The sequence below is a fragment of the Embiotoca jacksoni genome, unplaced genomic scaffold (genome assembly GCF_022577435.1).
Source record: "Embiotoca jacksoni isolate LCO1_2020_lvr unplaced genomic scaffold, fEmbJac1.0.p SCAF_6, whole genome shotgun sequence".
NCBI classification, from domain to species: Eukaryota; Metazoa; Chordata; class Actinopteri; family Embiotocidae; genus Embiotoca; species Embiotoca jacksoni.
The window spans coordinates 19,674,297-19,962,654 of NW_027185414.1; the positions used below are offsets into that span (position 1 = coordinate 19,674,297).

General features: G+C 39.7%; 3 protein-coding genes across 7 annotated transcripts; 1 reads left to right on the forward strand and 2 right to left on the reverse strand.

The window, feature by feature from the left end:
• Positions 1 to 14,368: 14,368 nt before the first annotated feature.
• Positions 14,369 to 169,033, reverse strand: LOC138213419 (protein diaphanous homolog 3-like). Its single transcript, XM_069174499.1, has 27 exons — positions 168,856 to 169,033; positions 161,301 to 161,483; positions 160,406 to 160,510; positions 153,474 to 153,604; positions 145,221 to 145,295; positions 144,736 to 144,805; positions 141,452 to 141,588; positions 141,082 to 141,187; positions 138,433 to 138,543; positions 137,805 to 137,923; positions 137,442 to 137,558; positions 134,849 to 134,967; positions 134,692 to 134,756; positions 133,620 to 133,724; positions 131,188 to 131,499; positions 128,853 to 128,967; positions 107,430 to 107,525; positions 105,705 to 105,799; positions 103,126 to 103,227; positions 100,310 to 100,549; positions 97,299 to 97,428; positions 89,307 to 89,431; positions 85,489 to 85,653; positions 77,390 to 77,525; positions 66,027 to 66,122; positions 65,129 to 65,191; positions 14,369 to 16,009 (listed from the first exon to the last, which is right to left on the reverse strand). The coding sequence occupies exons 1-27, from the start codon at positions 168,976 to 168,978 to the stop codon at positions 15,639 to 15,641; spliced, it is 3,612 nt and encodes a 1,203-aa protein (XP_069030600.1). The 5' UTR covers positions 168,979 to 169,033; the 3' UTR covers positions 14,369 to 15,638.
• Positions 169,034 to 173,976: 4,943 nt separating this feature from the next.
• Positions 173,977 to 209,880, forward strand: tdrd3 (tudor domain containing 3). Of its 5 annotated transcripts, none has more exons than XM_069173763.1 (14): positions 173,977 to 174,172; positions 174,839 to 174,923; positions 176,233 to 176,298; positions 177,035 to 177,195; positions 178,345 to 178,486; positions 178,663 to 178,734; positions 182,491 to 182,640; positions 183,084 to 183,236; positions 183,825 to 184,002; positions 184,707 to 184,832; positions 185,251 to 186,203; positions 186,456 to 186,581; positions 186,768 to 186,907; positions 209,750 to 209,880. In XM_069173763.1, exons 1-13 carry the CDS (start codon positions 174,135 to 174,137, stop codon positions 186,882 to 186,884), a joined length of 2,367 nt encoding a protein of 788 aa, XP_069029864.1. In that variant the 5' UTR covers positions 173,977 to 174,134; the 3' UTR covers positions 186,885 to 186,907; positions 209,750 to 209,880. The 5 variants fall into 5 exon arrangements, with proteins under 5 accessions (XP_069029864.1, XP_069029863.1, XP_069029862.1 ...); XM_069173762.1 differs by lacking the exon at positions 209,750 to 209,880 and adding an exon at positions 188,138 to 188,390; XM_069173761.1 differs by lacking the exon at positions 209,750 to 209,880 and having other exon boundaries at positions 186,768 to 188,390.
• Positions 209,614 to 212,801, reverse strand: pcdh20 (protocadherin 20). The gene is made up of 2 exons (XM_069173760.1): positions 212,672 to 212,801; positions 209,614 to 212,253 (listed from the first exon to the last, which is right to left on the reverse strand). Exons 1-2 carry the CDS (start codon positions 212,717 to 212,719, stop codon positions 209,641 to 209,643), a joined length of 2,661 nt encoding a protein of 886 aa, XP_069029861.1. The 5' UTR covers positions 212,720 to 212,801; the 3' UTR covers positions 209,614 to 209,640.
• Between the last annotated feature and the right edge of the window lie 75,557 nt (positions 212,802 to 288,358).

The following is a 288,358-nucleotide window of genomic DNA, read 5'->3' on the forward strand; positions in this document are numbered from 1 at the left end:
AAATCTTGACTACATACACTACCTCTAAGCCTTACCATTTGCCTTAGTCCAATTTGAACTGAAACATTGGTCTGTTTCAACAGTGCACTATATTTTACACTCGAAATACAGGGGCTGATGTTGTAGATCTACCAACGTCTGCATATACTTTATACTGTATCCGTTAGGTGGGTATTACAAGGTAGTAAATGGGCCATAAAACTAAATGATGGCAGGAATCTCAGAGAGAATTGTGAAGATTCCTGTGGGGCAAAAAAAAAAAAAAGGGACCGAAGCCTTCAAGAAGACATGTGACCCAGTTGGCTTAACCTGCCTTTGTTCAAGTTCGGTCTCCGAGCCAGCTGTGGCACATCTGCCGCTGTCAACTGGAATCATGAGATACAGGGCAGACGAAAAAGAGGAGACAGTCTGCATATACGTGTGAGCGCTTCTCCAGCCTTTTCTGCGAAGGCGAAGATGCCGGCTTTAAGTGCTGCACGTCTGTGCACAGCCGAGCCACCTGGGAACACACTGACCATATGCACAGTAATGTTGGCAGACGAGCAGTGTTAATGGCAGGAGAAAGGCCATTCAACTCTGTACACTTGGTCTGGCTTGGCTCCAGTCGCTTGTCTAGCACCGGGAGACAGTAAGTACAGTACACAAACATGTAGTGTACTCTAATGAGAATACATGGTGGTATAAGTCTCATTTCCTCCACTGGAATGGGTTCCTTCACATGGGATTTGCTTAAAGTTGAACTCTGGTACATTTTCTTTTTCACTTGCAGTGTCAATTAAAACTGCACAGAGACACTTCCCGATTGAGTGATTTTAATATTAGACAGACAATAGTATTTACACATATGCAAGCTTGATGGGTTTAAAAAAAAAATCCTATCCTCCAAGCACCCAAAATTCTCAAACTCTTTCCTTCATTAGTGTGAAGACAGTATATTTAAATCCCTATATGATGGAAGAAATAGCGCCTTTAGGGACTTAACACAGAAATGCACCGTAAGCTAAGAGCATTATGTTATTTCAGTCCTCTGGAAATTGCTTTTGTGCATTGAAAATATTCATCAATTCAACGTCAGGAATTGTTTTTGCTGCCCCCGAGTCTCTTCCGATCTCTACCTGGGTGTTTTACAGTTATACTATGTTCCTTATCGGTCATGACTTTTCAAGATAGTAGAAGAGCTACTGTAAAGGAGCCTGGTTTCTTCTCTCCACCGAGACAAAGCTCCCAGCTTTAATTGGAGCTCTATTTATGAAGAATAAAGGAACTGACTGGGAGTATGCTTTTATTCATTTTAGGCAACGTAGGTGGATTTTATTCCACAAAGAGCTTAATTTTCCCTCCTGGTTGTCGCTTCTAAATAATATTTAAATCGGGAGTTGATGAAAACGTTTCGAGGCCGCTCCTGCTGTGCGGGAACGACGCGCAGCATCATGACGTGCACGGAGCAGGAGGAAGCCACAACCCTAACGAGTAAGTGTTACACATATCGCTTCAGCATCACGAGTTTTTTTCAGCATCACGAGTTTTTTTTATCTTTATGAGCGCCGGTCCGGCGATCTCACCGCGTGCGTGACCAGAGATCACACGTCAAATTTTGGGTAAAACTCTGGATATTGGCAACGGAAACCCTTAAAAGGCTTCAGGAAGCGTACGACAACAGAGCAATGAGCCTGAAAAGGTGTTTTGAGTGACATGTGTGTTTTTAAACGTACGGAACGTCGCAGTCCAAAACAAAAAAAGGCACATCATGCCAAGCGCTTAACCAAGTGGATTTTCTTTGACATTTTGTGGGGTTGTGCTCTGTGAATTCGTCCACCAGGGTCAGACTCTCAATACCAAGCTCTCCTGTTATGTCCTGAGGCGCCTGAGGGAAAACATTCAGTGAAAATGACCTGAACTGTGGCACGACGGCCCTCGAGGTCTCCAACATGACCTCGTGCCCGCTCACCAGGACAATCTTCCGACAGTTTTTCATGCTGAATTGGATGTTCCCACATTTGTTCTGGGGTCAAAATGAATGGTTGCGGCAGCTGTTTTAATGTGATTAACTTTACATTACTTTAGCTTTTCATTTCGCAACTAGCAGTAGGGCTACCATTTGCTTGCTGCTAATGGCCTGCATTAGATAATGGTTGGGTATGATTTGACTTTCACAGCTCTGGTTTGTCTTAGAAAAGAGTAAAAGTAGGCGGGCGAGAGAGGTGACTGTATTGTAGAGCACCCTGAGTAATGTAGTTAATTCAGGTCTTAATGAGTCGCCCAAATAACAGAATATGGAGAAGACAGAAAAGAGTCCTGGCAGCTTGTGAGAAGTGCCGAGAAAAAGTTACAGTACACCAAAGCGTAAATACAGAATTTCTGGCAGAGCGTAACGGTGAGTACCTGACAACTGCAAGGCATTACTTTTACCTGTCCAATAGCTACACTGCCCTTAAATGAACAGACCATATATGCCTGGAGAGCTGCCATACCACCGCCACTTACTGCCTCTTTTCACATTTAATGTTATTGAATCTGTTTTGCACGGCACAGTCGGGATCTTATCGACCCCCACATTTAAATATTAATATGTAAAAAAAAATGAAATAAAATACAACTTGTAAGTTACATAATTTGGTGCTCATTATGATTTTAAATCCTCTACATCATTATCTGCTACTGTCAGTGCACATGTGTGGATAGGTGTAAAAAAAAAAAAAAAAAAGTAATTGCGCGACAAAGTATTAGGAATACAGTGCAGTTTGAAACCTGGAGAGAAACTAAAAAAAAAAAGCGTGGGTTGGAGGAACTTTGTGAAGCAGTGCCTCTCAGTGTAGACACGCTATCGCGTCGCAGCTGTGCCACCAACTGGTTCTGGCTTACAGCAGTGAGTTGGGTGAGGTCAGCCATCAGTGGCATTTACTTACTTAACCTCCGACTCAGCTTCCTACAAAACAGCAACAACCAGTAACAGACAGTATAAAATGTGATTATATTCATTTGAGTGTCAGAGAATATTACTACTGCATGTGCACTATAATAAATGTGCATAAAATGAGCACACCGAGGCATCCTTAATGACATACTACACCAGGAAACATTTTATCAAAGAAATCTTCCTTATGATTGTTTCAGACAACTGGGCGTCTTTTGAAAATTTGAATAAATAACATTTGACTTTTTAAATTGCTACGAAGTGAAAATTGATCACATTGATGAGGCCCGAGATGAAATGAAATGCAGCTTCTGTATCTCAGTGCTTTAGATAAGGTCTCAGCTATCACTTTGCCAGAAAATGCCTGTGGTCGTTTGATTCTTGAGATGAACTGCACGTTACCGTGATTTCAAATGAGTGGGAGACTGACTGTTCCCAGAGCAAAGCAATAGCTGACTCAGGCTCTCCAACCCCTGCGCCCCAAATCACACAGAGGCGCTATCTGCCAGAGGATACAATCAAGGAAACGCATCAAAGTTGAGTCTCTGGAGCTGATTGACTCACATGCATGTCTACAATACGGGCCCTTGTACGAGCACAAACACGTTCATTGAATCACTCACTAATTGCACATGAATACTCTAGCATGACTCATAATGAGAGAGCAATTAGGCTTCTATCACTGGCTTTGTATCAAACAGCTCCGACTTTTATGAGGTGATGCTGCTGTCGGCATCTGCAGGCTAATCGCGTGCTGGTTTGTCTGACCCGTATGTCGGACATCAGGGAGGATCAGCGGGCTCGGTGCCCACCTGAATGTGAGTACCTTCGCCCACTCCTTCTTGTCATCTATTTCAACTTCTCATTTGCACCTCGATCTCCCCGCTCCTATTAGTGGTGAAGCCTTGTGTGACGTCGGTAGGGATATGTTCCCATGCTGGGCCTGAGTCCAGAACCAATGTGCATTTCAGTCCCGAAGAGGGACGTGTGTGTGTGTGTGTGTGTGTGTGTGTGTGTGTGTGTGTGTGTGTGTGTGTGTGTGTGTGTGTGTGTGTGTGTGTGCGCGCGCGTGCATTTTTGTTACCTCAGTGGGACCTTTTCCAGAATAAACACCGACCTTGTCGGGACCAGTTGGTCCTCATGGGGCCCAAAGTCTGGTCCTAATGAGGAAAAACGTCATTTGAGGTCCTGGTTAAGGTCAGGGATAAGGTGTGAAATGAGGTTAGGTTAAGGTTTGGGTTAGGCATGAATCGGTTGAGGTCAAAGATCCCCCCCTTCACTGAAAATCAGGTCTTTAACACTGTCAACATGTTCATGTGGTGTTTTTATGTGCTACAAGACATAGTATGAGTCTTCTGTTCTGTTTTAATGACATTAATGTTTCAATTTGGTCGTCTTGCTTTAACTTTCATCGTGCACATATGTTCCGGTCTTTGTCTTCTTTGGGATTGTAAAGTCTACTGGGACCGTGTTGCTTGGCGATTTTGAAGTTTAAAAAAAAATGTATTGATTCAAAAAACCAGTCAATGCCATGGCTAAGCATTTCCACTTTCTAACTAAAGTGTATCACTGACGGTCCCCAGAAGGGAAAAAAAAAAAAAACCCGGATAGTTTAGGTGGTTCAAAATGAATGGAGGTCGATGCTATGTCCACAGAAGGATAGCTGTTCATACATGTATTTCTGTTACTTTATGATATTCCCACATTGTGTGTAATCGCCGGTGATACTGTAATTAAATGTACGTATCCGTGTAAATACCGCTATCATAGCCTACCTTGCTCTGTCTTTATCCAAACTGGGAGTCCAGTTTGTTCCAAATCTTGTTGACATCAGACTACAGGCAAGCTTGATGTGGGCCATCCATATTAATGAAACCATTAAGTCATTTATTCACCAGCTGATTTACATTGCAGAGCAGAGAGGTCCTAAATCAAAGAGATTTCAAAACATTTTACGAGATTTGCAAATTAGATGAGACAAGCTGTTTATTTCTTAAGCATGTTGCAGCTTTTGGCCCCGGACTTCATTTTAATCTTAATTCCTTCATTAGGCAAATATGGCAGAGGTTGCTCCGACACTAACGCAATTTGTTGAACATATCTATAAAACAATTGAACATTGCATGTTTGCATGGGAGCGCATGCATTAAATATAGCCTAAAAAAAAGAAATCAACATATTCATAAGCACACAGGGCCAACAAACAATATGTAGCCCCCCCCCCCCCTCCCTCCCTCCCCCCTCCATATTAATCTTCTTCTTGGCTGGGACTCACTAAAACGTTATCTACTTGTCTGGTTGTCTCGGGCCTCGAGGGAGGAACGCGCATGTGGCGGAGCACAGGAGGACGGAGTCAGGATTTGTATGCGACAGGAGGCACCTTTTAGGAGGAGTGTGTCTGGCCCGTCTGACGCTCAGTGATTCTCAGCGGGTTAGAGAGCAGAAGCTTTCTCAGTTGGAGGAAAAGACTTATGAGCTTTATTGATCACAGGCTCATATGGGGGAAGAGGTGAGGGGAGGTCCTCCCTCTGAAGAACACGGAGCTTTTGTTGACGTCAAGCCAGCAACAGGTGAGGTAACTGAAGAATTCATCAGTATCCGACGGGAATCGATTGGAAAAAAAAAAAAAGGGTTGGCTCGGTTTAATAATTAAAAAAAAAAAAAAAAATCTCGCGTTCAGTCTCTGAACCTGGCGGATGCACAACAAGGCACGACCGCGGCTCCCGCACGATGCACCGAAAGGCGGATTATGACACCGGCACCACGGCACGTCGGGGGCCGGCTCGGCGATCGTGTCACTTCCACATCGCCGGAAAAATAAATCAACGCACGCTCCGCTGCGCACGACACGTGAAGATCACGCGATCTGCCTCCGGTTCACCGAGGCGCGAAAGGATGATTGCTCGTCCGCGTCGTCGGGGTCAATCCGGAGACGACAATGACATCCAGCATTAGAAGTCCGGGCGTCAGTTCAGCCCGGAGAAGCGCAGTATTTTCATTTCTTAGCCGACGGTCCGTGTGAGGGTGCTCCGGGTTGAACCGCGCGGCTCGCGGCTCGGCCTGGCTGCGCCCTCATCAACTCTTGCGATTCAATAAATCAAACCCCCCCGACGCCGTTTACCCGTCGGACGCTGAACTTCCCGTTTTAAAACTAAATCAATTCTTCCCCCGAACGCGTCTCATCACGCAGCGGGTGCACGCGTGAGCGCCGAGGTTAACGCCGGAGGGGGGGGGGCTCTAATTTGAAGAAGCTCGGTTGTCTTGTTTTATCCGGGAGCCTGCCGCCGCCGCCGCCGCGGGTCGGAGGAAGCAAACTGCTGCCGAGCGGTTGTCGGGAGTACCTGGCCGCGGCGGAAGAAGCGAAACCTGCGGATGATTTGATGGACCGAGATGTCGAAATGCAGTTTCAAGGTCGTGGCCAAAAAAACACACAAAAAAAACACGATTCTGTACAAAAAATTGACACGTCGAGTAACAGGGTCACAGATGAATTAACAGCTTTAAAAAGAAATGATTTCACAGAGCAGCGCCAACAACGACGCGAGGAATAGGCTCGGCTCTGAGGGCTTCAGAGAGGGGGGGGGGCGCGCGCTGCGTGTTTGTGCGTACATGCGCACGCTGCATATCAGATTAAACGCTGAAATGTGGTACGGCGGAGACGCATCGCGACGACATTTAAACACCGCGCTTGATTATGGCCAAAACACAGCATTAAAAAGCGTGATGGGGAATGTCGGACCGGAGCAAAAATGATTCAGCTGCTTGTTTGTTCAGGTCAGACGTTACTGTACAATTCAGCCAAATAAGCGCTGTGCCTTTTCCCGACAGTTCTTGTGAGGCGACCTGTTTGAAGACGGCCCGAAACGCCGACGGAAATTGGCCTGACGCCTTCCGACTTCGTCGCGGGCGACCGAGAGCAGTCCGATTCCTAAGTGATGCTGAGGTTGTCCCGACCTGACTGCGTCACGTCGGTAGATACCTGTGCGCTCCTGACGAATGTGTTTGTGACAGGAAAGTTGGTCCCCCCCCCCCGAAGCCGTCGCTGTTCCTTGGCACGCTGATGAGAGACGGCGCTGTTTGAGGCTGAAGGTTCGGCGGCGTTGTGGCACACCGGGAGCAACGCCGAGATGACAAAGTAGCTCGAGGCAAAATGGTCCACCCTCCCTCCGGCCTACATGACCCTTTCCAAAAAAGATATAGATAGATATAGACACACACACACACACACACACACACACACACACACACACACACACAGACGGGCCTGGATCAGTGCAACAGTGCCGTTGGCTGGATTTAAAGGCTCCGCGGGGCCTCTGTTGTTCATGGCTGCGCAGTCGGGAGAGGCAGATAAATTTGGAAGCAGCACATGTTATCCTGAAGCTCCGTTTTTTTTTGTTTTTTGTTGTTGTTGTTGGAGATGGTGGTCATGCTCATGGGTGGCTACTCTCCGGAGGTTGTAATTGTTCATCTAGTGCAGATGGATGGTTCAGGTCTCACATTATGTTGCTTTGTCTGCCCAGGGTTGCTTTGTTTCCATTGTTCGGCTAGTTAGCATACGCGCTCCCCGTCAGTGATCGCACGGGGCCGCATGATCATTGATTCGTTTCGGTTTGGGCTGATTTGAATTCATATCCTAAGGGTTGAGGATGCTGTAGTATTCCACTGTGAGTGTCTTTCGTTTCACGGGTTTCCTTTTTTATATATATATATATATATATATATATATATATATATATATATATATATATATATCTGCCAGCGGCATCATCTACAATTACATGTTCAAGCTGTCCACCTCTCATTGAGCAACACAACTGTATAGGCATCTGGACCAGAACCAGGACCAACGTATGGACATGTGGTTCAGAACCAACAATTTTTTTTTTTTTAAACATGAAGTTTTAGTCATTAGTAATTAGCCCAATTGTAATTTGACCAATCTTACAATCGCTAAAGAAATTTTTTTTTTTTTTGAAAGAAAATCCGAGAGGCAGGTTGTGTGGCCTCTCATCAAGCACAATTATTTTCGTTTGTCTTCACCCGTTCCCTCGCTGTTTAATCGGCATTCTTTGTGGACATTTATTAAGCAAGTGCTCGCACGTGAAGTAATTGTTGTGATGCACTTAAAGGGATAAAACTTTGCTGATGAGGACCTCGTGACATTTCTCATGTTTTGATAAGTGTTAACAGAATGCTAATTTATTGAATTCTAAGACAGCACAGTAATTATGTGTTTGTGTGTGTGTATCACAGATACAAATAAAAATAAATAAACCTTTTTTACATCCTTACCAACAATTTTTGCTTGTGTGTGTCTCCGTTTTAAACAAGGAGAGCAGTTAGCTGAGGTGCAGCACCTTTTCTCTCATTAGTCTTACTAAACAGGATAATGATTCCCCTGAGAATCTGTCTCCGTCGCTCTGCATGCACTGTCACTCCCTACACCACCATCACCACGGTGATCAAAGCCAGATGTGCTCACTGCTGTTGCCGCCAACAAAGCACAACTGTACTGAGTGTTTTTACAGTTGTCACTCTGCTCAGTGCCACAGCCCTCAGGGATTGTTCAGTTGCAGGAGAATGAAAGAAACCTTTAAGACTCACCACAGTTCTTCTCTTGGACAAACACCCTGCAACTGAAATAAGAAATTAAAAATGAGACATGCAGATGAGAACCAGTTATACTTGTGTGTGTGTGTGTGTGTGTGTGTGTGTGTCTCCTAACCACAGACTGTATATAAAAGTGTTCGTAGCTCCCGGGTGTGAACAATGAGGCCAGTGTTCAAGTGCCCTAAGCTGCAATGCCACCGAATGCCAGTAGATGTTGACTCCGAAAGGCTGTGGCTCCATAGACTCCCATTCAACTTCTCTTATTAATTACAAAGTCAATACATTTGTTCCACAAGTCAATTTTATGTTGTTCGCTACAGTCACTCCTTCTTATTAGTTTTCTGGCGGTCCTTCGCAGTTCACAAACCAGCGGGTGACTTCACATGAAGCTTCAACAGCAGAATTGTTGCTTTCGGTTAAACATAACTTTTCTGAATGTTATTTTTCTCACCTTTTACCACGTTAGTTCAACATCTAACGATGTTATACTATTCCTTGTTTTAGATTAGCACGATGCTGTTTCTCAATTCCTCCAAGCCAAACGTATTAAACGCTGAAGAAACAGACCAATAGAGATCAGCTGCTGCTGACAAAAACATCAGTGCATCAAACCATACTAATTTGTTGTGACTGCAGATGAATGAGCATGAAGAACGTTCAGTCCGCAGGACACCATTCAGCTGTTTGAAGAAGGAATAAATCAGCGCGTTGGGACAGATAGCGAAGTATTCAATATCTGCTGTGTTATTTTGCATGATTGCAAAATATGTGCTGTTTGTTTGAAAAGCAGCGAGGGATGAATTTACCGTCTTTCATGGCTTTAACAACAAAAGCATCAGCAAACATTTCCGCAAGACAGAACAACAAAGACAAAGAACTGAAAGAGGGCAAAAATTTACACCGGTGTAATGCAACTGTGATCAAAGAAATACAGACGAGAAACACAAAAACACACCTGGAGTGACAGATGGAGGTAGCCCCGCTAAAGAAAACAGAGGGCTACACAGCACTACGAGAAATGCTGGTAAACAGGAACGAGGGAGGAATAATAAGGAAGGAGGGAAGATTTCAAGTGTTCCGCCACAAACGCTGGTTATTCACATTTTGTCAAAGACGGGTCTGGTTTGATCAATAAACAGGAAAAGAACAGCGAGAGCCCGACTTGTCTGCGGGCGACGGTATTAGGGCGTTGGTTCACCACCATAACTGTCTCCTGCTGGAACTGAGCCCAACAACAAGGTGACTCTGTGTGAGCTGTACAATGATTAGTCATGTTGAGCCACATAGTTGTGCTCTGTGGTGCGGCTTTGCAGTTTAAGAGAAGAGGGGGGAAAAAAACAACAACCCACCAGGTCTTTGTGAGAGACAAGAAAGAGAAAGACACAAACGCAGTCTCTCGGCGCTTTCCATTTGTTAGAAGCGGAGGGGGAAAGTTTTGGGAACAGCTCAAGGTTTTTTGTTTTTTTTTGCGTTGACAAACCGAGCAATTTCGACGGTCTTTCTTTCAGAAGCCCGCAGTAGCGAGAACAAGGAGACTGTCGGTCAGAAACGCGAGGGTTTTGTGCTGCGACCGTTTAACAAGGCAAACCACAAATCTTCTAAAACAGCCAACTGTAGTTTTAAGTCGTCCACCTCACGGATGTCAAGAGGGAACAGACGCACTTCAAGTGTAATCAATAAGGCCGTCTACGTGGCCGCTAGCATTTCACTCACGTCACCGCAACCCAAAGGATCTCCAGGTCTGTTTGTTTCAATCTAATACACCTAACCTGCAGTGAACTGCAGCGAACGTGTGCGCGACGTAAGTGATCCCGCCTCTGCCGGTGAGGAGGCTGAAGCCGCTGACTTGTTGCTTTCACTGCGGTGCTGATGTCGTTAAGGCGTACAGGCATCATACTTCCCCCGAGTGACAAAACAACCGACGGCAAGCGTAATCCGGGCACTGACGACGCCTCGCCAAAAATGTACGTGGCAAGGCAAATCAGAAGCATTTCAACATATTTCACAGGAGACAGCGATGCCTGGCGACATCCTTCATAACACTTCAACAACTGTGACTCGCGTCATCAACAGTAGATTACAAAATGATTCCTCCCAACAACCTGAAAATAGAAAACAATTTCTGCACCGTGGAATTCCACCGTCGATGTGTACAGGCAGTAATAATAAATACAGCGGAGTCCTCACTCTTTGACTCTCGGGGAAAGGAAATGGTGACAAATCTGTTGATCTGCTTTGCACCCCCCCCCTCCTCTACAAATCCTCCGACACATTTTTAACTTCATCTCCAATCAAAGAAGCCCAGATTGCAATCTGCTGCACAATATGTTTTGCTCCACTTTATTAGGCCCATAGATAAACCTCATGGATGGAACACAGGCCTGTGAGTAATGAAGGCTCCCTCAGCATAACAAGATCCTACCCTCCTTATGCTCCCCTTCTCCTCTTGATTCGCAGAGTCTTGAGTTTAGCTGGTCATTTTCCTGATTTCCTTTCCAAGGAGGAGGCCTGCACAGATGCTGGAACAAAACGTAATTATTTTTTAGATCTTGAAAGTGAATGTAATTAGAAACACAGTCCCTACCCGATACACACATGCACACACACTTGTGGTGGTGTGCAAACGTTTGGACATCCCTGGGCCACCTCCATCGTATTTTGTCGATTTTTCAAAAATAATACTACCTCTGCAGAAAACAGGCGTGTCAAAAAGTCAGTGTAAAATTAAGTTTTTAATGCACTTGTACATTATATTTCATTGTTTAAAAAAAAGAAAAAGAAAAATATATACATTAATAACAGTAACCTCCCCCCTTTGGAAGGTTTTGGTTCTGTGTTCTTTTAACTTAACAGTACTCCCCCCACCCCCCTTTGGCAAATGTCACAGCTTTCTGTATCTTTCTATTTTCAATTTCCGAATTTTCCCCCCACTCGTCTTTGCAGATCAGATCAGAGATATTTTAAGCTGTCTTGCATGCACAGCATGTTTAAGATCTTCTCACCGATTTCCAATGATATTCGTGTGAGGGTTGTTCCAAAAGCTTCAGCTTGCGTGTCTTGAAGTCGTTCATGATGGATTTGAGATGCCTGCCGTGGATCGTTGTTGTTGCAGTCATCTTCTTTTCAGTTTCAACATGACTGACTTCATAACATTTGCATCCAGTTTGTTGATATTTAGTAGAATCCATTCTTTCCTCGGTCTGTGCTATCTGGCTGCCACAAAAACCTCCCTGCAGAATATTTCCAGCTCCATAATTAACGGTTGACAATGCTGCTCTTGTTCCCCCCCCTCCCAAACATATCTTTGGTGATTGTGGCCAAAGAACTCAATTGAAACTTCATCTGTCCGCAGTGCTCGTTTCCAAAATGACCCTCGATGAGCCGATGTTACTTTGCAGACTTCGGATGCTGATCGTGTCATGATGTCACTGGCCAGGATTCCTTCTGCTGACTGTCATTTGTAGATGGTGGTTGTGCATCATTACAGAGTGGAACAGTGCACCAACTCTCCGTGTCAGCTCAACCTTTCTGCAGCTCCTTTTGCAGTCATATGGAAACTCTGCTTTTCTTCTCTGCTCAGCAAACATGCCATTTTATCTCAAAGTTTTCTTGGTCTTTCACATCTTCTCTTGACTTCCACAGTTTTCCTTTACTGCCATTTTTTAATGGCATTTTGAACGGTGGAAACTTCAAGATGGAAGCATTTTGATATATTTATAGTCTTCCCCTGCTGTGTGGGCTTCAATCGCTATGTGGAGGACATGGAGAGTTACCACATGGTACAAGGAGTCAGATCATTTCTTGTGCACTGGAACTGGCCGACCTGCCGTACAAGTCCAAATGAGTAAATTAATTTTTGAATGTTTTGACATTTGTATGTGTCCATTAACATTCGAAGAAAGGCAACCGTTTGCATTTACTGTATTTGATCCCTCATCTAGAAAGGTTTTTGCAAAAATGTACGACAGGATGAATTCATGGAACATTTGGTGACATCTATAATTTTGGTGTGTGTGTGTGTGTGTGTATGTAAGGAACCCAAATGATTTGAAAATTACATGCATGTTTACAGTAGATTAATTATCTTGTACTGACATCATGGCACATCCTCAAAAATCTCCATATTAAGGAGAACACCCACACACATAGATCAAAACAACATTTTGGATGCTGAAAAAAGAACTCCTGCAAAACAAAAATAAAGGTTATTCTCAGTGGAATTGGAAAGAAAAAGAGGGGGAAAAAAACAAATTAAGTCTCTTTTCAAGCGAACGTTTTACACAAACCTGACGAGCTGAAGAATAAGGTGACTGCAGCTGCATCCTTGCAGAATACTATAAAAGACCTTGCTTTGATTTTGAATTGCTCAGTGAGAAGCGCGCCGCAGATGGCTAAAGCAAAATCAAGGCCACTGGAGGAGCTCGGTTAGCGAGTGCTTTGCTCTTCCAAAATGCTGATTGCATCATTGGGGAGATGTTTGTCTCCGACTCTGCTCCAGATGGGGACAGTTGTGCTGCCCCCAGAGCTGAAGATACTCACCAGCTGCCAGGCTTCAGCAACCAGTCAGAAGGTGAACCTGTCATCAGGTCTCCTTTCACGTCTCAGATCGTATGTTACGGTTGGATGTTATCGGCCGTGTAGCTCTGATGTTTGTTTTGAAGGAGGCATTTGTTCGGCGCTGTGGCTTTTTAATGTCTCGTTTCATTAATACAAATTTGTGATTAAAGTTCACACGAGCTGTGCATTTTATTCAGGAAAATTCAACTACGCAAATGCACAGCAACTATGGTAAATCGGGATCTTTGTTATTTGTACACACGTAGCCTGTTTATGAGCAAATCCACTCATGAATAATATGAAAACTGAGCTCATTATGTTGCTGAATGAGGAACGTTAAAATAAAAAAATATTCGAGGACACTGTAGCCAACAGCCTCTATGTTGTTCAGCCAAGAAACTACATCTTAAAGGAGCCTAGTCTTTACATTGTAGAAATATTTCAATAAAAAAAAAAAAAGCTAGAACAGAGGAAGGTTGATAGGGACCACTGATACTGTAGGTGCAAACCTAAAAACAGCCATGTAGTTTCAGTAGTCTCTCAGCTGCACATCGTCCTATCTCTGGTATTACTATGGTCCAAAACAGTGGCTGTTTCTGTAGTACAGTGGGTGGTTTTAATGGTACGTTCAAACTTTGTTCATTCATTTGTCAAGGGTACTGGCGACCTGTCCAGGGTGTATCCCGCCTTCGCCCAATGTGAACTGGGATAGGCTCCAGCCCCCCCCCCCCCCCCCCCGTGACCCTGATCAGGATAAAGCGGGTATAGATAGTGGATGGATGGATTTGTCAAATGTTGGACATGAGCAGGTGGAACAAGCTGCAGTCAAGCTCCTGCAGTCAAGTACAAACGGAAAGAAACATTACAGTGGGTTAAAAAAAAGAAGAAGAAGAAAAAGCCTTGAAAAAGATCTTAATTATCACACGGATGAATTTGGTCCCAGATGATCACAGCCTTTTGGAGCAGTGTTGATGGTCTCATGCTGTTCTCACCATCGGCGTGTTGTTTTTAGCCCTTTCACAACAAACAAGTACTGCTTACTTGTATTCACCCTTCAGTTGGGCTGTATGCATTATGAGTATGTTAAAAGATGGAAGGTTTTAAGACGATTTTGTCCCCCTAGATTGTTTTAAGGAGGCTATAGCAAGGGTGTGGTCCATGCTCAATGACATTGTAAATGTTTAAGTAGGATGAAGGTAATCAAAACTGAAAGAAAAACCACTGTTAGCAACAACTAAACACTAACAGCCACACAAAAAACAAAATATTTTTTTTGCTTTATTTTATTGGAAATAGGTCTATAAAAGTGAAGAGTAAAAATACAGATACAAGACAAATGCTTAAGATATGAGCGTGTTCAGTGGGAATGTAGAAGAAAAACAGCATCAGCTCTGGTGAACTTGTTTCTTTTGTGGCCCATTTTGGACAATAAGACTGTATCTTCTTTGGGCAAACTTGTTCTCTCTGATATATAACCGCTGTTACAACCAGTGAAAGTATAATCATGGCATAAATATCATATGTATTGATCCTTTGTATTTATATTTATAGTTTTATAGACAACTAGGCCAATGCTTTGAACGTAAAAGACACCCCGTCACCCCACATGGAGCGAAAAAAAAACCCTCAAAAAACTCAAAAAAAGGAAAAAGACACAGAAAAGTAATACCAGAACTAATAGATGCAAATTTAAAGTTAAAGTCTCTACTTATACTCGACTAATAACATGCACATGACAACAATACTCGATTGAAAACTAAAATACAGGTAGGACGAGATACTATGCTAAAGATGTGAAAATGTCAATGTGAAAGAAAATATCGTATTATTGCATACTTACAAAAAAAGTGCTTAGCAATTTTTACTTTCAGAGAAACAGATATGTGATTGTCCTATTGTTTGGAATGAATAAAGAACAGCCAGCAGGTTTTGGCAGTGCACGTTGCAGGGTCAGATAAAGACTGCGATGAATCTATTTGGGTGTAATTTCTCTTTAGAACTAGACCCAATGACACTAATAAGCTCGAGTATTTCCACTGAATCAAAACTTTTGTAATACAGTCTATATTTCCTAACACAACCTCTGTGGACACTCTGAGTGCCAAAGTGTGACCAGTTTCCATCTGCCAGAATTTTCTTTTGTAAATCAGTTTTTATTACTGGTCATAACCTCTGAGGACTTTCTGTGTGTCAAAGTGTGACCGGCTTTCTGTGCCTCCATCTGCCAGAATTGTTGAGAAAATTATTTCTATTTCTGTACCATCAAGAGTTAAAATCACGGTTCCCTAGTTCATTATAGTATTGTTGTGAAGTTGTATTTGATTTGAAAGCTTTTAAAAAGTATTACATTTATATTTGCTGATAATACTTATTTTTAATCGAATATATTTGAACTACCTAAATATTTTTCCTTGACAACTTTTTCTCAACAACTAAATTTTCTTCCTGTTAACAAGATTGTTGACAGAAAGTCATTTAGGTTACATTCAGAACATCTTTAGATGTTTGGGTATAAATATTGTGGGTGTATTATTTAAAAGATAAGAAAGGAACCTCACAAGGCTCTGAGTTTGGCCAGCAGAGCCTCTACGTCTGACTCTCCGATGGTGCCCCGGCTGCTGACGGCAGGACCAGAGGAGGGTGGCTGGAAGGCCGGAGTCTCTGCTTCTACTCTCACCTCTTTCTCTCTCAGTTTGACCGGCTCTCTCTCCACCACCCTCTCTCTGTCCTGACCATAGCTGTGACTCGGGATGTTCCTGTACCTGCGGCCGGGCTCTGAACACGCAGAAGCCTTGGCCCTGGCCGCAGATGGATGGCTCTCACACTCGTTATGGGCCTCCTTGGCAGGGGGAGCTTTCACCGCCGCTGAACTCGCATTTATATTCTGCCGAGAGCGAGACCTCTGTAAAGGTGCCTTGTTGTTTTCTGCGAGTGAAAAACAGAGACAAAGCAGTGAGAACAACTGTGAGAATGAGGGAGGAGAGGCGGAAAGAAGGTGACGCGTGACCGACTCGTTAAATGAATGGAAGCAAGGAGGTTAAACAGATTACAGATTAAATTACAAGCAAGACAGGGGGAAGGAGAAAAAGCAAGCGAGTGAACAGAAAATATGTCAGTCATAAAGCAGCAAACGCAAAATGATGGAATAACGAGCCATCAGAAAGCCATGCGAAAGCACTTAAGTGAGCACATGCAGAAGAAATGTACAGTATGCAGACATGAGATCACTGTACACACCGTTGGTCTGGAGGAATACACACAAACACCGTGGCAGCGTACACCATGTATACACACACTGATGAGGACACATTTTCTGCAGCAGACTGTGGCATGGAGCCAGCTCAATATGATGAAATGGATATGGATCAACCGCAACAGAAACTCAATAACATTGTATGTCACCCTTTTCCATTCTCCTAGTCTCTCCCTTTTTTCTTACGTGACACCCTCCCACTGAGCTCCACCCCCCCCATGAGCCCGCCCCCCCCTGATTCCACCATCATCATCCATTCTCCTCTCTCTGCTCTTCATCTCAGCTCCCTGCTCATACAGTAGTCCTCTTCATCTTTCTTATTCCTTAAAACACATTCCCAGACAGACAGTGGAGCAGAGCGACGCCCAGATGCCAAGATCAGACCTCCATTCTGAATTATAATCCCTCCGAGTTGATCTTAGACTTCATCATCAGTATGTGTGTGCTGGAAGGAGAGAGGGTAAATCCATATTCATGTGACCTTGAGCGTGAGGCTGAGAGGAGTGGCGCGCGAGGAAAGACACCACCGCATTTAAAGTTTCCTGAGTCTGAAATGTCTGGCAAACAGGAGTCAAACACAGCGGAGCAGAACAGAGCGACCCGCTCTGTCAGCCAATCGGTAATGAGTTTGGAGCGTGGCCAGTCAGTCATGACAGTGTGTTTTATGGGCCGAGCTGACGAATGACAAGGAACGTCCCTGAACACAACCTCTGACAAATAAATAAGGATGAAGGGAGGAAAGAGAGCAGACAAGAAGGAACCAACGGCAAAAATTAGGCAAAGAAAGCCAACGATCACACACACTGGCAACCTCACAAAAACTCGTAAGGCAAACAAGAGGCAGTGGGGGGATTTTAAAAGGATGAAATGAGTAGTGTGTTGCCTTGCTGCTGTGACTGAACATTTACCACAGCTGAAAATCCGAGTCTCCTCTCATTATCTAACCCCTACGTGCTCTTCCTGTTGTAACAGATGACAATTATTCCCTACTGTCAATCCTCTCGTTGCACAATTTCCCTATCACGTCCTGTTCCGCTGTCCTCCCTCTCAAAACCTGTCATCTACCCCCACCCCTCCTGCTTCTTTCTGCTCAGCGATGCCCCACAGACACACATTTCGTTTACAAATAACACATGAACAGATTCAGAGTGGATGTTGTGAAAATGATCAGTTGTGTTATCAAGTATTTGCATTTTGACATCTCATTTACACTTCTTTCGATATCTTAAACAGACACCATTTCTGTCATCTCCCAGAGAAAGGCGAGGTAATCTGACATAAATTGTGACAAAATTCAAAATCTTACAATTTCATTTGAGCCCTTATTTACATAAATTATCTTTATATCATTTTGAGCTCTGCATGAGCCCTCAATGATTATTTATGAAGAACACTTTCTAGACAGAAGTACAAAGTGGCGTATCAATACATATATATATATACACTTCAAAAATAAATGAAGAAACCTGCACTTGAATAAGACCTCCTATCCACAAGTGCATCCCCCCCCCCAACAGGACCCAGACCTTTAGTCGTGAACATGATCAAAGTGCTGGCAAGTTCAGTTTCTTCTCACTCCGCCTGCCTTGACACCTTGCTGCCCCTTCCTTTGAAGCCTCGCAAGCTTCTCAATATATGCTTTCATCTAAGCTGTACAACACGTCTGAGAAACGTAAAACATGTCTCATTTCAGAGGTTGTACTGCTTTAACCAACAACTGACAAAGGTTTTATAGGAGAATGAGTCAAGAATAATTTTATTCGAAGTAGCTGCTCTGGATGGTCAGAGGTGAGAATTTACCCTTCCAACAATTTAGATTTCGATGTATGATGTGCATTTTGATTTAAAAGTCATAGCAATTAATACACTTCAATTTAGCTTAAACTGGATTTTTAATTGTTTCTCACTTTTTATTTCAATTTCCAATTATAACTGCCACACTAGCAATAGCTCAGAGTGCTCTATCGATCGAGCGTTGCAGCCTTTGACCGGAAGAGAAAAAGAACAAGTCAATGCAGGCAGAGCATCTTCTTACTCCACACATGCTTCTCTTTGCGAAAGCCTACCACTTACATTACCCACAATGCAACTCAACCAGCAACTGTTCAATCAAATTCAGGTGTCTTATGATTGTACCAGCAAGTGTAGTAGTGACCAATGTCCAGCAGACATGAGGAGCAGGCTACAGATACAGGGTATATTTTGCCTCAATTTTCCGACCATTGTCATTCATCTAAATCAAGTTCTTTAAACACTAAATGGTTGCAAGTGCATGTCCTTGTAAATAAAGTAGCTTATTACTTCAGTTATTGCCTTTGACCAAGAGCAGTTAGGGGGAAGTAGCATTAGTTGCTTTGTTGTTTTCTTCAAAGAGAAAGTTGGTGAGGCCAGTTTTAACTTGGGATGGAACTATTTGACGATTATTCAGAGACCCTTTTAGACAGCTTCAGCAGTCTATGCATGTTTCTCTTGTTTGTACGATAGAATATTACCTCAGCGCCACACACATTTTTGTAGGCGACTGATAGTAAGGCGTTCTTTTTTGCTTGATGATGGTTGGCAAAAAGTCTTTAAGGGCATTACTGCAAGGGTGGGAGAGTCGGAAATACAAAAAGTTAGACAATAGTGAATAAACTAGGGAGTATTTGAAAATTGGATAATCCTGACTGATTTCCATTGCTGATAGAACCAGATAAATTTAGCAAATTTTTACCTCCACCAAAGAGGTTGTTCTCGGTGCGGCTTGCTTGTCTGTTTGTCAGCAGGATTACAAAACTGTAATGACACTTGGTGGAAGGGTGTAGCATGGAGGCAAGGAAGAACCCATTCAATTTTGGAGCGAATCCAAATCCCAGTATGGATCTATACATTATTTTTCACCTTCATTAACACTGCACAGACTGGTCTACAACATATCATACAGCTTAAAGTCCAGCAGATAGCAACGAAGTTGTGAGAAAAACATAGGCCATTCTAGAAATACAATGACTTCATATCACAATCCACATTTACGGGTCCCAGTAATCCTCTGGGATTCGCATGTACTTGCTCAAACTTAATACAGAAAGCAGAAATTATGATGCACTTGGGGACAATGGTGTCATAGGGACAATTGGAACGAGTACAATTGTAATCTGTCCAGACATATATCGTAGTAGCTGTGGCAGATACATAAAAAAGTCTGCCTCAGCAAAGGTCTGTGCTCTCCTCGTGCATTTATATAATTTGATTTAAAGTTTGGAGCTATGAATTGTTTCTTTATAGAAACATCTCTCACTCGTGTAGATTTTAATAAATATAAAAGTCATTTTCACGCTCGGTGTGAAAGCAGTTCATTGGGAAACTTTTTCAGTCCAATATTAGAAAAGAGTGTGAGAGGTATTCCTTTATTCCATCTGCAAATAGCAGCCAAAAGGAGTTCACATTTCCTCATGTAAGATCACTTGCTCCATTTATATTTGCTGCTTCGTGTGATTCAGATGAGCCTTTACTCATTTCTCTCCCTCCACCCGTCTTCTCCTCTCTTGATGTTTGGAAAAGTTAGTAGGCAGGCAGACTGAGCCGTGGAGCCTCAGCAGAAAGTGAAGTCTGGGCTGCAGCAGTTATTGACTGTCTTTTTGTTTCCCTCACTGTTAAAGCTACACTGCCATTATAGCAGTAACAATGAACACATCTACATGAAGAGCTGTTAAAACCTTGAAGCAAAACCGTCAACACATGAGAAAGCCGGGAGACTGGTATTTTCCAGTGTTTAAGCCATGCACACAGTGCGATCGTGCTGAACTACCAGTCTATCACAATCCTCAGTCCGACGCTGTCCTTTGCTTTGCTTGAAGGCAGACTGGAGAAGAAAAACAGCCGAAAAACAATGATAAAAGAACTGGCAGACTGAGCTTGTCTCGCTCACAGCTTTGCTGTAAAATGTCTTTAAACTGTGATTCTCAAAGCCCACAGCCTTTTTTCCAGCTACTGACACTGTTTATTTTGCAGCATAAGACAAGTAAAATCTCAAACAAAACAGACTAATCGCTGCTCTGAATGGTTTGACAATATCATTGGGAATTTCAAGATGAAACCATGGTGGTTTATAACATGTCTGGTAGGATAGTATTGTGCAGAAAATTTTCAATCTGCAAAAACGTGCAGAGAGGAATTCACATTTTCCTCTCGTCAGATCATTTGGACCATTTGCATTTGCCATTTCAAATACAGATGCAGATGAGCCTCTCCTCTCATCTCTGGCTCCCTCCCCCTTCTCTCCAGTCATATGAAGTTTGCTGTATTTGATCACTTTAAGAAGAAAGTAGTCATGCAGAGTTGCAAAAATACAGACAGTGAAGTGACTTTTTCTCTTTACGGAGTGACTGACACAACAAGTTGAAGTTAGCAAGATCAAACACACACTTCCACACCCGGCAGAAATCAAAATACAGCTAGATGGCTTGACAGGGCGCTGCATGTTCTCTCTAATGTCGACAATCTGCCCTGGTTTTTCTTTGCATCTACAAGTGGAATATTTGGGGCCAGTTTATTGCATCAGGCTCAGGTCATTAATAAAAAAATATAACACATTTCAGTATAACATTAAAAATAGAAATAAACTAATGAATACAAAAATTATTGATGAAAATATGGATTAGGCTTTCTGATTATTTGTTAAGCCCATAAAATGTCAGAAAAAACAAGCATGAAATACACTTTTTTTGAGAACTTGAAATCAGAGAACGCTTAATTATCCTATTATATTATATACTTTTATTAAATAAAATTGTTCTGAATAATTATTTATAACCTAAACTTTGAATACAATTTTTTAGTATGAAGAATAGGGATGTAAGGTATGTGAAGGATTTTTGGTTCTGTATCAGACTTCTATGATCTAAACAGTTACTGTCTAACCAGACACTGAACGATTCCAATAAAGTTTATAAAAACTAGAACGCTGTGTCCTCAGTGTTGAGCAAAAGAGACAAAGGCAGCATTACTTTCTGCGATTCTAAAGACAAACAAATCAAATAATTTTTGCTTGACAAATGATTTGAATGATCAATCAATTTCCAAAGTGGTTGCAAAGTTATTTTAGGTGTACTGTAATCATTTCACCTTTACAAGGCAGCCTTTTCCTAACACAGCAACAAAAGTAGTATACAAGAGGAGAGGAAATCATCGGTTTGAATTTTTGTATGTCAGCCAGCAATTAGCCTTCTCGAGGTGTAAAAGAACATTCACAATGATTCACAGAACAAATGAAACATGAAAAGACTACATGACAAACACTTTTTTTTTTAAACCTTAGAACAGAACAACAGATTAAAAGGAGAAAAAAACAAAGGTGAAAAAGAAAAACCTGGATCTCCAAACAAACCTCAGAACTCCCTCTCCACTAATGGATGGTTGTTCAGTGACATTGAGGTCAGACCATGGATGCAAAAGGACCCTGATTATTTTGTCTATGATTATGTGCCAATGTCTTTCATGAGGTAAAAGCTAGCCCGCAGCTTGTTAGCTTGCCTGTGTATTAGGCTGGCGGTAATTAAAGATCATTACCTGGCAGTACACCAGTCACTGAAGGTTTGTCCCTCACTTGTTTGTTGTAGACAGGAAAAAACAGCAGACAGGAATAAAAAGCAATGGAAAGAGTGCGGAAGGAGAACAAGACTGGGAGACGTGATGATGACGGAGAAGATGATAACGTGAATGGTATAAACAGCCTTGTGAAAGTGGGACGACTTGAAGGCAATGACTGTAATTTGGACCCGACTAAAATAGAGTGAAAAAAATGAGGGAGTTATAAAGAGAGAGAAAAAGAGAAAATACAGGAGATATGGGGCTGGATTGTTCATAGAGCACTATAACAATCCCCATGGGTAATGTGAAAACCAGCACTGTTATAGGTAACTGAGGCCTGCCCAGCTCTAATGCATATCAAAGTGTTTTCCTTTGTTGAGCTGTGGTTTCACCCCCCCACCCTCTTTTCTGTCTCTCCTCTCACACATTTAACGACCCTAATATCTTTGTTGAAATACAAAGAATAGATCAGCGTTAGTGGAACAGAAACATCATTTGGAAGTCTTTTTAGTGCCAGTGGGTATATTACCTGCCTCCAAATGACATTCATTTTTAGATTTGGGTAAGTCAGCAGCTGGTTGAGGATTTGCAGGCAAAAAGTGCTGAAACACTCAACAAAAAAATCGATTAAAACGCCTAACGTCAACAAAAAAAAGATTCTCTCTCGTTCCAGTTTGTAAGGATTTGTTGCTTTTTCCGGTTTTATTGGATACAAATTTAATACCCCTCCGAGAATCGCCACCTTAATGTGGTGGAGGGGTTTGAGTGGCTCAGTGATCCTGGGAGCTATGTTGTCCAGATAATCACCCCTGGTAGGGTCTCCCAAGGCAAACTGGTCTCAGGCAAGACTAAGAGTGATTCAAAAGACCCCTGATGAATAGCAGCCCACGAACTTCAGCTTTGAAGTCTTTGGTGCCGGGCCTCCACCCATGGGGCCCGGTCAGGCTCAGCCCGAAGAAACAACATGGAGCAGCCACTCTGTGGACCCACCACCTGCAGGGACCAGCATCGGGTTGGGTACATTGCAGGCCGGGGGCCCGGGTGGGCCGATCACCGGCAGCATAGACTAGCTCTAGGGACGTGCAACATCACCTCTCTAGCGCGGAAAGAGCCTGAGCTGGTGTGGGAGGTGGAGCCGTACCAGCTAGATATAGTTGGCTCTGGAACCAAATTCCTGGAGAGGGGCTGGACTTTATCCTTTCCTGGAGTTGCCCAGGGTGAGAGGTGCCCGGCAGGAGTGGGGATACTCACGAGCACCCGGCTGAGCGCCGCCGTGTTGGCGTTCTCCCCGGAGAACGAGAGGGTCGCCTCCATGCACCTGCAGGTTTCTCGGCGGAAGGCTCTGACTGTTATTTGTGCTTATGCACCGAAGAGCACTTCGGAGTATCCGGCCTTCTCCATAGTTCTCCTGAGACTTCAACGCTCATGTGGGCAACGATGGAGAAACCTGGTGGGGGGTGATTGAGAGGAACGGCCTGCCCGATCTGACACGGATGATGTTTCGTTGTTGGACGTCTGTGCTAGTCACAGTTTGGCCATAACGAACACCATGTTCGAGCATAAGGTGGCTCATAAGTGTACCTGGTACCAGAACATCTTAGGCCGGAGATCAATGATTAACTTTGTAGTCGTATCAGCTGATCTGCGGCCGCATGTCTTGGACAGTCGGATGAAGAGAGGAGCAGAGCTGTCAGCTGATCACCACCTGGTGGTGAGTTGGATCAGATGGTCGGGGAGTCGGCTGGAAAGACCTGGCAAACCTGAATGTGGAGTGAGGGTAAACTGGGAACGTCTGGCCGAGGAACCTGTCCGGAGGTCTTCAACTAAAGCTTATGCAAAGGTGTTGGAAAGGAGGCTCTGACCGTTTGTCGAGCCTCGGATTCAAGAGGAGCAGTGCAGATTCTGTCCTGGTCGGAACAGTGGACCAGCTCTTTACCCTCGCAAGACTACTGGAGGGGTCCTGGGAGTTTGCCCATTCAATCCACATGTGCTTTGTGGACTTGGAGAAGACTTGGAGAAGATGTGTTCGTATTCTCGACAATAAGTCAGACACGTTCCCGGTGGGTGTTGGCCTCCGATCCTGTTTGTGACCTTCATGGACAGGATATCAAGGCACAGCCGGCGGGAGGAGAATGTCTGGTTCGGGGGTCTTGGGATCGTCTCTCTGCTGTTTGCAGATGATGTGGTTCTGTTGGCTGGGGATCGGGAGATCGACAGGCCAATCGGGGCGGCTGCAACAGTAAAACAGGCGCTACACCGGACCGTGTAGGTAAAGAGGGAGCTGAGCCGAAGGGGGAAACTTTCCATTTACCGGTCGATCTATGTTCCGTCCCTCACCGATGGTCACGAGCTCTGGGTGGTGACCGAAAGAACGAAATCACTGTTCAGCCTCAGAGATCGGGTAAGGAGCTCGGACATCAGGAAGGAACTCGGAGTCAGCTGAGATGGTTCTGGGATCTGATCAGGATCTACCTGGGCGCCTGCGTCTGGAGGTGTTTTCTGAGCACGTGCAACTGGCAGGAGACATTACAGGTTTGGTGTGTAGGATTTAGTTTAATTATGTTTTCATTGGTGTATAAACTTTAACGGAGTGCACCATGTTTCTACAGTAGCCCAGAATAGCAACTAAATACCAGATCTACGGAGGGCCTTTGGTGTTTTTTGCTGCCATCCTAATCTTTCTTACACACTTGGAAGGGGAAGTTGAGGTTAAGGGTGTTTAGTTTTTTTGTAATTGTAAACAACACTGCTGCTACACACTGCTCCTTTTAATAAAGAAAACAATCAAAAGATTAAGTGATAATGAAAATAATTATCAGTTACAGCCCTAAGGGCATGTATTACATCTTGCCAGGGCCGCCAGAAGCACATATTTTGATTTAGTGACAGTGATGATCAGCCCAAATAAGAGAGCTCTGTTGGTGCTTCACAATCCTCACTTTGGTGCAGTTAATTTGTGAAGATAATTTTAGGGAAGTATTCAGCTCATGCGCTTTTTAATTAGAGTGACTTTAACTTGTTTATAATGTTTAGGAGATTAAAGTTACTAGATATTTCAAATGTAAATGTAAACTATGACTTAACTATAACACCGATAACAGTGATCAGTACAGAAGTAATCTATGATCACAGCAAGTGGAGCCTGAATAACTTGTTCAAAGAAGAGAATGGGGGCAGCTGCTTGACATTTATAGGTCACTGTCTATGACTACATGCTTGTAAGTATCCTCTATTTGGACATGGCAATGGCCTTTGCACAAGCATAGATGTGTACATAAGGGACGCACTCATATAGACGTATCAGCGCATTTCACCTGCAGTGCATAAACAAATAGGACTTATTGAAGTAGTTCAAGTATACATGACAAAGTGAGCGGAGGGTTGGTGGCAGTGTTGGGGTGGTTTGCTGCTTAAAACTAAAAAGGGTGATGCGGAGGGTATGAAAGGGCTGAGCTCGCTGTCCCTCAAGTCCTCTGCCCCTTAGTGTGAACCCCGGCTACTGTGAGCTGCAGCCAAGCATGACATTGCATTAGCACGCCTTGGTGCATCTAACAATGCCCCAAAAGTGAGCCTGGTTCCCTGCCACTAGTACCGCGACCCTACACACTGCCAGCTCACATTGCACACGATGCTCTATAGAGAATACAATTACAATTACTAACACAAAGCCTCTGTTTTCATGGGCCTCGTGATCGATTCCTTCACAATCAAATGCTACTCCTATGACGTATTCCTAGACCTAATATGTCAATAACATTCTCATCGTGACAAATTTATTCATGGTAGCCTTTTCAAAATGTGACAGCAACCAGCAGTGACGTCACCCATTGGTTTGTGAACGGCCGTTGTGAAGCCTCCAGTTCGGATTTTGGCCGTCTTGCTAGTTCAGAGTGGTTTGGAGCCAGAAGTGACCATTTTTGGATGAGCTGTGAGGGAGAGAGGGAGGGAGTGGTGGATCTGACTCGATCTCATTGGAAATCCGGGACTACGTCCCCCCACCGATAGTGGAAACCTGACTATAGGCCTGTCAATCACACAAACACGCCCCCAAATACAGGGCTTTCTGAGGCGAATTTTCGGATTAATGACGGGAATACTTTCAGATGGACCGACCGAAAACTAATAAGAAGCAGCAACTTTAGCTAACAACACCAAAATGACTAACGGAAACAAATTGATCAACTTTGGATTATATGAGACAAGTTAAATGGGAGTCTATGGAGCCGGAGGCTTTTTGCTGCCAACCTCGAGTGGCCCTCGGTGGCTTAAGGCCTATCAGAGCCGGAAGCTACGACCACTTTTATATACAGTCTATGGACTAAACCCAAATTGTGAATAATTAAAGGCAAATCCAATATGGCATGGTGTATATCACACTATTATGATGTTTTGTAGTGGCCAATATGTATAACATAAAAAACAAATATAATCACACTACAGAACTGTGATTTGAGGGTAAAGTGAACAAAAGTTAATTTAAAGATTTGGGATGGGTTTAGAAAAGCCATCTTCCATAAATAATAGTGTGTAACTTCTTAAGCAAATTATATTTCTCTGAAAGTTGTTAAAAAAAACAAAAAACTGCAATACTATAGGATATCATCAGAAATAATACAAGTATGCAATATGTATAAATGGTGTGATAAAAAGAGGTACAGTTCTTATATAAGCAAAGCTGTCCACCTGTATTACAAAGGCAAAATCCACCTGGCAGATGGTTGTAGCAACCCCGGCTCTTACTCCTGCTTTACACTAATTATATCTACATGCAGGGTAATGGAGTGAGAATGTTTCCTCATACAGGGACAGAATCACCAGACGTAAGGCAGACATCAGACACAAACACAGAAAAACAGACAGAGAGACACACATCCCTGCATAGAAGCAAACACAAATAAATAAATATATACACACACACACACACACACACACACACACACACACACACACACACACACACAGTCCTTCCCCAATAAGCGCTGGGTATTTCACTGATACAGGTGTATTGCCAGTGTGCTCTCGCTGCATCTTGCATGAATTAAACATGTCTTGGTTTCAGGCTCTGCTACCTGTTGTTGTTTGTGTGGTTACTGCTGGTAAATATCCCCAGCAGTCGTAGTCTAATGCATATGTATTTCCCCTCAGTGACTTCACACTAACTAAGGGTTTCTATCAGCCGCTTTCTCCAGCAGTGTACACCTGTCACAGTGGGAGAGGAAAATATTGATCCTTCGCAGGCCTCCAGACACGAAGTTGAAACACACTTCCAGATGCATCCGCAGACACACGGAGAGATAGAAGCACACATTTCTCTGTTGGCTTTCAATCAGTCGGCCACATGGTTTAATGAACTTGTTGACTGAGAAGTCGTTTATATGACAAAGGAGGAGCACAACCAATGGACTTCTCTTTGTCACACAAAGACTGCAGTGAGTTATGGGGAACATTTTTGAAGACCTGTAAAAGGCCTCGGTATCAAAAAGGATTTTTTTTTAGCCAATTATTTGTGATTGTGAAGTGATTGTGCTTGTGGGCATGTACATTTAAAAAAAAGGAATGTAGCACCAAACTTTAAGGTCCCATATTAAAGGAAGTGGAATTCATGTTTCACATTGCTGGACTACTCGAGATATAACCAACCATTATGTTTTGAGGGTTATTTTGTTTGGTGAATAAAAGGGGTTTATATTTGCCCACATAAAGTGTCAAAAAACTACAGGTTTTGTGATCAGTGTCAAAACATTTTCTATTAAGCCTAAGATATACAGTAGTTCAGGGACATTTCAATTGCTACAGAGCCCTATCCATAGGACTTCATCTGGGAGACATTATTCATTCACACAAATAAAGGCAACACAAGACAGATTCACACTCTGTTTTAACATTAAAAGCCGTTTAAAAATCGCAACCTCCAATTGAAGACGTCCGTTCTTTGTCCTTTTTGTATTCTCTCTAAGGTGCCTCTGCTTTGCCATTGTTTCCACTGCCAGCTGAAGAATTGTGTTTAACACTCAGGCCGACTCTGACAGCTCTCAATATGCAGGGCCAGTCCTGCCAAACAGACTTATGAATTCCAAACAGCCTGGAGTCATGCTCCATATTTCATTGAAGTTGAATATTTAAAAAGATCAACCCACTCAAAACCCTATAAAACCTATCGTTCTGGGGCCTTGTGTCCTAAAAATAAAATCGCATCTGCCATATCGCATTACAGACAGCCACATCAGCCTCCATCTCTTAACCATTTCCCTCTCTGTTCCCGTCTCTCTCTCTCTATGACAAAACCCATCTGGTAACCAGCCTGTCTCCATCAACACAGGTTTTGCTTTTTCAAACAACTGTACTGTTCTTTCTGCCTCCTTTATCTCATTCGCTTCCCTTTTCCTTCCTCGCTGTCTGGAAATCAAATTTTTTTTATTCTTTGTTGGTTCTGCAGCTTTCACCCCCTGAGCCGTCCTTCAACCTCATCTCTGCTTAAAGAATCACATAGACCACCGGAGGAGAAGAGACAGTTCTTAGTTTCCTTCCTACTGCAAAATAGAGCTGCCTTTTTTGTTATTTCAAAAAGTGAATAAAAACAGGAGATTTGTCAAAATTCAGCTAAATTTGTTAAGACTGACGGCTATGCAGCCTGGATCGGACCGCACAGTCAGATCAAAGCGGTCCAGGCGCTAATTCTAAAAGAATCAACATTGACTGAGCAAAATGTTAGAGACAAAAGAAGCAAACGTGTGTATGAAGATGACTATCACCCTCAATAAGCACATTGCGGCCATGTTTGTCTGGCTGTAATAATTATAACATATTTAAGCATTGACTTATCTTAATATCATTTATGTCGTAAGCAGAACTCCAAAATATTGTTAAAAACCATTCGCCTCACTTATGAAGTGAAACTTCTGTCAGCAAAGAAAAACATGTTTACATGAGAGTGAGCAGCGCAAATGTCATCAGTGATTGATTAAACACGGTTAAACACAACCAAATTCAACGAGCAGCTTGAGTTGTATTGACTGCCGTCAAGTTTATCATGTTGTTCAGTCATTAGCCTTGTTAAGACTTTCTTCACCCCAAACAGTGATTTCTCTTTTGGTGTAATTTCAGAAGTGGCTACACAGTTGAGACATGTCAGTCAACACTTCAAACACTTTGTTGGATATCTGAAGGAAAAACATCAAATAAATGTATCAAAGCAGCTGAAATCAAAACTGTATATCTCATACTGGAAAATGTTTAAATAATTCATAAAATATTTCTTCTTCTACCCAGTACTGTGCTAAATGTAGATTTAATGACACTTATTATTAATATTTCGATTAAGATTAAAAGTACTGTCTGCAAATTTGGCCAGATACTGACTGTTGAACACAAAGAGGGTAAACTAAAAGAAATATCCTCTGGAATGTGACTTAATATTCCACTATATATATATGTCATTATAAAGATTGTTGAGTCTAACACCTAAAAATATTCTCAAAGAAAAATTAAATCAGATTAATCCCAAAAAAAGAAACAAAGACAAATAATGATAAGGACTCTGTGCAGACCTACTGACACAGAGCACAAAATGGCTTTTTATCTTCTGACAAAAATGTACAATATGCTAATTCCGTGCTTCCACTTGATTTTGGATATAATCTTTGATGAATAAACATGACACACACATGCCCGCGGGCAGGTGCATGTGCATGCTGCCACCCACCCACCCACCAGTTGGCAGGGAAAAAAATTGATATAATCAGCCCATAACAGAATTGAAATTAGAAACAGGCAAAGATGTTACAAAACAGGAAGGATGATGTTGACATTAAATACCATCGATATAAAACTGGTAGATCTTTACATTGAATGCAGCGATGTATTCAACAGTCTGGACCAAATTAAAGACAAATAAGACAAAGAGTAACAGAGAACAGAAAGAAGGTGCATGCAGAGATTGGCTTTTATGTCCGTGTACTATTTATGCAAACCAAACACTTCCTGCAGCTGCTTCAAAGTAAAAGCCTCCAAAGAGTTGTTTGTGTCATTTGCTGAGAAGCACGAGTGAACTAGTTGAGAGCGGAGACAAATTTGGATTTTTCTGGCTTCACTAATTAGAAAAGACGGCAGCAAGCAGTGAGTTCTCCTCCAGGCTTCAAAACAACCCATCGGAAATGTTTGGGTCACATCACGGGTGCTAGATGTTTTTTCTGCAGTCTGCAGTACGGTTGAACGGTTTTAAGTGCTTACTGCGCCTTGGACACACGCATAAAGTTGGGCACTGCCTTAGCACCATCATGTTGAGAGAAAATTCTGAAGTGTTATGTGGGTGCAAGCATTGGTCTGTCTATTCCCTCTCAGCAGCTTGATTCTGTGAGTCATCAGTGAAAGAAAGCAAAATTCACATGGGCACTACCACAGTGCTTTGGGGTAATATTGCCATGCTCTCCTGCAACCATTGGAGCTCACTGACATATCAATGCAATTAGAGTCATGGCTGTGTCCCAGTGAAGGTCAGCTAGCACCACTCAGACTAACTGAGAGAAACACAGAGACGGAAAGAGAGTGAGAGAGGCAGTCTGAGAGGAAACAAATTAAGTGACAGGGCAGCATAGCTGAGTTTAGCTCAGACTCTGTCCAGGGGCCTCTTCCTCTAACTCTTACACTGGCCTGGCAATTAAAAACACATGCATCAATGGGCTACGCGACTCTCTGAAGAACATATAATCATAGGTTTAGACAAGCCACACAAATGTAAATGGGCAAAGCCATTCAGCACAGTGCGTGCAGTGAGAAGCATTTCTATTCCATATTCCTTGTGCACTTAGAACTGATGGCCAGCCAGCTTTGTTGCAGTCAATGAACCTCCAATCAATGCAAAAGACAAATGATGCAGTGAAATAGGAGGCTGTACATACTGGATAACACGTTAACCTAATCACCTCGAAAGGTATAGATCTGCCTAAACAAGGCTGTAGTTCATCACACAACCCGGGTCCCCTGCTAGACAGACACCAGTAAGCCAAGGACAGCGGTGTTGATGAGATTGGGTCATATTGATTTTAATCAATAGAGGGCTGGGCAGAGGTGTCTGCCCTCTTCAGATGAGGAAACACATTTAAATTGTGAAGCTCAATTCTGTAGCTAGTTGTTAGCAAAGACCCAGGGGATAACTTTCAGGCTGAGTGGGACCTGCAGCAATGACCGGCATCTATGTGGGTGCATAAGTGCGTGTGCGAGGTAAGTGTGTATGTGTCGGTGATACATTTTTTTTTGTGTGTGTGTGTGTGTTAACTTTCAAGTGTGTACACACATCCCATCACTGGTATAGAAAATCTGTGTAATATCTGTGCATGTATTGATGGTTTAGCACAAAAGCGTCCTTAGCAGGTCTGACTGGAGGGAAAGTGCAGCGCTTTACGGTAAGTGTGTCATCCATCTCATTCCTTCTGAAAGCTCCCGTGGGGCCCATAGAAATCCATGCTCCCCTCAGACATGTTCTATGTCTCGACAGTCCACAGGGGCTGCGGCAGTGTGGACAATAGAACGGGTTAATATTGTAAATGGCTGGCAGAGCAACGCTGCCAAAGAGGTTGCAACACGGTTAAAGCTTTGACTGCGAAAGAGCCTTGAAATAAAAATGTGCACACGTCCATACACGACTGCACCAATAATCAGAGAATCACAAAAGGTCCTGCTCACAAAGTACTTGCCCGTTACGCAAATAAATAGTTTTGCTAGTTTAGTGCTCACGTTAGCCTTGACCTACAGAAACATGTGAACTACACGTGGAACAGGAGGTGTTTGCTGCGTTGGGTAAATCTTCTTTGTTCGTGGCCGTGCTTAAAATCCACATTTGGAGCCTTTTTGTAGATAAAAAAAAAAACCTTCACAAAAATCAAGGCAAACGTGTGTCTTCACACACACACACACACACACACACACACACACACACACACACACACACACACACACACACACACAGAAGGTGTCACGATTCACCAAGTGGGATCGATGTGCTGGGTTTAATGTCTAAGATACTGCTGCATCGATTCAAACTGGTTGAATCAGGGCAAAGCTGGGAGGGAATCACAGCCAAAATCGATGCAGACATTTTTGTATCAGAAAATCCTGATTTGATGAGCAAATCTTTTTTTTTTTTTTAAAGCAGCTAATGATGTATGTAATTTTGTGTGCTTTCCTTTCTCGTATTGGCCGGTTTTATCAGCTCGGTGAAACTTCAGTTCATTACCAATCTATACTCAAAAGAGAGGAGGGGAAAAAAAAAAGAGAGAAGAAGATACCTTACGCTCTACGTGACATTCATTTTGTCAGGTAATTGGGAAAAAACACAATCCCAAGAAAGACTTATACTTATAATGAGGCTGTAAAACCTAAATTGGTGACAATTTGAATAACATCTGAGGTACTACTCACTCAGTGAATGTAGCACGGACGCAACTCTTCCTAAGAGATGACATGACGCTCTCTCGGACACAAAACTGCTACTCTCTTTTATTGGCAACATAAAAGATGCCAAAATGTTGCCCCGTCCTCGAGTTGTTAAGTAGCTCTTTATGACGATGAAGTTATCTGGGTGAAGGATTAATGTAAGATGATCGTTTTGTTTTTTTAATTGACGTTAACGAGATGGATACCAAAAATAATAGTATAGTTGACATCAAGGTCTTAAATTTGGCATTTGATTGCACATCACTCTTCCATATTACTGGATTCGATGAAACAATTTTTTTTTTGATGACTTTTTAAAAAAAATAACGGATTACAGACTAAACTGCTTAACTCTATATCAAATTGAGCGTACTGGTATTATTACAGGTACGCCGCGAACTAGGACTGGACAACATATTGGTATTATATTGACATTGAGTTATGAAACATTTTTTTGGATATTGTGGCATGGCATGTGTGTCCAGACTGTTCTACCATTTACCTTTACCCACTTAGTCATAATATCCACATAAAGGCTGCTGCACACGTTTTTGCTTTTTTGAGGTGTGTGTGTGTGTGTGTGTATTGGGGGGGGGGGGCGGGGGGTTGTGCGATTAATTTGACCGTTAACATATTTTTTTTCAAAATGTTTTTTTTTTTCATGAATACTTTCACACAGAACACAAATGTTGCGCCGAAAACAAAGTACATTTAGTTTTTTTCTTTTTTCGGAAGGAGGTCGATTTTTCTGAGCTTCCACACCGCAAATAAATTCATCAACAAACCGCAATTTGCATTTCTGGTATTGTGACATCCAGAGTTTCCGTTGTGGAGATTATTCACTCCGATGTTCAGAAGCACACATGAAGAGGAACTCGCAAACCACCTCTGAAGCTTTCAAAGAGCCGACAGATCACACAGCTTCGTCCGTGTTGGTGAGTCACCTGTATCATCAGGTCTGAACCCAAACTGAACTCCTCTCTCACCTCGGCAGCCTGCCTTTCTGTTCAGCAGCTGTATTATGACCGACTGATGTGCATTACAATACGTTAAAGCATCTCTGTGTCAGTTTAAAGAAAAATGAGCGCACGTTTACGAAAGAGAGGAGTGTTCCTTCACCAATGCTATATCTCAATACCTTAAAGCAGGAATAATTATGACAACAGCATTTTTTTGAGTAAAAATATCTATAATATACATTACCTGATTTTGTCCATATCACCCAACCCTACCTTGAACTGTATTATGCTATATATACTACTGTCATGGTTTTATTGATGTGCATTGCATCAGTGTCAGAACATGAGATACACACCTGTATTATAAACCTGCACAGTTGTGCCATCTATTCAGCACAGCCAGATGCACAAAATAACAGCTAGATGTGTTTGTTTTCTTTAATCAGCCAAAATAAAAGAACAATGGCTCAGTGTGAGACATCAGAGCATACAGGAGCGCCTGCAGCACAATCCTAGTTGTAATTATCACAACACCAATCAGCAAACACACACAAGACAAACACGGCAACAAAGAAGAAATCGAGGGGGAAACAAACAATAAATAACTTCTGAAAAAAGACAAAGCACCATGACAGCATGTAACATCCTCTGTTTGAGAACAATCAGGGAAGCTTTAGTGCTGTTGTCTGCCGCTAGCATTGATCAGACAGGAGATATAAAACAAGGGGCAAGTGCTGGGTTATATAGGCATGTGTGTGTGCGTGTCGCCTGAATGTTTTAGAAGGTTAGTTAAACAACAGCTACCTCTAGATATAACTGCCTCATTATCGTTTAGAAATAGTCGAGCCAGGAAGTACACTTAAATATTCACCATAAATTACATATCACATCTAAACACCACAAATGAACTCAGAAAAAAACATGGACCTCTATACACCCAATGAACAACAACAACAACAAAAATACATCAAAATGCATGGTCAGTGGGGAGAAATGTGTTTTGCATAAATCAAGGCACGACCGAATAATGACTTGTGCAACTATTATGAGGGTACAGGACAGAGGCGTGAAGGAAGGTATTCATTACAGAAGCACCAGCCCAGCCTGAAAGTTTTGCCCGAGTTAAAACATGTCAAATTATTAAATGGAACAACATACCCCTGCAGAAACAATTATGCAAAACGCAGAGGAATTCAAAATGCTTAACTTCTGCGCTCAGATGAAAAGACAGCATGTGTTCCATATGTTCAACAACAAGCAACAGGTTCACAGAGAAAGAAATATTCAGTGGGAACATTTGTGACTGGTTCTAAATGTGTTTTTAAATCAAATGGGTTGTAATAAACACTTCCTAGAACCTAAATACAGGTTATAAAAACTGAAATTTGAATACTTCTGTATCAGGTTCAACCATATTGTGTAGTTTTAACCAGGGTGTGACAAAAATGATCATGCAGTGCTAATCAACTCCTTTAATTGAGGTGTAGACAACACGTTCATTCGTTAAGACCTGGTGCAAAGCGGCCCCAAGTGCAACGCAAGTGTCTTTGCTAGTTACACACTACAACGGAAGTCATTTCCCCCTCCAGCGCCCACAGTGGTTAAATAGCAAATATAATTGCACCAATCTGAGAACCAATCGGCATGTTGGTCTTACACCAAAGTTTGGTCTGACACATTGTTATCTTGAGGTGGCTTGAAAGTGATTGCGCAATAAAACAACAAATACTTGTTCTTCAACCAATAGTATTTTACCGTAACTCTAAGTTAGTTAAATATGCCCCACGTCGTTTGGTGCACATTGCACTTGCACTCTGCTTGTTAAACACAGACTGATGTGCAGCAGTGCAAAACACGCAAAATAATAAATGCAAAAAGATTCAAATTAAAAAAAAAATTGTGTGTATCAATCTGTTAATCTGTTCACAAGAAGATCCGTTTTCTCTGTTCTGTCCTACGACTGCAAGTCTGCCGCTGTTATAGCGATCCACCAAGGTGTTAGTGCACCTGGCTTTTAAAGGGAATGGGAGATGACACTCGGATTGGTTTGTTTCATGTTACGCCCCAAACACACCTGTGATTAATGAAGAGACTGAGCACAACCCCTTTGAACCATGTGCCTTGATTTGCACTCGGATTATCTTAAGCTCGCAAAATTGAATTTGGCCACGCTCTAAATGCACATGTACACGGTGCTTTAGACCGTTAAAATATAGCTTAATGAGTTTGGATCAAAGTCTCTACCTTGTATTTTCCTCCCTAGACCAGCCAGTGAAGCTGCACCACTGATTGCAATCCTGTGAATAAACAGACTTCATTTTGATGAGTGTATTTGTCTGTATGTCAACTGAAATGTACCAACCAATTCTGTGACACAAGCAGACACCTCTCATCACAGAGATTCAGATAACTGATCTTCTGTTGGCAAGGTTCTTGCTACCAATGATGTCTCCCACACATTCAGATGCAGTAAACACAAGTCAACATGTACAAGACTTAAAGTAATGAAGTAGCAGCTTGTAGAGAGAGCGTACACAAGGTAACCGGAAGAATCACAACAGGCTAAACTTGTCCTGGACCGTGGCGTGTAATACATCCATGACTACGATTACAGTAGTCACTTCCGTAATGCGAGGCCGTAGCTCTGGGCATGCACAAATCAGATTTTGTTTGCACTGATTTCATATCTGCCAAACCACTTGGCAAGGAGGGCAAGCTTACATTGTTATTGGAATTGCTTGAGTCTGGACATAATCAGACATCTCTAAACCCAGAAGGGAGATAACAGGAGAAGAACCAGCTTACTTATCCGGTAAGATCCTGGGGTATTATCTTGTTGTACAAAATACACACGTTCAGAACTGGTCTGCAACATGAATCATAAATTTTCAGATACAGATGGATGATGAAGAAACACATTTGAAAACGATTTTACTTGGGTTAATTATTATGTTAATAATAATCTAAATTTTTAATCAAAAAGTTTTTGAAGGAGAAATATGTGGGGTTTAGTGACATCTGGTGGCGAGGTTACAGATTGTAACTAAATGAATTTGCCTCGCCCTCCACTTCCAAGCGTGTATCTACGGTGGCCGCAAAATACTCCGAAGGCCTTCTCTTGAGGCTGCGTTTGGTTTGTTCAGTCTGGGCTAATGTAGAAACATGGCGGTGCCACATCGCGGCCTCTGTGGAAGACGAGATTGTAATGGCTCACCCCAAGGTGACAAAAACAAGATTCATAGTTTCCAGTGATTATACACCAATGAAAACATAATTATGAATACTATATTCCATTTATGATAATAGACCCCCCAAAAACCTACATTTCTGGGTTCTGTTCCAGAAGAAAGAAAACCTCTGATGTTAATTATGAAAGTTACAGACTCTTTCTCAGTAGCATGCTGTGTGACACGATTCATGTGTTTTGATAATTATGGTAGTTTGGTTGAAAAAAATAATAATTTTGTTTTGATTCCAACTGTTGTTGATTTAACAATTATGCTTTTATTAGCCTCCAACAAACAGGTTTTCCCAAAAGCTGCATAGGTTTGGAGGATAAACATCATGTCACACCTGAATAAACAGTCCATGAGTCTGGGGAGCTGCTGTTAGTTCAGACCTGTCTGTAATGACAACAGGACAGAAAACGGTAGGAGTTAGAAAAATGACTTTAACAGAGTGAGAAGGAATGTTACATATATGAATGAAAGAGTACATTCGTTTTTCTGCGATCACAAAGAAATTGTTTAACTAAAATACAAAGATTTACATTTTATTATGCGTACTATGAAGTCTTTAATGATTTTAGTTTTATTTTAGATGATCCACTTGTTTCTTTTACATTGTATTGCCTGACAATTAATTAGCATTATATTTGTTTTGCCTGAACCATGTTGCATGTCTTAAAAAAAAAGTGAGAAAGGCTACATTAAACTAATGAATTAATAATAACATTTTAATGCAGTTAGTTATTAACACTAATTTGGTGTGGACCAGTTTGCTTTGAGGTGTAGTGTGTTTTATTTACAGGAAAACAGCGAGTTGTGTTCAGCTAACGATCTGAGGAAGCTGCCAAAGATCTAAAAGTTCATTGTGAAAAAAAAGACATGGCTGCCCATTACTGCACAAATAATTGCTCATAGTGCAGTAACTTCTGTGATGTCCTGGGTACCAGTATGTATATGCATTTTATTTTGGATATTGTCTCACAAGCAATGTGCATTGAGTGAACTTTTGCTATGAAGAAACATTCGCCACTGAGAAAAAAATTGTACTGAATATAATTTCTAAAATACTAAATAACTTTAAGGCTCGTCAATGTGGATGCAAGCTTACTCCTAACCCTAACTCCCTAACTTCACTGTGTCTGAAAGACAACAAAACGACAGGAGAATATTTCTGAATACAGACCACGTCTTCACTGTGTATGATGTTGGAAGCTTTACAAATTGCATTTCTCTCGTTCTTTTCTCTCGTAATTTTAGGATTAGCTACAAAAATCTATTTATGAATTGAACAGGGTTGTAATCATCAAAGTCTGAACAGAATACACGGCTGAGGTACACACACGCACGCACGCACACACACACACACACACACAGCCTTAGAAACAGGTAAAGCTGGAACAGAACCAGCGCAATCCACAAAAAACACCTTCTGGAACGGGCTGTTGTGTGGTGCTGCTTGGTGGCTACTAATGGTTCATCGGCATAGGTGGGTGTAGGAGAAGAAAGAGAGATGATCTTTGTAGAGCCCATGTTTTCCACACCGCATGCACACAGTCACTGCTGTCAATACGACACACAAGATACAGAGAAAGAAGTCAAGAAAAAAAAAGAAAAAAACAAAAATGGACCATTGGGAAAGAGTTTTTTTTTTTTTCTCTTCTTCACGTGGCATGACAGGTGCAGCACAGCTAAAGCCATGCGATAGCATATGTACATATGAATGTATAGATGTTGTATCTCTTGCATGCAGCTATGCACATACTTCCTAGAATATACATACAATTGTCCGCTCACCATAGCAACAGGAACAAGACGACTCGTGCGTATTCCACAGCTCTAGCTTATGAATCCTTTATATGAGACTACCTGGATCTCATTATAACCTGATTAGATGACCTGTTTGAAACAGCTGTACACATGCAGTATTGCAGTAGTGAAATGGCCCCGAGACACAGACAAGCATACACAGACACACATCATGCTAATGTCTCCTCCTCTGTGGCTCTTTTTTTCAAAATGCTGGTGGCATTTTATACTGGAGGACTGTGACGAATCTTGACAGTATCTCCCTTGTTACTCCTCCTTCTCCTTCCTTCTCATCACCCTACATCTGTCATGCAGAAGGTGTTTCAGCGGCAAATGGGCAAAATGCCTTTGGTGCAGGGGCTTTGGCATCTGTATAGAGTGGAAGCAAGGAGGATGAGGTCTTCATCATTTAGCTGCTGGGCTGCAGAAGTGTAGATGGGGAGTTAAGGAACTGATTGTAGGGATATCCAATTATTATTATTATTATTATTTTTTTTATATTAAAGTCAGTGTTCAATTTTAAAATTACAGCTTTTGAGGCCATCAAAGATGAAGGATGTGTGTCATATACAAAAGGAATACATGCCATTGTTGGGTGTAGAAAGAGAGAACAGGAAGACACAATGAGGATAGAATGAGCGAACAAAAATGGAAAGCAGTTTGTATGAATGATGGAAACTGATGAGAAGGAGAGGAAAGGAGAAGGGGAAAGCGCAGAGTCTGAAAAGGCACAAGGAAGGGGAAAAGGAGAATGGGATTTATTTTCACCTGTCAACAGCACTTAAGGCCATAAACGCATACAAAGCTTCTGCTTCGGGGCAACTGGGACAATATTGGTCATGCTGTGTGTGTTTGTGTGTGATGGAGGATTCTTCACGTTTATGTAGTTTGTCATCAAGGTGTTGACCATGTCAGAACTTGGGCTGAGTCTAATCCTCCTTGAGGAATCACAAAATTATGGATTCCACTTCACTGCTTGTCACTGTAACGTTGGTGCAGACGTAAGTGTTTCGGGTGGCAGCGTGGGCACCTTTTCACACACAGCAGAAGTCAGATGATACCCTCCAAAACGACACTAAACCCTGCATTTTTAATTCCACATCAAAGCCCTGATCAACAACTGACAATCATCCATCCTTATGTCATCATTTCTCCGGAAAACCCAGCAAATTATAGCGCCATGAAGACATTATCAGAAACATTTCTTATCGCAATGTTGCGAATAAGAGTAAACTATAGAAGATGATGCAAACTCAGAAGAGAACTAACGATGAAAGCTGACCGAAAGGTAAAAAGGAACCGTTGATCAAAGGAAACGGAGGAAAATAGCACAACAAAGTGACTTAATTCATCACCTTTATAAAAACCTTTCTGTGAAGGCTTGGTGTCCAAACTGAGCTCAGGCAAATGAAATGCAAATACTCAAATACTCTCTGAATAGTGTCTGTGTGTATAGTGCCCCTCACAGAAAAGGATGACTTCATGTGATGCCTGAACGTCCGAAATCTCCCATTATCGTTTTGTACTTCACCAGACTCGACACAAAAATGGCCACTAAGATTTTAAAACTGCAACGTTGTCTTTCCCTCACAATGTGGCCAATTAAGGGTAGCAAGGAAACATGAACTTGACTGTCAAGAGAGCCATAACTGTGTTTCTGTGTGTGTGTGTGTGTGTGTGTGTGTGTGTGTGTGTGTGTGTGTGTGTGTGTGTGTGTGTGTGTGTGTGCGTGTGTGTTTCTGTGTGTGGGTGAGAGAGAGAATTTGACAATTACAAGCACGCTTGAGAAAATAAAACTGAAACTGCAGGTGTTTTATATCATTTGGCATCACAGTTGCAAGTAAAACATGTATTTGTGCTCTATGTAATAAACAATATGTAAATCCTGAGTCAGTTTGCAATTGCTCTCCAGGACTGGAATGAACGCTGCTGTTAAGCAGTAATAAATTGAGACAAAGAAAAGAGTTCTTCCTTCCCAGATGACTACTTTAACAGTCATAGAAGAAAAAAAAAAAAATCCAAAGTTGTAATGATGCGCGAGAAAGATTTTTTTTTTTTATATATATATATATATATAAAATATTCATTCGTTTTTTATTTGATTCCTGGTTTATTTTTGCCTACAAAATTCACAAGGTGACATATCTACATTGCATGTTTTGTCTGATGAACAATCTAAAACTTAAAATGTGGAAATTGGAAAAATCGAATTGGTTTTATTTAACTTTTCAACTTTACAGCACAGAACTCCCACAAAAAAGAGCATTTGTTCCCCCTTTATTGATGTGGATTATAAAATATAAGCATGTTTTCAATGTACTGTATGATCATTGATAATCTCCGTGTTCCAGTGAACCCGTTTGTGGGCAGCTGCCTGTATATTCAGCTGATTAACTGAGCGACCGAAACAGAAGGAGAAAGACACCACGAAAGGGAGAGGGAGAGAAATAGAGTGAGAGAGCAATGCCTCAGATGCTTATAGCCTGCCAGTTTGGCTCTGGCAGACAGTGACCTTGTTTGCATGATTAGTAGAACCACTGAGGCGTGATTGGCCCTGTTACATTATTCTTCCTCTCTCCTCTTCCTTCCTGTCATCTCTTATTTATCAATCTTACTCTCCTTCACTCCCCTTTCTCCCTTTTGGCCTTTGTTTGAAAGCAGTTTGACCAAGGGTTGGATTTTTCTAACTACATATGAAAAGATGTTTCTCCTTTTTTAGAAAATGCGTTTCCATTACTCTATAATCCATTTCAGCAAGAAGTCTCGATAGTGGTTTAGCCATTTCAAGCATTACAAAGGAAGTGTTCTGACAGGTTAAACCTGCATTTGTATAACGTGTCTTTTTCTGGGTGGTGAAAGAAACACTGTCTAAACCATGGAGACAGAGAATGGTGAAAGTGAGGTGGTGCATATAATAAAAGGAAACTGGACACAAAGCTGACCATTTTATAAACTTTTGCTGGACTTATGAAGAACACAATAAATGGTAAATCATTATTTCTGTGCTCCAGGAAAAAAAAAAAAAAAAAATGGAAATGATTCATTTTTGCAGGCCAGTTTGTTGAAAAACAAGCAAGATAAAATGAAATAAAGGTTAAACAAGTGGAGGAAACATACGTCCAGCAGATGACGTGTGTTTTATAATAATTATGGAAAATTGCTTTTTTTGGTGAAATTATGACTCAGAATTATTATTTATCATTAATTCACAATATTTATTCTTAATGTTACAACTTTATTCTTAGAATACAACAACTTCCTCAAAATTACTTTCTACTTATTACTATTTCTCATTTTCTTTGAATTACAATGTTACTCTTATGATAAACAACTTTGGTCTCAATCTTGGCTTTCCTGTTAAGATTCCTTTGTGTTGTTTTGTTTTTCAACAGTAATCTTTATATCCAATTATATCTTTGCTTTGTGAGGAAACAATTTAATATAGCAAGTTTCCTTTCAAACCTGTTAGAAAGGACCATTTAGCACTTATTCGCTGTCATTGTATATCGTTTTTTTTTTCTTTTTTTTTTCTTCCGTTAGGTGCATGGACATCCTGAGATTGAAATGGAACAGCTGTGACCTTGAAGTAATGATTTGAGATGGTTTGACACAGACGGAGTCAAATGAAGACATTTGAATGACAGGGACAAAATGGTGCTTGACGGACAACCGGTTAGAGGGTGGTTTCAACTGTCATCTCTGTCAACATGGGAATAGGAGCTGGATGGAGGGAAAACTGTATGTGTATGAAAGAAAAAAGATACAGTAGGTGAACATGAGGGAGAGAAAGAGAGATTTCTGATGGATACATGAAAAAAAATAATAATCATGAAACGCATCACGACTGCAGCGAACAACAATAGTGCTTCTGAACCGTTTCTGTACATCATGAGACTTTGGTGGAGGCAGAACAAGTTGTGAAATGTATCCTGCTGAGATAAGAAGAAGTGGACGCAATTTAGATGGACAGTGCACTTCTGTGGAAACATCACAGATAAGGAAAAGTGTTTGTTTTAAAGTGCGAGTGTGCTGTGGACCCTGTATGAGGAGGCCTGTGTGTTGTACTGTCTTGTTAGTAATGGCTTAACTCCCCCCCCCCGCCCCCTCCCCATTGACTCATTAAGCCAGATTGTACTGTATGTACACAAAATCAGGAAAACAAACACATTGACACATTTATAGCCAAACTATTCAAATACATGACGAAACAAAACAGCGGCCACTTGTAGTTCATCACTTTGGTGTCATGAACCTACGGTACAATGTAGAGAGAAAAAAAAAGACAACTTCCTTACACTTCCAAGTAAAACATGGACAGGGCTAATGAACACAAATGAATGTGTCACACAGCTTTGGTGATACTAGAGTCCACAGTGTGATGCATTAATATTTGGAGGCTTTAGGGCTGGGAATACATTGTTAACACTGTTTGATGACTGGCCAAAATGTGTCTTTAGCACAGAGTATCAAAAACTGTCAAGCGTTGAAAGGTGGCAATTAATTCTTGGCCATATTTTTGTTTACTTAATCTTTACTAGGTCGTGTAGATGAATTAGGTTGCGTCAAAATACAAAATGCATCTGAATCTAATAAGCACTAACACATTTTGGACACTTTCCATGTGCTTTTAACCTCATGTCTTCTTGCTCTCTAGGTTTGCTGTCTCCATCCTAGTCATTTTACTGTCAGTGACTTCTACAGGGTTCTTAAAACCTCTGCTCATATGTGTCCATAAATTAACCGACATTACAAATTTCAATTCATACTAGCCAACCACTTCGTATCAACATGTAGTACTTATTTTTGGTGGCATTTTAGATGTTTATCCATCACGCAATACCATCAAGGAGGAGTCTGATCAGTCTCAAAATTAATTCTTCAAAATGAGACCCCAAACATACAACCAGCCATAAAAAAAAAAAAAAAAACATCATGGTCAGCAACAAGAATCACAGGATTCTCACATTTTTCTTTTTTTTTCCTTACAAAGAATACTTTGAAGCATGAGCGGTGTTTCTCTGGGTGCAAATGCCTTGTTGATGGCAGAGGTCAGAGAAGAAAGGTCCGACTGGTTTGAGCTGAAAGGCAACAGCAACTGACATAACCGCTCTTCACAATCAAGGTATGCAAAGAAGCATCACTGGGTGCCACTTTTGTCAGCTAAGAGCAGAACTCTGAGGTTACAGAGGACATGGGTTCACCAAAATTTGACAAGGCTAGACAGGAAAACCCTTGCCTGGTATGATGAGACTCGATTTCTGATGAAACATTCAGATGGCAGAATCAGAATTTGGCATAAACAACATGAATCCATCCTTCCTTGCATCAACAATTCAGGCTGCCTGTGGTGTAATGGTATGGGGGATGTTATCTTGGCACATTTTGGGCCCCTGAGCATCGTCTAAACGCCACAGCCAAACTAAGTTGTTGCAGATCATGTCCATCCCGTTAATGAGCACAATGTTCCCATTTCCTATGGCTACTTTCAGCAGAGGAACACACCATGTCACAAAGCATATATCATATCAGACTGGTTTCTTGAACATGACAATGAGTTCCCTGTACTCAAATGGCCTCCAGTCACCATATGTCAATCCAGTAGAGCAAGTTAGGGACGTGGTGGAACGGGAGATTTGCATCATGGAGATGTTGCCTACAAATCTGCAGCAAGTGTGTGATACTATAAAGTCAATACGGAGCAAAATCTGTGAGGAATTCTTCCAGCACCTTGTTGAATCTGTGCCATCAAGAATGACGGCAGGTCTGAAGACAAACCCGGTATTACCAAGGTGTACCTAATGAAATGGTTAGTGAGTACAGCTAAAAAAACACACACACACACACACACACACACACACACACACACACACACACACACACACACACACACACACACACACACACACACACACACACACACACACAGCTCTGTGTCCAGACGGCCAGCCGTGTGCCAAATGTTTAATGAACATCGGCTGGCAGACTATCATGAGCAAACTCTGGCCCACACTACTGTTTGATGATTAGCTACAACCCACGGGGATACACACACACCCACACCCACGCACAAACACAATCCTTGAATCAATGGCTGCACAGAAACAAGACCAAGCATTCAGTTAATGCAGAGCTAATAATGAGCTTAGTCCCAAAGCTCACAAAGAAATAAAATACATTTGTCCATTCCTGTTTTGCTAATTTCTCTTATTTAACTAATATTGTTCCTCTTCTTTCTTTACCTCTCCACATCGGTTTATTTCTTCTTTCTCATTATTGCTGTTTTTTGTATCTCAGTTTTTCCCCTGACCATCACATTTCTTTTCATAATATTTCTTTTCTTTCTACCTCTGAAAGACTACTTCTGCCTTCCCACTCCATTGTCATTACTTTTCTTGTGACAGGCAGCTACAAGTCAACTGTGACAGCCAAACAAAGAGGCTTTATTTTTCAGCAAAGAAAAAGTAATCTCTTTTGCAGTAAGAAATAATAGTAGAAAACAGGGACTCTGACATACAAATAGGGCTGAGTTGCACAAGGGTTCATTTTTAAAGTCCTTTAAATGCTTTGATTTGTAATTTATATTGACACTAAGTCAACTTCACAGGCAATGTACAACCTAATATACAATTAGGTTAACTGTAGTTCGTAAAGCTAGCAGCTTTGCTCGGCTGTACTTGCTAATGTGAGAATGCTAACACATTCATAATGACAACACTAACAAGTCAATGTTCACTGTCTTTTGTTTTGTTGTATTTTTCACTGATAGTATATTTGTGTATTAGCACTAGTCATAAACAATAGCTGATAATGATGAGAATGTCCTGGGTTTTGCTGGTATTTGGGCAAAAACCAAAGTATTGGACAAATTCAAATTTTAACTTGATAATAGGGATGAGAAAACATGAGGTGACCAGCAAATTAGTAAAACTCAAGTTGAAGTGTATATACATATCTTACCCAAGTTGAAGTGGATATCAATATCTTACCCAAGTTTAGAGATACAAACAGGTAAGAGGTTAAAAAAAAAAAAAAAAAAAAAAAGGTTAAAACCTTATCGGTCAAATCTGTTGATTATTTTGTCAATTAGCTTTTTGGTCTTCAAAATGTCAGAAAATGTGGATGAGTGTTTCCCAAAGGCCAAGACAGAGCCCAAAACATCTGGTTTTGTCCCTGGCATATTCAGATTATTATCTTGGAAATGGAAAATATTCACATTAAAGTAGCTAGAATCAGAGAATTTTTTAAATTAAGAAATAACTTGGCAATACATTTTCTGTTGATCAACTACTTAATTATTCAACTAACAGTTGCAGCTCAAACAAAGAGAGGTTGTACCATACTGTAACCCCTCAAAAATCCTCACAAACAAACACATGCATCCACAGATATATATATATAGAGAAAGTTTTAATACTTGCTCTATTGATGCAGCTAAAAGACCTCATAAGTCCTTAAAATAAGTAAACACACCAGGGAACTCATCCATTACAACATGCAGTAGAAGAAATGTGCTTGCTGTTGCATCAGATTGCAAAGGGGAAAAGAAATAAAAGCAGGATGCGTGTGAAAAATTCAAATGAATTGATAACCTGTGCAGTATGACAGAAATTCCCATAACTACACTTTTAATTCATTCTTTTCCATCATGCATCAGTGTTCTCTTGTCATTTTTGAACAGTGTGCTGTGTGAATGATTTCACCCTGGTTTCAAACTAAACTAAAATAAAATAAAATAGAAAGGTACCAAACAGCTACGTGGTTGTGTTACATATACAGATAGGTAAATGATGAAATACGCTGAAAATATCTTGACTATACAGGATTGCTGGGTTTTTTCTTGATTTATACTTGTGCTTGACTGTGACTTATTTATTTAAAACTATGCAAAGCCTCCCAGATATTTTAGCACAGGAATGTTGGAGAGAAACGTAGTTAACAAATGGAGAAACAAAGACTTCAGGAGGTTGCCAGCTGGGCAGAACAGATATTGCAACAGATAGATTTGGTGTGAATAAGGAGCGATTAGGTGGAGGGAGACTCTGCCTGTGTTAAGTAAACCGTAGCAGCGGGATACCCTCAGTTCTTCTGTATAAGCTCTTTGTGTTTCTGACTAGAACTGTAATATATTCACCAGAGTTTTCATTTGCTACAAAAAAAGGACGCATCGACAATGAAGCCTTAACTTTATTTGGGCTTTTTAATGTTCCCAATACTAATGATTTCAGTCCTTCTTCACATTTTCCTTAGCTTCAGCAGTATTCCTTCAACCTTACTCTTGCTTTAACTGCATCACCTCACACTGTACTGTATATATGCCAACACACAAATACAAAAGTGCTGAAATCTATTATCTGAGTTTGTGTGTTTATAAAGACCTCCATAATTGTGACAAATATCTGGGCTCAGCAATAGGGATCAATCACTCCTGAGAGTGAAACACCAATGGCCACTGAACACCACAGAAAAAGTTAAATTGTCTTCACTTTAACCTCTGTACTTAAATGTGAGCCTCTTACATAGCACATTTACTTAGATATTTGTTAGTCTGTTGGATATATTGCAACAGTTTCACATCTTCCCCCTATTAAAACAATGTTAGAAGACCCGGCACGTAACTGTTAGAGAACAAATTTAACGATTGCGTCAATTGTTGCAACCTTAAAATTCACCTCTTCATTTTTCCAATAAAACTGTTAAATTTGAATGAATTATAAAAACATATTACCTTATAAAGCAATGACAATATCTCGCTAAAAAGATAATGGAATAGAAAAATGCTGAATATTTTCAAATAAGCTGGGACTGGTCTCCCAGAGCCTGCATACCTTGATTGCATTGCAGTCTTTTTAGTGGCACAGAATGTACTTAATAGTGAATCTCAGATAACCTCACCATAATAATCACATTACGCTCTCCAGCTAAAAAATTTAGAATGACTGAACTAATCAGCGGTGTGATCAAATTAATATAGTGCTTTCTATACTCAAGTCTAAAAAGCACTGCATTTTTAGCCTGCAGAGTTCCTCTCAATAAACCACTTGTCTTATGTCTTATCCTTTGATGGATTTGAAGCAGGAACTTGATCAGAATGCAATCCTGATATTTTAGCCACAATTTGTCTTCGTGGCATATACAAGAGATGTTCCCGTTTCATGTGTGATAGATGCTGCGATATATGAGATTTTTTTTTGCTGGGACTCACTCGCTGTCTTTGTGTTTAATGAGTCCCCGCGAGAGGCTGTTGCCTACACATTGTCACTCAATTCATATATATGTGCAAAGATGTGTGCATGCAGACATACAGTACATTAAAAAAAAAAATCCAATTTAGAAAAGAGAAATGATTCAAAACAGCCTCAGATGCATGTAAATAAGTACATTTTACATCACTGTAAAATGTACTTATTTACCAAGAGTAAGCTTTTTAAATCTAAAATGAACATCGATCACTAAATTATATAAATTACTGATATGCGTGTCATTGAAACATCAAATACAAATCAAATATAAGCAGAGCCAACATGAGGTAGCAGGTGAAGTGTATCTGCTGAGGTAAAAGGCAGCAACAATAGAACAAGAGACTGCAGCACAATTAGAAGATGCTGTTCAAAGACACTTACGCTCATTCATTGGGGTTGTTCAAAAAGCTACTAACCCACAGCACTGTCTTAACAAAGCACGGCAGAATGGACAATCAACCTTGGCAGAACCAGTAATTGTCCATGACAGGCAAAAAGATTAACGGAAAAAGGAAGAAAGCCATTATCCAATTAATCTGCTTTTAGAGAACATACTTTATTGCAGGCTGAGAGAGGAGGACGCTGAGCCTACGTACATAGCAGTTGGCTGTGAGTATGTTATGTGGTTATACTCTGATATTTCTAAACTCTGTAATTTAGAGTATGGAAAATCAGTGCAACCCAACATTATTTTATTAGGTCGATGCATTTGTGAATTTTAGATCGAAATCAAGGATGAGGAGTTCTATTTTAATGATCTGAATTCAACATCTAAAGCGCAGCTCTTTTGCTAGTTCCAATGCAGAATAATCTGAATACAAAATAAAGTCCATCGTTCAAAGGAGTTATACTTAAGACTTTAAATTAATAATAGGTATGTTTTGGACTTGACATGAAATAAACAAATAAGAGATTCAGCCTCCATTCCCTTTAAAACTCAGGAACACTTTCACCTCGGTGGTTTGCTATGAAAATGGCAGATTGGCCAACTAGTAGGAAAGAACACTTCCCTGCAGCAGAAATGAGTCTGCTCATGAGCAGAGTGATGTACACAATAATAATCTCTCACATTCTAATCTTTTACATGTTTGTGTGCTGCTGTATGTGTTTGACAAGCAGAGTCTACGCGTGTTGTGCATTGAGCCCTATTTTCCTATTCAAGGAGTATCCAAAGTAAATTGAGAGCTTTTCCAGAACCATTCGTGGTACATGCATGAGTTTTGTCTCTTTTGAAAGGGAACACTGGGTTGAACAACGTAGGACATCCACCAAACCCGTCTGTTGGATTGTGCCACAAAAAAAGCAACTCGATGCGAGGGCAAACAAAAAAAAAAAGCCCCTTTGCTGTATCAATATTGCAACTATGCTTGGCTCTGCTTATAGACTGGTACGAAAATAAGGCCCTTGGAGGTGCACTTCAAAGCACTGTATTACCAATACATGGCACTGTATCGCCATGTATTGGTAACAAAAATAAAAAACATTAGCAACAGTGGACCTGTACATGAAAATAAGGTAATGTGTACCGTCTACAGACACAGAAAGTTATAGCCTCAACAATTTTAAAACTGAAGCCAGTTTGGGGAGGGTCTTGGACACCAAAAGTAAATAGTGACAAAAATAGCAAAGCAAGTTAGGTTAGCTTTGTCTTTGCTGTTGAATTAATGAACAATGAATCTGTGATTTTCAAATAGTTGTTTACCTTGAAATCGTACTGTTGAGACAAGTGACTATTTCTCCACACAATTAACACCACACGGAACTTGACTGATGGGCCAAAGCCACAAAAGTTTAGAAAGTGACAAAAGCTGAATAGCTTACAAAACCTTACATGTGTACTGGAGATCAGAGTGTATATAAACAGAAAAGTGAGGCAATCTGGAGGCAGCGTGAATGCAGACAAAGTTCATAAAAACATGGAATTTCACATGAATGGGTACTATTTTGAATGCAAATGGACGCATAGATTCAGTGCGAGTGAACTTTCGTACAGAGATGGCAACACAAAGGACAGGGACTGTAAGGAAACAACATGAAGAACCAGAGGTTTCAAATGTAAATCGTAACTAAGAGCTTCACACATAAAGGATTCCTTTGGATATAGGAGTACTTTGTATGTAACAGAAATGCTACAATAGTTGCATTTGGATAGATTATTTTATTTCACTAATGTTATATTTGAAGTAAAAAATAATACATTCCAATGCAGGTTTAATCTCTTCAGGTTCAGTAAGCCCTGGATTTGTCGTGATATTGTGTGTCATTGAGCAGCTAGCATCACTTTTTCACTTTTCTTTAATATGAGCAGCGGCTTACCACTAGTGTGAAATATGGGAAAAACAGACTGTGCAATCAATCATGAGACTTTTTTCACATTTACCTGGAGATAGTTCTCTGCACGCCATAGAATGAAAAGTTTATATTGCTATGTCCAAACACAGCTGACAGCCTTTCATGGTTCACAGTCTTTCGTTGTCGTTTTCCTTGTGCAAGCTCTACTTTGGTGTGCGGCGACAAACTGACACCAACCTCACCCTACTGTCTTCCAGCTGACAAAACAGTCTAACAAATTAGCTCTTGCCTTGCAAAGACCTTTCAAATACATCTGTAATTAAGCAGAAGACCTCATCATAAACTAACAGCGGGGTCTGAATTATGAAGGATGGAAAAAAGTAAATCTGTACATATAATGTCAAGGGTTTGAAAATAATAGATAATTAAGGGTGGCTCAAGAGTGGCTCTTCCCTGCAAATCCTCAAATAATCAACACACTTCAGTTACTTTGCATTATTTGCTGTAAGATCATGAGAGCAGAAAGGCAAGGCAGTGTGTAAAAGTTTCACACAGGTCTCCTGTAAAGTCTGTTTATCAGTGAATTGGACATTTTTAGCTACTCAGGCAAGCTGAGATCTTGTTGTGTTTATTACAATTATTCATGCATTTCCCCTTAATAGATGCAGTTTGGGAGGGTGAGGCAGGATGTTTGGTTTGCTTTGGTGACAGGAGAGGCTGGGTAAGCACCAACAAAGCAAGGTTCTTGCCCAACAAGCTGTATGTGAAACGGAAGGCTGCCATCAACACGAAGGATTTGTGTCATTTCCTGTGTGCCTCAATCTCTTTGCTACCGTATGGCACTATCTCCGTGACAACCATGTTGGTCCTGGGTTTGGAGAGCTGGTGGACAAGTGAGCTTTGTCCCGAGTGGCGGTGGAAGAGAAGAGAGAGGCGGTGATTGATAAGCAAAGCTGACTACCTCGGGCTCTACTCAGCTCTGACAGGGACAAAACAGCAGTCTGCTGCGCCTGCCACTGACATTTGTTATAAATCATGGGCAATTTCATCATTCAAGAGTGAAAGAGAGAGGGACGACTGACAAAAAAATAAATAAAATAGACACCTGTCTCTGAACATTGTTTATTCCATTTGTTTTTAGTTTGGGCTCAGCATCCCTGTCTATTCCCCCTTTCTTTTCACTTTCCTGTCCTGTGTGCCTACCCAGAATCACCTATGAGCTAGTAACCATAAGGTCTGTACGGCTTTACTCAAAGGAATTGTGCAGTAACTCACCTTGAAGGGTCAGCTCACACAAATTACAAAAAGACATATTTTTCCTTTTACCCCCAGTGGCATCTAGTCATGCAAAAAGTTTCAGTTCTATCTGCTTGGATTTACAATATCCGCCTCTGAGATTTCTGCCGCCGAACCACTGCAGTGAATGACAGGGGAGTTTTGTGTTATTTGGACAAACTGACCCTTTCACCTTGGAGAGGTAAAACAAAGGGAAAATAAGTTATTTTCTATTAAATGAAAACTGGTTACTGGAAAAGCATGGACAGAACTCAGGTGTGAGCATCTGTATGTACTGCTGTGTGTACATAAAGAAAGCTGAGGTTCTTAGACAACCCATCACCAGAGTTATCTGACACTAGCAGAATCAGTGAATCATAAAATTGTATAGTCTGGATGACACCTAATGCTGAGAATACACCATAACTTTCCAGGTTTCACGATTTTATGTATATCTCTAAGGCAGAGGACACACTATGTAATAATATCAGGGATTTATCAGTCCAGGACAAATTGGTGAGATCGCTTACCCGCTGCACACACTTTGGCCTTTTAAGTGTAAGTAAGGTCTGATCGAGTTCTTGATCAAAATGTTGAGTTTAAAAGCACTAGATATGGAGCTGTGATGCAATGTGAGATTCATGACAGGTTCTAAGAGCTGTGGCCCGTAAGAGATAAGGTTAAATACAGATGAAAAATATGAGAATCTAGAAACAACAATACTAGATGAATGAATAGTCATAACAACTAAGTGTAACAATGAACAAACAAAGTAAGCGATCCCTGGAATTTGCCATTCTTGCGACCTCCTACTTCCAGTACTCTCCTCTGCATTAACTGTCCATAATACTTTGAGACATTTATTCTTGAAATGCTCTCTTTACATAACTGATAAATTGAGAGCTAAAAATCGTCCACTTTTTACATTTGTTGATGCATATAGCTCAATTTCTTACAATGAGAATCCGCCTCGATAACCTTTTAAGCATGAGACTGGAATCGTATCCGCAATGGTACGGTATGGTGTGATTAGCATATATTGGTGGGAGAATAAGATTTGAGGATTAGACAATTGCACACTCGAGGCTCAAAATCATATCTGCAGCTGGAGGGTTAAAAGAAATGAAGAAATACATCTGCATACACAATCTGCAGGCAGATACACCTCTACGTTATTTAATCTCCATACCGCTCTCTCCCTCTCCGGCTCCATATCTGAGGCGTCGATCAACTAGCTCTGAAATTTTGAAAAAGCTGTAACAGAGGTGAGTTGGTCTGTAGTCATTGTTTGTTGATATTTATTTATCTCTGTTTGGATCTTCAAAGTGAATCATTTAAGCCTACTAAAGTGGATGTCAACTCCTTTACCCCCTTTCATCAAAGTATGAATCCATCACACTCTTAGGCACTGGGACAAAACAAGAGATAATGACTTACATCTAATAAAAAAAAAATAAAAAAAGATGACATAAGTAAGATCCAAACCAGTCATCTACGGAGCCAGCGTGAACTGTCAATGTGTGAAGTAGAATTTGCACATGAAAAGCACGGTGGTTTAACGTTAAGTGTTTCATTTTTGATTCCACTACACTGCCAGAAGAAGATCAGAGACATTTCTCTTTTCCTGATCTATTTTGGTGCTCATCATTTTCCCCTTTCTAACACCTGAGACACATAATTATCCATTAAAAAGGGGAAAAAAAAGGTCCACATTTCGTCATTTCTTTCACAGTAAGATGTTTTTCAATATGACACAGCAGAGTGACAAGCTGGAAGGCCACTGATTATAGTAATTAACTAGAAAATGACATCAAGTCATGAAGAATAGTTTTAGCTCTTGGGGACTATTATTTATTTATTTAAGAGGAAACCGTCTCTTATGCAGTTGAGCCCTTCACAGTGTTCTGGATTCAAACTTAAGCACACCCAGAGTTCATTTATCTACCGTGTCGTCATGTGGCTATTTTTCACTAGCACCCATGGACTATCCTTTGCATGTTTCATGAAACGATATGAGATCATCTTTTAGCTCTGCCCGTCTCTCACGTACAGAAGTTTCGCATAATCACTCACCTCCCTGATAAATCATGTCCCCTCTGCTGTAGCCCAAACACCTTCCATTGTCAGAGCTCGGGCTCATCTCGCTGCATAGGCTGATGGATGATTTACAAGCAGTCAGCCTCGTCTCTCTAAAGCCTTCCTATAGGTGGAAAAGCTTTGTTCATTAACCCTCTCGCACTCCGGAGCTCTTGCACGCTGGTCAGTCTTACACTTTGTCAAGCAACACAAGAACAGTAAGGACATATGTTATCCAAGGGCCACTTCAAGTGTGTGTCTGTGTGGGTGCTAGTTGGGTAAATAAGAGTTCTGGTTCTATCCTCCTAAAGCTTCCCATGGTCGAGTCTATGGACAGAGCTGAAAAGCCAAGGCTTACTCCCACAGACTTTATGTTTTTGAGACTTACAACTGCAATCCTGAAATTAATAGTTCTGAAAATATTTTAACAATGGTATTAAGTAGCAAAGCTGGCTATTTACAACAACACAATACAAGTAATGCAAGTATGTAAGTAGACACACATACTGTGGTCTGCTCTTTGTGAGTCCATGAAAAGAGTTTTAATGCTGCTGCAAGAGATATATTGCGCACATTGTCACCACCTTTTTAAAATTACAATTAGGTGTTGGATATCATTGAAATAAATTTGGATAAACAGAAAAAGAAAAAGAAAAAAAGAAAAACGTATATAAATTATATAGCAAGTAAAATTATGTTTCAATATTAAAAGCCATACTGCTTAAAAAAAGAAAATTAAATATCATGCAGAAATTCCCACACTAAGCTTGTTAACTTGTAAAAATATAGCTTACATGTTAAAAGAGTTTTGAGGTTGTTTTAGTATAAATCTGACTCCAAAACTCCAAGTCCACTATTAGGGTGAGAAAAAGAAACTGCATATGAGGCAATCAGGAGGAAAATAAGAGACAAGCTGTACTCTTGAAAAGTGTCTAACAACATTGTGTATAGCCAGAAAGCCCACAGACACCACAGTTTCCAATTTTATGGAAACCTAATGGATGAGTGAACATGCTACAGAACTGTCACTTTATCAGAAGACAATGTTCCTCTACAAGCCATCTAAGCACCTAAATAATGAACTTTGAGAAGTTTTGCTTTCAAACTTAAGAAACAAAAGTGTCCTAAACTGTTGTCCACAAAGAACATACCGTGTAAATAATTGGTGGCAGGTATATTCCCAACAAGAACTATATCTAATATATTCGCTTCAGATTGAAGCACTTTAAATACATCCATTTAGCATTTCTACAAATATTTTATAGCACCCACAAACTATTTGTACACACATATAAGGGCATAATGTGTGAATATGTGTGTATATAATCTGTTATTAATTATAACTTCTCCTATGGCATCAAATTTTACAACATTACAGCTGTGTTTTACCACATTGTCATTTATGTTGTACTTCTACCCAGTGCATCACAATAAGCTCCACAAAGACGGTACTTCTGGGTGTCCACAGGAGGAGGTTTGGTACATATATCTGCTTAAACTGCTTACAACTATATTATAGGCTGCTATGAACCATGTATTAAATGTTCATGCAATGATAATACATTATAAATAGGAGGACTTAAGTAGCTTACCATTAAAAGTGAGCAAAGGATATAAAAAAAAGAGTTAACAGTCACAAATCCATGTTTTTATTTGTGCTTAAAAAGACAACTAAATGACTTTTTTTTTTCTAGCAGCATTTAGAAGCTCCCTTCTGTTTGTGTGTTACAATGTCACACATGGCCATTACAAACAAACTAAAAGTGAAAATAATGAGGTACATGAAGCAGTAAAACTAATACAGTCATACCCTTCCCGACATCTCCGCTCTGTGTTTTTGCCACTACCAGAACATTTTAGACTGAAGAGGCAAATAAGCAGTTTTCTATTATTTTAGCTTGCAACTGTGACGTTATATCGTAACAGATGTTACAAATAATTCTATTTAGCTCGAGATGCTGAATAGAATCTGTGTGTGTGAGTGTGAGTATGTATGTGTGTGCCAGCCTGTGTGGACAAACACAGAAGTATCTAAGAAACACATTTAGACAGTTTCCTTCCCTTCTTGGTTGACATTGTAATTGCCATTCAAACTAGCCAGGCTAATTAACTCCCCGTAAAGGAAAATAATCAGGTTTGTACACAAATCAAGACAAGCCACAGACGCCACGGCCCGAAAACCAAAATAATCATCAAGTCTACTGCGCATGATGATTATATTTTCTGTTTAATCAAAACTTGCATTTAGATTTCAAGTCATCAATTATCATTTACTTTAAATTTACATTTACTACTCTAAATTATTCATTGTAGTCTGTCAATCAAATTTTCTGTTGAATTTGTTGTCGTTAAATTTGAACCCTTATTCCCACTGGGCTCTAATGTGACTAATTAAGAGTAATTAGTATGGCCTGTTTCTAAAATATGTTTTACAGTCCCATACAATTTTTACTTCGTTAGTAACACTGAATGGAAATGAACTTCTGTGAAGCTTAGAGACAGATAATCCAGGTAACATATTATTCACTCCACAGAGACAACACAGTTTTGATCAAACTGAATAAAAATGAGTGAGATTACTTTCCTATTCCCTGTTTGTCGTATCAGTCAGCAGGTTTAGCACAACAGAAAGATCCAACTATTATCCAAACAATGAAAACAAAGGAGCACGCAAAGACAGCCAACTTTGGGTCTTCGAGAATATTCAATTCTTCTCCCTTTTTAAAAATCAGATGTCCTGTAACAAGGCTAAACTGAGAGTCTGTTTCTAGCAACAGATGTCATAATTGATTTACTATTAATATGAAGAAAACAACTGTTTCTAACAAATTATATCAGAGGTTGAAAAAAAAGACAACACTCTGACCATTAGGGCAGATTTACAATAGTGACTTGATGTCTCTAAAAAAACAACAACAAGAAAAACAGAAGGTGAAGAAAATAGCCTGGCTATACAGCACTGAGCGGGCAATGGCAGTCTCTTTAAAATAATATTTTTGTCCGTGCCCTTTGCCAGCCAGCGGGCATTTCCTTTCCTTTACTCCTCTGCCCCGTATCTGCTTTATTGTGATGCTAAACAGCGAGTTTTGACATTCAGAAGGGCCCTGCCAAAGGACAGGCCAGTGGATGCAGGAGAGAAGAGAAGGCCTTAATGGGTTCAACTGGAATGGAAAGCATCTGCTAGTCTCCACAGGCTGGAGGAGAGAGAAATGTCAAGTATGGTTATTACAGAGCAGGCAGCAGCTCCAGGAATTTCACCTGAATGAAAAACAGTTTCGGACAATGCACATGCACAAATGACATCTCTGCACATTAATGCCTTTTCTGTGGCAGTGAATTAACCTACTCAGAACCAGATGCATGGGCTGGAGAAATGTAACGCACAAGCAATTACAAAACAACTACACACACAGTATATGAATTAACTTACAGGTGTGCGTTAGTGTTATTGATGTGCATGCTTCATTACAGGATGGTCTTGGTGTACCCATCCTTTTAACACCCCAATGCCGCTACTCTCTCTTAACCGCTTGGAACGTATTCTCACTAAAAAGACTTCAGTAAAACCTGCTTTAAGGTAAAACTGTCACCCCTGAATGGCAGGAAAAAATTCACGTGCTTGTGAAGTGTTCATAAATCTGCAGGATGTCCCAGAGAGGGTATTTATTCACAGGATCACTTGAGCTTGTTTGCTAATTTCTACCCCTGAGGATGCTAATCAAAGCTAGTGCCAGACTAATGAAGCTCTTTAGCCCACAGGCCAGAGACACATGCATGGCCCTGTGCCTCAAGGCTGAGTGTCGACAAGGGTGTGTGTGTGTGTGTGTGTGTGTGTGTGTGTGTGTGCGCGCGCTCAAGTGAATGCATGCTGCTATATACAGTCAAATGTGTGAATGCGTGAGTGTATGGACTTAAAAGGGTGTTATTACGGCAGATCAGCAAAGCCCAAATCCCACTCTGAGGAGAATCCAGCATCAAACAGATCTCGCTGCCTGAGGGCTGGCCTTCCCGCTCTGTCGGCATGGAAACTCCTGTCGCTGCACTTAGAGCTTCTGGATCAGGGAGGAGACACATAGCAGGTGGAGTGGCAGCAGAGATGACTGCCAGAGAGAGGAGGCCGTTTTGGAAGAATGTGATCATTTTATCACCACAGACTAAAGTGGGCCTGGGAATCATCTACAACAAGAGCTTTGGCATCTCTTCCTCCTTCTGTGTAAGTACGGCGCACCAGAGAATGATACCTGGATAAGGGACTGTTTACAGATTGGTTATTAGTGGGAGGTGAGTAGAAATCATAGATTATCCTCTTTCATTGCTCCTACCAAAATTCTCATGTTTTCTTTTTGCCATAGTGGCAACAATCACAACACACGCAAACAGAGATGCGGGTAGGCCAAAGTCCACAGTCTGGACCGCCTACGAATGTTACCCTAAAGCACAAAACCAGAGAGCTAGCCTGCAGAAAAGTCAAACAAATAAAGGAATTTCACAAATATTTGGCACAATGGAGGCAGAACTGTGAGCTTCGTGGGAAAAGGTATTTGTGTAGGACTTCTAACGCTACTTTACCAAAGGTATGATCACAGAGACAGAACTCAAGCACCTCTCTTTGTAGAGGGCATAGATATGAAGGAAAGATAGCGCTCATTTCCCTCCCATAACAACATAAGTTCATATAATCATCTCTCGAGTTCTTTCTCTCCCTGACGGCAATGTGTTATGGCTGCTGGCATTAGTGAATGTGGGAGGACCAGGAATATGTGTGGCTGTGGTGATAAGGCTGCTGTAAAATTTAATTAGCACAAAGCCATGGTGAAAATGGCTTCATTTCTCACTGCGTTATTAACTAGAGCACCTTGTAAGAGCCCAGTCTCAATCAATGGAAAAAACAGGTTCAGGAGAGAGAGGGATTAGGTGAGGGAGAGACAAAGGGGAAAAGAAAGAAGACAGTAGATATTTGAAAGGGATAAAAGCACAGTAAACGGAGTCATAGAAAAATTCTGCCATGTGTTTGAATCAAATCTCTGACAAATCTTTCAAGTTCTGTGACCTGGCTTCTCTGTTTCTGTCCCCTGCACATAGGGTGTGTACAAAGATAGTCAGAAGATGAGACAGTTCGCATGAAAAAAGAAAAATATCTCAGAAGCCGGCTGAATAACAATCCTACATTAGCAGCTTCACCTGCTGTTTGGGGCCTGAGCTGGTGTGAATGGGCTGATTAGGGTCCTTGGCTCGACATGCTGAACACCACTTTCTATTTCACGATTCACAGCCTTTATTACAGCCCAGCTTCCTCATAATCCAGCTAAACGTGGATATCTGAGGAGCCTGATCGGCTTAGGACTTGGCTAAAAAACGTGGGATGTACAGCAGAGAGACACGGAGCAGAGTGCAGAGGTGTTCGTTATCATCTGTTTTCTATTAAGACTGACACTGGAGCTTGATATCTGTGTGTGTGCGCATGCATGTGTATGTCCACTCTGCTCTCATCCTTTACGCTGACCTCTCTAACCAGTCAAGAGAATATCCGGCACACTATTTCTCTTTCTCATCTTCTTACATTCTGGACGGGGCATGGATAACAGAGATTTAATAAATAGAGGCATATTTGCTAAAGATGCTTTCAAGTTCGCCCCATAAGCTTAGGCTTACACAGTGATTATTAGTTTCAGCACAAATTGATATGCGTGTGCGTCAAAATTCAACATTCTGTTGAAAAGCGCCTCTGAATTCAGGAGGCAAAACTCCATAACAGCAACATAAGTGGGAGCCATTAAAAGCCATTTTTCATTACCTCTGTCTTTGCCTTCAAGGCAACGCAAGAAGTAAACAGCATCATGATCACATAGCGTGACATGCCACCAAAGAACCCTAACCCTGCTTTATGTTATTCATATGGGGCACATGGTGTCTTTGCAAATAGACACCATCCAATTTTTATAAGATAGACACTAGCTGCAGCTTCCTCCCTAAAGGAGTTTGTCTATAACAAACCCGTAGATCTCCAACCCGTAGATCTCCACCCGGTTCTCAGTAGATCGCAGAAGGTTCGAACAATATGCAGCGCTTTCCACACGTAGACTTACTTAGACGGGCCCGCCCAGGTATGTGGACGGCCGCCCGGGTATATTTGCCAATCCATGTAAGACTTTTTTATTTCTATATTTTTCAACCGGTCCAAGAGAACGACGCTACAGTACCGATTAAAAAGTGGACAATCGGCCCTCGCTCCCTTCACCTGTGTCACCAGCGCGGTGACTAACGCACACAGATCAGAGGACAGGAACTGCGACCTGCAATGCGCCTGCAAAACACAGCAGAGACTCTCACACTGAGCTGGAAAGAAAGGGCTGCTCATAAATTCAGTAAACAACATAAATACTTTTCGGCCAGACCTCAACAGCGGGGCGAGAGCTATGAAGCGAGTGTCTGTCGCCGAGTGTATCAGAGATCCAAGTTTGTCAGTTTGGCTGAATGCTGTGACATTTCTAATGGAAAGCCCCCCAGATTCACACAGGGTCCAGCCATATACAAGGTTTTGACTTTAGGAGGGGCAGGGAGTCCCAGTTGAAGGGGAAATACTGGATTTTCTTTGTTAAATCTGATATTAGAGTACTTTATTTAAACCAGTGTGGCCACACAAGAGTTGCGTTCACTGCCGGAGGCATTTTCAGCACATTTGTGTAATTGTAGATACAGAAAATAACCATTCCCCCACATCAAAGAAACATAAAGAAATGCATACAGAACAAATCATGCACATGCCGTTGAACATAAGCTGTTGCGATACAAAATGTGTCTGAAGAGTATCAAATTGTTATTGTCCACAAAAAAGAAGCTTATTCCGCTGGTTTGGGTGGAGCTCAACTATGTTAATAAATGCTACTAAACATGAGAAGCTCTCGGACACTTTCATTTTGTCAAAGTAGATCTCAGTAGACAAAAAGGTTAGAGACCCCTGGCATACAAGTTGCTGTCTCACTCTCCAGACTAGGAGACCATCAATATGGGACAATTAGCAGCTCAAGAAGAGATACGGTGTCGCCACCGGTTCACACTACTGTAATGGGCAGCTTCCATGGGGGAGTGAATGTACCTGTGTAGGCATGCAGTAAAGCACTGCAGCAAAAGAAAGCACTGTTCTCAGCAAAACTTAAAAAAAAGGGGTTGAAAAAAAAAAATCTTTCCCTCATTGCTCTCTACAACCCTCAATTACTATTCCACAAGTCTCACTGCACAGGCTAGACCTAATTACACCAGCCACTTTGTTAAGGTGCCCTCTTGCTCCATCTGTTCAATGCATGTGTGCACAGGCTTAAACATGCACGCACACGCACGCACACACACACACACACACACACACACACACACACACACACACACACACACACACACACACACACACACACACACACACACACACCAAGTGCAGCACTTCAGACAGACAGACAAAGGCAGGTCAAGGTACATTTTCCCATCTGGATCTACCTTTGTCTACATGAACAGTTAAACATCGAAACCACCTATCAAGTGTAGCGATAAGACAGACACTGAGACTCCAAGTGGCCAGGTTGACTGTGGACATGAATACAGAGACCGGTACAGCTGTCCGAGCCTTAGACACAGCCAATGTCCCGACCCAGAATGACCCGTTACCCTTCTGCATTCACATGATTAAAACGCAGGGTTAACGCTGACGATTTTCATGCATTCATGCAATTTTCATGTTATTTTCATGCATACACACATACGCATGAGTATGTACGTGTGAATGTGGGAGAGTGAACATTCTGTTCGGGAACAGAAGCTCGTTGGCAACAATCTGTCACTTTAATGAAAAGCGTGCAGGCTGTATGTGATGTGTGGATGATATATTATGACCAAATGCAGATAAATCAGCAACTTCTGCAGTTACACTTTGAAAACAATGACATGTTGCATCAACTGAAATAGTGTGCACATGCACACATCTCAGCAGGAGAGAGTCTATACTCTTCTTTTTGTCTCGAGCTCACTGAAATGATTTAATAACCCCTTCTTATTCTGCTTATGTCATGTCTGGGGGAAAGCAGGAAGGCAAGGGAGGAGATAAAGTGAAGACAAAACAAAGTCAAAAAGTAAAGAGTAGAGTGAGGAACTTTGGAGGGATGGGAAGCTTTTCTCCCGTAATTGACACTGATATGAAGAGAAAGATATGTGAAAGACAAATGGAAAAAGCATACACGCAATCTGCAGGTTACAGTTAGCCCGCAGTGATATTCAAATATCACAGTCTATAAGAGGTCCAATAAAACAGGCAAGCATCCAAGAGCCGATTCCACTAGAGTATCCCAGCCTCAGGAAGCCTCAGTGACTGACTCTCACTGCTAGTTTTTCATGAACGTCTCACATGTGAGCGCACACAGTTGGAAGGATACCAACTTGTTTTTTTTTGTTTTTCTATCCCACTTTTTTGACTTTCATTTCAACTTCACACTCTTCCCAGTTTCGTCTTAATGATTGCACGACCTCTGAAAGAGACCGTGGGCTGAGTCTCAAATTAAGCCTATTATTCATTTTCTACCACTTTTTGCACCCACACCCAAGCCATTTAAAATCTGCGCTGAGTAGCATCCGGCATGAAACCGAGGCTCCAACATTGTATATAAAAATATAAATTCAGCAAAGAGGGTCACAAAGTTGACTCTGCAAACACAGAGCACACAAAATCTCCAGGAACTAGAGGCTTGCTTTTAGGGTGAAGACGTTCATGCTTTCAACTGAAAGTAAGGAAAAATAACTCCTGACTTTGCGAAGTGACCTTTACATCAATTTCAAGCTCTAGTTCAGAGATACATCACATATGATAATTGTTAGGTCAAGTGTCACTAAAGACATCTGAAGTAATTGCTCCTAAAGACAGACATTTACTTCTTCATGGATCCCATTGCTCCCCACACTCTCTGTAATAGATAGATCCAGGACAAGGACACTATAGCATGCACATACAGTCTTAATGCACCCCCGTGCTGTGTTAAGCAATTGGTGGCTTTTTCTCTGTTTACCACAATACATAAAAAAACTAAAAACAAACATGTAGTTCTTTGATTTGTCACAACATGTACATGCACACACCAGCCTGTAAATCAGCAAGGCTACAAGAGCTCACAAAGAAGGCTGAAATGACCAGACAGTGCCTAGAGAGATGTTTTCAGAAGGACACAGTTAAAAAGCTATGGCTGCTTTATAGATTCAATAAGTATCTTACACCTGTGTGGCTAACCACCATCGATCCATCATTCTGTGGAGCCCAATCCAATTTAGAGTGTTGAGGAGCCCCAGAGCCCCACAGCCTTATCCTAACCCAGGCCACAGCCGCCGCAAAGCCTGCTTACCTTCATCCCCTCAAGTCTGCGGGTGTGTCTGTGTACTTTTGTGTGCATGTGTGTGTACGCGTGCCGAGGGAGACTGCAGACCAAGCTAAACACCTTAGCTGCTGGCTCATGTTAAAGTGTGCTGAGCCAATTTAGAGGTAGGCCGGGAGAGAAGACGAGAGACAGAGGAAGCAGAGAAAAATGCAGGGAACTCCTGCCAGGACCTGAATTCAAACCCGAGAGTAGAGGAAGGAAGGGGAAAGAAAAAAAAATTGTGTGCGACAAACGGTGGAGTAGACTGCAAGGCGTCTCCTAATCTCATTTTTTATTGTGCGGCAATCATTCTCATCACGACAACAAAGCACTAAAGCTTTATTCAAACTACTCTACAGTCTCATCACAGTCTGATATGGAGCACTCTGATATCGGCCATCTGATTTATCTGGCACCAACAACACAGCGATGCACTTGAGACTCCTCTGGTGCAAAAACTTGATGGTACCACGAATGCTCAGAGTGACCATTCAAGTCTCTCCCCTTCACCACTCATAACAATATCTCCTGGCGCAGATGTTTCTGTTTTAATTCTCTTCGCTGCTCCGCTGGAGTGTAGCAACACCCCTGAGATCAATTATTAAAGGATATTTAAAAGTATTTGTGAAAGTAAAAGCAGTTGTTTAAGTGCTTGTGCCGCCGACTAAACTTCATCACCTCCCAACAAAACAGAGAACATCCTGTGGGTTCCACTCACTCCAGCGACTAAACCCAGGGCAATTAAGGCCCGGATCTCTGGAGGATTAAAGGAGGGAAGGGAAGGGAAGTGGTAGAGAAGGGGTGAGGCAGGAGCGGTGGAGAGACTCCATACCAATAACAGGCAATTATGTATGGAGAGGGCCATTGCTTGGCCATGAGAGTATAGAAGAAGACAGCAGGGATATGGGATGGTAGGGAAATGAGGAGGAGTGTTATTTAGGAGGCAGATGGCGGAGAGGGGGAAATTAAGATGAATGGGCACTGAGAGGGCTGAGCTGGTGCTGGGGCTGGGCAGAGAAAAGTAATTAGCTGTGTTTGCTCTGGGAGGCTGGCAGTGAGTATGATGCCTGCAGTGACAGGCTAAAGCCTTGAGCTTTATTAGTCAACACGCCATGTCTGATGCTGCCAGCAGGGGGCGGCTCGGTCAGCAACCTTCCACAACTCTTCTTACCTGTACAACACCCCATAGGGTATCTCCACAACATGGACACTGAGCACCACCTCATTTCCAGTATAAACTGTAGTTCTTCTTTTCACTCTAATCCCCTTTTAATACAACATAGCTCTGGCTTGTTCCCTCTTATAGTTACTGACTCCCTCTTACACGCATTCTCACTCACACACTCACTCACACACTCACTCACTCACTCACTCACTCACTCGCACGCACACACACACACACACACAAACAAAGTCTTTTTTTTTTTTGCTCCCACATTATTCCTTAGTTTCACCCTCACCGACTGCCTCTATCTTTCTTCCTCACACCATTTCGCTCCATCTCTTATGTTACAACCACATCTATCTGTCTCTTTCCTCCCACCCTATATATCTCCCTCCCCCTCGTCCCTTTCCAATCTAATTTCAGATAAGCCATAGCAGAACAACAGTGCAAGGCCCTTTATCATTGCCATCAATGATGTGGGTGGATTGAGCATGAATAATTTTATTCATGTGCGCCTGCACCCAGCCCACTGGGATTCCAATTACACGTAATAAGAGGTAATAGGGTTACAGTGTAATTTTTTAAGTGCCTCAGTAATGATTGTGGAAAACCTTTGACAAAAGAAGACTGTTGTTTATTTTAACAGCAGCTAAAACACAATATCTGTTCACAACTATGAATAATATAGAATGATTTAATTTGGCATAATTAGCATCCCATCCAATCTCCGCTACCTTGAAGTCATATGGTTAGCCTTTTTACATAAAAACATGAATATGAGGTTTCTAAATGATGATGAGGAACACTGAGCACCTGAAGTACTCTAAGCCTCAAGTGGCTTATATACAATTTGTGCCACCGCATTTAGTCTGTATGTTTGATCTTCATGCATGTGTCATCGCTCTTCAAACACATACAATTCAGAGGTCAGCCGTGACAAATTCAAAAACGAAAAAAATTATTCTCCCTAAGATTTAAGAATCTGAAAAATCCAAGCCACATTCAAAAGCACAGGGTTGAACGTGAAATGCTGCAGTTACTGAACAATTTAGGAAGCCAATCAAACTGAACCACCACAACAGCCCACATACTACTTTGAGAATATCAACCCGCACACAGCACTGCCTCAAACTCTTTTACCCATAGCCTTTCACACTTTCAGAAGGCACACACTAGGTCACAAAAAGACAAAGGGACAACTGAAAAGGTCATTGAACACACACAAAAAAGGCAGGTCATATGAACTGTCAAGGAGAATTTGCAGTGCAATACATGCAAGAGTTGTTGAAGGCTGATTTCCAACAGCAGATAGAAGAGAGAGCTGAGCATGCTCGAGGCTTTAGCTGTGTGGGTTGTTTTAGTTTTACCATAGTTAACAGGCCTGAGAACCTGGCGGAAGGAGCTGGGGCTGATCGTCGGCTGCTGGTTATCTGTAAGGAGGGCAGTAGACAAATAATGCCGACGCATACAGCACTAAGAGTCATCAAAGAGATGATGAAGAGGCGTTCATCAACAGAAAATTGGCTGCGGAGTAAAGTTCATTAACATCAAATACAGTGTTTGAGGGCTCAGCTGTCTTTTGTCCCGTATGTTTAATTGGAAATTCATTCAAAACAAGTACAAATCCCATCTTAGATTTACAATATGCGTCTGTTCTTTCAATTTTTCCAATTCCTGGATTTGGATTCATGGCTGCCAGAAAAAAAAACTGACATCCAAACATCAAACAGTTGTAGTCATTTTGTCAGGTGGATGACTCTGGCATTGTGCTGCAAGCATGTCTACAAACAACAAATCAGTGTATTTTGCAAGTGACTGAGAATGACAGTGTATGAAGCCAAAGCACAGGAATCTGAGGAGGCATTAAAATCGCTCAACTTTTAAAAAGAAAACAAGAAAAAATTGCATCGAACTGGCAGGTTAGGACCAGAATTAATTATGATTTTTTTAAACACCTGATTGGAATAGGAACCTCATTTGAACAGATTTGCATGACAATGTGAGAACTGGGTTTTGCAGATGTCCCGCCATGGAGCTGCATGTCTCTGCCCTGCGCTTGTCATCTACAAACCAACAGTTCTTCTCTCATATCTCTATGCTGTCCTTTTCTCTATAATGTTGTAAAGTTCAACTGTAAGGACTTTAATGTGTTAAGTGTCATGAAATAACCTCTGTTGTGATTCGGCGCTATATAAATAAAATTGAATTGAATTGAATTGAGGTGCGTGTCTTTGTTTGCTTATAAGTGTGGGAGATGAGACTCACCTCTGGGTCTTGGTGCTCTCTTCCTGCGGTCTCTGAATGCAGCTCCTGACTGTAGGGCCTCCAGCAAACTATCCATCACACCTGTCTCATCATTCTCTGAAAAAAAGAAAAAGGGATGTTAGAAAAAAGACAACAACAAAAAAAAGAGGTGCGGCATAGAAACAAAATCAAATAAAGTTTCTTTTCCAGTTGACTTTTGCCAGTCTAATGGCAACAATTTGGAGAACACACTTCATCACATGGACTGTCTTCAGTATAGCCTTAAGTCACAGTAAAGTCACATGTCCAATATATGATTTAAATAGTTCCAAGCAATTCAAATGACACATCAGTCGGTAGGACAATTTACCATGCAAATGTGTAACTTGTGCTGTGTTCCAAATGGCATAGTTATGTATCAACACTCACTGTTTTGAGAGCGTGAGTCACACTGTCAAGTACAGAAACATGTATTTCACTACAACTCGCTGGACGATAACCTCAAAATGTTACAAAGAATAAGTGTGAATCGCTGGACACTTTTCAACCTAAACATTCACCATCTTGCCTACGTAGAGAAAGTAAGGAATTCTCATATTAAGGTGTCAGGAAGCTGAAGCTTTCTCACCCAGTACGACCATACTGCTGCTGGACAGACGCCGTCGGTATGTTTATTGTGCGTGTTAAACAATGGGCAGGAAAACGGGTTCAATTCTAGGTAAAATAATTAGAGCCAGCAGATATGTTGGCAGGTGATGCATTCAAATGCTGCGGTTATTTCTGGTCAGTGCAGAACAGCAATGTGCGATTTGAGACAACACTACACTGTTGTTATTCTAGTACTACACAAGTAGGAGTCCTGACATGTAAGAGCAGTATTTGTTAGTGTACTAAGGAAAGTATGTCATTTGGAACACAGCATGGATGTTTGCAACCTTATTATGCTCAAAAATCATTGAAGGATATTAGCAAGCAATGGAGTCACATATAAAGGGTTGTTCAGTTCACTGTCAAGCTGGAATGGATACCTGCCCACGTGTTTCATAGTATTTAATGCTTTCGACTACAACATATCAAATCTTTGCTTTGTAGAAGCAAAGAAACTGGCAGAATTCAGATATGCCGAAGAAAAGGGAAAAAACTTTGCAGATATGACATTTAAAACCATGCCTTGTGTTGGCAGAGCAGAAATACCAGCCCTGACACCAGAGGCAAAATGATAGACCTGGACTATGATATGCAGTGAAAAGAGCCTCCGGTGGATGAAAAGAAAAACAGCCAGCAGGTACTCTGTATGGGAACGTTCAGGGACAACACTAACTGTCAATACAAAGTTTACACTGTGGTTGTCATGCAAATGTGAATGTGTGGGTGTTTTCTTTCAACACTGTTTCTGCGTTTCCCATAAATTCTTAATTTTTTTCCTTGCAAATGTAAATAAAGGTGTTTCAACTTGGCTAACTTCTGTACATTCCGTCTACTGACACCTGCACCTTGTTTACGTTCAACTGCCAGATTATATTCACATGTTGCCTATTTTACTTTTTTTAGTTTGAACACTTCATAGCAGTTTTAAGAAAGTGCTATGGAACAAGATGCCTAAGAACAAATATAAATAAATGAGTGCAAAATACTGAAATGTAATGTTGAAGCAAATTAACATACATTATATTAGCATATTACTTTTTAAAAAGTTAAGTAAAATCAAACTTTCTCTCCATGAGTATGCTTCGAAAGTACAGTCATGCCACATGCCGGTGCACGTCTGACATGTGTGACCACATTTCAGCAAGAAGAGAAAGCCCTCTGTGCGGCACAACTGCACTGGTCATTAATTTGAAAGTCAGACATATTATTGTGCTCACTTTTTTCCTCCTGCCTTCTGTTCTAATGGCCCTTCTATTAAACAAAAAAGACCAAAGATTAAATTTCATATAGATTTAATTATGTTCTAATTGTATGTAATGAATGCAAATTATATAATGAAATGATTTCTAAAAGACAAAAAGTCAAGATGTTTTATTAAACTAAAACACTAGGGTGTAATAGCCTTATTTTTTTTACATTTTCAATTTTTATTAAATTTGGTTATGACACACAATCTAATTATCTATTCTAATTATGTTTTCATTAGCATATAATCACCTGAAACCAAAAATAGTTTCCACTACCTTAGAATAAGCCAATAATATCTACTCTTCCATGGACCATGTTTCACCGCCATGTTTCTACAATAGCCCAGAAGGGACAAACTAAACACTGGTTCTATAAAGATATAAAGATCCTTTCACGTCTTTGGCAGGTTCCATAAATTATCTTAACCGCTTAAATGAGGTGTGTACAGGGTGTTCAGTTGTTTGCATCCTGCAAACTCACAACTAGATGCCACTAAATCCTACACACAGCTACTTTAATATATATTGCATAAATATTTAAATGCAATTTAACACTGAATACTGTAACTTTGTAGGTACACGTCTCATTCATCAGGGTATGACGTGCTAGAAAAGTTGGTAAAACTTTATCGGCTTCATAGCTTGGCCAAGTTGTAGGTAGGAGGCCATTGCTCTGTTTAAGGTTGTGTGTGTTTTTCTCACTCCTTCATTTTGTCTGAAAAATTCCCCGTGGAACAATAACACACACCAAAGAAAATGACTAGGCCGAGGTCCTTGCGATGGTACCAGAACCTTTATGGGGCCAAAGGCCTTCACATTCTATAATAACACGTGGAGCTCTTTTTGAGAAGCACATAAATCAAAGTGCAAATTGGTATGGCAATTCCATTTTTGTAATTTTGGTGACCAGGCGCAACATAACAGTGCAGAACATCACTATGTAAACTAAGGAAACAGGGGGAAAAAAAAGACCAGAGTGTTACAAGGGAGCATACACTGTAGTCCCAAATGGTTGCCTTTGACAGAGTCCCAAGGTGAAAATATGCAGCCTCCCAAATATAATTATTTTTATACTCATACGCACTGACTTTTAAGTTTATTAGCTAATCCAATCTGATACAACAACTCTGCAGTAAATATTTCCTCACTTTTTATTGCAATGTCACAGAGGTGTTTGAACAGCCCTATGCATGTAACTGTTCTGGGGGATTTAGGCTGTTATCTTAAAAAACATTTCTATATAATAATATCAGATCATGATAATAGATGGATTTTAGACAAAGGACCTCTTTCTATTCTTCTATGCATTCTTACTTTCTAATATTTTATGGGGTCACCTGTCAGGCCATGGTATGAACTAAACTAAAAAAATTAAATAACCTCTGCATTGAAAAAAAAAGAGTGTTTATTTGCTGTCCATATTGCCATATTAGAGTGTAATAATAAGTAGTGTATCTTTAGTGGAGTGACAATGTAGTTTGGGAAACGGGTCATTTTAGGTATCTTTAAAAGGTCAAATAAATTTGGTGGAGGGCAGGAGCTGGTCCACAGGCCGCTATTTGTTGCTGTATAGTAAAGTAAGGATGTCTCTCATAAGGTATAAAAATAAATACACGTTTTTTTAAAGATAAAACAAATGGCACAAGTATATTATAAGAAGTATATCTTCCCATCACACTGTGATTGATTTAGTCTGCTGCTTTGAGACTGGCCAGCATAAAAGATTGTAACCCAATTGAAATCTCTTTATTACAACTACAACTGATAAAGCTATTGCTCTTAATAAAATATATGATTTAGTTATAAGACAAGTATTGACTTCAAGTCAATGTTTGTGATATATTCAAACGGACCATTGTGACTGTTATTAAATATTAAATTAATTGATCTTGATGAAAACAAAAATATGAGAAGTGTCCATTCCTGTACTCAAACATAATCAAAGCCCTTCACTTGAGTACATATATGAGTGAGGACACTGTTTTTTATGTGAAATTACTGCAGTAAAAACTATCAATGAGGGCTGAGACTGCAGTCACTGATTAGCCTCTTAGGTGAGCCACATCTGAAATACCTACATGTTTTTCTCCTGAACTCTTTCTATCCGACTCTTTCATGAGACATTAACCATGACCAATCGCAATGTACCATGATTTTTCATGCATACAGAAAACCTTCAAAAACTGTTAATCGGCTCGGCAGAACACGTTCCCTTTACATCAAACCTCCTCTGCACTCGACCTTCTGTACTGAGGGCAGAGGATCTCCATGGTAGCAGGCTGTGTTTGTGCAAAAGCCATACACTAAGTTGCAAACACACACAAAAACTCACTCGCAAACATAGTGTACACATAGTGGCCGACTTCCCTGTCTGCCTGCTCCTATGTGTGCATTTGCTGTGCTTCTATTTTGCAACAGTTGCACTCCTCCTCTGGCTGATATGTGCCTAGTTCTTCATCATTACACGGAGCGGAGAGGCAGCTAAAATTTCTGAGCAAAAACCAACTCTCTTCGACGTCCAAATTTGTCTCCGCTGCTGTGGCAATTCATCACAGGCGGCGAGCTCCAGACTCACTGTGACACACACAGAAATACAGAAAGCACACAGAAAACAAGCAAAAAGGAGCATATCAATCTATCACAACCTGCAGTGTGTGCCTTCATGTGTAGTACTCCGTTTGACTCCAACTCACAAGAACATGAAACGTTTTGTGTGCCTCAGGAGGCGAGGTAAAACGAAACCCAGTCAGATCTCCTGCCTTAGGAATATATGGGAGCAAAAACAGTCCAATGTTACACATCAATCAGATGCAACTCAGACAGGCCGAGACAGAAAACTGCTTCATACAATGTAGACAAGAGGTGCTTTCAGACATCCCCAACTCGAAAAATCATAACACATATTTATACTCACACCCACATGTTCACAAACTTGTGGAGTGAGATCATAGACATGTCACATGGATAGTAATGGATGAGGTAAACATGGCAGTGGAATATTAGTAAAGCGAGCAGCTGTGAAATGGGTTTGAAACAGTGATTCAGCTTGTGAGAGGTGCTGTTGTGGAGGATGTGGTGAGAGAACAAAGACTGTTGAAAAGGACTGGACAGTGAAGAGTGGTATCCCAGCTCTAGCAGTGTAGTCACTGATTGGTGCTTTGATGTGCACAATTTGCCTGCCTTTTTCCATTCGGCTGCGTCTGGTATCACAGCTCTCATGGCAGGTGTGCAGTGAGCACACAGGCTTTTGCTTTAACTTTCACAAAAATGAGGACTCTCGAAAGCCAGCCTCGTCTTCACTGATGTCTATTTAAAGAATAGTAATCGCGTCTACCTTGTGTTCACAACTTCTTCAATGCAACTCTATAGTTAGCTCCAAGGCTCACGTTTTAGTGGTGAAAGAAAGCAGGAACTGACAAGTGAGCAGTAATGAGATGTGTGGGCTTAACTGACCTCTTCGCTGGGAGAGAAGAAAAACGTGTGGAGATGTGTAGTTGGAGGTCAAATTTAGATGTACAAATGTACAGGTCAAATCAACAAGAAAATAACAGCAGAAAGGGGTTTACTCTGCCACAAACAAAAGAATAAACTCGGGGAGCAGAATCGAGACAATGCTGAATCTGCACCGCTGGGAAAAAGCTATCGTTATCCTCCTGTCGGGAGTGAAACTTCAATCACCATCTATTTAATCAGAGCCTGTTCGGACTGCTGTTTTCCATTTTCTGGGCAAGGTGGCTGTCTGTGTGTCGATGTCTACTCCCTATTCAGACCCGGACTAATGTCTCCCGCCACTTCACTCAACAGGATGTGGCACTTATCATCAGGACGATGGTCCAGTGTGTAGCAGAGGTGGGCCAGTGCAAGGCAAGAAATAGGGTCAATTGGGCTGAGATGGAAAAGCTAAGGAGAGAAAATTACATGCCTGAGAACAATGAATGCAGACCCACCACTGTGTTCCCTTGGACACTTTGAAGACAAATGGTGCAATAAGAAAAGTCAGCCCCCTTTCTCTATTGAATACAATCTGCCGCACTTCACTGATACTTTCAGAAGCAAGTAATCAAGCCTTTCTCTAGATGAAAAATAGGGATGTGTTGGGTTCAACACAACTCGAGGAAGATTACAGAGCAGCACACCGTGGACATTTAGACAAGGTGCTCACCTTGTCTACAGGGAACCAGCCCACAGTGGATTCTACAAGAGCACATATCTGCAATTTCAAACAAGCAGTTTAAGTATAAGGAATAAATTAGTAATCGATCATAAAAATATATCAGACCGTGATCGCTCTTCCTTATTTCCGCTGTTTTTACCAGCAATTGGTTGTAATGCGTTACCCCGTCCAGAAGGTGGCAGTAAAGCACCAAAACACTATCTGCCAGCCGCCATAAATCAACATAAGGAAAAGAAGAACACGTTACTACCAGGCTCCAGAGCTTTGCTGGGGAAACCTGTGTGGGGCTGTGCGATTAGTTGACACAGTGCGGGAATAGTCCATTAATAGCCCATTATTTCCCAGCGATTTTCGAAGCGTATATCTGCCTGAAACGCCCATCCCGATAATAAACTATATAAAATGTGAACCCAACTATGTGAACACTGCTGTAACACAAATGCATGGCACGGAGCCCATTACTTTGCCTACACTATCAGTACAAGTACAAGAACATACAGATTCTCATACTAGCTCCGACACCTCAAATAGATTTTTCTTTCTCTCTCTTTTTCTTACGCTTCTCCGTTGCTTATAGCATTTTTGCATGCAGAGTTGCATCTCTAGCTGTTCTTCTATTTGATGTCTTAATAGTTCATCGCTTGTAGCCATGTAGGGAATGTTAAATAAAGCTCTGATGTGTAATTTGTCGCTTCACAAACATTCCTGCTCCCGGCCTACCCTGGGAGTTAATGCAACAGATTTGTCATACACAAGGCAGGCGCAGCTAGAGGTGGTGGAAAAAAAACACCTATTCAATCTGAATTTCAATCTCTATAGGATTCTATGCAAATGCATGCAAGCTAATGCTTCCTGCTCTCTCACACTGCCAGAACACAGTGATGACGAAACCAGGCTGCATACTATGGCACAGGGAGAAGCCTAGTCTGTGGCAGGTGAATAAGGCAGAGGGAGACGAGAAGGAAACTGGGATAATCTCCCATTTTAGGAATGACAAGCAAGGAAGGCTGAAAACCAAACTAAATGCTGTAGATACCTGTAGTAGGTTAAGACGCTAAAATCCATTTTGATCATTTCCCCCACAAAACCCTCCCCCTTCCTTCGCTGTCTCATTGCTGTGCCCTTCAGCATAATGTGAACACACAGTCTCTCTGGGGCTTTTTAGGGAATTGATGGATAATCAGATGATTACACAGAAAATCTCCATTGAGGACAATCCTCCCTGACAAACAAAGAGAAAGCTCTTTAGTTAATAAATAGGCTGAGAGACAGACAGTGTGAGCGACAGAGTGAGAGAGTGCGTGAGAGTGAATGAGTAAATCCTGTCCAGGGTTGGCAGCACAAAGCCAAATCTCTCACACATATTCATTTCATCCGAACAGTGTGTGTGTATGTATGTATTTGTGTGCACATTGCCAGAAACGTAACTTCTTAGATATGTCACAGAGTTTGCCTTTAGCTTTATCTTAAATTGAGCGTATCGAAAGAAATTTCAAGCTCGAGGCATGTTTGTATAAGCCTTTCTGACAAAATTTGGCTGATTTTCTTTTTTCTTAACTACTTTTCTAAAATGAAAATAAAAAGTTTGCAGCGAAATATTACTCAACACACAATCACAAGGGGAGGAACTCCAAGCTGTCAGGCTGAGTGATTTATAAACTAAACATGCAAGACTTATTCAAATTCACATAGGGACACAGAGTACCCAGTGCAAATAAAGCATATCGAAGTCCTTTTTTGATTTACCAAGTGGATGTACTATAATTGTTCTCTGTGATAGCAATGAACAGAAAAATAATCGGAATGCCAAATTGAAAGCAAACTGATTTAAATGAAATACAACTGTAAAAAGTTGTTTATTAATTGAGTTTTTTTTAAGGGCAGCTGCCACAGCTTTGAGTTTATGTGGATAGGTTATTATTGTCTGGACAAAGCAGCTTTTGCACATTCTTTCCTACAAAACTACTCAGGCTAAGTGTTCAGATGAGAGGAATGGCCCAATCTTGGTTAAATGTCCTGATTGGGCAAAACAACATTGCACCACCTTGGAAACTATCAAAGGACAACTCAGAGTCAAAAATAACAGCAAGGTTGTGGGCCTTCTTACAAATAGTATTGTGTGTATTATTGTAAACATAGAAAAGGTAACGCATATAACTGTAACATCCAAATCATTGCACACTTGGATAATTTGTCACACTTCAAATATGACTCGTTGGCCTGAAATTATGGTCCAGCTAGAAGCACGTTCTTGACATATAGTGCCTGGCAATAACAGAACATTCACGACCAGTGAACATAACATTGGACATAATCAAGCCTCCCTGACATAAACAACCCATACAGCACTGCCCTATGTGAGCTAGTTTCTGTTTCGCTTTAACTAGTGTTGGTATTTTAGATAACCAAAATATGCCAGAGGGTAAGATACAGCACACACTACTAGACTAACACGCAGTCCATAATACTGCTCATTAATTTCAACTGGACATGGCCCTTTGTTTGGATGAGCCCAGCACTGTACAATTTCAGACAATCTGTGGCAAATGGTGAGGAGTGAAGGGTGCCCAGACCAGAGTAAAGGGAAAAGGGACTGGTTTGTATCATGTGTCAGCCAAGAAAGGCCTTGGTTTGTCTACACAGTGCGCCCACAGCAGCATTTTGGCCTGGATGGAGCACAGTGGTTCTGCTCTTGCACTCTAACATCTACAGGAGTGCTACAGTGACTGGCAATCTCATGTCAGCTATAGATGCTGGTGCAGGGCTGCGACTGCCAACCTCGACTGCTCTGCCAGCCTTGGCTTTGGCATTTGGTATTGGGTCTGGAGTCGGCACTGTTGAACAAGTTTCTGGCAACAGCAGCTCGCCAAAGTGAAAGGAAAAAATAATGGAGAAAAACAACAAGAAAAAGAAAAACAACTGGCAGTTGGAATCAGATTCTTTGGCATAAGATAGACATTGCCTTCTTCAGAGCTATGTCTGAACCTGCTTGGTAAATAGAGTTATCATTCTAGCCACACTGTCCCTGAGGGTCACAGCATACAAGAACATATTGCATATGAAGAGTTCTTCACAAAAACTCTAATGTTGTGTTTATGGGGGAATGCTGCTTCAGACAAGTCCAGTTGGAGTAACAGATACGCAAGTTGGAAGGGTTATGAGATGCCAAAATGTCTGCACATTGGTATATATGAGGTAGGACTCTTCACTACTGAAAAGTCATGGCAGTTTTTTTTAAACTTTTATTGTGGCAAGCATGGCAAAGTGATATACAGGTACTAACAATGTGTTTGACTGAACACCTAGCGAGAAGACTAGAAAATATACAGCAATGAGTTGGCTGAGGTGTTATGAGCGGTCTGTCCAGGACCAAAGAAGGCACATCAGGTCAGTAGCACAACCAGTTGGGTCTTCTTCCATTCACAGGGTTGTTAACACTGAATTAAACTGAGTTATTCGTAGGCGTTCGGGGAAAACATGAAGCGCAAATGACCCAAACTGTAGCACGATGGCATTTGGGTTCTCCAACATGACAACTCACTGTGAACTCACAACGCGTTAAACACAAGACTTTCTCCCGTCTCTGTGCACGTTTCAGATCCAGGTTCTGATAGCAAGCCACTCAAAAACACCTCTCCCGGCTCATGAGACATTACAAGGGTCTCCATTACCGATTTGCTGTGCATTTTCTGCTCAAGTCTGTGGTGAAGTTGCAAATGCGTATGTACACAAAAATGTGTGTAACTCAGGTGCTGATTTTTATCAAGACTTATAACTTGGAATACGTACTCATGAACATTATAGCTTCCCCCTGCTTCGTACATATCACGGTGCTGCACTCCGTTCACACACAACGAGCACAATCTCTGAACTCTTTCATCTAGCCTCATAAATATCATCATCCACCCATATCCACGAGTTTTACTCCGCGGTCGTCAGCGTGCAGGCCAAAATTTAAAACTGTGCGGACAGTTCCCCCTACGAGTGCGCCAACTGCACCGTGGCAGAAACGGGAAGTGGTTGCTCATTTAATGCCCCCATATCCATGTCATTATGTTTGAACTGTATTCCGCATCCTGCACCTTTTTCTTGTCAAACATTTGCATGCACTGTTTTCTCTGGACCTAACTTTTTCATGTTGTCCCGCCAAACACAAAACACAAAGCAGCTCCTCTTGCTTTCAGTAGGTTGCCATCATTTCCGAAACATCCACATACGCGTACCGCCGATTGCAGTAAGCAGTAAGTAAGTAGCCTGTGCAAGTCCACTGTATTGAGTTCATGTTCAGCTGTTCACCTAAACCATGACTTGGCCTTTTGGTTCTCGGTATCTTCTTAAAATATCCCAAATTACATGGTGAATGAAATCTTCTAAATGTTCCCACATGTTGCAACGCTTTTGGCACTACCTTGTTGCTGAGTGTAACTATTTGCACACATTAATTTTAATTCTGCTGCATTTGACTGCAGATCCATGGTAACCGGGCAGCCACAGCATTTGCTTTTAGCATGACTTGCAATGACCAATTTGCAATGTCAAAACATATTGTAAAGACATTAACATCAGCTGTGATTGTGGACTTTAAAATATTACTTTTTCAACCATCAACTTTTATGGCTCACTGAGAATTTGTACATCACTGGGTGAAATATGGTTATAAAACAGTGTCTGTCAACTAACATTTCCAGGTTGGCAGTCAAACACTGCTAGAGCGTCTTGTAACAACACACTGAATCCTGTCGAATGCTGGTTTTGGATGACCCTGCGCTCTGACTTCCCGAGAAGGGGCAAGTCACAGGTGAATTTCTCGAATTGAATCACTGCCCGATTAATATTCATAGTGCAGGCAAAAATCTGCACAATGCAACACGTCAGGAATCTTACCTTGGTAAATTGCCCACACATCAAGGGAATGAAGGATGGAATAATAGGTTCAAAATAATAACAGTTTCAACAGGAGTGATATGGACAAGGTGACATTTTTTAAGAGCTTTTTGACATTGTGCTTTAATATTACACAATGAATAATTTTTTATTTAAATTATTTCCAACAATACTTAACTACCCAAGTCAATCAAAATAAGCACAAATGCATTCTCTGCACATGTGGGTTTTAATTTTTCAAGCGATAAATACTGAATGGTGAGAAAATAGGTGCCTCTGTCTAATCCATTAAAACGGATTGATAAATGGGAGTCATTGTCTTTGAATGATCTCTTACACAATTTGACCCAAGATTGATTTAGCACACAGCTCTCTGTAAAGGGCTTATCTTTGCAAGGGTTGACAGCAAAAGCAAATTGAGTAGTCTCTACCTGCATTGACTTCCAGCAACCTCCTCTTCTTCTGCTGTCTCTCCTGCTTTTCACGCTCAGCCTTCTCCTTTGCTGCCCGGGCTCTCCTCTGTTTCTCCTCTGACTCCCGCCGCCGGAAGTTCTCCTTTAGTGCTTGCTGTGGCGAAGAGAGAGAAAAAAAAGTGATAAAAAGACAGAGAAAAGAGAAAACATGACGGACTGCTAAGTGGGGTTAATTACAGTAGTGTAGAGCCTGTCAAAGGCAGAGGCAGCTGTCAAACCCTACAGACATCTTTATCAGGCACCATTAAATTCAGATGAAGCTTCAAAGGTGCAATGCCACTCTGGTCTTGCAAGACACAAAAGAAGTCCACATCAGGGGCACTAGATATCCATATGACTGATGGGAAAATGTTTTAACATAAATATAAGTTGCTGTTTTTTTCTTTTGTCTTTCATTAATTTTTCTTGCCATTTTAATGTTTACTTTACTGTGTATTAATAGTCAAAACATGTATTCCTATTTTTAGAGATTTTTAATGTTCCATTTCTATACTTTGTTTTTTATCTTTCATTGTTTTTTAGAGTGTAAAAACATCATCATCGCCTCAACACTGACTGGGAAAATATTCAAAGGTGTAAAAAAAAAAGAAATAAAAAAATGTTATTCTTACACATCATAAATGTATAAATTATGAAAATGCAGCAAGTCTCAGGCCACGGGGTTTCTGTTTGTCTGTTCTTTTAAAGTGATTGTTTGGGGAGATAAGACATCTTCAGCATCACCTGGTGGCACGTGTAAACTTTGTCCAGTCAGGTAACAGCAGGCAAGTTGAATAGCAATGCGAACTAACTGAAACACAATTGTAAAGCACCTGGCTGGATGCTGTGCTCTGCTTACAGGTGATGCTGAGTAAGTAGATGTTTGTCTTCCACAATAACTGAGCATCAAATATTAACAAAAAATAAAAATCACCTAAACATGTCACCACAATCAACTGATAGATTTAAGTTACAAAAACAATTAGGCATCTTTCTTGCAAAGAAGAAGATCCTAATATGTCTATAGTTTTACAAGCATGATGTTTATTACGTTTGATTGTAGGATTGCATTTACTGTGTTTCCTTGGACATATTGTAAATTAAATATTTTTATGCTTTTGACACACTTTTCTTTCTATCATTAAACTTTTCTAAATTTAAATGTCTGAAGTTTGAGAAAATGTACTACAATTCAATAAATGTTAAAATATATAATTTTTATTGTAAAATGTAATTTGATTAAGAAAAAAAATGTCATTTAATTCAAGAGTAAAATGCTCATGGTTAGCGTAAATCACATTTGCAATTATTATAACCTCACCAGGACTTGAATAGATGCATGCACCCACTTCAATATAAACAACTGGACAACAAAAGCGAGCCAACAATATGCAAGGACAATATGAAAACCTGCATGTTGACTGACTGTGGTTCTTTTTTCAACCACAGAAATACAGTTTCAGGTTAGTTTCTGGGCTGTCCAGTATTTGTTCCACTCCAGAGTCACTCCACTGCTGATGTTTGTACATTATGACACCCTAAGTATATGGTTGAAAACTTAAGTATTAAATATCTTTCACTGCTCCAATTCAAGCCCTGAGACATGAAGAACCTTCACAGAACGTGTTTTGAGACTGCAAATATTGGTAGTTACTAAACATTAATACTGACTTTTAAACAAACTGATGCAACCAACTTCCAAACATGTGTCAATAATGGCTATATGTCCATCTATGAGGAATAATTCTATAGGTATGGAAACTACTGTGCATCAACCAACGTGGACACTGGCTCCATTATCCCTGTGTTTAAACCTCCAAGATGTGGTATCAATAGCTCAATAATGGCAAAGCCAAGAGACACACTGCATATGATTTAATAGAGTGCTTGCATGATTGCCATCCTGATCAATAGCCAGTCACTTAAAGCAAAGGAGTCTGGGCTTTCATCAAACACCCAACTCCTCCCCCTCAACTCCCCTCATCTTGTGTTATTCACACAGCCCGGCTTAACTGGCAGGTCAGTGGAAGAATAGTAATGCATAACAAACATGAACGGATATGCACAAAAGCCCACTCTGCAAGAACTGTGTAGTATATGGAGAGCTACAGTGGTACACAAACATTAGTTGAGGCCCGGTGGCCGCCACCTATTACGTCTGCATTCATGTGACCATTGTTGGAAATGATATAGTCAACTTGAATTCAAAACATTTGTGTGCAGTTGATTCAGCATCAGCAAGCCACTTTAAAATGGGAGAAATGGCAGCTTGAATAAACATTGTGTAAATTACTAAAAGTAGGGTTGCAAGCGAACAGTATATATTGTACTCATATTTTGAAATGGCTACACCACTCTTTGCCTGTGTTTTCAGTCCTGTCCTTCCAAAAGTTAAGTATGACTGCATGTCAGTAGCCAGAACACTCATACTGCTTAACACCTCCAATAAATGTTACACATCTGCACATTGAGACCATAATATTTTAAGATCAATGTGTTTTTTTTTTCTTATTTATGAACACACCACAAAGAGATGGTGGTTGGTTGGTAACTTATGAAAAAAATATCCAAATCCATTCCCTTTAGGATTTGAGGTTATTAGATAAAATTGCCCGTTTTGTTCAACGATCTATATGCACGCGCAGCAATGGCAAGGTTAATACATGTTTTTTCTTAATATTTACAAGTTTTTTTCTAATTCAAACCTGAAACTTATGATTTACAAAAGTATTCAGGCCCTGTTGCTGCAGCACTTTGTCTGTATCATGTCTAGACATGAGATGTGTCTAGAACTGGACTGGAGTCCATGTGAGGCAAAGAGATTTGAATTTATAAGGAACTCTGTGTAGAGCTCAGAACCGTGGCAGGCATAGATTAGTGTTTCCAGGAGCATGGTGGCCCCAATCATTTTGAAAAGTAAGAAGTCTGGAACCACTGGGAGTTTGGTCAGGGAGGTGACCAAGAACCCAATGATCAATTAAACAGAACTTCAGAAGTCCTTTGCAGAGATGGGAGAACTTCCCACTCCATCAACTGGGTCTTTTTGACAGCCTGCTTAGTTTGCCAAATGGCATTAAAAGGACTCTAAGTCCACAAAGAAAAAGATGCTCTGGTCTGATGACACAAATTTGAACTCCATGGGCAGGGCATTAAGAACAATGTCTGGTGAACACCAGCTACTGGACATCACCTGGATAATATCTGATGTTTGGTGGTGGCAGCATCACGATTGGGTTCTTTTCTTAACAGCAGAAACAGCAAGAGTGGTCAGAACTAAGGTAAGGATGTGTGAAGCCAAATAAAGAGGTCTTTGAAGAAAACCTGCACCAAAGTGTTTGTAACCCTACCCAATGACAGAGACCCAACGCATACAGCCAAGACAATGCTGGCTTCAAGACAAGTCTCTAACTGTATTTGTCCCGACCAAAGCTTCGACATCAGACCAATTGAGCATGAAGCGTGAAGATTCAGTTCAGATGCCATTTATTTAATCTGGCAGAGTTTGACATGATATGCCAGTAAGAATGTGATAAACTGCCCGTGTCTGGTGTAAAAAGCCTGTAGCTCTTACAAAAGAAGACTCAAAGATGATCTACCAAACAGGGCTTCTATAAAGTACTGAAAGGGTCAGATTACTTTTGAAAATGATACATTTCATATACAAATTTTAAAGTTCAAAAAATTTGCGAACAAAAACTAAACTAAAAACTGTTTTTACTTTATAGGTTATTGAGTGTAGCCTGGAAATCTACAGCATAATAAAGTGTGCAAAAGTGAAGCAGTGTGAAAACTTTCTCAAACCACATTTATCTAAACTCACTCGCATAAAAAGACAATAGTAGCTAACAGCACGGATGAGTACCACTCAGCAGGCTTATAAGAACTCAGGAGAAGAAGAGAGCATTGAAGAAAAGGAGATGGGGAAGATGAATACCAAATGACTGACTGAAGCTATTCAGAGCTCTCTTTTTAAAACTATTTTTAAATAAAACCAACCACTCCACAAAATTAGCATTGATTTGATGGAAAGACTGTCAGTTGCTAATAGCAACCACTGATTCAAAAATGACTATATTGTTAATGGGCGTCCAATCTGATGATTAAGGGGCAAAAACATTTAGGAAAAAGAAAATAGAAGAACAAGATTACTGACACAGGGCACATTTTCAGTACAGAAAAATAAGTGATCCAAGGTTACAAGTAGACAGCGCTGATGGATCCCGAATGTGAACACCGTCAAAAATGTGACACACTTTCATCTCCTTGCTATCAAGTAGCTCTCATTAAACAGTCTAAATCAATTACTAAACCAGAAAGAAAACATAATTGTACAGTGGCAATCAAACAGAGCTGTTGCTACCCTCAACCCCTTCAACTCCATATGTACTGTAGTCAGAGGTGAAATCTGAGTATTTTACAGCAGTTTCACAAATCAGATTGTCGATTAAATTTGGCATATATTCTAAATCAAACAAGCTGTACAAAAATTAGAATTAGTTTGTCTGTAGTAAACAACCAAATGCTCTATAAACTTACAATGCAATGCCATTTATATTATGATATTAGCCAATAGTTTGATATAGGTTCGCACACAGTATATACATGTAGGTTTTTTTTTTCCATTAAATAAGGAGTTCACAGCCATCCTAGCAGCTTTATGAATCTGCTAACATGACACAATGGTGCTTTGAACTAATTGATAATGTCAGCATGTCTAACATGCTCACAGTGAGAGATGTTAACATTCTGATGTTTAGCAGGTATAACATTTATCATGTTCACAATCTCAGTTTTGCATGTCAGCACACTAACATTTGCTAATTATCAATAAGCACAAAGTACCGCTGAGGATGTTGGAAAAGTCATTTGTGATGTATGTATGTAGTCATTGACTAAATAAATGATGTTGCTATTGGATCAAAGGTCAAGAGACCAGAGGTTCATTCTAAGGTGACTGTGGATGCCTGTACCAAATTTCACAAAAATCCATACAATGCAATACAAAATGTCAGCCTGTAAATCGCACTTGAGGAAAAGTCTTGGGATCACAAAAATCCAACCAAAGATGGTTTGAATAATACTACTATGCAGATCCTATGAGGAACTGTTTGGAGGCAAAATGAAGTCTTATTTAAAACTGGATCCTTCAAAGCTGCCAGCAGTCCGGAAAAACAATGATTAGTCAATAACGGGTCAATACACCAAGTGGACCTGTTTAAGAGAGGATCACTCTTAAGCCTCAGATAGTGAGGAGGAACTGGAAAAAAAGACAAGAGTGCTGTGATTTTTGTCTTATGATAAAACATTCATTTCCACTGTAGTGTTAAGATGAAGGAGAGAGACTGGTAAAGAGAGAGAGACACAGAGAGAGAGAGAGAGAGAGAGAGAGAGAGAGAGAGAACCAGCTCTCAGAGGAAATTGCCCTCCGCTCTCCTTCATCACTGCAGGTCTGCTTCACCCTCCTCCTCTCCTGGATGTCCGCCATTAGACACGCTCAATTGGATTCCTGTCAGATGTGCGGCCTCGCCCTGGGTCTCCTTCCTACGGGTGACTGAGCATGCTGCACGTGTGTGTATGAGTATATGTATGTGTGTGTGTGTGTGTGTGTGTGTGTGTGTGTGTGTGTGTGTGTGTGTGTGTGTGTGTGCGTGTGTGCGTGTGTGTGTGTAAAAAAAAAAAAAAAACTAAGCAGCTTTTCCTGTAAAAAATGGCCAAGACAGAATGACATATGCACACAAACAAACATGCACACAGCCACACGCACACATTATGCGAGATAGATACACACAGTTCAAGGCACAGTTCGCCTCAGGCATTGGTCTATAGACAGCACACACCTATTAGCATGGGCCTTGGCACAACAGGGTAAATGCTGACACAGATTTGACCGAGAGGTTACGATGCTGAGATTTACTGTATGCCTACGTTCATTGACCTAGCCTTGCCTTTTCCCAAGATATGTCAGTGTGATGTGACCATTTGAAGGAATTGCTGAGGCTGTAAGCTGCTTACGCCTTGACCTATCACAGGGGAATAAATAGCTACCTTGGGAGTTTTGACCATATAATGCTAGTCTTTATAACACTTGGCTTGTTCACCTTTCACTGGCAGAGCCATTAAGTGTTATGTTTGGTCAGAACATAAAAGCTACAGCAAAACCTAAACCACTGAGCTTAAATGAAAGGGATTGCAGCTGTATAATGAAACATTTTTATGTCCATGGAATACGCAATATATTCTTTTAATACTTGGCAATGATTATTGCATGGAAGATACAGAGGTTTGTATCATTCACTCTGGGTCTGATTCATGTCTGAACACAGGCTCTGGCTGATCTGGGTTGAGGCTATTTACAAAGTGAGGGAAGAATCACAGCACAGAGAAGTTCTGGGATCAATAAGAATAATACAAAAAAAGAAACAAAGCAGAGCCAGACTTAAAGCAATGCACCTGGGACCATTCTTTTCTTTTTGGACTGTTGCTTTTGGCCTGTGAAGAATGTGTAGGTAGTTGATTCTCAGAGGCCACATACAAAAGACAGCATTTATAGATGTGAGGTAACAAAGTGTTCGGATGTGAATGTGGTCAAAATAGATGAGAAGAGGGCATAAACAATGACATCAAATAGTTATAAGCAGATCTATTTAAACCTGTTCAAATGCCTCTTGTTAAGACACATTTGTGAGCAGCAGGCAGGAAATGTCATGCATACACATCAGGCACTTCACAGGAGCAGTAAGGAGAGAAAGAGATCTCTGATCCTTTACCAGATTCTAATTTCTGACCCAGACGAAATCACCAAATAAGGTATCTTACAAAAAAAATGTACTTAACGTGTCAGGTAACTTTGCATTTCAGGTGAGATGTCATAAAAAAAAACATTACTCGATACGGAGTAAGACGCAAGCAAAAAAAAAACTCTCCCTGAAAAGCACATGAATGTACAGACAAAGCTTTGGAGTAAAAGAAAAACTAAAGCATAACTAATGACTAGGCAGGAAAAAAAAGAAAAGAGGCATGAAGTCCATTTGTGTGTGCGTGGTAAATGTTAAGTTGGGGGCAGGGCAGGAACTTAGTAGGCTAATTAGCTAGTATTATCTGTCGCGCCCAGTGGCCTGTGCCACTAATCCTGCTGATTAAACACAGTGGGTCTCCGCAGCTCCAGAGCTCACAGTAGCACCACAATGATAAGGCCATGGAGCTCTGTAATGACATAAATGTCTGGGTGGGAACTGGACTACACAGGACTGGCACTGCTCTGCTTTGCATTACACCACAGCTCACCGTAGTGACAAACACAAACCGAAGTCGTGTCTTGATACAGCCAATGAACATATAGGGTGAAAGTTTAACACCGTTTCCAAACGGCCAGCATTTTATGAGATCAACTGCAGCTTTTCTCAAACCAATACTCTTTACTTGTTTTGTGCTTTTCTGGTACTCAGGACTGAAGGCAATCTTCTCCATCAAATAGCAAAACACCTGACTGGAACAAGCTATCACTCCAAAGTTAGGTCTCTCACTGCATGAGTGAGCCAGACAACAACTAAATCCAACCTATTGAATAGTTTGGTGTTGTTAGAGGTTTGCGTTTGTCTCATGTTAATAGATTCAGAGGTAGTAAATCAGTATTTGCAATACATTCAAATATTTTCAGTGGTTAAAAAGCAAAATACAAATACACCAATACTTGAAAACAGCTAAATAGCATTATGAAGCACCATTCAACATAAATTGGCGCTCCAGGATTTATAAGGTGGAGTTGTTTAATGTATCGATGTTCAAAAATGTCAGTAAATTCTTTCAAACAGGCAACAAATTAACACATTTCTGATGAAGTTCGTAACGTGATTATTCTTTTCATTCTTTCTACATTGAAATGTAATCAAAAGACTTTCTGAAAGTTCTGCCAGTCCGACTGAGAATCAACTAATCAACCATCAATCACCAAGTTCAAATCGAACATGAACATTTAAAGTAACATGTAATTTTTTTTTAATTCCTCAAAAATATGATCAAAAAAACAAAAAATGTTTAAAGGTTGTCATATGCGTGAACATGAAGTACAGTATACTCACAGTGAACATGGACCTGAAGCTGCTGAGGTCAGTGAACAGCTCCTCCACGGAGGTCTTCTTAGGATCAACGGCAAAGTACTCCAGCACGTTCTGATAGAGCGTCGCCATATTGCTGTGCATGATCACCAGCTTGCCATATTGCTCCCGTGCAACTTTGCTGAAGCTGTGAGGGTTGTAGTCAAGGTCAACAATACATCCATCACACATTATAAGACGTTATTGAATGCTGATGGGAGTATTCCCTGACTTGACAGGCAGAACAAGAGTGCACACTGTTGTCGTCGTGAGGATCCAAAGCTGGATATCAATCTGTGGCAAACTGTGATGACATTAAAAGCTCAGGTTACAACTACAGTGTGTTCATCCCCTGCAGCCTACAGCATCTGTCACACGCATGTCTAGCTGCTGGCAAGGTGTAATGCATCTGAAATGCACGATATTAACTGCAAACATAAACACACACCAAAAGTGAGCATATTTGACTCTGAAAACAATGACAATTCACAGCACTGTTAGCTTGGGTGTTGTGCACTCAAACTTAATATGATTATTATATTATAAATTATATATTAACGTCGACCGTACCTGCCCACTAATCACATTTTAATTTATTGAGTTTGAGTTTTCCATATAGCGTTAACACAGCCAGTCATGTCTTGGTCGCACATAATGTTAATGCGACGACATGTATCTCAGCCTTCAACCATGAACAGTGTCAAGGGTCCTTGAAGAGTTGAATGTGGTTGAGGTGAAGCAAAAAGACAGCTCTGCTCTGTTGGTACGTGTGTGCGCGTGCACGTGTGCGTGTGTGTGTGTGCGCACGAGTACAAATAGGTAATGGCTGTGTTAACATGTGCTGGAGATGTGTCAGTGTCAGAGCAAAGCGAGAGCTTTAACACATCGTGCCCACCACCAGGGCATAAAGCACTGCGGAGCTACTGTCAGTCACCTCACACACAATATTCACTCAAAGCAGAACTATTGCCAGCATGAATTGGCCCTTTAAAAGTTCTTCCCTTTATTTCAAACGCTGCATATGCAATTTTACTAGTTATCTTTTTTTTGTTGTTTTTTTTTTTGTTTGTAATTTTCCATTTCCAAAAGCATATCCCTGTCTGTCCTTTGCACATGATGACAATGTTTAATACAATTCAAAGATTTTGCTGAATTAAAAAATAAAATCTGAGTTGGAATCAGTTTGAACCAAACTCTTACGTAAATGTAAAATGTGGGAGTCATTTTCTGTGAAAATCACTGAGAAAAATAAAGCAAATGACACGTCTCTATCTATCTATCTATCTATCTATCTATCTATCCTCCTAATGGCAGTAAAGCTGTTGTTTCATGGCAGATAAGAAGCATCAGTGTGTGTGTGTGTGTGTGTGTGTGTGTGTGTGTGTGTGTGTGTGTGTGTGTGTGTGTGTGTGTGTGTGTGACATCACACGACTGTGTGGGCAGCCTCTGGCTCCTTTCGTGCCCCTTCATTATGGCTCAATTGATGGACCTATTTGAGGTTTGGCCTCAGTTGAATCTGGCTGGGAACGGGACTACCGATTCACAGCTGGGTAAATGCTGTTCAATAGGCACTCCTCCTAGATTGACTTGTCAGTAATATCTTTCCAAACCAGGAGCTGGGGAAAAGAGGCATGAGAAAAGTCTGAGCAGGTGACCAAAGGAAAGAGAAAAGAGAAAATTGCTGAGAGCGGTGGTTGACAAGAATCGCTCGCCGTGAAATATCTCCCCTCCTCTTGTTCCCCCTCTCCTGACTTCTTCCCTATTCCAGAGGAAGCAGCGGTACACTGCAGCTCATTCTCAAGAATTCCTGTTCCCTCGTATTTTTTCACTGATCATTTATTCTTCCACCACCCTCTGTTCCATCATAATTCATTCTCCCGTTCTTCATATACTCGTTCTTCCTCTGTTTCTCTCATATTCGAATCTGCCATCTTTACAAGCTGAGCTCAGATTGAGAAGTTTAACACTAGAGTAGTAACACAGTAACTGTAAAGTCAATTGGCACATGAAGTGAAAATAGAGTTCTCGATGTCACCACCCCAAACACCCTCTGATCAACATAACACCAGCAAACTTCATCAGCAGCATGTGCAGCTGCCATGTGTACAATTTTCACATTATTGCATCATTGTTAGAGGCTCCAGAAGGACGAGAAAGAAAACTTCTTTAAGAATAAAAGAGCCTCAGACCTTGAGCATTTAGAAAGTCTGTCTTGGATGACTCAGGATCTGGATATTCTACAATAATTAGTATCCACTCATTTGAGACACAAGAAAAATACAAAACACACAAAAAAGCTGAGTATGCATTTACCTGACCAGCGAAAAAATGTCACACCAGACACCAGATGTAAAGACTGTCAACTGTGATTTATAGTGATTTATCTGGCAGAGGTAGGTTTAATCAGCTCTGTGTCAACTCATTTGGCGAGTGCTTGAATTAAATGGACCTTTATTTACATGTAAAAGTACCATATTATAGTTTTAAGTACAATGTCTAAATGAGTCGGATATGAGTCGGATAGATTTTATGTAACGCCACATCTTACAATCCTCAGCACTTATTTCCAGGTTGTAGATACCCTTCTTACCATTAAATAAGCGACTAATAAAAACTGCAGTGGTTGACTTGTTAATTACCATGTTACATTTGATTTTGCCTGATTTTATTTATTTTTTTCTTTTCTTTTAACCCACAGCGAGTTCATATGTAATTTTCAATTTTGATGGGTGTTTTTAAAGCTATGGTATTTTGTGCAGGGCACCAGGAATTGGAAAGCAAAGCAGTGAAAGACAGAGCTGTCAAATCTATTCTCAGTGAACCTCTCTATCCTGCACTCAAGCTTTCTGCTAACTACTACAGCACAAGCCATCGGTGCCCCAGCCCCTAGGCTATTGATCAAAACTACATGAAGCAGCCAAGGTACAGGGTGTATTATTGAACACATACTTACACACCTGGCCTGAGACATACCTGTCAACCTGATCCTCTAGAACTACTTCAGAAGATATTGAATAATACACACTGCTGTCAAACAAACACAGACAGCTGTCAACAATGGACCCAGATATCCCAAACGGGCAGTGGAATAGGAAAAATAAATTTTAAATTTCAGAGTTCCCCTACTTTAGTTTTCTGTTGTTTTTTTTTTTACTAAATGACAGCTCAATACAACATAATAAATGATTATTGTTGTCTTCAGGGTTATACAGCAATGACTGACACTGGGAGAGTAGAAGAGAGTGACAGAGAGTCAAAGACAACCTAATTCTCCCTCTCTAACGCTTCCCTTGATTTTGAAGTCACCCTCTGTCTTAAGTACCCTTCAAAAAAAGAGCTGAGAGAGGTGTAAGCAAAATAACTTGACTATGGAAAGGGGTGTCACTTATCACTCGTGCATATCGTTGACAGGACTGCGTATCCTCGTCTCCCTTTCTTTTGAATTTTAACAGACTACAACAGAATACGCTGCGTACTGTTGTTTTTCTTTCTTGAGTGATCCCCAACGTGTGGGAGAGGATACTCTGAAATGTTCAATGCAAAGGAGATAGGGAACTATAGAATAAAGTACGCAACTATTGAATCATGTGTAAGGTAAAAGAAATGTGTTTGACCAACCAAAGACTTGAACTCTGATAACCTGTTCTATTGCCACTTTATGCAGCACCAGTAATAAATGTAAACATTTCTGTTTCAGTAATATTCTTCGAACTATTTTTTTTTTTTTTTTTTTAAATTCCTGACGGTAAACTTTGTGTAATGCCTCAGAGTGGTGAACTTATGAACACGTGTGTAAAGGATATAGCCATTTTGGTGAAAAACATGTCGTGAGGGTCATCGGGGGAAGAGAAGGTCTCCAGGTCTCTCTCCAGCTGCAGCAGCTGCCTCTCCATCTGCCTCAGGCTCTTTTCCAGATTCTCTGCAGACACTGAAACACACCCATGTATATTCAGACACGCATAACATTCATAAAAGCACAAAGAAAAGGCATCCACGTGCCAAAGAAATGTTAAGAAAGAAGCAGATGGAAAACAATTCAATTACAGGTACAATCAAATGCATCATTATTTTGAGGCTCTGAAAGAATCAGAGAAAAACAACATACAAAAAAATAAATAAATAACAACAAGGAAATTGAAAGGGAAGCCAACTCAATGGCATAGCACGCTTATTATGGGTTCACACTGTGCCAGAAACACCATGGGAATAAACAATGACAAAATATAAACATCACAAGTGAAAGCATGTTCAATACAGAACCTTTATTTATCATCTTTCCCTCATGCTCGCGTATATGCTGCAAACAATGAAATTAATATAAAAAATACCATACCTTTCCTGGAGCAAAAGCAAATGTTTGCTCACCTTTTAAATGTGGCTTCTCAGTGGCACAAAAAGTAATAGACACTACAGTGACCTCAGCCTTAAGGTATGAAGACGAAAAATCTTTCTACATCCTTTGACTTTAGTCTTTTCAACAGGTGCCTGGATCATGCAGGTAGGAGAGCACAGGAACACCGAGCCTAACTTTCTGTTAAGTTGGTCATGGCTGACACTTTAAGCTAGTCCCTGAATATAGCATATGGCTTAAATTACCCCGATTAGACCTCACTTGACAAAAAGGCATAAGCTGCTTAATTTTAAGTAGTTTCAAATTTCCCTTGATCCTAATACATGCTTTACCAAAAGAAAAAAGAACTTCAATGTAGCTAAGCCTCTCACTGAATTTAGAGCATAAACCTCATTTACTCATGGGAACACACTCTCGGACACACACTCAACACATTTTGACTAGAAATATTCAAAAAAAAAAAAAAAAAAAAAAAAAAATCTGCAGAAGCTGAAGTTGTACAATTTCTTTTTAAGTTTTATGTTTAAGGAAGTGTGACGATAGGCTTTTCGCTGCAGTTGAAAATGAGCACATGAACGCGTACACACAAAACACACACTGAGAGCAAAAGGCAGGTGGCGCTTGTTTTCTGTTGTCACTCATGTTTGAGAAATTAGACCCAGTAAACTGCAGTAACAACCAGGCTAGTACAAGAAAAAAAAACTGTATAACGCTGACTACAATTCATACTGGATCTGTACTGTCATATGATCATCACATCAGTTTTATTTACTCATTGCATGTTTTACTTCCATGTACTATTTGTTTACTTCCTTATCAATTTGAGTATCTTTATTTTCTTTGTCCTTTCTGCTCTCCTCCCCTGACAAACACTCAGTCAAAACATGACAAATGTCTTTGCACACCATTACTTGAAAAATCTTGTCAGGGAGTAGGTTGTGACCAACAATGTCTCAATCAGAGCGGTGTTCAAAGAGAAATGGCTCTGCAATGACTGTCTGTTACATTGATTTATGTTTTGGTAAGAAATCACCCTGACAATCTGAACGATTAAAAAACAAAACAAAAACAAACAAAAACTGTTTAACTCAGGGTTAAAGTTTCCACCCAGAAGAGTATGTAGAAAAGAAAATATTTCAGTGATAATGAAAGGCAATTATGAAGAGGCACATTTAGAGCATCATGTTCAGCAGTGCAGCAACATAAGTAACCTACTTTGTTTTGTTTTTCCTGACACAATCATGTCGAATGTTTAGCAGTCATTGGATGTGTGTTACAACCACTACAGCTGTAGAATCAGATAACTTCTGTTTATTTATCATACATCTGTAAAATATGAAAGCATCAGTTCTAAAATCAACAGCTTTAAAGCTTCATATTTTCCAGTCACACTCCTGTCCTAACTAGTTAATCTGTAAGTAGTAAAATGGAAAATGATGAGTTCAACTGACGAAACAAAATATGACAAAAGAAATTGCTGATTTATATCAAATTTAATCATTAAAATAATGTTTTTCTTAAGTTAACAAATGAACAAAGTTAAATTAAGGTATACGATAAATTAATTGTCAAGTGGAATACAAAAGTACAAAATGTTTTTAATGGATATACATTACAATCGTTTTAATATATTCCAAAAAATTCATATTATTTATGTTCAAGTCAAAGGTGCGGAGGGATTTTCATCTTTTGAAAGAGTCAAGCTTTTCTCTTCCACTCTTTTCATATGATGTTTCTCTGTGCTGTACGTGAATGTTGTAAACTTATTGTGTGTTCTTTTGTACTTTTTGGTAACTTGAAACTGCCTTTAACATGAAGCCTCTCTTGTAAAATATATGACAAGCATCAAGAGATTTCATGATTAAGTAGTTATAAATTCATGTTAATGTGATTATCATTATCATGTGCACTTCATGAGATAGCAGACTGAACAAAAGCAACAAAATGAGTGACAGTAACTAGGATACTGTTGCGGCACGCTAAACGCATTACAAAATCTGACTACAATTGCAAGCAATTTATTAAGGGGTCCAAGCACCCCCATTAAAGTCTGGCCCAAAGCCACGTCGACCTCAGCCAAGCTTCTCCACAAGTCTCGAAAGAAAGTGAAAATCTCTTCTCTCAACGCTTTGACATTTTCCTCTTCTGTCTTTGGAAAATCTAGATTTGAACTTGTGTCATCTGTGTAGCAACCCAATGCTTGTCACAGTAAGCTAAACCTGAAGACAAAGTTCCTTAGGGAACTCCCTGGATGAGTATAAACACCAAAACAAAATGATTGACTCTCAAACTCCTACTTGATAGATGTTTAAAATGTAATGCAAATTGGGAATTTTCTGGGGAAGATACAGTCTTTTATCCCAAAATGTCCCTCTTGGTCAAATTTTCACATCATTTTTCAGATAATCTTTTGACACCTATTTTGCTACTCTGAGTGGAAAAATAACCACGGACTACTTCGAAAAAAGAGGTTGTGCTTATATTGCAATTTTTTAGATGAAAATCAAGTGGAAGTGGGCGCAGCGGATGCAGCTCAATAAAAGAAACACGTATAACTCATACTTGAGAGTGACCTGTACGGTTATTGAGTTATTTGACGAAAGGCATTTGTATTTACTATAGCACCCCCTCCTGGTTCACGTGGGTAATATTTATCTAAAGAAAACTTTGAGGGCCTCCGATATTTACAAAACAATAATTATTCACATATTAAAAACCGATGAATTTTGGTGCAATAAAAATCATGGATATTCGCTTCGCTGAGGCGCCCTCGTGTGGCCGGTTTGCATCAAATTGTATATTGCGGTTGTGGAACATACATGGAATGAGCATAGCAAAAAAAGGTGAAATTTGATTATTAGTCACAGATCGTTTTGTAAAGCTTTGTCACTTTTATAATTTTGTTTTATCACTTTAAGCACCCTGGTTTTCTAAGTTCAATCAATAAATAAATAAAAATAGAACCAAAATATGTCAGTGATGTGCAGCATTATTATTATCAAATGAAGTTATTACATTTTTATTTCTTTATCAGGTAGTGCTTAAAAAAAAAAAAAAAATCTCAGACTTTTTTTTTCAACATTTTTTTTGAAAATCTGCAGCAAAATCAACCATTTTTGACCACAACAATCACAAAAACGAGGAAGGACCGCATGCACCAAGTATCCTGAAAACTAAGCCAGTAGTTTTGCTTTAATGCTGCTGACAAAGAAGAACCAAAACGCACCGTAATTAGAACGTCTTATTGGTGGAGGTGAATAAATAGTCTCTGGACTGTTCTGCTTCGGAGTCTTTTACAAAACTCTTTGGAATCTGCCAATGCTTTTAAAATACCTGTAGATCTTTGACCAGATAATAAACGAGTCCCACATCAAATATTAGTGTGATAGATAAAACTGTCCAAAATATTTAGTAGAAATTCCGAATCTCACTTTTCACCTGTCGCATTATTTCCATTTCAATCTTCTTCTCATTTTCCCGAAAGCCTCTCTGCATTACCAGGCAACCGAAAGCTGTTGTATAAGGTGTGGGCAGCATGCAGAAGTGGAAGGGGGCCAGACAGGCAGTCTGTTAATAGAAATGATTAAAGCTGGTGACGATGCACTGACGAAGAAAAGAGCAAGGGAGGGCAAGACAAAAAGCAAAACAAAGAGAGAGCTTCTCTTTTTTTTAAGCTTCACAATAAAGTCTGAAGACTTTTGTGAAGAGGTTCCCTCACATGGAAAGCCATATGAACAAGAGTTGGCATGACAAAAACAGAGACATACTGTATACTCCAGGAGAAAATCTGCCTTTGATTGTTCAGGAGTGTGACAACAGATGCTGGAATGTTTTGTTAAACACACAGGAAAGCATCTGAAAAACAGATGATTCTGATGCTCTATACATATCCGCCATATGCAGCTGAAGAACTGAAGTGCTCAAAGGTACAGTGATGAGCAGAGTGGGAGATAAAACATTAAAGGGCGTTTCCACGTCGTCCTTGTTCTCTCTGGCCACCCACTTCTTGCTTTCTCTTTCTGTGCATTCAAGCGTGAGTGATTTTTATGAGCCGAGGGGTCTGAATGTCTCTGTGGTCCAGAGGGGTTGCAGACAGATGTAAGATGTTTTAGAAGAAGAATAATTGGAATATTTGCAGAGGTCAAATCCCCCATTGACATCCTTTTATTACTCTGGCAACACGCTGTGCTATAAATGAGACTGAATGGGGCACACAGCCATGCATACACACAAACACTCCCACTACATACAGAGCTCCACGATAGATCATCCTTTGATGTATGGAAATTAAGAGTCTGGAAAAAAAAAACACGCATATCTGCCTTCTGAGGCCAAAGCTTGACAGACAAGTGTGACTAGACTGATGGTGCCGGAGGCTGGGAATGGGAGACCTGAGGAAATCCTGGTGTGCACACACTCAACATGCAGAGCACCTACAGTAATGCATTCCAAAAGAGCATGATAGTCAGTGAATTGCAGTGAAGAGTGCTCATTATATACTGTATACTTTCGACACGAGGTTCATCATTTGGTAAAGCTACATTACTCCTTGATGACCCAAACAGCGTTTCCATCTTTCCATAACATTAATGCAGGCATGTCTGTTTAATGTTACACATAAGCAGTGTTTCTGCAGCCGGCATTTGAAATTACAAGTTCAAGTAGGCTGGATGAGCACATCAATGTGGCTTCGTACTTGTCTGTTTCCAATATCAAACTCAGCACCAAGTTACCCAAACCTGCTGCTGTCTCTTACGTCTGCATGGGTTTGTGATGAGGGACAAAATAAATAAGGAAAGGTGGCAGAGAGCAAAATTGATAGACCAAAAACCTCAAAGTCAGACAAACAGACAGACACAGATAGATATTGACAGACAGACAAACAGATACATGGAAAATGACAAAGAGAAGCAGCACCGACAGACTGCTTCTCGATGTCAGGAGAAATAATAATTGTAGTGCCGAAAAGACGAGAGAGGGGCAAAAAAAATAAAAAAATAAATAAAAATAAAGGACGACAGACACAAAGAAATCCGGAGTTTTGCTTCCATGGGAAACAGGGTTGGTGGTGGGGGAAGAAAAGGCTGCGTTACACACAGCCAAAAGAAAACAGCTTCTTCAAAAGAAGCACAAATCATTACTGACACCTGAATCCAACCTTATTTTCATGCTCAAGTAAGCTCTTTGCTCAGCGTCTATGAATGTACTGCAGCCTTTTAGTGTGTCTACAGGTCTCTCGAATGACTATCGGACCTGATTAAAAAAGAAGCCAATATACATTTCAAAGAAACCGGCTTTATGTCTCAAAACAGATATGGAGAGATATGACACTTATGCATCTCATAATGGTAGAACAACACTATAAAAGATGCTGACAGAGAAAGAGCACTACATTTATATACTGTAAATATATTCAGTGAGGTCAGCGAAGTAAGGAGGTGGACAAAGCCAGAAGAAAAAAAAACATGGATCACGCCTTCCTTTGATCTTACTTATGCACTTGTGAGTCCTGGTCAAGGGCTCGCGGACACACAGCGCAGTCGGGAGACATAAAACACTCAATGGGGAGCGTCGTTATCTACAGATTATCAAAGCACCGAAATAAAAAAACTACTACAGGAGTCCGTAGGAAGAGAGGAGTCCACACAATAAAGTCACACATTTCTTCCTCCCTATGTTTTCTCCTCCTCACACTGGCCTTCACTCCCTCCTGCTGGCAACGGTAAAATCTTCTTTGGAACAGGAGGAAACATGCTGTGACACTACGACCTCACACAAACATCGACTGTGCACAGACTGCGGCGGACTCCTTCCAGCGGAGACTTGCCTTTAGCAATTTATACAAAGAGCACGACTGAGTCTCCGCTGACCACCCGTTCTCTCCCTGCAAGCCTGCGAACAGACTCGACACACGGGCTAAACTCAGAGCACCGAGTGAGCTTTCATCTGCAGCCACGTTTGTGTGCATGCTATACCTTGTGCAAACATACACACAATTTGAGTTTAAAAAAAAAAAATTAAAAAAAATTCAGTGACTTAGAATTTAAAGAGAGTTGTTTTTCTTCTCGTTAACAGACATGACCAGAAGAACAAGTTTAAAAAGATTAAACCTACAACTTGTAAATGTGCCACAGCAGAAGATTAAGGTTGGTATCGAATCGTGGTGAAGGGGAACCGCGTGTAGCATCGATCAAACACTAAACCGTAAAATACAATGTATGTTTACAGAATCAACAAGCATGTAATCCCAGAAACATCCCCAGAGTTACAAAAGTAGAAAGGTAAGCGTGAAGTTGAAAAGAACACAGAAGAAGAAAGCACCGGTTCTGTCTAGGAAGGCCAAACTGTTCGTCATGAAGCTTTCACTACTGCTCAAATACATCCAAAACAAAGAAATATGAAAAATGACACGCAACATCTATTGATATTGATACTAAAATATAATGGAAGATGATACAATGCTTTGACTCTTGCGCTGACTGAATCTCCTTTTAATGTCGGTCGTTACAACTGCGGTGGACTTTACCACTTTCTCTCTGCTATTACCAAACCAATTACATCACAGGAGTACAGATGAAAGTAATGTCTTTTGTCTGGTTGCTGACGGATCTCAGCGGTCAAACATAACTGATTTGAAATGAGGAAAACTTAAAATGCGATAAGGTTTATGACATCCATTGTTTATATGGCTGTACAACCCACACATCTCATTATCTTTTGGCTCAGCACTGTTTGTCCATACCATCACTTTTGTTTACGTAAGGCGACAATGATTAATGGCCACCATCGAACAAGAAGCCAGAGCATTCTCTAAATTTCTAAAATATTTTTCCGTTTTCAGATTTAATAATGGCCTCAGTTGCCTAAAAAACATGCTCAGTGGTTGATAACATAAAAGGTTTTCTCATCTAGTTCAAAGCTGGAGGTTGGCTCAGATAATGTTTTTCACATGGAGCTGCAAAGTAGAAAGTGAAAAAAGAAACAAGGTTTCTTTGTTGTATGCCTTTTGTTTGCTGAGAAATAGTCCTAACTATTAAATTACTACTTTAGCATTTGAAATGCAAGTTGAAAAAAGCCCTGCTGGAAAACATCACCAGGGGTGTTGATTTGATAGGGAGTGGGTGAAACTCCACGTGCACTGGGAGAGCTAAAGAACTGAAGTTGACACCAGCATGTGACCAAAATAACAGCAATAATCACACTGTGGTATCACCTCAGAGAGTGAGAGGTAGACCGTGTTAAAATGATCAAGTATTGTGATCCTTGCATGCTTTAAAAGAGTGTGAACGTGCAGGTAAACAGGAATGCCTTTTGTTTTCCCTTTAGATCATATCAAATCTGGTAAAGACCCACAATAGGACATTCACCAAAACTGTGTGGGTACCCCAAACTGTGTGTGCATGCGTGTGGAGGTTTGTGCCTATGGGGTAATATTGTATATTACCTCTGCTGGCTCGATCCACATGCTCCAGGTCTTCAACAAACTTGATCACATCTGGAAATTCCTCCTCACATACTTGTGCCAGGAAGTGGAGTAATGTGCTCTTTTGGTCCGCTGACTTGGTGTCCTTCAGCTGTTGTAAAACAGGTATGCACAAACACAGAGTTAAACACAAAAAGCTAGGATAGTGAAGGTAATGCTTTTCATCTCTTTAACACTTTTAACCAATAGAATCTACAGACTGGGTAATAAAACGACTGTGACCGGGGACAGGGTGATCGCATATTTTGCAGCGGTAGCTCAGACTTTACTTGTCACATTAAATGTCATTGGCTGTCCCCTCACTTTGTAAGATCAGATTTGTTGTTTTTCTATCACTGAATAAAGGGGAAAACGTTTTACTTTGTTGTATAAATTTGTTGAATCCATCTTAATTTAAACCTGCAATGCAGTGACAAGACAAAAAAGAAGCAATTGAATTCATGCAAGATGATTATTTTGCTGCAATTTTGCTGACAACCACAAATTTTGTGTTCTATAACCAAATCTCTCCCTGGTGTTATGTGACAAAGGCATATGTGTCATTGTCCTTTATTCCGCTACTATGAGCTACACTAGGCTCTCGCTTTACAAATGCTAAATGTTGACATTGCAACAAATGACTTTATGCCTCACATTTGCACAACATGATGACCCCCTGCGCTTGGTGGCTCTCTCATCCACACGCAATATTTATTTTTTCAATTTCTCTGAAAAATCTCCATCATTGCTCTCTTACAGTCTAATTCCAAGATGTCTCTTGGTATCCCTGCCAAACATCCCCCCTGTGGAGTGTGTTGCTGTGTATCTCTCCAGGTGATCTATTGGTAGACAGCAGTGTACTCAGACCTGCTGGGTTTAATCATGTTTGTATTATCTCCTCTAATCAAACATTCTCATCTCTTTTCATTTCTATTTTCTCTCTTTTTTTTTTTTCTCCTCAAAATCCTCAAGTGCTTGCTCACAAAAGGTCCGTCTCAGAATTTAGACAGATGGTAATCATAGTTGACAATGTAAACATTTTCCTTTTTCCAGTTGGGATGGGTGCAATTTTCCTGTGCTGTGGTGTGTGCCATGGAATTACGTTGTCAAACTCGGGGGTAGACGTGAAGATGATGTCTTCCTCTATATATCCTGCCAGTGACATCGACTCACACCTTCGTCACACAACATACGGGAACGAAAATAAAGAAACAGACACGCCGGAACAGCAGCGTGGTGCTAAATACAATACATAATCCTTAATAGACCTCCGATAATTGATTATATTATCGTCACGCTAATGCATCTCATCCATCATGTGTCCCATGTATGAATTGTCTCAGCACATGCACTCGTGTTTATATGAACATCAGCATCCAAAGTCTAACAGGGCAAAGAGGTGGCAGTGACAAATTGCTTCGGTGGTTGTTACTGTGGAAACCACAGTGTGCGTGCCAGCAGCTGTAATGTAACTACTGGAGGAGTCTCCTACTCCAGAATTACACCCTGCTCTCCATCACTATCACACAGGGAAGCTTACTGTTCTGTCTTCATACCAGATCAAATCCAGAGGTGCAGGCATTGGCCATGTCTCTGACCACTAAGCATGGCTACCCCTGCAGGGTGTGTGAACTTTCAAAGGAATAATGGTCATGGCTGCACTTATCTGTTCTGAGCAAGAGAGCGAGAATAAAGTACTCCCTGAGTTTGGATGCTGTGATAGAAGCCAGCTGATAGAGAAAGCTCTGTCTTGGGGGGCTGATAGTGTTCAATCAAGTGAAATGGTTTAAAATAAAATGTCTCATCACAGCAGCCACTTTGGATCAGTCCACTGATAAAGCTCAGCCAAGGTGACAAAACAGGGGGGAAAAAAAGTACACCGACACACACACACATAGAGGCTAACACTACTAGAAACATGCAGCAGACGGTAGAGACACACACACAAGTGTATCAAAGATAAACAGCAACACAGAGAGGTCACCATTTTACGGAGATGTCACACTGAACAAGAACTTTGTTTTCAGTCTAAACACCACTGAGTGTTTTGGGACTGGGGCACAAAGTGGTATTTCAATATCCATTTTGCAAAAGAGCATTCAAAAACACGAGGCTGGTATCATTCAAACATTTTTGTTGTCAGTACCGACCGACAGCTTGATCCCGATGCCAGTTCACGAACATTCATTAATACAAATTGATTAAAAAAACAAAGCATTAAATCAGAGTACAAATCTTTCATCTTTTATGCAGTTTAGAGGGGCAGAGTGGAACCCAAATTATTTTCAGAAGCTACAATAAAGAGATGTTCCCTAAACGCCTCACATGCAAGCTATCGCTAGATGCTACAAAACATCGATGCTCCCTAAAGAAGTCATGCGTATGCTATCAGTTGATGCGAGCCAGCCAGCTGTGCACAGCCTCCTGTAAATGCAGAGCTCACAACTTAGGCAGGTGTGTGGTCAAAGGTTTGTTTGTTTGTTTGACAACAGTAAAATAAGGTGTTCTGATGGGAGTTTAACCAACATGCAAACAAATAACTTGATTTACCCGTATGGGTATTTTCCATTCATGGGAAATAATGTGGCTAACAGACTGATGAGCTTTACTCCTGCTTTAATGTATCAAAAGTTATGTCTTATAAAATGAAAACATATTAGTGTGGATGTATAAAAATTTGGTACAAAATGACGAGACATTTCACGATTATAAATAGTGTCATAGCAATTCAGTCTCTTTAAATACATGAAATGAGACTGCTGTAAAGAGTTTGGCGGGCCACCTTAAAGTAGAATTCTCAAAAAAAAGTAATCTTGTTGCTGCTATAAGAGTCGAACTGCAAAGACAGCAGTATAAAATCTATAGAAAATGTTTATCTCGTGAGCTTTACTGAACATGCCTCACTCATACTGAACCATTCCCACTGGGGGGCAAGGAATGACTACACACTGTTTGTGAACAGTTGGTGGTCAGGTCAGCCTTTCAACCCTTACCTTGCAAAGGGAACTGAGGTCAAAGCCATATGACTGGGCGTTTCGAGAGCCTGCATTCATGTAATTCCCCAGCAGCAGCACCAGCTCCAGTAAGTGGCCAAAGGAGCGGCTCTTCCTGACCTCATCACAGGCGGCGTTTACTGCCAGGATATCTGGACGCAGGTTGTTTACCTGCTCCTCAAACTGGAGCCGGAAGAGGATGTGGCTGAGGCGAGGACGCAGCCGCTTCACACTGCTCATCTGAGAGGGGAGGGAAAAAAGCGAGGGAGGATATAAGAAAACAAGGGAAAATGGATGAAAGGGATAATAGGAAAAAGGTAAATATAGAGTGGAGAATAAAGCAGGAGAGAAGAGAAGCAAGGGAAATTATGTCAAAGAGAAATAAACCACATCAGAGAGCATAGTCGAACTTAAAATAACTACAATCACACTTTAGTCACACTCTCGCATTCGGCCGATCTAATTTAAAAGACATTTATGCAACCAGCATGTTGGAAAGTGTTGCTAGGCAGTAGTAATAGATGTTGGCAGTGATTTGATTTGGGACCCAGGTCTGGTAAGTTAATTGTGGAGTTAGTGTCCATATAGGGCATCCAGTAGAGGGGGTGGAATATACAATAGGCTGCCTTGGATTACCACTCTCGCACAATTAGAGAAAATTGGAAAATATTGCACTGGGCCCAGGCACTGGCCACAACAGTGATTGTGTATGTGTGTTGGGTGGTGGGGAGGGGTGCGCATTCCAATTGTCTGTTTCACACAACAGCTGGCTGTGCAGTTTGATGTCCTCCATCAAGGGTTTAATTATAGCAACTGTAATGTTATCAAATGACTATTTCAGTCAGTGCGTGCATGCGTGCGTGCGTGCGTGCGTGCGTGCGTGTGTGTGCGAGAGACACAGGAGAGAGAGAGGAAACAGAGCAGAGATATTTTATGACAAAATTAAGAAATAGGAAGGTGCGCAAGAGCCAAACATGATGCTCAAATAAAGCCCAGAAATTGGATAAATTATGTGATAAGGGTACTGTAGTGAGGCGAAAATAATAAGACGAAGGAAAACAAACACACCAGAGTACTCAGAGTGAATGTGTGCAGCTGTTGTTTCCACAAAGGCTACAAGAGGGCACTGGGAAGCTGCATTCACAACATGAGGGGATGGTCTTAACACAACAAAATGAGGAGGAGGTTATGGAAAATGGAGCTTGTGTGCTGCCAAGTCATAATTCACAGAGATGATTGGACGGTGAGAGGGGAAAAGACAGTTCTGTTGACATACTGTACTTTAAGAGTGGGTGAGTATCAGCTCTAAAATTAAAAAAAAAAAAAAAAATGCACCACATAGGGTAAAAACAAATTCATGGGAGTAAATATTTTGACAACTTAGTCTGCAAGTGTCTCCATGGAGTGTCAACAACAATTTAAATCCAAGATGAAAGACTTCAATTCAAAGCAGTGCCAGTGCTAAGGACCATGAGTGGAGCCAGCAGGCTGTACATGCTGGTAAACAGAGTGATTCCTCTGATTTCAGGCACTGAAATGATCATCAACCACAACGTACAGCAATGACAGGTGCTGCACTACATGAAGTTGACTGCTATAAAAGACAAAAGCGTAGTGATATGTAGAAAGTAGTGCTCTGTTGGAAGATTAAGAGCTTTCAATCCTTCGACTTATTCTCACAAAGAATATTGAACTTATTTGTGCAGCTTGAATTAAGACACATTAGATGGGATACCATCGTGTACAAGGAACAGTGAAGATGTTTTCATTACAATCAGGTCTTATTTCTTAGAATAGGCATACATACTACACACTACCACACACAATGTGGAGTTCAAATCAAGTGTGAAAGTGGTGGTTGTTGAAAAGAGGGAAGATGAAATGCATGTGTTTGCACAATGGAAAATTTTAATTCCCTTTGAACCTGAGCTTTTCTGATAGGTGAATGCACACAGGCTTCCTTGGGCCCACGCAGGCACAGTAGTGAAACAATATTATATAAGCAGGCTCCTCTTTGTTCTATGTCTCCCTGATGAACTATATAGAACAGCTGAAGAGGCTCTATTTTTTACCTCCTTTCCCATCCACCAACCACTTAGTCGCTGCATTTTCAGATCTCTTTCATGAGTTTACAAACAACATGGGGCAAAAGAAGATTATTGTATGTCAGTAAGTTGCTAGGCAAAAACACAAAATACTTAAAAACTACTACACCCCTCATGCAAAATTCTGAATAGAGCATCTTTGAAAAGACTAAGAAAATGATGCAGACATAATTAGGCAGCAGTGCCGCTTTTTAATGTGCATATATTAGTACATCAGTCCACAGGTGTCCTGTCTTCCCTCTTAACGCTTAAAAAGATAGAATTTTAAGAAGCTCAGGATTATGATAACGACATGAAAGGTGTGTGTGTGTGTGTGTGTGTGTGTGTGTGTGTGTGTGTGTGTGTGTGTGTGTGTGTGTGTGTGTGTGTTTTCGGTGGAGTGAGAGACACAGGGAAAGAGTTATGATGTGAATACAAGTTTATGTTACTAATAACACTAAAATGGTCAAAAACCTGTTTTATAAAACTGTGTATTCATTATTATGGTCTGATGAACCATTTAATTGATGCTACACTTAATTTAAGCTTTGCCGATACAGGAAAGACCATAGTGTCTGGGTCTTCCTACAACAAAAATAATACAATATAAAGAAAAAGCAATTGTGTGCTATTCATGTGCAGGTTATCTGAGCTATAGCATACCCAGTTGGTAGGGAGTTTGCAGGTGTGTGTGTGTGCGTGTGTGTGTGTGTGTAAAGAGTGTGTACTCACCACAACCCCAAACTGCTCAGGCTCGGACAAATTAGAGTATTCATTTTTGTACTTGGCCAGGGCGTTCAGCTGCTCCTGCTCTGGGAGGTGCTTTACAAGGTTCTACAATGAAGAGGAAGAAAAGGAGTGAGAGGCAGCACAAAGGAAAGCAGCATCAGCCGTGATACTCAACCTATATTGTATTACTCACACTCAGTACTACATTATATTTTACTCATTTCCATGTTTCAATTTCTTAACCTTGTACAATATGTAATGATTTAAAGTAAGCTGTTAACCCTTAGGTGAGCTGGGTTTCAACAGCAATGCGATCGACCACAGTCTCCGTCTACAGAGCAATGTGGTGTTTTTGTTTTACTTCATTTACAGTGAGTCATACAAATATGTTTTTTTGTCCTCAAACCTACTGCTGTTCTATTTACTGTTTGCTTTGTAGAGTTTCAGCCATGCAGTTAAGTTTTGAGAAAACAGTTTTATAATTGCAGTAAAATGTCTTTTATTACCCAGACCCTCTAGACTATATCCATATGGCTCTATATGTATAGAGACGACTGAAAGGCAAATGTTGATTGCGTGGGGTTTATTGAGCTGAGTTTATTGAATTGCCTTCTCATTTGAAAGTAACAGTCACGACGACACTGATGACTGGAGTCAAAACAAATATTGTCACGTCCATTACTTCACTTTTCATTGATGGACTATAATGGAATTTGCCTTAATGACTATTAATTATTTGCGTGTTTGTAATGAACAATTATTGATCAAATGAATTCTTTAAAATGGAAATTAGTAGTTTAGGTTTGTCTTTATTTGTTTCAACTCAGTTTACCCACTATCACAGTAAAATGATCTGAAACCATTAAAAACATTCATCAACTTGCTCAACAATTCGGTCTACATATTCTCAGCCAAAAACTCAAAGGTTATTTATACAAATTGGCCTTTAATCAGACATACACACATTTTTTATTCTAACTATTTGGGATTTTTCTTTGGTACTTTTTTCACAGTGCATTTATCTATTTTATGAGTTCTTGTGAGTAGGTATTTTCTAACTATTTTATAATGTGAATCCATGTTGGTACAAATTAAATTAAATACTGGTTGTTTTTTTTAATTGGTAAATTATGTAAAGTTAAAAATGAATTGAAAATGAATTAAATAAAAACTACCGAAGTCTGCAGTAAAAACAAACCAGTGATATAAATAACTTGAACAAGAACACATCAAAGAACCAAAAGTACTTATCAATATTAGAATCACTGATGTGTGTATCACCATATATGACAGCATAAACAAAACAAGCAACTGCACAACAGATACACCAACAAAAAAATAATGCTAATGATGAAACAGTGTCACCTTCACACAGTCTATTAACCAAAGAGCCCTGACGAGTTTATTTATCACATGTAAAATGTATTTTTCACAGGCAGTACATTTGTTGGTGACAATTCTTAAAAACCAAATTCAGATTTGGAGCAAAATTGTCTTTTCTGATACATATTTAGATTATAAATCAAATAGCATGCAATATGTTGTTATTTATGACTATATGTGTCATAAAACATCAGTAAGGGTCAAGTTCTACACCGAGTTACATTACATTTCATTTAGCTGACGCTTTTATCCGAAGCGACTTACAATAAGTCCATTTCAACCATGAGGGTACAAATTCAGAGCAACCAAGAGTTCAAGAGTAAAATAATTCAAGGAAGACAAGAAGCAGAAACAAGGGCAGGCAGATGGATGGAAAGTTAAAAAGACTTTCGACCTCTCATTGTCAGAAACGAACACATTGTATACAGCAAATACGCTCAGCACAATTAGAAGGCCATCTAATCGGTCAATCTGCATCTGGAGGTGGCCTGGCTCGCACGTCTGAATGCAATCTATAGAGCGTGACCACAATATCAGTAGTAAATCCACTAAGCAACTTTAAGGGTCACCTAACTCCATCTCTTCCTGATAATTTAGGAAGACCAATAAAAGAGAGAAATAGTAGAAGTTCCTAAAGAAAGAAACAGACGGAGAGGAATATTGACAGACAGAAGGATAGACAAACAAAAGCAGAGACAGATTGCATAGAGAGGAAGTAAATATTAAGTGTGGGTTGTACAGATTGCGTAAACAAACGGAAGGCTACAAAGCTAAGTGGTCAAGCAGAGAAATATCTTCTTTTTTTCTTCTTTTTTTTTTTTTAATCAGGTGAACATCAGCACAGTACTTTGTTATTTATTTGTTTATTGACAGATCGCCTGTGCTCACCAACTGCTTCAACACCTGCTGTACTGCAGGCTCTACAGATGCCCAATGCTTCATCCTCAGGCTACATGTTGTTTTATGGTAGACAACTAATCAAGACAAAAGACAAGAGTTGGGGCATGAACCTGACCAAATGAGTAGGAGAAGGGCAGCACTAAAAATATACTTCCAACCTCGAGGTGAAAAGTTGCACACCATAGCTCGAGCTGCTTTCCAATAATCTTTCCAGTTCGGTGGTCCAAGAAAGTCTAAAGCACTAAACTCAGATAAGTAGCTCTAAATATTTTGACCTCTTTATGCAAAACTTGACCAACCTGGATCATTGGTTCAGTGAGTTGCTCCTCATCCACCTCCACTATCATGCGACGAATTTCCTGATAAGGCATACGGAAGGAACCCAGGAAGATCGCTGCACAGAAAAGCCAAACACGCAATAAACTCTGTGTTAATACAGAAGTGATTCATTAGTGAGCATTAATGTTGCATTTTCATACAACTGGTCTTAAAAATTAATGAGAAGAAACAGAAAAGACAAAAACAAAACAAAGACAAACAAACACATAAAACAGCTCAAGAACAAATGAAGGACATGAAGTTGGGATCAAAGGGAAATAAAAACAAAAACATTGCACAAGTTAGTCAGACATAAAACTGCTTTCGAAAAATTTATTTTGAAAATTTACAATGGCTTAGCAAGCAGGAAATCCTCAAGCAAGTGGTACGACTTGGGACAGAAAGGGAAATGCCTTGACAGGATAAGTATAGCTAGAGGAAACACACACAAAAAAAAAACAGATGAGGCAGACCTTGAAAGATTATTTGGAATATCTGAAGGTAAAAACTGTTTTTTTTAATAGTGTTCCACTTTGTTTTTCGAGCTAGAAACATAAAATTCACATGATATATCACTTTTTGAGGTGATACAGAGGCAGGTGTGCAGGATGTCAAAAAGTATCCATATAGAATTAAAATAATAACACAAAACAGGCTGATGAAATTAATTTTACTGACAATTACCAAGTTATGTTCAAGCGAAGTGTAAGTAGCCAGTCTTTTCTTCTTCATACATTCATCTCAGGTGTGACTAACCAACTGCCTCTCCTTTTTAAATGCATATAAAATGCCGTAAGTGTGATATAAGTTCCTTACTTTAATTGCTAATGAGGGAATTTTAGTGCATTAAAAGTCATTGGGTGGAATACATTTGTATGTATCTTAACAGTCACTGCATCAATCAAAAAACAGAACTAAAGGCCCACATAGTCATTTACAACCTCAATCAAAGCTTTTAGACTCTACCTCCTATGGTGGAACACATAAACCGCCTACTCTCCTTTTTTTTTTGCTCTCTTTTTTCCTGCTGCATGATTTATCACCGTTACTGGGCTGATTAGTCTCATTTTCTTTTAATACATGAAACAAAGGTCACAGCTCCCCCTTGATATAAGCCAATGAAGTGCTCAGATCTGAGAGTGCTTAAGAGATCAGCTGGATCCTCATTAATGCTGGGTGCTTTTAAAACGGTCATTTTAAGACCAAGCATGCGTGTGTGTGTGTGTGTGTGTGTGTGTGTGTGTGTGTGTGTGTGTGTGTGTGTGTGTGTGTGTGTGTGTGTGTGTGTGTGTGTGTGTGTGTGTGTGTGTGTGAGAGCCTGTGTGAGAGAGAACATGAGAGAATGAGACAGAGGGATCAATGTGATCACACACTAGCACTTTCCTTCTGTTTCTGATTTCCTTAATGGATCCTAAACATTGTTAATTATTTAAGAGTGAAGACATGAGTCACAGGTAGCAATGGCCTGGTTTAGTCAGCATCCTATTGTTTAAATTGCTATCGCAACTAGCAAAAGTTTAACTCTTTCCTTGACAAAATTCTCTATCATGAACACAAAAAAGAGGACATAGCAGGGGACATAAGTGAGATAAAGGACAACAGAGAGGTTAGAACAGCTGACATGCCGAGTACACTCCAACAAGCCACACAGATGTGTAGAAATATATTTATTGGTAGGAGTGGGCTGAAAGGACACAAATACTTACAAAGATTTTGTGCAATCTTGGGATCGAGCACCTTGAGCTCTTTAATTCTCTTCTTTATGGATTTCTTATCCTCCAGATCATCCTCTTCTTTTTTGGCTAATGAAGACAGAAATACTGAATTACTGTCAGAAGACAAAGGCAAAATTTACACAAGTGCATGCACTTAGGGTACTGCTGACATATCCATGATACACACACATTCAGAAGCACTTAGATTATAAGATTTACATCTCAGTGTCCAGGTGAAACACCAATAAGAGAAGAGTGAAAAGTGACCTGGGATGTCAAGATTGTCTGGCTCCATTACATTCATATATTATTTGTTACAGTGGACTGATTTTAAAGACGTCAGCTGTTTAAATACACTCGCAAACATTTCCGGGTTTTGTTGTTGTGTGTATTTACATATTTTTCCAAGTGAACAATACCACAATGATCGGATGCCATGCGACTAGAGAAGCATGAAGAAAGGGATTATGGGGAAGAGCTGTGATCACACCACTGACAGAGTAGGGTATGGGAAAGGCATGACTCTACCATAAACGCAAAATTGCATATTCTGTAATCAGGTTATAGGTGACAGTAAATCTGTTTTGGGTCACATGAAGCCAGGTACAGCCGGTGGGAGGTTGGTTATGCTATTGGGAAATAGAACAGACACCATGAAATCTGGAATAAACCAAACTGGACAGACAGATATACACGCGCCCTCTTGAGCCACACTCACAAAGAGGAGTTCATGGTTGGTTTTAATTATTTAAGACACCAGATTAAGAGAACAAAATGTGCATCCCAAGAGTATCCTGGGTAATTGTCTCGTACTGTAATTATCGTGCACGGGAGAGGAGAGGAGAGGAGAGGAGAGGAGAGGAGAGGAGAGGAGAGGAGAGGAGAGGAGAGGGGAGGGGTTAATCCACAGGAAAGGTATTATGGTGTTCCACATGGACTCTGTCTTTTTTCAGAGATCCTGTATCTAATTAAAAAGTGAAAAGGTATACTGGGAGCTCCCGCAGGAACAGGCTGGTAGCATGTCCACAAAAATGCTCACCGACAACACACACAGAGACACACAAACACGGCCACACACTGAGCTATCCTTGGACTTACGTGGCTCCTCTGTCGGTACATTCTCCTCACAGTCTTTCAGTGTGTGAGAGAGGAGAAAACGCAAAGGACAGACAAGGAGGACAATTGAAAATGTGTACCGTGCAAAGGGGAGAAAATGAAAAGATAAAAAAATGCATTTTCAAAAGACTGCACGTTGTCCACTGCAGCAACACACAACCAGACTCAAAAAGGGAAATGCTTGAACAAATAAAAAAGGAGAAAACAATTTGATTCATAATTTTTTTTTTTTTTTTTTTTTTTTAAATGAATAGATCCATTTTTTTTTTGAAATACCTCTAAAGCTTTCTCTAAACACAAACCAGTTTTGGTCCACAATTACAAACACATAAAACACATTTGTATCGTTCGCCTTAATAATGATTAGAGCTGAAACGACAAGTCAATACATCCGTCAGCCTCATGTGACCACTGTCAAAACCGATTCATTGTTTTTACTTGCATATCAATATCATCAATAATAAACAATAATATAATACCTATGGGACTATTAGTTGGACAAAACAAGCAATTTGAATATGTCCACTTTGCCAACAAGGCTTTGGGACATGGTGATGGTCAATTTTCACCATTTTCACATTTCAAAGATAAAACCTTTAAACCATTATAAAGGTAGACTTAAAAACAATTATTCAATGACTAATTTTTTTGCTGCTGTTGTTATTAATGTTACAGCTCGAATCAAGGTACAAATGTTTCCAAAAATGGAAAGCAAATGTTTATGTATATATAAAGTTTTTAGATTTCATGTTATGCGTTGATGTAATCGTTCTAATCATCATACACTCCAATAAAGTGTTGAAACAGAGATTATGCTGTATATATGATACAAGGATAAAAACATCTAGTTTCCAACTTTAATTCTTAAAATTGACCCTGAAGTGTTTAAATGACAATCTGCCATTCCGATTGACAAGAAAGAAAACAAATGGATGTAAACAGGCATGAGGTCCTCCGTGTGCCACCAAAACATCTCTGGACTGTGAAGGCATGAACTCCACAAGACCTCTGAAAGTGTTGTGTGGTATCAGACACCGCGACGTTAGCAGCAGATCCTTTAAGTCCTGAAAGTTGCAAGGTGGGACTTCCATGGATCTGACTTGTTTTTCCAGCATATCCCACAGATGCTCAATCAGATTGAGATCTGGAGGATGTGGAGGACAAGTCAACAACTACAACTTTTTGTCCTGAGCAATTTTGCAGTGTGGCAGGAAGTTGTATTCTGCTGGAAGAGGCCACTGCCTACAGGGACTACTGGAAGAAATAAGTGGTGGAGTGTCGTTCCGGTGCGCTCCAGCAGCAGCGTTACAGGCGCTGTCGGGCCGGAGGGACTATTTCACCATTGTAACAACAGTGGGAGGCGTTTCCCCTTTTTTTTTGTGTACCGAGGGAACTTACAACCTTTTTCGTTCCCATAACTATGTTTTGTGGGGACTTTTTTAGCTCCTACCTCTGCTTAGGTTCTCTTCTCCGTTGCAATAGGAACTGTGGTGACACACAGGAGTTAAAACACAGTAAGCAGGTAAACTACAGCTACGAACGAAGCCTTTTAAAACAGCAGAAGAAAGTTTCAACTGGAGACACACAATACTGAGAAATGGGCCGTCAACAAATGTGCCGGCTTTATTAAGCCGATATACATCGTGACTTCGATTCAACAAAGAGAAATAACGAAAACGTCTTATGTCATTTCACAGTTCCTATTAGTGGTACGAATGCAAACAGCAAAAGACCTGAAAACCTTTTTAGTTCTGAGGGAAAGTCTCTGGGCGGTAGTTCCTCTAAAAAGGCCTTACAACGTTTTGGTCCGAAAATGCCTATTGACTAGGAAAGTACTCTACCCACCCAGGTAGGGGCTAAAAAAGTACCACAAAATAGAGTTACAGGAACTTCAAAGGTTCTAAGTTCCCCCTGTGCGGACACACAAAAAAAAGGGAACTCACTCCCACGGTTCTTAGAAACTGTGAAATAGTTCCTGCGGTTCGTAAACACCTAATGTTTAAGTAGGTGGTACGCGGTGAAGTAACACCCACGTGAATGCCAGAACCGAAGGTTTTCCAGCAAAACATCGCCCGGAGCCTCACACTGCCTCTGCCAGCTTCCCCTACATAGTGCATCCCCAAGTAAACAATGAACCCGGCTGTCGATACGATGTAAAATTAAATAGGATTCATCAGACCAGGCCACCATCTTCCATTCGTCGTGGTCCAATTCTGATGCTCACATGCCAATTATTGGAGCTTTCGGTGTGGGAACTTTCATCAGTCTGCAGCTACACAGCCCCACGCAACAAGCTGCAATGCACCATGTGTTCTGACTCCCCTCTGTCTTTGCCATCGTTAAGGTTTTCAGCAATTTGTGCTACAGTCTGTGGGCTCAGACCCCACGAGCCAGCCTTCACTCCCCACTGCCATCAATGAGCCGTGGTCATGACCCTGTCACTAGTTCACCGCTCGTCTTCCTTGGACCACCTCTTGATAGCTACTAACCACTGCATTCTGGAAACACCCAAACTTTGCCGTTTTGGAGATGCTTTGACCCCGTTGTCAACCCATCACAATTTGGCCACTGCCAGAATCGCTGCGATCCTTACGCTTGCCAATTTTGTATTCTTCCAGCACGTCCTCATCCTCGAGAACTGATTGTTCGCCTTCTGCTATATATATATATTCTGTCCTGTGACAGGTGCCGTTGTAACGAGATGATCAATGTTATTAACTTCACCTGTCAGTGATTTTAAAGTTGCGGCTGGTCGGAGAATGTTCAACATGTAATGACATGCGACACTTTGGGTTAAATTGTCTTGATGACTGTATTTTGTGCAGAACACACTGACTCAACCGCACACGCAAGAAACACACGGTAGCACGGGCTTAACCACCTTGTTTCAGCACATATAAACATTTGGCTGCGTCACACAACCTATGAATTATCCTCACATAATACTGCACGCGCTACATCCATCTCCATTGAATAACAGAGCGATAAGATAGAAATCACATTACACACACACGCAAACACACACTCTCTCACCGAGCTACCTCAGGTGTTATCAGTTAAATCAGCTAATTAGATTCCCCCTGACCAGCATCAACCCCTCATCCTCTCTGGCCTTAAAACAGCTCTGCTGCAGGGAAGCCTGCTCGTTATACATCAGCCAATTAAAATGTCCCGCAGAGGGTCAGAGGTCACTGTTTAATCAATCAGAGGGAGTGGCAACAGTTGTAGTTATCAGATTGCGCTATCACCCAGGAAGTAGGAAAGATAAGGATACACTAGTGAGAGCAGAGCAGTGGGGAGTCTGCATCAGATCGCAGGCCGGGCGGAAGCAGGAAAGAGGAGAGGCACGCAGCTGAGACACTGTGCGAGTACAGTACGTAATTTAGGATCTAGCTGCGAGCAGACATTCCACCATTGATTTGTGGGAAAAGATGACACACTGCTCGAGTACAATTTTTTTTTACCTGTTTAGAGATACTGAGAAAGTAGAGTGCAAGCATGACAGAAAGATTACAGTCTTAAACCGTGCCATTGACTAAAACCACAGTTAAGATCAGAAGTTGAGATCAGATAACACAGAAAGTGAAAGCGGGACTCAATCACAAAACGGGAGAGAGTAGTGCATTAGAGACAGACACCAATACCGAAAAAACCCTCAGTTGAAAGGCCTACTTTGCTCCATCACAGCACACATAGTGCAAGCCATCTCCCATCTAACAAGTTGAAGTGTCTTCATGGAGGCCTGTGATGAATGTCAACTTCATGGCAGAACTTTGGACAAAGTGAGAGCAGAGATACGTCTGAAAAATAGAAGAGACGAGTGACTGTCTCAATTTGTCTTTTTCTCAGTGTGGTTTACATTAGGGGAAAGGCTCTTTGCGTAATTCCCACAATAACAAACAAAATAAATATTTTAATTTGTGTGCCTGTCAAACTCCTCACTGGCTCCACATAAAAAGAGCGGTTTCATTATTTTCTCAAGAAAAGGCAAAAAAGTATTTGGTAGTGTGGGTCAGATGGGGAAGCAAAGCTAGAATTTTAAAAAGGAGTTATATACTCTCCTCACTTGCAATAATTCAACTGACTGGTTTGATCTGATCTCAGCAGTTTAAAAGCACTTGACGAAAATATGACAATGTGTAAGTTACACTGCCTGAACACACACACACACACACACACACACACACACACTTCCCAAACAGCAGCACTTCCCACAGGGCAGTATCAGTGAATTGTGCCATCAAAGGACTAAGGGGAGTGGTGGATGAAATAAAACTGCTGTGAAAGAGCATGACTGATGCTGTACATGACAGGCAGGCCTCAGAGACAAGCAAGTAACACCTCAAATCCCCTCCCCCTCTTCGTCCACGTACACACACACACACACACACACACACACACACACACACACACACACACACACACACACACACACACACACAAATCTCTTGCTCCTTCTCCACAGCCGTTTTCACTCACACCACCACTTCATCTTATCAGGGTAGATTTCTAATCAGAGAAAACGCCTTACCGGAACTGGGCTGCTTTTTACGCACGCGCGCGCACGCACACACGCGCGCGCACGCACACACACACACACACACACACACACACACACACACACACACACACACACACACACACACACACACATCCCTAGGACTAATGTCAAATGTAAATAGTTAAATAACTAAAACTAAAGTTATGGACACATCATGTAAAGAAAGGAACTGACAGAAGTGTGAGTGAGAAAGGAAATAGTGTTTGGGTGTTCATCATTTTATCCAATATTTGTCATTGTTGCATCTCTGATTTGGGGACGGGATCGTCTCCTCCAGGGAAAACAGATAAGCGCACAGCAAGGGGAAAGTTGAGAGGGCAGCAGTCTTCAAAGGGTAATTAAATCACTGTGTTGTTTCCAATAGCTAATCAAGGCAGTCATGCAGGTAAAGTTGAAATCACTGCTATTAAGGGGGTTTCAGTAGCAGAGATAATTCAGGGGGCCTTGCATTTCAATGTGTAAACATCACAAACACACTGTATGTAATACACACACACGCACACACACACACAAACCACTGCCTGAGGCAAAACCCACTATGAGACATTTGATGCACAGGAGGAGGGCTGTCTGTAGCAAGTGAACAAATCCACCACTCCGACACATCTGTCAACTCTACAGTCAACAGAGGGGAGAAGAACAGTCGATGCAGCTGCACAGTTTGACTGTTGACTCGCTGTACGGTTCGGCTCCACCTAAGACCCGAACTTCAGTCGGCCTGACAGAAAGCACGAAACACATCAGACACATGGCCTGTAGGAACCTGGGACGATGCATAGCTGCTCTCACTTACCAATGCACTCACTCGACTATTCTCCATAACGGCGAGATGACAGCTTGACTGGTGTGGGTGCACACAGACTTTTCTCTCCCCCCAATCTGGAGTTGTACCAGCGAGGGTGAGACATCGAGGGAGATCAGAGAAATGAAGTGAGGAGCTGTGTTGTGAGTGAGCTAATCAAAGCGAACCATGCAGGGCCACCTCTCCCTGTGATCCAGCCTTGATGACCCAGGGCCATAATTAGTCTGAGACTTTCATTCTGATAGCAGCAAATTAACAGACTTCATTAGGCGTTTCTCTCCTCTCCTTCTCTATTCCTGCTCTAACAAGATTACTAAAAGTGTCCCTGTATGGGCATCAATGTCTACAACACACCAGCCAATTGCTCTGCAAAGAGGCGAATATACCCCATAGAGAGATCACAAAAGTGTACATATTTAAACATATATTTGTAAATCTGGACTGAAGTTACTCCTACTGCATCAAAAGATTCATAATTGATTAGAGGCCTCAGTTAATCAGTGTATACTGGCCTGTGGGGATGAATTTCACCAGTCGCTCTATTCTCTGTGGAGTAGTGCCCTCTAAAGGCCTCTTGAAGAGCTACCTATGGTCTCCCAAATGTGTGTGTGTGTGTGTGTGTGTGTGTGTGTGTGTGTGTGTGTGTGTGTCTGCTAAAATGGGTATTTTCTAACTCCTCTGTCATATCCGGTATGAAGCATTATTATCTCCATTTCATTTCCCTGTGACAGCCCCAGTCTGATCTGAACAGTTGTTAAGCCCATCCTAACATTTCCCAAGTCTTTCAATGGATTGATGACAGCCTAAATCATTCACCTCTGAAGTCATCTGGCACTTTTCCATTTTTCTCCCAACGCCATAGCAAACATGTCTGCGCCCGCCCCCTTCCAGCCTCTCACACTCCCACCCTGCATATACATAAGCATGTGTGGATGAAAAATCACCGCAGGAAAATAAAGTCGCGAAAGCAAATATGCTTTTAACGAGCCCGCCCATTACTTTGGTGATATGAGAACATAAAAACACAAATTGGGACTAAATTGAAGCGCTGATGGTTGAAAAACTGAGGCAGGAGGAGGAAAAGACAGAAAAAGAAAGAAAACAATGGCGGTGGAGAGAAAAGCCCAGAAAAAGAAGAGGAAGGTGAACTACACGCAAAAAAAAAAAAAAGGAAAAGGAAAGCGAAAAGCTATTGAGGGCAATGAGCGTGCATCGTGTGTGTGTTTGTGACATTTTTAAAAATTTCAGGACTCTGTCTCCGCTCCAGCTAATTGGTGTGTAGGTCCAGCAAAAGCACTCAATACAGGAGCAAATGTTAGTGTTGTAACACAGTATAGTTGTATCGTGTACATTTCCAAATTCATATAAAAATTGGCTCGACATTGTCAGAGGAAAAAACACAACCATCCATTCCTGCGTGTACCACAGGATCAGACCTTTCCTTTCAACAATAATGAAAAGAGCCTTTAATGATTCTGCATTTGATGAGATCTCTCATAATGGCACAAATTTTCTGCAGCCACACGAAAAGTCATTATAGTACTAATGGTGTTCTTCAAAATGTCAAAGCAAAAGCATAAAGAGGATTGGAGAAAAAGGAGAAAAGATAGGAAAAAGCGAGTCAGAGACATGCAGGAGAGAAAGTCCATTTGATGAGAACACATATACCAGTGGAGAGCAACACTAACTGCGAGACAGCATGAGATGGACATCCTGCTGCTTTCTTCAGATACTCAGAGTGGTTCAAAACAAACTATATTTAAAGCTTTTCAAGTCCTTTCTCTCCGCTAATTCTGTCTCCTTCCCTCAGTGAATGCAACCGGACTCTACGCATCTCTGAAGGTAATATGTATGTTTTACTTTTAACCGAATGTAACCAAGAAGCATTTGGTAATTAGGTAACTCAAGTTAGGCACTCACTACAGCTTAAGCATATATGAGAAAATAACAACTACAAAATATGAGATACTTGACTTACTTTTAAGCCTCATTAAGGCATTTGATTTAAAACAAAATTTGGATCGACTGCAACCCTACATCTTTCATGGGGTCTTTTGTCCTTTCATCCCCACCTTCTCTTGTCCTCAATCTTTTTATAAGTCCTGTGATGGTGTCTACCAACCTACTCGGCTCCTTTTGTCTTATTGTAATTCAAAAGCCCACCAAGTTCTCCACACAGCCGACCACAAAAGCTATTGCCGTTCTGAGAAATATACCCACCAAGCATTCGACAGATCTATTAACCATCACTGTGTGGATGTGTTAAGTGGCTCCAATGTAGAGGTAGTCTGAGGTCTATTGTAGTGAAGACTGACAGAGTAGAAGCATGGATTTGAATGATCACTACTGTTTAATGTGTCACATCAGCCCGAGTTTGACAAGTCTCGACGAGCTGTCAGCTCTGACCGTGGTATTTACCTCCTTATGGGAGCCTTTTTTCTTGATTGCGTGCGCTCCGAAAGCCACTAAACCACCCACAGAAGCTTAACCTCTCTAACACGCAACTGGCATTTCCATCAAGTGCTCCCCAAATATGCTTTCCCATGACTGACAGAATCCACACAAACATGCTTTCTTTGCAGGCCATTATATTCATATGGTAATGGACTGTCTAATTATCCCTTACACCATGCCAGCAGTGGGGGGAAAAAAAGCTCATCTTCCCTCAACTTACTCTTTAACAGGCTACCCTGATGTGGAGAGCCTGACATCCACTGAGAACACAGCCTTAATGCCATTGTGTGCTCTGGTAAGTAACAATAAAAAGAGGACATGGTTGAAGCATCGTATCGTAGTCTTGAATATCCGTTCCCTCACGGTGTTTGTGGAGCTTTTATGTTCCACACACCAAACTGCATACTTTCACAAGCCTAATTATTGTGGTCTGTGATTCCTCAAACTGATTAAAAAATAAACTTAGATGATTAGTTAAGTCTAACTACCATTAATAAACATAATTTGAATACGTTATTATATTAAATTGTACAGAGATACAAATAGCCCAGCAGGGCAATGAGAAGCACACTAACGCTGATTATTACTAATCATCTTAAAGCAAATTTAGGATTACAATGTTTGCCTTGATCAAACCAATGCAATATCGCTACATACACAGTGTGTGGATATATTTAATAACTGGTCTATAGATTTCAAGTCAACAATGGAAGATCCTCTTTTCATAGCTCTAAATCCCTGACCACACAAATGCTGTGCTACCGCCCCAGTGCTACATTTTCACCCAGCGGTGCACAGCTGGAGCAGAGAGGTTCTATTACTGCTGCATTTATCTACAGTGCTGCTGTCAGTACACACAGTATCATGGACACGGTTCTATAATAACCAAATTGAAATGTTTATGTTGAATAACATACCCATTTCCAAACATGTCTTGGAGGCGGATGTGTATTGAATCCAGTATTGGTCAGGCTGTGATGACAAGTTACTATTGAAAACAATATTTTGGATATTCTATTTAGGTATTTAGTGGTTACTAAGAGTCCTTAGAGGAATATTAAAGAGCTGGAAGGAATAAATACAGTAAATATAGCGCACTGGAAACTTTTTTATGCAATACTTGTTTAAATAAAGCTTGTTTTTCTTGTTTTTGAAAAAAAATGTTTTTTAGTTTGGATCTCTTAACTGGTACATTCATACTTTGGGTGAACACAATTAAGAAAAAAATATCCAGTGATAGGTTAATAACGATGAATATTTTATCTTCACCTTAAGAAGGACTTCGTTCTACACACACACACACACACACACACACACACACGCACACACGCACACACACACACACACGCACACACGCGCGCGCGCGCACACAAGATGCCGGGTCTGAATCCAGATCTTAGGACACAATGCTGCTTAAATGCCTGCTCAATTCCTAAGCATAAAAAGTGTTGCAGGTTTGTATCAATTCATTAAGGACTTCATCTTTCACTTAATCACAAAAATAAAAGACGATAGGCTATAAATGGTTAGTAAAAAAAAGCTAAATTTTTTAACACTTGCATTTTCAAATGCCCTTTAATTTCTCCTTCTTTTTGTCTCATCCTGCAGTGTTGCAGCTTTGCTGTAGAGGTAGGTTATTAGCAGACGCTTGTATCCTGGGGAGAAATGGCAAACTGATTTTGTGATCTTTGAGGGTTTCGTCTAATTGGATGTTATTTATTAGCTGAAAAGAAGCCGCAGGAAAGGGCAGCCTCTCTTTGTGTTGTTTCGCATTTTCTTAGCGCTATAGCAACGAATCTTTCTCTCTGCCCTCTCTTGATAAAAAGAGAGATGGAAAGAAAGAGCTGCTGTATTCCAGATGTCAATTAAGATACCTATACTTAGACTAGCAATGCAAATGTGACAAAATATATTCATATAATAACAAGCAGGTTTACCAAGTAAATTATTTTATTTTTTGTAAAAACAGAAATTTGTGTGTTTAAAAATAAAACTATTTCCCAAATGGAACAAACTACCACTGAATTAATCCTAAACAATGAACTGGGTCTGTAGTCAAAGCCAGTTATAGTTTATCATGTAACTTAAGCTGCCCCATTAATAGACGCCATCCCATCTCCATTCTGTATGCTGCTGTAGTGAAAAAAATTTCCCCTCGGGGATTAATAAAGTAACTACCTACCTACCTACCTACCATCTTACTTGTCATAAAGAGCTGCATTATTACTTCTCTTCATGTTTCAACACAAAAAACTGAACAAGGAGAGGCAGAGTGGGAGAAAGGCAGTAGTCTCCTGTTTGTTTTAACTGGTGCCCATACAGTTGAAGTCAAAGAAAGTAACCACACTGCTGGCAGAACAAAAAAAAACAAAAAAAAACAGATGAGACATGAGTAGCGCAATAAAAAGGGGACATGTCCCTCATATCCCTAAATTCCCACCTGCCAGTGTCTCTAAAATATTCTATGATTTTCCTCCTCTTCTCTCAGTAACACCCACAGAAAAGCCCTGCTATACATGTTTCATCTCTTTCTTTTGACACTGATGGTCTCAAAGAGCTTCTCTAGAGGCCATCCGTGAAATCACAGAAATTGCTTAAACTTCTGAGAACTGCCAGCATTTTCTCCGGTCGTCCACTTACTACATTTGCTTGTTTGTTTCTCCCTATTTGTCTCCTTTTCTGTTCAGCTAAGGAGAAGTCAGAGTAAAAAGAAGTATGGAGTGAAGTATATAGTGAAAATGCTTCTTTCACACCCCTGCGTTTTTAATTTAATTAAAAATGGATATCACACAAAAGTCCTATGATATTAAAAACTACCATTAATTACTATCAAAATATAACTATGCCAAAAAAGGGGAAGATTTGTGTCCAAGAAGCTCCGGGTATATCACAGTCCGAGATGTAATTCAAAGTTGTATGATTGGACTACAAAACAATTCTCAATATTTCTACCTACTTGTTTCAGTACCCATTCTTTTATTTACTGGCTAATAGTGTTTGATGGAAAAATAATGAACTGATATAATCAGGCTTGTAAAATATTTATCTATCTGTTGCACAACAAGTTTCTATTGTCTCAGTTACAACGTCTCTGTATCTCTATCTTGTGACCTACAGCCACACTTAGTACTATATCGTACTGGCTACAAAACCAGACATACAAGAGGAAGTGGGAGTAACTGTCAACTGTTTGTAACACTGTATAAAAGCTGAACTACAGAGGAAGGACTTTAAGCAATGCTGGACACCTCTCTTTGAGTGTACATGTATTTGCTCCTTCTTACAGGAATAAATGTCCGATATGTTTGATTTTGAATCCAGCCTCTGAGTAGTTTTTCTAACAGTGTTGAAATTATATCTTTGTAAAATGCCAAAAAGTTTTTATTTGGATAGATTGAACATTGAGTCCTAACTCAGTCAATAATTATTAATCAACTAAAGTTACATAAATCATCAACTAACTGTCACTACTCCACACTGCAAAAATATTACCAAATGTTTTATGATCAGAAAAAAACATATTTATATTACTTTTATCAATTAATAACCGGCTCAATGGACTTCTCTTTCAGGCCATGGCATAAACTTTTGAAAAGTATTGAGCAATGAGTATAGAATTATGAAATTAAAGAAACAGACAGAATGTTCTTAAAATCTGCAACTTAATGATATGTTCTTTTATTTTACAAAAGTGAATGAGACACTCCTTCACTTTGTGTTTTTGAGGTTCATTAAAGGAGAGATTTTAGAAAACCTTAAAGGACCTCAACGTGTTAAAATCTAAACAGATATACAAATTTCATCCAACCATGTCAGGTACTCTTGATTATTATTTTAGTGCAATCACCTAATGCAGTTAGGCTCTGGAAACAAAACAAAAATCGAGGACCTGTTAAGCCTGACTCATCTGCAAGTTTCCATCTCACAAAGTTTACCTGTATTATCACTGGTAGTATTAAGTTGAGGAGAAGAGCAACTCAAGGGTTATAGTTAAAAAAATAAATAAATACCAACCTTTTGTTTCTGTTCCAGAGCAAACATTGAGGCAGATCCAGAAGCAAAGCAGCCAAGCAGAGGTTGCAGCATGAAGAAAAATCAAGGGAAGAAAGGGTGAGAACCACAGAAAGAGCAAACAAGAGAAAAGGAGAAAAGATGGTTAGTGAAGTTTGAAATGATTATTTTCAGATATTTCATTGTAAGCAAAAAGACAACAAAGCACAGCATGAGACATAAAGAGATGTTACAGAGCACAGAGAGACTCTGTATGCATTAAAAGGGAAAAATACAATTGTTGAGAACTTGGACAGTTCAGGTTTACTTTATATCCACACAATAATAGACTTGTCAAAAGCAGAAAGAGCAGAGTGTCTTGTGATGACAGAAAATTACACAATTCCTAGATCTGTCTATTAATGGAAAAAGAGTTAATGTGCTTGCAGTGATGAGTGAATTGAGTCACTAATGACGCTGGGAGCTAATGACAGTCTTAGAATCACGTCAGACATTACAGGTCAGAGCCTTGTTTGAATGGAACATAATATTACACTGATTGGTTGCTCGCTTTACATGGATTAACACACTTATATTGTCTGTCAAATGTTTAGCACATGAGTAATTATGTTTTGTCCACATTCGCAGCAGTGATTGCAGCGAAAAAGACATGAATTTCTGATGGGATGTTTAGAACAGGATTGGAAGTGTCTGCGTCGTATTTGGCAGGAAATAATTCCCCAGCCTATAAACAATTTTCTCATTGATGTCCAGTTCTTTGAAGTGCATGTGAATATTTTCTACAAAAATATTTTCCTCTGCATAAACCCAACAAAAAGAATTCCATAAAACAAAACACAAAGTCGGTTTGATATGTGCGCAGCCATGAAAGTTGAAGAATCACTATGAAAATGCATCATTTGTACAGGCAGTTCACTGTTACTCACTGCACGGGTCAGCAGACAATTTGTTACAATGAATTACAATATAGCGCCACCGCTTATGCCACTTTCAGTTCTCTCTCTTTTGAAGATTCTTAAAGAAGCCCTGAGAAGGACTCTTCCCTCCCCTGATGGGTTCTACCCTCAGCAAATGAGATAGTAACCACAAAGACAGCAATTAAAGCCTTCACATGTCAGGGGAGCAGATTAAAGCTCTGAGTTCAGGGGCAGACATTGTAGCATCATTAACTACGCTTTATTTATAATCTATGATTATTAATCACAATGAGAAAAAACATACTTATGGATCGAATAATTAACTTTGTTAAATGCCTCAATATTCATATCCAACCTGAAAGCTATGACCAGCCTGCTCTATGTAATAAATATTCAAATGGTACAACTTGCAGAGGCATTTTTACAGCAAAGGAAATGTATATCTGAGCGCTGCTTATTGTGCATTTGTGGGTGTGAGAGTTTATTTAAAAACTTTTTTTATTACAATTTCTTTTTCCGCAGCCTTTTCGTTGAAATGTGGTTGACATTTCAAAATCATCGCTATCGGTAAAATTATGTTCAAGTTAAAATATAAAGACGGGTCCTTTCCAAATGTTGGTTAAGATGCACATTACTTCAATGAAGACAGTTAATATACAGTCATGTGCAAAAGTGTGGGGGGCAAATTACATGTTTGTTCACTTTTGAAATGAAAGGATATAAAGTAAAACACTGGCAGCAAACAGTGTTACTATTTATTTCATAAAAAAGGGAAGAAGAAAAAATGAACTGTCGCATATGCAAAGGTTTGGCCACCCCACTAAATCAGTACTGAGAACCTAGTGGCCGACCGATATGGTTTTTCAAAACCGATACTGATTATTAGTAATCAACAAGACAGAGAAAAACTATATTCTTTATTACCTTGAATATAAATAATAAATGTATGTATTTAAACATTGCAAATGCTTCTCTTATTTTCAGCTTGTAAACAGTTCGTGACCATTCATTTGGTTTTGCTTTCTCAGTTGTTCTTTTTTTTTGTGAGGCCGTGAATTCTTGCTTGTTTTATGTAAAAGTCGTAAAAGTAAAACGTAGTTAAGGACGCTCCATTTGAAAGTGGATGTGTGACAGTAGAGAACTATTTTTTTCCAATACTTTTGAACAGTATCGGAGGTTGCTGTAATTTGGCCTGCGTTGAGAAGGGAATGCTACAAACAATAACATAAATATTACGCTAAATCGCTATTTATGTAAAAGTAAACCATTCCCATTATCTATCTTTGTGGAAAAATTACCCTACAGATGATGTGAGATCTAATCTGTATGAAATAAGCAAATATAACTGTTCAGCTATATGCAAAGTAAAAATGATAACATCTGAGGAAGCCAGAAGGAAGGAAAAGAACTGCGTGCCCGGAGTTGTAATGGCATGAAGTGGCCAGGCTCTCACAGGGACAGCAGAGAGAAACAACCAGGGAAACACGAAATGCTGAAGTGAGGTAAATAGACATGAGAAACACACGTGTGTGCATGTGACTGGAGGTGGGCTTACGGGTATTTATCTAATGATAAAACCTGTAGTTATTGACGTAAACATAAAAATGAGGATTTATTGAGAAACTATGCACGAGCAATCTTGAATCCCACACAGGTCTATTACGACTAAATGGTCAGTAGAACGCTATTCAAGTAGTGTACAGGTGCCTCTGTTAGACCTACTTTCTTTCCTTCAGGAATTCATCCATGAAAAAAGATTTTTCTCTCGAGATAATCAAACTGTTCCTCCCAATTTGCCTGAAAGGGCTCACCTCAAAAGGTTCGCAGGAGAAACAGTGAGGGGCTAGCTGAGTGTCTGACATTCCATCCACGAGACAGATTCACTCCACGCCTCTTATTTCTCTTGCTTTGAAAAGTTGATGGGGAGTTTTATTATTTTGTGAATGCAAGCAGAGACAGACACCAGTCCAAAGCTATTTCATCTTCCACAAGCCAAGCTCTCCACTTGCATGCACTGACTCCTGCCGAACGGCAGCTGCGTTGTAAGAGAGAGCAGACAGCAAAGACGAAGCAGAAAGATATACAAAAGCAGCAGGGCTGGAGTTGCCTTCCCTGTCTGAGCTTTCAATTCAGGAGCACTTGAGAGCAACTCCACTCTGGATTAGGGTTTGGTTCCAGCTGGTTCCAGTTTGGATCGTGTGGAAAAACAACAAATTTGTGAGGCTGCAGAGGTGATGATGTTTTCTTTCTAGTAGTCACTAATAATAATTATGCATAAAATAACAATCCTTATTTACAGTTTCCTGTAAAATCTCTATAAAGCAACTGCCATCATACGGAGTTGTAGTTTATTTGAACTCAAATTAAGCTGTTAGGTTCATTTCATTTCTGTTGCTCTATGAAGGTCATTCGTATTGTCCACTCTAATGATTTCAACTGCAACATTCTCCACTAAAATTATCTTACTGAGCCTTTTTAATATTTTTTTTTATTAAATCTTAACTGGAATTTTAATGGTTTCAAAATCTGCTGTAATGTTGCTTTCACTACTAAACATCAAATGGCTATTTTTCCAATCATGTTCAAAGGGCACGGTCATGTCTCACACATTTTTACCGAGCAACCTTTACAAAGCCACATTGTTGGCTGTTTTGCACAGAGTCTATACTTGTTTTTTCTATTTTGTGTTGCTATGTTTGAAACCCAACAACACATGACATGACACCTATTTGTTTGCTATCTGACAAGTGACTGAAACAGGGCCAACGCACAAAGCTATTGGAGGCATTGTCTTGTCAGTACAGGTGACCTTCTCTGGAATAATTAAGTTGTTGCCTTGAATGGATGTACATTGAATGTGCTTACTGCTCGTCTATCAGGTTGTGGTCTAAGCAGTTAGCAAAATTCACTTATGATGCCAAACACAACGTACAGAGACCAGAAGAATTTGAGGTTCAGCTCTGATTCCTGTTGTCATATTTTTTATTTTTTTTTCATAAAGCCACAATATTCAGGCTTGGTCTTTTTTAGAGTAAATTTAGTAGGGAACATTTAGTTGACCTCAGGTGCTTAACAGAAATTAGTTCCATAGAAAAATAGCTTAGACTCATTGACATGCAAGTGCTGAATACCTGCAACGACTAAAGGTAGTGGTAGGTAAAAGAAAAATAAACCTATGTATTGAAGATTACTGGAAGACAGCTTTTCTACAAAGCTGCAAAACACAAACAAATAAAGAGGTTGATAAAATAGTACATAAACAGACAAGAATAATAAAGAAAAGAACAAGTGTCTGACTCAGGATTACAATCGTTCTCTCTCTGTCTTGCAAGTTTAAGATGCCAGCAACAATATAAACTATAAAGACCTTGCCAGAACAAAGATTACAAGAAGTCTGGGAGGCCTATTTCTTTTTTAGTCTGACTGTTTCCGATGGATAATTGATTGATCTGTGCTGCTCTTTGCAGGCCAAATAATTAAGGGTAATTTTGGCCGAGTCAATAAAAGGAACTGAGTTGTTAGGACATGATAGATTTAGGAGGAGGAAACAGAACAAGAGGATTACAGAACAAACTTTCAAATGACAAAATATAACCTGTATGAAAACGATGTGTGATATATGTTGTGAATGTTAAAAGGTAAATATGCGAGTGAGAGAAAACTTCTACCCTGGGTGAAATCCCAGTGGAGCGAGAACCTTTCAAATGCTTCCTTAATAAATAATCATCCACTAGCAAGCACACGATTTATTACATTCATTCTAGGTTGCTATTTTTTAACCCATCTACCATGAAATGTAAGCTACTGGGCTAGAGAGATGGAGAGTTGGCTGGGTGACATGGACCAAAAATCATATCTCTGTGCTTTTAGGTCGAATGGCAATACACGATGAACACCTCCGAATTGTCAACAAAGTAGGCTAAATAGTTATTTGTAAGTCAAAGCCACGTGTGGGACGTCACAAGCACTTTTAGTGAAACAGTGTGTGACGACAGCCCTGCTTTCCCCGTTTGAAAATATACAAAACATGAAAATGAAAAAGCATACAAAATACATAGACTATGTTAAAAATAGGCATACTTGTCAGAATGCTCCTTTAGTTGTTGCTAACAACAATAAAAGACTGACGATTAGTATGTAATTACTGTGTACTATGACTCTGACTACAGCAGCGAAGTACACACTGTACATTTAAACTTACACTAGTATTAGCTCTATACTGCACATTAGTATGTATGCAGTATAGAAATACTTCAAAAGCTAAAATGAATGCAGCACAATAGCCTGTAATGTCTGCAATGAAAGCAGTTCCCAAGGCGGTAGTTACACCGGCGTTCAATACAACTAATTTGATATGGCACCAAAAAAAAATAAACACTCAGTGAACTACAATGAGTTCACTCAGGTAACTGGTAGAGTGACTGTTGTGTTTGTGAAGGTTAAATTTAAGCAATTACCCAAACTGAAAGAGGAAATGCGATTATAATCGGCATTTTGAATTTGTTGCTGCTATGCTACACTAAGTGGAATCGATAAAAGCTATTTTTAAAGATATTGTTCAGTTTGTCTACTTGGCTATTTTGTTAAAAAGAAATTAAACTAAGCTGCACTAAAAGGGAATTATGATGTTTTTATTATTATTTGTTAAAGAATATATATATATATATAAATGTTAAAAAAAACAACATGAAGGGGCAGCTTAACAGGCAGGATATTTTTTCTTTGTGCATTTCAGACACGTTTAATTATCAAGGACATAGATTTGATAGTTTTTAATATTTTGATGAACTTAAAATTCGCAGCTCTGTTATCGAAGAAGATACAAGTAAGGCTCTGTATTGGCAGATACTCGATGTTAAATGACTCTTATCGGGAGCAAAACTACTTAATCGGGACATCTCTGCATAACACTTTGAATAATGATTAAAAACTTGCATCTTTTTTAATACATGATTTAGTTGTGGTCTGCTGAAAATAAAACAGTGACAGTTTCATAACAAACTATTCCCAGACCGAATCTTAACTCCGCAGTTTGTGTACTGGGTGAAAGGAATTCTCTTTCGAGAAGTACAGCAAGAGGGACAAACATCACAAAAGAGGGAAGTTTCAAGAGATATAAATGAATATTTAATGAGGAAAACTGAGTGAATACCGTCTCACACTGCGTCCTTTTTAATGTTTAATGCTGATCCAGATGCTGCTGCTCTTAAGTGAGATGAAACACGATGCTACACGGTTGTGTTAATAAGAAAAAGCCCGCGTGCCCGTATGCATACGAGTTCACTGACACACAACAGCAGCAGCAGCAGCAACTGGGTCCGACAGCACAACCTGCCATTCATGCTGCGCCTACAACCCCCACTGGGACGGGCAGAAGCGGGGAAGAAAACAGCAGAGAGAACGGAAACAAATCATGTGAAAGATTTTGATTTTCGTCAAATGTTTCTTGGCTTTTTTCGCCAAATTGAAAATGCATTACCCACGAGCAGTAACGAAGCAGGCAGCCGGCACACTGCACGGCACTAATGCGTTTGAGTGCCTCCTCATAGGATGAAAAGTGTGTTTCATGATCACAGTAAAATCAAATTCAGTGTGTGAATGTGTGAATGTGTGCAGGCTCTGGGTCATTACCCGAACTGGAAAGCACAATTGTTTGCGAGTGGACATCCTTCCTTTGTCCTCCCCAGAGAACACCTGTTTGACTGTCTGTCTACCTGTTTGCAGTTTAGATCTGCCTCCATTATTCAACACCTTGACAGTACAGAACTAGGATCCACTGGTGTGTAGGGGGGTCTTGTGTGCCTTGAGACGAGCAGCATAGAGTCGTGACAGGTAGATAACACCTGGATGAATAATTCAAATTGGCAAAAGCTAGCTGAGCCAGTGACAAGGCAAGAAGGAAAACACAAGACATGTAAATAAATCATCAGTGAAGGGACTAATAGACGGAGCACAGGGGAGGACAAAAGTGATAACATATCCTGCTACCTACTGCTCTATCCTTAATCATTCCAACAACCTCTTACATGAATATTCCAGATTTTGCCAGCCATACTAATGTATGAGGATGCAGCTGTACGGTGTTTTATCATGTAGTAATACCATCAGAATAGTGACACCGAAAAAACTGAACCTGATACAACAAGGACTGCAGGCTGCTAACTGCTGGCACTTAAACTAATAAAAGGATGGAAAGACATGAGATGTGAGGCACTTCACATCATCTATTCAGAGTTGGGCATTACCTTAATACTACTGTTTATCAAGTCTGCATATATTTGACATTGGGATAGTGCTGTAATAAACGCTTTCAGGATTGATTAGGGAATATATTTTGATCAACGTATAAAATCCTTGACCTGTACACTGGGAAAATCAGGTATGTTGTATCACAACCCAAGCTTACAATGATCCTCCACATTTTCACAGAATCCCAGCTAGGCTCCGGAAATTTCAGCTGACTCAGTAAGACGTTGCAAGACCATCTACAAATGATCCAAAACACTGCTCCAAAGTTGTTACCGCGACCTATCAAAACAACTCACATTACACCAATAATATCTTCTTTACATGGTCTTTTCCTCACACGTAGAGCCCTGCATGGTGAAGCACATGTAGATGTGTGACCTGCTCCATCTTTACATCACCAGGAGAACACGTAGGTCTGATCAGGGTTTACTGGTTGTCCTTCGCTCGAGACTAAAAACAGAAGGTGAATGTGAAGTCGTGTTCTCACACTGCGGGACGCTTTTCCTACAGATGTACGATCTTTGGTCTCAATTGATAAGTTTAAAAAGCAGCTGAAGTCTTGTATACTCAAACTAGCCGTTGTTCTCGCCCAATGCCGTCAAGTTTTGGTAACTTTTATGGTCCTTCTGTTTCCTATATGTTTTATTTATTGGTTTTTTTTACTAATTCTATCAATTTCTTTATTGCTTTATTACTAATATTTCCGTGAACAGTGCTACACTAAATAAACTTTACTTACTTAACTTATTTTGGTCCATATCCTCCACTAGTACAGTAAAATAACATATCAGGAATGGTAGAGGCTGAGGAATCTTTGTAAAAAGAAAAAGAAGTGAGGCATTTAGAAAGCAGCATTCTCGTTCATTTAGCATTCATAAGACCTCCACCTACATTTGAAACCGCACAGAAATTTAGACCATGGTTTTGTTATTCGTGCTTCGCCGAGAAACCCTATCATTTTCAGCCCCAGCATCACACTAATGTTTGTGGCCAAAGAACCGCAGTCATGAGCCAGAAAGCTGAGACAGAGAGACGGAGGAGGAAGTGAAGTGGAGAGGGGAAAAACACGCAGCTGAGTAGAACCACCTCTCCGAAAGAAGATTTTTGGAAAAGTTGGAGCTCGCTAAAAGAACACTGAAATATATTATGTAAGAATAAGTTAAATAATATATTACACAGAAATGTTTGGTTGTGTGAAAACAGCTGCCTGTCAATGACAACCGGGCTTCTCAGAACACAAATGCAGCAGTTTGGCAGATGGACATTAAATAAATAAGAATACAAGAATGTAGTATGAAGCGCACCTGTTCTTTGTGAACCAAAAGTAACAGCAACTCTGTTGAGCAACTCTGGTTTTGCGTACTGGTCCTCATCAGCCCGCACCCAGAAACAGCTTTCCGACATCTCCTGGGGACGAATCTGAAAACACACATCCACAGTTCAGCATTTTTAGTTAACACCAGGCTACACCGCAAATTTTTATGAAAATACCTCAAATATAATCAGATGTTAGTCACAAGTTAATGCTACAAAAGGCACAGTGATACATTACAGGGAGTGAATGAATAGTGACTCACAATGTTAAATAGAAAAAAAAAAAATCAAGAAGAAAGCTGATAATAAATATGTTTATACCTTTTTTTCTTAGTTTTACGCATTCAGTACTGTACCAGTATTTCCCGAAAAGAAATTCTGAATCTGCTGAGAGTTTTCAGTCAGTAAGCACATCACAGACCAGCAGATATAAATGGCAAAGTGGTGATGAAATCAGAAAATCTAATTTGTGAGTACATGCACAAAATATGAAAAAGAAAAAAAAAAAATCTGTGCTGAGGACTCCGTAAATTGAATTCAAGGTCCATTAAGGCATATTTTCAAAATGAACACTTCCTGTAATCTGCAAAGTTTTCTATCACTGCCGATGTCCTGGAGAATCAACATCCCACTCTTCATATTTTTGTAGCTGCCAGCGTTAAGCTCAGACAAAAAAAAACTGCTGCAAAGAAATCCATACATTGTTCTGCAGACTTGACGGACCAAAATCAGGCCCCTCAGGACTTTGGGTCCTGCTGGATTCATCTGAAATACGACGTAATAGGGTGCCCTGATGTCCCTGTATCCGCTAGATACACTATGTGAGCTCACAACTGATGTTATACTGGTATAGCGTATGTTGCATGCGTAATACTTGGGACACAATGTCTTACTGGCGGCTACCTCGCTGCAGTGCTGCGACTCGCTCGCCTGTTTCTGAGTCCAAACCACCTGCATCTGTGCTGTGAAAACCACAGCTGACACCCCCGTCTTTCTACATGGAGTTTCCCTTCGATGATCGAATGTTTGAGGTCTGAAGAGTGACGAGTTGTCACCAAAAAGCAGACGTGGGATTTTTGTTTATCGTCGCCTGGAGCGAGACGCAGAGGAGAGATATGAAAAGAGAGAAAACACCGGAGAAAAACGCTGCCCTTCACCTGTTAAAGTATTGCCGGGATTTAATTAGAGCCTAAACTGCAGGCGTCTCATGCAGGCTGTGTGGTTGCTCGACCTCGTTTTGTCCGAGGCCTAATTTACGCACAGGAACAACAAGCGTGGCTGACAGCTGATCCAACAACGGGAGCGACATCAGCAGTGTGGCACCGGTTTAGTTACAAAAGATCAAATGCGCAACAAACCACAGTGATATGTTCGTTTTTACATAGTGTTGGAAGGGAAACTGTTACATTTACATATAAAACTATAACTTTTAATTTTTTTGCAGTTGTATGTTCATTAAATTCATAGCAAAATATTTGTTTTAATATTTCGTCATTCCGTCAAAAATATTGTTATCGCAGAAATATTGTGGCATTATTTTAAGGCCACATCGCCCAGTCCTATAACACAGCACTATTAAGAAAGTGACCAACTAATAGTTTGTCAAGGCATTGCTTCCACTTCTGTTACGTTGTTTACGGGCAACAGTTGAAAGTTTGAAATCTTGTAACTGAAGAAGTTTCAGAACAGCTTTGTCACAAACACAACCAGATGTGCGGGTCTCAAACAGCTGGACCATACGACAGTCCTCCTTATGACCCACTAAAAGGTTTACTTGAAATTTCAAGCATATGGTTTCGTTTGCTGAACACCTGTACTGATGTAAATCTGAGATTCAATTATTAATCAAACCGCAAACTAACAACACTCGCGGGGTGAACTAATATTACTCTGCAGAGAAGAACATCTGTAGTGCTACCGCTGAGTCTGCTCTGCCAATAGCATATGATCATCTGTTATTTTCAACCATTAGTGGCTTGGCACTGAGGTAAAAAGTTGTTGTTTGATTCTTAGGAAAACATCTGTACTGTTCAGGAGCCGCCAATAAACATCAGGAACAAAGTATAGAGCAGAAAAAAGGGCCACAATAAATGTCTGGCCTAAATGTTTAGTTTCTTGTCTCAAAGTTTTCATAAAGCAGAATCCAGCACAGCGGGAAAACCTCTGATATCTCTGCTTATACTACACTCAGTCAGGAAATCATTGTTTGCAGGTTTGCGAGCTATATTTTAACTGCATTGTACTGTGGTGTTTTTCATCTATATCATGTCAAACCTCATGAAAATAGGGATTTATGAATATAAGAAAGATCGCGCAGTGTCTTACCTTGGACCAGTTGAGGCGCTTTATGGAGGTCTCGAGCTTAAATTCCTTCTTCGGCCTGAGGCCATAAGGCAGCGCGTGGTGGGTCGGGGAGCCGAACCCTAGAGGAGGCGGAGGTGGGGCACCAAATGGAGGAGGCATACCAGGTGGAGGAGGTGCGGCAGGACAGCCAGGTAAGGGAGGCGGAGGAGGGGGAGGAGGGGGAGCTGGCACCCCAAGAGCTGGAGCAGGAGGTGGGGGACCAGATGGGAATCCTGAGGACGATAATGTCGGTCCAGCCTGGGCAGAGGTCAGACCCACAGGTACAGCTCCGAACTAGATGGACAGAGAAGGAAAAATGTATGTAGGGAAGTCAAAAATACAAAAAAAAATATAGATTTTTTTTTTTTTTTTTTTTTTTTTTTCTCTTTTAAATGGGAAAGTTGAGGTTTTTCTCTCCAGACTCTGAACAACTATTGCATCAAAGCAAATGGTAGCCTAAAATTAAAGCAATGATCTTGGAACAAGAACTATGCCAATGAAATGCCCAAGACGCACTGTTGAGCGGCCTGGGAGCGAAGCACTCAAACACAAGACTGAGTTTACTTTTTTATCATTACTAAATATCAATCACCAAATCCCAAAGCCTGCAGCCGAAGGCTCCATGCCACAAAACTTTACTTCCAACTTCAAAATGCAAAACTTATAAAAACACATTTATGAGCCATACTATTGCAATTAATTCTTGGTTTTGGTCTACTCAGGGTATTTATTAATTATAAGATAACTAATTTGCTCAAGAGTCCACAAACAAGTCACCGAACAACTATAGCTGGCCAAGTTTGTGAGTGTAATGCAAAAACTATACATAAATAAAATCAAAAACTTAGTTTATCTTTAAAATCCAGCAAGACTTATTTTCAGTATGGCAGGATTAATCCAGCTACAACAGATTTAATATTGTCGTTACTGCAGGATCAACTCCATATTCCCTTATCTGCGTAGATGTGTAAGATACCTTCATGGTCAGAGTTTAACTTTTGAATAAAATCATTTTAATGTCCTTTTCATGGCATTTATGAAGCTACACAGCTCTCTCTCTTTTTTTGTTTTATCAATTTGAAGGTCAGACAGTATTTTGAAGTAGCTTTTGCTCTTTTTTTTAAAAAAATTATTATTATTCTCATTTACCTTGTAAGATGATTATGTTTTACTGGATTCGCATGAAAACTAGTTGATTGCAGAATATTTTGCGTGTCTCTGGTGGTGGATTTTTACAGTGTGTGAAACGATACTAAGGAAACCTTTCCCCAAATAAATACAATAAACAAGGAAGACACATTTCAAGGAAAACAAAGAAATATGAGGGAGAACAGAGAACAAAAAAATGGAAGCAGACAACTGACAGCCTCTGCCAAGTATGTAGCACATGGTATGCTTTCCTGGGATGACGGAGGCGTGTTCTCTCAACCATCCAGCAAAGGCCAAATCCTCATAAACGGCCCAGATTTTGTTCAAAATATACCCACAAAGATTGCTTTTTCCAAAGTTAAAAATCAAATGGTGTAAGCGGCCTACAAGCTTTATAAATTGTATCATATCGAGCAAATGGCTTATTGATCCATGCACCCGTTTTAGATTAAAGACGCACACTAAAGGTCAGCTGTGGGCCTTTACTCTGACACTGCCTCTACAGGGAAGAACACCTTTGCTGAATTAACAATTGTGCGTGCGAGTGTGTTTGTGAGAGTGAGACTGACAGCCATGAATTGACAATGACAGAAGACAAAGTGTGTGTGTGTGTGTGTGTGTGTGTGTGTGTGTGTGTGTGTGTGTGTGTGTGTGTGTGTGTGTGTGTGTGTGTGTACCTGCACTCACAAATGTACCATTTGAACCAAGGTGCTATTTGAGTATTCATTCTGTGTTTGCTCTCTAAAATTGAAAAATTATCGGGAAAATAAAAAGGAAGTTCTCTCCCCTCTCCCAGTGTGTAGTTATCTTGCAGTGCCAGGGTGTGGGAGCAACTCTCTGGAGGGTTGAGAGGGGGGTGGGGTGGGGAGTATAGAGAGCCCCAATTGTGAGGCTGAAGGGGTTGTCAGAATAAATTGCTTTTAGAACAATTTCCTCTTATGGGATAGAGATCACAGAATTAGAAATGGCCAACATGGAGAACCGGTCAGTGTTCTCATTAGACTTAGTGTCAGCTAGCCAGAAGAGCAGCCTCCATGTCAAACCAAACTGCAGGCTCCAGTGGATAAAACCCACCGCCATCCCGCACCCCCAAAATAACAAGAACGTGTCGTAACAGAAAGTAAGAAAAGAAAGTTGGATTGAAATTTAATGTTACATTTAGAGGTTTTTGTTGAGTAATCACATTTACTGTTTTTTTTACAGAATAAAAACAAATTTACAAAATTTGACATTGAAAATATAGATACAGAGTGCCCGTCATATACCTGGGACCTGAAGGCCTGGAGCTCTGCTTGGAGTTCAGCTGTTTTCTCTTCACACTTCATCAGCTGAGCTTGTGCCTCCTGTCTGCTTAGAAACTCCTCATCAAACTAACAAGAGAAACACATGGCCAGATTCATCACACAAGCACACACTGATACTGCATTCATTCAAGTACAAATAATTAAGTAATACACGGTAAAAATATCAAAGTCTACTGGCGAAATACTTTTATCTTGAGTACCTTCATTAAATGTTCAACTTTGGTCAAACACCCAATCCTTTTAAGTACCATAAACACACCCATCAGTAAGGCCATCCTTCTAATCAGGATCTCCAACCTGCTGCTACCAACTACAGTTAATAAAGCAGCCAGTCCATCTTCAAGTAATTTACAAGCGTGTGTGTGTGTGTGTGTGTGTGTGTGTGTGTGTGTGTGTGTGTTTTACAATGGCAAAAAACTAAACAAATGTGGTCTTTTTGCTAAATCTCAGAGCAAGACATTCTCATCTGTGCAATGATCATTCAAATATAAACATTAACATAGTAGCTCAAGCTGAAGCAGACATTAAAAAGTGTAAAAGAAACATATCATTTATCTACAATGAGATGGGGGAACACATTTTGGTGTTAACGCACTGAAAATGTAGGACATACATACAATTATTTTTGACAAAAATAAATTTTGCTCGGGGCTACCAGTTGAAGGGTCCAATCATCAGTCGGAGACGCCTCAGCCGGCTGAGATTTTTCAAGTTGGGCAGTCATTTCTTATTTATCTTTTTAATTCTTAATTTTAGATTTTGGGTTATTTCACAAAGAGACATTGAATGCCCAGCGTGAGTGTGAACACTGTGCTGACGTTAAAGTTCCGTGTCGCAGGCCAGGACTGGGTGTCCCAGGACGGGAGGCCCACACCAGCTGCCAGCCCTGAGAACAGGCTGTTGACAGTGCCGACATAATTTTATACAACTAATTTGTATAAATTCCAGCAGTGCCGTGGTTTCGTTTTGTCCCTGTGGTGTAGGGGATATACAGTGGAGGGAAAATCGAAGCTGATCTTTCGTCAATACTTGCCTTTTGTGCCAGTTCTGAAGCTCTTTGTTCATACTCATCTGTACGAGCTTTATCCACACACACCTCTGAGGACAAACAAAGAGAGTTGTCAATGAATTATCAATGCGTTATTGAAAAAGCTGTAATGTAAATAAACTGCTGGAGGTGTGCAACTTGCCTAAGAGGTGGCTGAAGTCGACATCGAGGCGCTTGCGGTAACTGAAGTCTGGATCTGTGCCACTACGATGGAGCACAATTTGAGAAACACACTCCTCAATGATCTTGAAGTACTGAGGCCTGGGAGTCAAATGAGACAAGGAAAGTCAGGAGACACAGTGAGAGAAAGACACAGGATCCCTGTTTTTGTGCAAGCGTAATGACCGGCATAAACAGCGATCCAAGTGTTGGGTATTTTCCTGACCTTGAGATTCACTTTGCCCTGTTGTGCGGCATTTTGTTGCCCAGCGCAGAGCGCACAGTGTGCAGGTGAGAGAAGAAGTGCAAACAGGAGTAGGGAGGGTCATTCAAAGCAAACTAGCAGACGGCGAGTTGTTGGCATCTCGGTGGAAAATGAGGAGACACTGCGCTGAGAACACACGTCTCAGGAAAACGTTTCAAGTGCAGCATCAATCTGCTGCTACTTTGGGGATTTTATCAACAACAACAAAGTAAATACTTGGAGCAAAAGTGTGAAACAATGCTCAAAATGTAAACAAACCACTATAATTAATCACTGCCCAGAGGTAGAAGAATTTAAATCGCCATTAAAAATGACTCATTGCTGTCCACTGTGTTTCCCCTGCATCCGGCTGCTACAAAGTAAAATGGTACAATTGAGCAAACATCTGGTCACTTATAACATTTATTGCCTCCTTTCCAACTTTCTTTATACGTGTAGAACGTGTCCCCGTATAATTACACTTAACTGCAGTGTGCAGTAAAGCTCATGTAAATGGAGAAACTATAAATTGGCTTTAAATGTCTTGATGCTCAAGAAAGGTATATTAACAACATGCTCTACTGGTTTCCTTTCAAAAGCTAAACTTGAATACAGCCTTTACATTTTAATATATATTTATTATATATTAATTATATTATATATATTTAATATATAAAGCACTGTTTTTATGATAGTGAACCATGGGGAATACATGCCAACCTATTAGCAGTTGCTGAGTAATTGCAGTTAAATTATTTTACATGGCTCTGTTGAACGCACTGATCACAGAATAACCAAGGGCAAGCCTCAATAAGCAAAATAAAATATTACAATGCAACAGCAGATGACATGCAATGCTGGAAGCCACAGTGCTACTGCAAGTTAAAGAGAATGTGTCTGTTTGATCTGCTCATTATCTTACAACAATGCCGCAGAGAGTCCTAATCCCTTCTACACCAAATTATTAATAAATACTTTGATACGTACAACCAGTGATTAATCTGGGACATTAGCTTCCACCTCAACAATGCTGAGGCTGGATCGGATAGTGGATACGATGTGTATTATTTTGAAGATAAGCTGCATGATGGAATCGTCTGAATTCAGAAACAAACCCATAAAAAAATCAAATGGAGTGAGGCATCAGTCAAACTACTCATGTTTCTTCATTATTCAGGGACTCAGGGACCCAACATAGAAGAGAACTACTGTACATGGGAAGTTAGACCTAGCATGTACAGATAGCGGAGCGAAGAACAAAAAGGCGGGGTACCGTGTGGCATTCAGATATGGAAAATAGAATTTCAGGGTTTTGTCAGACTGCAAAGTGCAAAATGGAGCACGGAGAAGTTGCTTTGAATTAATGAGAAAGGTTTCTTGTGCTGATCGCCAATCCAAAATAAAAGTGATTGATTCCAGTAATAAACAATACATTATAATATTGAATTCTTGCATAAAGTAGAACTGTAACGGCAACCTCTGTGGCTCACCGGGTTATCTGTCAGAAGATAAATACAGAAGATTATGGAGTTTGGACAGTTGGTGAGAGCTGAACACGGGGCAGCAATATATGTTCCTGTTTGTACGTTGAATATTCTTCGACTAATTCTTACCAAATAGATAGCGCTAATAAAAATGCTATCTCAAGTGTTAACATTTCATAATCATATCAGATTAACAAAATTAATCAGACAGAGCACAGAGCCAGACAGGTATTGTTTTTGGGTGGGAAGACGAACTGCAGGTGAAACATTTCTTATTCTTCAGATAAAAGCTCCATCTTTGATCAAGCTACGGTTTAAGTCAGACTCAACTGTGAGCGAACCAACATAAAATAAGCCTTTGAAAAGTACCATTAATAGGAGATGAGAAATGCTCTGGAGCTATGGCTGCTGTAGATGGCTTGGAGATGAAAGAGAAAGCATTCTCTTTGTTAGCCAATGTCATTGAGAGGGTTTAAGGCAGAAGGAGATAGACCCCCACAAAACAGAAGCTCTTCACCAGCGTACGACATTAACACCTTCCAAAAGTGCTTGGGCATTTGCATGTGTGGGAATTTGCATAAAATGTGAGATTAAAATACTGTAAAAATGAATGTAAGTTACATTCCCACACACCCCTGACTGAACAAAAGACAATATTTGAGTTAATTAGAGCTGCATTTAAAGAGTGCAAAGTTTCAGTCATAGACAGAAAAAGACACTGAGGGTACACGAGGGACCGAGATGATCCATCAATTATGGACAACAATGAGAGAATACATTACTCTTGGGATTATAAATCTTGTGCGTGTGTGCGTGTGTGTGCGTGCGTGTGATCAGTTGTTTTTTACCTGACCAAGTAGTCGTTGCGTACAAGCATCAGGTGCTGCAGTATAGAGAGGAAATAGGGCTCTGCACTGCTGTCCTTCACCATGCTCTGTACAATACTGAACACATCCCCCGCATCAGTGCAGAGAGTCAAGGACTCGTACATAAAGAGAAATACTGTATTTTCACATACAAAAAAAACAAAAACTACTGACATAAAAATAAATTAAATAATTATCATTTTAGCTTTGCAATTTGTAGCAGAACGTTTGACTTTTAACTGGATGCCAAGAACGTTTCCTACCTATATTATTTATCAAAAGAAAACGCCCACTGAATTCATCCTTCGAGTTACGTGATTCTGTTTATAATAACGACAAGGATATTCAAGTTCACTCTTGATGTCTTCCAGCCTATGAGAGAACTCCATCATGTCCTCTTCTTTGTGCTCCTCGAACACCTTCAGCTGAATATCAAGGGCCTCATTCCGGATGGCTATCAGTTGCTACAGATGGATCAAGGTAGAAGACGAACAAAAGTTCAAACAGATGCAAAAAAAAACAAAGAATTAAGCAAAATAAATGAAGCTCTTAGCATTAAAAGGGAAGCACTGAGCTCAAGTGGAGACAAGGAGCTCATTCTAAGTGCCATTAGTCACTGTGATATACAGGTGTGGGCACCAGCTTTTCAATTTAATTTATTTGTTTCCTTGGCAGCAACAGCAACATTGTTTACAACGGATAAACATGTTAGGTAGATGGTTTAAGAGCCAGTAGGAAGATTATTAGCCCAGACACGAGAAACTTTATTGGTTTCTGGCTGTGGCGCAGGCAGAAAGACGTGCAAACTCTCCTCCGTGTTTCATAAATTATTTGCTGGAGCAAATCGACAATATTTCACTGAAGTGGACAACTCATTTAAATATTAATACAAGATGAGCGTGAGTTTATATTGTGTGTGTGTGTGTGTGTGTGTGTGTGTGTGTGTGTGTGTGTGTGTGTGTGTTTTGCTTACCGGCAATATCTCTTTCAGGCCACAGCGAATAAATTCATTTCTGATGTGCAGTCTGAAGTCCAGCTCATCAGGAGATGTTACTAATGCATTGATGAGCTGCATGCATGCCACCTGCAACATGGAGGGTACACGGAACAAAGGGAGCGAGCGGGGGAGGTGGGGGGGGAGGTGGGGGGAGGGGGGGGGAGAGAACCAAAGAAAAATGATGGACTTCTTCCAGAAGTTGATGAAAAGCATACTGGCATGCATTCTAAATGAGTTATGTCCCTTGGAAGCAAAGGACCATAACTAATGCATGTCTATTTTCTCCAGTCACCAACAGGGTTGGGGGGAGGGGGGGGGGGGGGTGATTTTAATATTAATGCAACAACTGCAGACCCATACACACAAAACTAACTAACAGTCAATTTAAGGGCAAAGTCGCTCTTTTGGAAGCTGTTTTTCACTCCCCTCTGAGTTTGGTTTACTACAGAGGGACCGCTGCATCTTGTGACTCTTCAACTAGCCGGGCAAACACAAACAGAAAAATCTATTATTGATCAGTAAAGCAACCCACTCATGGGTGAAAAGAGGGTCTGGCGATGCTAGATATTCAGATGCATCAAGGATCATTGTCAATTTAATAGCCCAGTCTTATTTTAACCATGACACTCAGCCTTAGTAATAACCCATCTTCAAAGTACCATTGAAATATTGTAGTACAGGTAGATAACAATTCAAAACCTTTGTGTTGCCCGTGAAGAAGTCGACACCATTGTTACTATAAGAAACGGACCAATTATTTAAGTGACTTCCTACTTTCCATATATACTGGTTTCAGTTTTGTTGAACCTTGCTGGGGAAACTGTCAAAATAAGAGAGAAAAGGGTTGAGAAAGATCAATACAATCCTTTACACCATTATTCAGAGGGAGCACAGCACAGCAGAGAAGCTTTGTCTGTATTTGAAGTCTATTATTTGATTCCAGCTCAGTATACATATTTATTATTTAAAATGTGTATCTAATTATCTCTTAGTTTGAGCTTTATCTTTAGAATAATATATTTAAATCAGTTATAAATACACAAAGACACTCATGATTTTAAAAGAAAACTCTGGCGTCTCTGATTTTAGTTGTCCGCCGTGTTTTTATTTATAGTCCTGCACTTCCTTAAAGCCGAAGGCTGATGGGGGACACTGTGTATAAATGTAGTAAAGTGTCACAGAAAGCCTTTGACCAGACGTTGCTACGGTTAGGATAACAGTATTTGTGCTTTAATAATGCATGGTGTTAAAAGGGATTTGCGTAGGCTAATAGAAAGTGGGGAGTAATTACAAAGCATGAATAAAACACAACTAAGTACAAACGGCTGTGTTTGGAAACCCATGGATGAGTTTTGTGTACTTACTGCCTGTGTGAAGGAAATTCTAGTTTATAATGCACCTTAAAATCCTGCTTGTAATTTATTATTTTCTTTGCATCCGTGGCTCCTGCCAAGTAAACATATTTCCTTCCTTCACTCTTTCACCCGACTATTGATTCTTTACCTCTCACTGTTTTTGCAGTGCCCCAACAGTTGTAGCCCACGAGATAGCCAGAAACAGCTAATGATCCTGAGTCCAGACAGTCCCTTAGACTGTGACGCAAACAGTTACTGACGGTCTTTATGGACCCTCAGCAGTTTATAGGACTGTTTTGACTAAAGATGTTGATTCTGACTCAATCATAGTCAATCCAGGGATTGCATCTACAAGAGGGATAGATTGAAAAACACTCAGCACACTGGTCTGAACGTTGAATGTGTGTACTGATGTGATATTATTTCTGGCTATGAGATATGACACTATGGAATTTGAGTGATCGGGGTGGGCACTCTACTTCATTCAGTTTGTCCCAGCTGTCTGTAGATATCAGGCTGATGTCACAAACAGATGTGGAGATGTGCAGATTAATAGTGGGCAGACTCAGTTTCTGTCCTGTCTGTGCTCAAAGTGATCGTGACAGCGGATGTCTGTACTTAATTGAAGCATATGGCACTGATAGTCTCTGTGTATGAGATAGCATTTAGTTTTCAAAATAAGCACTGTGATGTTGCCTTTGAAAGTTACTATTCTTGCTCAACATGTAGGCCTAAAAAAAAAAAAGATGCATTGTCTTTCTGCATTTGCCCAACAAAAAAAAGAAAAAAACTGGGAAAGGTGTTTACAATTTATACTATGATGTGCATTTCACACAATTTTATATCCACATAAACTTACTCACTTGCTTAATGGAGAACAAATTGAAGTTTCAAGGATAAATTCTGAGAAGTGCTTTAAGCAACATTGGTATTTATTTGATGTACTAAAACAAACGGATTCTCGACCTTGTGAGTCAAAATCAAATTATGATATCACCGTCTATATGTCACATAATCATTACAGCAATTGGTAAAATCAAATTATTAGGTTATAGTGTTGTTACTTTATCTCATCCCACCAAGGACCTATGTCCCAATTTTTTCAAAGAACAGTTCACGCAGAAATTCGCCAAATGCAAGCTGCCTTAATGTTGCCATTGCATTTGTGTGTTTACATGCTCTAATTTTCACAGTCATACTCTATATATTTTCAGTGAAACCTAAAGGAAATATGAGGGCGTCCATGGCTATAAATGTACTTTGCACTTACTTGTAATTGAACCGAGCGATCTCGCAGTCCTTGCACAATAGGACTGAACCTCTCAATTGCTCGCCATTCTCCTGCTGTGGTGATGGCTTCAAGGACCTTCTCCAAACTAAATGAGAACATGAAATGCATGAGCGAACAACTGGAAAAAATGAAGTAATACATTCATTTATAGGGATTTTGACCATAAGCTCTCTCCTTCCGTACTGCATTCAAGGTTCCCTGGAGTGAGTGAGTGAGTGACACTGGCACTCAGGAAAGAAATACTTTACAGGCTCATTTTTCGAAGTCATGCACGGCTTTTTGATTTACGTTGATAAAAAATAACACATGATAGTCAGAGATAGATGTGATGACAGAATGACAGACATACGTGTTCTCTTCGCCTACAATGCAGATGGCTGACAGCAGCTTTACCACGTCAGTCATCATGGCAGACTGGGTGGGATCAATGGCTCTTGCCAGTAAAGCAAGACTTCTCTCCTCCCCCAGAATTCGATCCAATCCATACTGCAATAAAAACACAACATGATTACTCAGGTATGATGTAATTTGTCCCATTTCCCACAAGGCTACAATGTCACATGAGACAATAAGAGCAAACTTTAAAGCCTTAGGGATACAAGATTAATTCATGCCCAATACATTTACTTGTGCTCCAAAATACATCTGAATGATCATGTGTTTGACCGAAGTCATATTCAATCTTAACAGTGATTAAAGTTTCTTTTGTTATGCATTATACATGCAACACTAATTAGAGGTCCAGCGAGGTACAATTTATTATGCCAATGAATTTGGCCATTAGAAAATTTTATTAAACTATCATACTTTAACTAATTTTGCTTAATTGTTATGTGATTTCTTTAATGGATGTTGGATTCATAAAGCCAACAGAAACTTTTTTGCAAAAACACCATCCTTCAGAAAGATTTGTCAAAACAATACCAGAATTTGATGACAGCGTGCAGTGAAAAACTTTTCAACACCATTTTGATTGGTAATTGTTGTTAAACAAGGAGAATTCCTCTTTATCTCGTGTGTGTTGTCTGTTTGAACAAACGAAATCTATTCAGAATGAAAAGTCTGCTTTTGTTAGAGAATAAAATGTTTGGCACAAAATACATTAAAATTTATTTTTATTGGCAATCAAACGGGCCTTTATTTCATCATAAAAGGCATCAAAAAGTGATGTTTTCTTTTTACTTTAGTGTTTTGATTTGAAAAAAAACAATTGAAAAAGGGCTTTGTATTGCATAAGTGCTATTAAAACCAAACATTACTGAGCGATTGAATCATATTTTTTGTTTGCCTGTTCAATGCAGGCTTTATACAGAAGGAGTCAGCAAACCAAGTTTTGTGGAATTCAGATATTGTCCTTGGACCTGAAGAGCTTCATGCAAAAATCGACATTTTATGTTCACTATAATATATGCTTGATATAAAAATTTCGCAAATTTTTCTGTCTAGTTTTAGTTCCCTATCTTTGGCTTGGCTTTATGCATAAAATGTTTATGCGGTCAATAGTTTCACAAAATGTACTTCATGACAAGAAGACAGTATTCAAACACACTACTTGTGTACATTTGTCCAGGTATGTTTATTCATCACATTTTAAAATATTTAAAGCACACAGCTGATATGGATGTTTGTTTGTTGTTGTTTTTTGGACATTTTTTGAGTAATGTCTGTAAACCTAGGGGAACTGTATAACACTGTTTAAATACACAGTGCAGTACCACGTATATAAAAAATGTAAATTACGACTGGTATAAAGATAGTAAGTGAATTTAAATGGAAGTAAATGCTCAGATATTTTTCGATTGAAACTTCAGAACTGAACAAGAAGTTAAGCTAAAAGCGAATATTTTACAAGGAAAAAGGTCTCCTGATAAAGGTAAATTGGACTATTTCACAGTGGAGTGACTTTTAGTGTTATGTTACAATGCCATCGGTGAGAGACAGTAGAAAATATGAAATATGTGACTTGACACAGGAAGGTACAGGAAGAAAAGGCTGCAATGACAGCTGGCAGAGAACACCTGTCTTCTTGGCATTGTGGCTGCCTCCCGTCCCAAGATGCCTCTCTAGCCAGGGAAAGGTCTGGGCTGACAGAGAGGCCTACGGGTAAATGCTGGTGTCTGGCGCCTGTTGAGACGCCGGATTACATGAGACCTTACAGCCCATTTTGTGCCAGCGGGGCTGTATATCTGTCTCCGCCGGGTTTTAGCTGCATGTGGCGGGATTCTTTTTTCCCTCTGTACTCATGGACCAACAAGACACAAGGAGGAAAAGCTGAGGCATTATGAACTGAAGCTACTTCGAAAGAACACATTTACAAGTGCTTAGGTTTGGGCGGTCAGGTAAATGTTATTTTATACTGACCTGAAGTGGCATCACTTTATCACAATATGGTTGTATTATTTTATAGTTTGATTGATTGATTCTGTTTTTCAATTAAACAAATCATTGGAGAAAAAAAAAAAAAGCAATAATAATAACATAACAAAATGACTTATGAAAGTTTTTGGAAATAAATGCTTCCACAGTGACTGACTATATTAAAAGGAGTCAGCCATGGATGATGCTTTATCTGAGGAAAATTAATTTATTAAAGATAATTACATTACATCAGTTTCATACTTTCCATCTAGCTTTTAATGTCTTTTCAAAATGCAATTCTAATTTATTTTGCTTATACAGTTAAATTTTTTTTCAATAAAACACAGTTTGTGTGTTACGACTGTGTGAGTCTCTGTATGTCTGCTGCTGGTACTTTGCTGTGGTTTGCTTGGATCAGATAGTACCCAAGAACTGAGGAGCTAAACTCAGGAACCAAATCTGTAACTAAAAGTCTGTTTTGCATCTGTATTGCCGTAAAGATTAGACAAATACACCCACAGACAGCAGAGTTTGAAAGTTAAAGCTTTGATTAACATGAAACATTCACAAAAAAACAAAACACAGAGAGACAGTCACATTGTTACGTGACTTACAGTTATTGGTGTGGGGTACATCACAATATTGAAAGAATTAGGAAATGAAGTTGTGCTTCCTATCCTCACTCTCTCTTTCATGCTAACACTCTTTTATTCACACAATCACTCACTTATCGTTCCTGAGCTTTCAGGGGAAAACATCACCAGAATGACGACATTTTGCCAGCCAGGAATCTTAAAACTGTACAAAGGATTTTATTAAAACTTCCCTTGTACAACTCTATATCGTTGTGATGATGCTCTTCTCACTGGTCGTAAGCCCTTTATAATTTAAATCCCAGGTGTTTAATTACATAAAACCACCAGATGTGGATATGAATGGTTTTAAATTAAAGTCTATGTTTAACAATTATGACTCTGGGTTCCCCTAGTAGTAGTTCACCCACTGACCCTCCTGCCCCTTGAGTCAGTCTGCAACGGTTCATCAAAAATCAATAGTCCTGACTTGGGCTATTAACATGCCCACAGACACATGTTCCATATTTAGAAACATTATTTAGATGAGTTCTAAGACAGACTACATAACTGAAAATGCAATTGTGGTGGTGCATGACATGTAATATGTAACTTAATGTAGAACCAACATTTTAATAACCTAGAATTTCTGTGTGCTATAAGCAAACAAACAAACAAATGAATCCAATCCTTTTGTCGTTACCTTATTGTTCATGAAGGCTTTGAGACATTGGATGACTTTGTGTTGGTTCTTTTTATCAATCTTCTCTTGCCTAGAGACAAAACAGAGTAATGAGGAGCAGTTGGTCTCCAATTTACACCAGGAAGACAATACTATACTTACTGTATACACAGTGTTTGTGCATATTTTCACATACGGATAAAGGACTTTGAAGGAAAGCATGTCAAATTCACAAAGAAAAAAGATGCAAGAATGTGCTGAGAACAAACAACTGGTAATTGTACCAGCAGCAAACATAAAGGCAATTTAATCGGTTGTTATGACTAAATGTGTCAATCTGGAGTTATTATGTGTTAAAATGACTTAACGAGGAGAATATTACCAGAGCCAGAATACAATGATTGTTCAAGTATTACTAATTATGAATAATCCACTGAATAAACAAAATAATTATAGAGTTCAGGAAGCGTTCGTACAACAATACATGGGTGAATGCATAAACTTACAGTTTCTTGAAAAGCAGCCTCTCCAAAATGTCCAGCAGCAGTCCAAGACCCTCATGCCCAAAGCTCTGCACCCAGCTGAAATAACAAACATTAAATCAATACCACAACAGTGTCAGACTGACAACTGACAGCAACAATTTCATACTCATCAACCACTGTGAAAAGCTTTAAGACAGAAAAACACATGTAGAATTCTGTACTGTGTGCTGAGGAAAGAGGCAGCAGTAGTAAACACTTTACTGCAATCTTGATACAAAAGACTGCACTAAAATCATATACACAGACAGAAACCACCAACAGAAAGCACATTAACAGTGTGAAAGCTATATATTATGGCCTGGCCAACACAACATTTTAAGAAAACTTGTCTGGTGAACAAAACATTGTATACTAGTGTAAAAAAAAATGTTTGGCATATTGAAAGATGTTACTTACAATATCTGCAATAAGATGACACGGAGAGAGTGACTAAGCAATATATAATAAACCCTACATAAACTCTATGCCCTACTACAGAAGTATAACATCAATAGAAGGTATTCCTGTCTGATATTTTATTCAACAAAAAAAGTATTTCTTAGGCGAGCAATAACGTTCAGTCAAATTTGTAGACCAATCTACATTCGTTTATCAAATTTCTGTTGACAAGGTAGCTTTTGTCAATAGGTTTTCTCTCTCTTTGTCCATAATCATAGTCCAGAGCTACTGTTTTTGGATTGTCTCTTACAAGACTAACTCAAAGGAATGTAGTTAGACCAATCTGTCCACAAAATAGTAAAATGTAAATCAAAATTGTCAAATTACCAAACGTCACGGAAATATACTGTAGCTACAGCAACACAAACCAGACAAATTGGTCTTTACTGGCTGATCAATGTAAATATATATAAAAATTCAGTTTCAAAAATATATATCTTCAAAATCATCAACTGACCATGGTACCTTCAATACAAAAACTTTAATAAAAATATAATACTTTAGGTAGCCTTAGTACAATGTCATTGAACTTTTGAGAGAAAAAATAAAATTGCAAAGAATTACACTGCAGAGAAGAAAGTTTGGGGGCCAGGAGACAGAATTAGATTCTGATTTGTTTGAATTCTTATGAAAGTTGGATACTTGGAAGCAAGTGACATTTGTGAGTTGTTTCTCTCCAAAGGGGGTGAAGGAAGTTCACATCTCTCCATCAAAAGAAGCTATAGGAGGATTGAATTTTCCTTCTGCTCTTTATGTGAAAACTGACTTTAGACACATTTTATGGAGAAGGTGCCTTTGTTGGATCCCACAGACTGTTACCTATGATTAAAGAGTAATATCAAAAGCTTAGGACCAACATATGGTATAGATTTATTTTCCTTTTAAAGGGCACGGTGCTTTCCATCTTGAAAAAGCCAATGATGAGTGAGTCCACAAAGAGAATCAAACTGATGAATCAAATCCAAACCCCAACTGTACTCTACAATAGTGCTGATCAAACATTCAGATAGACCAAACCTTTTTCCAAAAGAATGGATTAAATAGTATATAGTACTCCCAATACTGAAAAAAATACTTCACCCCCTATAAAAACGACCACTTTTATTTTCATCAAATATTCTTCAGCCCTTCCTGACAATTTTTTCTACGTTTTTAAGCCCCAAGCTATTCTATTTTTTTATTTCCAGCTGAAAAACACCCCCAACTTTAGTCAGCAACAGCTGCAAAACTGTAAGGCCAAAATGAACAACCATGGGCTCTGTGCATCAGACACGCCTGGGAGAATTTTGAAATACTATAAATGTCCTTAGGTTATAAGTGAGGTTTGGAAAAAAAAACAAAAATGTACAGTTTTACTTTCTGCTATTCAAAGCTGTAAATCAGAGAGTAAATAACAGCCTGAAAACAATGAGTCAGCAAACACTGACGATCTTCAACCTGAAATGAAGCACAACATAAACTACATCCATTTTAGTCATCGTAGTACTATAGTGAATAAGCCATGCTTGGAAATTGCCATTAACCATTTACCATTAACCTGCTTTAAGTTCTCTCTAAATCCAAACATTGTGAGAAGTTTTTGAACAATGCAGAAATCAGACATTAATTTACATAAACCAAAGGCTTTCTTTAGTCTCCCCACATCAAGATTAAAATGAGCCATAAAACCAGTAGCTCAGCAGAACATGGCCTGTGTGACAGTGGCACACAAAATAACAGAAGTTTTAAAACAAGTCTGACAACAGGCACGTGTCAAAAAGCAGCAACAACTTTCAACAGAGATGTTTTCCTGTAATTCAAATAAAGAGCAGACAATGAGGACACATATTACATGATAAACTTAAGTGAACCTTTAGGGATGCAGAAAACAAAGAGAAAGATAATGCCAGTGTGATTGTGAGCGATGATAACTCCCTTTTGTCTAAACCTGAACACCATCGCTGAATATTAGCATTCACTGTTGCTGCTCTAATCAACAAGCTGCATGCCTCCCAGCATCAAACCTTTTCTTTTTTTGAAAATGAACATAGGCCCATTAGTTTATTTATCTCTTGTTATATTGTTGTGTCTGGAAAAGAATGCGGACAAAATTGCATTTTTATTTTGTGTTAAAAAGACAAGGAACTCTGACAGATGGCAAATTAATTATATATTTTTTGATTTGTTATATTTAACTTAACTGTGACACATGTCACAGATGACAGAATGAATTCCACTCCAATTCCCACAAAAATATATTAGCACTTGTAATGATTTAGGTTTGATTTGAGTGCAGTGACTTCAATATGTGAGCGTAATTGTACACATTATGTGTATGGCATAAAGTTAGAAGGTAAAAGTTTCAGTTTGTTGCATATGTTACAACTTCACTTGGAAAGCCAGGAACAGAAAATCCATATTGTTTCTACTTAAAGCAGCTCATACTGGCAACTAGAGATCTGGTCTTCTGTCCAAACAATATCCTGCGAGCTGGATGTGGTAATGTGCAAACAATTTAGGGAGATGCTGCTGCTTTTAATGTATTTGTGCCTTCATGTGTGAAAAATTAGTAAGAAAAATGTAGATAGACAACTTGTTAATTGATTTAGTTAAGGTGTGCAAAGTAGCATGTAAGCTGTAGCATGCGGTCATGGTGTATTTGGTTTTACTATAGTCAAAGGCATTTATTGCTCAACCAAATAACACATTTTGAAAATAACATTCATTACTGTACAATGGTAGAATGAATGGTTCATTTTTAAAAACACAGTGGTTTTAATTCCATCTGATCTCAGCTGTTAAAAGAACATTTTACTTTTCAGCCTTCCACTTACAAAAAGCAAGCCGCGAAGGCCTCCGCAATATCAGGGCCTATGACTGTGTGTGGAAATGTGTCACAGGGTCAGGAAGATGAGGGACAAGGCCTCGCTGATGAAGACAGGGAAGGCTGCTGCCAACGTATAGCCAAGGAATGAGGCTCTCGTGTTCGAGGGAGGGAAAAAAAATCAATTTAGCCCACACTTCTGACTGGGCCATGGCACAGGCAATTCTTATTCTCGAGTAGGCAGGGAGAGGGTCTTGACAAGCGCTTCATTGAAATGCATAGCTCAGTGGCAACTGTATGCCAGTTTTTCATCATCAATAGCTGAGGCAGAACGCAAAGGAAAATAATAAGCTGATCAATAGCAGAGGAAACCTACATGCCTGCGCAATCAGGGTCTGCTGCAACAAATTCAGAAAAATATTTGCCTTGAAACACAAGAGTGAGAAGAGGAAGGGGTTAGTGGTGAATAAGTCAGCGTTCAAAGGCTTTTTGAAGTCTTTAGCTTCAAGACATTTTGAAGATCTCAGAGACCAGAAAGTGACAAAGTGGTAGTTTCTCTCAATGCCTGGAGAAAAATCTCATCTTCAAGAGCAAGAACAACCAGGCAGAGGATTTAATTCACGTGAGGAGTATGTCTTTGTGCCCTTGAAGGTCAGGAAGAGCAAAATAATGTGGGCAAACTTTGCAGCTTGATTTATCATGTACAGAATGTTGTGTTGAGTTACATTACATATTATATTTGTCTAGAACCGGCATCATACGGAGCAGCTGACCAGCTACGTGGGACTTCACACTCACTGTTTTTTTCCCTGGTGGATTTTTTTCATTTCAAATAAAGTTTACTCAAACAAGATTACTTTTAAGAATAGAATATAAAAATAAATAAGAAAAATGTAGTGTCTCGGAACTCTTCAGTAATATTAAGCTCACTTTGGTCTATAATAGAGAGGGGAAGTGCTTAAACTGAAAGACAGCCAACCAAACAATCTGAAATGCCATAAATCCAAATGACCTACGAAGAGCCAGATCGTAGATCATTTTGTCATTTCATCGAGCATCATGACCCCATCCAACCTCAACCATTCTGGCAGAATTCCAGCCTGATAAAATTGGTATGGGGCAACTAAGTTAGGGCTAAAATTTCTGCCAAATCTGTACAATATCTGTCTGTTTTTCCTCCTTGTGCAGTTAAGTGGTTTGTATTTGACATGGTGTTTGTCTAAACTCTAAAATGATTTAAGTATTTGATATTCTGTGTGCAAATCTCACATGCTCTGGCAGCCCTTGGGTTTCATTAGTTCCTAACATCTGGCACCCCTCCTACATCCCAAATGAGAAAACTTCAATCACATTCTATGCCTGTATGTCCCCAGTGTTTGGAGCGGAGTTGTGCAAAACTTATCTGAAAAACTGTTTTCACAATTTTTCCTCGAATAAAAATGTGTGATTGCTACCCGTTAACAATATTGTCATTAGTTATTTGGACTCAGACATTGGCACAAAGCAGATCCGTACAGTTTCATAACACAGCGTGGCCTTTACCTTCAGTTTCCTCACATAATAAAACCACACCATCAACAGATGCACAAGAAGCACAACAATATTTAACAGAGTGCCATCATCTCAGAAAGACACCAAAAAACAGAGTGAGGTAGAAAGCCTTAAAAGAAATAGAAAAGAAAGCAAATTCATCATCCCATTCCCTGGGAAACAAACACAGTCATAAATCAAAGAGAAAAATGAGGCGCCTTATCTGGCTAACTTCACAGCAAAGGTAGCTTGACTTCTACCAGTCTCAGGAGAATGCTTCCAAGGTTCCCAGGCAGTGCACACAGTGTTGCACTCTGCTAAAGCAGTTATGAAAACAGAAAAAAAATTACTGTATAGCATCACAGCTAGTTAACTGAGTACAGGAGGGCTCTCTGGGGACAGAAGAATGAGGAGGCTGCACACAGCAATGTGGGACAACGGAAATAAAAAAAAAGAATAAAAAAAAAAGAGGTCATTTCATATTTCAATGACGTCACTCTAGCAGACTGCAACAGACACAATGTGACTGTAGGTAACACGTGTGTCTCAATGACAATGTATTAAAACTATGAAAAATAAGGTGGTTTATGTTTATATAATGATGCTTATTTGAAAAAGGTGTTAAATAGACCATGCATTTTTATAATGAATTTGAATAGTAACAGTCAAAATTGTGAAATAGCTCAAACTATTTGTCAAATCTCTAAAATAAATGCTTTCTGATAATATAAATGAAAAGGAAATATTCAGGCTGCAACTAAACATTTTCTTTTCAACTTTAAAAGTATATCTTTTTCAAAAGCACTCATCAGCTACAGTGGAAAAAGCTCATATTTTAAAAATCACATGAAAAGGGTATGAATTTAACTACATATTTATTGTTGAGGCTGTCGTGTTATACTATAATGCAACATACTGAAATGTGTTTCTAATATTCTTCCCAGCTTCCTGTTTGTTGATAGAGTGGGCAGAACATTAGAAATGCCAATCAATATAATGAAGCTCATTTCAACACCACTATAAATTATATCATTAATAATAAACATGTAATTAAATGAATACCTCTATGACAGTATCAACCAACTTTAATATTTAAAATACAATTTATGGCTGCACTAGTCAATTAGTTCCCATTACATTTAACAGGTTTTCCCAATCAAGTGACCAATTAGTAGAACTAAGAACTTATGAAGACCTTTGTGTGTATATTTTGTATTTGTAACTTTATTGTCAGCATTATTTGCTTTGGGGAATTGTGAATCTTTATGTGCAGTCCATGGGCAGCGGGTGTATGAGATACAGGGGGAGCATCCAAGGTTTCCTACACTAGTGTGACAAAGAGGAATGTTAAACTTGACCCTCCCGTATTGCTAAACTGAAAAAAATAAATCTGGGGCCTTAAACTTGAAGGTCAGTTTTAATATAAAATCAAAAACCAATTTCCACTTGTTTGTCAGATCCATTTATCAAATCCATTTAATACAATTACATCTTGTAGCCTTGCTGGACCTGTGGGCTGGTGCTTTGGCCTTTCTTCACAAAAATGGAGAGAGAAGTGGAGCAGCTGAGGTGGACGAGGTATACGGGAGTCCGAGCCAAGCATCACATGGTGAAGCCCGAGAGCCAAATTACTTCTAAGACTGTCTACTCCATCAGAAAGATCCTGACGGGGGAGCATATAAATCGGTCATCTTATACTAGCAGGATGCAACCATGGGATTGAGGAAATGCGTGATATTTGTTTGCATCAGTGCCAAGAAAGTGACAGTGATCAGTATCCAAAAACAGTGGCAGACAAAATGCCTTTACTGCCAAATCAATCCCACAACTCAGGATTGTAATGGCGCTATTAGATAGTGAGAGGTTACTGCTGCCGGCCCACTCTTTCTAGCAAGGTCAGATTTATGATCCAGTTCAAAGTGTGTCATGAAACATGAGCCAGGCACTCTGTTTTATAAGCGGTGACTTCATCAAAATGATTTCCTTGAGGATAACACAAACAGAAGTGGGAATAAATGCATAGACTGTTACTATGTACATCAGTTTATGTGACTGCTATGTAGTCAGCCATCATTAATTGTATTTATACGTAACATACAGTATCAAAGCTGTACAGTTGATTTAAAACCACATTTTATGCATGCTGTGGTAAATCAATTCCTCGTATATGTACTGTATATTTACTGTATATACATGTATACGGAGACCCTTTTTGCATAATGTTCCCATAACTGCAAAGAAATACTGAGAAAGACAAATATTGCATGGAAAACCTGCTAAGATATAACTAACCAATGGGTTTGAGCATGGGTGAGAGAGATGTGAACACATACAAATTTTTAACATAAAATAATTTACAAAACAAAAAGCGTACTTATTGTTGGGCGATTGATTTAATTGAATTGCATTGAAGTCGAGCTAGCGTAGAGAATGATTCCTACTATTATAAAACGCAGCAGAATGAACAGAAATAAACTATGATGAAAGTTCCTACTGCTCTGAATATGTATTACTTATCTTATCATATAATAGAATAGTAGAGAAGTATAAAAGGCAATTAAGTATCCCTATATTCTTTTTGAATAAATAACAAGTGAAATTAAAGTTATCTACAGAGCGTGATGCATTATGGATTGATTGTAGCCCTCATGTTGCTGGACTAACAAGTCAGTTCACAGTCTTCCAAAGCTAATAAACCCTAATAAAGTGTTTTCTTAGTCCACTCTTAATTTTAGCTTTGTATTGTGCATCCTTAGTATTGTATCATATCCTTAGTATTGTATCATATCCTTAGTATTGTATCATATCCTTAGTATTGACACATCCCATAGTCGACGAGACGAGCACGATATTTGCTTTTGCTGACGCTGCGCCTTCTGTGTATACACAGTGTTACTGCTGTCTTAGATGAAAAACTCAAAAAGACTAAGTGTGAAGAATGCTAACTGTCAGAGAAAGTGATTGAGAAAGAAGTGAGAGAGAGCACTCTCATGGCTACAGTAGATCAATTAGCTGGCTAGTGGCTACACCACCTGACTACAGACATCCAACAGAGCAGACATTTTAGTAAGTAGCCACAGTTTAACAACCTACATTGTAAGATATAATAACCCCTGACCAAGCCTAAAGCCCAGTGCTAAGCCCACCAGGGTCCAAGGCACTTCATCCCTTTCGTTCCACAAACAACTGAAAGCATTCACTGGAGCACGACTAAGGCTTGAACATAAAAAAAACCACCTTCTTGGTTAGAAGATTTGCACTTAGAAATAAAGTTCAATTTATTCTGAAGAAATAAAATTCCAGAAAATGGAAAGTCAGATATGTATGAATATTAAATAAAATATGACGAAACTTAACAAAAAGATTTACAAAAGAGACAATTAAGAGGGCATTTTATCTAAAGTAAGCAAGTCAATTTTCATCACCATAATCTGGTACTATACCTGACGGGGTTGCTGGTGAGGGACACTCGCAATGAGTCTAGACAGGCAAACAGACGTTCGTCCATCGCCCCCGACTTCAGCTCACCCAGGAATTCCTGGGGAGATATCTGATTGCTGCTTCTCAAGCTACCCTGGAACAAAGAAAGGACAAAGAACAAATATTAAAAAAAAGAGAACACAACTTTTTGAGGAGTATGCAACAGTTACAGGCATGTTTGTCAGTTACTCAGCCAGGAAAAAAAGAAAGCAGACCCAACCTCCCAACTACTGTGTCCTCAGCATGGGTGTCGTGTTCCTGTATGTGCAGGTTCCATTATATATTCACTAACAATTGTATACAACAAGCTATTTACAGCAACTGCACATCTGACCTAATTTGGAAAAATCCTGAGTTCGGCTTTTACTAAATGTACCATTTCAAGAAAATCCACTTTCTTGTTCATACCTGTCGGTGAAATACTTTCTTAATCACCTAATGTTTCCAGGCTTTTGAATCATCCTCAATTATTGTAAATAAACCTAAATGCTTATTCCTCTGTGATTCTTTACTATAACATTGAGCAAGCTCTCTTAAAACGTTTCCAAACCCCCACATGTTTTACAGAAAAATATCCATCATACACCCATCAAAAAGTACATCCAAAAGGGCAAAAGAATCTAAAAACTTTTCTTGGTGGTTTAAAATACACTCAAATTGAATTGAAATGATGATCCACATAAATTGCACCAAACAAGTGTATATACCTGGATATAGCGGGGGGGTTTTAAGCCCGACAAGCAAGCAAGCACTTGAAGCTTGTGCTTTCAAATGGGATAGCGGTGACGACAGAAAGACTTTTGGCTGTCAAAATCTCACACTAAAACCTTTTTTTATTTGAATCTATCAAAGGCTGTGTTGTAATGATCACAGACATAGAAAGAGAAAATGATGATCCATATAGGAAGGGTCATATTTATATGTGTATACTGAATGACAGCTGGTAAAGTATAGCTTAAACTCTAAATTTCATGTGATACTAAATGATTACTGAATAGCTCCGGTTTGAACCTGTGAGAAAAGTTATATTCTATTGTGTTTCATTCTCTGATAGACTTCACCACTGGTTTACCCCAATACGGCTCTGGCTCAGCACCACAAGACGTATCCAATCACCCACCTCTTATCAGGTAGTAGTACTATGAATCTAGCACTCTTACAACATCACACACCTCTAGGGTTGTTATCGTGGCTGAAACGTGCTCTTTTTGTTCCACTCACATGTTGGTTCTTGATTGCAACCCTTTCTAAGCATCATCAGCCAAGTTGAACTACACTGGCAGGTTTTACAAAAACAATCCACTTCCTAGCTGCACACCAGCCCATCAAGGACACAAAAAGTGTCCATCCCTCTATTTTCCTCTTCTGGCCCAATTGTCAACTGCCTCTCTCATCCTGGTGAGAAATGATGATGACGACTCGCTTGTTTGTTTCTCAGAATCTCTCTAGCCTTCAGCAGCAGCATCAGAGAACCATCAGTGCTCCTCACAGTAGCAACAGCCACAATTTGAATGCTCTCTCTCATTTCAGGAGCATTATTGGCAAAATGTTTGTACACGGCACTGTTTTATGTTATAGTTGTATCAAAAACAGCTGACAAGCTGTTTAAACAATCTTCAACATATTGTGTTTACGATCGATAATGTGCATTTACAAAGGTGGACATTCAATTTTCTTTTAAAGGATCATCTCCTTCAACAATTTCATTTTAATTTATGGTTGCAGCCAGAAAGTTGGATCCGTGAGTCATCGTTTAATGTTTTCCAATACTGCCCGATTAAAGGTCTCCGAGGTTCACCAAAGGTATACTGAGCTCCTCAGTATATCTGGTCCGCATAAAACATTTGACCATAAAAAGTTTGGAAGATGAACACTTCATTTGGCAAAACACTGCTAAAAAGTCTTGACTCAAAACTAAAAGAAAGAACAATTACAACCAGCAACCCCACCAGCTAACACCAATGTCAACACATTAACAAAGCAATAGTGAACACAAACAAGGCAGAACTAAGTCATTGCCAGTGAGCTATGTCTGCTGATATTTACCTGCCACACCAAGGACTTGCAATGTATTAGTAGATAGTGTGAAATAATGTCCACTGGCAAATGAGCCAAGCATTGAAAGGTTCTGGAATGCATTCAAAAGAGGAGTCCAATATTTTCTGGAATTTACCATTTGAATATTGGAGTGGGTAAATAATTTTCTTCAGTTTTAATCAAGACATGGTGACCGCTAACCATTCTGTTTGAGTGGGTTTCCCACGAGGGGAAAAAAAGATAGAGTATGTTGTTTTTCCAGTTAATTGTGCCAAATCTCAAGTGACCCCAAGCAGAGCAACTAGAGGACTTGGTTCCAATTTGACATTTAATATCTTAGATAGGATGTCATAGACCCCCATCTAATACTTGTTAAGGCAGGGTAATGTCCAGTAGTACCAGTAAGATGATGAACAAAAGATGCTTCAGCACTCTTACATTTGTCCCAGAAGGGAATAATCACAAGATATAGTCAAGACAGTTTGGCTTTTGAAATATGAACCCAATCTACCATTTTGAACTGCTTTTGAAACAATGATAAGCACACAGTTGAATTAACTAGTTTAAGTATAGAATACCAAGTATCTTCTGATAGAAACAAGCTTGAAATTCCCCTCCCATGATGCTTTGAGCTTGTCCATGGGGGCAGACCTAAGGTTCAACATCATGCCATAGAGGGCTGAGATGAGCCTTTTCCCAGATGGATTTAAAGAGGTGACCATGTCGGATGTGGTTGTGCCAGTTGATATAGGAGAGCTGGACAATCGAGAGCACATAATGCCGATACAAGAAAAACTTTAACTCAAGAGAACTGAATTTTTTGCTTAACTACTTGAATGATGCCAATGTGTTATCTATAAACAGATCTTTGAAACGCCTTCCCTGTCCCCTTCTGGAACAACAGTCCTGAACAGATGGTTTGAAAAGATGTTTGATGCAATGGGGCTTCAAAGAAAAAACTTTACATGCCAGTTTTTGAATTGAGCCCATGATATTAAGGAATGTTTAACCACCAAGTTCCTGAAGATTTAATTGAGACGAGAGGAAGCGAAGATCCGAGCAATATAGGAATAGACAGATTGTCACCTGAGTGTAGTTCCATCGTTACCAACTCAGGAAAATTGGGCTGGCTGCAGAAAAGAGACCAAAATGCAAGATAATGCAAGATAATAATAATAATAATAATAATAATAATAATAATAATAATAATAATAATTAAAAAAAAAATCGCCAACAGCTTTGGTTTTTTGAAGGGGGACCTCGTTAAGACGAGGACGCTTACCCTACCATAAGTAGGATGAAATAATCAAAAGAAGTTTGTTAAAATAGTCTTTACAGGTACAAAGATTTTGGTAGACTTGTCATTTTGGCTTTGTAAATTTGTTCTATGAGACACAAGGACAGGGGTGAACACTGTTTCAGTGTTTGTTTAATCTGGTTTAACATACTAATCAAGTTTTCTTTAAATAAATCTAAAGTAGGAGCTTAATTGTATGTGCTTTTGTGAATATTTAATTTGCATCCTTAAAACTGACAAAGCAGACAACAGTGAGGTACTTGGATTCGAGAAAAAGGGCAAAAAGTTGAGTTGTTTTGGCTGTCAAATTCATAAAGAACAGGAGACACATTTCTGAAGATTATTTTTGGGTCTTATAGAGGAAAAGCTAAGAACAACACAATTTCCAAGACAGCAGGGGGTCTGTAGACAAATCAACACCAGGGTCTCCAAGAGGTAGAATGGTTATTTCAAGACAGCTCCCACTACACAAAAAAGACAAAGGTCAGCAATTACTTTGTGTAACAACATACACAGAAGCAGTTTCTCCAGAAGGCTTTCTATCACATTTAAAAGCTAGAACCACACTTGACTACAGTATACCAGCAAGGGCTATACATCAATTTAAAATGTAGTATTAAAGGTTAATTGGCAAAGCAGACATGTGATTAATATGGGTAAACTATTCAACTGAAAAAAAATAAAGGAGCTTACATACAGTCCAATTTACTGTGTATTTTACGCCTACTGACACAATGTTTAATCTGTAATTAGATGAGAAATTCTGTGTGCCAACATAATTATTCACACAATGTCCCTCTACAACCATGAAATTTACCACTTATTATGAATGTAGAATTTGATAAAACTGATGTTTTGAAGAATATTAACTTTTTAATTAATATTTTATTTTTGGCCATTGGCCATATTATTTTACCACACAAGTAAACAAATCAAGGAATATAAACAGGCCTCTTCCCATGGTACCTAAAGATGGAAAGCCAAAGGTAACTTGGAGGGGTGTCTGGTTCTAATAAATATAAGTGTAACACTTTGCAGGACACTGTGCCAAATCTTTACCCAAAGAACCTTTATTTTTATTTTTTTTATGGGTCGAGAATATATATGCTTTTATATTGTTAAAGACATATACATACACGACATATACTGTGTGTGTGATGAACAAACTAATAAAGCCATAATCTTTCATGTAAACTGTCCAAACCATGTGGTAAAGGGTTTCTTGTACACTGAGGACATGTCAGCTGGTGCTGGAACCCTCAGGGAAAGAGGTCAGAGTGAACCTCCTTTGACTTCACCAGGTCAAACATTCCCACATTACTAAAATGCTCCTCAAGGAGTATATGTTTACTTCCAATTGAGAAGATGTTTGCATACCAAATATCATGTCATTAACAAATGTTAAGGTCTGACTTGGTCTTTCTATGCATTCATTGGCAGCAGTGTCAAAGGTGCTGTTGGTGGAGGATCCGTCTGACATTGTGTATGCTGGTAACATGCTATAACGCTGGCACAGGGGTCCTGCTGTAAGGTACTGTGAGGAAGAAAACGTAAAATAATATCTCAGTTTCACAAGCTGGTACCAACTTCAAAACAACTGATTGTTCGCATTAATCCGCTTTTAAGCATGTAAACAAAGTATACACTGTTTCTCATAGCTCAAGTGCGCCAGAGCAAAACAAAATTCTGTAGATGTGTAAAATGTTTGATATCGATCACTAATCTCGTTCTCAATTTGTTAGCAACACCAAGTTTGAACCACCAGAAGTGTACATTTTTTTGGACAAATGGCAAATAGGGATGGGTCACAAATTTTGAATATTGTAATAGCCGTTTTAATCTCCAAAATCAATTGGCAATTGTGGGACCGAATATTCGAAGAAAAATCGAATAGTTCAGAGCGAATTTCGAATAGTAGTTTTGCTTGAAATACCCATCCCTACGAGTCAGTCACTAAAAGATTCAATATCGAGGGCCACTTCACAGAAGTTTACAGCTATTTTTCACGGGACTTTCCGTCTGGTTGCCACGACAAACAGAGAAGGTGAATAAGCTGAGAACAGCGCTTAAAAGACTGGAAGCTGAAACGATACAATGTGATGAGTCCGTCGACTCCAGCGATACAGCCCAGCTGTAACTTCAGAACAAGACTGAAGATAAACATTTGAATGACTCCAGAAGAGTGAACACAAGTGGATAAACTCCAGCTCTTGTTTATTCCATCCAGTGCCAGCCATCTCATTAACTGTAGAAAAGACTGAATGCCTAACACATGCATGTGAGCTACAGATGGAGAGAACGTGAAGGGAAGTGATGTGATGTGATACGGTGATATGCAGTCAGACAATAAGGACAAATAAAGTAAGTAACAAACATTGTTTGGTTTTCTATGACAGATGTGAGTAGTGTGAGCTTCATCAATTAATAAACATCAAGACATGCAGAGCATAAACAGCATGCACATGCTGCTGAATTTAAGCTGTTGTGACACAAAATGTGCGTGACGAGTATCAATTTGTTATTGTTCACATAAAAGAAGCTTATTCAGCTGGTTTTGGGTCGAGCTGAACTACGTGAATAAATGTTACGAAGTGTGAGAAGCTCTCGGACAGTGTAATTTTGTCAAAGTAGATCTCCGTGGAAAAAAGGTTGGAGACCCGGACTTTACGCTGACTTTCTAAAGGGTAAAGGAATTCCCTTTAAAGACTTTTTGGTCTGCGAGAGAAACAATGGTCCACAGTTCTTTGGAGATTTCATTGTTTTCCTTGAAAGACTGACAGTTTTATCACCCTCTATCCATCCGTCTGCTTTGGGACAAAGTAAAGGAGAAGCTTAGGGCTCATTGATGAAACTTTGAAGGGTGGCCCAGTCAACCATGATAGCAAACTCACACAAACTCTAATCAATTATCTTCTATCACTAAAAAACGTTATGTAGGATAAATACCAAACTTCCCCCTTCTGTGTTGTGATGCACTATTTTCTCAAAAGCATTTTCAACTCATGTTGTAATGCTTTACCACTTCAAAGTAAATATAGCTGAAAGGAGACATCAGCCCAATATGCACCAAGACAATAGGCCTATTGGGTTCATTTAGATATTGGCAGGTGAGCGCTGTCCTTCAACACAAGCAGATCCTCACTCGTTTAATGACCAATATATTTTGGAAATTCTTTTTCATCTTGCATTTTAATAACTTCTTTGTTAAATGTTCCCATCCTTAATGCAACATTTGCGTATTTTTCCAAATGTGTCCCAGCAGAGACATCTTTGAGACACAGAGACGACAGGCCTGAGGGCAGATAAGAATGGTCTGGCTTGTAAACCCATATGCTTGTTTTTGATGTTGAATGATCAAATTCAATCCCTCCGCAGTGTCTGTCAGCCCAGCACCGATGGCCGATATCAATTCTCATTACAAAGAATGATATGTGGCCAGAATATGAGTAAAATCAGGTCCAAATAAAACTGACATTTAAAGACAATTTCCAGACATGAAATGAAGCAAAATATTGAAAGTAAAATTAAGAGAAATAAATATTTATATATTCAAAAACTCACAGTTTTTGAGGCAGTAAAAATATACTGGATGACCATATCTCTCTTTGTGTTGAGGTCCTTTTCTCTCAGGGGAGTTTTCTTGTCCTCATTCAAGTTCATGTCCTCCTGAAAGGAAAAACAAATAGAAAGAAGGGAAGAATCGTAGTTGAAATTCCAATATGCAATGTTCCTTTTTTTTTTTTTTTTTTTTTTTTTAAATAAGAAAACCTCTGGCAGCAAGACTTGCTTTGGTGTTCCCTACTGGGTATTAATTATACTGCGCATTAGCAAAATTAGGTTTGGTCCAAAGTGTTAATGCTGACAGCAGATTTTGTTTTACATTTCATTATATAAGATATAAAGATGATAAGAAATAAAGATCAATAACATGTGAATTATATAAACGGTCTTGATATTGTAGATTAATGTTTGAAATGTAACTGAATCACAAAACTGACAAATGTAACTGTAAAAAAAAATATCTTAAAATGTGCAAAAGACAGAAAGGAAGATAGACACAAAGGTTGATACTCAAAGAAGATTCAATCCATATTCTAAAGTTGAAATTGTGAAGCTGATATCACCATGTGTTACAAAAATATATGTAATAAATTTGAAACAATTGGAAAATATAAGTATCTTCAATAGTGGTTTCAGACAGTGTATATATAAATGCGTGTATGAGTAGATGTCTGAAACATTTAAGTGTCTAATTTCAGACATTCAGTGGAAAACTGGTTGCTTAGGTTGCTTAATGGGCTTGTATTGATTGTTTTCCAACGTTTCTCTTCATTTTGATCCATATCTTTCCCACTCAGTCACTGGCTGGCCTTGTCTAAGATGAAGGTTTTACATGTCAAGCTAGGTTATTTTTAACACAACGTTATTGATGTTGTACAAACAGAAAACAACGTACCATCATCTTTTCGAACAGAGCCAGGATCTCTTTTTCCGAGGTGATCTTCGATGACAGTTCCTCAAAATGATGGGAGGTGGCTGCTGAAGAAGTGGACCAATCGTTTGTGGCGTGTTTGGACTGGGTGATGGGTGGCCGCTCCTTTTTACTCCCTGGAATTCGAATGCTGGCAAATCTGTCCAGCTGTGGACACGAGAGAGAATAGACAGTTAAAGATAGAAAAAAATACACAAGACTTTTTAGTGGCAAGTTGCGTTAAACAAAAGAATGTTAAAAATGGTTAAAACAGAGTTGAAAAAAACTTTTAACCTGTTAATAAGTTCGCAAATAATGCTAAATAGTGTGAATCGTATGAACAAAGCTCATACATAGAACATTCGCTCGCATGCTAAACAACCATTATCTAGATGTAGTGTAAAGAAAGATATTAGTTTGTGAGAAAAGCAGATTTTTTTTTTTTTTTTTTTTAACGTGATGTAAATGAAACGGTGTCTGGAAATAAAACACTTTTTTTTTTCTTTTTTTTTGCCACACAAAAACTCCAATCAGATGACCTCGGGAAAGGTGATGTTAGATGTTGCAGAGATTGACAAGAGAAAACACAAGTTCCTCAAATCTTACCACGTCATCTGTGAGGTTTCTAAACTGTAAGTGCTGTATGTGGGGAGCAGAAACAAAAACAAATCAGGATTCATAAAGCAACTGATTTAAATAGCATAAAAGATGTTTTTAGCCTTAAAGCACTCCACAGCAAATTATTTAGATACCATTTTGAAAAGACATATTTGACTTGAATATGTTTTGGTCTCTTTATATTCTGCACTTAAAAAAAAAAATCACTTAATTTCACTAGAATTTATGGTGGCCATTTCTGCTGCATACAGCCCATTCTAAAATAAATAAAAACGGTGAAATATTGGTATTGTTTTGTACATCTCGGTTGCACTCATCATGAAATTCAAAAAGAGCCAGCCTTCAGCCTGAAGTGTGTTACCGAGTTCATATTCACTCAGTGCAAAAACTGGAGTGGAGAGCAAAACACAACACAAACGTGAAGCAGGAAATAGATTTTTTTTTTTTTACAGACATCTGAGCAGGACTGATATATCAGGATTGAATTGGTCCAGTCATTGTTTATATTTCCATGAACAGTTGAACCTGCAAAGATGTTAAGGTCTACTCAGGGCTATATTCCACAGCTATTAATGGACCCAGTGTATGACAGCTAAATCGCTGCACATTCATCGACAGCCTGTTACTACTAACAGGTGGGTGCAAAACTTTCCCTACAAAAAGAAAATCCTTTTCGTGCACAGTGGGGTCATTTAGCAGATCATTAAACCCAAGATTTACTAAACCCAAGTCTCTTGTTCAACATCAACAACACTCATTTTGAAAATCATTTAAACATTACAGCTGCCCAAAAAACACCTCTCAACAAGCCCTGTCTACAAGTTACAGTGGTGTGAAAAAGTGTTTGCCCCCTTACTGATTTCCATTTTTTTTTTTGCATGTCTGTCACACTTAAATGTTTCAGATCATCACACAAATTTAAATATTATTCAAAGATAACACAAGTAAACACAAAATGCAGTTTTTTTAAATGAAGGTTTTTATTACTAAGGGAGGAAAAAAAAAATCCAAACCCAAATGGCCCCTGTGTGAAAAAGTGTTTGCCCCCTCCTGTTAAAACACAACTTAACTGTGGTTTATCACACCTGAGTTCAATTTCTCTAGCCACACCCAGGCCTGATTACTGCCACACCTGTTCTCAATCAAGAAATCACTTAAATAGGACCTGCCTGACAAAGTGAAGTAGACCAAAAGATTGAGGATCTTTTAAAAAATAATGACAAATTCTCCTTAAATGTCAAAGCAAACAACTTTCTACACGCGCAAGACAGATTTTCCTAATTCCAGACCACTCGGATGTCGGTCCGAGATTGAGGATCTTTTGGTCTACTTCACTTTGTCAGGCAGGTCCTATTTAAGTGATTTCTTAATGAGAAAGAAAGTAATTGAGATGTATCAGTCTGGAAAAGGTTATAAAGCCATTTCTAAAGCTTTGGGACTCCAGCGAACCACAGTGAGAGCCATTATCCACAAATGGAGAAAACATGGAACAGTGGTGAACCTTCCCGGGAGTGGCCGGCCTACCAAAATTACCCCAAGAGCACAGTGACGACTCATCTGAGAGGTCACAAAAGACCCCACAACAACATCCAAAGAACTGCAGGCCTCACTTGCCTCAGTTAAGGTCAGTGTTCATGATTCCACCATAAGAAAGAGACTGGGCAAAAATGGCCTGCATGGCAGAGTTCCAAGACCAAAACCACCGCTGAGCAAAAAGAACATTGAGGCTCATCTCATTTTTGCCAGAAAACATCTTGATGATCCCCAAAACTTTTGGGAAAATACTCTGTGGACTGACGAGACCAAAGTTGAACTTTTTGGAAGGCGTGTGTCCCATTACATCTGGCGTAAAAGTAACACCACATTTCAGAACAAGAACATCATACCAACAGTAAAATATGGTGGTGGTAGTGTGATGGTCTGGAGCTGTTTTGCTGCTTCAGGACCTGGAAGACTTGCTGTGATAAATGGAACCATGAATTCTACTGTCTACCAAAAAATCCTGAAGGAGAATGTCCGGCCATCTGTTCATGACCTCAAGCTGAAGCCAACTTGGGTTCTGCAGCAGGACAATGATCCAAAACACACCAGCAAGTCCACCTCTGAATGGCTGAAGAAAAACAAAATGAAGACTTTGGAGTGGCCTAGTCAAAGTCCTGACCTGAATCCTATTGAGATGCTGTGGCATGACCTTAAAAAGGCGGTTCGTGCTGGAAAACCCGCCAATGTGGCTGAATTACAACAACTCTGCAAAGATGAGTCGGCCAAAATTCCTCCACAGCTGTTGCAAGTTATCATTGCAAGTTATCGCAAACGCTTGATTGCAGTTGTTGCTGCTGAGGGTGGCCCAACCAGTTATTAGGTTTAAGGGGCAAACACTTTTTCACACAGGGCCATGTGGGCTTGGATTTTTTTTTTTCTCCTTTAATAATAAAAACCTTCATTTAAAAACTGCATTTTGTGTTTACTTGTATTATCTTTGACTAATATTTAGTCAATATTTAATATTTGATGATCTGAAACATTTAAGTGTGACAAACATGCAACAAAATAAGAAATCAGGAAGGGGGCAAACACTTTTTCACACCACTGTATAAAGGAGCCACTTGTGTAGTGGAAGAGGTTGGCATTTGGCCTGTTGTTGTCTGTGTATAACAGCTACTTCAGTGCCTGTCGGGCAACTTCTGCCTGCTGTTTTTTTGGCTGTAGCAGATTTTGTGCATCTTTTTTTTGTTTGTTTGTTCCCGTAGACCTCTTGGGAAGTTGCCATCTGTACTTGAGAATCCGGGTTCTCCAATTAGGAACAATCCTGATAAGGATTGGAAGATCGATACAGGAACAGAAAAGATTACATTTTAAAATGTTGTCAATGAAATACTGAATGAAAAAATGGAATTGAACGTTTTAATCTCCCTTAACCACAAAAGCAGACTACGGAGAACGTCAGCGACATACCAGTATTTAATTACTATACAATTGCCTGGAATGAAATATGTCAACCTGTCAATGAGCCATCTGCCTGATGAGTATTCATAGATTAAAAACAGAATTTGTGTTCAAAAAGTACTCAAACAGAAGCTGACTGAAAGTTGACATGAAAGAATAATCAAATGACCCATCATATTCCTGATGTTCAAATCAGTGTCTCCAATGATCAGGTTGATAGATGGTCAAAAGAAATGTGACACAGCTGTCAAACTTTTATCTCCAATACCGACATTTTGACAAGCTACACCAGGGTGGGCAGATTATGAACAAAACTAAGGGGAATCCTGACATTCATGCAGCAAGCAACTATTCTATAAAAGGGGAGAAGTACACTCTCTACTAACTAAAACAATTATTATTTTCTATTCATATTATAACATTTAAAAACTGACATATCATGGAGTTGCCAGTATACAAACAAGTACAGTACTGAAACCCAACAAATTGTGGAATGATACAAAAAACTCAAGTCACTATTATGAAATCTTACTTTGTTCCCCTCTCTTCCCCAAACCTTTCTCCTCCTCTGTTGCACATGTCCTAACATTCATCGAAATTGTACTGTATTCATCAATGGGTTTGTGACTGACAGGCAGACTTTTTCTTTGCTTTCACAAATTTCACATAATAGTTCAGCTCTTCAATGATGAGGATTTAATTACACATAGTCTGCATTTTCTTTAATCTTTCAGCTAAATCAACCAAACCCCCATATGACTACCTTTCACTGAAGAGTGCACAGTATCTCTTCTGTCAGCCTATTTTCATTTCATGTGTTCAACACAGCAATTTGCACAAAGTTAAGTGGATGAAATAAAATGGGTATATTGCATCAGGGATGTAAAATGATTGCCATATTCAATATTTTGCACTGTTAATTAGGGGTGTAACAGTACATGTATTTGGAGACGGGAGGGGGGAGATGACTAACGTTATATAATTTTGCAGAGCAGTAATAGAACTTCCCTGACAATATCCAAGTCGCTTCACCTGTAAAGCATGTAAGAGAAACTTTGCACTGAGCTGATTAACAGGAGCACAACAGTTGTAACAACAAGCACCAGGTAGATGTCAACAAAGAACCAAGCACAGGTTATCATGTGTTTAGGATTGTCATTCACCAAAAAGACCCGAGTCCTGCAACATCACATGAGCACAGTAACGTTACAGCAAATGTACTCATTTGATAGGAATACGCAAGGAAACACGATTTCCTGTTAAGTTGGAAAAAGATTGACAAATTTGAATTTCCCACAACAACAGCTCATTAACAAAACGATGTTAAAACACAAAGGTTTGCTTTCCACCATACGAAGGGAGACATTGAGGTACAGCCCTCCTTTGATCAAACCCAGCCGTCCTCTGAGCTGCACCAATAACAGAAAACGTATTTAGAATAGTGAAACCAAACTCACCAACACATCAATGATCTCCTGTTGGTTAAACCACAACACTCAGTTTGGAAAAAAGGGCTTTTGCATTGTTTTGAGGAATTTATAAATATATAAATAAAAATGCCCTAATATTATGCCAAGTTCATTTTTCCAAACCAAGTATAGTAGTATAACCAACAGGAGATCATAGATGTGTGAAGTGATGCAAGTTTATTTTTGGAAAACAGAAGTTAGGAATGAAGAACTGGAAAAATGAAAGACAGCTAGTTAACAGCTATTAAGTGGGTGATATGGGTCAAACAAAAACCTATTAGCTTTTTAGTCAAATAACATTTTAATTTTCAGATTTTACTGATGTTGATATTGATTTTTTTTTTTTTTATAAAAAGAAATTGCTGTAAAGATTATACTTTTATTGTGTCTCTTTTCTCACAAACAGTCTTTGGGATTGTACAACCAGCCACTTGGGGAGACAGACAATTTCAGTGGAGCCAATAAGAAAATAACATTAGTTCACGACAGCTGATATAATTTGATATACTGCAATGATGTTGGTCATCTTTATCGAGGGAAAGCAAAGGTCAACACTGGCTATACAAGACAATCCTGCAATCATAACCAGCATGTTTGCTTATAAAGAACACCTAAGAGATTTGAGCTTAACAGAAGATGGTATTTTACTGACAGGAGCGCTGGACCAAAGTGCAACCAGCTATCAGAAGCCGACCCTATTTGTCAGCATAATCAAGATATGAGAGGTGGCCATGTATGGGATGTTATATATAGTTGAACAGAGATAGGTGTTAATCTACTCAAACATAACATATATAAATATAACGGTTACTAGCGTATTTGAAATGAGGGTGATTTTTTTTTTTTAATTTCTTCCAAAGGTCACGCTGGTCCACCAAGGTCTACTTTTTTCTGCTGACACTTGTTTTCTTCATCTTTAACATTGTCATTACTAATTGGTAATGTGCACACACGGGTAGGATTTATTACTGGAACACTATTTAAAAAATAATTTTACGGGGTTTCGTGCAGTCATGCTGAATCTGTCAAGAGACTTTCAATAAATCAGATGTTACCCAAGTTTGGTGGCATATTGCCAAAGATCAGCATTCCAGTCAGCCAATGAGACACAGTCTGATAAACCTCAGGCAAATAATGAAAAACGACCATCCCAAGTTACCATAAAGTCCAAAGGTATGACAATATACTGCTTCATTTTAAAGACCATCAGTTAAAACCTCAATTTCTTTAATTTTTATACACTGTACCGTATGGAAAATGAGAATATTGTTTACGCTACCTCCTTTCAGACAGACACAGCGCAGTGACGTCGGTTAAATAGACGTTGTCAGTCAATCTCAGCCAACCTGACATTGCAACCCCATTTTCATAAAGCAATTAACATTCATAATAGCAGGCGAACAGGTGTTTCTATGAAGGGTAATAAAAATTAGACATTTAGCCAACAGCTCATAGTGGGAGTGATTGATACCAGTCTGGGTGGAAACGACCCTGCCCAGACCTTTACTCCAGTTGTAGACTTGGATCTCTGAACGCTGGCAACAAAGAATGAATCTCAGAATGGGGTCAAACGTGGGCTGAGTGCATTAAGTAGATCCATGTCATACACGTGTCTTCTTTCTGCGAGGGACATCTGTCTTGTTAATAAAAGTCTAACCGTTTTAAAAGTGAGAACCCCCTAATTGTGAATCCCAATAATAGTGAGGTTTGTCTAAATAGCAACGTTTCCATATTACGTCATTGAAGAATACAGCAGACAAATAGCAGGCCGGCAGCATGTTGATTGGTTCGTAGTAGCAGGAACCACATGGATTAGTGTTGGCTAAACCCTGTGCTAATTTTAACCATATGATTTCCTACATGCAAAGCAAAGCCAACAAACATTCAAGGTCACAGTTCGCAAAGAAAAAAAAAAAAAAAAACTCTAAAATGCAAAGTTTGCATTGTGCATAAATTTCCTTCACTGGGAGAGATATTCTGGAAAGGCATTTTGTCTGCAAGGGACATAACATTTACGTTTTAAGGGACCACATTACACAGGCATGACACATCACTGGTATTCTGCTCTACCTGGTTGGAGCCCAAGTTTACTAGGATGGGACAAAACTAAAAAAAAAAAAAAAAGGCAGTTTTTAATAAATAAATTCCAGGTCACTTATATACCCTTCAAGGCAACGTGGTGTTATACACCGTCATATGGGGGGGGGGGGGGGGGGGGCAACAACCTGTCATAGCTCTAGCAGACCCGTTTTCTTTGAGGGTGTTGTCCTTTCCCGTGTTTGTAATGTTTGGTGTCCACTGGTTGTATCGCAGACAAGAGGAATGACATTAAGGGCTGGGACAGAAACTGAGAGGACAAGAGTTTAGGACAACTTAAGGGAGTGTCTCCGTCCCTCCATGTGATTGTTTTGAGTTGTATCCAATGCTTTGTGTACCATACAGACAGAATAAAATCAAATCAACCCTTTTTTTTTTTTTTCCCCCCAAGTTGAACGTGTCGTACTTACAAACTTTGGTTTGCGGTCTCCTTCATCGTAATATGAGGCGCCGTGGTGAGAAGAGCCCTTCTTCTTTTGGGCTTTACTGTCTCGTCCTGTGGTGGATTCAAATCGCTGACTATAACTATCCATGTTAACCTAATGACCTGATTAAGATACTCCAGACGTAAACCTTGTTGTTGTTTTTTTTAATTTAGGTAACGTTAGCGCACAAAAGTGGTGAGGGAAAGCAAGCGTTGGTTAACTCATAGCTGTAAAAAAAAAAAATACATAAATAAAAAAAAAAATACGACCGTTTCGATAAAATAAAAAAAAATAAAAACCCAGAGAGGTCAAAACGGTCCCAGCGGTCCGTTTAGCTAGCTAGCAAGTTCGCTCCACTATCATTCACCGACGGCTTTACTTCGCGCTAATCCAATTTATGGAGTGTCACGTCACGCTTAAGTTTCCGGAAGAAGTGCGGCATAAAACGCATAAAACGGGGTTTTGTTTTTTTTTCGCCACTGACAAAAAAATGTATCCTGCCGTTAACTGCAAGGCTGAGGTCATCACAAGGAGCTGTTGAAGCGTCAGCAGAATAAAGTTAAGGGCAGATAATTTTTTTTGATAGACCCGCGCGCTGACGACGTCACCTCCGCATGTTTAATTTAAACCAATAGCATTCGCTGAGCCACAAAACTCGAGTCGTCATTGGTCCAGCCCTCTTTGTTTACAGTTAAAATACACCTGATTGGCCGACAATCAGCGTTACTTCATTTTAGGGTTGTTCGTTTTGTAAAACCTGAATCTCCCGTAGATGCGATGGTTTATTTAGTCGGGGTCTCCCTTGGTTGCAGAAAGGTTTATCTTTTTCTCTCCTTTACATTGCTTAATTTTCAAATGGGATGATTTTTTTTTTTTTTTTTTTTGGCTTGCAAAGAGGATTTTTCTGGTACAGATACTGAGTAGTTTTTCAAACTCATTCATAACATAAAATTAAATCATGACTGGAAAAAAAGTAAAAACATAAAAATAATGTCTGGGTTTAATAATCGTAACATACAAACATAAACCACAATAAATAAATAAATATAAATAAAATAAAACCAGAGCTTATTTCAAACTGTAGCCTAGTTGTTGGTAGAGCAACGCGTTTTAAAGCTTTGGCTGCTGTTCATCTTCTCCTAGGCTTTCCTACATTACGAAATTCAATTACAAATATACTCCACCAGGGTGCGAGTAGAAGTGGTTACAGTTAGTCTGCATTCATAAAAATTACACCTTAAATAACTTTACAGCTTCACAATGTATATTATCCCACAAGGAACATTTTAATAAACATTAATTATCTACCATACAAGTTGCAAAAAAAAGTAGTAACTTTAAGAGCGATACTGAGAGTCTCCTCTAGCTAATAACAAAACACAAACACATCTAACAAGACTAGAATATGCACAATTATGAACATTAACCTCAAAGTTTACTGTAGTCTTGCATGGTGAACAAGATTTAGGAATAATTGATTGATGATTGTTTTACAGACACTCATAGTGACACCCAATAATAGGCCCAAAATGATGTGCAGGTTTAGTTAGGTTAAGTTTTAAATTGAATGACTATTGTCTTTATGAAGACAATGTATGAGAAAATGAAAAAAACATGAGCAGCAGTCATCACTTGCCAGGTAATTTGTATCTTCCCCTTTCTACGTCCTACTTTGTAACATTTCCTGGATCCAACAAATTATTTATCTCTCATGGAATTTATAAGATCATCAATAATTTAATGCATGGAATACTGAAAGTGCTTTACACTGTTGTTTTGCAGCCTTGTTTTGCAATTTAAAGGTAAGTCATAGTTAGAATAAAATCCCAAATACCTCGTGTGATGCAACAGCAACAAGGTAATGTGATGCAACTATCAGAAACTTTTGTGAGATCCTTCTTGTGTGCTCCATTCAAAACACAATTTGCTCCCTGAAGGACCAGAGACAGTTCTTCAATGTAAAGTCAACCACTATGAAACATTTATGCCTCTGTTAATGAAACTCATGAATTATAGGTGAATCTATTAATTGTGTGGAATATTGACAATGATTGCTCTTTGTAAACCGCCGTATGCTTGACATTAACACATCAGTTTGGTCCTGTTGAATTTTACTCCTGAGGACGACTGAAAATAAAAGTCCATAAGTCGCATTAACCTTTCCACATCCTTAGTGCCTCCAGACAGCTGGGTCCATGCCAGTACTTTACAAAACCCTTAGCACTGAGTCACATGACAATAAGACATGTAACCTACCGACAGTTGCACCTTTAACAACAGTTTGATTGACAGTCTCTTGAAAGAAAAAAAATACATTAGCCTCCATTGAAAACCAGCAACAGGCAATAGATTTTAGTTGTCTCTTTGCTCATGTAATTTTCTCCATATTTTGAGCATCATCTTTGACAAGTGAAGCAGTGATTCAGTTACATTATGCCCCTTTTATTCCTGTGTCAGCCTGCAAAAACTAAATACTGGGGAGAAATATCACGCAGGTAAACTGACACACTGATGGTGATTTGTGCAATTATGGCTCATATGTGATTGGCTGGAAACAGTTCTGCCATGCGCACTTTAAATTGGTAAAAAAAAAAAAATCCCCAAGTCAATTGTCACAATTGAATGAAACCTTCAGCTATGAAATCAAATTGGACTTTCTTTGACTACAACCTCTTGAAATCTTGTTATCTTGAAAGACCGTTATTCCTTCAATCCCTGGGAAACTATCTGCATGACTGCCAGCAATGTGCTAACACTCTTCATCTGGCCAAACACAAGCTTCGTGGAATTGTGCCCCGCTAATCCTCTCAGACAATAAGAGATCAAGCCTTAAAAATCGGTTAAAAAATTGCCACAGGGATATACAATCAAACCCCCAAAGGCCAAAATAATATAAATTTAAAATTCCCTTCTATTGATAATTAAATTGCTCTTGGCTTTTTAAACATCCCACACACAGAAAATCTATCTGAATGAGTTTGAATGTTTTTGTAAAGGAATTATGTGTGCTTCATTGAAATAAGCATTTCAAATCAACATTTTCATTGCATAAACATATTTTTTTAAAAAGGCAAAATTTTAAAGATATTGTTGTTAAAATGAGTTTCAAGAGAAAAAAAAATCAGACTTGTTTTCCTGTTTACATTGTTGTGTCAATCAATTTCTAGGCAACAACAGATTTGAAATGTTTCCTTTTTTGCACAGGGTTTTGAAGAATGATGTGGGCAGAGATGTTTTACATGTTTTTATGTATAAATCAGTTGTATCCTCACAAAACATGTGATTTTACTTAAGTGGTTGCATCAGGAACAACACAATTCTACATTTTTAAGTCACAAGTTGTATATAAGGAATGCAAGCAAGCAATGTTGAATACTGTCTGTTTTGTATAGAATGATTATTAATGATTTGAAGAAAAAAATATTCACTTTAGAATTTTTCTTCTAAATGTTGTTCAACATCCATATGGAGATAAGATCAGGTTTTAACATTTCAATGTGCATATACTGCCATCTTGTGTTTTTTATTAAATGGCATCACTGCACTACAATCCTGGGTTTTGATTCACTGATAACTAAAACATGGCAGGTTGATGTTTTCTCTTTTAAATCTTGCAAATTACATCTTGCCATTAGTCATTAACACGTCCTTTACAGTAGTATAAATGCATACGCATTCTGAAATGGTTGCAAAAGAAATGGATTTAATGTTTTTCACTATAAAACCACTAAACATGATAAAAACACTTGGTTCAGAGGTTTCTTAATTTAATAATAGGGAACACATATCACTGCTCAAACTAATTTTGCTACAGCACCATCTCATATATCCCAAAACATCATTTAGAATGCAATATCAGACCCACTGATATGAAATCCCTGGTTAAAAATGATCACACTGAGGTTCATGAATAATGCTACTAATAACTGGACATTATTTGTCACCATCACATGCATCAATGTATCTCAGTGTTTTGGTTTTTACACATGGTTGAGTATAGGTCTCTTTCATTATATCCATGACAACAGTAAGTCAGTTGTTTACAGAACAAAAAACTGTTAAATACCCACTGTGCTTCCTCAAACCTGGAAGAAAAAGGGCAAGATAATGTTTTTTCAATTTTTTTTAAACACTCTGAACAACAGTCAAGCCAACAAAAGAGTTTCCTGTAAAAAAACACATATGACGTAACCTGAACAGTGGTTTCTAGCACGGGGGAATTTCTGAGACGGTGATGGACTGGCATATCAATATGTTATTGGGATCTACAGTATTGCTCCTGTGTGTCTGAGCTTTGTTAATAATGCCAATACTGATTTGTGGGTTGGGCCTTTTGTGATTCGTCATCTTGACAGTCCACTTGGATTTCTTTAAGTGCCCACAAACTGCTTGTCAGCCCAAAGCTCGGGCCAAGAAGTGGAGACACTGAACTGGATTACAATGGCTTTTTAGACACATCGTAGAAATAGGTAAAGAGTAGAATTAAATTCCTTCCACGTTTGACTGTTCCACAGCCAAAATTGCACCATTAACAATATGACACAGGGGATTATTGAAGACTTTGCTTTAACAACTTTGTGGCTTGAACATAATGCATTTTTAAGGCACAGTGAAACACGTTGTTGACAAGGGCAACTGAAATGTTTAAAACTAATAATGACTCAGATTCAACACAAACGTAATAATTTGTTCTGCCTGCAAAGTCTCCCCTACTTTATAAAATGTGAGTTTAGCTTTATTTTTGAATCAAGGAATAACTTAAAGTACTATTCATTAACACTCAATTTAGACCCACAGGAACTTTCAAATATCGTTTTTCTTAATTTATATTTGGCTATATTGTAGCCTACTTTATTACAGTACCTAACTGTACTTAGTTACTTTTGTGCTTGCTCTCAACAAACTCAACGTTCATTATTGGATGTAAACTTAATATTGATGATGCAACTTACGTCACTATATCACAAAAGGTCGTCCTTAAAGCGTTATCTTTCGATGAAAAACAATTACAATTGTAAATACCTACCTACCTACCCTACAAGAATATAACGCGAATAAAATCAGTTTTGACCCTTTCGGCATTCCATACTTTGCCCGACGCGTCTCGGTCGGTGACGTATGCGCCGTCGGGTCGTTCAGTTCTCACATTAGCGAGCTTTGTTAGCAACAGAACATGTATTGCAGAATCAGATAGTCGTTATTCAAGTGTACTCACTTTGAAACCGTCGGAGTCGTCAACTTACACATCCACAGTTTGGACGAAAATGGCGGATTTGACAGATTCCCTGACCAAAGAGGGCTGGTAGGTAGCACGGCGGCTAATGTCAGAGAGCTAGCTGACTTACTGAGGTTGCACGTTTGGTGTGTTTGGCAAATATACTCAAGACTTTACAACATAATCCCGAAGTTCAGCCGACCGGCGTCGATTGTGCGAGTTGTGGTAACGTATGTACGTCGCCTTTAGTGAATCCGAAGCTATCTAACTTGAGCAGCGAGGTTAATCGGCTCCTACATTTAGCACGCTATCACCATAATGCAGACGGACGCGACATGTCGCGTTAACCGACAGTCGGTCAAAAAGGAAATGTGTAATTGTTTTGAAAGTTAGGACGGCCTTGGTTATACTCTGTATGGCAAAGTGCTGGCTGCAGCCCCACGTAGATCTTCACATCATCCAAATATAAACACTCATTAACTCCCATGTTTTTTTTTTTTTGTCAATGAGGTGATCCCCCTTCTGGAGTCTCGCGGTTTCTCAGGCTAATAATACAAGATATGATATATAAACATCTATACGTATGAAACAGACCTATGTTTACTATCTTGGTCTTTTTTTATTATTATTATTATTATTTTAATTGTTTTTAATGGTGTAACTCTCGTTGTTTTGCATGTCAAACCTGAAACTACTTGGAACTGCTGCCAACTTAATTAACTTTTGGTCTCCACCCTGTTCGTTACGTCACAGGTACCTCAGTGACGAAGGCATCGCAGAGCTGAAAGGATCTGCTGAGAAAGTCACACACAGTGACATCATTCGTATTGCACTCGATGTAAGTTTTCATCTGGCAACTTTTAACATGCACGCTTCTGCAGCACAGCAGCAGTCTGCTTGGTCTTTTTGCGGCAGCGTGCGGATCCTATATTCAACAATGCATTGGTTTGCACTGAGTTGCAATGGGAAATGGTTATAAAGAGTACAGACTGCTTTTTAGGTATTTACAGGCACACAGCCACATTACATGTTTACTAAAAAGATGCATTTAAAAAAAAAAAAATCTATTTACTAATTAATAATTAATTTCAATTTATGAAGCACTATTTTCAGACCCAACAATGGCTCGATCCATCTTCAGCTCTGATCTTGCACCTTCACATCATCCTTTGTCTTCAGTCGGTTTAAATCCACTTTATTACCCACCACCTAAAATCATATCAGAAAAAAAACAGAAATGTAATATATTTCATGGCATAGTGTGATAACATATTGAGGCTCTTAAGATTAATAATAATGATAATTGTGTGCATTCAGAAAAATGAAAGGATCCTTTAGGTGGATAAGTGACAAAAAAAAAAATGTATCAGGAAGAACCGTAAATAGTCAATTATAAATGTATTTCTCTTAACAGTTTAAAAGGACAAAGATACAGACGATGCATTTACTGTAAAAAGCTTTAACCTTTAAGTTTTGGCCTGTAACGCTGCCAAAAGATGTCAGACTGCACTTGAACATATTACTGCATCACAGGCGTGTAGTAACCTTGAGGTAGAGCTTGTCTTGTCATCAGCAATGTTGCTCTGCTAACAAAACAGTCATATTGGTCTGTTAGCAGAGCATTTCCTGCAGCATTTATTTGTATAACGATTGTGTTTCAAAATTTTTTTTTATTGAAGCTTCAATACAAAGAAGAAATTAGTTCTTTTAGTTGTTCTGGCAAAATAAAAGATGTTTAGAGACGGTGAACAAAATGATGGGTGACAGACCCGTCTGCAGACGGAACAGTTCATCTTCGTGTAGGTTACAAGGAAATTTAAAGTCCTATTAGATGGTTGGAAAATACATAACTTTGTAAAATATTAATATTAATTGGAATTTTAATTGTAGTGTACCTGAACCATATATTTCAAAATGACACCATATATTACACCATATAGTATGTACCGTATGGTACTGCAACTATGGCACATTTGGCTAATCGTGCACACAGGCATCATTACTTGTCTCTGGCGCCATGGTTTTAATTTCTGGGATTGAGATCTTAAAGTGAAAGGTTGTAACGTGTTGATAAGTAGCTTCAGTCAAAGTATTTTAATTTTGATTGTTATGTATTTCTTTCTAATCAAGCTGTATATCCTTTGCAGAGTGATCTTAGACCTATTGGGAGAAAATTTCTACCATCTGACATCAATAGTGGGAGAACTGAGAAGGTGAGTGGTACTGAAATTCTCATACAGCCATTTCATAGCTACATTTATGAAACTCTGGGAAATGATGCGTGACAGCCAATGTTATTACACGGCTGAAAGTCAACTCAGTGCCGATTCAAATGAACAACTGCAATGCAGTCCCCATGAGTGCCACTAGATGGCCCTAACACACTGACAAATGAGGACCAAACAACTGCTGCTTCATCTGCAGAACTAGGGTTGAGCAGCTGGAGAAGGAAAAAAAATAGCTTTCAAATATTAAAACCTGTAATTATATGTATTTTTACTTCCTGTTCCCCTTCAGGCACAAAATATGAGGCACAAAATATGAGGCACACTCATGTTACCCTGGCAATACACTCGGCCTCCTATAGTATGCTTCAAAGAGTGAATGCCATCTGGGCTTCTAAAATAGCGCTGCACTACATACAGTTGTAGAGCTGAATGTAGATTGCACTTACAAATTTCTTTTCACAGAAATTATTATTTGAGTGAGGCACTTTTAAACAAAATGGTCACTGTCAATCCAAAAGCAAGTCATGAAGCAATTTTGAGGACCAAAGAAACAAGTATGCTGAAGAGAAAAGATTTAGTTTTGAGATTTAGTTAATCCTGAATTCATACTGAAACTCCTGGAGTTTTCTCCTGTGTTTAGCCGTAGCGGTCCTCCCCCGCATGCTGCTGCTGCGTTGCCTTTCAAGCCACACTCTCTTGTTGTCTTTGTGCACATGGCCAGTTGGAGGGTCCATGTGTTCTCCAGGTGCAGAAGGTAAGAAACATCTCGGCTCCTAAAGACCACGAGGAGTCCCAGGGTGCGCCGCGAATGCTGCGCCTCCAAATGACAGATGGTCACACCACCTGTGTTGGATTGGAGTTCAAGCATCTGTCGAAGCTCAGGTATATAACTCTTTTGTTTCCTTTAGGAAAATGTTTCGTGCAAATAATAGGATGCAATGTGATCTTATTGTCTTGGAAGTGTTGAGAACATGGCTTTTTTTTTTTTTAAGAAAAAAAAAAATTGTTCAAAGTGTATTTCTACTCTCTACATACAGGAAAAACAGGGTGCCTTTAGCCAGTTCCTCATATATTGAAAGCTAGTGTGTAAGATTCTGCACACACCCTCCTCCCCCACCTCCCTGTCAACACTGTCACACCCCACCACATGCCTGAATTTTCCCTTTATCTGCACTTTCCACGTGGTGGCAACTGATCTAACAATTCCCAGCCTTAATTGCATCTCCATCCAAGCAACGGTGGCCTTGGTGACTGCTGCCATGGTGACTAGCCAGTCTGTACAGGTGGAGTGGCCAGAATGTGGGCCTTGACTTCCTGATGGGAAAAGAGGAGAGAACAGAACAAATCCCCTCTTTATGAGCGGCACACACACGCCCGGCTACCAACAGCGGTGGTTAGTGTCTCTTATGAAAGTGTCCGCTTCAGTGTGCGTGGGGCCATAAGTGATTGGCGAAGAGGGATGAGACGGATTACAGGACTATTCAGTGTGCGAGACGGTGACATAGTAAGGAGAGGTGACAAATAAGCATTGAGGGTGAATGGCGCATTTGTAGGGTTGAGTGCATGTGCTTGTGTGTGATTGAGTCAAAGACAGCTAGTGCCTCATTGCTGTATTTGCTGCTATCGCAAGAACACCATCTATCCCAGAGGTTTGAGAGTAAAATCCCTAATTGTTGCTTTGGCATCCGGCATCAGTAGCTAGAAATCCCTCTAAGTCCCTGTGCTTTCCTAATGAGAGAGGCAGAGGCCTTATCAGGCCTGATGAGATAGAGGAGCTTTTAATTTAGCATGAGGATGGGTGAGCAGCTGGGATTATTAATAGTCTCTCCTAGCCTTGCCACCCATCCGCTGGCTCAGCTCCATGTCATTTATAAAGTGGTATGGGTAAAGCAATAGGGTGCGGGGCTTGGTATATGCAGTTAGAATGTGTTAAACCCTCTTATGCATTAAAAATTTAGCAGTCGGTGAGAAATACAAATATGAAGCATTGTTTCATGCGTGCATTTTATTGTTATTCGTTTTGTTTTTCAGTCTTAACACCCCCCCTGGAACAAAGGTAAAGCTCCTTGGTACAGTCCAGGTTAAAAATGGTCTTTTGCTGCTCGATGACTCCAAAATCTTCGTCCTTGGAGGCGAGGTTGATCACATGGTGGAGAAATGGGAACTACAAAGGGTGAGGGTCGATATTTTAATGATGGCTCAGCTCCTTGTAGCTACAAAAAAAAAAATGAGGAATTCATATTTTAGTAAGCATTTTAAATTTATAATATAGGCCCATCATTAGTGTTTGCGAGGATTGTATTCTTCTCAGTTTGGAAGAATGAGCTCTCTTTATCCTTCAACCTGCAGAGCCTGGCCAAACACAGCAGGAGTAACATTGGCGCAGAAGGTGGACCTCCTCCCTTTGTGCCATTTGGTCAGGTGAGGAAAAATGTTAATAGCGCAATTTTTTTAATTGAACAATGTAAAGTGCTTTTCTCTGATATAAACACTGGGGGAAAAAAAATGAAACTAGAAACAGGAATATAAAATAGTACGTGTATATTTATGAAATGAGATTGATTTTTAGTAGCGATATAATAGAAGTCAGGTTCTGCTGAAGAACAATAACCTCATTAATGTACGAGAGTCGTCAAACCCAGGTCTGGCTGGAAGAGTGTCCATTGCTTGGCAATGATCTCTCCGATGTTTGTGGACAATTATGAGTGTCTTAATGAATCTTTCAAATGAAGGACTGATTTTTAAATCGGCAAACTATTCAGTTACAGGTTGTCCCTTGCCATCAGCGTGTGGTGTAGATGTTGCATTTGTATTGAAATAAAAAGATGTAATTGATATGAAAGATAAGAAGAGATTACACGTTTCAAAGCTGGTCTCTAAGGTGTACCATCAACAATAATTATCATGCCCATCTTGTCAAACATTTGGCATCTAAATATAGAAATTGATTTGAAAAGAATAACTATGCTCAATTCCCAGTGCCTTCAGAAAATATGAAACCACCTTACATCTTTCTACAATTTTTTTTTTTTTCTAAATCACAGCTTCAGAAAAGCAAACACAGAGTTGTGTTTGCATTCGAGCCAGGAGTTTGAACATAGACTTTTTCATGAATGTACAGTTGAAACCAGAAGTTTACATACACTGTGCAAAAAGACACATAACACTTTTTTTTCTCACTGTCTGAAGTTAAATCAGACTAAACCTCTCCTGTTTCAGGTCCGTTAGGATTACCAAAATTATTTAACTTTTGCTAAATGTCACAATAATGAGAAAGAGAATTTCTTAGAGAATTTTGTATTACTTTCTTTGAGGTCAAAAGTTTCCATACACCAAAAGTACTATGTCTTTAAACAACGTGGGCAAACCCAGATGATGATGTCATGGCTTTTGAAGCTCCTGATAGGTTAACTGACAACATGTGAGTTAATTGAAGGCACACCTGGGGATGTATTTTAAGGCCACACCTCAAATACTCTGCTTCCTTGTTTGAAATCATGGGAAAGTCAAAAGAAATCAGCCAAGAAATCAAGGAGAGAATCGTGGAGCTCCACAAGTCTGGTTCATCCTTGGGTACAATTTCCAGATGCTTGAAGGTGCCACGTTCATCTGTGCAAACAATTATACGCAAGTATAAACATGGGACTGTCCAGCCATCACACCGCTCAGGAAGGAGACGGGCTCTTGTGTCCCAGAGATGAACGTGTTTTGGTCCGACATGTGCAAATCAACCCCAGAACAAAAGCTAAAGACCTTGTGAAGATGATGGCTGAAGCTGGTAAGAAAGTGTCATTATCCACAGTAAAACGAGTCCTGCACCGACATGGGCTGAAAGGCTACTCAGCAAGAAGGAAGCCATTACTCCTAAAGAAACATAAAAAAGCCAGATTACAGTTTGCAAAAAGACACCAAGACAAAGACCTTAACTTCTGGAGACATGTCCTGTGGTCTGATGAAACTAAAGTGGAGCTGTTTGGCCATAATGACCACCGTTACATTTGGAGGAAAAAGGGGGAAGCTTGTAGACCTGAAAACACCATCCCAACTGTGAAGCATGGAGGTGGCAGCATCATGTTGTGGGGCTGTTTTGCTGCAGCAGGAACTGGAGCTCTTCATAAAATAGACGGCATCATGAAGAAAGAACATTACCTGGAAATATTAAGGCAACATCTCAGGACATCAGCCAGGAAGCTAAAACTTGGGCGCAAATGGGTCTTCCAAATGGACAATGACCCTAAGCATACTGCCAAAATAGTTAAAAAGTGGCTTGAGGACAACAAAGTCAATGTCTTGGAGTGGCCATCACAAAGCCCTGACCTGAATCCCATCGAAAATTTGTGGGCAGATCTGAAAAGGCGTGTGCGAGCGAGGCGGCCAACAAACCTGACTCAGTTACACCAGTTCTGTCAGGAGGAATGGGCCAGAATTCCAGCAGAGTACTGTAAGAAGCTCGTGGAAGGATACCCAAAACGTTTGATCCAAGTCATGCAGTTCAAAGGCAATGCCACTAGATACTAAGGAACTGTATGTAAACTTTTGACCTTGAAGAAAGTAATGAAAAATTCTCTAAAATATTCTCTTTCTCATTATTGTGACATTTAGCAAAAGTTAAATAATTTTGGTAATCCTAACGGACCTGAAACAGGAGAGGTTTAGTCTGATTTAACTTCAGACAGTGAGAAAAAAAAGTGTTATGTGTCTTTTTGCACAGTGTATGTAAACTTCTGGTTTTAACTGTATATTTAAAAGCTGCTGATTCTGAGTGAATACTTGCTTGGAAAGGATCACAGCTTCAGATGGGGATGCATCCGTATCAGCTGGAAACTTGTTTTTTGGGGGAATTTTCACACTCTTGATTCCAGATTTACTCAAGCTTTGTAAAGCTGGACGAGGAGCATTTTGAGAATTATTATTCAACATTGTTCAGATTTAGGGTGTTGTATTTCTCATGCTGGGTCACTCCGCGACATAGTGTTGAATATGTCTGCTTTGGGTTCTTATATATTACTCTATTCTAAGGAAATTAACAATGTGTCTGCATTTTCTTTGACTCTGTAGTATCTCCCCCAGTTCCTGTTACACAGAAACATTGTCACAGCTGCCACCACGGCGCTTCACAGCAGGAATGCTTTTAATACCGAGAGCTGCTGTGTTTTCACTGGACATTTTGTTTCCCTTGAAGAATTACATCATATCAGAAAGTAGAATTATTTGCCTCATGCTGTGACTCCATAACACATTTACCAGTTGAGTGTAAGGTATACTTCAGAGCTTTGAAAAAAGTATGATGCAAGTTTTAGTCAGAAAATCTGCAGGAATTACAGAATAACCTGAGTGATATCTATACAGATAGGTTTGTTGTTTTTCTGCTTGCCCTCCCAGAATCCCTTTGCCCTGCATCTGTGCCTTGGTTAGCCTGACTCATCTCCTGGGCTCACAGATATTTTTCTTTGGGAACCGCTGTCGACTGATATAAAAAATAGCGCATTGTTCACTGTGAGGCCTGTGAATTATCCAGTGTAACAGAGGATATTTTCTTTGGAAACAGACGTTGTGGTTGAGATTTCAAACTATTTTTCAAAACTTTCTCTCCCACTGAAGGTAGAAACGTCAATGGAGGAGGGTTTAAAACCCAATAAAACCCTAATTAAAACTATCGGTGTAAGTTGCAATTTGAGTGAAGTAACCCTGTAAGTTTAGAAGTTAAAAAAACAAGTTTTCCCCTTTTGCAAACCATTCCCGCTGCCTTCCCCGCCTTAATAGTGTTGATGCCCAACAGGTCATCAGTTTCATTTTCGCTTCTGAGCAGGTTCAGTCTCTTTTGGTTGCAAAGGTCATTGCTCCTGTCAGTTGTTGACCTCTGATTGAATCATCACTTCTGACTGTTCCCCAGGCAGTCTTGAGTCACCATCTCATTCCTACCACGTCACTGTTGATATTTTTTTTTAACTTTAGTTTAGTTTTCAAAACATGAACTGTGAGCCGGGAGCCAGCTTTAGGATTTGGGTTGCTATTAGTCGGTACAATAACTTCTTCAAGCACCACTTAAACCTGCAGATTAATTCATCAAAGTTCTAGTGTAAATCCACAAAATGTATAAACTGTCAAGTGGCCTGACTCTTTGCTTCAGGAACTGAACATGACTGAGGAGGATCTGTTCTTTCTCTACTTGTATAGAAGTGTGCAAGGAAGGATGAGGTAGACAGCAGAGAGCTGGACCAGAGGAAGACCCTCCAGACTCACACTGGGGTCAAAAATCCCGACGAGAATGACGAGTTTGAAAAGCAGCGGACTGCAGCTATCGCTGAGGTGGCCAAGACCAAAGAGGTACGGAAACCCTCATCATGGCGCTTTGTGGCATCTTAACTCTAGTGTTTTTAAATATTTTAGAGAAGTGTTGCAACATTATTAGTCTGCCTTATAATTACCTTACAATTTGCCAACATGTAATATATTCTCAGTTAATTTATGATTTTCCACCACCTTGCATTTTGGACATTTGATTTTCAGAACCACTGTTTTTGCGTCGTTAACAAAATTTTGCTGACTCACTTATCGATTGCATTTTTTTGCACAGGCTCCTTAATTTAGCCTCCTTTTAATAGTACATGCCCCCTTACTGGCATTCACCTTAACCTTAATTGGTCTTGACGTTTGAGTAACCCTTCAAATTAAAAATCATAATTAAATTGTCAACCACAAAGCTCTATTTCTTTAGTTTTTTGTCTGCAGCTCTATTGATCTTCATCTATTGTTTTTTACTATGTCAGGGCCCCCGCACATTCGGCGGTGGAGGAAATGCAGGCAGTAATTTATCCAACGCTGCTTCCTCCTCCCGGGGCCGAGACTCGTACCAGCAGAGGAGATGGGAGGACCGGGTGGAAAGAACAGAGAGCAGACAAGATGGAAACTACAGAGAGCTGGTGAGAAGACAAACGCGGTCAAAAACCTGTAAAAAGAAAAAGAAATTGCCTGTGTTGAAATAATGGTTTTACCGCACATTACTGAAGCCTCCATTCACTGTAACAAAGCAATTTAAAGGTTGGAACTCGCTCTGTGTTCTTCTTTGGTGTATTTGGTCTGGACTGAAGTCTTATTTCATGGTTCAGAAGCTGGGTGAGCCATCGATTATGATATTGTAGAAATGTAAATGAATTGGAGGCCTGGTCAGGTTTTCCAATCAAGTGGCAGTCCATTTGTCTTGCTTTGTGTTGTGACCTGCCAGTTTCTAGGCTGAACACATAAATAGGAGGGAACAGGATATTATAGTATTGGGGTGGGATGGTTTGAAACTTAAATGCACACTAATCCAAGGTAAGGCAGTATTTTATTTCCTCCTCCACTGTCCATCCAATCCACATTGAGCCTCAGTTCTGCGTAAAATTACCTTATTTTACCTCATTGTTATTATTAAAACCATTATGTCTACATTTTATTTCCTCCTCTGTACATTTTGTACTTTCTCCGTACAATATCTATGTTTTCTTTTTGTTCTTTCCCTCGGTGGGCAGGTGGATGAACGTGCTCTGAGAGACATCATGGAGATGGGCTTTAACAGAGAGGCTGCTCGACAAGCTCTGATGGACAATAATAACAACCTTGAAGTGGCACTAAACAGCCTACTGACTGGATCGTCTGGGAGCAGACCCGGTCCAGTGGTGGCTGAATCCAACAAGCCGCAACCCAGAGGTTCATACGCACGCACGCACGCACGCACGCACGCACGCACGCACGCACACACACACACACACACACATACACACATACATACGGACATGCCTTCTGCCTGCTTTGATCCCATAAGACTTCATGTTTCTACAGAGTAGGAGTGAGATTCGGGGCAGTAATGTGGAGGTCTTTTAAATGCAGTGAAAAACACAAACAGCCTAGTTAAAGAACCACAGTAGCAGTTATTCTTGTTTTAGTCCATTTACCAAAAATTGCATGCTCACATTACTGCTGGCTCTTGTCCCCAGCACACTACACGGTTTCAGATGGATTTTCTCTTCTACCTGCACTCATTGTTTTGCTCTTGTTTCAGTACAGACAACTTGAAAACTTGTCCAATCATTGTGAACTATTTACTGACTTCTTTTCGTTAAAGATTTCTTTCAGCGTGCGGTACAACAACAGCGATTGTTTTTCAAAGCTCTTGTTGTTGCTGTCTGTGGATCCGTTCAGGTCAGCTCAGAGTGCTCACATTTATCAAAAGTAAAATATCTGGTTGAGTTGGGTTCAGGTTTATAACGGACACAAACAAATATATGCATACACAGAGCCACATACTTTAGATGTAGACATGCAGGGCGTGAGCGTGCACACATCCAAACTTTCTAAACACCTTACTGACAAAGTGTTCATAACTTTGTCTTGTTATTTTGGGTTCTCCTCAGTCAGAGGAAAGGGAAGAGGAAGGTCCAGAAATGAAGATGAGGAGGAGGGAACAGGGGGAAGGCCATCTGGACCAAGTACTTTGTTTGACTTTCTGGAATCCAAGATGGGAGGTTTCTCCATTGATGGTGAGTGAACTGGTCCATATTTCAGTTGAACAAACCGTTACCTCTCTCAGGTCCATAACCATCAAGCTGTCCTACTTGATTTATTTCAGGAAGAAACAAATTCTTTTAAGGTTTTTTTTTGGGAGGGCAATTTTGCCTTTATTGGAAGGCATACAGGGAATAAGTGTGAGTTTGAAATATGGGTAATGTCTGCGTCTCTGTCTCTGTTTTAAGAATGTTTTTTGACACGAATTTATAGCAGGACTTCAACATGAAGAGTAATGATTAGATTAAGACAGATGGGGTGATCATGAGCTGAGAGAAATACAATCATGTTCTGTAAATGTCTGAAATCATCAGTGGTCTGAAATATGTTGCCATAGTTTTTGAATACACTGATCGTTGTTTTGTGTTTTTTCTTCCTGGTTTGTGATCTCAGAGCCAAAGAGCCAGGCACCGCAGAGACATCACGAGACCAGAGCAAATTTCTCCAACTTCGACTATTACACCAAAGACACATCTCAGAGCAAGTTCTCCTCTCATAACGACCATCGCCAGCAAAGAAACGACCGTCCGCCTCGCTTTCACAGGGACACTGATTTTCCCAAACCTGGCCAGGAGCCTCTCTCCAACTGTGCAACCTCTCAAACATCAGCTCAAGCCCCACAGTGGAAGGGCCAGGAGAGATGGTCCCGAGGCCCGCCAGAGAGACTGCAATACGACAGGAGAGAGATCAGGGATGAGCAGATTTCTCCGTCCTCCTTCCCGACAACTTCCACACATTCTAAAGAACCGCAGCAGCTGATGGAGTTTAGTGGATCTTACCACCAACGATCCAGAAATGGAGATGGTGGTGGGAATATGTCTGGACCGTCTCATAGGAGAGGGGTAAAAGATAATGTACCGCCATCTCGACTGAGTAATTCTACAGGAGGAGAAGTGGACGGAAGAGGAAGTACTAAACGTCCAGACAGAAATGAAGAACCCAACAACGGTAGGCGGAAGGGGAGGATGGAGCGACCAAACTCGGACCACTTCGACCGACAAAGGGACAGTGGGCCGGCAAACTTTAACTCGAGGGGAGGAAGCTCAGGGACGTCTCAAGATGTCGGGTTGTCGCAGGGTTCTCGAATAACGACAGTGGATCCCACTCATTTCCAAAATGGAGACATGGAACATAAAAGAACTGGGCCAATCAAGCCAACAACCTCCCCGTGTCCGCCCAACAGGGAGCCGCCCCCCAAGAAATACACTTCGAACATCCAAGGACCTAAGAGAAGGCCAGGACAAGGAAAAGGTCAGGGTCCTCGAGGGTCAGAGAAAAGTCACATTGTTGAACCCGCTTGGAAACCTGGAGACCAGTGCCTGGCACTGTACTGGGAAGACCGCAAGGTATGTCATTCTTGGAGAAGTAACGAGCAGTAGTTGAAGGTTGTTTTCTGACATTTAACATTAAATAATGTAAAAAATTATTTGTGGTCGTGGCTCATTTTCTCTCAGTCACATTGTTGACAGCGTCTTTGATTTCTTTGTCACAATTATATTAATTGACAGAAATTTGTTTTATCTTTACATGTGGAAATGTTTGTATTAAGATAATTAGGTTTTCTTTTTTTCTGTCTGGTTGTGTGTGCGTGCGTGAAGTTCTACCATGCCAGAATAGATGCTGTGCATCCGTCAGGCTCCACGGCCGTGGTTGTATTTAGTGATTATGGAAACTGTGAAGAAGTCCTCCTGCACAACATAAAGCCTGTGGCTGCTGATATGTTGGTAAGTACAAATAAAACAGGAATATAATGTATCATTCATCATTAATAAGATCAGCATGTGTTGGTTAATACAAAGTGGAAGGAACTGATGAAACTGTATTCAAGTGAAGGGTGATGAAATATAAATGACATGTAGTTTTATGACTCACAGTAACACATCACAACCGTATCAAATGTACAATGGCAGGAGGAGGATGATGGTTACTATGACAGCTCACTCGAGTTTCGCCGAGGAGGTGATGGTCAACCGAGACGCACAAGACCCACGCAGCAGTACTACCAGCCGCCCAGGGCACGAGACTGACGAGTCTGCGTTTACACTGGCAGGTAAAGGAATGGGAAAGGATCACTTTTAATTCAACATTCAACATCGGTGTGTTTTATATGGAATGTGTCATCAATGCCTCAAACAATTCTCCCTAAATTGTTGTCGAAGTCTTGGATTATACAAGCGACATTTGTTGGCTCATTTCTCTTGACATTGTTTGGTGAATTATTACTGACATACTGTTTAATACACGCCAGAGGTGGGAGAACAAAAAAAAAAACAACAAAAAAAAAAGGATTCTCTCGTGTATTATTTCATGCTAATGCTAATTCCTCAGTTCATTTTTTTTCATGTATTATTTACATTGAGCTAGTGTAATAAAAGCCAGCAGCTAACAGTTAGCTGGGGAGCTAGCTGGTTAGCTTGTTGGCATCAGCTCGGGAACAAAGTCAATTGTAAATTTGCGAGTTTGTTTTAACGGTAGTGGAAAGGTGCCAGTTCTTCCACTCGCGAGGAAATAAATCCTCACGTTTACCAGCGCTGCTGACCAGCTAGGGTTCGACTTTCTGCTAAAGGCTAACAGCTGACTGTTGGTGACCGGAAGAAGCAATAACGTCACCGCTTCCAGCCCGAGACGAGCGCGGTGCTTCAGAATAAAAAAAAAAAAAAGCCGTAGTGGTTCTGCTTTGATTCCTTTCATCATGGCGGTACTTCATTTAACTAAGAGGTTGAAGACTTGTATAGACTTACTATATTGACCTCTGATGTGGTATTCCTGATGACAATTTTTGCATTAGCATGGCTTTAAGACAGAGCCAAGGGGTTTATAGGAATGACGCTGCTAAAATAAAACTGTTTTTTTTTTTTTTGGAAATGTCACTCATTATATAAATAGTCTCTAGAAGCATGACATTTTTCCACATGGTCGAGTGTTAAAAAAAAAGTATACAAAGTGTAATAAATTGCAATTTTTAAAAAAAAATCACAAGACTTGCAGAATCATCAATATTTAAAAATTGCGATACGTAATTGAAACGGTACCCGGGTATCGTGATAGTGTTGAATTGGGAGATAAGCATATTGTCCCCATCCTCATGCGTACCAGAAACCGTTGCCAACTGCAAAACCTGGTTTCATGTAATATTTTCAACTTTCACTTCTTCTGCTGGTACAAATGAATCGTATAAAACCCAGTTATGATATAATAAGAAGCCCAGATGCCTTAAAAATACAGACATGCTCAATTTAACAAAGGTATTAAACAAATTTTCCTCTTCTCCATCCATCAGTGTGCTTGACCCTCCTCCTTCCACTTTCTGCAACAATCCACAGTGCTTCCTGAATTTCTAAAGTGTCCACATGGTCAGGACATCCAGAACTTTTCAAAGGGCTTGCACGAAATGCAAAAATAAAATAAAAACTGACATGAGCCCTTTTTTTTTTCCTTTCTTTTTTTTTGTGTGTGTCAAGGACATATCTACTGTATATGTTGTGAAGATTTGTTAAATGGATGCATCAAAATAAACACATGAGTATGTAGCAGATTTGTTTTCATGCAATTTGTTTCTAATTAACTGATTTAAATGATGAATAAACTAATGCAGAGCAGAAAAAGAAACCTCTCAGGGGTCCTTGGTTTCATTTGTACTCTAATTAGAGCAGTTAGCAGCTATCAGTTAATTTTAGTTAATCTTTTATCTTAATTAGGGTTAATTTTAACTGATGACATTGATATTTTTTGAAAAAAATGCACCAGCAAATTTTTTCGATGCTGTCCTGTATCTCGGCTTAGCCTGGACATTTGTCCTCTCATGGATAGCCGTAGGCACTAAAAGCCCACAGTGTGCGGCTCAAGCTCATTTGTGGTGTTCTTTGAAGCAAATCCAAAGGTAAGACAATCTCTTCCCCCTGTAATAGAGATGGTTACACTGCAGAGATATCATTTTGCACATTACAAAAGGGACTGTACCCAGCTCTTCAAGCACAGCGCACACTCTACCGTGCTATCTGTTTTATGGACTTGTGCTGTGTGAGAGTTTTACACGAAGAAATAATCTCCACCTTGGCTCCAGTTTCGCTCTCACCAACAGTAGGAGACACACGGACAATGTGCCGGGGTTCAGCACAGAGGTCACCGTGTTATTCTGTGTCACTAGTCCAAAGGGTTTGCTTTATTTTCCAACCGAGGCGCCAAGCGAGCATAGATGAATAATTAACGGCTGGTAATATGGAAACCTATCCGCTAGGAAGGAGCTGAAAGTGAAGCTCTTGAAAGTGTTCTGGGGGACTGACTATGACACACTGCCCCAATAATTCTAAAGGATTGATTTTCAATCAGATAAACTGTGATATTTCTGTCAAAGAATTAAGCCCATTTCATATTGATTTTTTTTTTTACTTGACCCTGGAGGAAAAATATGTATTAGTCAGTGACCCTTTGGTTTAACCTATTATTAGATTCAATAAGTGTATGGTTAGTTTGTGCACAAATGGTATAGCTGTGGATTATAGGGTCAGTTTTTTTTGTCACTGTTATTACTTCCTGCTGCGGTTACATGGAGGAAATACTTAGCGATAAAAACAAGGCACATGTAACTGGATTTTTTAATTTTTTTAAATTTTTTTATAATTCAAATTATTTACTGCGTATTAGCTTTCCTAAAATGCTATTTTAGTCGATGAAAAAAACAATCCAACACAGTTTTCATTCCATGAATTGATTTATTTACATGGAAAAATAACCAATGCCCCCAATACTCTTAACAGTTTCAAAGGATGGTTCAAGGTGAGAGTGGATACTTAGTATTTGGGTCATGACATTGATGAGGTCACAAATAACACTGAATTTATTTATTGATAGCAACACCCATATGATCTCAATTATCCAGTCTACTAAAAAACAATCTTAGATTATGATTGGCTTCTACCTGAAAGGATTCACAGTGGGGGGGGGGAGGGTGTGTGTGTGTGTGTGTGTGTGAAATGTATTGGGGAAGCAGCTCACTTTTAAATGTCAGGGTTTAGCTCTGTCAGACCCAGTTTGATTGCATTTCCATTTATATTGGATTATGAGATGGCGGCACGATTCCTCAGTGGTTACAACTGTTGCCTCACAGCAAAATAGACCAGTTCAGGTCTGACAGGAGTGTTCTTCCCACAGTCTGAAGGGACAAATTGCCTGTGGGGGTCAATGTGAGAGTGTGGCCCTCCACATATGTTAGCCGTGTGATAGACTTCAAACAGATCGACAATGCTGACTGACATCCCCAGAGCCATGTGGCTAACCCGGTTCCTCTAAAAGTATTGTTTCTGAAACAAGCTCGCTGGTTTCTGCGTCGCCTTTTCCAGGCCTCTCTCCACCTGCAACCTGATAACCTTCACTAACGAGAGGAATGCTTTTTACTCCTGGAGAGGGAGCAGCCTTCTTTCTCACATTAACATCCCCCTCGCTCTGCCTCTTCGTTTCCCACCTGCCTCTGCCTCTCCTCGTATCCCCATTCACAGCTGTTGGCCATTATCTTTCTGCTTACCTGACCCCTCACCCTCCATCTCTCCACCATGCTACCTTTGTGGCAGTGACATCTGAACCCGGTGATCCTGTTAAATGCATTCTTTCTTACATCATTTCTACATCGGCCTCAACAAACCGGTCCTTTCTCTCCGTCTTGTAGATGGAGGAAAAAGGAGATCAGAAAGGAGGTTACATGAAAATGACTGACCTGAGAGCACATTTTCTTGCGGGCATACATGGTTCTTGGTGAAACGGAGGAAGACTGGGTGCTGCAGGAATGAGATTAACTTTATAGGAAAGTGCTTTTGTGTTGGATGTTTCAGTCCTGCTGGATTTACAGTCTTAAGATACTTAAATGTAGAAAAATGCAGGCATGAGTGGAAGAACAGCAAGACTAATTGTTTCTGTTTTTAAAAAAAATGCATTGACCAAAGAGAATAGGATCCTTGAAATAGATGTCTGCATGTGCACATTTAGGCAACATAATAACACCACCAGAACATTTCTCTTCAGAAAGCCAGAATCTAAGCCAAAGCTGTCCTGATTGCAGAGGCTGCATTGTAAAAAAGTAACATACAAAAGGAGAACATGACAGCTTTAACTACACTTTTAAGAGATTAGAACCGCAGAAAATTGTCAACACGGGATGCTGAAGAGGTTTAAGTGTCTAGTAAGGTTTGTTTACATGGTGATGGGTTATTCTCTTTTTCCTACTTGTGGAGAGACGTAGGCTCTTCGTTTGCATGTGATTCGAAGAATATTAAGTCCAACCACCATCTGGTAAACGGCTACACCACTAACATGCAAAACAGCTGCCTTGTTGTTTATGCTTTGCCGGAATCTCTAGGCAAATGCAATTTGTATCGCAAAACCGTAGCACTCGCTCATCCGAGTGAGAACGGCTGAGGTGTTGGAGAGGACGTAGAATGGCACCCTCGTGTCCAGCCTTTGCATACCACCCTGAACACAGAGTCAGGTGGTGTATCAGATTTGAATTTGGTTTTAGGCATGAAATTTTAGGCAATGGAAATTGTTGAAATAACATTTTCAAAAGACAACAGGGGTTGTGACTTCATTTTTCAATTAAACATGCTTGTTGTATGCAGGTTATGGTCACGGCAAACAACAGGACAGTCATTCTCTTTACACCTGCACATGCTGTTTCCATATAATAAGCAACACCCGTTCTCATTTGCTCATAGTAACAGGAGCAAATCTGATGTTCACTAATTGTCATCTCTGTCACACTTATTTTTCACCTTTGTTTTTACATTTACCACACTCCCCTTAGCTAACTGACTGAGCAAAGGGTGTACCTAATGAGGTGGGAAAACATCTGAAAATTCTACTTTCCTCTCTTAAACCAGACCATAAAGTTTGACTTAGACCTCTTTAACATTTGATGGGAAAGTGGAACCGTAATGTCAGTAAAATTAAAAACACTATAGATTAACTACAAGGTCATAATTTTGTGCGACTAATCGTAATGCTCATTTAGTCAACTGACACAGTCATGCAACAATGCTTACTAAAAAGAAAAAAAAGAAAAAACAAAGTTTGGCTGAGTGTCAGACTTCTGTGTTATTACTTGGACTGCAGTTCAGAAGCTCAACCCTTAATGAGCAAGATAGGTGCTGCTTGTCAGAAGTAATGGCTGTTTTCAGTGTGCAGCCGAGCGTGGCCTATATGGGTCATTCCTCAAACATCCTGCCAAACATTTGTTGCCAAGCACCCCTTGTGTTACTCATAACACATGACAATATAATGGTCAAATGGGGCCAGTTATCTTGACCAAAGACAGTATGGACTGAGGGTGAATGATGAATCAGCAGCTGGGTATTGATCCTTACCATTACCACATATGGGTCCGCGCAACAAAGCAAACATAGAGTAAAGCACCTTTCAGTCAATTTTATATACCCTGTCCACTTGCACCTAATGGCTATATGCCACATGAAGGAGAGCAGCTATGGAGTCCAGCTAATGTGGCTGCCTTTGCTGCTTTTGTTTTTATTCCATTTCCACTCACAAACATGACCTGTAAAACCATACATTACTGAATCTGAAAATAAAACTACTCAGTCATTTATGTAGACTTTCAGGGTTTTCTCTGAAAAAACAAAGTTGGCTGTGAAGCTGGTTGCAACTGTGTCTGCAGGCACAAACAATTGCAGTGGTGCTGTGTGCATCAGTCCACACATTGGTTTCTGTAGCACGTCAGTGTCACACTCCGGTGAGGTTGCTGCCGACATAAACTGTGGCTAATAGAGCTGCTCACGCTGTCCAATTGTCCAAAACAGACGTAAAAACTCCCGCTAGAGAGAAGATGCCAGTCTGAGTACCTGGTTGTATGAATGTGTCTGGCAAACAGAGTGCCAACATCGAACAAAACAGGGCTTTACTGGTCTGTGACTGAAGTTTCTGATCAAAGGCATGTGAGAATCTAGACTTGCACTCTTTGTGTAGTTTTACAGTCTGGGATCGGAGGTCAAGAGTGAATGTCTTCATCATTACGCAGCAGGGAAAGACGTTAAGAGCGAGGTATCTGTTATCTGTCTGTTCACATATCTAATCGTACATTTGTAAATGCTGTAGATAAAAGAGGATTTTCAATTCTATTTGTTGTCTTTCCTTTAATGCATTCGATCAAATTCTAAGATCAATCCGTTTTCAAGTATTTTGTCAAACTGAGCAAAATGGATTCACTTCAGTTCTAATTGTGTAATTAGTGTAGCATTTTACAAGATCTCATAACACCTAAAAAGTAATCAGTCCAATTTGGTTTTGCATTATCCCAAAGCTGCATGCAGCTTAATTTTCCAGATCTTCTAGGTGTTCATGTTTTTTTCAAAAGCTCAAAAATATCAGTTTTTTCCATCAAAGCCTGGAGAGCAGATCAATCATCAAAAACTGCAGAGATTTATGAGCTTAAATCAGAAATACAAGTTGGGTAGGTTTATTCCCTCCGGGACCGCAACTCTTAGCTCATCAACATTGTGATCAATAGAAAGAAAGAAAGAAAGAAAAATACAGGAGTAGAGTCAGGGGTCTTTTACACAACTGTGTAGTTTAGTCAGCTGGACTACTGAAGATTAAAAAATAAGGGAAGTATAAGGGAATATTTTTTGTACAACAAAAAAATAAAACTTCGTGGTGTTCATTTAATCAATCTCATCATGGATTAATGTTTTCACAATGTTACTCAGATGTACTTGATATTGGACTCGAATGTACACATGAAGAAATTGCCATATATTCTGTGTAACAAAAGAACTAAACAAAAAAGAAAGGTGTTGGGTCTATCAGGCGGGTCAGATGATAAAAAAAAAGCCTCTTGGCCTTGTGTTATATCCTCAGTCTTCGGTTCCATGACTTTTCTAATTAGGTGATTACCGTATGTTGTGAAGGTAGTGAATCATGAAGCACAGATCTCTTTTTGACCCAGAGGGTAAGGAACCTGTTTTGGTCTTTTCTTGGAAAAACTAGGAGAGCAGCCCCCGGGGTTGATGCTACTTTCAGCTTTGAGGCTTTTTGAAAGGAGATACTTTCCACTGAGAGAACTCAGTCAGCACACTGAAAACACAGGTCAGGACCGTGCTGGAAAATGAGCGGGCAACCTTTTGGGTCTGACATTATGGCTTTTAACTGTTCATGCAGAATTAAGGGACTTTAAGAACACTATTGAGGTCAAAAACGCATCACAAGTCAATAAAGCAAAAAAAAAAAAACACAACACAACACAAACACACTTCAATCCATATAGACATCAATAAAGGGCATGTCTTTACAAATATGTATGAACATGACTGTCCAAACCTGCAAAGCTATTTCAGATCTTGGTTTGTCACCACTTTGTCCTAAAGTTTGAGAATGAGACAAGGAGACTATGTGTCCTGATAGTTCAGTATTTTGGTAATCAATAAATTAATCTGGTATTTGAGTATGAACAACTTTAGAGTTGATTAACAGCATATAAAATTTGATCCTGTAAGCAATAAGGTTGAGTGGCAATGTGACACTCTTCCAGAAAGATACAGTCATGCAATCTAATGGAGCAGCCATGTGATAAATATTCATTGTTGTTGACTTTTATTGTCAGAGGTGTTGATTCAACTCTCAGTTTTATGTTGTTGAATTCCTAATGTAAAAAATAATGCACAAAAAAATAAGACAAAAAACACAAACAAAATAGGAGTCCATCAATAATTTAATCTATTCAGTTTTAGGAAGATAATATAAGAGTCCCGCAACAAATGGAAGAATTTTGTATTTAATTGGCACCACATTTGACAGGTATATTGAATAATTTTTAAATTTTCTTGTTGTCACATGCATGAAGTGTCTTTTATACAAGTAGTTTTATGTACTTCCAAGAGACCCGACTTAAGAAATGAAAATAGCACAGAACAACTGCACTTTGCATAACTCACTCGCTCAGCAGGTGGGTGGTGAAGGCAAGCTGTAATTTTCAAAGTTTTTAGATAATTTAAACATTTATAGAAAGCAAACCATGCGCGGCGTATAGAGGAGAAAATCACTATTTGGTAGACAACTCATAAACATCTGAAATGTGACCTCGACTGCACAATTCTTTTTGTAAAATGTCAGAATCCAAACAGGTTGGAAGCCGCTGGGTTAATCTTCAACAATGTGTTGTAGTTTAGAGCTTGTTTTATTGTTCACTGTCAAATTTTTATGAGAAGTAACTAATCTGTCTGATAAAGGTAGTGGAGTTGAAAGTATAATATTTCTGTCTGAAATGTGGTTGAATGGGAATAGAAAAGTAGCATCAAATTGAAATATTGAAGTAAAATACATGTACTTCAAAATTTAATTTAAGTGCAGCACTTAAGTAAATGTACTTACTCTCTAACATTGTAAAAATACCACCTCACAAGCAGCTTTAACATACGCAATCACCAAATTAGGGTCCGATGTGTCATCTGTGCTCACTGCAGATAAATTTGGCTGAAGAAGGACCTAAAATCCCCTAAATCCCAGGATTAACCTGTGGACAATAGAGATTTGCATGGCAGCCACCAACCATAATCGATAGAGACGATGAGTACCATAAGGCTTCTCTTCCCCTAAGAGGCTTATATATCATAGAAGGTTATTTATTTCCCCCTGTTTCTGATGCCTGTATTTATCCTACAGTGAAATTGCGATGCGTCACAAAGCACAAATGTCTCGCAGAAGGAAAAAATAGTAGAGGAGAAATATAGTATTTCTAATGAAAAGGTTAACAACTGTCATGGGAAGATAGAAATATGACTTAACTGTGAATAATTGTACCAGCGGGTAGTTATACGTTAAATCTTTTGTCGTATTCTGTCCAAGAAGTGTCATGGCATAAAACTCCATTAAATATCAAGGTGTCATTTCCTTTGTAAAAAAAAGGAGATTACTGAATTAGCACCTTTTCATTCAAAAATACTGATAACACTTTTGAAATATACCACCCAAGACAATATCAGTCGATTTCAAATGCATGGCAGTACATATTTCCTGTCCAAATGCCCTTAAAAGCTTTTAACATACATTTCTTTTTTTGAGTGCTCTTCCTCAGCAGGGGCGAGCGGCTTTATTCTTGCATCTCATCCAATTTGGCAGCGCACCTAACTGTGAAAACAACAGCAAAGCTTAAAACTATTAGATGTCCTCCAGACATCATGTTTATACTCATGTCTGCTCATGAGGAACTTGGCACACTTTGCTGATCAGAGATGTGTAAAATTGCCAACACAAAGATACAAGGTGAGGATGAGTGTGATGCCACTCATAGTCTCGTAATGCCCTTGAGGGTTGATGTTCAGTGGGAGGAATGTTGTCTGTCCTCCTACATTAGAGGTAAAGTACAGTTAATTAAAATAGGTTTTAATTAACTGCAGGTTTTGTTTTGCTGTAGTGAATGCCTTTTGTCTTTTGTTACCCATCATTAGCAAAAATCAATATCTGCTGATGTTGTTTAACAAACCAGTGTTTAATTTTCAACATCGCAGCCCGTAATTAAACTGAAAATAAAAACCATGTCGTTGATTACAGTGAAACATATGACTCAATAAAAAAAACTTTATTTAAAGTTAAGGTATCAGGATTCATTAAATCAAGCTGGTTAATCAGAAAAATGTCCAAATAGAGGTAAAACTCGGAGCCTGCAGCTGGCAGAGTATTCATGTAGCTGGCAACAGTTCACTACTACCACAATATTGGATATAATATAAGTAGTTGTAGTATTAGTGTGTAGTGCACAGTATGTATCTCTGTAAAAATGGCTCAACTGCTTATATTATGAAAAAGAAAAATGTTCAAATAAGTGCTGTGACCAACTCAAGGTTGGTCTATTATCACAAACACATTGTGACTACCTCAAGATTGGCCCTATCTTTTTCTCTCCGGTTGGTTGCACTCTTTCTTTTGTTCCACTGAATCGAAGGTCGAGCTGAGACCTTGGGGGTGTGTACAGTATCAACACTGGCGTGCGTGAGCAGTTAAATCTACATTCACTCCCAGCCAGGGGCAAATCATGTATGTCCAATGTCACATACAAACACAAAGTAAACTTAACCCTATTATTCAGAACTACTGAATGTGCAGCCTGCCAGTCTCCAACCTCCTGCACCTCACCAGTTCAGTTGCTGACAGAAATGTGCTTATAAGATGATTTTAGGACCAACAATAATCAACACACATTAAGAAGTTAATGTCATTGAAATGGAATCAGCCTTATTATTATTTCTCATGTCTGAACCCTTCAAACTTATAGAGGCTTTGAGAAACATATTCTTTCCTTAAAACTAGAATTACCACCTTGTGGTTGCATGCCTCTGCCAAGCCATCAAGTTCCAGAAGAGCTACACAATACCAAAGTTTCAAGGTGGACACCCAAGATAGTACCACTAATCATTTTATCCTGTTAAGCATTTGTGAATTTTTGTCATGATACCGTATGAATTCTTGAGTTATTCCCATAGACGTGTTTTGTTGGGTCACAGTAACCTTTGACCACCAAATTCTGATGAATTCATCCTTGAGTTATGTGAACATTTGTGCCAAATTTGAAGAAACTCCTCCATAGTTTTGCTGAGATGTTGCATTTACAAGAATGGGATGGACAGATGAGATGGATTTGAGGACACAGTAACTTTGATCCTTGACTCCCAAAATCGAATCAGTTAATCCTTGGGACCGAGTGAACTTTTGTACCAAGTTTGAAGAAATTCCCTCAAAGTTTTCTTGAGGTATCGCATTCACAAGATGGTTCCATCTTTACTGGGGGGTGAAAAAACAAAACATCTTACTCAAAGTGATCAAACCTGAATTAAACAAAAGGATCTTTTCCCTGTGAAACCACAATAAGCTGCAGCTGTAACAGTTAGACTTCAAAGGATAAAACATTTTTGTAGTTTTATTAATTACTTAAAACAACTTTATGTTGTCCTGACAAGTACCTTTTGTGGTGATATGAGTAGTGATTGTTCTCTAAGTAGCCAAGACTCAAGTAGACTCAAGCATCAACTTGTTTCAATGCACACGGCCTTGAAAAAGCTTCAGGAAGGAGGTTACATGTTACATTGATAAACAGTTACTGCTGGTACCAATTGCTGCTAATTAACCAAATAGTAGTTGTTAAGGAAAATATTCATTAAGTCTCCTGCAGCCACATTTTAGTTACCAGCCTTGGCATTTCAAACAGTGAGTCGTTGCCTCAATTTTGCGCATGCACGCACACAAACCACTGAATCAAAGAGCCTGTGAGTGTGCAGAGGGACTTGACAAGAAATCATTAAAAAAAAAAAAAAACGACAATAAAAATAAGGGAAAATGAAAACATGAAGCCAAGTTTCTGTTTGACTTAACACCTAAATGTGCTTAAACATGAAACAAAAGATAAAACAAATCACCATACACAATGTTTTAGGGTCGGTGAATGAACATAAAGTTGGTTGATCTTGTGCTCTTTGGCAGATGAGCACTGGCAGCAGAACATGGGACCAAACGAGCCACGTCATGAGCACTTATTTCTCTGCCAGCCGTTCTGCTCTCTGCCTCTCTGCCCTTTCTTCTACCTCCTTGCATTTCTGCTCATCTCTTTCTGTAGTTTTGTGTTTTTCCTCAGCGTCTTTGCCAAAGGCTGTCAGGTTAAAAACTCCAAGCAGGCTACAAAGATTATTGTATCCCCTACTTTTCCTTTCTTTTTTCTATTGCCATTCAGTCTGTGTGTGCTGGCCCTCTTCCCTTAAGGGAATCTTTTTTATCTTACCATCAAACTCTTATCAATACTGCAATACTGCGCAACTAGCATGGGTATATACCATAGAGTGCATGTTTGTCTAAACGCATAATTCTGTCTCTGCTCTACCCATTTCCAAACATGGTGAGTCTTTTCCAATATGATGCAGCAGATCGGTGGACAACATTACTATAAAGGGGGGCAAATGAGAGAATGAAGACACACTGTTCTTTTTCTTAAAAACTGGCATATTTTATTCACCGTATTAGGTGGGCAGACTTAGTTCCCCTTGACAGAAGAAACAGCTTCCTGAAATGCATGAATGGCTGATATTAACAAGGAACGCTCATCTGGCACTCCATTAACTCAGCTTAATGCAACAGCTCGGTCAGACCATGAGACAGTGAGGCCATATAGGGCACCTCTCTTTCAAGTCTTTCATACTTCTTTTCTTGGAGTGGAACACTTTACTGAGGTAATACCAGGGGCACATTCAAGATTCATTTCCTATTACTGTGGATTAAGTACATTATAGCCTCCATTTATTCTTATTTTGTTCTCTTGGCAAATGTTCAGAATTGTAACAGGAATAGCAAGTACGGTCCCGTACTTCCTAATCGACACTATAAAATCTTGGCCAACATAATATGTTCCTACAGCCTGACAGATTTTACTGAAAAAAACCATCTTAGCTCAGTAACAGTTGTGAAAACCTTATATTAGGCTACCTGAAGATAACGTGGAAATGCCTGAATTCAATAGAATTTCAGAAACATACCCTAAAACACACCAGACAGCCCCAGTCTAAATCAGCAAAGCTGGAAGTTCAATTTACGGTGAACCCATAAAATAATTCTGCAATGACAAAAATCCATCGCCTTCAGTTCAAGCCATTTGACCTGCAGTCTGTTTTTGAGCTGCCCAAAGTTACAATTTGGAATGCAAGACAATTCTTGAACCCACCTTCTTTAATAGAGTGACTGTCCTGAAGAAAACCTCCTCCTCCAAGGGATAAAGGGAGAGATTGCAGCTGCTTCGCTGACGCATGGTTTCTTTGCAAATGACCGATTCAAAAATAATTTGGGCTGATTTCTAACCTTTGATTTAGAAATATTTGGATTACTCTGATGCAAACTACTACTACTAAAAAAATAATGTTTAAATATTTTTGGTCAACAACTAGAGGGGACAAGGCACAGAGGTCAACTAGGTAAGACCAATGCCCCTTCATGCCTGCTGACAGTGCTGTTTCTGCAAGATACATTTTCAAAATATCGAGTCCCTTAAAGCTGGTGACAACCCTATGTAAATTTAGCCTAAACATGACATCAAATAATCTGTTGTGGTTGTTGTGTTGTCAGTATGTGAGGTGTTAAAGGCAAAACAAAAAAGAAGAAAATCAAATAAAAAGGGTAGATGTTCATATAAAGGACAAACAGTTTAAGGAGCCATCTTAAGTAACCAAGGCCCAGCTGGCACAGGTGAAGGACACTGAGTTAAATAGGTCTGCTCTACCTGCAAGTAACCTGCAAAGAAAAACAAAAAACAAAACACAAGACGGCAGAACAGAGGCTGTCACACTAATACTACACATCCTACAACTAATCCCGCCAACATACACAGTTCCCATTCTAACAGTCAGAGAAGAACATAACACATAACTAAGTAAATAAGGAAACTAACTGGATGACGTGCACTGGGATTAGAGGCACACCCATAATCCCACAGTTCCTGTACACAATCGAGCGGCTAGATGTGTTCTGTACACCTGAACATCTGAGGTGTAGGTCATAAATAGTAGCCAGATAACTTTAGAATACAATAACCTATGTTTAGGTCAATTGTGGCTCCCTGTGTCCTGATAAGGACCTCCAGCTTTACAATTACAAGCACAGGATTGGATATTAGCAACAGCTGGTCTTTAATTATCCTACAAATTGGAAAATATTAATTTATCCAAAGTCTGATTCCCACGAATTGTTGACTTTCTGCTAAAACAAGAACACAACACTGCAGGCTGTTCACTTTAAAAACACTCCTCTTTATTAGTAGGACATTTTAAAAGAGACTAAATTAAACCCAAACTGGCTCTGCTGCAGATGCAGCTGCATCAAACTGGCCCAGGTGTGTTTAATTAACTAAAAACTCAATTCCCTCTCGTGTGTGGCTCCAACCCATTAAATAGACCTTTCTTCATGGCAGACATTTTGACTTGTCATTGTAGAGAAAACACATGTGAATCAATGATGGCTGCATCCCACTTAGGAAAAATCCTGTTTTTGTTCATGTTGGTTCACTGTCATGGTTTACTGCTTTTCTTTTGCACACATCTTCAAGCCAGACTTACGCAGTCAGTGACAACCCAGCGTTATATACATAATTCTAAACAAAATCAACATATCAAAGCATAGTCAGAAATAATATTCCAAATCACTGAAAAAACAACTAAATATTGAATCAAGCATAAATAGAATACAAATATGATTCTAAGTGTACGGCAGCAAAAGGCATAACGGAAGGAGAATTGAAAACCAAGTGTAAAATCAAAATGAATCTGTTTAGTGTGACCTTTGGAAAGTCAAAATCACCGTCAAGAGTCGACAAGCACAAGGAATCCACAAAATTAACATATTACTTTTGACAATGTCTTTATATATTAGTTTTGAAATTGTTAGGAAATGCTGCTCATTGAGTTAAGGGCATCTGAGTTTGCGTAAGAATGAAAAAAAAAAAACCCAGTAAGAAGCAGAAATTATGACCTTTAGGGAGCAAACTAAGATCAACAAACCAATCTGAGTGATCAGAGCGAAAGATATAATGCTTTGTTATATCTATGTTTCTCGGTTTCTAGTTAGATAAAATGTGGCCTTGGGACTTCTGACATGACTTATCAGTCTGCAAATTAAAATACTAATTATGTTCTCCTTTGCCAGTTCTGCTGTCATTTCTTTGAGGCTCCATGTAGCTCTGTTCCATATCAGCCCGGAGAGAGTCAATTGGGAAACAGTCGAGTCAGTCGAGAGAAAGAAGAGTCAGTGGTCTGTATATCCAATGAGGTCTTTGAAAACTGACACTGAGGAGCCAGATGACCTTGTCAGCCAACCAGAGAATATTATTTCATTACAAATTCTCTACTTGTTAGTTAGGTTTTTTTTAGAAGTTTATTTGCTGCTCTAATTAAACACACACAGGCATGAAGAGCATCATTTTGGAAGAGAACCAGTTTAACAGTTGGTTTGAGAGAAAATCATCGCTCCAAGGAATAACTGGTTGTTATGAAGTTGTTAACTTTCCAGTATAATACACACATAATTTTGTCAAATTAATTGAGGGTTGCTTGAGAAGTTTGTCTTCACAGTTTGGGGTCTAACCATAGACGCTGATTTTTGTTTGATGTTTGGTGCTGAGGATCATTTAAAGGCAAGAATTCGGAGTCGAGGAAGTTGTTTTTGTTTTTGTGTTTGTATGTGTCGATGGGGGATCTGTCGGAGGTGAGGATGATTAGCGTCCAACTTAAATGGCCTGACTTACATTGTGCATAAACTACTTTTATAAGAGGAATTTAGTGAACGTTTAATCATTTTCATATTTTAATGTTTTACATAACATTATATAGCATATTTTCCTCTCATCAGTGTCATCGGCTTAGAATAATGTATAAACAACCAAATATTAGTATGAGATTAACAGGTTTTTGTATAAAACCTTGTTGATGAACATTTTGGAAAAAGAAGAAAACAAGCAGATAATTGGAGAAGAAAACATTTATATTACATTATGCCAGACTGAGACCAGTGTAGGTGCTACAGTTGTGAAAAATTTATTCAACCCCAACAACCCCAATGAATAACAAGATAAGGTGTTTTTTTTATTGTCTCAAGTAATGCCAACTACAAACATGCATCCATAATGTGTGCATGTAACATAGTATTACTGCTAGTTTAAAATTGATGTATTAAAACTCACCTGTTGCTGTGCAATATCACATCATGCAGTAAATCTTGATTTCCATTTCCATGCTTCTTTTTTATTTTCCTTCACTCCAAGATACTGAAAAATGTTGCATTGAAGAATGCAGCCACAACAGGTTTGTCCTGGAACATTTCCAGTGTTCAACACAACACAATAGATCAACCAATCCAGAAAATAAGTTCAATGACTCATCAATTACACATCGAAACTGGCACCAAGTCAAGAGCAGCATTTCATATTTGCAGCATTCCTGGCCAGAAAGAAAATATTTCAACTTTGTTCAAAGCAATGAAGCACTCAACAGGTGCTGATGGTTTTACAGCTTTAAACCAAAACATTACAGACAATGGAAATATATAGAGCCTATGGTGACATTAAAGCTGGTATTTACATGAATTATATTCACGCAAACATCTAAATAATATTGGTCTGTGATACACAAGTATTTTAATGTTTGAGGAAACTTTAGATTGAAGAACACAGTCAGCCAACAACTCCCAAAAATGCAGTCCAAGGCACCCATTGAAATCTTGACACTGATGCCAGTTTTTTCTTTTTTATCTTTATTTTCTTTTAAATCAAGGTGGGTACATCTCAGAGTCGCATTTCGCCTCACCCAAGCATGAAAAGAAAGGTGTCTATGTTTAGGCATCAAAAACTACGGGGGTCGGGACAGGAGAAGATCATGGTTTGGGTTTAAAATAAAAAAAATTACGTATGTAACATTACGCATGTCAAGTAAGTTACTTAACGTACGTTACATAAGTCAAGTACATTATGTTTTGTAAGTAACTGACCTCACTTAAAAGATCTTCGCGTTGACTTTTGCTTTCTTACGGACTCGAACACCGGCTGTTTGTTTGCAAGTGATGTGTTTTTTCCATCCAACAAACTGTGATCTCCTCCCAACGCAAACTCTCTTTGTACTCACTTTGGACTGGTTATACCTGTGTGTATATTTCACGCCTAGGGAGGGCAAAACGTGACACTGACACGGTTTCCTCTAGCGGACTAACGGGTGTATTACACGCTGTGTTGTGATGGGCTTTCTAAATACTTTACAGTTGTTCCCTTGGAACTCATAAAAGTACCAAAGAAGAAGCCAAAATGCACATTATTAACACTGAGTGATAGCATAAAGTATACTGGTCCAAAAATCCTTTGAACATTGCTACATTGTAAGTGAGTGGGTCATGCTTACTGTCACTGTCAGAGCACACTCTAAAGACTTTAAATGATGGCTTTGGAAAAAACAGTTTGTTTCCAAAATACTGAAAAATGCAAAAACATACTGGAGTAATGTGTTTTTAGCCATGGGAACAGAAACAACATTATCAAAATGAGTTGCCTTTGGGACGGGATGGGATATAAACACAGTGGCAGGGAAGGACAGTATTATTGTTAGCAATTGTGGGAAAAAATAAGTTGCTCAGAAATAAATTGCCGCACTTAATTCCCTGGAAGCTCCTCTGTGTTTTGCTGGGATGAAACTGGATGAAACTGAGAGAAAAATAGGGACGAAGGAATAAAGGAAATTAGTAACATAATCCACACCAGGATCAGAAGAGTACGATTGGATTATATTTTGTTGCATCACAGCAACCGAAAGATGTTTTAGATCAAAGGCTGTGATTTTCAGCGGGAGAATATGGCGATGCATTATTGAAGATTGAACAAAGTGTATGTGTGTGTGTGTGTGTGTGTGTACGGGGTGTGGGAGGGGGGTCGTATTTGATGTCATAACTTGGGAAATGTAGCCTCCACTATTCAGCAGACCTGTGTAACCTGACCTGTGCCTCTCATTGTGTCTTTATTTGTTTGATTTCAAGGCAGGGACATTACAATAAAGCCAATCTGGAAATGGGATCGGCCTGTGACTGATGGTAATTACTTGCTGTCTACACCATTAAGAATTTAATGTAATTTCAGATAGACTTTCCTGGAAGGAGGCGGTGGGGGAAACGGGGAGGGAGAGAGATAGAGTGAGAAGGAAAGACAGAGAGGTCGCAGGGGCAACAGTTGAGCTCTATAGTCGGTACTGTATGTCTTTATATTGCTCAGTGAAGAAAAACATCTGTAAAATGGATGAATATATACAGTGGATTAATAAATAAATTGGAAACAAGCTTGATTTACCAAAATGCACCCCAATGTATAATCCTTGTCATAACACATCATGAGTATTATGTATTTTTAATAAGATGCATATTCTACGAAGTACAGAGAACTAATCTCCCTGGGTCACAATGAGTTCAAGAACCTGATTTAAGCAAGGTCACCCATTCAAAGCCCATTCTGAAGATGCAGAACTGTCAGCAGGATTACTGCTGGAGGTGATCAGTCATGTAGAAAAGCTGCGGACGGTCTCGGTCTGGGTGACGCCCCTTTCCAGCTGTTTTCAGTCATGTAAAACCCACAGCAGGATTCATGTAATGAGACGGAGATATCTAAATGACCCCCTTGAAGGTTAAAAACAATTAAAGTGAAGGTTAAAAGGTCCTTTGAAAGGATCATGTTGGACAGACAAACATATGGATCAAATTGCTATTTGACACTGTACAGTAGGATCTTGATCTGCTGACTGCAAAACAAATTGCAAAGGCTGCTGACACAAGCAGCAGGAATTTTATATCCTAGCCGAATCTAGATTTTTCAGCTTTAACCACCATTCAATGGCCGACCAGAAATATCATAATTAGGTTCAAGTTTTTACTTTTCAACAAACGGTATCTCAACCTGTACTTGACGGACTGACACAAACATTAGTAAATACATTCATGATTCCTAGACTTTGCAAACTTGACACTACGATGTTAATGAGGGGAATATCTCAGAGACTGTTGGATAGAAGCCGATGGAATTTTATGCACACTTTCAGGATCAATTGTGCCAACTTTGGTGAGCCCTGATTTTTCTTCATTAGTCCTTATTTTAATTTGGTCAACAATCTGAATCAGCCCGTTGTTATTCTCCGAGCATCAAATGCTGCCGTTTTGTCAAAGCCATGAGGCAGAAGGTGCCCTTTGGCATCGTGATCACCCATATCGAAGAAGGAGGTAATGTAACTCTGACAAAGTCCATATCAGTATTAAATCAGGGGTGGTTGGACTTTTAACTTGGAGACTTGCGAGTCCACAAGAAAGAAAATGTCTGTACACACTTCTCATTGTAAGTAAGTTTCCTACATAGTGTAGCATCTTTAACCCACGTAATGCACGTAAAGTAACTTATTCAATATACATAAAGTAATTTATGGAGCGTTACTTGCCTAAAATTGCTTCTTGTAACACCAAACCACAATCTTTTCCTAATCCTAATTATGTAGTTTTGGTGCCTAAACCTCAACAAACTGGGACCACGTCACATTTAACCCAAACATGATCTTTTTTTTAACCCTTACCACGTTTGTTTGTTGCCTAAAGCTGTGGAGCTCGACCCTTTTGTGCCGAAGGGTCCCTTGTGTGTATCTCTGACGAAACGGCAATATTTGACACCCCGGGATGAGAAGGAGCTGGGTGAATATGCCTGCTACACATCAACATGGTAACACTGTCATTGTGAGCTTGTTAGCATTTTGATGCTAACATTTAGCTCAAGTACCGTATCACACAGCTGCCAGGAGGCAGCAGACTCTCTCTTAGTCACATTCAGTATTTTTCTCAGCATGTAGAATTAACTCACGAGAACAGCAGGTATATTGAACCATAAAGTATTCCTGTTACTTTGTTTCAACCTTAGTGTATCAAAAATACAGAGACTGTTTAAATCACTAATATAAAGAGGATTAGTTCAAAGAGCACAAAAAAACATTCCAGGAAATATGATGTCATGATCAAACCTTACCACATATTAACCAGAACCTCTGTTTGTTATTGCACACAGGAGCATACTGTATATCATCACAGCAGCTGGGCTTAAGCCATAATAGGCCGAAAGGGCTTGTACGATATTTCCTGTCTCAGCGCACTGAGGGGAGATGACTAATTGAATGAGTCGGAGTGGGTGAGAGAGAAATGAGATACAGTGAAATAAGACCTCCATTGTTATTACTGCAATTTATCATATGCTGTAAATGTTTGCTCAGTGTAAAAAAACAAACACACAAAACTGCAAAAACGGTCTAAAATTCTGTGTCACTTGGCTGCAAACAACTAGCGGCTGTGCAGCTGGCTTACATGTATTTATTGTAGACAGATATGGAATGCATCACCAAGATATTGATTGGCTATTGATTCTGCTTGATAAATGATTGGATCGGATTATGACATAGTGTCTGGCTTCCCAAGGGTGTGCAGCATTTGAAAGTGTTCCCATATTTTATGAGAGGTTTTCTGGATACGTTCCTGCACAGTGAAAGCATTGCAAGAGCATCCACTAATATTTTAATCAAATTTAATTAAAAAAAAGTCTGAAGTTTATGTCTAAATGAAACAGCTACACAGGTGCATACCTTCAAAGCAATTTTGTTTCCAATTAATTTAGTGAGGGACATCTTGGCCACCTCAAACTGATAAAAGCACAAACAAAAAGGATGAAAATAATGTAAAATTAAAGTGTCTCTCTCTCTCTCTCCGTCTCTCTCTCCCCCCTCTCTCTCTCTCCCTCCCTCCCTCCCTCCTTTCCTCTCTCCCTCCTTTCCTCCCTCCCTTTCTCTCTCTCTCTCTCTCTCTCTCTCTCTCTCTCTCTCTCTCTCTCTCTCTCTCTCTCTCTCTCTCTTTATTACATAAAGATTACATGCATTTCCTTCTTGTGATGCATTCTGAGTTATTTAGTTATGGTTACAGCACCATTATTATTACCTGTCTTGAAAGACATCATTGTGTGTATATCCAGTATGTGCATGCATATCATCTTTCAGCCTATTTTTGTAATGCAAAGTTTGGCCAGAGGTGATTACCGAGGATTACACTGAGCTGATTGTAGCTGCTGATGTGCTCTGCGCTTACATGACGTGCTTCGGTCCCAAAAGGCTGCCAATAACTTAAGAAGCTGCCTGATGTGTGAATACATTTGCAGCACAGGTTTGTTTGCATGTTTGCTGTTTCATAAGAGCCAAACCCGGACAGGTTTCAGAAGCACATAACACAACAGAGTTCCTCACTTGGGAGTGTGCATTAGTTAATAGGAATACAAAGAGTCCTAAAAGCCTTTCTGTCAACACACACATTCGCAGCAAACATACAAACAAGCACAGGGCAGAGAAACAGCAGCTTTGTATATCAGAAGGTTTTTATAAGTTAATCTGTTGGAACAGAAAGTGTGAGAACTATTTTCACCATTTACTGGATGATACAGACAAAGTTTTGATTGTACAAGGACAGTGATTGGCAATGTCACTCAAGAAAGGTGAGAAATGTTGATGTGATCCTCAAAGATTCGAGACAAGAAAAGCTCTGGCCCGGGTGAAACCTCTCTGGCTCTGCCCTACGCAGGTGATGACAACAACACCACAGGGTCTCTCGGGCTTTTGATCTTTAACTGTTTCATGTCGCTCGCATGACGCAAGCCAGACTGCAGCAGTTCATTTATATACCACATTTATTCTTGACTGAAAAAGTGATGATTGAAACTTAACTCGATTTGACAAACTTTAATGTGGAAAAAGCACTTAAATTTATTCCACATAAAGTTTCTCAATCATTATTTATTTTACACCTCACTTCTGAGGTATATTGGCTCACTCAAGTTATTGTAATCCAAGGTATAGTCTTGCTTTCTTGCTGTGTTCTCAAACATAATCAATATGAAGGAAACTCCAGCACAGGATCAGTTAATCACATTATGTTGTTGTCTGTTGTTCGGTGCATTAAACAACCTGCCAATCGATCTGAAATTAGTAGGTAGAATAGATGACCTTAAAACCCTAAGAAATATGACAGAGGCGTCTTATACACACTTTCCAAAGTAAGATGGGGGATATTCATACAGAATAAAATCCAATGTATTATAAAAATATAGAATCTTTAATAGTTACTTTGATTTTCTTTCACAAACACCTGCATGTTTCACAGACACAGTGAGAATTCCATGATTCCATAAAGGAGAGGGATGTATGTCAGTTGAAGCAGTTTTTTGACAAAGAACTTCAAATCTAATTCCAATTGTTCAATGTGATGAAGATATGGGACTCATTGCTATTCTGAGATGTCCATTAAAAGTTGTACATGTGTGATCAGTAAGCCTGCACTTGTGGAAGGCTCACAGTAGTTACTCAGATGGCTCTCAGACATCATACAGAAATTTGACAAGAAAAAAAAATCAACACAAGGTCCACTTACTGTTGCTTTTTCTGGAGCTTTCAATCGTATCTCACTATATATTCTACATATACAGAATGGAATGTATATCAGTCCATGACAACTGAGCTAAAGCAGACAGCGAGAGACGACTGAAAGCTGTAGAAAAAACTAGTCAATCTTCTTTTTGGTCTGTTTTCAGTTTTAAAAATAAATCATCATGCTCATCATACAGATGGCCTTGTCAGGGCAGTTGTGCATAGTGTGTTAGCATATCCAGTACAATTTTATTAGCCTATCAATTAACATCAATATACAGTCGCTGAAGCTTTAATTTAGAAAATAAATAGATTTAGATTTCTTCCAAGTGTATTTACTTGTCCACAATATTTGTAATAAAGAGATGGAACTTTTCGAAAACAATATCAGGGAAAGAAGCATGTCACATGCCTCCATGTGTCTTTTTTCCATCTCATGCCAATGCAAAAGTTTTATATAAAGTTGTAAAACATTTTGTACATTATTTACATAGGACCTTAGTAATCTCTAATGAGTTGCTCCTGATGCTTTGTGAAAATGCTGTTGTTACTTTGATGCCAATTGTTTCACATTTGAATGACGTGTCATGCTTCGTAGATTTTATAGTGAGTGGATCTGTCGGCCATTTTTTATGACAGATGTTGGCATAGATCAAACCACAATGCAGGCATATTTCAGTAACAACAGTCATATGACAAATGCAAAAAGAGCAACATCATGTAAGAGCTATATTTCTTACAACGAGCTTTGTAAACATTCATGTAAACAGTGGAGGTTTTTGGACGTGTGGACAACTGAACTTCAGATGTTTGAGATCTGCCTGAGCTTTCTGTTCACAACATCATTTTTCATTTTTAAAGGTATTTCCACCTCTGATCTTTTCTTCCTGTTCTTTTTAAATCTCTTACAGCATATGTAAGATGTAAGTGTGACAACGAGGAAGAAGAGCCCCAGGCATGTCGCTGAGAGAGCGATGAGGACAGGCCGACAGGGGAACAGCTCGTACCTCTCAGGCCCATCTGTCAGCTGGCCGATGTACCAGGGCTTCTCCTCCACCTCTATTACAGCCTCTCTGGTGAGCAGACTTTGGATGTAACTCTCGTTACTCACTGTTTCATTGACAAAGAAGTTCACCATGACTGTTGAGTAGAGCGGTTCAGGCTGACCGTGATCACTGACCTTCACCAGAAGGCTGTAGAGGCCCCGGTTGCTGAGCTCCCTCTTTAATGTGATATTTCCTGTTTCTGGGTCAATGGCAAATGAGCCCTGCTCACCACCTTTCCTTTTAATGATACTGTAGGCGATCACAGCGTTCATGCCCGTGTCTTTATCCACGGCGTACACCTCTGTGATCGATGTTCCTGGGACAGTATTGGGTAGCACTAGCATGTACGACTGATTGGACTGGGGGAAAAGGACAATTGGGGGGTTGTCATTTACATCCAACAGCAACACGGTCACCATGGTAACAGAGGAGAGCGCGGGCTCCCCACCATCAGCAGCCTCAATCCACAGCTGGTATGTCCCTTGTTGCTCGCGGTCCAGCGACGTCTTGGCCCTCAACGCCCCTCGGCCTGTGTCTATCATGAAGATGTCGCTGCCGTTGAGGATGGAAAGGGCCACCCAGCCGTTTTCCCCAGCGTCGGCATCCGTCACGGAGAGGACCCCGATCTCACCATACCCTGGGAAGTTCTCGGGCACAAAGAACGTAAAGTCCTTGTTGATGAAACGTGGACTGTTGTCATTGCGGTCTTGCACGGTCACCACCACCGTTGCGATGGACTCCCTCCTGGGCGTCCCCTGATCCACTGCTCTCACTATGAACCGATACGTCTCTTTCTCCTCCCGGTCCAGCGAAGTGGCCACAGTAAGGACACCTGTCACACGATCCACGATGAAGATCCCAGGGGTGTCACCTCCAAGGAGGTAGACAACTTCCCCTCGGCTTTCGCTGTCCTGGTCTGAGGCTTGGAGCTGGGCCAGAAAGGTGTTTGGCAGGTTGTTTTCCTCAACTGATATTTCCACCAAAGACTGCTGAAACACAGGTGCGTTGTCATTCTCATCCAAAACCTGCACCTTGAGGAAGGTCTTGATGACCAGCCCTCGACTATTCTTAGCAACCACTATTAGCTCATACTCCTGTGTACTCTCAAAGTCCAAAGGCTCTGTCGTCTCCAGCAGGTATTCGTTCTTGAACAGCTGATAGGGGAGAAGCCTGAAGGGGCCAGGTCCCTCCAAATGACAGTCCACCCTCTGGTTTATATCGATGTTTTTAACAGTAAAAAAAGCGATCGGAGAAAAGGCTGGCTCGGACTCCTTTATCGTCACCACCCCATCCTTTTCTGGCGTGATGTACCGGGGTATGACAGCAGGGGGTCCAGTGACAACTTTGATGATATGGACAGACACAGTGGCAACAGCAGGAATACAACCAGGTCCATTAGCCAGAACGGTGAGTTTGTAAAACGTGGCGGTGCCAGTGTCGATTTTCCCTGCTAGCTTGATCATCCCTGTGATTCTGTCCAAATGGAACAAGCTCCTGGTGTCCCTTGGCACGCGTTCACTGTAAGCATAGCTGATCTGAGCATTAGCACCAAGGTCAGGGTCAAAAGCATATAGACGTGCCAAATGGGCCCCTTTGGTGGTATTCCCATGCACAGTGACATTAATTTGTGACTCCGTGAATTGGGGACAGTTATCGTTCACATCTGTGATGACAATTTTTAAAGTAGCCGCGCCGAGTAGCGGAGGGATCCCTCCGTCCTCTGCAATGATATCTGTGAGGTATTCAGCCTGTGTCTCTCGATCCAAAGCCTCCGTCACAATGAGGAATGGTGTCAACTCACCCCCCTCATTCTCCTCAACATCCAATGTGAACACGCCAAAGTCGTTCACCAGCCAGTAGGTCTGCACTCCGTGATGACTCAGGTCTGGGTCAACCGCAGACTGCTCCACTGCATAGCGAGCATTGATTGGTGCGTTTTCTGGGACGGACAAACAAATCTCATCCATGGGGAACTTTGGCCTGTTGTCGTTCACATCCTCGATTAGGATCTTAACTTTGATGAGCTGAAAGTACTGCTGAGGCAGCACAAACACATCCAGTGAGAGGACACATCCCTGTCCCTCCGGGCTATCGGGACAGAGGGTCTCCCTGTCAATCTCTGTCGCAGATGTGTAAAGCTCCCCGGTGGTGTTATTTAGGTTGACATACTGTTCACTGACCTTCTTTTGCGGGAGATTGAATATAAAGGGCGGCTCAGCAGTGAAATCCAAATTTAAGTCTACTCCAATGGCCCCTATGAAGGTACCCCTGGGTAATCCCTCCTTTATCTTATAAATGAGCTCTTTTGCTTGACTGAAATTTGCAAAACAGGACAGGGGGGTGGTGTAAAGGAAGAGGATGCACAGTCCCTGCAAAGCAAAAATAATTAAAGGTAATACAGTTTGATAAAAGCAGCAGAAAAGATACAGATTTGCAAAATGAGGTATTTCTGATGATGACAATTTATATTTTGTTTTATTATCAGCTACTGAGCTCTTTAGACACCTTCAAAAATGATTTAAACTGCAACTATGACACTTTACTCCCATAACTGATCATTTAAGAATGTTTTTAAATCAATCCATCAAATTAGATGTGTTAGGAGGTTTATTTGCACAAGTTTAAACAGGATATGAGAATAAAAGCAGTGTGGTGAAGATGAATAGGGGCCTAGTCATTACTCTGCCTTAATAATATGAACAAATATATAATTCACAATATCAATAAGTACTTGTAGCTGTGTTGTAATGAATTCTGTCCTGTAAAGCAAATTATCATAAAACTTACCCATATTTTTCCTCTTTTGCTAAGGCTGAGGTGTCTGCTGTTGAACATGTTTATATCCTAGTCCAGCACTTTCCATTTATAGCAGGAAGAGTGGCAGCCTAAGTAACCCAGGCATTTTGAGTGTCGAGCTGAGGAGACCTCTGCTAAGTGCTATGCCTTATTTCTATCTGACTTGAACAAGTCATTCATCCCAGCGCTGGCTCAGGACACTCCCACCGTATGCAAATCAGTCCTTCAGGCGAGCCAATGAGGAGGTCTCCTTGAGTTCACAGATTCCTTTTTCATGCACTCTATCAAAGCACATCGACACACACCTGCACTTCCTACGCACACCCATGTTGTCACAAGCAGCTGCATACCTTATATGCCTGTGGCAGAGTGAAAGCACATGATTACCAACTGAGTTTATAATGACATGAGGGACTAAGCAAGATGTAAAATATCCACAGCCACAGAGATTACTATAATCCAGGAGTAGTTAAAAAACACTGCACATGAAAAAAGACTGTACAGAATGATTTAAAGCAAACGGAAAATGATATACTGATGATGTGTAATGTTTCTTGCAATTCCTGAGCTTTGACCTTGGATTTTCTAAATATGTTTATAGTTAAACAGAAAGGGAGAAAGATGGATAGATTAATAGATATGTGGACAGATCATTTGCAATCATTGCAACCGTAGCAAAACCGTGAAATTAATTCATGTTTGGCTTCTTAATATGTGCTGCATGTGCATGAAATCAATGCAGAAGGTATGAAAATATCCTAATCAAAGCCAGCAGAGAGGTGATCTTGGCATCATAAGTGGTGCTATGGTCTGACTCTGGATTGAGCCTTTAACTAAATCAACCCCCTAATCCTCATGTGTTCTAAATGCCACGGCCAGCTGTTTGCTGGGATTGAAAGCATACTGCTCAGAGAAAATGAATGATTGAAGTTCTCTGGAAAAGGGCGGATTGAGACAGTCACACACACACTCATTTTGTCCCATACTGTGTTACTGTCACTCCTCATCATGATGGACTGGTGGATGGACAACACTGGGGACTTAATTTAATAATACATTTCATGCATTTCATTTGGTGAGAAATAGACCAAACTCCTTGCTGTTTTATGACACTCTTTGGACTATATGCAGTATATTCCAGTGACAGAGCTAGCAATGTATTAAAATGGATGATCTACAAATCCATCTTGCATCCTGGATTCAGAGTTTTTTTTTCTGGTTCATGCACTTAGCTCAGAGATATTTCTGTAAACAGACTGTAGGATGAGAGGGTTGAGAGCGTGGGAAAGCAGCAGATCAGGGAAATGAGAGTCATATGAGAACTTTCTTCAGGTTCAAAGGGTTTGAGGTGTAGTTACCTTAGATGAGACAACACAAATGTATTTAGCTCAGCGAAATCAGTTAATTACTTTAAGGTACACGTGTTTTGTTAAAAAAAAAAAAAAGAAGAAAAAAAAAAAAAGCTGTCTGTCTTTATCCAGTCAAGTGAAATTTTAGATTTGGTAAGAAAAAGTAGCATAAAAACGATTTCAAACAAACAAATAAACAAACAAGGAAGCAGTCAAATGCAAGACGCTGTTGTTGGCTTTACATTATTTACCTTTTAGCTGTTACATGACAAGGAGCTGAACACAAAGTCCTGCGATGCTATAGGTCTGTCAACCTGATACTGTGACCTCTGTGTCTGTTCGTCACCACTGGTCACCAGATGACTCGGTATCAACTTGTGAACTTTCAACTCTTCTCAGTATCACAAGCAACAAGCGGAGGGAGGTGGAAAATGTAGTCAAATTAATGTACTTTGACCAAAACTCAAGTAAACACAACACACCTCAACTCCAATACACAAATGAACTTGGTAGCATGACAAATAGGCCAATACAATATTGCTACAAGGTCTTTGTTTCACCTGCAACCTTTCCAGCTAATTAAAACAATTTCTTTATCTTAATTTACTTCATTCAGTTCAAAAGAAAGAAATGTTATAAAATTGTGAGAAATCTAAATGCATTATTTTTCTTTTCATGAATGTAATCAACAGCTCTACAACATATTACAACTAGCCTATTGTATTTAAAAAAAAAAAATGTGAATTCATAAATGTGGCACAACATTTAAATATGGTGACCAGAAATAAAAAAAATAAATAATAAAAAAAAATACTATAAAAGGTTGAATGAGGTAAAAGGTCAAGGCCAAATTTCAGTATTACTTTGGTTGTAATTACATCATTTGCTGCTCTCACTCTGTGTGATGAGGCCGGGTAATCTTTCCCCAGATTTCCTAACAGATGTTGTGTTAACCATGGGTCTTTTCATTTAATCAAAGGGCTGCTAAGCTATCTTGATAGCAGTGAGCATCATGGCTGCTAAGTAAAATGGATATGACCACACAAAAAGTATTGTGTCAGGGGACAGTAGCTTGAAAACTTTAGTGGTAAATCTGTGCAAAAACTGCCAATGCACTCCATTGTTTAAAATAGTTTTGCATTTTATTTTGAAAAAGAATGAAATGAATTAAACAGTACAAGTTTTCCTTTTTGAATCTGTTCCAGAAAGCGCTTTCCAAAAATAATATTTGGTGCATTTACACAAATACAGTAATTAAAAACAATGTACACTTGTAAGTATATTCAAGTTTTCTTTAGCAGCCATAAAGTATGCAAATGTTTCAACACTCCTTGGCCAATTTTGTATTTTGTTGATTTTTGAACTGAAAAGAAGGAAATACAACCACTGCAGACTTTACAAGAAATAAGACTTGCATCAAATCTTAATGCATTGTTACCACAAAGCAGCAGAAAGCTATGAAAGCCTATCAGAGCACTCTGGGCTTAAAATATCTGAAAAGCCATTAGGTAATTGCAGTAAAAGGGAGCTGTGGAAGTCAAGACAAGATCTGGAAGATCAAGAAAAATTTCAGATAAAACAACACATCTGCTGGATAAAGATGGAAAGCAAAAAAAAAAAAAAAGACTTCAGCAGTGTTGCGGCACAAACAGTGTCTACATAGAAGAGTCATAAGAAAGATACAACAAAAATCAACTTATGCAAAGCAACATCTGGAGAAAACTGAGTCATTTTGGAAACAAGTGCTGTAGACCGAAGAAGTTAAAATGGAGCTCTTTGCCCACAATCACCAGCCGTATGTTTGGAGAACAATAAAATAAGCAGCTTTTTGCGAAAAGAACACCATGCCAACTGTGGAGTGGGAATATTCTGCTTTGGATGTGTGTGGCAGCCAGCGGTAGACGAAACATTGCAGATGGAAGAAAGAAGGGATTTAACCAAATATCGGTGGATGTAAATCTCAGTCAGGAAACTGAAATTGAAATTGAAAAGAAGCTGGTTTCAATGACAAGGCAGTGAAAGTAGATCTCAAAATTCATCCACAATGAACTACTTGAAGAAATGCAAGCTGAAGGGTCTGGAGAGGCCCTCGGTGTTCCCTGATTTAGAGCATCCCTGAAAGTCTGTGAGTCGATCTTAAACATGCTAATCCTGCAAGACAGCCTAAAGGTCATGTGTTACATTGTGGGCATTAGTTTAACTTATTTTCACACAAAAAAAAAAAAAAAATATATGATAACAAAATATATAATAGATTCATTTAAAGGAACAACTTGCTCAAAGTTTCCAAACTTTTGCATACTGTATCTGTCACACTGTTTTAACCTCCTGTCTTCAGTGTCTCTCTGAGCTGATCAGTGTACCTGTGTAATGCTCCAGAACATTGAAATGTTTCCTAAATTAAAAGGTCTGATTTGTGATTTTTTTGGTCTCATACAGTACATTAACCCAACGCTCAACAGACACTCAGACTAATTACTGTAATTTTGCAAAATGCCAAAAACCAGAAGACACTAAATTCAGTTGCTGAGCCAGCTGCAATCGCCACCTCTATAGTATTATAGAGATCCAGAAATATGCAGCACAGCTGTGTTATGAAATGTTTGTAAAATTGCCTTTTGGCAGCTCAATACACTGAAATACATGTTTTTATAACATTGAATTAATCAAACCTGCATTTCGTGGGTTTGCCACCAAACCATAATTGCTGCAGACTAAACACAGATTTCAGTTTAATGAAGTGGCACACAATACACTGTTCAGTAAGTCTATTCAACAGGGTAGAAATCCATTCAGTCTACATATATCATACCAGTTATGCAGAGTTGAGAGTGGGCCACATGAGATAGTGCCCATAATTCTGCTTAGTACTTAGCAATACCTGGATGCACTGGGCACTATTAGCATAGTCATTCTCTGTTGACAAAGTCCCAATATTGACCTTTAGTACCACAACTTGCTCATCCGAGAGGGAATAAAATGATAAACAGCCTATTCTCCTTCTTTATTTCTGTTTGGGAACAACAATTTCCTGCAATGTGCACTCTAGTGTGCCTCAGACAAAGCAGCTGCATCCCACTGTCTCAAGGGGACACAATCCAGTATTGCTCATTGTATGAGTAGTCATCACTAAGCAGGAGCAGAGGGAAGAGACTAGTTCTGCCGTTCACATACTATTTTCTATATCATTGAGGAGACATAATGACCTTTTGTTTATGCAAAGTGCTACATGTAGTAGTGGTTGTTCTTGCTCTGTCACTGCCATCTACTGGCAGAATTAACATAAAAGAATAAAATGAGTAGGTGTCAGTCACACATTACTGGGTCACACCCAGAAACCTTTGCTGGACTTGTCTTTAGTTGGGTCCCAAAATGCATTTTGAGACTCAATTTTCAGTTTTGTTTTCGCTGGCCTTTCTTTTGCAGGAAAACTAGATTTCTACAAATGTGAGAGTTGAGTCCGAGGCTAAAAACTTGTAAGAGTGCTTATTCCTGATAAGTAGATGATTTGTTATTTTCCCTGTGGAGACCCAATTTTCTCAAAGAGGCAAAGCTACAAAAGAAAAAAATGCTTTAAAATGTTTCTGTGGGCTCGCCATCATGGAACCAATTTTGTTGTAAAATGGAGCTGTCCTAACATAATATTATACTACACAATTTCAGAACCCCAAAGGTCTATTTCTATTAACTAAAAGAAAAATGCTCAACTGATCTCCCTTTTTTCTGCCCACCTCACACCTCCCCTGCTGCTCCTCTACTTCACTGTTTTCTCCCTTTCTGCTCTTGTCAGCTGCTAAAGATGCACCCTGGCACATATGTGAGAAAGCTCATCTGTAGCTGCGAGAGAGAAACGGGGAGAGAGTATGAAATAACATGAAAAGCTTGTGAGTTGGTGTTTGATAGGCAGACAGAGAGAGAAAAGAGATGGTAGGATAGCACGGGAGTGTTAAACCACAGAGTGGTGTGAGTGTGCCTTTGTGCCTCTGCAGGTGCAGGCTGGATACATCATTGCGAACAGGTGCTGTGGAAGAATGTATGCCTCTCACAGCTGCAGCCAAGGAGATTACTGGCCTGGCTCCCCGGTAATGAAGTTTCTATCGATTGCCCACCACAGGTTCTTGTTTCTGCCTGCTAACAGTGTGACGATTTCAAAGCCTCAGTTTGAGGTTTTTGAGTACATCAATTAAGGTATAAAATTAGTTTCCTGGAGGTTTCGATTTGTTGATGGAAAATAATCGCTTAGTGACCTCTTATACATCCATATCTCAAAACCTGAGTCAATTTTTGCTTCATTGTTGTTAGAGAAAATCAATTCTTGCTCCGGAATTACTCAAGCAATACTTCACATTCACGCTTGTTTTTTTTCTCTCTCCAGTGTTTCTGTTACTGTGAGAAGATGTGAAAACACCTTCCTGTGAAGAATCAGCCCAACACTGTCGACAACTGACATATTTATTTATTTTCAAATGATATTGCAGCAGTTTCATAAAGTTACACCACATCAGGTAAACTGAAATATCCAAGTCGATTCCTTTATATTTTCATCAAACCTGTGGAAAGTATTTTTCTAATGCCAAAAGAATGGAAAAAAGACAACACAGAATTTTGTGAATATGCTTCAGTGAGTGCTTTTATATCAAATATTAATTTGCGTGGCAGTAATTATATTAATTTCCCCTATGATCCTGCAGCAGGATTGCAGATGAGGTCTATATAAAATAAGAGGGAAATGGAAATGGTGAACAGCAAAAGGGAAATAAGAAGATAGCTCAGATCCGTTGTGTTATAATTATGATTCAATTTAATTCATGCCGCTTCAGTGACTGAAGTTTCAATCTGTTGTGAGGAAAGGGAGAATTGATTAAGATACATTGTGTGGCTACATTCAACTACTTTTGTAGATTTCAAGTTTATTTAAGAAGTGGTACCTGCTGGGGGAAAAAAAAGATTAAGATGAAAATTTGGAGAGCAAAGAAATCAAGAGAAGTGGAAGCTCACAGTTGGTCGTCCGTGTCAGGAGGACTATTTACTCATACAACGGCGTCAGCTCATTACAACGACCTGCTCAATGTCATGATTAAAGCGGGTTTTTAATTTTTTTTTTTTTTTTTATTGAATACTATTCTTGTGGACAATATGTTCACATGTAGCATATGTGGCACTTGACATTTTTACCTGACACTCGATTATAGGGGAGATATTAGCGGTAACTCTGTCGTACACTGCAGTAATGAACATCTGTACAAAAAATATATGTTACTTATTTTTCGATACAGCAAGCAGACATGCTTTTGAGGTTCAGGTCATGAGCATAGAGCTGAGCCGTCAAGAGCAAACATCAGAATGGGAAATCTCTGACCGAACAATGATTGCCGCTGCCAGACGTGCTGGTTTGAGTATTTCAGAAACAGCTTATCTTCAAGGATTTTCAGTCCATAGTGTTTACAGAGAATATTGCCAAAGAAATATCATCCAGAGAGCAGTGGTTCTGTGTGCAAAAAGGCCTTGATAATGACAGTGGTCAGAGAAGAACAGACAAAATGGCTCAAAGTGATAAATAGGTGGCGTTAACTCATATAACCACGTGTTACAACAGTGCAATGCAGAGGTGCATCTCTAAATGCACAACATGTAAGAAGAAGACCACGCTAGTTTTCATTTCTGTCAGGTAACAACAGGAAACTGAAAACATGCTCACAAAAACTGGACAGGAGAGGACTGGAGCTAAAAATTACCACTTTAAGGTTGTATGCTTCTGCCAGCTAGTCAAGTTAAAGTTTACACCCGTACCTGTCCAGACGTGTATAATACATGTAGTGAAGACTTTGAAGGAATCTTTATATGTGTTCACATGCTTGACCAATGAAACTGACTGACAGACAAATCTTCAAATATGGATGTTGCTGCAAAGAAGCTACAAATTCCAAAACGCAGATGCTTCACACACATCTTCAACCCGACGGCAGAAAAGATCTATGCAAGCAGAACAGTTCTAGATGAAAACCCAAGATTAGTGTCACAAATTCAGTGCCTGGCCAAATGGGAAATATGGTCACAATATCCCCTGCTATTTCAGAGCTATGATGATGAATAATGGCCAGAAAAGTGTTTTTGCATAACATAATGATGTTGGAGTGAAGGGGACCTTTTGGACATTTTTGTGAAATTCTGTCAAAATTTGCACATCCAATATTGAGTTATGGCCCGAACATGTTGAGAAGTTCAGCCTTGACTCCAAGTGAATATCTGCGCCACATTTGAAGAAATTCCCGTATTATGTTTATGAGCGTGGGTCAATGTGAGGTCACAGTGACCCTAACCTTTGACACCAAAAATCTAAACAGTTCATCCTTGGGTCCAAGTGAATGTTTAATCCATTTCAAAGACATTGCCTGAAGAAGATTCTGAGATAAAGCGATCACAAGATGGACAGACAAACGGACGCCCTGAAAACAAATATACCTCGGGTGTTCGCCGGCGCGGCGGCATGAAAACAAGATGAAATAAGGAACTCGAGGCAGCGGCTGATTAATAATCAGTTCTGATTTGAAACAAATTTTCATCATCAAAATAAACAGGTGTGTCTCTAATCTTCTGAAAGAGCTTTGTCTAAGTCTGGGGTCTCCTCCCCATGGCTACCAGTAACACACAACCCGGTCTAGCAGATCACGGAAGATTCGAACATGAGCAAGAATCATTCAAGTTAATATGAAATGTGACTCTAAAAAATACATCATTGTATTCTGTATTCCAAATGAGAATACTTTATAAGACTCATGGTTTGAGCTTTCTGGAAAGTTTTGTCTCTGCAGCAATGCTCTGAAGCGAATTTTTGGCAAATATCTTCCTTCCTCTGACGTTCTTTCTGTCTTTGGTCTTCTGAGTGTATCAATGCTGAACTCAGTCTGGTGGTTAAGTATACCTCACAAGAACACTGAGCAGGAACCCTGAAATGATGGATCGAATCCCAGCGGGAAGAAAGAGGGTCCACACAAAGTGAATGAAACCACATTAAAAAAACAGGCAGCTACAGATAAAGTGTGGCGTAATACAGAAAACTGGGGTGGGGTCCGATCAAGAAGACCTTCATGAATGAAATACAAAAGCAAAGTGTGAAATTGTCTGCTTAAACTCTGCAAAATGCTATGTCTAATTTAAAAAAAAAAAAAAAAAAAAAGTATAAACAGCATTTATGTGGCTTTACTCTCCAACACACCCCTCCATGTGTGTCTGAACTGATGTGTAGCGTGATGTCAATTTAATTTGTGCGGATTAAATTTTGCTTTCATTATTAGAAGGAGGACCAGTCCAATATTGGACAAATTATTAATTCAAAATCAATTTAAATGAGTCAATCATAATCTAAATCGGAATTCTCGTATCGGAACTCAAATCTTTTGATATACTCAGAAAGATACCACCATGGCACAGCTGGGTCTAATTAAAAATGATTTATTGTATAACTTCTCACAGTAAATGATTAAATGACAGATATGTTTATATGAATGACAATGTGGAAATTCTGATGGCGAAGTGAAAGAGGGAATTTGCTACCGGGCTAACAGATAAAGAACTGAATGAGTGAATTTAAGACTATGTTACTATTTTAGAATAAGCCACCCTGAAGAAATGAGCCATGCTACTTTGAGTACGTAATCAGCGAAGTTGCTGACGTACTCTAAGACTCTGATTACTATGTGCGCTAGAAGCTTAGCAAAAAGGCAGATACAAAAATGACTCAGTCAAAACTAAGAGAAACTCAAAAATAACTAAAACTGAGAGGAGGGGGGGTCATGAGGAGGGGGGGGGGTCATGAGGAGGGGTGTCATGAGGAGGGGTGTCATGAGGAGGAGTGTCATGAGGAGGGGGGTCAAGAGGAGGGGGGGGTCATGAGGAGGGGGGTCACGAGGGCCCACGTTTAGCACGATTTGATTCAAACTATGTATAAAAAAGTCCCTTATTTGACTTCACCAACGTAAGATGAGACATATCATTACAACACAGATCACATTTTAAACGATAAGGTCAACGCTTTCTATCAATCTATCTGTTAGCAGAATCATCAGAGTACATTATAGCAGGGTACATAGTTAGGAATCACAAAGTCCATAATTTGTTCTTATAGTTTTTGGTGGCGTATGACTACATGAGGGAGACGTGGATCTTGGAGATGGTCAATACTAGTGGTCATCTGGCGTCTGGAGAGTATCGACTGTGGAGTTGGTGTATTGGAGTGGTTGTGACCCGAACGGGATTAAAAGGGATATCCTGTGGTTTTCAGTTGGCAGGATATGGTCTCCAAAGTGGCAGGTTTTAATACACCTAAAAGGTTGTGGATACCGTCACTTGTGGCAGAAGGGTTGAGTGTTTATGAGGTAAAAGGGCCAGAGCAGTTTAACAAAAGTTCACATGTTACATGACGACGTGGGGGTTGAGAATTGGGAGAAGTACATCCAGGGTCAAATGAGATAACTGGGGAGGAGATGTGGTTCTGGCACTTTGTGAAGGATACTTTAAAGCGGGTTCACTACAGATGTTTTATTGCTTGGATCTAAGGTCACTATTTGCCTCCATCATTTACCGCTATAATCACTATAGCTTTAAATTGGGGGCAACAGAAAATAGATTTAAAAAAAAAAAAATCAGATATTCATCGGGTATTCAAACCAGGCATATATCATCTTACCATGGAAGTCTCACATAGTGGCACATCTATTAATGTTACTTTAGTAGATGTGCCAACATATGTGCGTTCATGGTCTCGTCTTGTAAAAGAAGAATCCAGTAACAGCGATGTGGACGGTGAAGTCATGACCGACCTCCTTGTGCTCATGAGAACATAGAAAAAAAAAAGGCATCTATCACATACAAAGCAGCTGTAAACCTACAAAGAACTTCACCTGAGCATTGCAGACATCCAAAAAAACCAACTCTTTGGATTATCGTAATTTGAACTGTTAGGTCACTTACTCCCCTACCGAGCCACTCCTCACACAAAGGTGCAGTGAAGTGATTCAATGGGAGTGAGTCACCAAGATAACAGAAAGGGCACAGACGGACTGCAAGCCACTTATCTGGAGCCGAGCCACGCAACCCTCGTGTGCTCTGACGAAAATGCTCACACGGAGGTGAGATCATTCCTGAAGGCAGGGCACTAAAATCTGACACTTAAAAGCAACACATTGAGCCCGGCACTCGCATGTGCAAAATGTCATCACTCCAATGCAGTTTTGGTTGTCCAAGATAATGCATGTGCACCTGCTTCTTGAATGTTTCGCAGATCAGACTCCATGGGTCCCTTCTATTTAAAATGAATTAATGAATAATAATAAAAAAAAAAGCCTATGAGCTTCAATTTAATAATACATGTACAGGCATTGTTATCCACCTGGGTTAAGACTCTCCCAAGGATTTTTTTTTCTTTCTGTTTGCTAAAAGCTTTTATAGAGACAGTTGTATAATGTCATTTGAACAAGACACACGAACACGATGGGCTAAATCATAAAGATTTCACTAGCAAGACATTTAAAGCCTCTCTACTGTACAGATCCAATAACTGGAAATGACAAACCCGCCCCAGCTGTTTGCTAATGCAACTGGTGTGCAGTGATACATCATTGGGATGCTGCTGTTGTGTTGTTTTTTTTATTGAGAACACTGAAGTGGCCTGATGTGACAGCGTGAGTGAAGATCCTGGGAGACAATGGACTCGCTCAAGGTCATATCTGGCTAGACATAATGGGCAGCGCCTATCTGCCTGTCTGAGGAGGGGTCGGAGGAGGCGCAGAGGGGAATAGATGCAGCGTGTACGTCCTGTCCTCTGCCTGCATCTTTTCTTTCCTCCTCTCTGTGGTTAGCATGCTCAGGGGGTCCTCTCCAACATTTCGCTTGATGTTTGAGATCACCTAATGTTTCCCGTTCACTGGCTACCATTGGCTGTGTTTGCACAGTGCGCTTCTTGTTACTTTCTCTGTGCACACGAGTGTTATGCATTTGGATCAGCATGGGAACAGCCTGCACTAAACAACATAATTCCATGCCAGCCGGCTCTCCAGGTGATGTATGTCCTCCTGCCCTCTAGAGAGTTACGAGAGGGGTGGAACGAATGCAGAACGTGGATCCTCTGGTGTCCTTTTGATGGCATCTTTATTACGTATTTGTGACTTTAGATCGAGAGCTCAAGGAAACTGCCAGGGAGGAGAGGGCCTGTTTGTCGGCTTCTCTATCTCTATGTGCGTACGTATATGCGAGCATAGAGATGAAAAGGTGAAACAGAGCAAAGAGGGCAACACAGTTAGGGGTACTGGAGACGTTTGGAGAGACAAGTAGAGGTTGAGTAAAGACGAATCAGACATTGGGAGAAGACAGGCGACAGAAAGGAAGTGGAAAGAAGGTTGGGCAGGAGTGGGGCACTTGGGAGGATGGGCATCTGATGAAAAGGGTATTTTCTCTCCCAGGGGTCAAGCTGTCAGTGACTTGGTGACATTTGTTGTCCCACCTTTCCACTGTGACCTTACATTAAGCCAAGGGGAAACAAGAGACAAGCACACTGGCTTGTCATCAATATCACATCTGACACCATCTCTCTCTCGCCCGCTCTCTCTCTTTCAGGCAGACACATGCCAACCCATCAGTCCGTGATGTGCACTTGCAAAGCTAGACTACATCTTGCAAGCTCAGTTTTCACTGCAAGATTTAAGCCTGGAAAAACTTTAATTGATGACCTGTCTCTCTGAAGTTGGCAACTTCATGAGCAGCTATTTTAGCTAAAAGCAGAGAAGCCCTTGATCCAGCAAGTGTACGGACTATTTCACAAATTCCCTCTACAGCAAATTCTCTAATCATATAAATTCAATATAAATGTATGAGAAATCAGACATTTTATTGAAAGCTGCTGTTTTTCCCCCCTCATTTAAATATCATTACTAAAGTCAGACAACCACCGGGTGAATGACATATTCTGTCTGTTAGGTTTAGAAGAAATTTATATTGATGTCTGAGAGAAGAAGAGAACTGTCAATCATCTGTTGTACAGCTTACCTGCAATAATAATTTCCATCAAGAAACATATTTTTATTTATCAGCTCAATGTAGAAGCTTGACTAATTCTTGCCAAAGAGTAATGAGATGGTTACCACCTCCATCTACTTTCAAATACCTCTTTCTCTTGGTCTCTCACACACACACGCACACACACACACACACACACACACACACACACACACACACACACACACACACACACACACACACACACACACACACACACACACACACACACACACACACACACATTTCCACTCATCACCCTTTATTCATGTGAAACAAAAAAAAAGACCTCCAAATGATGAATTCCCCTGCAACCTGTCTCGACTGTCCTCCCTCTGTGTGATTGTCAGCATCGTTTACCCCTGCCATATTTTCTCACTTTGCTAATTTACCCACAAGGTGAGAGGGTGCTGGGAAGCTCCTAAAAGTCCTCTGGCTCCAGATGTCTGGACCAGATGTCCCATTATTTCTGGAGTGGTCCTGTGATATTATTTTTATCTGTTTCCAGCTCTTTGCACCTATAGTAACCCCTGCTGCCGCCCTCCCCCCCACCCTCCACCACACACACACACACACACACACACACACACACACACACACACACACACACACACACACACACACACACACACACACACACACACACACACACACACACACACACAAACCACAGTGAACTGTTGCAGACATGAATAAGTCTGCATGCAAATAAAGTCCCTGACTGAAAGCATGCTTTGACACAAGCCCAGTGTTTTGGATTTGTCTTCTCATTAAAAGTTAGCAGGTAAAAACTGTGTACACAGTATTTAACAGCATAATTTCACATATGTTGTTTAATAAACTTCAATGTTATTCTTACGGAATGTAAATCAGTTGTACCCTTTATACCCTCTGAGAAAGATGACCACCTCACACAGTATTCATGGTTTGTTGTTACTATGCAGCACACAGTCAACCAGTCGAAGGCAGGTTCAGAGCCGAAAACCTTTTTATGCCTTCAAGGTTAATTAGTAGTTACAATTAAAATTCACATTGATCACTTAATTGAGTGTATCAATATCTAAAGGAATAATGCATGTTTTTTTTTCTCCACATGGAATACTACTTGCCAGCAGTGATACCAGTGCTCTGTTAGCTCAGATTATGTCATCTTTCATACTTTGCATTATTCACTTGATTAAGTGTATAAATATCCCATTAAAGGAATAATTCACATTTTTCACGTAAAATAACGGATTATTTTCCGTCACATCAACTCAGTTTATGTCATTTTACCAGATTTTTTTTTAGAACAAAACAGTACATATCCTGAAACAGATCAATTCTAATAAGCTGCATCAAACACAACTGATTTCAACAATTGTATTTGAACCAAACACTCTCAAGTGAACTCGGAAAGTCTCCATAGATGTAAGATAGATGTAATTTAGTGTGGTCGCGACTCTTAGTTTGATTATGAGGGATACAGACAAGTTGTTTATTGACAATTGAATAAAAGTAAATTTTGGTTGGTAGGAGATTTATAATGTCAGCAACTCAATAATTAGGTCATTGCCCAGCCCCATACTTTCATTTGAATAGATGATATCAAATTATTTCCAAAATGTGTTAGCTTTGTTTTTAAAACCTATATTTAAGTGCTTTAACTTTAAATAGATCTTTATATATATATAAATATATATATATATATAAATATATATATATATATATATATATATATATATATATATATATATATATATATATTAAATATCTATATATATAGATATATAGATAGATATTTAATATATATATATATATATATATATATATGTCACAGCTGTGTTCAGACACATCCACTAAAGTTTGAGACACCCATCAACAATGTGTATCAGACTCTCCTTAATGCAGTTATCAGCATGGCATCAAGCTGCTTAGAAACCATAATTTGTGTCATTTAGCAGTCAGTTAGCCAGAACAGGATGTTTATAGTTACGGTAGAAAACACAAACCCTCCAAGCTTACAAATTAATTACAACCCTACAGTGCACAGGTGCACAACATATTTCAGAGTCTTTCACACTTTTTCATTGCACTCATCTGTAAAAACACCCTCTCAGATGAGCTTTTTGATCGCATTGCAGGAATGCAACTGCCTGTAACTAATGATCAGCACCCTACGATGGCGGGCCTGCTTGAACTGCCTGCCGCTAGATGGCAGTGAAGCACTGTGTCAAGCATGAGCCTCGCCCGTTATGTGTTTGCTGTTGTCACTGTTGGTTGGTCCTATCTTATCTTTCTCAGATCCTTCTTTGCTATTGTAGCACGGGGAGATAAAACCTGCCAGTGCGGACTGGTATCATATAGGGATCTGTTGCTGCTGACAGCACATGGATAGTTAGAGCAGAGATAGAGAAAGTGAGAGAGAGGGAGAGAAAAGGAAAGTGAGAGGAGAGGACACAGAACGAGGGAAAGCAGAGGAGAGATAGAAGAGAGGGTTAGCAGCAGAGTAATTGGCCTGAGACGGGCTCACTAATGCTGCCCCATCTTCATTGTGTTCTTTCTTCAAGCACTGCTTCTCCTCCTCCCATCCTCTCCTGTCTGTTAACCCCACATACACCCTGTTTCAAGCCACGCTCCCCACTCTCCTCCCTCGCAACTCATCCTTCTTCTTCTCCTTGACTCTCTCCCTCGCCACACTCATTCAAAACACTTTCTGTCCTCTTTCACCTTCTCAAGTTCCCTTTCTCTCCCTTCCCACACTTGCCTTTCTCTCCTTTGCTGTACAGCACCTCTTGGTTTGTCTTCATCTGACACCTTCAGGAAATGAACATCGGGGATGAACACCTAAAGGTCGGGGGGCAAGAGAGCTCCCACGGGGACTTCTGCTCAGCTTTGACCTCTTTGTGCTTCCTGGCTGTCTGGTGGCAGGAAGAGGTGGCTGTGAAAGGGCTGAGCCTGGTCTCAGCAAATGTTTTAATCATTTAACAAAGATTTTATGAGTTAGGAATTTTTCGCAAGAATAAACCCATGTCATCTAATGTATTTATTTATTTAGGGCTCAATTTGTACATAGTTGTATTGGTTTCTGATCTGATTTGAATCCACTCTGTCTTCTGGTCTGGTTTGAATCCACTCTGACTTCTGAAACACAAAATTGTCAACAAGCCCTGCTATCTGCCCGATTCTGTGGTCATGCAGTTCTGTACATCAAAACCACACCAAAATAGTGCGAACCAACCGAGAAACTTATGTTGCTGCCCTCAGAACTACGAGCTTTCACAACAAAGGCCAACATGGTTTACATCAAAAACCCCACAAACAAGGCCACAGAAATGCAGTGGCGTCCTGTGATGCAAGAAAAGATACTGTGCAGATGCTGTGCTGATGAAGGAGAGGACACATGCAGCGATTGTGCTTTATGGCATTCATTTACAGCACCGAGCATCTCATTCTCTCTTCTTCATCTACCTCTCTATAACGCTTATGTTTACATGTCAGCGAAGCAACAAGATACATTTGCTTCATAAAATAACTGTAATGTTGTGTGCCAAGACTGTACAGTATATAAGGCTATTTTATGGTGACCATAACCCACAGCCTTGACCCACACTAAAGCACACCACTACACCGACCTACACTCATTGTAGTTAGTCTATGGTGTTATAATGTGTGTATGGATGTGAGGTTTTTTAACATAGATGTGCAATTTCAAATATGTATTACACTTTTTGCAATAGATTTTTGCAGTAAACACTTTGCTCCAAGAGTTTTCACCCCCTTTCCCCCAAACACAAACATAATTGGACCATACACACTGCTCGCAAGGGGGGACCCATCTGGAGGGGTTGTTTGTGTGTGTCAGTGTGTGTGTTATAAGGTACATTTCTCTTGCAGTCCACCCTAAGGCCCTGGGCTACATTTGCTCCCATCCATCAGCCAGATGAGCTGTGTCCTTTTAACATTGCTGACAGCATGGAAAAAAATAAACTCAGACAATATATTTATTTGTAGATAAGGACCCAAAATTAAAATGAAAATCAAGCCTTTCGAGGGTAACGGCAATGTTGCTGATGGTAACAGATGGCTGTAAAATTAGACTTTAAAAATGACAACTTTGGATTTCCTCGACGAGGTAAAAAAGGCTCCCTCTACTCAAACCTCACTGTCACCATTATGTACCTGAAAAGAGGGTGTGCTCAGTGTCAGGCAGTGATACATACTGTCCTACGCTGTGTGGCAATGTGAAAAACCAGGGGAGGCATGTTGGTATTAATGTTGTGTCACTCGCTGGTGCGGATGTACACACCTCTCCGCTTGATATCTGGCCATGTGTGTTTGCTTATAGAGTGGTTTTTAAGCTGTCTCCTTCCACGGTCTATTACCTTGTACAGTTGCTGTTTGTGACCAGCCCCCATCATAAAGGATTATTTCTTATTTACATGATGTGTTTGTGCATGTGAATAGGGTTGTAATATTGTTTGTGTGGGGGGCCAGGCAGTGTTAATCAGATGTTTACAAGCACTGCATGGTAAATGTCTTTCCCAGCTAAGGCTGAGAATTGCTGTACGAACTTGGGGGGAACCTAATTGTTTAATCCAGACAACACATGCTTTGTTTTTTGTTTTTTTACACCAATTAGAACATAAAGCAGCCAAATATATGATTAGAGATTTAAACAACATAAAAAAATCCCATAAATTTCCAGTCCTCAAAAGCACCACGATATATTTGGGAGCTCACAACATTCAAGATGCCAGCGAGGAAATAACTTGTGTTGTGAATGGGATCCTACTACACTACCCACAGCACATGAGCCTTTGATAAACATACAGTAAGGAAAATCTCCATAGCCATAAAATGCTTTTTATTCTTCCTTCAAAAAAAAGCTATTGCCCACCTGCCATGCCAGGCCATCCGCACATTTCCACCTCAGTGGTGCACACCAAACAACTTCTCTCTACCCTGCAGGCAACAGTTGCTGATGTGCCTCCATTTCCAACCTGATTCCCATTTGCTTTCAAGTGCCACTTCTTCCCATGTCTACCAGTCTGTCCGTCTCCCCAGGGGGTACACACATCTCCCGAGCCTCCCTCTATTCCCTTCCCTGTTTCGTTTCACGAGACACTCTCTTAAAGGTCAGACGGCCACGGGGCTGTGAGGATGGAGGGACCTGGAAAAGGGCCATGAAGTGGTACCTCTAACTCGTAAACAGCTCAGTCGCAACTTGAAGGACAAATATGATCCAATGGCCAAGCCAGCTGGTCAAGTGGATTCACGGCTATCGTCGGCTAAAATAGGTGCCTGGTGCCATGAGGGGCATGGCTGAACGGTTGGCTCGGCTGTTTCTGTGTATTTGTGATCAGATTTGATTGCATACTGAGTACATTTGAGCCCTCAGGTTTGTGTGTATGAAGTCCATCATTGTTAAGGCCCAAAAAGAAAGTGCAACAAATGGTCAGGAAAATAGAAACATCTCTACAACAGAATGGAAGCCAATACGACAGCCCTGCATTAAAAAAACAATTTATGTAAAATAGTCGTGTGTATTCACTCCCCTCCTTTTGTCTTTATGTACTGACTCACCTAAAAAGCTGTGATTGGAGGTGTGATTGCATTTTGTTATTGTCAGTTCTCCTTACATCTCTGGGAATACAAAAAATTCAATTTGATTAAATAACATGGGATCAGTCCACTACAGGATACCGTGCCAGTGTGACACTTTGCCTCGCCGAGGCATGAAGAGTTAAGTGCCTTAGGATTGGGCATCAAATACAACGTGATTAGGTTCAGGAAAATATCATGACTTGGGTTAAATGTGACACGGTAACAGTTTGGTTAGGTTTAGACACACAAACTACTTGGTTAGAGGTAAAAAACGACCATGGTTTGGGTTAGAAGAGGTAATCTTATGTAAGCAACGTTTTGTATGTCATGGAAGTTACTTTACCTGCGTTACATGACTTACCCTAGTGGACTGAAGAGTGTATTACATGCTTTGGCTTGATACCTACCGTACTGAATTAACACCTTTAAATTAGTGCTGGCTATGACATAAAGGCCTGACATAACATCCACAAGAATCATCATATAGTATAACCAAAACTGACTGAATCTGACACTTAAACAAGATAAATCAAGATTCACAAGTGCTTATTTAAATAATATTCAGCATAATAATGTTTATCTAAGGTCACAGGGCAAGGACCTTTGTGTAGACAACAGACCTGTGTTGCATTGTAATGTACACACGGTGCATTGTTTTTGTGTCTTGTGTGCAATGATGTATAGGTGTATTTTTGGTATTTCTCTATCAGGAAACACCATGCATTCCCCTGGAGATCATGAGATCCGACATCTCAGTACTGTCATCTATTCCTTTTACATCCCCTGTTTGACCTAGTATCTTTTGTTTTATCCCTTCAGCTCTAACTCTTCATACCATAGATTTGTCATTTCATCCCTCCTTCCCCTCCCATTGCATCTCCACATCTGCAGTTCAGTTCTACTTACCATTACTACCTTAGTTTGTATCTTCTGTCTCTCATCCCTTCACACCCTCCAGCCAATTTTCCCACAGTCCCCTTTCCAACATCTAGTTTTTTCTCTATATCACCACTGATCTACCTTTCATGCTGGGCTCGTACACGCTCTGATGCCCTCCCTCTGTGTTTATGCTGCATGTGTGTTATTTGTATCTCCTACCTGCCTACTGAAACTCATTGCTTTGTGTAAGGCCCCACCCAAACCACTCACTATGCCGGCTGTCACAGGGGCCAGGCCACTGAAGATTACACTTCACTGAGCAAGTAGCCTCACTGCAGGACTATTCCCAGCAGATATGGCTAATGCAGCCTATTATCACTGTGCCCCCATGCTGTCTCCTCATGTCTCTTTTTACACCCCATTGTATTCTTTTATTTAAAGTTACAATCTGTTATGTGAAGATAGGTCATCTCTCATGAAGGCCAGTTTCTTTTTTTTTTTCTTTTTTTTTTGTCACCTTTTTTTTAGTGTTGGCCTTGTTGGTTGGCCACATGGCATGCTATTATATTGGAGTGTGTCATCCAGCCTGGCTAGATTACATTTTATAGGCTATAGTTGTAACAGATCTCTCTTGATCTTACCTTAAAATGTAAACACAAAGGTTTCACATCACAAAACAATTGTTATACATACTCGCTGATGGATAGCCAGCAAAATGCACACTCAACTAATCGGCCAACCTTTTCTCATTGACATGCCGTCAAATCCTGCCATTTTGTCAAAGCTGTTGGCAATGGAGAGATACTGTATGCACAAGGTGCTCTTTGGCAAAGGAACCATGACGACCTGGGTTAAAGAAGGACATCACGTGGTGTCGCAGAAAGTGTGACAAATCTGTCACTGAGGTGGCGGGGTGTTTGATGGAACAAAAAACAGGACATACACCAGAAAGCCAGTGAGAAAGCAAAACATAGGTGAGATACTTACATAATGTAGCATATTAATTCACCTAACGTATTTAAAATAACTTGCATCCTGCTACTTACATAAAATTACTTGTTTTATTCCAAACTATGAGTTTTTTCTAACCCTAATCAAGTGGTTTTGGTGCCTAAGCCTGATCTATTGGTCAGTTACACAATCGCATCATCTGCATATGTGATGATTTATATTGTGTACAGTCTAGTGTAAACCTCTTGTATTGGTATAGCTTGTGTTTTGAGTTTTAACCTTCTCTACAGCCAAATGTTTGTTAGATCTGTGTCTTTAAGACAAAAATATCACCTTAACTTTGAAAGCAAATCACTTTTTGCAGTACTTTCCCTTGTTTTCTGCAGCTGTCATGTTGTAGAAGCAATTCAAGTTTAAATTAATTGGTATTTAATTTATCTCAAAATGCATTTATCTGATTCACATGTTTGTTTGTTTTTAACCATTACCGAGGTGGTTGTCTTCATTATGTCATTAGTAATGTGGCAATGTCATTGTCCGAAGAACCTCAGTATAGGACTGGATGTGTTCAAATAAATCAGATATTCTTTTTGAATCTGTGAAATCCTTGCTTACCAGACCTATTGACCTCCATCTGGATAAACCCATTTTTTTCTGAATACACAACATGGTTCCTTTTGTTGTTAATTTGTTATTTTTTATGGTGTATTTGTAATGCTTTTGTTTCAGATTCCTCTCAAAATAGTTGTTCATTTCAGAGGCCACCTGTTTAAGGCAACATGGCGAAGGCCAGTGGCCTCGACAAGCCAGCATTTAAGCCAGTTGGTCAGGGCGCTAAGGATCAGCTGCCTCACATTACCCTGTTACCCCGTACCTTTCACTTACAGTTGAAGATTAGGGCACTTTAGAGGACATCTTTCTCCTTCCCCACCCCTCACAGATGGCTCGTACTTATCTTCCAAAGGTATATACAGCTGAATCAGCATGCCTTTGTGTTGTCTTTTTACTTTGCCAAAAGTTTTGAACTTGAATCAACTCAATGAGCCTAATTTTTTATTTTGTCTTTTTGACATTTATATAATCCTCCATGCGTTTGATTGCACATTTCCCTCTCATTTAAATGACTAAATATGACATTATTTCCATTATTTAATTTAAGTGTTGCAATGCATTTATTTTTCCATGTTTAAATTCAGATTATTAAAACATGAAGGTGTCATGGTTTGGACTCTGTTTTTTTTCCTGGTCTGTAGTTCAGTCTGGGTTTTGTCTTTCCTATTTATTTTTAAATTACTTCCTCATGTATCCGTTTTGTTGTACTTCCTGCCTTTGTATCTTCTCTTGTACTCAGCTATGTCTTGTTATCTCATCAGCACTTTGTATATTCAGTTCTGCCTCTTCCCCAGTTCGAGTCTGGTCCCTTGTCCGTGGATCTCTCGTCATGCATTTAACTTAACCTAACTGTTTGTTTTATGGAGTTCGTTTTTTGGATTCAACCAGCTTGGATCACTGTCTTTTGTTTTGCTATCCCAACTCCCATTTTCATGATTAATAAATATTTGCATTTACCTGTTGTGCCAGGCATTTGGGTCCTACCTTCCTCCATTCGTAACAGAAGGGACTTGTTTCCGAAGAAATAAATCCCTTATTTCTACTGAATCTTGTTAAGATACAAGATAACCTGTGACTGTAGCTACCTTAGTAGCCGACGAGGAGTTAATTGCAATTCCCAAGTTGCTGACCCCCCCATTCAAACCCCACAAGCTCAAATCTGAAACAAGTTTCTACTTGCCCTAAATCTACCCTAACTAGTCCCCAAGGCCAAAACGTTGAGGTCCCCTGGCCACTCCCTCTATCCTGCACTTGAAGCGGTATGAGTTTAGTTTGTATTTTTTAGTGAATAGATTAGGAGAGAGCACAATTTTGTCACCATCTCTCTCTTGTTTGAAAAGATTATCCAGTGTGCCCAAGCTACCACCAGGCTGAGGTAACCCCACTCAGCTATTCAACTTTTTTAGGATTTCCTGGTGGTAATGGTCTAACTGCTGACCATGTTTCCAGACTGCACCACATGCTGTGAATCCAAGACTTCTGTAATCACCCTAGATTTTTTTTCTGGGGTGCTCTCCTGTTCAAATTGGAGGCATGAGCAGTGCTTCTGTCATCCCCACAGAGACATGGCAGGGACCTCTATCCTCCTTTTCCCAGTCCAACATGGGAATCAAGTAAAATGGCCTTCTTGAGAAATGGTTTGTCAATAGTAATGGCTGTATTGCATATTTTGACATCATTGTGGATCTCAGATATTTTTTCTGTGAGTAGCATACAAATGCAACGGGATACAACTGCCTCATGTCTCTGGCCAGCACTGTGGCACTCTTTGGATTCGATGGTGCGTTGGGTATACGACTGCACATTTACTGCTTATATCAACAGACTGGGGACTTGTGGGTGTGGGCATCAGGGAAATGGTGACCTCTTTGGACCACACATGTGTGAAGGGTCCTCTGTCCAGCACAGGGCCATGAACCAAGAGGATCTGGTGAACAGACTGTCTCTCTGTTGACATGGCTACTGGCCACACAGTTCAAGTGCATTCACAGCAAGTAAGAAAAGTGGCAAAATACTTGACAGCATAAGCAACCTCCTGCTATTTATGAGGTTTGGAAATGACTTTACAGGCCCCTTATAACAAAGTTTGATGTTCCATTTAGATCTGTATAATGAAGGTGTTTAAGGGGCTATTCCATGTAGTAATTCATTGAAATTAGATTAAAGCTCTCTCCCAAGACATTTATGCCCTTCAAGGTTTAAAAGATGATGCAAAGGTTTTTATTTTGTCCTGTAGATTATTTAGAAATTGTTTTCCTCAGGCATTTAAGGAATGGATTTCCTCTCTGGCATAATTTGCATCAGCGCATGCTGCAAAGTTAATGAAATTAAAGCTTTTAAATTGTGATGTACAAATTAAATGTGTGTGTGTGTGTGTGTGTGTGTGTGTGTGTGTGTGTGTGTGTGTGTGTGAGTGAGTGTGTGTGAGAGAGAGAGAGAGGGGGAGGGAGAACTACGTAATGGTTAGGGAAGCTGCTTGGTGAGTGCTAAAATATTACACTCCTCAATAGGCTACCTATGGTACTGGTTGACTGGTTAGAAATGACAAGCCGGCAGACAGCAGATGGGTTTAAAAGGGTTCTCCCTCCTCTGGCTATTTTTCACTTTCTGTACTCTTTCGTTATACTTCTGTGTATCTGTCTGGCTGTCTGTCTGCTGCCTTCATCAAGCCCACTGTCACCACACCTTCAGGTTCACTGCTCAAATCATACTTGTCCTCTGCCAGGTTCCTCTCATTTTGTTCCAGCTGATTCCAGCCACCCACCTGTCAAACATTGACCGACTTCATAAATAAATCTTCACTATCGCACAGTCAGTTATGTTATATAATCTAGCATTTGTCACACAAACATTTTATTTTTTAACATTTTCTATTTTGTTTCAATGCTGCCCACTTTCTTTGTTAAATGTGTCTGTTTAACCACTGAAACAGTGTTTACTTCCCGTCAATGGTTTTGTTGGGCTCATAATAGGTAAGCGACAAGAGGTTAAAATTTGAACAGAACATGGTACATATTATAAACATAACCGCTGATTAGTCAGCGATATCTGTTGTCAAATCTACATGCATACACTTGAAATGAATTTCAAGTGTATGCATCAACTCTAAATTGGCTTAAAGTGCAGTTTCAGAAATCCTGCAGGTCTAATTGCAAGTATAACTTCTGGGCACACTGAAGGTTATTTTCCATTGGATCCGTCTACGTCAAGTTCCGGCTTCAACGTAGCCACCAGAGCTGATCGCTGCCATTCTAGTCAATGCTTGATATCCCACCAGACGCTCCATGGCGCGTCAGCAGCTTTCCACAAGCAGCTTGGCACTCTGCTTCGCTAAAGAATTTTTGATGGAAGCTGGACAGAAATCGCAGCAAACTCATGCGGAAACCAATGTTACCCATTGGTTTGTGAACTGCTGTTTTGAAGCCTCCAGTCTGAAAGTTTGTCAGGGCCAGAAGTGACAATATTTGGTCAAGCTTGGGTTCAGCGAGGGGTGACTCTGGCTTGATGTGACTGGGAACCCCAGGCCATTATGCCCGCCCACCTGTACTGGAAACCTGACTACACAGAAGGCATGTCAATTAAAACCAGGCATCCCAAATACACCACTCATAAGGACTAATATACAATTAATTATGAAATTGTTTTCAGATGGCCCACTAGAACGCTGATCAGATGGAGTGAATTTTGGGAATGACACCAAAATTAGTTGTGGAAAAAGTGTATTGACTTTGTATTTCATGAGAGAAGTTGAATGGGAGTCTATGGAGCCAAAAGCTATTTAGAGCTAAGCCCTAGTGGCCTTCAGAAATCCAGCTACTGGTGCTGTATGTGAAATAGTTACAAAATAATTCTAAGGATGAATGTTTTTTTAAGAACTAAAACACAACTGTTTCTAACACTGTTGGCTACAGCACCACAAAATAGGTTATTACAACATTAAACACAAAAAGGAAAAAATAAAAGCCTTTGAAGAACATTTACCCGCCAGAAGCACAATAATGAAGTTACAATGACCAAATCAGGAAGTAAAGACAAATGCAGACAAAACACTTCGGTGGGGGATAAAGCTGTGCAAAAGACAGAACAATATAACATCACGTACGCAATGTCACGAACCCGAGCCTGGTGGAAAACTCTCGAGATAGATTTCCACCTAAAGCCTGACATCTAGCCCACAGACCAAACATACGCTACGGAATCATGAGAATTGTCAAACATAATTACCCAAATCTTTTTTTTTTTTTTTTTTTTTTACAATTTTTGTGGTGTCCTCTGTAATACAGTTACAATCCCATATTATCAGACAAGATAGTCGGGTCAGCAGATAGTTTGGTTAACGTGTTTAATCAGAATATGAGATGGACTTAAGAGGCAAAGAACTGCTGCACTCCTGGTTTCGCTCATTCGAGCATGATTGACAACATGGCACCACACAACACTCTCCGCTCATCCACACACACAGTCACATCATTATGTGCTGAAACAGTACAGAGTGGGTGGTGAGTGTTGTCAGTCATCTCCAGCTGGAAGGAAAAATGTATAAAAGACATGTTCAGAGAGGGAACAATTGTTGCCACCCAGACACTACTGCTTCAGTGGTGCAGTCATATGGAGTTTGTAGAATTCAGGGGCCGGGGACGAGAGTGGCTGTTTTCTCCCCTTCATTTTATCTTTTGACTGCCCTCTCTTGTATGAATGGCTGACAATAAACATTACCACAGATGCAGGCAGGAAAGAATCTACAGATTGTGCCAAATGTCAGCTAGTTGCCAAACTGGCAGCGCTGGAAAAATGTTCTAATCCAAGAATGAATGAAAGCCTATTCAGGATCACTCATTATTTATCATCACAGTTTCTATCTTTTGCTCACATTATGCTGACATCTCTAGAAGCTGAGTGGCAAGACCAACGTGTAGGTATTTTACGGGACTGCTCAAAATTATATGCAGTCTTTAGAGAGCTGCCGTTACAATCTCTTGCAAATATGGAGACTTCTTGTGTCAGAGATCACCAGGCAACATGAGCAATTTCAGCAGTTTCAAGTTTTTTTGCAATTTCATCTTTTATATACAGTACTGTGAAAATGTATTATTAAACATTTTTTATTTGTCATTACGCTGTTTATGCTTTGGGAGAAACATACTGGACTGAGAGTATTTCATTGAACTGTGAGGAAGATATGTCGTTAATAATTCCCACCTTGTTTTTTTGCAAGATGTTAGAAGACAAAAAAGTTGGAAACCACTGCTTTAATCTTTAACAACGTGTTTTATTGTAAAAAGCTTGATATATTATCTATTGTGTCAAAGTGTCATCTTAACCATGACTAAAGCTGTTAAATAAATGTAATGTCCACTGGATGCAGAATCAGATAAAGGAAGTAGCTACATAGTTTCACAGCTACGATGTAGCATTTATCCGTGTCATCAAAATTTGATAGTTGAATTTCAACTGACAAGAAAGTGTTATGTTGTCAAGTAACACTGTAAATCCTTTCCCTGTAGCTCTACTCTAGAAGGAAAGGTCAGTTTCTCACCACTGCATTTTTTTCTACAGCAATTAAACGTTAAAGAAAGCAATGGACCACAGTTGGTGTTCAAAGGTCGCTGTAGTCACTGGCAAAATATACTTGTAAAAAATATACTCGTAAGATGGTAAATTATTGAGCTTTAGTCAGTGCTGCTACTGTGACCTCAGAGGTTTGATCTTTGTGAGTTTTGGACAAAATCTCTGCAGTGGTTTCCTACATGTAAAAACCTGATTTGAAGCAAAAAGGAGGAACTGTAAGTGTTGAACAGATCAAGAAAAGAACTTCAATATTTCATGTTGTGGTTACCTTTCATTGGCAGCTACAAGCCCTGATTCATCACAAAAGGCCTGTTTATAGTGAACATCTTTACTTTGTAGGAAAAGCATAAATGTAACCAATGCCATTAACGATAATTATTTTCAGTCTAGGTGTTCTAGTAAGCACTGGCCGTGAGCCGGCATGAAATTAATATTATCGTTATGAATTACACCTGTTATTTTCCTGCTCTAAAAATCTTTACCAAAGGAACTGACTACTACAGTATGGTGCCTGTCCAGACCAAATTTTTTGCAACCAATGCTTCGGAGACCAAGTTCGATTTTTTTTTACTACCGCTGGAGGCACTTTTAGATAAAAAAAAAAGGTTTCACAGCTTAGCGGGGCTATGTTCATGACATGTTCACACCCACAGGGCAGGAAAGGTTGTAAAAGAGTGATTCTCTCTCATACATCCTTGATTAAAATCTTTAATAAACTTATTGCTCTTGCCTGAATGAGCAGAGTGTCCTCGGAACTCTAAATGTCACCCCAGTGAGATAACGTAATTAATAGAAACATTAGTCAAAGTGTTTTAAAATGGGAAAGGAGTCACTTCAAGAACATTTTGAAATGTCCTTCTCCGGCAGCCCTGGTGATGGATTCGTGCATTTCAGGATCAACACATGGGAGCCCTCTATCGCCTGGGACAGCATTTGGCAGACTAAGTAGATAGGCAGAAGCAAGGGTCTGTATGTAAATGAGTGTCTACGTGTGGATACCAGAAACTGGGATTTCTATTTTCAAAGCTCTTTTCCAATTTAACCTTGGTGTTTGTTGTGCTTAGACCACTCGATATTGTCCTTCGTGTCCAAAGTACAACTGGTTACATTTTGCATGAAACTTAATTGTCTTTACTTGCCATCCCAAGGAAAAAAAACTGGTACATAGAAAACAATAAATACATGTTTCTCTTCACAAGTTACAGAATTTGTTATTTCCTTAGACTGATCAGTCCAGGGGATGGATTGGACTTTTCTGCATCAGGACTCACAATCATAATGTGTGAAATAGTATTCTGTCCAAACTCCATAGTCATGTTGCAATATAAGATTCCCTCACACACATCCTTTGTACTTGAAAACACTTGACAACTATACTTTATTCAGCTGAAAACGGTGTTATTTGTCACGCTATGTGAAAAGGGAAATGATGTAAAAAATAAGAAAAGTTTTTTTTTATCAGAACACAACTGCATTTGTAAATCAGGACATGTTCCACTGTGTAGAGGAGTCTGCATGGTAGCATGACACTTAGTTAATGGCCTCTGCCAGGAACTGAGATCCGGCAGCCACCGCTAATGACAGTGACCTACAACACATCTGCACAGGGTATTTTCAAATGCTGTCTTGCTAACAGCCTTGATATTGGGGACATTTCACTTCCCTCGGACTACAGAGAGAGAGAAGCTGATCCTAAGCATTTATTCATGGTAGCTGCTGGATGTTTTTTATTGATGTTTTTTATTGCCTCACACTAAAGGCACCTAAAGGAAGGGGACAGCTCAGAAAGGTGATGAGGACAGGGGTAAAGCTGATGCTCTGCGATTTTTAAAGACAAAACTTGGTAGACCGTTCGATTTTGATTAGTTTAATCTATAGTCACAGACCTGTTTGAGCAATGCTAATTTACAATACAGCTGCAACTACACAAAATGAGTTGGTTTCTTTATCAGGTACAAGTTTAGTTGATTGCTTAAATTTGAGATCAAACTGACATTAAAAAATATCTCGCAAAGACGTCAAACAACATGAAAAAAATAATGATCTGCCTCAAGAAGACTTCACGTCATATCAGAGTGAGAGAAATGCAGTGTAAATCATTTAATGACATTTTTATCGATTCAGACAATTACCGAAGACATTGTATAATTATTTAAACAAACCCAGTATCTGTACAGATACAATAAATAAATTAAAACAACTACGAATGCATTATTGCAATCATTACATGCAATTTAGGGTCCTCGCGAATGTTAAAAGTTTAAAAAGAAACAAATTGTTAACGGTAGTTCGATGTCTATGCAGGTTTGTTAAAAAGGGAGAAAATGAGTGGTAATAATGAGTGGTAAACTTTTCATACAGTATGATGTACAGTAAAATGCAAACTGCTGAGGCTTGACACTAATGTGCTGTTTTCATAGATGTATGTCCAACCATTTATTCCCTGTAGAAAATTGGAATTTTGACAAATTTTCACAATAGCACGAGCATCATTAAATTTCCTATTCAACATAATCACTAAAATCTTTCTTTTTCTTCATGAAATGGATTTTCAACAGTGGCAAATCAGGAATGGGAAAAGTTGGGTGAGCACATTTTGTCCAAACCATAACAAACAATATCATTATGTATGAAAAACTGAGCCTGTCCTGATGCTTGTTTTTAAACTACCAATATTTATATTTATTGTAATCTGTAGTTCTCATACTAATTACGACAGGAGCAATGGAGGAAGTCAGGGAGGGTAAAGAGTGAGAGAGTCTGCATAGGGAGGACGTCTGGGATTGCCTGACTGAAAATTGAAGCCGATGTAAAAGTGCCTCAAGCTGCAATGCCACAAAGTGCCACTAGAGGTTGGCTCCAAAAAGCCTCTGGTTTCATACACTTCCATTCAACTTGTCTAATGAAATTCAAAGTGAATACGTTTTTTCCACAGGTTATGTTTGTGTTGCTAGATAAAGTTGCTCCTTCTTATTACTTTTCTGGCAGTCCATCTGAAAACAATCCCATCATTAATTAAAAATAAGCCTCAAAAAGCTGTGTTTTGTGAGGGGTATTTTTGATTGACAGGTCTGTGGTGCAGTCAGATTACAGCTAACGGTGGGCGGGATGTAGTATCATTGGGTTTTCAAATCTGATCGTCAGCCCCATGTGCAGGATGTGCTGTTGGCTCTGTCTTTGAGTTGCCAGATATTTAACTCCAGTCAATCTGCATTCTTTAAATGTTTATGTTGCTTTTTCTTTTATGACTTCTATCTTTATAATTTATCTGTAAAATATTTTTTTTACAATCGTGCAATTAAAAGCTGAAAATCTGTCAACTCTATGGGTTTGTGTGTGGGTGTTTGTGTATGAATGTATATAGAGCTAGAGAGAGAGAGAGAGAGAGAGAGCAATTCTATATATGTGTGTGCATTTGTGTGGCTGGCTTGCTGGGGGGCATGAAGCTGAGAGTAGGGCATTATTAAAAACCATCTGCTTCCCTGCAGAGTCAGAAGGCCGTCTGGACACAGTCTCTTAACAGGCCTTGTTTTTCTAGATGCCCTGAGGCAATATGACAAATTTGACTGCCCAAACTAAGAAGTAGGGAGGAACTGAAACAATATTTTTTGCAAGTACAAATCTATGTAGCCTATGTGTTTTCAAACAGAACTCTTAACACAAACCTTGAATGCTATCAAGGTCGGAGAAATAGCAAAAGAAAGAACATGCCAGAGATGAAAAGTATCTGTCTAAAACTATCTCTCACTGATACCAAATTGCACTTCTGAATGATTAGGTACATTTTTAAATTACTGTCTTAATTTGCTTTATTGTTTGAGCATCAATTAAGAAAGATGTGATGTATGTGTGCCATTTACTCTACCCTTTTGAAGTTATGAAGCTTTTACTTCACAACTACTCTTGGTACGTGTTAGAAAGATATTGAGTATGTAATAAAGTGGTCTGATAAGTACACTCCGTACCTGTGGGATGAGTCACCTAAGTGTATTTAATTTTAAGTATTTGCATATATGAAGCTGCACAAATTGAAGGCTACACTGCTGGACTTATACATAAGCTGAATGAAAGTTCACACAATGCTGTTTTTTCAGTATACATGGTCTATAAATCTGGTGACTGGTGAGACGTTCTCTCCCTGGCCAGATAAATGCAAAGTGTCCATGCTCTATTTCCCGTTTAGCCTTGTGCTAACTTAAATCGGTATGAAATAATAGAATCATCTTTCAGACTTTCCAAATGTTATCAGACGGAATGGATAACATTTTCACAGTGGAACGAGTCATTTTGCGGGGGTGGTTACACTCACAACAATGTATTCACCATTTTACTGCTGCAACCGTAGCAACAGAGTCTGCGCTGGAGCACATGATGTAGGCACATGTCGACAGTGTTTTTCTAATAAAACCAACGGACAGGAGGAGGAGTCAAACGTTCACTGCAGGTTCAAATCAACTTAACAAAGTATCATTATAACAGAATATTTGAAGTCCTTTCTTGTAGGGGAGTTTCTGCAGTGCAGCAATGTGGTGATTGTGTGCTTAAGTATACAAAAAAAAAAAAGCCCAACCTATACGTACATTGGTTTTTAATTTGCACAATGTACTTCCTGACCTATCCCGCTGAAGCACCCAGGCAGTCCTAAAGATGAAAAGCTGGCCGGTGACTGTGATGGAGGTTTCCTGTTTTAAACTACACACGAGAACACTTGAATGTTCCAGGCGAGTTGGATTTGTTAAATCTGACACTGTGCAAAGGAATGCCAATTGTTCCATTTCAAATACATATTGTTTCAGTAAATTATTTTATAATACACATAATCAAAAAATATAGCATAAAATATAACGGCCATGTCATAGGATGCCATTTTTAACCTGTGCTGGACATCAAAAACGTCAGTATAGCCACATCCATATGTTACACTTCTATTACAACAAGCAAGAGCAATCTCATTTCATCTAACTCACAAGACTTATTTCTTTCACTCTGTCTCTGTGCCATGAAGTGGCCTGTGAACGCTACAGATGCAGCAATTCATGCAGAGGGCAATAACGCTAGGCTGCAACGGCTATTACTCGCAATCAGTTACACTTGCAAGTCTATTTCTCACAAAGAAATGGTCATGATTTAATCAGAGCTCTCTCGGTACAGACAAATGAGGAGAAATAGTCCTTCTTGAAACTAAAAGACCATATCATGCTTTGTAGTAAGGAATTAGTCAATGAGGCTCTATACCTCAAGCTGACTGCCAGGCACGTGCTGCCACATGCACCTGCACCTTATGCATTTTCAAAATGACTGTCTGTAATGACACCTTTGAAATGGCCAAGCCAGTGCACACTGAAATTACTGCACCTGATTAAGTTTAGATAATAGCCCTCTTAGCTTAGACTTTTCTGGTTTGCATCACAGCGCAATTTCCTTTCTGTTCTGCTCGATGACCCTATTTTTCCCCCCTCTTCCCTCTTCTGTTGGCATAAACAGACAGTAATGGCATCTGCATTTTCCTTCCCCCTCACTGGTCCTTCACATGGCTCAGCAGCTTAGCTTGACAGCTCTGCTGCATGTGGGTTCAATTGGTAGAGTTGAAAGCCTTTTGCAGCATTGGGGTTTGGCCTGATAGAATCCTCCATTTACCTTTTGCCCTCAGGCAATGAGAGAAAAAGGAATAAGGTTAAAGCCATGCTGGTAGCAGAGACTAAATGAAACATGATCCTAAAAAACACATGAAAAAATGTGAGAAAAAAGTAGGGGGAGAACAGAGAACATACAGGGTGGTTAACAAGGCTTTCTCTTAGTGCTTGTTACCAATTAAGATTTAATATGAAAGGATTACTCTGTGTTAAAGCCTTTCATCAATCACTTTGGTTGTTTGAAAGACATCCAAATGTCCAAGTGTGTTTGCAGGCACAAATACACACAGTGAACTGGTGGTAAGGTCTGTCATTTCTTTATAAAAGTATCTCATCTTGCATAGCCCACAGTTTCTTGGAGGGGAAGCAAAAATGCAATAAAATGTCTGCAATTAATAAAGAAATCTCTTGTTTTTTTTTTTTTGTAGATCAAGAGGAGTGTTTTTTTTTTTTTTAATATTGGTATAGTTTCAATTTTTATTGACATCCATTGATATATTGGTCACACTCAAAGCTACTTCTGTAGCTTCTTACATGAGACCCAGCCCAAAGGGAGTCTCGTTGTCTTAACAAAGAGCTAGGAGGTGAGTAGAGTGCCTTGGGAGACTCTGAACTGGCTCATGAGGAGTACTAATATATAGGTGCGAGGTGTATTTGTGATGGCGAATGTTTGATGAATGACAGCTGGTTGTCGAGAATTACAGTGAAATTGTTGACAGGCAGCATGAAAGATCTAGCAGAGGGCAGAAAAAGCCTTGAAAGAGGAGCAGTTCACTCCTGTCAAGGCTGAGCTTGAGGTGGTGGGCAAGCATCCATGTCATTGTGGCATCCACAAATGAATTCCTCACACCGTGTACTGCCAGAGGGAAAGAAAAGGTTTGGTTGAGTGTCATCAGTTTAACAATGGTACGTTATATTTTTGAATAACAGAACAAGGACATTTCTTGTGTAATAAGGAACATAGTTGTAACTGTGTCCAGAAGCATTGCACAGGAGAAGATATTTAATGGTGCCAGCAACCAAAGTCTGCATTGATAAAGTAGAAGATGAATTATCTGAAATTGAGTTTCGTGTAAGAGCCATGTGATTATTGTCAGGAATGAATGCAATGAATGAGATGATGAGGACAGAGACGCAGTTTAGCAGTGGCAAGTGCAGGAGTGACAGCTGGGAATCTATGAACTTTGAACATGGATTAGCTTAATTTGTGCTGGCATCACTCATTCGTCATCAGTGACACCAGGCTTTATGTGCACGCAAATCTAAAACAAGGACCTGAAAAAGCATCTAGACTGACTTTTACAGTGTCCACGAAAGAAGGGGAAATCTGGACTAGAATGTGCAACAATTTGTCAGGAGTTCAGTTTTGTCCTCCGTTTTGCCCCCGATCACCTCTCCTCCTGTGTCCCCTGTCTTTGTCTGTGGCCACGCCACTCACCTCCCGTGGCCACGCCCCTCACCAGTCCCAGCAGATGCAGCCACTCACCCCTGATCACCACCTGCAGGTGTGCTGCATCTCCCTGATCACCTCCCCAGACTATATGTAACCTGCCCCTGCACAACTCTGGTTGTCGGTGCATTTTTGTTGGCCACCCGTCCGTCCTCTGTCTGCTCTCCGTCCGTCTTCCGTCTGCTCCCCGTCAGCTCTCCGTCAGTCCTGTTCCTGTTCCCGTTCCCGTTCCTCCGGCCTCTGTGTCTCCTGCGGATATCCCCCGTCAAAATCACCAGTCGGTGGAGTTGCCCTCCCGGCTTGGAAGATTGTTGACGCCGTCCCTTCCGCTGGTCTGCCGGCTGCCCTGTTACCCGTGTCCCCCTGGAGCTGTCGGTTGAGTTGCCCTCCCGACTGGACGTAAAGTGGACACGCTCGGTGCCACCTTTTTGGTTTGTAGTTTTTTGTTTGTTTTTTGGACAATAAAGACTGTATTTTTGGAATTTGAAACCTCGAGTCTGAGCTTGCATTTGGGTCCTGGAAAAACACCCCACCACATAACACAATTGAACATAAACAAAAATAGGAAAAGATGTATAATTTTAATGTATGCATTTAAAATACATGACATGATTGTATAACGAGACAATAAAAGGCGCAGGGGAATGAGCAAATTAATGAATACAAAACAATGTTGATAAGCACATTTCATTTTACCACTCATCCCATTGTACATTTCCTCAAGGGCCAGCCTCAAAGCTGGCTTCTTATATACAGTAGTTTGTACTCTATGTTCAAAGTTTTATGTTTGTCAGAATCATCCGGCCTATCTGAACATCCCACATGGGACACATGTCCAGTGCAAAATCATAGGTACGTGAATGCACTTTGTGAGAGAGAGGCCATTTATATTGTTAACATTTGTGTGTGCAGTGTACAGTTTTTGATGTTCAGATCAGATTGTGTTTTTGATTAAACCTTCCAGCCAACCTAATTTCTCTGAAAGGGCAATATAATACAGCTAGTTTGTACTAAGATAGATGACATACGCTCCTCATTTTAAAACCCAGCTTCTGTAACTCCATGTCCATCATCTTCATCTTCATCCCCTTCACTTTCCTCTTTCACACCCCTGTCTCCCAATCAAGTTCTCACCTTGGTAACCTCTGCCCGCCCAACCACCTGCCCCCTTGACCCTATCCCATCTCACATTCTCCAGTCTATTGCTCCAGACCTTCTTTCTTTTCTCACCCATCTCATCAACACTTCTCTGTTAACTGGCTGCTTTCCGAACTCTCTGAAGGAGGCAAGAGTGAACCCTCTCCTGAAGAACCCCCCCCTCAACCCAGCTGATGTAAACAACTACAGACCCGTCTCTCTTCTTCCCTTTCTTTCCAAAACTCTCGAACGAGCTATCTTTAACCAACTCTCCTCCTATCTCCACCATAATAACCTTCTTGACCCTCACCAGTCTGGTTTCAACAGACCACTCAACAGAGACGGTCCTCCTTGCTGTCTCTGAGCAGCTTCACACTGCCAGAGCAGCCTCTCTCTCCTCTGTCCTGATCCATCTTGACCTTTCTGCTGCATTTGACACAGTGAACCACCAGATCCTTATTTCCTCCCTTCAGGACCTCGGTGTCTCAGGCTCTGCTCTCTCCCTGTTCTCATCCTACCTCAACGACCGCACCTACCGGGTAACTTGGAGAAGATCGGTGTCTGAACCTTGTCCTCTCACTACTGGTGTCCCTCAAGGCTCCGTCCTGGGTCCCCTCCTCTTCTCTCTGTACACCAACTCTCTCGGCTGTCATTCGCTCGCTTGGCTTTTCCTACCACAGCTATGCTGATGACACCCAACTGATCCTCTCTTTTCCCCGATCTGAAACGCAGGTAGCAGCACGAATCTCTGCCTGTCTGACTGACATCTCTCAGTGGATGTCCTCGACCTGACTATTACCTTGGACAACTCTGTTATCCCCGACCCTGACTGTTAGGAACCTCGGCGTGACACTCGACAGTCAACTCTCTCTTTCTGCCAACATCACTGCAACGACGCGTTCCTGTAGATACATGCTGCACAACATCAGGAGAATACGTCCTCTTCTCACTCAGAAGGCGGCGCGGGTTCTGGTCCAGACTCTGGTCATCTCACGTCTGGACTACTGTAACTCCCTCCTGGCAGGTCTACCTGTTAGTGCCATCCGACCTCTGCAGCTCATCCAGAATGCCGCAGCTCGACTGGTCTTTAACCTCCCGAAATTCACTCCCACTACTCCGCTCCTCCGCTCCCTTCACTGGTTACCAGTAGCTGCCCGCATCCGTTTCAAAACATTGGTACTTGCATACCGTGCTGCGAACACATCGGGTCCAGTCTACATCCAGGACATGGTCCAACCTTACATCCCAGCCCACTCCCTCCGCTCAGCTTGTTGCTCCCTCGCTGCGAGCTAAACACTCTACAAAATCACGACTGTTTGCTGTCCTGGCTCCTAAATGGTGGAATGAGCTCCCCAATGACATCAGGACAGCAGAAATTCTGTACATCTTCCGCCGCAAACTAAAAACACACCTCTTCCGACTTTACGTTGAACAGTAGAACTTTAGTAGAGCTTGAAATGACACTTACTGATAGCACTTTGTAGTTTGGCTTTCTTTAAGAAATTGTATTTACTTGATTCCTGTTGTTCTGGGTTTTGTACCCTCATGGTTGAAATGCACTTATTGTAAGTCGCTTTGGATAAAAGCGTCAGCTAAATTAAATGTAATGTAATGTAATGTAAGAGTAGTGGACGTGGGTTTAAATATTAAGTGGGACAACAAAAAACATGAAGCCACCTATAGAATTGAAAATGGAGAAATATTGTAAGTGTTGTCAGAGTTGCTGCCTGAAATAACATTGAAACCCTTCAGATTCTTAAAAGAAAGCCTATTGAGCATCCAACTGCGACACTGCATATTTCTGTTTTTGTCAGTCTTGCTATTCAAATGGAAAATGTATATGTGCAGGGCAATTCACATGAAATGATGCTTACATGCAATAGGCTACATTCTTCACACCCAATACAAGAGAAGCTGTGTGAGTCATCATCGGTGGTGAATCACACAGTGTCTTGTCATAGAATAAGGGATAAATAGCTGATATTGGGACTGGGTTGCTTTGTGTGCTCTTATTTGTTAAAATACATTTTTCCATTTATCTTTTAATATGTATACTTCTAATCTTCTAAGCTTAATTTTTGTTAGAAACATTTATAGCCATTGTACATTTTTTTTTTTTTTAGCTTTTACCCATGAATATATCATCATCAATAGGCCCACAGTTAAATATGATTGAGGTTTTAGGATAAAATGAGCTATATAATGTGAATAATTGACTAGAGATCTTCAGTTGATACTGCTGGCAGTGTTTTATTTAGTACAGAGTCAAGCGGGGCAAGGTTCTTCCGGCTAATTTCACCAGTAGACCAGGAGGTTGTTAGGTTAGTATGCTGTACTTGCTGCCCTAAGTCTGAGCTAAAGTAGCTTCACTTGCATACTAATAACTTATAACTAATGTATGTAATGGCATAATGCAACTTGTGGAAGTTAGACCACGGCTGTGCTGTGTGCTCATTTGTACTAAACACAAAGTAAAGCAAATGTAGATGGCCTTATGACTACAGTAAGAGCTACGGGGCCAACAAAGACAGGAGAATTCATCTTCTCGGCAGCATAACTGTTTTTTTTTTTACAACGACACCTCTCAACAGTTGTTGAAATATTTTAGTCGAGACAGAAGCGGTTGATTGACCAACAGATAGACAAACATTGCCGTTCTTTGAACTATGTTGATAACACAGCTGTTGTCAGTAAATGTTTTTCCACGGTTATGCAGTGTTTTCCCTATTGATGTTCTTGGTGATACGGTTGTAAAGTTTGTCCTGCAAAAATCTATAAAACCTTCACTACTAAGTTTTTGTTTACATATTATACATTTATCTGTGGCATATGGTTCAATCCCATTTTCTTGTATTTCTTTAACATTTTTTTTATATGTTGTAAAGTCCCATATGTTTTCAAGTTCTGCTTCAACAGCCCTGTTTATTATTTTCAATATGAATCAGCAGCCATGTTTATCTGTACTTTTTCACTCCCTAAGCAAAGCGTTTATTGGGATTGAAAATAACTGGCACTTTACAACACTGCAGGCATCAGGGGCCAAAATCCTGAATGACAGGAGAATTCAGTCAGACACTGCTAAAAATAATCACAAGACAGCTCCTGAATAGTGATGCTATTGCTGTAGGCAACATCAAAGTAGATTCCCAGACTTCTTGGGTCAAAAAGCCCAATTAGGACCAGGCATAGATGTTAAAAAAAAAAACTAAGAATTTTCAACAACCCCATTTTCCCAGGTTTTTTGGGGTCTTTCTGACACATTATTCCTGAGTCCATCTATCAATATTTTAGTTTCTAATCCAGGTCAGAGTCTCCGTAGGAACAGCCTTCTTCCACATGGAGATCTTCCATGCTAACAAGGAGAAAGCTCTCCTTCTGTCTCTACTCTGGTCTGCTTTCAGTTGACTATGCCTAAAAAAAACTCATTGAACCTCGTAGGCTGAGACTAGCCACATAATGGAGAAATCAGCTGACCTTAAATTGCTTTAGTGGGCTCATTACACAACGCTATGTAAAAGCGGGAAAGCAACAAATGTTGAGAGTGCAGAGGGAGACAGAAAGAGATTGTGAAAGAAATTAAGACACCATATGGGCTGTGAAACATCTGTTGCCCCGGGGGGGTGAGCGGGGACCAATGGAGCTCTATTACACCGATGGATAATACATTATTATGATTGAATAAATAAATAAAACATTAAGTCACTTAAAATGATCTCAAGCCCTGAAAGGTTTCAGAGCTTTCATTGTTCATCTGTCTCATTATGATATGGTAACACTGTATGCACGAGAGATTCTTTTTTATGTGCGGTATTGCAGTATTTTTGCATAGGATAGATATTCTTCTGTTTCATTGCTGTTTCATTGTACATCCCCATTTTACCTGAAAAAGGTTGGGACGAAAGTAAATAAAAATGGAATGCAATGATTTGCAAATCATGTAAACCTATGTTTAGTGGAAAACATAACAAAAGTGACAAATCATATGTGGAAACTGACAAATTTGATTGTTTTATGAAAAATAAATGCTAATTTTGATTTTATTTTTTCACATGTTTCAAAAAAGTTGGGACAGATGCTTGTTTACCATTGTGTTACATCACCTCTTTTAAAAATACTCTGTAAATGTTTGGGAACTGAGGAGAGCTGTTGCTTGAGTTTTGAAAGTGAAATGTTGTCCCATTCTTGCCTGATATAGGATTTCAGCTGCTTAACAGTTCAGGTTTCTCCTTTGTCACCACCATACCGTCACTGATGCTGCCATTTGAACTGTGCGCTGATAACTGGCTGGGTGGTTCCTCTCCTCTTTAGCCCAGAGAGCACGGCATTCATGATTTCCAAAAATAATTTCAAATTTTGATTTGTCAGACAGGGCAGTTTTCCATCTTAAATGAGCTTGGGCCCGAAGAAGGCATGTTTATATAAAGTTTCTTTGCACAGTAGAATTATATCTTGCGTTTCTGGGTGCAGCTATGAATGGTGTTCATATACTGTACTATGGTTTTGGGAAGTGTTTCTGAGCCAATGCATTGATTTTTTTTTACACCAGATTCGTGGGTGTTTTAAAGGCAGTGACACCTGGGGGCCAAAATATTATGTCAATCCAACATTGTTTTTTGGCCTTTCCCCCTGTGATTCTCCAGATTCTGTGAATCTTTTTATGATATTATGTATCTGAAATCCCCATATTGTTTGCAGTTATACGTTGAATTTATTCTGACATTGTTCTGCTATTTTCCCACGCAGTCTTTCACAGACAATTTTTAATTAAACAAAGAAAAAATGTGAAGAAGTGGGGAGGCTGTCCTCCCGTATTAATTGTTCAGTTCTAATTCACAATGTGACAAGAACAAAATATGAAAAATGTTTTACCATCTGGGCTTAAGGTACACATTGAACCCTCGTAATATGTTTAAACACAATTCAATAAACATTGCTTTGTCTGGAGGCAAAACAGCTGCAGTGGACGTTCTCTTAGTGGCTATACAGTTATTGTAAGGGAACCACATTTGTTCAAACTCTGTTTATGTATAGTAGCCTACATTTTCTTTGCTTTTATGAAAACAAGTTGGCATCAAATGTTCCAAATGACGTATAGGTGCAACATAAATGCTGGCTGGATTACATTCAGGGTTATTTGTTTTCTGAATGAATGAATTGTAAACAGCATCAGAGTCTGCAGGAGGTGGACAGCAGGTGTAAACAACACACCATGCTCACACCAGAGACTTTCATCCACAGTCCCGTCTGTGCTTCAGCCAACAAAAGCACTTTGATTGGTTGTCTGTATTAAACCAGACTATGATACATTCTACTATGTAAATTCTTTAACATAACCATAAAAAAGTGTAGTCACTAAGCTACATTCATTTTACATTTGATAACTTGTTTATATAATTTTGGATATATTGTGTATGATACTTTGAATTTCTGTTATTCTAATGTTTGTGTGTGAGTGTGTGTCAGCGTACACTTGTGTGGGTATCAATAGGCTGTTAGTCCATTTGATAGTAGGTTTTGCTCTGTGTTTTATTGTTTCCTATCAACTGCCTGGGGACTGCAAATCGAAATTAGGTAGTAGCTAAATCTGGTACAAAGCATCTTTTCTCTTTTTGAGATCAATGTACTGCCAGATCAGAAATTTTGGTGGAAAATAATATATTGTCAACATAATTTTAGTAGCACATTCAACATGGCAAATATATTCATTTATTTCCTCATTACTTGTATATAAAACATATGTCAGTCATAGTTCCAATTATGCTTTACATACTAAATTAATTTTGAACATGCAGTTCGTGGCAACTCTATACAAGATGAAATAACTTTGATTAAACAGAATGGCAGATGTCTATATTAGACTGAAATAAACAAAATGAATGCTTCAAAAATTTGCCTACTGTTATCAAACTGACATCTGCTTGTAAAAGACTGAAAAGACTCATCAACAATTGGATGTTTTTTCTTGACAGTTATTCAAAAACAATAGAATTAGTAGGAGTACTTTTTTCAGAGAGAATTGTGAGTAGAATTTGCCAGCAGCAATGTAATGCATGTGGTTTTGAATACACTAAAAGATGTTGTTCACTGTTGTTTGTTTCGGTTCCATGAGGTATAAAAACAAAGCCAACAGGGAAATAAAAACAGCAGGAGATTGCTTGAATTACAAGGACCGTGTGAAAATAGTAAATCATCAATTTATTTGTCTCATATCCCTCCTCACAATTAGATATAGAGTCTACTCGTCCTCACAGGGTTTCATCCACTGTGACCAGTATTTGCTTCATGGACTGGCTGTGCTTAGGTGCCAACTCTCCCTTTGGAGATACACAGAAAGTACTATTGAGCAGATTTATTTCAGATTTGCCACCAAAAACAATGAAGGCAAAATCCCAATTTAAAGCTTTGTTGGATCAGCTGTAACCACAGGGTATTTTTGTACTTTAAAATTCTTCAAGACAAAGACAAATGCAGTCAAACCAAAGTAATGTGACAGCCCTATGTGCTGCAAATACACAAACTCTAATCTGATGAGTGCACTTATACAAACAATTTAGTGTTTATAAGATGATAGACAGATGATAATCATATTTATTTTCTGCCTATTGTATCATAATGCAATGCAAAAGTTCAACAAATTGATGATGTGTTGGGATAGCTCTGAGGTATTCTAAGAAAACACAGAAACAAAACACAGTATGAAAAACATCAAATAATTTGTCTTTGTTTTGGTTAAGTTCAGTCAGATCAGACAGATCATCACCTTTTGTTGTATTGTTCCTAGAGAAAATGCTTTAAACTGATAATGATGCACACCTCCACATTAACATTATAATGATGGACAGTTGGGTCTCAGTGCAACTGAGCTCACCTTGCCTCTAACTATCCAACATACACACATCAACATACAGTATATGGATTCATGGAATACCAATATGTAACATTCTTCACTCAAAATTGGTGTTGAACAGCCCGCTTATTTCCAAAAACACAAGTGTTTTTGAATGGAACCAATTACAAATATATTATTCATTTAATCCTCTTTATGAAAATGGAAGTTTTACCAGCCTGAAAATATTGTATTAATGACTTTAAATTATATTTCGAGTCCCTTAAAATGCTTAAAGTTAGATATTCCTTTCATTATTTGGATTTAAATATACTTGATGTCTTTAGCATGTGCTGTTGTTTTTTTGTTCTTGAGTAAGCTGTTTATGAAATAAAACCCTACTATTCATTTTTGCATTTTCCTCAAACATCTGCTTTTATTGAGTTAAAAGCTGTGAAACTCTTGCTATTGTATTATTACCAAACTTGTACATGTTCTTTGTAGTGAATACAGTGTAAATGCCTCTTCAGTCAACCACAGAAATATTAATCACTCTATCAATTGTTAAGATATGTCAGAATTCCTGTCTGACCCTGTGTGTTTTGACCTTTGTTTCCCCAGATCTCCTCTCCTAGTGTGTGCTGTCATTCCCCTGTTTATTGTGGTGTGCCATGTGCTTTGTGTTTTGGTCTGTGTCTCTCCACTTCCTGTCTCCAGAAACCTCCCATGGCCACGCCCATGATCATTCTGAGCGGCTGCTGACAATCCACCTGATTACCACCTGCAGGTTCACACACCAGTGCCTCATCCCACTAATCACCTCCCAACACTCTATCAACCCTGGTCCTGCAGTCCTGCGTTGTCAGTCCATACTAGCTGCTACGTCCACACCACAGCAACCTGCCGCCAGAGCTGCCTGCGCCTCCGGTCCGTTCCGGTCGGGTCGGGTCGGGTGGCCTTGCCGTGGACTACCTCTATCCTGCCTGTGTCGGACCTCGGGAAACCACACACTCTATCCAGCCTGCCAGCTTGCTTCGGATTCATCCTCTACCAGAAAACAAAGGCTGTTCTGTACCTGAACTTGATTTTGTGTCTACATTTGGGTCCTATCCTGCTGCACCAAATAACAAGATATGAACTACAAAACCATTGTTTGAATAGCATATGATCACATAACTTCACCAGAAAATGGCAACACTTGTTGGTTGTTTAAAAGGATTAAAATGGCTAATGTTTACGTTGGTGACCTCTAGTGGCTGAATATTTATGACAGTAGCCATTGAGGTGGCGAAGTCCACAAACAAAGGATTTCCACACAGAAGATCACAGTTAACGTCCTGTGGGAACACAAAACTCAACGTTGACTTTTACTTAAGGACGTAAAGTATGTAATTATTCAACAAATTTACTTATTTTAATCCAAACTATCAAAGATTGTTGTGGTCTGTAGATGGCACTAAAACACCCATATGTCGTTTTGGAAATTCAAAAAATTTTTTTTTTTCATTTGGGTTTGAAAATGTGTTGCATATAATAGCATGCAAATCAAGAGAATGTATCCATCTAAGGAGAATTATAAAGCAACATGTTTCGATTGCTTTTCCACATATTTAGCTACTCTGCTCCTATGACGTGCAGTGCTTCTCACTTTAAGTATGTGTAAAGCACAAGCAGATGTATTAAAAATCCTACAAATCAGTGAATGAGGCTTGGACAAATACAACAAAATGGATACACCTAACTGTCCTTAAGAACACAATTTCTTTCAACCAGTAACTACATTATAATAAATTACAAAAGCTCTCATTTTCTGTTTGTAAGATTAGATGAACAGACTGCCATTAGTATTATCACTTTGTAGTCTACGTTCCCAGAGGAATCATCATTGGATGAGGTTTCAAAATAGCTTCTGTTCCTCCCACCCCTAATGTCTCCACATTCATCAATGGAGGAAATGAAATTAAGGCCCTGACAACTTGATAATAAGGATTTTGTTGGAGACTAAAGAATTTTTTTTTTTTTTTTTTTTTTTGTAGTAATGAGCTCTCATTATTTATAAAGCATAATGAGGAAGGTGTGTAAAGGAACAAATACTTCCCTGTTTTGTGTAATTCTGAGGCAAACAGAAACAATGGTTAAAACTGTGTATTGTGTTCTATTGCACACTCTTACCAGACCAATTTAAGAGAAAAACATTAGTGGTGTCAGCATGAGACACACCACCAAGTTTAATCAGGCATTTGTTCAAAAACATTGTCCTCCTCTTTGGGTCCAACTTGTGACAGTAAAACAACATTGTTAATTATTGTTGCAAAGTTTCAGAAGGTTTCAACACGTATTTATTAGTTTTTCCCCCCGATATCCAAGAGTCTTTGCCTCATCGTGTTGATGGCAACCCATGCATATGTATGGCCTGAAGTTGTTTGGCTTTCTCAATATGTTTATTTTAAAATCTTTTTTTAGCTTTACCCATAATTTTGTGTTATTCCAAAGTAGATTGTCTTGATGTTGGAAATTATAATGAGATTTATGTTTCTAGGACACCATCGGAAATGAGGCTTTAGTCTCAGTAGGATATTTCAAGCACTCATCTGCTGTTTTCTTTTTTTTCTTATTTGAATCGAATAACAAAGGAGAAGATGATAGACAGCAAGAAAAGAAACAAAGGAGATTGCAGGCTTCGTCTGAGTGCTGAACAACCAAACATTCAGCACCTTTGGAAAGTAAACGTGTAACAAGGGATACTATGTGAGCGGAGCTATCGGTATGTTTTTTTGCAGTTCAGTGAAGATGAATCATAAGAAAAAAACTATCGGTGTATGAATAAATTAATTACTGATAAGAAAATACGAAGCAACATGATAAAATAAAATAGGGTCTTATGTGAGTGACTTACGTGAGTTTGTTTTGTAGATACATTTTCAGCATGTTGATACATTTTAAATGGTTTTATTTTATGAATATAGCAGTTTAATCATTGCATGAATCATGGAGTGAAGGACACTTTGCGATCCTCTGAGCAGTGTGAGCAGTGTGAGCAGTGTCACTCTTATCTACTCAGTGTGTCAAAGTCTTTTACTGTGACAGACTACAAGTGATTAACAAGAAATTGTCACTGCTATAGCTCGTTTTCAATCCACGAGTATCATGTCTGTCAGGTTGTGTAATTGTTGTGGAGTCCTGGTTGGTGGTTCCCACTAACTCCTGAAAATGTGAGAAGGAAATATTTGCCTACAGGCTTAATCTTAAATCTATATTGCAGCAGAGTCTTCATATTGTGACAAATTCAAACCCGGTAATGATCCACACATTTTAGGATTTTTTTTAAATGATACACTTTTGTTCCTGGTAGATTGTGGTCTTGATTAAATGTAAATAAAGGTTGTGTCTCAAATCACTGTGGACATTTTTTTTTTAATTAATCCACACTGCATTCATAATTTTAAAGAAAATATGAAAACATTACTTCACTGTCAGTGTATTTGCTACTTTTCATTTGTGTTTTCTCATTATGTTGATAAAAAAAATTAATTAATTTTCAATAATGTTCTATTAAATATGAATTTGCTGTTAGATAAAGTTGAATACTTGCTGCCTTGAGATGGCTGTAAAATGAATCACCAGAGTAAAAAAATTAAGACCTTTACTTTAGACTACTTACTATGTGTTGTGGTTTACAAAGATCGATAGATTCATTTTTTTTTTTTTTTTATGTAGAAATACTTATTCTCTGTCTAATCTGACTTTTTGGCTTATTGAAAAACATGTAATAAGACTGGAAAAGTCTGGAAAAAGTCTGAAAAAACTTGAATAAACGGTGTTGTGTGATATTAAGGGAGGTTTACATGAGTGTGCCTTCACCAAATAAAGGGACCAAAATATTATGGAACACAAGTGCACTGGACCGTTGACCTGCTCCAAGCTGGCAGCCAGTGGACCGTGTAAAAAATATTCATACTTGACACTAAAATTGCAGCGTGGATTGGCATTGCCGCACCTGAAGCTCCCTCTGTGGAGTCTTCAAGATACCAAACAGACAGAGTCAAGGAAATTACCTCAGTCATTTCACCCGGTGCCGACATGAAAATGAGTCCAGCGGATTGAGTAGGACTTTTGACTCCAGTCATGACGCCTCCTTGTGAGGAGGAGCATCTGACCGTGTCTGTTAGTGGCCCACTTAAGGCTGAACTCCTGAAACATCTTGAGGCTAATGAAGATGGCAGATGTACTGAAAAAAACAGGCCATGGGATGTTCAAGGACCTCTCCACTTTGCACTCAGATAAGATGAGGATACACATTTTTGCTGTAAATGATTTTGATTGTGGTCTTTCCATTTTACCTGGTTGTGTGCACATATGTTCAAATATACTTTTATCTTTTTAATCAGCACATCAAAGGAGCTGCCTCTCCTTGAAGTTGAGTACACTTGACCATTTGCTGAGGTGATTGTCAGGCAGATACATGTAGGCCGACAACAACAGGAAATGTACCACAAATGTGCTTTCAAAATGGTTCCCTCTGTCACAGTTTACTGGAGCAGCATTGTTATACCTGCTTTTTTAAATCGGACATTTGTGAATGAGGGAACGGTTCAATTAGCACCCCAGTAAAGCGTCTTTCCAAAGAAATCCTCTTGAACTTGGCACATGCTGAGCAATTAATATTCAAGTAGAGCAGGACTAGGTCAAAACCCGGTATGGCTGGACTGTCTATGAAAGGCCTTTCATTTGATATGATGGCTTTTCATTTCATCAAGCTGGGAGAAGCAGCAGCAGTTTGCAGGTACGGCTCTCTATTTACCAATCGATCTATGTCTCTACCTTCAACTGTGTTCATGAACTCTTGGTAACCACCTTATACTGTTTAAATAAATAGATGTAGTTTCCATTGCATCTGAAAAGTGAAGCTAATGCGCAAAGTGTAATACCTATGAGAGCCACTAGGGACTGGCTCCAAAAAACTTGAACTCCCATTCAAAAGCCATCAACTTTTATGATGAAGTCATTGGTATGGTGTCATTTGCTAAATTCATTCCCTCTGATCAGTGTTCTGCAGATCCTTCTGAAATTATTTCCTTAATTAATTGAATATTAGGCTTCAAAGAGAGGTATGTTTTGGGGCTTGCCTGGTTTGATTGACATGCCTTGGAGTCAGGGTTCACTATAGTTGGACGGGCACAGCGTCCTTGGGTTCTCATTCAGGTCCACCCATCCTCCCCAACTCCATCTTCTTGTCCAAATATGGTCATTTGTGGCTCCAAAACAACAGATGGCGACTGACAAAATGGTAAATACGAGTCTTAAAAATGGTGGTTCACAAACAAATCAGTAACATCACAGCAGGTGAAACTATGATCTGTCAGTCATTCAGTCAGTCAGTGACTGACATTTGTGTTTATAGGGCTGGTCCCGCTGTTGCCGTCCAGACAAAAATGTTGCGAGTTTTTATCATATCTTACTTTAACCCATCTCTCCACTCAGCCACTCTCATTAACTCACCAACCTACCTCTTCTCACACACACACACACACACACACACACACACACACACACACACACACACACACACACACACACACACACACACACACACACACACACACACACACACACTTATTCTCCTGCCAGTAACGAAAAGGTTTAAATTGGTACTGTGACAACTATTATTACTGCTACTGTCGCAACAGATTTTATAACTGCAGAGTCTGAAATGTAAGCTCACCACTGTTCAGGCTGACAACCTTCAACACATTAAAAACTATTATCTTGTCATATAGTTTGATAGCATGATTTCATTGAAAGAGTCTTCAGTATTAAATGACTTGTATTTTTACCGTAAATTGTTTGGTAAAAAATGTTGATAAAAATACTTTGCTGATTACAAATGGAATGAGCTGTTGTGCAAATGAGTGGTGATAGAAAAATGATTGCTCAAATGTCACCATTTGGAAGTTGTTTGTGTTGACCCCCAGCAAGATGCCATCCTCCCCCTTTCGCCTGTACCTTAGTCCTCCACCAAGCACAAGCAAGACACACTACACATATTATTTGAGAATGTTCTGAATTGTTAATCTTGACACGTCATCATAAAAATATATAAAACATACCAAAATAATGACTGAAAAAAGTTATCAAAAAGAAGAATGAAAAAAGAAGAATCGCAAAATCTTCCCTGCAAAGTGTTTGGCCATGTGTTTCAGTTAAAATGCCTCGGGGTAACTTCAAGTCCTGAGGCCGAGAAAAACAGTACCATATAGCAGATGCTAATGAAACATATATTGAACACAGAATTATCAAAGCAAAAACCAAGGACCCTATGAAGTCAGTGAACTGAATGCAAATGATTATAGTTTAACATCTGGCCAAACACTGAAACATCCCACCAGCAGGAAATTTAAAGTGCTTAAGGAGCCTCCTCTCTTAAAAAAAAGAAAAAAAAAAAAGAAAATTGTCCAGACAGTGGCCAAACGCTGTTGTGTTTGTAGCTTATATTTAGTTTGAAATGCATTTTCAATTAGGCACTTAAAGATGGATGATGTTTGCTTAAATCTGACATTTGCAGATGGATTTTTTTTCAATTAGATATCTATCTGTCTTGTTCAAGAGCTAAACCCCCCCCCCAAAAAAACAGCATATTTCCACAGCAGGATCGAACAACAGCAGAGCAGAGAAAAGCCATCTGCGCTGAGCTTCGCCTTGAGTCAAACATCTTGAGCAGCAAATGGGGAAGGTGCTCCTCTTGCGGTGTCCTGTGGAGTTCCAGCAGTAGTTTCTGTCCCTCCTTCCCTCTTCTTACAATAATTCTGCCCATTTAGCCCTTTGAGTGATCACAGCTTTAATGGATTGAGAGTTGGAGCCATGTTGCAGAGAAACTCTGGACATAAATGCACCCCTTTGCCCTGCAAATCATTTATTGCACTCTGACTATGAGGTAATCAGTCTGGGCTTCTATACTTTCACATTTACAAAGCTGAAAATGTAAAATAATTATATGCATTCAAAGCCTTTTAGTACTGCAGGGTAACCGCTATGTTTGCATAATGAAGCACAGCATTAAAAAATCTTTTTGCTCTTATTGTAATTAGGACAAATATTCTTTCAATTGTAAAGGGTTGGTTATTGCAAGAGATACATTCCAGGCTTCTTGCCTCTTCTATTCAGTGTCTTGGTCTGGTTGCTCCATATTTATGAGAAACATGACTACATAAATGAACTCTCAATGTATGGTAAGAAATGTTGCACTTAGCACTTCTAATTCTAATGCTAGTCAATAAAAAGTGTCCAGTGGTGCTTCTGAATGCACAGGGCAAGATGTAGTTGCCAATAAATAAACGAGCTTTGATATAAAAGTTCCTGAAGAAGCCCATTCTGTCGATCTGCTGCCCCTAAAAGCAAATGTTACTGCTCTGCCTGAGGAATTATTAATCGCTCCCCGCTCAAATATTTTCTCATTCTCTCTTCTGCATGGGCCAGTGTTTCATTTCTATGGCAAGCACGAGCTGCCATTTGCAGACTATGAGAGCAAATGTTAATTTGCCCCATGTGCATTTCTGTGCCAGAGGAGCCACAGGGCTGGGAGCTAACACAGTGGTAAAGAGAGGATGGGCTGACTTGGGTATTTACATAAGGTAATGTGATTGAGTTGTTCCCATAGATTTATCCTTTCCCTCAAAACCCTTGGGTGAGGTGAGGAATCAGAGATGTATGTGTGTGTGTGTGTGTGTGTACAGACACAAATCTGGTCCATCGTCACAACACAATTGCCTCACATTCTTCGGTGGCTGCAGCTGGGAAATGTGACACATCCTACAAGACATCATCCACTCCAGATTATGTGATAGTGTGTCAGGATCATCGTCTTCTAGTCTACAGATGGTACACGAGCAGCTATAGAGAGCTGCTTTAGATTTCTGAAGCAGGTGTTGAGCTATTGTTTTTTCATCTGTTTAGTTTCTAGCTCTGCTATGTCTTCTGATTAAGGCCTTCAGAAATGAACAATCACATAAACCTCAGACTTGACTCTGTTCCTCAAGGGAGGGTGGTCATTACATTCAAATATCAAATATACTGAGCACGATCTGTCTCCTATTTATGTTGTTCCAGGTTTTTTTGTAATTATGCTTCACACAAAAACTCAGAAGCCTTTTGAGGCTGTATTAGATTTGTCAACAAAATTACATAAGATTTCTTGACAACAAATAAAAGCTAAACAATAGTATGAATGGTGAAAAAAAAAATGGACCAATGAACAAACAACAAGCATTTATCCTTGGAATCACGCAGGGTAGCTCAGCTCCTTATTAGCAACACAGCATCCACAGCTGCCAAAACATCTCTTTTTCAAAAGCTGTTTTAGTTTGACCTGTTACGCTACCATGCAAAATTATTTTGCATTCACGTTAACAGCATGAGGGCGGCACGGTGGTGCAGTGGTTAGCATTGTCGACTCACAGTAAAATGGTTCTGGGTTTGAATCCGGGCCTTTCTGTGTGGAGTTTGTATGTTCTCTCTGTGCCTGCGTGGGTTCTCTCCGGGTACTCTGGCTTCCTTCCACCATCCAAAAACATGCACCTCAGGTTGATTGGTGGTTTTACAAATTGCCCTTAGGTGTGAATGAGAGCGTGAATGGTCTTTGTTTCTGTCTGTCTCTATGTGGCCCTGCGACCTGTCCAGGGTGTACCCTGCCTTCGCCCAATGTGAGCTGGGATAGGCTCCAGCCCCGCCGTGACCCTGTTCAGGATAAAGCGGGTATAGATAATGGATGGATGGGTTAACAGTATGTGTCTGACATACTTGGAAGAAATAGATTTATTGACTCAAATAATCTACAAATTAGACAAGACGCAGCAACAGGGACAAACCATGAAGAGAATAGGCCAGGACATCGTGCTGACATTTATTGAAACCTACACTATATGAATGTGAATTGTTTTCATATAGGAGGGCATGTTTAGCACTCAACTATTTAAATATTCCTCCAGATGTTTGCTTAAAAATACTGACCTTTACGGCTAGATACAGGACTTTAATATGCATAAATATACAGTTAAAAAGTATTTACGACAAAAGCACTGCTTAAATATTATGTTAAAAAAGTTAAACAGTATACCCTAGAAGTTTTGTATAGTTTTATTGTGACATTAAATATTGAGTAAATTCCAATTCCATTGTGCATTGAGTGTTACCAAGAAGTCACTAAATGGTGCATACGAATCGGGGAGAAATCCTGCAGTGGAGATGTATACAAGGTAGATTCTATGTAAAAACAAGGCCGTGGGAAGCACGAGTGCACAGGATGCTACAGTACCCCCTGGCGGATGGCGGAGGAACTGTATTTCAAAACCATAAATTAAAAGAAACAGACAAAAAAAACACAAAAAAAAACGTTTTGTTCAATTTCTGTTGGATTCGTTCACATTCAAATTTTATTTTGGCTTCAGTAACAGATTAGTAACTGATCGTAAGTCCCATATTTTGATTCCGGCTGGAAATGACGTCAGACAGGTCAAAGGTCTATGTTGCTTGACCACAAACAGTCCAGCAGCAGAGGAAAATGGCGGCGCGTAAACACATTTCAGGTTTTTTATTTGAAGCCATCTAAAGGAGCGCAAACTAGTGAACTGTTTGCCAGAATGACGGCACGGAGCGAGCGGCTAACAGCATGCCAGAGCAACGAGGAGAGGATTAATACCGCTGACCAGGTAAATCGAGTTTATTTGTACAGCACATTTTACACACAACAGCAATTCATAAGACAGAAATGGACATTTGAGCGACTGTCTCCCCCCCATAAGCTCCCCTGTCCCCTGATTCATGGCGGTCCGCTGTGTTCTCTAGCTCAAATAAATACGTCTGAATATCTGAGTCAGCCAAACCACTGCAATACGTATCTTTGCCCTTGACATCCTCGTCACTCATATGTTGGGATGTCATTTTTGCTGTTGGAAGCATAACTAGTTACTTTACAAGCAAAGAGAATACGATTTTGTCTTGCTTTTGAGTAGCATCTGGAGCAACCCTGTGGCTACCTCACTGAATTAACCTGTACTTCTTCCCGCCACCAGTTACCTCCCTTTACAAGTCCAATGTCAGAGCTGGCGCTGAAAGAAGAATATATTTTAAAGCTTCTTCCTGGAGATACATTGAGTTTATAAAGAAATTCATTGCTTCAATTGAGTACATTTACTATCAACACAAATTCAACAAATATCAGAGTTTTTTTTTTCTTCTCAAGCTAAACTCAGACAGTGAATGGCTAATGTGTTATAGAAGTGTGAGAAGGCTAACAATGTATCTAAAATATGGCTTATGAATACCTTTTCTTCTGGTCGTGATGAGCAACAGAATTTTACTTTACAGACACACCACCGTGTAACACATTAGAAATGGACATTTCCAAAGGTCGATGTGATTGATTTTGAACTTGGGCAGCAATCTTTTTTCTGCAAACTGAATGGTTGTCTCATCCAAAGCTAAATGGTTTTACACAGCAGAGGAGGAAAAAGGAAGGAGAGAGGAAAAGCAGGTCAGTTGTTGACATGGACGAATGGGGATACAGCAGAACCGCATCCACTGTAGTGACCCAGATAGGACCCAAACTAGACATATTATATTATATTATATTATATTATATTATATTATATTATATTATAAATGATTGTTTCTATATTTCTACAAGTAAAGCAAATGTAGAAAACACCAGATATGCCACTGTGCACAGTTACTATGTAAGTGTGTTTTGTTGTACATTTGCCTGAAGACTTCTGCCTCATATGTGTTTATATTTAGTAACTCAACAGTGAGAGCGTGAGAATGACAAAATGCTCGTAGGTAAAAATTTGACGTTGGGTGTTTGATCATTTCTTCTCTATCAATTATGACTCTGATCTCTCTACCACATGGTGGTGCTAGTGGACTGCTGACCGTGGGCCATCAACAGATCATCTCTCGCACACACTGCCTCCTTTCAGTCCGACACCATCTCATCCTCACTCCCTCCCGCTTTGACTTATCACATCCTCTGCTCTCTCACTCCCGCTCTTCTTCCTTAACATCATTTTAGATGAGGTGAAGTGTTATGGCAAATTAAGTAAAATTAAGACAAGGGACCAGCTCTACTCACCTATATCGTGCGTGACATTTATTGCACAGCTACTGACAGAGCCCTGCATGTTGTGTCCTTGGAGATGGGTGTTGATGACAGACTACAGACCATGAAAGGAGTGGGAGTGTTGCATCCAGTGGAGGTGGAGGTGCCTGCACAACACATTATCATTCACCCTCTATAGTTTGTCTTGTTCTCTTTCCATTTTCACACTTTGTCCGCTATTTTTCTCTCTCTCCCCATTTTTTGTATATCCTTTCTTTGGCTGTGTGCCCCCCCCCCACCCCCCACAGCCACCACCACCTCCTCGCCTGCCTTTGTCCTTGCAGTTCCTCATCTCTCCCCAGTCTTCTGTGTAGGTCTTGTCATTTGCTGAAATCTTGAAGTCTTTTTCATCTCTTTCCTTTTTCCACAATTCTGCCGTTATCTGTACCGCCACCTTCTTACCAACGTCTACCTTTTCCTCATTCTGCCAACCACTCCGCATGGCACCTGTCTAATTCTCCTTGTACCCACTCTGTGGTGCCACTCATAGCTTGCTCCTTCACCCTCCCCTTCTTCCCTTCCTGGCTCTCTCTGCCCTGGCAGTCTGACAATTGTTGGAGCATACACTGCTAAGCAGTTATCACCAGCTCACAGAGGTGTGTGTGTGTATGTGTGTGTGTGTGTGTGTGTGTGTGTGTGTGTGTGTGTGTGTGTGTGTGTGTGTGTGTGTGTGTGTGTGTGTGTGTACATGCGCCTATGTATGTTTGGTAATAATAGAAAGAGAATGCGTACATGTGAGCACGTGTGTCACTGTGTGCATTTTCCTTTTTGTATTGAGGTGTACAGCTCTTGTGTTCACTAAAACAATACAAACAATGTCTCAGACAGCTTCTATTATATTGGAGCTTTGTATAGCTCTTCTACTGTAGTGTAATTTTTTTTTCTACAATGAGGTGTAAAATGATACTGAAAGGCTGCTACTCCTTTCCTACCCATGCCAAATATCCCTGGTGTCTAGCTGCTCTGGATCCATATAAAAGAGACTAATTTCTTTGTCTTCAAGGTTTTTTTTTTTCTAGTTTTGGTCCCATCTGTCACTGGGAGGAGGTTGAAAGAAATGGGGTATAAACCCAGCTGGAATCCTTTGTCTATTGAAGGTAGATCACATTCTAGTCAGACCGGGACAATGCTTCTCTGGTCTTATGGGTACTGAGAGATGTGGGACACAGGCTTTAGACCTCGGGAGCCAGGCATGCCAAACAATCATCCTGAAGGAAACGGCTGAATTTTTTCATCTCTTTGGTATATTGAATCATATTGTGAAGCTGTAAAAATGTAGTCAAGTATGTTGTCTATACCACCCTTATCAGTTCATATTCAAGTGGTGAAGGCAAAGATAAAATTTCCTTCAGGAAACTTAAAGGGAGGGTAAACGTATTAACTTTAAGAAGGAAACATTGTGGAGAAAATCCGGTCGGATGCTTTTTCTGATACAATATGCTGTGGGGCATGGAAGTTTATGTAACAGTTACCTCAGGTCATGTCTGCCAATTGATTGTATTTTTGTGGTCCCACTATGTTGCAGTCTTAACAAATCAGGGAATAATAAGGAAACAGTCTTATGAAAAACATCTAATGTAGATTCATTGTTTTTTCTCCACAGGAGGGCATAAATAATCATAATAATAATAATAATAATAATAATAAAAATAAAAAAAACCCTGCGGGCTGGTTCCCTGCAGTGACTGTATGAAGTCGACATCATGCTTTGGGATCAAGAACTAATTTGCAATAGTTGTGTGAGTTCCTGGTTTTGGTTAGACATTCACAGCAGGGACCTGAAGTTATATTCCTCATTCCTTTCAGTGCATACTTAAACTGTGAGACTAGTGTTAGTAACATGCAATATAAAACTCATTAAAAAATTTCATTTCATGGGGTGAGTTGCAGATTCTGTGGCTGTGACAATTTACCATTTAAAAGAAAATAAATCTCAGGATTTGTTTTTTCACAGTGTTTCCCAGAGGCTGACCTTTTATTTGTGGTGGTGGGTGGCACCGCGTGTAACTGACATGCATGCAAAGACTCATGCAATTTAGAGGAGGAGAGTGCATGCTATTTTTAATTTTTTGTAGCTACAATTTACTGATGTCCCATAAATGGCTCACATGCAGGCTATGGGTAAACAGTAGCTAGGCAGCTCTAAACAGAGAAGGCTCTAGTCCCTGCTCAGTTAGTGCAGTGCACATACTTGATGTATGGTGAAAAATGTGTTTTGAAAGATTGAAATAAGGTGTTTTAATATGAGATTTTGCAATAAGTTGAAACCCAGTTTTTTTCTGCTGCAATTTGGAGCTCATGCCTTGTCTTGAAAGAAACACAAGAATAGATTGAAACATATGACTGGACCGTGAATGTAATGCTAAAGGGCTTTTAATTTGAAACAAGTGCTTTTCATATTTAATGGATACAGGACGTTATAGCATTCAGCCCACTGGTGGTGTAAGTTTGATTTTTCAATGGCAGAAATTGCTTTTATAGGGCTGGTCCTCCTATTGCAGTCAAAAGCCAAAAATATTGTTGTGATGTTATTTACCTAATATATGTGCACCAATTTAATTTCAGTTCAGTGTGAGAGTTTGTGTGGTTGTGTTAATTTCTCTCCTTTCCTCTGCTTTCTTTGTGTTTGACGAAGGATCAGCCGTTACGTACACAGGGAGCAGAGCAGAGGAGAGGAGAGACAGGTGAAGTGAGGATTACTTTAACACTCATTATGTCATTTTAAGTGCTATAAAATGAAAGCCAAGAAGATGCATTTATTCATAGACTGCTGTCAACCCAACCACCACCACCACCACCCCAAAAACAAACACTGAAGTGAGAGATTTTATTCACCTGGGCGGGTCTTATTGTACCTGGGTGGAGCCTATACTGAGATATAATTTGCAGTAAAACATTGGATCTGAAAAAACAATATTCTTAAAATAAGTTTCAGGCCAATATGGCTTACCAGTAGCAAGATAAGGCCAATAAACATTACTCATTTTAATATGAAAAGTCTAAAAGCACTTTACAAATGTACCTATTGAAATAAATCCATAAAGTCTAATAATAGTTGATCCCCTAATCTCATTGTTTTCTAAACTGTGCTTCCTGTTAACTTTTTTTTTGTTATTGATGGTTTTATGTTTCTGTAAGTTTGATCTGAAGTTATCTTTATTTTTTAATCTTATAATAATCAATACATTTTGTTTGAAATGTATGTCCCTTATCATAAAAGGCATCATCCAAGTGGTCTAATAACATCTAGAGGGGGATGGCTGTTTAAAAGCAGGAAACAGATTCCTTATCAGTTATGCTACTGTCTTTTTACAGAGAATAACAGAGGGGATGCTTCCTGCATTGGAAAAACAAAATGAGCAGGAAATCGGCTTGGGAATAAAAGGAAAAAGGAACAGCATTAGGGAGGTATGTCTTATTCCCCTTTCTATGCATAACTTAAAAATTATCAATGTTTTTATTTTCATCTTGCCACATATTGGATAGAGGGCCCAAGAGACCTATTAAGGAACCAAGGGAAGAAAAACACCAGATTTCATCTGATTCCCTCGAGTGGGGAGTCTTACAATGTTAAGAACACTTACTGGAAATAGTAGTACAAAAGTTTTAGTGTAAGATTTTTTTTCACGTGGTATTGAGCCACTTAGCATTTACTCTCCCTGGTGTCTACAGCAATAGTGCGGATTAGACAGTACCTTAGGCAGCACATGCAGCAATATAATTCAAAGTGCAACATTGACATGAAAAAAAAAAAAGAAAAATATCAGGACACTCAAAAGATGCTACTCTAGCTCAAACTATAGATTTCTTTTGAACCATTTTAAAGTCTTAAACATTTGAGTGCAGCAATAACATAGCCACTGATGTATTACAGAAAAATTATTGTCATGGTATTGAAGGTGTGCTATCAAACTATGGACCACTGATTAAGGAAGTTATCTTATGTCATCTGTAATTGTGGTACTAAAGAGAACACCAAACCTCACTACTTTTGAATTGTTGAAGGGGACAACTGTCTTCACCTTCGCTATGTGGATCCCTCACTTTCTGTTAGCCCTGTTAAATGCACACCTTTATCATTGAACATCATTTACTAATAAATATAAGTATTATTCTTGTTTTGTTTTTTACTCAAAGATAAAGCTTGCTATTATATTACAAAACATTTAAGCTAAAGAGCAATTTTGATGTTTGCAACAAAATTATTATTATTATTATTTTTTTTTACATTTTTGCCTTATATGAATTTTAACAAGATAATATATGCAACATCAGGTATAATGGCATGTTATTTGAGATCCTGTAGGCATACATACCTTGTGATTATGTTGCGATAGATAGTCTTGCCAGAAGACGCTTTGTATTGTTGTATGATCAGTAGTCACTTGAAATACCATTTTGATGGGCCACATGTTTGCCATGGCACAAAAATACAAATAGTAAAATTATCAATGATCATGTTTGGTAATCCACAGCATGGTTCCACCCAAATTCAACCCGTGAAGACATAGAATGCGTCAAAATAATTGAAAAAACACGTATTGTCATGCATATCCATGTGGTTATATGACTTATGACCCATTTGCATGCAGAACTTTCCTGTGGAATTGCTTTTATGAATAACTTCACAAAGTCTTGGTTGAAATCGTTCGAGTTGTGAGTACACAACACAACAAATTTGCTTAGATTTGCATGACAGTGTTTACTTCGTAAAAAGTATTGTATCCAAAATTGCGAGCCGCGGGCTTGAAGGGAAGATCCCAAATTGTACGTTATGAGGAAACAGATGTTGAAACACAGCACAATAGGGATGTGATGTTAAGAAATGTGTATTTTTCTGTCAGTGTCAGAGGTTGAAAGCAGATGACTGAATCCTTTGCAAGAGAGCATTTTGCCCATAGGATTAAGATTGGATGGCTGGGTTTAAACCTGTCAAAAGAGCAGACTCAAATCCCTCACTCACAAACACTTTATGGTTCTCACTTGAGGTGCTTGTGAGCAGTGGTGGAAGGAGATATTTCTCTTTCATGCCACCTACTTCAGAAGCCATTCAGCACATCAACTGGATTGTGGAGGATTTGTAGGGCACTGAGCAAAGAAGCGAGATTGGGGAAATTAGTTATCATGGTTGTTTTTTTTCCTTCATATTTTTGACAGTTTTATTACAATTCACACTAAAAAAAATAGTTCTATTGCCTACTGCACAATGTGAATTACAAGAAATCAACAGTAAACGCCTTATTGTATTTTTCTCCCAGAAAAACCCGCATTTTATTATCATAATAATCCTCTGCTTTGTTGTCAAAGGGCAATTTAGGTCAAGCTGGTACCAAGTCTCACAAGAAAATTTGCTCTACATATTCCAAGTAATCACTTAATGTATAATGGCAAATACAAACTTATTTCATTATTCAAATGTTAATGCTGTATTGTAACCTTTGGTTCACCCAAAGCATCATTGAACTCACAAATACTGAATACTTAGTCAAATATGGAAAATAATTAACTTGAGCAAAAGACTATTTGTGTGTGGCAGTGCTTTTTTGAATGCGTCTTTAGTGTGATGGTGAGCAGCCAAGGGGCAAATTGGAGAGGGCAAACAACAAAAACAAGAAATTGTTTCTAAGGAGAAGTTATTGAGTGGAATTACAATGTCTTGTTAGTTTGCAAAATTATACTGTGTTTGCATAAAGAGCACAACACTTGGGAATTGCCTTGTGTATCATGCAAATGTTACCCTGTATTCTCTTTTTACCAGCTGCTGGTTATAATTTAGAATATCTTTAACACAATGAATATTGATTTGTCAGTTGTAGGATTTATATCTCACAGGTATCCACTCGCTGTCTGATTTCCCATAAAGAAAGGACACCACACAGTAAAATGGTAACGTAACAGCATGTATTAACGCATAGAGAATAACAAGAAGAAAGCCTCAGAATAGATTATGGGACATTTATGTCTGAAATACTAGTTGTGAAGTGTATTTCTGGAAGGAAAATAAATTGCACTGTACTGTATGCACTTGGGCCTGCCTTCTAACTCTATCCATGAAACCCTTTTCAATATTTATTTTCATACAGTAGCACAAAGAAATACAAGATACCAAATATGTATTTTAAGTTTTGTGCCTCTGTGCACCTGCAACAGCTGTGGCCGGCAGCATTACGTTGTTTGATTGGCTCTCCGTACATTACGTACATTTAGAGTGCGTCCGTCTGTCCCATTCTCATAACCACGTTATCTCAGCAATTTATTAAAATCTGGCAGCAGCGTCCGCTTGGACTCAACGATGAACTGATTGGAATTTGGTAGTCAAAGGTCACTGACCGCACAAATCCTGTTTGTGGCTTTAACTCAAGAATTGATATGGTAATTATGAAAACATTTCACACAAATGTCTAATTGGATAAAATTAAATGATGATATGTTATATCCAAAAGGTCAAAGGTCAACTTCACTGTGGCATCATAATATTCACACAAAACCACTGTTCTGTCCATTAATCAACACCATAACTCAGAAACAGAAGGGGAGATTGTGCCCATATTTTGGGGACACTTATTTTGGGCGTCCACCCTAAAGCTGTGGTGACTCCAGAGATATTCTGTCCATGAAGCATCCACATTTTAGAATTTGCAGCATCATTCATGTTTGAAGCATTGTCAGCTGTCATGGCTACAACTTTGTGTTCCACCAGAATAAGCTTTGATTGCCAAATTCCTTAAAATATTTAAATACATTTTTTATGAGAGTCTGAAAAGACTAGTATAATAACAGTTTAGAGTATTACAGAGTTTCCTTTGATCTAAAGCTGAACAATTTATGCTTTTTAGATCTAACGTGCAGTTTAAATGAGGGCAGTTTTTAAACGGCAAAAACCCTCATTTAGTTTGTCTGTGAAACAGATTAATAATAACCATACTCTCTGAAGTGAAAGAACTTTTCCACAACCATTGCCATTAAACTTCGGAGCACTTCATAGCATTGTTTCAAGCTTATCTTCTTGAACGTTGTTAATCAGGACTGCTTGGATTTGGTGTTGTGAAGCATCTTGATCTGTCAGTCTGCACAGAGCTGTCAATATCTAAGTCTTGTCAGTCAGACATCAGAACTTTGTGCTGTTAGATGTAACTTACTAGAACTTCACCAGTATTTTTGTTGTATAAATTTGATGTTCTGATGTCTAAGTTGTAATGTTGGCTAAAACTATACAAGTTTATCTAGGGACTCTTTCTGGGCTTTAGAAAGAGTTCACAAATACACAGGGATGGCTGGATAGCTGACAATGTGTGAATACCTTCCACAGCCAACCAAACACAAAGAAATTCTAGTATACAAGTTAATTACTAAACTTCTATACAGTACTGTGTTTCAATGAATATAAATTACGGTTATGAGATAAGCAATTTGCTGGCACAATTAGATAGCTCAGCTCCAGCTTAAATTTTTCTGGTGTCAATCTGAATCTTAAATGCGTCATCAGTTCAGGGATCTGCAATGGCCTTTACTATACATGCCAATTTATACTTTTTAATGCCTGCTGACTGCTTCAATAAAATGTTGCTGTGTAACTTCAGCCACTGCAAGCCATTTAATTGAAGAGAACTATTAAAGATCTTCAGTGCATTGAGATTGAAAATGTAATGGAAGCCGCAGGGGAGATAACTTTGTGTGGAAAGTACTCCAAAGAGAGTTTCTGTGGATACACAGTTCTGGGTCACCATGAGGTCCCAAAGAAGAACTTTCAGCTTTACTTCTTTCTTGTTGACCCGAAGTTGATGTTTGACAATTTGTTATGAATCTTGTGATCCAAACATTATCATTTCTGATGTCGGGCACATTGTTCTATGCAGTCTTTGTTTAGACATTTTCGATGGCAGGCATGACATGAATGTTTTGGTTGGGAAAGTAAAAGCGTTAGCTTTTATAATTATGACTGTTCATTTGAAATGTCCCAGTAAGCCACATCAAGTAGCCAGCAGGGACAAACTCGAACTTTAAAACTGGAGTCATTACAAATTGCAGCTTAGCTATTCCTGCTGACATGTCAAAACATCTACTGTGAAAAGAAACTGTTGGCGTGTCTTTTCTATGACAATTTTCTCGACCTTGTTTAACAAAAGTTAAATGTTGGGAATCAATGAGTCAGTACAATGAAGCTTGTACATGTTTATCTTTGTTACTCCTGTTTACAGCTTTATTTGTAGAGGAATATGTTTTTGGGATGTTAGGGAGGTTACCAAATAGTATTGTTCATGATATTATCAAACAATTGACATCACCATATCCGTAATATTCACCACATCGGTAATATTCCAATGTGTTGATGTAATGACGTTATATCGTCACTTGCATACTGATTACAGCCATGATTTATGCACACCAACAAGTCCCAGTACAATAAAGTAAAAGTATTTCTTTGTCTTTAAACTTAATTTCAAACTCACAAAAGGGCTCATAGCAAGAAAAAAAAAAGACGTACAAGGTAAACACCACAATTCATCATTTAATTTAAGAGAAAAAAAAACAGCTGAAATGTAGCATATATCTCCAGAGTTTTCTAAGCCTGGATGCGTACCGAGTAGCTCTTCCTAAGGCTGTTTAAAGCTTTTATGATGCTGCTCTCTGACTCATTCAAGCAACACATTAAATTGTAAATCAGAAGTCTTGGACGTGCCTCACATGTAGGAACGCCAAAGAAAAAGAAAACAGTTGACTGGCACCTTGCCATTTTGGAACCTGAAGCAACAACCTCATTGCATCGTTGTAAGCCACAATGAGCCTCCACATACTTATTGTAGCGATCCCAAAGCAAAGCTCATAGGTGTAAAAGAAAGTTCTAAATAATCAACGTTTAACACTGATAAACTATACTAAGCTTGCGAAACAACCTCCTGGGCTGAGCATAACGTTTTCAACATTGTTGATAAATAACTGTCAGTATTCAAATCATCAGTTAGAAAATGGCCCTCGGTATTTCATTTCCTTGCATGTCATGAGAGGAATATTACACAAGTGAAACACAGGAAAAACTAATTTCCTATCCTCTTTACTAATGATTGTGACATCTTTTTGGCATTGAATTTAATATAACCTTTGCCATACTATGAACACACCTTCAGTAATTGCTGCAGCCCAGCACTGTACGGACCAAAAATTCCCAGGTCACCAGAAGATTGATGACAGCGTTTACAACCAGACAGTCTGTGTTACACCTATGTAGTTGTACTGCAGTAATAAAGTTCAATAAAGTACTGTTATCATAAAGCTGAACCAAATTAGTGTTATAATGAAATGGATGTGATTTTAGCCAAAGCCATCACTTGTGTTTGTCGGGAAGTGTTAATGTAGTCGATGTAAACTAGATGCTTCTGGTCAACAGACGGTCAGACAAAAACAAAATAACAGTCAAGTAATAGTCCAATAGTTCAGACGGATTAACGAATAGGATTTTTGTTTAAAATGCTCATCCCTTTTAATTTGAAGGTGCAATATGTGATTTTCTAAATAAATCACATTATTACTATTAAATTAAATATTAATATTTGTGACTTGAAAAACACATACATGCAGATTCCGTGTGAATCCGTAGACGTGGCATTTTAAGAAAGCTGCATTTCACATTGTTTCAGCAGATTATGCATTCAAAGGATGTGGCGTCTGTGGGTGTTCTCAGTTTGTTAACTTTAGGTCTTGCCCCTCTTAAGGTCTGCACACAACCCTGCTTGTTCTATTCATGGGGATTGTTTAAGGGATGGTAACAATGATGATGAAACTCCGGGAAACTTTTGTAAAAGACAGTTGTGGAAGACCAGCAGCAGGACTGTGCTGTAGGCTGAGAGGACAGATGACAGATGAGTCCCAGAAAAAGAAAAAGGCAACTTGTTGAGCTTGTTGATGCATGCAAACACACACACACACACACACACACACACACACACACACACACACATACACGCACACACATGCGCACGCACACACGCACGCACGCACCCACGCGCGCACACACACACACACACACACACACACACACACACACACACACACACGCACACACACACACACGCACACACGCACACACACACACACACACACACACACACACACACACTTCACTGCACATTCCACATCATTTTGTGATTAACCTCAGTGTTACCATTCAACTGAGCTGAGGATGAAACTAGCTTTAGGAACAGCCAAGGTTGTGGAATGTTTTCAGTTATTTCAGCATTTCTGCTGTTGACATAGATCATGTGCTCCCTTGGCAATAAAAATACGATAAAGGGGCTGTTACCTTAACTCAGTTAATTGGAATAACCGGACTCACCTCCCCGTGAACTTGACCCGGATCGATTCGAGCTGTTGTTACGATCATGTTCAGATGGGCGTTGTCATAACAAAGAGGTCAGATGTATATATTGTGGCTTTCCATTTATTATGAATTGTTGCTCTGGAGCCCTGATGTCGAAATAGCTATTGATTAGGAAGGCTGAATGGTAGCTGGGTTTGATTATTCATGTGAGGACTTACCTGGGCAGGATCGATTTGGCCCCAAGGATGGGAACTACACACATGCTAATACGTGTTGACACACACACTCCCTGGGTGTGCAGACAAAAACAGTACCTCCATCATAGATCATATTTTATAACACCACACAAATTGCTTCATTTAATTCATACAAATTTATAAAGGAGAAACTGGTGAGTTTTAAAGAAATATGTTTTGTGTTTTTTATATAGTGTTGTTAATGCGTCATTTTTATTGCTAATTCTACAGTATGTAATCTTGCTCTCAGACGGGAAAAAAAAAAACATGTCAAAACAGCAGCAGGAAGCTTGCAAATAGGATTGCAATTAACCACTGAGGAGCACTGTCAAATTTCCTTCTACCAAAATGCTCCAAGTTGCTAAAACCCAGTTTATAAACTGTTTTTCACTGACAAAACCAACAAACGTGACAAGGCAAGTAAACAACAACACAACACAAACAAGAGCCCATTACCTGTGGAGGATATTGTGCTTGTGCTTGTTTCGCTGGATCCAGTGGAATAGTAATAGATGGACAATGATGGGAATGGAAGCAATCTCCTCATCGTAAACGAATGTACATCTGCTGAATTGTTTCACCCGAAGAAATCAACACAAAAAAACCCCATCAATTAGCCGGCACACACCGAGGCACAGTGTGATGTGAATGACAATAACAAAAACCTCCTCCTCCTCCTCCTCCTCCTCCAACGTAACCATCATCAAACATCCAGCATCCAGAGAACAAGGGCCCATCGCCCATGCATTCCATCTCACACAGAAATAAATGCTCACTAATAAGTGTGGCAATATATTTTGGATTTCTTCTCCCTGGCGGATACGTTTGTATTAATTTGTGAGTGTGAGTACAGAAAGTTTATTCCCATGTATAATGGTATTAATATCAGGACTCCAAAAAAAAGCATTTTGATAGTCGTACTGGGGAAATCTGGGAAAGACTAAATTTGTGAGGCGCCCGGAGGTCGACGTATGGAAATATCAAACCTTGCTGTGTATGCGTGTGTGTGCGTGTGTGTGTGTGCGCGTGTGCGTGTGTGCGTGCGTATGGGTGTGCGTGTGTGTGTGCGTGTGTGTGCGTGCGTGTGTGTGTGTGTGTGTGTGTATGTGTATGTGTGTTTTTTTTCCCTCTCTCTGTATATGCAGTATGTGTGTGTCTGTATCCAAATGATAAAATGGGCACACAAAGCAGCAGGTGAGCGTACTCCCACCTCAGGGCCCAGCGGTGAGGTTCCACATTTGGCTAAGAAAGAGCAGGAGGCTTTACAAGTTCACAAAAACTCTGCGGCACGAAGGACTCCTTAGAGAGAAGAATCTCTCATTTAACTCGAAGGGCACTCGGAGAGCGCAGACATTCAACAAGGCCAGTTGTCCACTTTTCTATGATATGCACATCTATAACAGCAACCACAATATATGTATGGGTATATTTCCAAAACTATTTATCAGAGTGTCAAAATGAGGGTTGTGCATCTTTCATCGCTGATGGTGGACAGTCATCATGGTGTGAGCCCTGCATTGTAACACCATTGGAAGGTCAAATGGCGTGACTTTAAAGAAAAAGCCCTTGTTTAAAATGAAGTCTTTTAGTATTTCACAAACGGTCCAGCCACATACTCGATTTTGATCTACTCTTGGGTTTCTTTCAGGGAACTGCGGTCCCAATGATGTGGGAGAAACTGGTTTGTGCCTACCAAAAATAACCAGGGTTACACTCTCCACCTCTAAAGTGCATGAGTGTCTGCATGCACATTGTCCACACGCCGCACCCCCCGCCACCACAAATACATTCTCAACCTGTGGGAAAAACGGATATTTTCTGACCTCATGCTGACCTCCAGCTGAGCTGTCTGACGGTCTGTGGGAGGATGAGACCATGTTCACTCACTTGTGTTGGTGACTTTTAAGTTGCGGACAGAACATTTTGTTAAAAGTCCTGTTGAAGAGTAAGAACTTAACCATTTGTGCGGTCGAGACAGTTTTAGACACCATTAGTGTTTGAGGGGCAGTGTGCAGGCTAATGGCTAAAGGTCTCTACCTTTAAAACACCCTGAGATGATTTGTGAAGAGACCTTACACTAGTATAAAGAGAAACCTGTTGATTCAACACCTCCCCTTGAGCAGGCGTTTGACGACAATGGGGAGGAAAGACTCCCTTTTAACGATCAGAGCCAGACTCACTGGTGGGCGGCTTCTCTAAAGGGCTAGACTTTCTTTCAACTGTCACCCAGCCGGCTTGACTTTAACATTGCTTGTGACCTGCCGACAGGTGACTGACAGGGGCTACGTTGAATCGGCCCGCATCAGCTACTTGGGCCTCATAAGCGACCTCAGCTAATGCTTTGTTTCCATGGTGTGAAGCAACGCTTCCAATTCAGTAAGCCTTGCTTCCAATGCTATAAAAAGATCAACTTTATTACAAATATCCTTATCACGAAAAGAGGCAGGGGAAAAGCTAAACGCTTGATAGATGCAGAAGCGCAGTGAGAGACAGATGCCATTGCTAATAGCTAACCTGAGACAGAACATTAAGTAAATCACCAAAATATTTTGTAACCCAGGTACTTGAGGCGAGCAAGTGTAATTAGCCGTTGTATGGACAGATTTTGTTTTGTCGAGCCAAGATATATGAGCCAAGATAAATCTATGAACAGCAGTACGGTAACAACAGAAAGTCACACGACACGCTCACCACGATGTCAGACATGACCCATAGAATCCAGGATTAACATGTATGGTATTCAATAGGCCAAATGTCCTATCTTCCAAGGTTAGTAAAAGTAAAAGTAAAAAAAAAATTGTTGCATTCATTCTGTGATTCTGATCCACTATAAAATGTAGTTACTTCTTTCTTGGCCCATGCTACACCCTTCCTCCAAGTTTCATGAAAATCAGGTTGGTAGTTTTTCAGTAGTCTGGCTGACAAACAACCAAACGCACAAACAATCAAGCTGCACCAAAAACATAACCTCCTTCATGGATGTACAGATCTGTCTGCATCTGTCTTCTCTGTTGGCTCTAATTCCTCACAACTGAGGATTTGAGTGTACTTTCTACAAAGCAAAAAATGGGACAGAAAAAGAAAACAGCTTCTCTAATGCAGTGTAGGTCTTTCTAGCTTTGTTCTGATGTGACAAATGCATTACACAGATGAGGCACAGCAAAGATCTCATGCAAATAAATATGTATAGACGCCGCGCTTATGCTAATCAGCTGAATTTCTTTAAGGTGATGGATCTGACATGACACACAGGTTCACACATTCTTTGTGGTTCCTAAATACTCATTTTCACACATGAAAATGTTTTGCCTCCTCCTCAGGCGCTTAAGAACTATTTTCTTAATGCGATGCAAAGCTCAATTTAGTCAAATGAACTTTTTTTCAAAAATATCTTTGAGAAAGTAAAATAAAAAAGGGAAAAATGCAAAACCTTCCTGAAAAGTTCACGACACGTTTTGTTGCTCTGCATTCCCTCGCTATTGTTGCTCTGCATGGGTATGGGGAATATTTAATCCGATACTCAGGTTTATGAAATGTATTTTTATGCAGCAAGTGTGATGAGAGCACATTGCATTCTACACCGCTGCTCTTTTAATCCTTGCACTATTATTCACCCTATGCTGAAAGTGGTGGCTACAGCATCGTGAACAGATTAGAACTAGAAAAAAAATCAATGTCAGAGAAGGCGATGTTTTTCATACCTTTTAAATTGTTTGTATTTAGACATCGAACTATGGAAATGATTCTATGATCAGTTGCCTTTGTGTGCTTTTGATAAGAGACAAACCCCACAACAATAGTTATCAAGGTGACAAACTCAGCTGAATCCTTTTTACCCTTGATACTGTACTTGTCAGGGAGCAGTTAAACATTTTCATCTCTAACTTCCTACTTTTAAACAAATGGTCATCCTCTCCTTTGAAGTGCTGCATATTTTGTCCTTGCCCTCATTGGAACATATACTCCGCATCTTCTTGGCAACTCTTGGCGCAAAGCGCAACACCCAAGGTCAGTTTGGTCTCCCTGGCAACAGTGCAATACATTTGGCGCATTGTCAGGCTATTTAATCAAGACTGGCTCCCTGTGTGTCAAATGGACATGGACATTCCTTTTATCTCTAAAACTGCTGAGTGAGGCCGACACCCCTACCGAAAAGTGCGAGGGATGGCGAAGGGGGACAAGATGTGTCTTGAGAGAGGGAGAAAGTGAGAGAGGGAGAAAGTGAGGGGGGATCTTGTACAGCGTTGATACTGTGGCAGTTAGAAGTCCTTGATGATGCCTTTCGTATTGATCAGACTGAGCCATGGTCACCCACAGTAAATCTATTCACAGATGACCGCTGCAGCTCAAAATGCTTTTGCAAATAGGACGGCAAGAAGAATAAACAGAAACATTCCGCCAACTGATTTTCAATCCACTTAACCTCTCCACTCCTCATTTGAACAATAACAGGGCAGGAGAAAGGGACAGAGAAACAACGGATGGGAGGGGAGGAATTTTGCATCTCATCTGTTGACAGTCAAGCATGTTGTTATCATTGTGTGCTGCCCTCTAGTTTATCTCCCCCTGGAAGATAGTGGCTTGCTTCTCGTGACTATAGGGCCAGACAACCAATTATCTATGTGCCCTCTATCAGATGTGATTTATATCACTAGGCTGCCCCAACGCTGCTGTCCCCTCTCCGCCTGTGATCAATCACTGCACAAACACAAAACAGGCCTTTAACAAAACAAACAGTTAATGTTCTGAATTGACTGCTAAGGAGATTGAAGATATTAATCGGCTAGGATCTTTGCAGAAATAAGGCAACAGTGACATTGAGAAAAACAAACAAACAGAAACCTCAGGCAAATTTCATACAAGCAAAATAAATAGACTGTTGGAGGCCCAGTCCCGTGAGTTGTGTGAATGAAGGCAATTAGAATCCCGCTTGAGCCAATGCAGGATCGCTAGTAACATTAGTAACATAAAAACTATCAATTTGGAATGTACAAATGTTTAATGACTATTGCAAACATTTCAGGCCCATAAATAGCCTGAAGGCTTATTAGTATAAACTTAGATTTCTGGATTTCTTTTTTGGCCTCTTGGGGGCAGTAAAAACAAGCTGTACAATAGCATTCAGTCAGAGTTGCGGAGAGTCATGGTGAAGTTTAATATTCTTTTTGTACTTCTCTGCCAGCTTTTGGTCTCTACTAACTCTTGAGGGAAATATCTGGCTTTGTATCTGCTAAATGCTGCACTATATTCACCAGCTAGTCTAAGCTAGTTAGACTCAGCTGTGTCTGGAAATGATGTAGTGGTGAGAGTGAACCAAAACAATAAAGCTGCAGCCAGAAAACAAAACAGTGGGCTGAAAGATGCTAAAATGCTATGAGAAATTGAAGTGAACTGCAAAATATGGTGTTGAATGTCACAACAACTTTAATATATAAATACTCATGCAAATACAATCTTAAACATCTTTAAGGGTTAAAGTTTATGTCCAGTCATAACATTTGAATTCATGATGTTTACATGAATTCACAATATTTATAATATGGGGGATTTTGATGTGCTTTTTTTTAAAGCTACATTTGTTTCAGCATTTCAATTGTAGGGAGTTAGGAAACAAAACAAAAAAAACAACTCTCCAGTTAATCTGTTAAAAGGGAGTTAACACCGACAGTAGAGTTCTTGCGTCCGAGGCACCGCTGTGCTAAAATTTGCACCAGCCGACTATCTGATGAATGTGAATCACTGCGGATCTCCTCCTTTAGACACTTTGAAAGCCCACTCCATGAAACCTTCAGAGCACTCCAGGTATAGAGAAAACAACTCCCTTATGTATTTTTGCTATTGTGAGAATGTAGTGAATATTTCAAGACCACGATGTGATCAATAGCAGAACGCTGGCTGGTTAATGATGTCCAACCTGAACATCGTCTGACAGAGGAGAGATGGGTAGAGTCGGGTTTGTGAACTCTCCTCTTTCATTAAAGACGTGATCAGTAAGCACAACATGTCTCTCACCCAAGGGCACCGTTTTACGCAGCTTCATACTAAAGAAACTTTTTCTCTCTCTTTGAGCGTTTAGATGCAATTGTATGTGTGCGGAAGAAGTGAAAGGAAAACACCAGATGAAGAAAGGGAATTTCTTATTTAAAAAGTTTTTTTCTTTAAAGTGAACAGGTCACAGGACATGGTGTGCCTGATGAAAGCATTACCTGAGGTGAGTTTGGTTGGTAAAGCATTGATCTGCTGCTCCAGAAATCCAAGGCCATTGCACTGAATATGAGAATACTGCACCAAACTGTTCCCTGCTTATTATAGATTACTGTATGTACGTGTTTAAACCAGTAAAAGGTTTTGTATTGCTGACACGGTTCTGATTTGATCCTGTTAAAATGCAAACACACACACAGTGCGCTCAACCGCAAGGCGAAACATGGGACAAGCTGCTGTGTAAGACTTTCATGACTTTTATGTTGGGAAGCAACTTTTTAATTTTCTCCCCTCCGCTCTTCCAGAGTGTTTCTGCCTCACACGTTCTCTCTCTTTTTGCTTCACCCTAACACTTTTTACCATTGGACATGACTGCCAGCCAAGAGGATTGACAGCACCCTCTCTATTAAAACAAAGTTTGTGCTGATAAAAACAGTCACGCTCACCCGCCCACACCCCAATACAATGGTCAGACTTGGAGTTCTTCTCCTTTTGAAGTGACAGAGGAAATCTGGATAATTGTATGATTGATTCTCTTGTGTTCTTCCTCCACTTCACTGAGCAGGCTTTATGCTGAAGAGGGAGAGAAATCTTGAGATACAAGATGCTTGAGCCTGCAGAGACTCGCATGTGAGCTGAATGCACACTTAAATGCACACATACACACATAAACCCGCCAACTATTTTTGGAGCGTGGTTGCGCATTGTTGAGTGTGTGTGTGTGTGCGCATCGATGAGTCAACTGACTCTTTCCCTGCCCTTTGTCTCGCTGCCACTTCCACCTCAGAAAGCCAAGGAAGATCACATTAAGTGGGGCTGCTGTTGCGTAGCTGCATTTGGCTGAGTGCTGAGGGAGATATGGGGCAAGGCATTACTCTAAGTCAGTCCCTACAGGCTTCAGCCGATCCAGAAACAACAAGGCCAGTGTAATTCACGGAGCCAGATATCCTCACTTCAGTAGTTCAGGGCCTGTTATAAGCTCATGTCCTCTTTTGAGAAAGGACATTGTGACATATTGACAAATGTGTAAGAGTATATATCAAAGTGTGCAATTTTTGGGGGGACTTTTATATCGAACAGTAATGTTTGGGCTGGGAGATACTGCCAAAATCAAATATCATGATATTTTTGGACCAAATAGCTCCATCGATATTATGCCGATATTGTAGGGATGATTACATGGTGCTTTCACAAACTCTTTCCACAGTAAGATTTTTTGATGAATAATCGTCAGCAATATGGATTTAAGGTTTAATTCATTGTTCAGAATTTTGAAATAGTCATTAAGTCATGTAAATCTAATAGTTTATCGTAGTGCTATCGTCTTAAAAAAAAAAAAAAAAAAAAAAAAAAAAAAAAAACGTTTTTTTCTGGTAGCAATGCCTAACTTCTACCAGAAGGTGGCAGTAATGCACCTAAAAGCTGAAGAATATGTTACTACCTCGTGCCGGTCAAACGTGGTGAGATTTGATGCTACGGTACAAGCAGCAGGAGGATGAATAGACAACTACAGTTGGCAAAAAGTTCTGTGTGAAACTCTTTCAGAAAAATAATTGAAAGTGAGGTGTAGCGCAAGGCAAGGGTTTTTGGCCCCGGTATATGGCATGAATGGGTCTCTGTCTTTATTTGGGTGCATGCATGCCGTGGGCGGGTTTCAATTAATAGTCAAGTATTTGCCACTGATAATGGAACAGTAATTTTGCTTAAAATGCCCATACCTATTGGATACAATGACAAAGAGGGTAAAAGCAAATAATAAAAAATAGAGGAGACCCGTGTGATCAGGAAATGATACTACTTTACTGTAAGAAAGCCTTTAAACCACAAAAAAAAGACAACACTTATGCCATATCACAATTTTACAATTTCATAAATTTAAGACAATATATTGTCTCATATCACAATATTAATATAATGGAATGATTGAAAAAAAATACTGTGAAATATGGTGTAACTGCGTGCCACATACTACTGTATTTCCAACTGATGAAATATGTGTGTACATGTTAGCACATTTCTTTTCTCATAATAAATCCACCACTTCAAAACAACTGACCTCTGCATTCCAATCTTACGTGACTATGTTGTGTCCCAGTCACATGGTCGTCAAGTGATTGGCTGCTGAATGTCAAGTAGGTGGGTCTTATCTGATATAAACTTGTCAGGGGCAGATGCCAACAGTGAAAGAGAAAAAAAGAAAGAGAGGAAATGAAAACACAAGAGAGTTGATGTACTGCGGAGAAGTGAAAAACTCCTGTTGTTGACTGTGATGGACATAATAATAACCCTCATCCCTGAAGTAATCTGATTTTGTTTCTGTCAGCAAGGCTTAGTGTTAATTAATTCCCAAGAAGCGAACAATAAATTTCTCCAACACTAGCTGTGTTATGATAATACAGATTTCTGATTCAAAAAAGAGGAAGTAAACATTGGAGTTTTAAAGTTATAAATGGCTTGAAAAAGGAAGTTATGTTAAACCTCAAATGTTGGGGGCGGTGGGGGCAGCAGGACTGAAGGTCATAAATTAATCTCTCTGCACAGACTGACAAGATGTGACTGCATAAAACTAGTGACTCACACTTCATTCATGCCATTGTCTATTATAACTGTTTGGACTCTTTTTTTCATGACATGTCACTGAGGCTCCCAGTTGCTCAGAAACGGAATGATAATCTACATTTTTGTAAAACTCTCAAACAGCTGGTGGCCTGAATACCGTGCTACATGAGCTTCTTCTGCATTGGCTGGTATAAAACTGTAAAATGTGGGTAGAGCAACGCAATGCTGGGGACTGCATTGTGTTCATGTACTGGTTGTGTCTTGGACTTTAGGACTCGTTTTATATCCCAGTACGTCCCTGCACCTGCTCCACTGGTGCAGTGGGCAACAGCAGAACAATGCAGTTGTATGGATTTGTTCTGGGTCTAATTGTGTGTGAATGTGAGGGATATTATCGCAAAGAGCAAATAGATTCTGTCATAAATTATTCCTTAATGAATAATTTAAACACTCTTAGGCTGTTTGCTGTTTGTGCCACAAGGTTGACATGATCATAAAACAGAATGTGGAAATTTATTTCAAAATTTTCGTCTGTGGCTGATAACTAAAGTGACAATGAAATAATTCAATTTGTACTGTAAACAGATTAAACATCTTCATGGCCATAAATAAAGAGTTATTTCAGAGATGAGACTGTACTGATGTATATTTTTTCACACAAAAAAGGTATGGGTACACACACAAAATTATGTTAATATTAGAATCAGTCCGCCACTTCTGTCAGCTGCTGCCTTGAAAGTTGAAAGCTTCTTTAAAGTATTTCATCTGATATGCAAATGTTTATAAGTTGATGTCTTAACCGTCTGAAATGCTTTATTGTTCGTTGCACTGGAGAAAAAAATGGCAATGAATAACTGCCTTGTTTAGTTTGAAGCAAAACAAACAAAAATGACATCTTGTTTTCACATATTTCATTTAAAACAGACTTCTTAACGGAGTTTGAGGGCTGTGGTAGGTAGCCAATAATGGTCTGATTGTGGAACGGTTGACTGAGCATAAACTAATTATCTCTATATTTAATTAACTCTGTACTTTATTGATATATTTTATTCATGCCCCGAGGTTGGACACCCTTTAATTACCTTGGTCAAAGGTACTTTGGCTGTAATGGTCGTACTGGAGATCAAGTTGGAAACTGAGCACTGTTCTGTTACAGTGAGAGAAAACATTCATTTAATTGTCTTTTTTGTGTGTTTGCGTGGGTTTCCTGGACCATATGAGTGAATTGCATGAATTGCCTGTATAAACTAATTAAGGAGTGTTTTGTTCTCTTAAATCATGCAGATATGACAGTAGAACCCTAGAATGAAAAATATACATGGGAATATGCATGATGTGTTTACTTTTGACAACACATTATATTGTTCATATATTGTTATCATTGTTTCAGAATATTTGATCTATCCTGTTATCCAGCAAGCCAACCACCAGTATAGCCAGGAATCATCAGGGTTTTGCTTAGAGTTTGAAAAGTGTGAAAAGTCAACAACTTCGCTGTGGGGAGAACATTTCTGAGATGCTGCATGAGGTCAGTAGGCACAGCATTCGATCGTCAGTAAAAGTCTCCACTGTAGATACAATAAAAAAATGTTTTTTTGTTTTGTATTTAAAAAGAATATTAAATACACCCATACAAGACAGGTTTTATAACTGCCCTTTCGTTAAGCTGTGCAAGCTTGCCCAACCCCCTTCCAGTGTTAGACTAAGGTTAACATTTCCAAGGCTGTTTCTGTCCTAGACACAGGAAAATATCAAATCACAAAGGCAATGTGATATTGATCATCTCATATAAATCCCAGTTAGAAAGCAGACAAACGCATATCCGAAAATTGTACTCCTACTCAAAATAAACATCTGTCAAGTCTACTTTCTGATTTCAGAAATTTTATGAAATCAGGATGATAAACAGTAGCCATATTGTGTTGGAAAATTACACAATGAGAATTTTGTCAGTGTTTTTCAGTATTTATTGTAATGTAAACATAGATGTGACAGAAATTCTTAGATTCTTTAAAAACTGGACGAGCAAAACAGAATGTTTGTGGCATTCTATCCAGCTGAAGGCAGCAGTCATTTCATCTGATTAAGCACTTTGTAAAAGAGAAGAACGCAGTGTCTTGATTTTTATGCTGAAAGAGCTGTGATCTTTGACTTGAAGCTCACTGCTGACCAAAGCAAGTTCAAAATATAATGCTCTACATGCTGCAATTCTGTACATGCACACACAGACAGACACACACAGCTGCGAAAGAGTTGTGCAAAAACACTATTTGTATTTAACCAGCTGAAAAATGGTTTATGGCAGGTTGATTATTGTTCTGTTAAAATAATATCATGTTGAAAAGGGCGATTGAGAGGTAACAGATACCAAGGCGTTTTAATATATTTCAGGGTGAGAGGTAATTTAAGAGATTTCTTGTGTATGATTTAGTCGATGCTAAAAGCTTCTTCGTAAACAAAAAAGCACATCTGAGCGTTAAATGTTTGATGTAGCCTTGGCATCTGATCTGGATATACAGTAGATCTTCCCTTTTTAAATGCTATTTCCTCTCAAGCTATTTTTTTTCTTTTAAATCATATTCAAATGGGATTCCTATTTATGTGATATATTTCTGAATTTCTGAACATTTGAATAGTTGAGTTAATATGTTGGTGGTCCACATTGAGCTCAGTCTGCTGTATTTGCTGCAGCTGTGTGAAGTCCTTCCATATCTTCTCAACACGATGGATCTGAGAAAAACCAAGACATCAGCAGTATTAGAGTGAGTGTGTGAGAGAGACACACACGTGCCAGCATTATTAGAGCATAAGCCTTTCATCTTGTTTCTCTGCTTGTTCTGTTTCTCTCCGGGAAAATGCCCAAAGACTGATAGCGCTCCCATATCTCAACAAATGGGTCACAAGTCGTCATGTTGTCGCCCAGATTACTGTATAACCAATGGAGACACAGCCCGTGGGGGGATTGAGGTCGGGGGGGGGGGGGGGTCGTGGATAGCCCTGTGCCTCGGGTATGGAGTTTCACCCTAAAGAGGGAGGTCACACCCTGAGGGAGATGGGGGTGGGAATGCTGCTTGGCCTCCACCATTGGTCTTCTTGCACCATCAAAGAGCTTCATCCAGCTCTGTTTTCCCTCGCATGAAGCGTCTGCAGAGAGGCAGCTCAATCAGGCACTGCACCACTGGTTATTCCTCAGGATGTTCTACAGTACATCAGCAATAAAGCTAAGCAGATGTAAAGGCTGGCAGGCAGACTTTGCTATAGCCAGACTGCAATCATTTACAACAGCTTTGAGGAGAGAAGCATTGTATAACAATATATTATTTAGGAATGACAAAATATATGGTGAACAGAAATCCCCTGGTATCTCCGGATGGTAGTGAGTCCAGATACAAGAGTGAGAGTGCAATGGATGCTTTTATATTCATGCAATTCTTTGCATTTCTAGGAATTGGTTACAGTTATTTTCATTATTGCCAATATTCAGATAATGTCAGTACAAATGTGGTGTACTGAAAGCATCAAATGCAAATGTGAAACAGAAATATAAAAATCTCAACAGACATTTTTCATCATTTCCTACCGATTTAATGTTACATCAACAAGACCTTTATTCCATGTTTATAAAGTGAGGGCTTTGGTCATGCTACATGAGCTGTTTAATGAGGCTTGTGATTGGACGAGTAAATACACAGACAAAAAGCAATATGAACTGAACGTGCTCAGTGAATGAGTCCAGTGGAATATGTATGTGTAATGCTCTCATTATCAAACCAGTATGATGATTATTGTTGATAAATTACTCCTCATCATATATCAAACTAATATTTCTTATTTAATAACACAACAAATTTGAATCAAAATAAATAATCTTGTTCACATATTTGTGGCCTTCATGAGTCTCTACGAGGCGATGCAATTTTGTTATTTAACATATTATTCATTCTGATAGAAGGGTTCCTATACAGTTTACAGTGTGTGGGTTATAAAGATATATTACTTTTATAGTTTTATAGTAAATTTCCCCTTGCAGGATTAATAAAGTATCTATCTATCTATCTATCTATCTATCTATCTATCTATCTATCTATCTATCTATCTATCTATCTATCTATCTATCTATCTATCTATCTATCTATCTATCTATCTATCTATCTATCTATCTATCTATCTGGTTA

Excerpts from the sequence above, each read along its gene's own strand:
- LOC138213419 (XM_069174499.1), bottom strand. The coding sequence starts at position 168,978 with ATGGATAGTTATAGTCAGCGATTTGAATCCACCACAGGACGAGACAGT. Across the intron at positions 141,188-141,451 it reads ATTGTAGGCGAAGAGAACAC|TTTGGAGAAGGTCCTTGAAG; the intron begins GTATGTCTGTCA and ends GTTCTCATTTAG. Across the intron at positions 97,429-100,309 it reads ACCTCAGTTCCCTTTGCAAG|CTGAAGGACACCAAGTCAGC; the intron begins GTAAGGGTTGAA and ends GTTTTACAACAG.
- tdrd3 (XM_069173763.1), top strand. The coding sequence starts at position 174,135 with ATGGCGGATTTGACAGATTCCCTGACCAAAGAGGGCTG. Across the intron at positions 176,299-177,034 it reads ATAGTGGGAGAACTGAGAAG|TTGGAGGGTCCATGTGTTCT; the intron begins GTGAGTGGTACT and ends GCACATGGCCAG. Across the intron at positions 186,582-186,767 it reads CTGTGGCTGCTGATATGTTG|GAGGAGGATGATGGTTACTA; the intron begins GTAAGTACAAAT and ends GTACAATGGCAG.
- pcdh20 (XM_069173760.1), bottom strand. The coding sequence starts at position 212,719 with ATGTTCAACAGCAGACACCTCAGCCTTAGCAAAAGAGGAAAAATATGG. Across the intron at positions 212,254-212,671 it reads GCAAAAGAGGAAAAATATGG|GGACTGTGCATCCTCTTCCT; the intron begins GTAAGTTTTATG and ends TTTGCTTTGCAG.